The sequence below is a fragment of the Microtus oregoni genome, unplaced genomic scaffold, assembly GCF_018167655.1.
Source record: "Microtus oregoni isolate MIOR12 unplaced genomic scaffold, Mior012 000057F_ref0000458, whole genome shotgun sequence".
In the NCBI taxonomy this organism is placed as follows: Eukaryota; Metazoa; Chordata; class Mammalia; order Rodentia; family Cricetidae; genus Microtus; species Microtus oregoni.
The window spans coordinates 7,254,224-7,542,581 of NW_024543833.1; positions in this window are offsets into that span (position 1 = coordinate 7,254,224).

The following is a 288,358-nucleotide window of genomic DNA, read 5'->3' on the forward strand; positions in this document are numbered from 1 at the left end:
TGCTAAAAGACTTAGACAAAGACTAGAAAGGGTGCATAGCTGGAAAGAGAAAATTCCTCATCGAAAACCAATGTTGTAAAATGACCACATAGTTTGGGTGTTTTGTGGAGATCTGGAAGGGAAACAAAGACACAGTTCTGTCTCTCCAGGAACCTGCCCTCTGAAATAGAAAATATTGATACAGGCTCCAAAGGAAAAGGCACAAAGACAACTGCACAAACATTAAAAAAAAATAATTAAACAAGAGACCAAAATATTGACAGAAACAGTCCCGCAGCCTTGGACAATTTGTTTTTGCCTCAAACTTATTTTTCTCACTTGGCTTTTGCATGAAAAGAGGCATGTGGCTGAGAGTGCTCAGAGGGTGGCAGATCAAAGAGGGGGAGGGGCGTAGCAACCATGGGAGGGATGGGGATGGGCAGCTTGAAAGCAATAGTACTGGGGTCACCAGTGCCCTGATAACTTGAGTTCTGTTCTTGCCTCCACCCCACACTCTGTACAGTTTGGCTGTCAGTGCCTTCCAGTGTGAGAGCCAAAGTTACATTTGAAGTTTCAATTATTATGCCTTAGAGATCCATGAAAAGAATGTGTCTGACCTGCGAACCCCTTGTCCAAGGACAGAGAGTTCCTGAAATGTTGGCTATTGTTTATGGGAGATAACAAGCCGAAGTCTTCACTTTCCTAAACAAAGTTGTTTGACCCCGTGTGGGCAGGAAATATGTCAGGATGTACGCTTGTCGCTGATTGGATGTAGACTGGAGGTATGTGAGGATGTATCCTTGCCCCTGATTGGACCTGATGGGACCTCGGTTTAGGTCAGTTTTCTGGGGAACCAGAGATGGACCTGGCCAGAGTCCATCCACCTTGTCAGTATTTAATTAAATCTTGCTTCGAATTTGGCTTTAAACTATGGTAGTGGTCTTCATTTTGGTGGAATGAACAGCAGTGGGATGTGGGAAGGAGCCCGTCCACTCTGGTTATGTCTCTGAAGCAGAATGACGGCAGGGGCAAAAAGCTAAGAGCTGTATTAAAGAACCATGTCAAAAGGCTGAGGCAGTAGGATTGGTCGAAGTAGGCAGCAGGATCACACTGCAGATAAACAAACAACAAAACGATGTCTGTGTTCCTGGGACCTCGGAGGATCCTTTGTTCTGTCCAGAAGAATAAAAGCCAGATTTTAATGCTATTTTATATCATGAATTCAGTAATTCTAACCTGTCTGGGAGGTAAATAATCTAGGTTGTGTGTGTGTGTGTGTGTGTGTGTGTGTGTGTGTGTGTGTGTGTTAAAAGGGAATAGTGTGCCAGAAACTGCTGAATCTTTGCTCAGCAAAAATTCTAGTCACTGAAGAGGAGGAAGGAGACTGGAGAAAAAGATGGGTGGTGGTGAACACACACACACCCCAAGTTCTCTTCCTTCTTTCTTTCAGATTCTAAAAGAAAACAACCCAGAAAGCAGTGCAGAGGTGTGAGAGGAAGTGCTGAGGACAGTTGGAGCTCAGGGAAGTCTTCAAAAGGACATTTGGAGTAAAGTGACTAGGGGAGGGACTCCTGGTTTCTTTGGGGGAAAGAAAGCTATAATGCTTCAGACAAATTGAAAGCGGAGCAACGGAGCCCTGGGACCATTGGTAGCAGTGACTCTAGCGACCAATGGCTTTTGTGTACAGGTGTCATTTGTCACATCTCTGCTGTGTGGTTCAGGGTTGCTAGCTCGGCGTCACTAGGCAGCAGGAACTTTGGAGACAGCAATAACTAATATTGATGCAGGAATATGGGAGTGTCACTGAGAACCGCAGAGTCCTTCTCTGTTCCGTTGTGCCTAGCTTGACAGGTGAGGGTTCCAGAAACCCAACAGCCACCCCAAGCTAAAGACTTTTAGGTGTTTGTCTCCTGAATTTGGAGAACAAAACTCACAGAAGATAAGTTTTCAAGAGAAGTATTTTGTGATAGGAACCTAGTAGAGAAATTAGGTCTTGTGCCTGCACACTGGAGAGCTGACGGTAGGGGAAACCCACTGAACTTCACTGCCTTGGAGTTAGTAAGGCTTCAGTGGATGGAGAAATGGACAGGAGGAAGAGGTAGGCAGTCCACTTTGTGGTCAGCCATGTCCTCTGTGTGGTTTTCAGGAAGGGTATTCTTTGAGACAAGGGATCCAGTCCTTCTTCCTGGCATCTCTAGCTGCTGGGTATGGCAAACCCAGAGACACTCTGGCATCTACAGGCTCTCCACGGACAAGGTTATGGATAATCTCAAGGGCATTTCTAGCTTTTAGCTGAGGAAGAAACTGGTTGCTTTTCTTTGGGGTCTTTTTACTCTAAGCCAGTTTCTACCCCTTATTCTTTTCCCTATCCAGTGTCTCGTGGTCCTCTCCTGTTTCAGCGCGTACAGGAGATTGTTTTAATTAAATTTCTGGTTCACAACTATTGGTAAACTATAACATTTTTTTAAAGATGCATTAGTATTCCAAAATTACTTCACCCAGACTTATTGAAAAGCATGCTTTCAAGGGCGATGCTAGTCAGTCTGGGGAACAAGTCAGTTGAACCACAAGGTTTGGCAAAACAATTATTCTTCATCTTGAAAAGCCCTGGGAAAGTACTTTGGTGTGTTAGTCGTTGAAACAGACTTTACACACAGAGAGCCTGCACAACAAAGGAAGGATCATTCCAGCAATTTAAATCAAAAGCAAAGGGGCCTGGGTCCTGCTCCTAATGTCTCATCCACCACAACAGCAAGGCTTTGATCTTTTTGCAGCCTGCTCCAGAAAAACCTGCACACACACACACACACACACACACACACACACACGGGCCCACAGGTGCACATACACACACACACACACACACACACACACAGGCCCACAGGTGCACACACACACATGTGCGTGCACACACACACACATACACACACACTGCCAAGGAAGCACCTGGCTTTGATTTTAGAATGCTCCATTAAAAACAAAAAAGAACCCATGATCCAAATGTCCAGGGTGGGAAATGTCAAGCTGTCTGTGTGCTCCGTGCTGATAGAGCAGCCTCATAGGCTTTCATTCACCAATGTTGGGCACTTTCTCTAAACCATGGATTCTCTGAGTATTGAGCTGGATTTTCCTGGAAGTAGGTTCTCCAACACAGCCATATACTCTTCCAATATGGTTCATATTCATAGCTGTTGGAGAAGCCCGTGAAATAATTACTTCAAACAACTACACACACAATTAATGATTTTATCAATCCTAAGGATGATGTTCTAGCTCGAAGTATTATTTCTTTTTATTTGAAAAAAAAAACATTAATAACAGATAAAAATGTCTGGCAAGTCAAAAAACAGACTCTAGAAGAAAAGGAAATCTTAATATTTTAGTATTTTTAACAGTACCCCTGCCTCTTATTTATTTGTTTGTTTTTATTTTAGCTCCTGTGTTTTCATTTTGCACTAGGCGTCCCACATGCTGTAGCTGTCTCTGCTAGCACAGCCCTGATGAGAACTGGATGGGGAGTTAGGAAAGATCTGGGTTAAAGAACTCATCTCTCAGATTCTAAATGTGTGAGGAAATCCAGACTTTTCCCTGGGAAGCTTTCTACGTCTCCCCAAGCCAATTCCTACTTCGTTTATAGATCTTTAGGCCTGTCTTGACTTTTCCCCCCACGTTTTATGAACTGTTCTATACGTGAATGTTTCTTTTTGGAGTGTTCCCACATGGCTGGAACATAACTACTTCTATAAAACTATAACATAACTCGTCCTCATAAAATACAACTCTGTTTTGGTCAGGGAGGCCCCAGAGGAACCTAAAACAATATAGGCTCTTGCCACGCTTCTTTATTATCTCCAACAACTAGCTGATAGACCCTATTACTGAAGACATCACACAACTTGGTTGTATATTATAGAGAAATCTAACCTGGAACTGAGCTGGAAGCTTCCTTTCTGTTGGCTAGCTTCCACAGTGTTGCCTGAAGGTGCTATACAGGATGCTATCTAAAAAAATAAAAATAAAAAGCAGTATTTGTCATCATAAATGACTGTGATCTCATCTCTACATTCTAGAGCACCAACCTGCCAGGTAAAATGTGTTCAAGGGTGTGATAGTGGCCCAACTGATGTGGAGGAAAACAACAGATGTTGGATTGGATTTAAAGCTTGATCCACGTGAGGGAATTTATACCTGATATGACCGAGTGCATCATAGGCCTTAAGGTCAAATTACTGCTGTTGTTTAGCTAGATTATCTTTGTGCCAACTGTTGTAGTAATAAGAGTGGCGGGGCTGCGTCCCCAGCACCCCGGCTGCCCGCTCGGCTAGCTTATGCCCCAAAATAATTACACGGAAACTGTATTCTTTTAAGCACTGCTTGGCCCTTTAGCTCTAGCCCTTACAGGCTAATTCTCATATCCCGATCAACCCATCTCTAATAATCTGTGAGCACCGGTCTTACCGGGAAAGGTTCAGCATGTCTAACCTGGTGGCTTGCTTCATCACATGCATCTGCCAGGGAGAGCGGAGCATGGCATCTCTCTGAGGCGTCTGCTCCCGAGAGGAGAGCTGTGGAGTCTAAGCTCACTTCCTCTTCCTCCCAGCGTTCTGTTCTGTTTACTCCTCCCACCTATCTTCTAACCAATGAGGGCCAAGCAGTTTCTTTTTATTTAACCAATGACCTTCCTCCATCAAAATGTCTTTAATATTTTTGCCTATACCCATAGACAAAGGCTCCTCCTAGCCTTAATCAGAGAAATTTCTTTTTTGCAACAAAGGGCATTGGATGCAGAGATGCATGGTTGAACAAGATGCTGAGACTAAATGACAGTTGAGTGCTCAGATTTTAACAGGACATTTAAACTACCCCCTCTAAAGCTCAGGGATCGTCACAGAAGAAGCGGCTGAAACACTGTAAGCACCAAACAAGGAGGAGTAGAGCATATGAATGCCATGTCTTCTGCTCGCTGGACAAGCAATTCAGTGACAACCTCACAGTGGCTGCGGTTGTTTGCAATGAACCTACATAATGCTGGGCCTATCAATAATTTATACTGGGAAGGGAACATGGCACCTTACCTCTCCCTGAACTATTGGCCAGTGATGGAGCCTGTGAGAGGAGACAGGGATCATCAGCTTCTTTCACTGCAACCAGACAGCAATGCAACGACAGCAATGCAACATCATTCCTTTTTTTTTTTAGGAAGAGAAACACACTTAGTCTAGGGTCCTCTCCATTCCTCCCACTCTCCACATATATTCCCCACATAGATTCACAAACCACCAGTACACAGTACAGAATCTTTCTTGATCAAGTGAGTACTTTGAACATTTACAAAAATCTGTGCATAACATCATTTAATGAGAAAATGTCAAGATTCCAGTACAAGAATTGGGAAACTATATGAATTTGTAGCGAACTTTTGAGTGAGTAATTTTTCAAAAGGTGTGCATCAAATTGCTCACTGAAACTGAGCTGATCTGGGGCAAAAGTTGAGTAATTAATCCATAATCTTAATGAATATCAAACTCAGGTTTTTCTTTTTTACAGTGTCAGTTGTCTAAATTATCAAAATCTTGAAACTGCTACGTTTCTGACTTTGAAAACACATCCCAGCTTACTCTTCTTTTCCACCATTCAGAGAGACGGGAACAGAGGTGGGAAACAGCCTTGTATAAAACAAAGACAATTTCCGCTTTTAGATATTCACCCATCAGTCCTTCTAATTTCATGTCAACATGAACACATTTTTTTTTTTTCTGAGCAAAGAATTTGGCCGAGATCAACCAAATGCTAATTTACCACTCTTGTCAGATTTAACAAATTATGTGTAACTCGGTGCATATGCTCATCAAGTTTTTAGACATGAAGAGCATATTTGCCCTAGTCAATATTCATGGCTTTCAGAAAAGTCTTTCTTCTCCTTTTAAACGCGAGGACTCCTGCTTTTTTATCCTAAGGGGGCATTCTTCACCAGACCAAAAAAATAGCAAGGGCTTCTCTCATTCTGATGTTTCCTTAATCATCCTGGCCTTGAGCGGCAGTTTTGATTGGTTATCCCGACATGACAACCTTTAACAACCAGGGAAACGGCGCAGGGGCTGGGAGAATTCGAGATCTCCGTTAACTGACACCTGAGTAATGTTGATCTTGTTTATATGACAACCTCATTATGGCACATAATGGCTCGGCAATCTCCTAGCAAATACTGGGTTAAAACAGCCTGGAAGATGCTTGTTCTTGTTATTAATTAGCACGTGTCCACTTCGCCAGATCCAGCGCCCAAACTTCATTTGTTATGTTCAGCCAAATGCATGAATAGCTTCGGAGTAATTATTTTCCAACATCATCTAATACCTCTCTGCACATCAATTAAAAATCCTCTTAACAAGGAACTGCATTTTGCTGGAGATCAAATGCCTGGTCCAAAGCTATATCAATCATGTAGAGCTAATTAGTGTCCCTGCTTTATATCATTTGTTTTACTTTATTATTTCATTGTACACTTCCTAATGAAACCAATTGAACAATTTTAAAATCTTTGTTCAATTAATTGAAGGCTTAAAGGCCAGCTACCTAGTCAGGCTTTATTCCGTTTGAATAGACATACCAAGGAGGGTGGGAAGAGGGGGGAATCCTCTGGATACGTTATTATACCTATTTACCGTCTGAAGTGGCCGCTCTATAGATACAGGTTTTAAAAGGTTTATTCCTGTGTTTAATACTGCTTGCAAATAATTCTCTGCTTGATATCTCTCTTTTTTTTTTTACCATTATAGAAGGAGAAAGCAGAAACAATAACATGAGACACGCAGCAGGAGAGTTCATCCCCAAGACTGGGCGCTCTGTAAATTATCATGCGTTTCCGTCAGTGTTTTATAAACGGGGCTGTCCAGCTTGCTGCCTTCCTAAAAAAAAAAAAAAAAAAAAAAAAAAAAAAAAAAAATCTCTAAGAAAATTAAAATGCTGAGCTGTGAAAGCTCTTGAGTTTCAGTCTTTTGGGTCTGGAGAGAGCTGTGGACTCCAAGGCAAATATGAATAGATTAAATGCGTACTAACGACCCAAAGTGGAAAACTGTAATGAAGGGAAGAACCAGTCCCAACACTTTGGAGTTTCTGCTTGCTCATCAGAACTAGGCTTCTGGTCCAACGGAGTAAGACACCCAGGGGCAGAAGGGGAGCCTGATTAACCCCAGAGATGACTTCCTGCCTGTGACCTCTGTCCCACCCAACCTCTTATTTGCTTTTCACTTTGATTTATGAAAGCTTCCAGTGCTCCAGAACCTTGCAAGAGGTTGTCCCCCAGTCACAGAGCTATCGCAATTAATTCAAAATCAGGGGGAGTTAATGTTGGTAAAAATAGAACTAATTTTCTCCCGTGCTGGCACCTTCAATGGCCCCCTTCCTCACAAACATGAATCCACTTTAACTAAACAAAACTGACAAATCGGCAGATGTCAAGGCTTCCAAGGAATGGGCTGTGGTTCTCTCTGGGCTGTGCCAGAAGGGGAAAAAATCAAGACCAAATTTTCTGAGTAGTTAGCTTATATTAAAAACTGCTACCAAGTTGTACAAGCATATAAACTTATGGCATGCATTGACACATCTATTACTTTGAAAATAAACTGATGGGAAGGATTCTATCCAAGAATAAAAAGGGTGAGAATTTTTTCTAAAGCTCTAACAAGGTTTGGAATGCCTCGGGAATCACCAGGGGGTAGAGATGAAAACACTTGGGAATTCCCTAATTTACTTGTTTTCCACCCAGACGTCTGTTCTTTATAATGATTAAGTTACTAACCTTTATTTGTCAGTAATAATTGAATTTTACACCAAAGTGAATTACCGCATCAAATGAACTGCTCTGCTGCAATTTTAAATAGCCTTCCTCGCGAATTATCCCCCGTGATTTATATTAAACCTATAGGGAAGGCAGAGAAAGACTGGATGGGGACGGGCAATTTTAGTTTTAATGTACATAGATAAAAGTGTATGATAGCTTATCAGGGCTTTCCCAGTGAATTTAATGAAGACAGCATCCTGGTTCCAAAAACCACTTAAAACTCTGGATGGTGGGGTTGGAGAAATGGCTCAGTGGTTCAAAGTGTGTCGTACTCTTGCAGAAGACTGGAGTTTACATCCCAGAACCCACAGCAAGTGGTTCACAACATCTGGAACTCCAGTTCCTGGAGAACCAACATTCTTTACTGACTTTTGCAGACATTTGTACACACACACACACACACACACACACACACACACACATAATTAAAAAGAAAAACAAACCTTCAAAGAGCTCTGGATGCAGAGGCCAGATGCTCAGTGGTTATGAGCACTGGCTGATCTTCCAGACTGGATTCCTGTGGTGGTTTGAATGAGAATGGCCTACATAGGCTCCTACGTTTGAATATTTGGTCCCCAGTTAGCAGAACTGTTTAGGAAGGATTGGGTGTGGTCTTGTGGGAATAGGTGTAGCCTTGTTGGAGGTGGTGTGTCACTGGGGGTAGGCTTTGAGGTTTCAAAAGCCCACCCCAAACCCAGTCTCTCATTCTCTGCCGCCATCATTTGTGCTCAGGCTAATTGAATCATTCAGAAACTCTGGTTTAAATGCCTCTGTAACATAACACTCCTTTACATGTTGTACTGGATCTCCTTTAAACATTTTTGTGAATGTCTCTTCTCCAGCTGGTGTGTAGCTGGATATCCTGGCCCTATTTCTTCTGCAAAACCTGCTACAGTACTTCGCTCCTTGCCTGCCTACTTCCGGCAGAGTTTTCCAACCTTATCTCCTGTCTCAGCAATCTGATCACTTTAGCATGGGATTCCCCAAATTTCTGTCAGGACAGTAATCATTCTGGAATTACAGGTTCCCATACCACACTTCCAAGTCTGAGTTAACGAATTTGAGGGGGGTTCTGTGAGGTGTAAGCCTAACTAACTCCCTTGGGTGTTTCTACCCTAAAGAAAGTTTAGAAAACACACTGTGGGTAAAAGGGGAGAGCTTGGCACTGTGGGACATTATCTGTAACCCAGACATTCAGGAGGCTGAGGCAGGAAGAGTTCCAAGTCTGTGCTACATAATGGAAACGTGTACCAATATAAATAAATAGCTACAACAAAATTTCCCAAACAGCACATTAATCAAGAGGTCCCCTGCATATCTACTACACCAAACACCATACATTTCTCATTTGTATTCGTGTGTGTGTGTGTGTGTGTGTGTGATTGTGGTGTATGCGGAGATGCGTGTGTGCTTGCGCCAATGTGCTTATGCAGACACCCAAGGGAAAAGTTTTCTTCACCCTGTCTCTCACTTGCCTCTTCATTCCTTAAGACACATCTTCTTACATGACCTGGAACTTGTCTTGTGGCCAGCAAGCCTGAGTGATTCTCCTGTCTCCACTTCCACTGTGTTGGTGTTATAGGAAAAGACACAGCCTGACACAGGCCGGCACAGCCAGACACAGCCAGACACAGTCAGGCACAACCAGACACAGTCAGGCACAACCAGACACAATCAGGCACAGGCAGGCACAACCAGGCACAGCCAGGCAAAGCCAAGCACAACCAAACACAATCAGGCACAGCCAGGCACAGCCTATCTTGTGAGTCTTTGGGGTTTAAACTCAGGTCCTTATGTTTACACAGAAAGTGTTTTATTCATGCAGTCCCCTCTCCAGCAGACTCTTCACTATTCCCACTGTAGGATATTAATCTGAAATCACTGTGTTCATGTTCTTTCCCAAACGGACCTTGCATGTGAAGAACACTTTATATTGAAACTATCTACATTATCAGTTCTTCCTGGAAATGCAACAAAGTCTTGCAGGTTCTTGACTGGAAAACATAATTGAGTACAATTTAAACAAAACTGTTGGCCAATACTCAGAGAAGTCATAGAAAGTACACCAGGGCAGAAAAGATGAGGGGGCAAGGAGAGGAGGAGGAAAGGGAAACAGTTTGTAACTTCTGAAGGTTAGAAACATCACCATATGATCCTCAGAGAGACAATGACTCCTTAAAAATAGTTTTATTACAATATTCATAGAACTCCAACTGCAAGAAAGAGATTAATTTTAAAGGGTTAGTTAAGGGGGTATATAGTGATGACTCAGTTGTTAAAGAACAAATCCTGCTATTGCAGAGGAAGTTAGTTTGGTTACAAGCATCCATATCGGGAGGCTCACAACTGCTTCAAAAGGCACCCACATACATCTCTCTCACACACACATGCATTTTGAAAAGTACATTTTAAAGGGGTAGGCTAAAACTGTTAGAGATTATCTCCCTTGGAGAAGTAGGACCAAGCTCCTCCCCTTGCATAAGCGTTGGGTAAGGTAAATCAGCATGGGGAACAGGTTCCCAAAAGCCAGCTAAGCACTGGGACAAATCTTGATCTCACTTCTAGGAGCCTTACAAACATACCAAGATACACAACTGTCATACTTATGCAGAGGGCCTAGGTCAGTCCCACACGATCTCCCTAAGTCTTGGTCTAGAATCCATGTGCTCCCACAAACTCAACCAGCTGTCTCTGTGAGTTCTTCCTTCATGAACTTGACCCCTCTTTTTTCCTCCGTCTCTTCACTGGTCTCCTGGAGCTTGACCCAGTGCTTGGCTGTGGATCTTTGTATCTGTTTCCATCATTTACTGGATAAAGGCTCTCTGATGACTGGTAGGGTAGTCACCAATCTGATTACGAGAGACAGTCAAGTCAAGCACCCTCTCCATTATTACTAGGAATCTGAACTGTGGTAATTCTTGTGGATTCCTGTGAGTTTCTCTGGCACCAGGTTTCTCCCTAACCTCGAAATGCACCCCCATCAAGACATCTCTCTCCTTATTCTCCACCTCAGTCCCACCTCTGAACCACCTTACATGACTAGCCCACCCAATCTGCTCCCTCAAGTTCCCACCCCCCCCTTCCTTCTCTACCCCACCCCTAGTTTACCCAGGAGAACTCTTCTATTTCCCCATACCAGGGAAATCCATGCATTCCTTTTTGGGCCCACATTGTTATCTGGTCTCTCTAGAGCAATAGATTATAGTTTGGTTGTCCTGCAGTTTACTCCTAATATACCCTTATAGTGAATACATACCATGTCCGTCTTTCTGGGTCTGGGTTACCTCACTCAATGATTTTACCTAGTTCCATCCATTTGTCTGCAAATATCATGAGGTCATTGTTTTTTACAGCTGAGTAGTACTCCATTGTGTAAATGTACCACACTTTCCTTATCCAGTTTTCAGTTGAGGGGCATCTAGGTTGTTTCTAGTTTCTGGTTATTACAAATAATGCTACTATGAACATATTTGAGCAAGTGTCCTAGTGGTACGATCGAGCATTCTTTGGGTATATGTTCAAGGTGGGTAGAGTTGGGTATTAAGGCAGATTGATTGCATTTTTCTGAGAAACTCCCATATCGATTTTCAAAGTACCTGTACCAGTTTGCATTCCCACCAGCAATGGAGGAGTGTTCCCCTTACTCCACATACTCTCCAACATAAGCTACCATCGGTGTTTTTGATCTTAGCCATTCTGACACGTGTAAGATGGTATCTGAGTTGTTTTGATTTGCATTTCCCTGATGGCTAAAAAACCATTTTTTAAATCACTGTGTCTGTCTACCTACCATGTCTATTTAGGAACATAGGCATTCATTCATATTTCTTTGTGAGTGTTAACATTTTCTATTATCATTATGTATTTGTGTAGCTATGGGCATTTTGTCCTCTCTATATAAATATGATAAATTATGATAATCAATTTTTTAATATTAAATTTCATTGCAAGAAAATCTGATGTACTTACGATGTATTATCATTATATTATGCTTTGTGATTTTAATTACTAAAATTCCATGTGAGTTCCCATTTATATTCATAAAAGAGATTCTTGTACCATTTATATTTTGGGTATAATCTTTATGTGATTCTGTGTACTTCTCCTTGAATCTCCTAAATTTTTTGATGCATAACATTTGTAATGAGTCATTGCACCTATATTAAGAGCCTATTTATCTCAATTTAAGAGTTAGCCTTTCTCTTAACCATATGTCTTTGTCACTTGTAGTGCATTTTGATCTGATTTTTGCCCTCTTGGGAAAAATCAAAAAGCAAAAAAGATTTAAAAAAAGATAATCCTGCTCCCTTTAGATTTCATTGCCTTGTATATTTTTATTTATTTTGTTATTAACATGTGAGTATGTTTGTGAGTAGAGAATAATGCTAAAGGCTGTGTTATTGTTGGTTTTAACATGTTTCTCATCTTGATTGTCAATGTATGCCCACAAATAAAGTCTTTGGTAAGTATTCAAGTATCCTATAAACCATATGGTTAAATAGTCTAGGGAAGTTTGGTGTAATGGTACACCACTCACCGCTGCCCAGGAGACAGAGGGATCATGAGTTTTGATCCCAGTTAGGGCATCGTAGAGTGATACTGCCTCAAACTTTAAAAAAAAAAAATAGTAAGACACCAGGACATAGCTCAGTAGCAGAAAGCTTTCCAGTCGTTTGAGACTCTGGGTCAACCTCAACCAGTACCCCATCCCCTCTAAAAATAGCCTAGAAAAATGTGCTGTGCTAGCGTAACCAGTGATCTCTTGATTTGTGTTTGCTCTGTTCTGGTTAAGTGGGTAGGGAGATGGTGGTTGCTACATGACCAAATAATTTTTCTTTTTATTTGAAGTCCTATAGTCTTACTTGCATGCATCTCTATGCTGTCTGATTTAGGTTTCTAGTGTTGTGATAAAGACCATGATCAAAAGAAACATGATCAAAAGAAAGAGTTTATTTCATCTTATGATTCCAAGTAAAGTCCATCACTGAGGGAAGTCAGGATAGGAATTTGTGCATGGCAGGAACCTGGAAGCAGGAACTGCTGAACAGGCTACAAAGGAACTCTTCTTACTTCCTCACACCTCATAACTTCTTCAGCCAGCTTTCTTATTGCACCCAGGACCATCAAACCAGAGGTGGCACTGCCAACAGTAGTCTGGGCCTTTCCATACCAGTCATCAATTTGAAAAATGCACCACAGGCTTGCCCAGAGGCCAATCTAGTGGGGACAGTTTCTTATTGAGTTTTCCTTAATAAGTAGACATACATCACATAGATATAAGTATAGTCAGCAGTGTTGTCTGTTCTGTGTTGATTTCCCCAGGAATATATGTTTCCCTTCAATACACAGTTTTAAGACTTACAATGCACAGTGAAAATTCTCAGCTACAACTCATCCCTGCTATAGGTCTGCAGGAGTTTCTTTATTCACCAGTGGTATTCACAGCATACAGAGGGGAATACCACATCACTTCTTCCACTCTCCAGTCTTATACTATGAAGGACTTCATGTTGGATATACTACAACCTTCTTAACACCAACATGGGGACTGAGCCTCAGAGAAAGCTGTTATTAATGTCACTATCATTTGGGTTTTATTTAGAAGGAAGCTATTATCTGTAATCAGAGGTTTCTTTCCCACCCTCCAGTTTGCAAATAACCACTCAGAGGCTTAATATTACTTACAAATGCTTGGTGGATGGCTCAGGCTTATTATTAGTTAGCTCTTAGATTAACCATTATTTTTTATCTATGCTTTGGCAAGTGGTTCATGGTTTTTTAGGTCATTTTTGACATGTCTTGCTTTCTCAACAGTTGGCTAGTTGTCTCCCAGACTCCTCTCTTCTTCTCCTGTATCTCTGCTTGGATTTCCCACCTGACTCTATCCTGCCTTGCCATAGGCCAAAGTAACTTTATTTATCAACCCCTGAAAGCAACACATATTCACAGTGTACAGAAAGACCAAACCACAGATATTTCCCAAGGAGAAAGAGAGAGCTCCCTTAGAGTAAATAGACAAAAGTTTATAGAAATGTATGCTAATATTTACTATCCACTCCAAAGTCCATATGGAAACCACAAAGCTTCATATTAAAGCCAGTTTTATTTCAAAAATAGAAAAGCAATAACTTTTTAGTATTTTGGGTAAAGAACTTCATAAAAAAACTTGTCAATATATTAATTTATGTATTTAATTTATGTGCTTAAGCACAAGTAGCTATATCTATCTCGATCAATAGCTATCATTATATGTATCTATATGAATATCTGTGAGTGTGTGTGTGCGCGCGTGTGTGTGTGTGTGTGTGTATCCATGTATTGAGTTCATGGAGATGCCCAACAACTAGAAGAGGGCATTGGATCCTGTGGAACTGGAATTATAGGTAGTTGTGAGAGCCTGATGGGGGTATTAAGAACTAAACCCAGGTCCTCTGTAAGAGTAGAAAGTCCTTTTGACTATTATAGTCCTATAAAACACGTTTTAAGAATTATTCAAGGACAGCCAGGGCTACACAGTGAGAACTAATCTCAAACAAAACAAAACAAAACCCTACACAACAAGCAAGCAAGCAAACAAACCCCAGAATGGTGGCTTTTTTTAATACTGTTCATGATGTTGGCTCAGTAAGCATTCTCATGTTTTGTCGTTTCCATGAGAAGCCTCTGCTGCTCTCTCCCTAACTTTTTTAATTAAATACTTAGCTTATTCGATTTTATTTCTCTATGCATTTATTCAAAGATACACTTTCCTGCTAAACAATGTCTTATTTTTCAACTTCTTTTGAGGCCTATTTTGTAAATGTTCATTGTATACTCATAGGAAATATGCTTTCTTCATTTCTTGGACACTATCAAACTTTAGTTTATTTCCATAAATCTCTCCTTTTCTGCTTTACTTCCATTTCTCAATATGCTTGAAAGAGCTTCCAACTATGCTTAATTTATTAATTTCTCTTCATTTTGTAACTCAAAAGCCAAGCAAAAGTTCATTGATTCACTTTAACTTTTTTAATCCTCAAGTATTTGCCTAAGCAGAAATAGCCGGTATATTAATGATGAGAACCAAAGCTAGTTTAAAACACCCTTCTAATACTGAGTATGGCCTTGCTAATGACCTCCAAAAATAATCAATATCGCATTATTTGGCCTTCGGTCACGTTGTGCAGACTAGAGCAAAAGTGAGATATTGTTTGTGTCTCTTAAAGGGTCAGAACGGATAGGATGCAGGCTCTGTTCTCAAGGGGTTTATGAGGAGGTAACTAAGGAAGCCATTTACTCCAGTGCTGCACAGCAGCACAGCTCTAGGGATGGCACTAGGTACCGCGAAGTCATAGGGGTGGTACTACATACAGGAGGGAAGAGGAAGGCAATACCACGTGGGAGAAACACCCAGGATTTGAAACAAGATGGCTTTTTGGTTTTGTATCCCCTGAGAGACAATGTAAGTAACTTACCAGTAGTGTGTGTGTGTGTGTGTGTTTATGTGTGTGTGTGAAGAGGTAAAAGAAGGAGTTTTGGATGAAAAGAGGAAGAGATACAATTGAGGGAAGCTCACAATTGTGCTATATTAAAATAGAACTTCCGGTGCCTAGTTCAGTTCATTTCTCTGAGTTCCTCGTTGGAAACTTCCATGAAAAATTATAAAAGGAAGTACTACTCTGGGGCTTGACCACTGTTATCATTTCAAGCTATGGAGGGTCACGTGACCGTCCGTTCTTTTTCTTCTGTAGTTCATCAATTTATTGCTAAGAACTAAGGGCAGGTGTCACTGGGCTATCAGGAAGCCTGGCTCAGAGCACAGCTGTAGCGAAAGAACAAAGAGATAAGAGAGATGGAGCACTCAGCTGGCGAAATGACTGATTGCTGGAATCAAGGCTGGGTACGTGATAAAGGGTCCCAAGTCCAAGAGCCCAGTGAGGTTGACAGACCAGTCTAATGGGGGTAGGAGACTGAGTGGGTGTGATGGAAAGCAATAGGAGGCTTTCCAGGTGAGATTATGCGGAGCCTAATCAGAAGAGAAAACTTTACTGAGAAAAGAAATGTTATAAAGTTCTTGGAAGTAATGCCAAGACAACACGGAGTTACATGGGGTATTTAAATGCGACTGAAGATACAGGCTCTTGGGGTGGAAGAAATTATCAATAAGAAAGCAGTGAAGTCCATGGCATTGGTAAGGACTGAACGGAAGGCAGAAATAGAGAGGGGAGTATTGAACAGATGCCAGGGGCAATAAGGGGCGACAGAAGACCATTTGGAGACATGTTGTGTGCCCAAAGAGGTTTTCTGAAGCTAGAAAGAATAATACTGAGAGAAACAAATGGGCCAAGGAGAGCAGTGTGGGCCTCTTTTCTTCTCCCAGGCACTTGGGGTGCAGATGAGAAAATCCTTACCTTGCAGCCCCGGGAGGCTCTGTGACCTTGGGAATTGCAATGTTTCCTTTAGACAGAGCCCAGGAGTCATTTCTTGAAGGTCACTCAGGTGGAAAAGAGGGAAGAGAAGAAAGTCCAAGTTGAGACTGGGAAGAATGAGCTTGAGGACTGGAGAGACCTCAGTGAGGGGGAATCCTGCCAGGCGGAGGAGACACAGCTGGAGAGATCAGTTGATGGCGACTTCAACAACTCTGAAGTTCACATTGAGTTCTTTGGTCAACAACAGGTAGAGTTCTCGGGGCTTCCAAGTGACTGGTGCCACAGGTGAACAATGGGACAAAAGTTACTGTTTCTACATTTAACCAGGGACTGGCTCAGCAGCAAGGCATACTGGATGCTCTTATAGAGAATTGAATTGGATCACAACACCCACATCAGGGGACTGACAACTACCTGTAACTCAGCTCCAAGGAATTAGATTCCCTCTTCTGGTCTCCTCTGGCACTCTCATGCATGTGTCATACAAATATATATTCACACAAATAAAAATAAATAAATAAAACCTTATTTAAAAAAAAATCAGTCTGACCTGCTGAGTGAGATAAACACAGCAGAAAAGAAATTCGAGTCAAGGACTTCATGTCAGGCCTGGAGCCTTTGTAAACACTGCTTGGCTTCATCCACCAGACTCGAAACATCACAACTTTGAGCTGCTACCTTTATTGTCATTGGATCACCACGTGACTTAAGTAGGCGTGTGTTCAGCTCCTGCAACTCCGAGGGTTGCTTCCCATCACAAGTGGTGACGTGCAAAGTGGGCTGTTGTTGAGGGAGATGGCATGTCTGACCCAGACAGCTCAATGTCTGAGTTACGATGAACAGCCTGATGGGGTCACCCAGTCACTGCCCAGAAAGCAACCTTCCAACAGCCCAGCCAACGCACCACATGGCCGTGGCATCTGCCTTCAAAGCACGATCCTGGCACAGGTCAGTGTCCAGGTGAAACCTTTCGTCTTCTTCCTGTCACATTATTTGTCATTTCCATATGGGCCACTGACAGCTGTCAGTCAAGCAAGACATGCTCTGCTCTGGCAAATCTCAAGGCATATAAAAAAGAGATGAACGGAAGCCTGTCTTAATTAGGGGCTAATTAAACATTCCAGCGAGAAGCCTCCAATCAGCGTGACAGAATACGCCAGAGCAAAACAAGGTTTTGCAGCAATATTCCAAGAGACTGATAAGGATTCGACTCTCTGGGAATTAAAAAAAAGAAAAACAATAGCAACAACCAAACACACACACACACACACACACACACCCAACAACAAAAGTCTTTTAAGTCCTCAGATGTGTCCAGTTGAGGATGAAGTGAAACTATACTAAAAGAGAACGGGAAAAATGAAGGCGAGCATCCTCAAGGAGTTGACTTTCTCTTTCCCAGAAAGAGAAATCCAGTAACATTCAGCCTCCGGGAGCGGTGGGCCCAAGGGTGAAGAAGCAGCAAGGCAGAGCACGTGCATGGACTCCAAGGGCAACACTGTTCTCCCTGTCCATCCTAATGACTATACACCTTAGTCATTGTGAGCCTCACCTCTTCCTTACTCAGCCTGGATACCTGCTCATCTCTCATCTCCATGCAGGGTCTCCCCCAAGAGTAACTGTCCAGACTTCAGGCAATTCAGTTCCCACTGAGACCTTTGAGATAACGCCTCTTCTGTTTTCTTGCAAGATAACTCTATACAGGCCCAGATGATGCTTCTCTAAAATATCTTTTAAATGTTATTAAATCCAAATATTCCTACCTAGAAAGTTTGCAGTTCATAGTGTTGAATATAGAAAAAGCATTTGCACAAAGCCTACATCAGATTAGTTCCCTGTTTAACTGATATAATTAAATATCAAATTGATCCATTGTTGAATAGTACTTAGTGGTGGGAGCTGTGCCACCAAATACATCAAAGCCTCTGCTGTTTCTCAGCTGCAAAGGATCAAATTAAGCTATAGCTCTAAAGGCCTCATTTGACCTGAATTTTTTTTCTAATGCTTCCACCAGATATACCATTAGTTGTAGTAATAAGAGCGGCGGGGCTGTGTCCCCAGCACCCCGGCTGCCTGGCTAGCTTATGCCCGAAATAACAACACACAAACTGTATTCATTTAATCACTGCTTGGCCCATTTCTATCTAGCCTCTTCTAGGCTAATTCTCACATATTAATTTAGCCCATTTCTAATCATCTGTGTAGCACCCCTAGGTGCGCTTACCGGGAAGATTCTAGCCTATGTCCATCCTGGGTCGGAGCTTCATCGCGTGCCGTGCGTCTGCCTGGGAGCTGGGAGCATGGCATCTCTCTGAGGCGTCTGCTCTCGAGAGGAGAGCTGTGGAGTCTGAGCTCACTTCCTCTTCCTCCCAGCGTTCTGTTCTGTTTACTCCTCCCACCTATCTTCTAACCAATGAGGGCCAAGCAGTTTCTTTTTATTTAACCAATGACCTTCCTCCATCAATTAGTTATCAGTTGGTGGGAATCAGCCAGCTAAGACAATCAAAGGTCACCTAAAGCTCAAGGCACAGCCTCGGTGAGGTGGATCAGTGACAGCATAGCTCTTATCAAAGCATTCCAGGGGTCTATTTTTATTTAATAGTATGTGCGTGCACACACACACAGTAGAACAAAACCAGGAGTGTTGGAGTTTTTCACACACACACACATGCATACACGCACGAACGCATACATGTGCTTGCACACACGTGTAGAGCATAACCAGTAGTGAGTGTTGGAGTTACAAACACACAGTAGAACATAACCAGGAATATTGGAATTATTCACACATGCATGCACATGCACACAGACATAGAACATAACCAGTAGTGAGTGCTGGAGTTACACACACACACACACACACACACACACACACACAGAGTAGAACATACCAGGAGTACTGGAGTTATTTAGACATATTACCACAAGGACTAGGAAGATGACTTAGGGAGTAAAGTGCTTGCCATCCAAGTAGGACCTGATTTTGCATTCTTAGCATCTGTCTCAGTGGCTAGCCTCTATAACCCCAGTGCTGAGGGTGAAGTGGTGGTGGACAGGACACAGGCAAATCCCAAGGTCATCTAGCTGAATTAATGAGTACAGGCAAACACATACATCACACACATGCATATACCTTTCTCTCTCTCATAAATATACATACACACATACACACACACACGTGAAAGGGACAGAGACACAGAAAGAGACAGAGATGAGACAGTGACACACAGAGAGACAGAGACAACAGTGTTAAGAATATTACCACAGGGAAACTTAGACACTTTATTATGATACTGAAATTAACTTGAGGTAGATTCAGAAGTCCCCTCATCACACATGGTCTGTCTGGAGGCTACAATACAGGAGATGCACTGGACTTTATTTGGGTATCCCATGATTCACTGAGACAGTTTCTGCAGCAGAATCAGCAAGGCTGTTACAGTCTCCACCAGTATCACGAAGAGCTGTGTGGTTCTACGCCTTCCTCTAAACACCCAGCTTTTCAATTTCACCTTCTTTGTTTCCTCTGAGATAAGAACCCAATGTTCAGTTCTTTAATGTTCTGCTCCCAAACAAAAGCAGCCACAATGTTTTTCTTAGGGGACTTCAAAAGTATTTTGATGTCACTGTTGTGAATTGCTATGTTTTCCTCTGTTCATGTGATTGTGGTCACGTGGAGAGAGCTGAGCAAACTCGCTGAGTTGCTTTTTTGTTTTGTTTTAAAAGAGGTTCAGCATCAGTGTGTCCACCTAAACCAAAACTTTTTCATCCAGAACAGAGGTCAGGGCTTCACAGCTTCTGTCTTCCTGACTTAGTCCACTACTCAATCCAGCACCTTGCTTCCCAAATGAGGCGTTCCTATCAGAACCACTCACTCCCTCAGCCACTGCCTCAGACCCGTTTCCCCAGTCTGCTCTTTAGACAGCTGTAAGTTCCATTTCTCAATTTCTCAGGCTCCAACTAGAGAGCACAAGATGAGTCCCGCCTATATTTCCTGCCTGGCCAATCAGCGTTTATTTATAACATGATTGACAGAATACAGACAATTCTCCAGCACAAGAGGCCCGTCTTGATGCTGCCAGGGGTGGACTACCTGCAGCGAGCTCGTGGTTCCAGCTCCAAGTAGGCATCCAGTTCCTACTATGGATCCGTCTGGATTCTCATCGTCTCCCTTTTTCCTACGACCCCAGGGAAAGCAATGGCTTACCTGCTTTTAGGTCTTTCAGCGTTCTCCAGTGGGTCCTTTTTCTTTGACCCCCTCTGTTTGAAACATCGGGTTCATACTCGCTACTAGGGCATCAAAGATAAGAATCTTTTTTCCTCTGAAATTTGAACACATTTTAACATTGGTCATCTAGCTTTCAGACCATGCTAACGACAGAGTGAAATACAGGAACCAGTAGAGAAGTAGTTATTTGAGCCACAGGACCAAGAAGACCATGACAAGGAAGCTTCTAGCAATTCCTTTGCTAGTGAGTAAGAGATGTAGTCTGGAAAATCCACATACATGTCACACTAGAAGTCACACTAGCAAAGGAAAACAAGTGTCCCCCAAACTCCATTTAGTGGTATTTTGTCAAAAGTGTGCCCACATAGACAGCCCAAAGGAGAGCTGAGCTCATTCTCCTGGTGACAAGCTGGAGAGGTGGTTGCCAGGGACTGGGACAAGAGAGGATCTGGACGTGGTTAGCGGTATTACAGGCTCGTTTTGTGAGGTGAGAAGAGCTCTGAAGATGGATGGTGGTGACAGTTGCCCAACAAAGCAAATGTACACAGCACGACTGGTCTGACCATTACTAAAGGGTTAAAAATATCTGCCCGAGGTGGCAGAAAACATCAAGAAATGGTGTTTCCCACAGTGGCACTTAGGAACTCATAGTTGTGTAACCGTGTGCACAAAACCTCTCCAAGGTCCAGCCAGACAAAGTCCCAGCTAGAGTAGGTTGTGCAATGTCACCCCTAGCTGAGGAGCTATTGACATTTAACAGATGCTCGGAGAGCGAGGGTTCCTTTTCTTAACAATGTGGCCCCTGTAGATCAGCTGTTCACCAGGGCAGGCCTCACTCCCAAGGTTAGCTAGGTAATGAAAATTGGGCTCCAAGGTGAAAATTTTAAGAGTTAAACAGAGAAACAAAAAGGAGGAGAAACCTCGAAGATGGGTGGGGAAGGGTGTAAGACAGAGAGGACATTATGGGATCCTCGGAAAAGCAGCATTCTGTAGTATGTATCTTTATGTGGTCAGCCATTGTACTTGGCTTAAAGTCCATGTTGTAGCATGGTAGAATTTTTAAGACTTACTAAGATTCTATCCTATATCCATACACTGTATTGCTTATCCATTTGTCTGTCAATGGCCTTTTGAGTTTCTTCTATCTCTAGACTGCTTCAGTGAGCATGCGTGTGTCAATCTCTCTTTGACATCTACATGTCAATTCTTTTGGACACGTAGCTAGGAATAGAATTTCTGGATCCTATGGTAATTGTTCTTTTAACTAGTAGGAGATCCCATACATTTACCCATGGCAACTATGCCATCTCCCCTTCCCATCAACAAGGTACAGAAAAGATAAAGTTTCTCTTTATCGATACTTCTGTTTTTTAATTATATTTTTTATTTTTAATTTTCAGTGACTAAACTAATGAATGTGAAATGACTTGTTTTGATTTTCATTCCTGAAATATTAGCGATTTTGTACAATTTTCCATATGTTTATCTACATGTTTTCCTTGGAGACATGTCTATCTAAGTCCTTTGACTATTTTTAATCGGGCTAGCTTTTGTTACTGTCAAGAATTATAGGAATTTTTTATGTTATTGATATTAACCTCATTTTCAGATATAAATCTTACACATATCTTCTCACATCCCATAAACTGGTGTGTTAACAGTGTTCTTTAAAAGAATGGAAGTTTCAAATATTTCAGTGTATTTCAAGTCAACTACTTTTTTTCTCTCTGTCTGCACTCCTGATGCCAAATCTAACCCTAGGCTAATGCCGTGTAGAATTTGCTTATGTCTTCTTTAAAGAGTTTTATAGAATGGTCATCTGTCTGTTTCATGCTAATTCTATATGTTATATACGGTGCAGGTTCAATTTCATTGTGCTACACGTGAACACCCAGTGTTCCCACTATCACTTTGTAAAAGACAGTACTTTCCTTGGTGAGAATGCTCTTGGCTTCTTGTGTGAAATCATTTGTTCATGCGTGGTTTACATCTGGGTTCTTAACTTATATGTTTTATCTTTGTGGTTTATATGTCAGTCTTTACGTCAGAACTGCAGCATTTGATGATGGAGTTTTTGTAGTAAGTTTTGAACCCATGAAATATGAAGCCTCCAACTTTATTCTTTTTTTAATTATCCTAGCTATTTGTGAAACCCTGGGATTTCATTTAAATATTAGGATAGATTTATTTCTAAGTTAGCAAAATGTGATAGTGGCAAACTGCCTTAATTTTGAACACTATTAAAGCCAACTAAAAACCTGCCTTAAATGAACCACAGAAAGAATGAAACCCTTAAGATCTCTAAGACTCGTGGCAGCCACAGGATATCCCCAGAGGAGTTCCAGTGAGGATTCGGTGATGGTGGTGTACCAGAAACCAGAGGACTTGGACCAGACCAGTGACTCATTGCCATGAACATTTGCCAGTAAAACTGATGGGACAAAGAGGTGTACCAGATGACACACTGAAGCCTCCATTGCCACCAGGATGAATGAAGAGGTGTTGGAGAAGAAGAAAAGAAGAAGAAGCTAAGAGAATTTCTGTTGTGGGAGTTTTTGCTTTGATCTGTTTTCTTTTTCTTTTCTTTCTTTCTTTTGCATATTTTGATTTGTTTCCTTTTGTTGGAGAGTGAGTGCAGCAGGGATAAGGAGAGGTTATATATATATATATATATATATATATATATATATATATATATATATATATATGAAATCCAAAATATTTTAAGATAATAAAAAATAATAAACCACAGAAAGCTTCCAAACTCCCAAGATCACTCAATTCTGCTTTAGGACTTTCCTCTACACTTATTGATGAACATTCGCATATTGGTGAACAGGCACACATTAGTCAATAAACTCAAGACTCTGACTCACATCCAGGCTTGAGGTGGCTTAAAAGATTCTGCTGGCCACCGCTTTTGCAGATAGTGACAGGGGTCCAGGCTGTGTCCATATTATACCTGTGCCATGGCGAACCTGAGATCGTTTGTCTAACAGAAGAAGAGCAGTATAGTAAATGTACGCCAGTAATTAGCAACCTGTAGGGGTTATGTTCACCAGACTAGTGAAACACACACAAATTTACCTGCATTGTATTCCCTAGTACTAGGCCCTTAACTACACGGGAGGCTGAGGATCATGTAGAAATATTTCATTCGACGAACACCATGGCTGCCCCCAAACAATACCCCTTACGTTGTTGGTTGCCTTCCTGTGTAATTCGATGTCTGTCATGGCTCCCAGTTCTACAGTATTTTGAGAACAGAAACAATATGTTGTGCATTGTGATGTCTCCAATCATATCCAGCAAAATGTCTACCCTGTAATTGACACAGTCAACATTCGATCTAAATACCTGAGTTCCCATAAAGTGCACTGTTTTAGAGACTGGAAATACTTTGATTTCACCTTGATTCGGTAAGCGAACTCACTGAATACTGTGTCCAATTTACAGTGCTGAATATTACAAAGTACGAGCACACCATACTAAGAAAAGCATATGATCTCATAACTAAATTTGCAAGCAATGGTGCTATTGAATAGACAAAAAGAATTCCTTATGTGGATTGTGGAAAATCATGGCCTATGGAGATTCTAAGACAATGAGGGCAGGGTGAAGAGAGAAGGTAAATCTTACAGGGCCAGACTATTAGCAGGGACTTGAACTCCCTGGAGGAGCCAAGTTTTCAAACAGCATTCCCCAGTCTCCTGTACCGTGCCTGGTGTGATAGGCAACATGTCAGGAGTAATAAAGAAAAATGGCAAGGCAACTACAAACAGAAGAAACACATCCCTGGCATATTCCCACCCTGCCAGCACTTTTCTGTCATACGCTAATGGGATCACATGAATAATTTTGTTTGCTCTAATAGGAACCCAAAAATACATAATCTCATCAGGTTGTTTTGATATCATGGCCTGAAAGAAATGAATGTGGGCATGATGAAAAGAAGAGATAAGCAATATAAATACAGCAAAATGGAATATTTGCGGACATGATTATTTTAGATATTCATATGGCATCTGTGATAAGAATGTTGTCTCTGCTCGCCTCTCTTTCTTGATGAACTATGGGTAGTTATCCGAGAATGGCAGGCGTCTCGGTCTTCCTATGTTTTTATACTGGGAAAAGAATGTGTCTCTTTGACTTACATATGTTTATTTATTTATTTATTTATTCTGCTCAATCGTGTACAGTCTGCTCCCATGGCATAATCCAAATGACTCGGACAATTTGTTATTGTCAGCTTTGGAAATGAGAACATGAAGGCACCCCGCAGCCCTGAAAACATATTAAGTCAAATTCTGAAAGCAGTTATTCAAAATGGTTTCAGTAAAGCCTCCCCTTCTCTTCCACCTCCAGGATTGCTTGGAAATTTTTACTTGGGCTTTGCCTGAGCTGTTAGACAAGTTACTCAACTTCCTATTTGCTTGTGGGCTGGGTTGAAATCCAAAACTAGATCAGCCAAAATTCACATCCTACAGAGAATGCATATAATAAGCATTTAATAAACACTGGTTGAAATTAAGTCAGTTGAATTGAACTGAACTGAACTGAAAAATTAAAGACTTGTGTGGTTCAGCAAATTAGAACATTCTGTTAAAAAGGGACAATCCAATCGCTTGCCCTGCAGCAGCATGGTCTGCCCACACACCAAGTGTAGGTGTACGAACAATCACGTGCTTAGCCATCGTGCACACCCGCACTGGAAGCAGGTTATTTTTGTTGCATAATGTCATTGTGAATTTCCTGTCTTTGTAATTCAAGAAATATGGGCCTTTACTGACCAAAAGGAAGAAATGAATTATTCAACAATGCTGTTGGAAAATTGGCTCACTGTCTGGAAAAAAAAAATAGCCCTCAGATTTTCACCTCAGACCACACAACAAAATAAATTCAAGCTGATATTAAAGAGTGAGATGTAAAAAGTAAAATCCCCCAAACCTGAAGGAACATCTCTGGTCAGGACTGGATGAAGAGCAATGTGAGGAATGAGAGAGTACCTCAGCTGGTGCTTCGTTCATCTCCATTGCCTTTGTACAAACAAGAGAAACGGTGTTCAGGCATGATTTTAAAAGGAGCAGAAAATATGAAGTGACTATTTTGTTAATTGCAGTTAATGAAAGAAAATTGGTACCTCTAGCATGATTTCTTAATGTCGGTAACAGCATCATACAAAACTGGGGGGAAACTTTAAAAGCTAGTAAAAAACATGGACTTGGAGAAATATTTGAAAAAGTCTTACAAAACATTGTAGAAAGACAGCTACAGCTTAGCAAGGAAACCATGGAGGGCGAATTAGACAAAAAAAAAATAGGAATCTGGGAGGAATATAATAAAAATAACTTAAAATTAAATAATTCATGGTTTTGAAAGGATATTTATCATAACCTTATTCATAATATTTTTAAAAAACTGGGCTCAATCTCAATGCATAAGAAAATAACGCCAAGGAGACTACTGGCGTTATGTAATGGTGTAAGTAGGAAAAGTGGGGCTTTAGAAATATGCAGTAACTTGTACATGTGTACATGTTTTTAAAATGATTTCTTTTTATTGTATGTTAGGTATGAATGTACGCCACATGTGTTTGGCTGTCCGAGGAGGCTAGAATAGGGAGTCAGATCCCCTAGCACTGGAATTTTACATGGCTGTATGCAACCTGACTTGAGTGTTAACAACTGAACATGGGTCCTCTGGCAGAGTAGCAGGAACTCATAGTCACAGAGCCAACTGAGCCACCTCTCAGTGGCTTTTTATGTGCATGTGCACACGAAGTATTGAAAAAAAAAGGCACGGCTATATCAACAATGCTTACCTTTTACCAATGAGATTGTTGTTGTTTACAGTTGAAGAAGGACGCTTGAAAGAAATCCCACACTAGCTCAAAATTGAGAATAACAGATGGTTATTTATTTAGGGGTAGTCTCACAAATTACAATCCTCTGCTCGAATGGAGATCAGAAACCAAATCCCACAGCTGGAAAAGAGGCTGGACGCACACACGCTTTACATGGGCATAAACAGTATAAGAGGCCATGCCCCAGTGGGAGGGTAACTTAAAGGCTACTAGCTGTAGGATTTTCTACAGCATATAGCTTTTTTATGTACTTCTTAATTGTTTTTCAGTAAGAATCACTTATAATTGTATGAGGAGAGAAGCATAGTATTTATGGACATGATTATGTTAGATATTCATATGGCATCTGTGATAAGAATTTGATGTCTGTGCTTGACCCTCTCTATTCTTGGTGAGAATGGCAAGTGCCTCTGTCATTTATTTAAGGCCTGACTCATCTTTCTTAAGAACGTATTCCATAGTTATTTACCAGGTTTAACATGAAAAAGCACCACGGAGACCCTGAACGAAAGGCACTGAAAGTGTCTCTGTGCCTCACGACATACATTTCTGTTTACTCTACAGCAAGGAAAACAGTGGCTTGTCAGTACTTTGACCCACTAATAGTAACATCTATGCCCACACCCTGTCTTATATCTCCTGCTAGTCTACTTATTTTTCACCAAAGTTCTACGTAATATGAGAGATTAAGGTTTACATAATAAAGACACTTTTTGAAATAGATCCTTCCCCTGCCCCCACCAGCATCTCTTAGAAAAGCTTAGATTAGACAAGTCAAACTAAACTGGTGAAAGGTAGCCCTTCAGAGATAAGTTCATTTGTTTCTTTTCTCGGGGAGATAGACCCACGTCATTTCCCTCACTGTTTGGATAAGTTCCTCATCTCCCACTGAACCCTTTCTACCTCAGATGTAAAATTCCTAGACCATTCCCTAACACACACAGGTCATCTTGATGCCTTCAGACACGAAGGCATCTGTCAGTCATATTTCACCTCTTGTCAGATTGTTCTTTCAGTACTTCTTGGCTCCTGGCCGTGCTTTTGTTGTTTTTTTCTGCGGCTGTTCTTTGGTAGAAAAGTATGTGTAAGAGTAGATAAAGAGGAAGGCTGGAACCAAGTGAAGTGAAAGGCACCCACCATTCACGTGATGTTTCACATCCCCTTTCAAAGCCCTCAACTTTCTAATCCTGCCAGACCCTTCCATCCTAGGGTAGTCTTAACTGTCCACCTGTTAAGATTGAGAATTCCTCAGAGCTGGATTGCTGGTCTGTCTGCGAGGGTTTTTATTGTGAACTTTAACTGACCTGAAGAAAGTGTGTGGAACGACAAAATTCTCTCTGTGTGTTTCCTGACTAAGGATGCTATGTGACCCGCAGCCCCACGCCTTCCCCGCTGGGGGATGAACTATCCCCTCAAACCATGAGACAAAGTAAGTTGATTTTTTCACGTATTTTGCCACAGCGGTAAGACACGTGATTAACAAAAATTTGCTATTCTGAGCAAATTGTCTTCCTTTACAGTACTTCAAGTTCAGCTTTAATGAAATGAGCAGCTTAAAAAGTAATGGATACCTTCCAGGTAGTCTATTTGAAAAACCAAAATATTTTTGGAAAAGGACAAAAATCATTAACCCTTTGGCATGGACCACATCTAAGTCAATTCTCTGTTGATGCACAGAAGAGCGTAGTTCTCTTTGAGATTTCATTAGTGAGCCGCAAAACTTGGTGACATGAAAGCTCAGAGCTCTAAAGCAACGAAGAGTTCAAAATCTAAGGACGTACCTCATGGTCATTATTAGACAGCCAAAGGCAAGCATCCTCTGTCTTTCCCAGCTATGCCATTGCCATCACACAGAAAGTAAGATCTGTTCAGGATAACTGTTGCAGAGGAGACATTAAGTGCCTTACAGTGGTCCTTACTGCCTCTTGACCATAAATGTACAGAGGCACAGGGATTGAATCTGGGGACCTATGGAGTCACCAGATACTGACCTCTGGATTATCATCATAACAGGAAGGGAATTACAATAGGGTCATTAACAGAGAGTCCCACATTGACTGACCTGGCCCTGTAGAAGCCTAAACAATACAATGTGAATTACAGATCATGACCTAATTACAGGAAACATGAGCAACACCAAGGGGTTTTTGTAGACACAATTCTTCCTACTAAGTTCTTGATAAATGCCCTTTTTGACTCTAGAGAAAGAGATCGAGCTCCTGTGTCTGTAGGGAAGACCATTCACTCATCAAACTATTGTTATGTATCTCTAACAAATCCACTGAAGAAAAGCTTAGCCTGGGATAAGTAATGGAATATAGTAATTGTGTTTCCCAGTTTACTTCCATGTGTGTCATGGCGGCTACTACAAAGGTGACACTAAGTTATCCATCTGTGTTCCCAAAGCAAACATGGAGTCATGTTTTCCTCAGTGATCTGCTCTGAGCCTGGAAAAAAAAGTGCATGTCCAGAGACAGAAAAGTCAACTTTGAACTGATCTCTGACTCCTTTTGAGACTGGACCTCACTGCTCTGACATTCTAGAACATTCACCTTCGCAGAATGCCCTGGGTATTCTACAGGACAGTCTGCCAGGATCATAGGAAGCACTTGGGACCCAGCATGTGTGATTTTCCTCTAGGTTATCCATTTCTTTATTTAATCCAAGAGTCCACAGGTGATGGGTCAAAGTATTGAAAGTGGGGTTTGAGTTTTGAGACCCATGTAATATTTGGAGATTATTACCTATGCCATACTGCCATTGTTTGGTTGGTGGTGGCCATTTATGAGGACTGTTGTTTGAACATTCATTCTCCCAGGTTCTTATGAACTAATGATTTGGTATTAGTGATTTGGGGGACTTTGAAATTAAATAACAGCATGGATACAGGATACCACTAGAGAAAATAACTTAGCTACAATAGCCTTCTAGTCCTTCTACTCAAAGGCAATTATACAAGTCAACTGACCTACCAAATAAATATCTCAGACAGAGGAACATAGACAACAGTTCATTCTCAAACTACAAGCATTCCACCAATATGTAAGGGAGTCACTTTTATGTGAATGTGTGTGAGTGTGTGTGTGTGTATGTGCATGTGTGTATATATGCATGTGTGTACACACACACTCGTGTGCGCGTGCACACATGTGACTGGTCTGGAATGCACTTCATAGACCACTCAAAAATCAAACTTGCCTCGCCTTCTTAACTTCCCAAGTCGTATGAATATTTTTAAGGTGGGAATAATACACTCACATGTTGACTCAGGCCTTGCTAAGCTACTCCCATGCAATAGTAGATAGTAAAGAAGTTTCTAAACCTTAAGATTAAACAGTTCTGGTGAAAAAAAAAAGACTTGTCTTCATATATTAATAGCATCTGTAGATGTCCCACACATGGAAAGAGTGGTTTACCAGTGGCTGGAAATTTCCAGCTTTTCCCAAAGCAAAAGACAAAACAAAACAAACCAATCCACCAAACAAACAAAAACCTCTATAGATTCTTGAAGTCACAGAGATCATGAACTGTTTCCCCTGAGCAATGGGAATGCATTCTTCCAAGGTAAAGCTGCTTTGACAGTCTGCTCAATCTTCATAATTAAAAGATTACAAGTCTTTCTTAAAGAGACCACACACACTGCCAGGCTAGTCTAATGGAGGCACGAGACTAAGATCCCGCTGCCTATGGATCCTCAAAGACCTTCAAATGAACAGTTTTGACTGTAATCCCTTATAATTCTGCATTTTTTCATTAAGAACAAGACTAGAGAATGTTTTATATAACAATGTTTCTATCCTTTTGCTCCTCTCATAACAATTATCCTCTTGCAAGCATATTGATATTACAGAAATCACACATATGAATTTTGGTGGGCCTAATGAGTTCACTGACCTCTGAACTACATAGCTTATCTGGCGCCTTCATAAACTTCAGTCGTATGACCTCCACCCTGATCTTTCTCTCTGCTTCCTTAAACCTCCTTCTTTACAGCTACTAGAAAGAAAGAATAAGGTTCCATATGATGGGAATTCTAATAAATTTGTTCTGAGATTTTTGTGATCGTTGAATCACACCCTGTAAGATACAGTTACTACCATTTGGTACTGTTACTTAATCCTCTTTAGCCTCAGTCTTTTTGGCTATAGAGGTAAATAATAAAGGTCCCTAACCTACCTGGGTAGGAGGCATGTCATATGGATCAAATGAAATCATATAAGCAAAAGGCTTAACATAGTGCTCAACACATACTAAACACTTAAACACTGTAATAATTATAATCACGTGAGGGATTGGTTGAATTAAAATCAAATTAATAAACATACATTTCCTACTATGTGGGCTCACCAGTACTAGCATAGCAATGTATGTTCGTTAACACATAATCTGTACTCCATTGAATGTTTATTGGTTGTTTCTGTAGATGGCAAGAACTCCGGGTTAATGGATTGGTCTGCTCTCACTGGGTTGAGGCTAGGATAAATTAGGCAGAAAGGATACATTCATTCTATTTGGGATTTGTCCAAAGCATGTGGTTAAACAAATCTATTAATAAATTGTGACTTCAGTAAGTGAAGGTACACACAGGCATCACGCATGCCGAAATGATATTTTGTTAATAGACTGTCCTGGCAGGTTGGAGTGTTCTTTTCAGCTTTTTAGCAGCTACAAGCTGCTTCCTAGTCAAGAATCTTAAAATAACTATGTCATTACATAAACATTCTACAATCTACCGTCTGCCAATCCATATTCTGTTTCTTTGGGAAGAAAATGAACTAAGATGAGTTTCAATGCTAGTGTTCTTTAAGACCATGGACATCCCAAATGAATTTACTGAAAGCCTCCAGCTCTAGATATGTCTGACTTTTACAATATTAGTTTATTGCAAAGGTACAAATTTTACAAGCCCACCTGCCAGAATCAACATAAACAACATGCAATAATAATATTGCCATGGAGATAAGGGCATAAACCATTGTAGGTATGTCAGCATGGCCTACTGAGCCTTGGGGACCCTGGGATGGTCCCCATAGCAGAAGGAATAGCAAATATGGCCTGCTCAACAATTCAAACAGCGCCTCGGAGGTAAAGTGCATTAGAACTAAATTGGAAATAGTGAGATCCCTGGCCGTCAGTGGTAGAACTCAGGTAGCAACGAGTGAGTCAGGCAAGTCCAACAGATCCCAGAGGGACAAATCAGACTCTCCAGTGAAAACTGGAAGGCATAGCAAATACAGGAGGAGGCAGGGGGCAAAAAGGAGGAAGTGATCTCAGGATGTGGTTAAAGGTTCTTATGGAAGACAGTTGGCAGTGACAAGCATTACGTAAAGAGGCAAAATGCCAGCAGTGGCTTCTGATGGCTGAGTAGGACTGAATCACAAAGAACAAGTAAAGCAAAGGTGGAGAAACCGGAACAACAGACAGACAAAGGCTGACCCATTCGAGTAGTCCCCTCAACAGTAGTAAGAACACTATGGTGGAAATCAACTCAGCAAACATGAGAAGCAGATAGTCCTCAGAGATGGCCCCCAGCGAACCAAGCCTCATGGCACTGATCTGGGGTTCGCTATTTAGTCTCTTCCAACCACTAGAACTTGGCAGGGATGACACAATGGCTTTTGTTTGGTTTGTTTTAAATTTTGCAACTTTTAGTTCCATCACCTGTAATCCTTTCTCCTAAAAACCAGCTACCAAGTTGTGAAAAAACAATATTTTCTAGAGAATGCAACAACATATCAACAGTTCAAACAGTGTTTACCGAAAAACCGGTGCCAAATCCTAGTTATGTAGAGGATATCCAGCCAAGTGAAGGGCTATGTGGATCGTCACATAGAACAGAACAACCACACAGCTGATCCTGTCAACTCAGAATTACAGGAGAAAAGATAGCAATTGTTTAAGCCACTTATCTGATGGGATATTTATTATCTGGCAACAACAACAGCAAAGGGGATCTATTACGATTACAGGAACATATAAGACAAAAGTTTGGCATTGATTACACAGAGGATGGTTGGAAATATGAATTTTAATATCTTAAGGAAAAATTAAATTGTGTTTAACAATCTCTTAAAGATAGAAAGGCTTTGTACAGTATATTGAGGCTTCCATCAAAGAAGCTGAAACACAATAGTTTATAACTAGCAAATAAAATTAATTGATCTGAAGAATCTCCTCTTTATTATATAGCCCAGATTCGGTAGAGAGTTTAAAGAAATTTTCTGATTTCTCAGTTCTATAGGTCACCAGAACTAATCCTGACCTTGCAAATCTAATACCATTCTGTAGTGATATTTTGTCTGTAACAGATAAAGCTTATCTGAAGATAGAGTGCAAGCTAAGCCACTAGTTAGCAGTCAGGCAGTGGTGGCACACACCTTTAATCACTCTGGGACAGAGGCAGACAGATCTCTGTGAGTTCAAGGCCACCCTGGACCACACAAGATTGAATCTGTCTGAAAGAGAAACAGAGCTCACACAAAGGAGATCCCAGCACTTGGGATCACATGCCTTTAGTCCCAGCACTAGAGAGGTGGAGACAGGTGATATGGCTGGGCAGAGAGAGAAATGTAAGGCGAGAGGAGACAGGAGCTCAGATGCAGACTGAGGTTTCATAGAAAGAGATGCAATCTGAGGATTTGTAGAGACAGAATCGCTCATTTGTTCTGAGCATTGGTAGAGGCAAGAACTCTAGTGGCTGATTGCTCTGCTCCTTTGATCTTTCAGCATTAACTCCTATATCTGACTCCAGGATTTTATTATTAAAAACAGTTAGAACTCATGCTACATCATTCTTCTCAAAATATTGCCATTTCTTCATATGTTACAATAACTAAATGTGATTTCTATAATTTAGGGTCTCAGTCCCAAGCATGTTCTCTAGCCATCATGGCTATGGGTTATATAAAATTACTTCTGGGTTTGTTTCAGAGAAACATCCTTGGGGAACAACATGGTTGTAGCCATTAGAAGTTGGAAAGAGGGCTAGAGATAAGTAATGAAAGGTCACTATACCCTAGAACTCATTTAGGAAGTGAGACTGTGTACAGTGAGCTAGAGAACATCAGCAGTCAGGGGGTGGTTAGAAACGATTCCCTTTGTACATAAATAGTCATTTAGGCGGCTGTATGTAGATAGTCATTTAGGCATATGTATCTAGATAGTCATTTAGGTAGAAGCCTCTCTTTCTTCTGAAAGAATTGGGACTTTATAGTAAGAAATCACAGAAAAGCAATTTCAGCTTTCAGATTCCCAAACAGTAACGAAAATCACTGCTTCGAATTTTCAAGAGCCAAGGTTTTGTAAGAATTTTTTCTTTTTTGCTCATCAGGTAGCAGAGCACTAATAGAGTTGAAAGAATTTATGAGTTCATATTAAGGAATTACTAAAAGTCCCCAGGTCTGTGTCCCTATCACCCACATGATGTGGGAGTCCCCAAGTCTGTAACCCCATCACCCACGTGATGTGAGACCAAGAACTCTCAAATTCTATTTACCAATCTACATTTTCTTTGATGTGAAATTGAAATAATAGGTAGCAACATCTATAGGGCAATATAAGAGTCCGTCTCCAAACACCGGATGGAGAAAGACTAGATGGAAAGCAGAAGAAAGAAGGAAGTCATATTGCCCGACCAGACAACCTGGAGAGTGTGAAGGGGCCTAGAGGAACTCTGTAGCCCAAGGAGCTACTTGGAAACACAGGAACCAGTAACAAACAATGACTCAGCCTCTGGCTGAGCGTCTCCAGTAGCCAGACCCAGTGTCATAATCACTAAAGTCTACTATCCCAATTTTCCCCATTCTTTGAGGATTTCTTATTAAAAACTCTCTGGATTTTGACAGCAGAAACATAACCAGGTCTCTTTACAGTCATCCTGACCACTAGTAAGCCACAAAAATGGGAAGAAGCCTTGACAGACACAGTAAGTGCCAATGATGTAAAAAATAATGTCTCTAGATCTCACCTTGAAGGAGAAGAGTGGGCGATGGAGGCTGAGCAAAGTGACCTGAGATTCCATCTCAGTTGCCAGAGTGGAGAAGCCCACTGTACATTATCACTTAAATGAATCAAAAGGCATCGCTGTACTGGATGTAATCTTTTGAACCCTACCCAAAGAACCAAACCTACCAGAACAGTTAAATTCCTTCTATCTACAAGTGACCCGAACTCTTACCTCCCCACAGTTCTCCAAAAGCGCCCTTCTGGGTATTCAATGACTGTTAGTGGGAAAGAAACTGGGCCCTGGGGAAGGTGTGATATCGTCCACACCTCAAACCCAGAACAGCACACAGGTTTTATGCAGACAGTGCGTCTTTGTGCTCTTCACTCATGGGTATTTCAAAAGTTCCATCCTTCATGGCTAGGCTGGAAGACTGCTGAGTCCTTAACAATCATCTTTCATGCTTATCTGTCTTAACAGATGAATCAGGGGAACAATAATACGCATCCTCCATTTACCACAGTTTCTTAGTTCAACTAAAGCAGAAGACTGTAACAAGGGCTGATAGCTTCAGGACCTACTTTTATGAAATAACTCACTGGTTCTGTCAGCAGCAGAAGGGTCCTGCATAAACACAGATAAACACAGATTTTCTTGCTGTTGTCTATGCACAGTTACCTATAAAACAACCAAGGAAAACCATGCCCTCTGCTCTGCCCCTTGGACTGCTATGGAGGAGTCTTAAGAATGTTGATTTTATAGACTGATATCTAAGGCATAGGAAAGCCTTAAGGAACATGGGACTAAGAAAATGACAGCCTCTATGATTGGAATATAGAAAATTATTGAAAAAAGTCATCTTTCTGATAGCTAAGTAGGCCAGAGAGGCTAGATGCAAGGCAGGAGACGAGCAAGGATAATTGATGGGCAGGTAAAAACTGGATGGAGAGCACAATGCAGGTCAGGCAAGCGGAGCACAGGACACATTAAAAAGAAAAGAGCCAGGAGACTATGGTGCAAACTTGGCTGGCATGGCACCCGTGCCATGTTCTAAAACATGAAATAACTCCATAAGGAAGAGATAATTCACTATTCTAGAGACAGAGGGAAGATTGTGTTGGAAAGAAGACTGAATGGAGATGAGAGCCAAAGCGGGAACCTGAAGGAAAGGCAAGAAGCCTAACACACTACTCAGAGAAGTCATCTACGACCACTCAGTCTCCTTTCTGGTGACAGCTGCTGACATTTGGAGACACATTCTAAGACCCAAGAGGCCCTTTACTCATGAACTCAATGAAGTCCCAACCTTGTCCTGTGCTCTATTCAAAAGAAGCAAGTATGTTGCCACTTAACACCCGTCCTCAGCTACACTTCAGACTCGGTCGAGGTTTTTTGAACTGTTGCATTTTTTTCTCATTTTATTTTCAGCTGGAAAGAGCAGCCAATCACCGTTCTCTCTCTAGAATATTCTTCTGTGGAACTCAAAGTTAATTAACATTTACTGAACCTTTCTTGGACACATGGCCCAGTGCCAAGTTCCTAAAAGAAAATGAGACTGGATACATAGGCTGGTACAGAAAAAGAGAGAGGATAAAAACGCAAATAAGTTTATCAGGTCAAAGCCAAATTTAACACCGTTCTTTCACACGATACAAGAGTCCACTCTAGCTATAAACAAACCAACTAGTGGTAGGAAGCCTTCACGTTGATAAATACGTGGTATTTAAGGGCTTCTTCTTATCACCTCCCTTCAAATAATTAAAGGATCTGAATAGATGGTTGTGAGTCTTTTCATGCTAATGTCTATGAGGCTTTACCAGATGCTCAGAGGCAGTCATCCTTGGAGATATTCATCTGCAACTGGACTCTGAACTGCTGCATCCATTATCCCTTATCGCATACAGGCTTTGCATCCCCTTTGTTTGTGACAGCTGTTCTCAACCAGGGCTGCCCGCGAACATTATGGGTATTCAAAAAGTTATGTGTACTTGAGATTCCAGGCTATATCTAGTAGATGCAACAAATACCTCTGTTAACTTTCCAGTTGGGTATAAGATACAGCCCAAGGAGACTGGATCTCGAGGTCTGCTCTTATGGTTTGAATATGAAGTGTCCTCTCTAGGCTCCCATGTTTGAACCCTTGAGCCTCAGCTGTTTTCAGTTGCTTAAGAAAGTTGTTGAGCCCTCAGGTGGTGAAGACTCGCTGGTGAAAACTGGCCCTTGAGGCATGGCCTTGAGGGTTTATAGCCTGGTTCTATCTTCTGCATAGTTTGTGTTTCCTGTGTGCAGATGCAATATGACCAGTCATGCTTCTCATGTTTGTTTGTTATAGCAACAGGAAAAGAAACTAAGACAGCTACCTATCAATCAAATCGCCTCAATCTTTCCAAATCTGCTCTGCAGCTCCATCTACTACTCTCTACAAAATGGTAAGCCACTGAGGTGATGCCATGAAATCCCCATTTCTCATGCTTACTTATGATACCACAAACAATATACCAGTCCTTCTCCATGCTCTTTGTACATAGTCTGTTCCTTCAAAATCCAGTTGAGTCCCAGCAGAAAGCAAATCTATTCCTAAATTTGTATGTTCCAATGTTGGGAATATCTCAGTGTTTTGTTGACTATGTTCTGTGAGGTAGGTTCTTTGTTTAGGTCACTGTTCAAAGAAATATGATGATGACAGATTCGTATAAATTCATCACTGCCTGAGTTTGGATTTTCTAGGTACACTGACTGAAATTCAGAGACAGCCAGGACATAATTAGCTGCAAAATGTAAGTGTCTGTTTCATAGACTTAAGCTAAATTATCTATGTCGCTCTCAAACCCATCCCAGATCAGGCGTTTCTGAGGTCCTTCAATGTGAGCATTTCCCTGGAGCACTGGGAACTCATGCCTAGGTCAGACCGTCACTCACTGGCCTGAGAAGACTCAGGACCACCAGGACTGTAATAGAAGGATTAGGAAAAGCCCCAAGAGGAAGGAATCAATTTTTCTGAAATGTTCAGCAAATATCAAGATTGCAGAAGGTTTTTCTCTACCTTCCACATTAATTTCTTTTCAATTTAAAGAAAGAAGGACAGATCCAGGAGTACAACAGCCATGACTGGGCCATTTCCAGGAGAGTCTCCCTCTCGGTGTTTAGATCCAGAAAATGTGCTCTCTGCGAGGAGACTCTTCTGGAAAGAAAATATCTGGCTTTCATCTGATGATACCCTCCTCAAAGTAGGGTGCAAATAGGTAAGTCCACTTTCTAACATGTGTTTTGAGACTCTGGAAAAATCAAGTCTGAACATGGAGGCCTCCCAGGGGCAGCAGAACCAGAGGAACTAAGCAGCCAAGACTATTGCCTCATTGTATTCAAGTTACTTGCCCTAGACTGTCGCCAGACGCACAGAGGAATACAGCAAGACCGCTGTAGTCAGGCCAAACTTGTACTGGATTAAAGAACTATAAATTTAGATCTATATATCTCTGTGTTAATGTCTCATCTATCATACCTAGCACAGTTCAATAAGCATCAGATAAACTCAGCCTAATTGAATCATGATGTATAATAGTTACGCAATAAAAACTATTAGTAAAAAGTTTGTATGTGTGTGGTGCATGCTTGTGTATAGGCATATTAACATATGTTTAGGTACATGCATCAGAAGGCACATGGAATATGGTTGACAAGTAGAGGTCTAAAGCTAAAGGGAGAGATATCTTCCTTAATTGCTCCCCATCGTCTATCTTGAGACAGGGTGAGTCTCTCATTGAACCTGGAGGTCATCATTTCAGTTAGACTGGCTAGCTAACTTGCTCCACGTGATTACTCACAGGCTGCCACACCCACCTAAATTTTACATGGGCTCCTGTTCTTATATTTGTGAGATGAGTGGTTTATCCACTGAACGATAGCTTCACTTTTTTATTTTTCAGACAAAGTCCTACTCTGTAGCCCAGGCTAGCCTATAATTCACTGGATAGCCCAGACTAGTTCAAATACATTAATACATTAATCTCACAGCTTTCTCTCTCTCTCTCTCTCTCTCTCTCTCTCTCTCTCTCTCATTTTTATTTTTTTCAGACAATGTTTCTCTGTAGCCCTAGCTGTCCTGGAACTGGCTCTGTAGACCAGGCTGTCCTCAAATTCACAGAGATCCACCTGCTCTGTCTCCTGGGTTCTGGGATTAAAGGCATATACCACCATTCAGCAACTATATCTCTTTTTAAATATAAAATGTATTTATTTATTTGGTATTTATATGCATGTTGTTGGGGATTGTGCACCACAGGGCATGTGTGGAGGTCAGAGGACAAAGGACAACTTGTGGTGTCTGTTGTCTTTTCATTGTGTGGGTCTTGGGGATTGAACTCAGGTAGTCAGTCTTGGCAGCGAGGGTCCTTTCCTAATGAGCCATCTCAGAGCTCGATATCAAGCTCTTAAGTGCTAAAAATAGAGACACTCCTGGGCCTGTGCCAATAGGACCCAGCTAACCCATATATTTTAACTGTGGTGTGTCACTCAGTTTTACCAATTCTCTGACAAAGACTTATTTTCAGTTGTCTTCTGAAGACCCAGTTTCTTGTATTGAATAATATTATCTATCAGTAAATATATTATTTATCATCAATTTATTAACACACCAAAGAGTCTATCACCAGCTAAAGAAAATACTTTCCCATCATAGTTCACTTACAGAAAGCAGAAACTACCAAGTGGTCTCATTTAAAAAATTAGCAATTCATGAACTTTCATCAACCTTCTAAAAAACATACTGTGCTTCTATAATAAATATAATAGAGAGATCTGTAAATAAATAATAAATTTCCAAGAAGTCCATTTTTAATAAATGTTGAGAATCCCCAAAGTGAGAAAAATCTGTGTTGGGAATCCCCATCTGAACTGACAGCCTCATTTCCATTCCCACAAATGTGCTTCACGTAAATTCCAACATGAGCAATGAGCAAGAGAGACTGCCAGCCCCATCTCTGGGCTCCCATTGTTTCTTGGGCGAATTCAGGGAGTTGAAAGCCTTACACTTCCTTTTGCATGCAGTTGGCTGCTATAGATTTATTTCCCACTACTCTTGGAAAGAAGGGAAACCCAAATGAGAAATTCATCAGATGCCAGTCGGAATGAAAAGAGACCCATCAAGCTGTCTGCAAAGGCAGACGTGCCACGATCTACCGCTGTGGTTTACTACAAACCATAGGAAGCCTCTGTGACGATATGAAACAATGAAGTTTGAAAAATACATATCAGTTGCCTACCCATCCATATCCCATAAATACATAATTAACTTTCTGAACATGGGTATTTTTGGCATTTTAAGATGCATATTAATTACTTGATATTCTGCCCATTCCAGGCTGTTTATGTAAATACTGAGTTGAGAAACTTCTTAAAATGCACAGAATATACTTGGTTATCTACAATAGTAATTGCCTAAATACATAATTAAGGTATTTTTAAAAACAGGTATTATAGGCTCGGTAATCTTTAATGACCTTTTGCATCATTCTAACCTAAGGTGTCAAGACTTAATTAGAATTTGAAATTTACGGATCATTGACCAAAGCATCATAATTGGCTTGAGGATATACACCATTGCTGATCATCAGTGAACTACCTGCTTAAAACAACAGCTCAAAATGCTTCATTGTAAGTGTTCTGACTTATCCACTTAGGATAGTTCTCATAGAAAATTGAACTGTGTTAGTCAGGGTTCTTTGTAGGAACAGAACTTATAAAATAAAATGTGTGTGTGTGTGTGTGTGTGTGTGTGTGTGTGTGTGTGTGTGTAGATAGATAGGTAGATAGATAGATAGATAGATAGATAGATAGATAGATAGATAGATAGGAGAGATTTATTAAAATGACTTGCAGGTTGTGGACCAGTGAGTCCTACAATGACTACTATAATAGGTGATAGTTTGAAGGCAATTTCCCACCTCTTCCCACAAGCTCATAGGGAGTGGCACTATTAGGAGGTATGGCTTTGTTGGGGTAGGTGTGGTCTTGTTGGAGGAAGTGTGTCAGTATGGAGGAGGGCTTTGAGGTCTCCTATGCTCAAGTTATGCCCGGTGTGGACACTGTTCCCTTCCTGTTTGCCTGCAAGATGTAGTAGAACTACTCTCCAGCACATGACTGCCTGCATGCCCTCTATGTCCCACCATGATGATAATGGACTGAACTTCTGAAACTGGAAGCCGCAACCTAAATTAAAAGTCTTCCTTTATAAGAATTGTCATGGTGGTGGTGTTTCTTCACAGGAAGAGAAACCCTAACTAAAACAACTGTCGACCCATGTACAGTCTAAGAATCCAGTTGTTATTCAGTCTACAAAGCTGAGTGTCTCAGCTGGTCTTCAGTATAAGCCAGAAGTCCAACAAAGTAGGCTCTAATGCCAACGAAGGAATGACTTCACAGAGAGAATGAAAGCAAGCAGGCAAAGAGAATAAGCACCCTTCTTCCATGTCCTTTATACAGGCTGCTAACAGGTGTGACCCAGATTCTAGGTGCATCTTCCTACCTTAAGATATCTGGATTAAAGGTGTATCTAATGATTTAATTAAGAAAACAAAATCCCTCACAGCTGGACCTAGCCACTTATGTTTTAGTTAATTCCAGATGTACTCAAGTTGAAAACCAAGAATAGCCATCACATCATTTTGAATCTTTAATGGAGGTACTTCAACTTATCTTCAGTTGATGTGGGATCCCTCCCTTTTACATAAATCAATGTCATCTAGTTAGAGTAGGAGAAATTTGATAAATTTTCATTTTACAAACTATCCTTCACATCCTTGCCTCATGATGACACTGATTCAGACCAGAAGAATCAGGGAGGATTAAAAATATTGGATCAAATGCTGCAAAAAAGAAAAGGCAAGCTTCAAGGCACAAGGGAGCATCTGAAGAAAACTTGCATACACAAAGATATAAAGGCAATCTAATAAAATGCAAACATGATCTCTAAGTGATTGATATACATGGGTTCATTAAATGATGATGCTTTATATGATTGTAAGCATAGCTATAAGTTTATATTTGCCTCTCTGCCCATCAATCTATGCATTGAATGAGACAGAGTATTCTTGCCTACCTTTTCATATATTTCTTGTATTGTCAGTAGTTTCAATATATCTATGTGTGTATATCTTGGAAAATATTTCCCTAGACACTTGTATAGTTAGTAGAGCATGGTCCACTGCCCTTACTTATTGACTCTTTGGTTCTTTTTTCACATTTTTGAGGTTTGTTCTGTGTGAGGGGTGTGTGTGTGTGTGTGTGTGTGTGTGTAAGTGTGCGTGTGAGAGAGAAACCTGGGATGATGTTCTTCAGGGTTTATAGCACCTTCTTTTTTAAAGACAGACTCTCGTTGGCTTGCAGCTTTCCAGTAGCAAGGGTGGCTGGCCAATGAGCCCCAGGGACTTGCTTCTTGTCTTCTAGATATGGATATTTCAAGCATGCCCACCACCCCTGGCTTTTTACTGTGTGTTCTACTGGTTGAACTCAGTTCCTGATGCTTTCAAGATAAGCACTTGACTGACTGGGTCACCCACCAGCCAGAGCCACTTGCATGATGTTGTTAGAAATAAATTCGGGGTCACAAAGAAAGAGACCATCACTCCAGGTGATGAGTCTGGACCAGGCCAAGTTTACTCTTCTTCAAGAGGGTGTGCTCAGAAGAGCACATACCTCGAGAGAGGAAGAACACCTGGCTTTTATTCTAATGCAGGTGCTGACTGTGTTTTTCTCCACTGACAGGGGTCTTAGTTCAACTGGCTCCTCTGGAAAAATTGGCACACATGAAATCAAGGAGGAAGGGAAAGTGTCTCTGTTCTAGGCCATCAAATGGAATTCATTTGATGAATTCAGATGAACAAAGGTTTTACCCTGAGGAAATTAAAACATTTGCATAAAACCTTACAATGAGAGGGAGATGAAAATATTTGAATTCCTTGTCCTAAACACAAGTTTATAGTATTTGAGAGAAAAAAACTCCTATTTGCTTTTCTTACATTATTGGCCCAGAATTGGTATGTATTATCTGGTACTTCCATAGTGATATTGTGTTTTGTACTTCTAAATTTCCGTTTCATCTTTATATAGATTTTTTTTGAGTATCTACTATAGATAGAATATGAGGTCCCAGGGGGAAAATAGCTAAATAATATAAATATATACACAGAAAGTTTACTAGCAAATAGAAACTTTAATCAAACTATTATATGGATATACAGCAACAGCATGCCATAAAAATGAAAATTATTTACCAGGTCACAGAAGAGTATGAGTGAGTGAGGGGACTCCTGTACTGAGAGGCAAAAAAGTGACTAATGGAGCATTTAACTAGAAGAAGAAAGTAGTGAAGGTAGGTGAGAGCATGGCCAGCTGTGTAAACAGAAGGGCACTGTGGCTAAGGCATAGAGAATAAGAGAGAGAGGGAGAGAGGAAGGAGAGAAAGCAGAAGTGAGAGACCCAGGCACCTAGTATCATTTCAGAGTGCTGCTCATCAGGTCCTAAGCTCTACCACCACCACCTAAACACAGTGCTGGTGACCTTGTCCTAAACAAAGGAAATTTGACTGGGCCAAGGAAAGGCTTGTTGTGGAATAAAGAAGCATCAAGGTGTGTACCTGTTTGCCAGGAACATCTCATAATCTTCATAACACACCCAAAGGTCAGCTGCCTTGGGCAAGGGGATCTAGTTCCTGATCAATCCTAATAGCCTGTCTCAGATCAAAGGCCCCTACCATGATGACTATAAAATCTGCTTGCTTTTTTTCCCCCACTGTTTTGCTCTTTTTTTCTGCTCCCCTCCACTAAGAGGAAGTCTTGGCAGCTTGATCCCGGCTAGATCCTTTCTACCCATGGAGCCATCAAGCATGGTGTGCTTGCTTATACTCATTCCCATCTCAGTAATATTAGACAGTATGAGAGACGGTGCTATGATGTGAAATGATCCGCATTTGGAAAGATTTCTCAGCTATTGGATGCTACGGGAGTCACTTCCTGGTTGCCAGGTGATACAGGGGACTGGGTTGAGGTTCTTAGACTTTAATCAGTGCACTTCAGGATAGACTGGAGGGAGCCTCAAAGGGAATTTTATTAGAGCTAAAGACCAAACAAAACAAAAGATAGCAAAAAACAGGGTAGACAAACTGCAAGGAGGAAGAAAATGAAGAGAAGTGGAGAAGCAAAGCATGTTTTTTGAGTTAAGTTGCCATGGAGGGCAACTAGTCACATGGCAGAGAAGGGAGCTGAGAGAAAGATTAAGGAAGCCCAAAGTACCGGAGAAAGCATGCTTAGAACAAAGACTAAAGAAAGAAAGAAACAAAAAACAGAAAAACCATGGGATTTTTGTTGTTGTTGTTTTGTTCTTGTTGTTGTTGTTGTTTTGTTTTTTTTGTTTTTTTTGACTAAAAGAAAAAGAATCAGATTTGACCTAGAGCACCACATAGCTATGACCTTGTAAGTTACTGTTCCAGGGAACAGGACTTCTAGAGAGAGAGAGTATGGGATCTAATGAGAGGGGTCATTATTCTGTCTATCACTTCAGCATGACTTAGGGTGACTCTGCCTTCCATAGGGTGATTCTGCCTCCCTGAAGGGTGGCCTCTTAGCCAGGCCATTAGGATCCCAGCTGGAATGCTGGGTCTCCACCCAAGCAAGAGATTTTACCCTCTTGACTAGAAGAAAATAACTTTTCTTTAATGGGATTTTATTGCTATCGTGTCAATACAGTCAATAGATTACAGAGAGGAAGCTGAGAAGGTAGTTAGGAAGTTATTTGTGGAAATCAAGGGAAGAGACAGGAAGGGCTTGAAGTAGGGTTGAAGCCATGGAGATGCAGAGAAGCGAACAGGTTTAGAGCTCTGTGATTGACAGGATCACAGTGGAGCATGACAGAGGCACCAAGTCGTCTCTGGAGCTGGCAGCTACCGCGTAGGGAGTGCTGAAGGGAAGAAGGGCGCATGTAGAGTGAGCCCTCGTTAGTTTAGCCATGCGGCATAGTCAAACGGTACATTATCTCATCGTAGATATCAAACTATGGGTATAAAACAAACAAAATTATTTTTGTTACAATGGGATTTTGTATTTTCAAATGAGAGTTCTAATTCGAACAGCATATTTGTTACTTTTATTTTACTGTAAACAACTTAGGGGGAAGAAATATTTATCTTAGCTTGTGGTTTTCAAAGGTTCGGTGCATTCGTTGATTGGTCCTATATGTTTGGACAGAACATCATAGCTCTAGACGGACATGGAAGGACAGGTGTCCACTTCATGGTGGACTGAAAGCAAGACAGAGAGAGGCCCAAGAGATCATTCATCCAATGATCCATTTTTTTCCTACCTGGCACTTACTTCATAAATTTTCTAGAGTCTCTCAAATTAACTTTATTATCTGAACACTTGACAGTATTCAAAGCATGAGCTTATTAAGAACTTTTCATATTCAAACTATGACATTCTTCCCCTGGCTGCCACAGGTTCATGAAATGCCGTGATTCAAAATGGATTTAGTTAATCTCAGAGTCCTCAACGTGTTTAATAGTCCCAACATTAAGTAATAGTATATATTCAAAGGATTTTCGAGAGTCAAGGAAAACCCTTAACTATGAGACCCTTCAAAAACACACTTAATATAAAATAGTACTAATGAACTATTTCTACTCTAAAAGGGAAGAATGGAGGCAGAGAAAGAAGGGGTGGAAGCAGCAAGACAACACTCAGCAAATGTTAGCTTCTTGGAGGAAGGGAAAAAGTTTTCTCTAAGAGTGTGTCCTCTGGTAGTCAACCACTCCCCTTAGACAGCCACACACATATGCAAGACTATTTGAGCACCATTTGAGCATCACAAATTCATCTCGAAGGTTTTTTAAAAAAAAAAAACACAAAGTTGGGTCGGGGAAGGAAAATGGATCCTGGAAGAGTTAGGGAGAGGGCAAATTTCTCTATGTTAAGCAAAAGGCTCTGGATAGGCATCCATTGGTTTTTATTTTGTTGTATCTCAAGATCCCAAACACATTGAACTTTATCCTTGAGTTAGGGTATAATACATAGGAATCTGGTGATAAGTTATCAATTATTTATTAATTATGCATGTAATATTGAGCTTCTAACTTTATCAGGCTATCATAATTTTATCACATATAGTTCAGCACCATCACCTAACTCATTTCTTAAATAGTAAGTCCCTGAACAACTTTTATCAGGTTCTAAAACAACAAAAACCAGCACACACACACACACACACACACACACACACACACACATCTTGAAGAAGAGAAAGGGAAGGAGAGCAGTGGAGGACTTATAAAAAGAAAGGAACCTGAGGAGAAAAGATATTCACACATGATATGTAATTTCTTTTAGATCTGTCCTATTGAGGTAGCTAAAGTCACTACAGAATCTCTCAAGATGAATATGGACAGGAAAAGTCCACTTATATGCTCAAGGCCTGATACGTTGAAGAAAGTTAGTTGTATATAAGCAAAATAATAAGAATAATAATGGTCAAAGTAAGTAGTCTAGTCCTCTTAACAGGACATGTGGGTTCAGCTGAGGTCCACAGCTGACAAGAATTTTCTAATCTGTGGTAGACCAACACACATGGAATGTTTATTTCAGGTGCAGATCCTGACATCCATTGAACCAGAGACTGTAGATTCACTGATGTTTTCACAGCTGGGTGAAACACATCTGGAAATCACGAAACCCACACTACCTGAGCTCTGATTCTGGCTCTGCCTCTTGATTTCTAAAGACTTCAGCGAGGCCACCTGGTTCCCCTTGTCTAGGACATTCTATTAAAGATGGGATCAATCTACTGGTTTCTGAAGTGCTTTCTTGCTCTAGGATTCTGCATGCCTCAGAATCTGCTGCTTTTACTCTCTAAGTGGTCAAGCAGTTAAACACAAACAGACCTTGAACGCACAAGTGTCTTCTGACTGCTGGATGGTCTGAGCTTATACCTCACGTTCAGACCTCACATTTATCCTCATCACTAGGATAACTATCTATCGCATGGCTGACTGGCCTGTTTTGCAGTCTTTCACTATTTTTCCACACCTCAAAACATGATGATTCCATAGGTAAAGGATCATGAACAGCTGCAAGCTGTCCATATAATTCAGGTTGTTCACCAAGAGTTAGTGGAGGGCATGTATGAAACACAGTTAGGAATTGAATCTATGATTACACTGATGATATCAAAAAGTGGTTGAATTTAAAAGCTAAGAACATAGCTCTAGAACTCAGATCAAACTGTGTATTTCCCAAAAACAGAATCAAAGAGGAAATAAAGTTTCAATTTAAAAATGTTCAAGTATGACACAATATAATAGTGTGTTGAAATTCTGTAATGAAGATCTGATCACACGATTCAATTTACACTTTATGTGTGTTATTTAAGATACAGCTTAGATGGTGTCACCTACCTTTAACTGCATCATTCAGGAGACAGAGTCGAGCAGATCTCTGAGATTTTAATTTTAGTCTGGTCTACACAATGAGTTCCAGGCTAGCCAGTGCTATATTGTAAGTTCCTGTCTTAAAAAATAAACAAACTACCAAATAAATGAATGAATGAATATAAGTAAATAAAATGAGATGTACCTTATTTATTGGCAAGCAGATTTTAGTGACAGAAAGAATGTCCCATTCCTTTGAGCACATATTCCATTTAAGCCCAAATCTTCAAGCACAATCCTCCTGTGGTGGTTTGGATAAGAATGGCCCCAATAGGCTCATATATTTGAAAGCTTAGTCACCAAGGAATGAATCTCTTTGAAAGGATTAGAAGGATTATAAAGTATGGCCTTGTTGGAGGAAGTATGTCACTAGGGGTGGGCTTTAGTGATTCATAAGCCCATGCCAGGCCTAGTCAGTCTTTCTCTTTCTGCTGCCTGCAGATCCGTATATAAAACTCTCAGTTCCTTCTCCAGCACCATGCCTGCCATGGCTGCTGCCAAACTCCCTGCCATGATGATAATTGATCAGTCTTCTGAAAAGTGTAAGCAAGCCCCCAATTAAATGTTTTTTATAGGGGTTACAGTGATCATGGTGTCTCTTCACAACACTAGAACAGTGATTAAGACACCTTCTTTAGGATTTCAAAGTCTGCACTATGTGAGAAGAAGCTACAGATAAGTGGTGAGTTTCCCTGTATTGAGGAAGTAGGTAGAGAACTAGACTGATCAGGGAGGGGACATTTGGTGGGGACAAGGCTTTGCTGCCAGCTCAGCCTCTGCCATGTCATGAGTCATGTAACTGGCAGGCTCTGAGACACAGATGATCTTAAGACCCTACACGGTTGCCAGCTCTCCTGAGTGATGGGACCCAACCACTGCCTTCCCCTTGGAAAAGGAATGCTTGGAGTGGAATTTTTTTCCTTTGTGGGTGGAGAGTGCATAAACAAATTTCCATCCATGATAAATTGACAAGATGTCTCCATAATTTAGGAAAAAGGAGAGGGTTTGCATTATCCATGGCTTGGTTTTTTCTTCATGCAAGAAAATGGAGACTGAAAGGGAGTCATTGCCTGCCAAGACTCCCGGGACAGGCTGCTGGCAGCTGGCTCTCCGAGGAAGGCAGCAGATGGCCTCGAGGAAGCATGGAGAGTCAGCCAAGGTTTCCCTGGAGAATATTGGAGGGATGTACCAGTTACTTTGGGTCCACAAAGCTTTTAGGTCCTAATCAAGTACAACCTGATTATAGATGCTTCAAACCCACAGTATGAATGGGTTTTACTTCACAGAAGACAAACTTCTCACACTTACAGGAAGAATCTACTCTGTCGCCAAATAGGTAATGTCACTTATTACACCCAGCTTGAGTGAGTTATTGAAACAATTCCAATAAACTTCAAACGTGGTTTTAGAGGACTCACAGTTTATCTGCCTGTCCTCCTCATCTCAAGTTGGTTAATCTGGTCATGCATAATATCTGGTCGCTTTACCAAAAGTGACATGAGGTTAAGTTGAGTGATCTTTTTCTGCTAGCATCATTTCTGCGGGGAGTTCACGAATATTGGAAATAGTTTTTGTTTCTACCATGCATAGTAAGTAGCCTGACCTTACATTACCCCATGCCTGGTATCAGTTCACAGACATTCACTGGATACTTATCCCAATTGGGTAGTGGCAATGCAAGGCCATAGCAAAAGTAAGCACACATAGCTTGCAATAAAACATGCCCACGATCATAGCTTTTAAAGAAGACAACAATATACCTATTTGGCCACTATTAATTCTATTTAGTATCAAGACCATGCTGTTGAGCGGGGAAGAAGATGCCTACTCAAAAATGGTAAATCTGGCAGGAAGAAAAAAATGTAGTTTGGATAAATGGCTCCTAACACCTTGGAATGGACAGGACACCATTTTTCAAAGGTTCCTCGTGCGGCAAATGCCCTTCATTATAGGAATTTGTGGTTCAGTAGACTTGGTGACCTCTTCAAAGAAAGACACATCCAATCTGCTATGAGATTTGGATGCCCATTTGAGTAGTCAGATGCCATAGAGTCGTTTGTCCCTCCCTCAAGCCAGGAACTGTTACTCATCTTGGCTGAGGATTTTGGGTGCAGTGCAGGGAGGAGATGTTCCAATGTGGGTTGTCAGATCACTCATTCTGGAATGTTCCAGACGTACTGTTCTTTACTGAATAACTATGAATACACTTGCATTTTAAGTTTCTATCTTCCTTAATTCCCTTGTACATTTGCAAACATTTTCTACTGGAGACAAGGAAATTGCAAAAGGATGGGTAGTACCCATGTGCCAACTTCTGTGCCTAGGTCAAATTTCTCTTTGTTTTCAGTACTGATTGCTGATTGTCCAAAGTCTCTTGATCAGCCAAAGCCCCCATCAAGGTACACTTTTAGAAATCACTCAGAAATCTTTTGTTAACAAGTGTGATCTCCTCCTAGAATACTTACTGATCATTTTACTGTATTTAGCATCTTCCATGTTTCAATTTCCACATAAAATGGCTCTTAGGATACACACATACACACACACACACACACACACACACATCATGCATATCTGACACATATTTATTTCCTCTCCTGCATCTAAACCCTATCATAGTGCATGACAGCAAACAGGTCACATTACATAAACACTGTTGAACAGGGTTTTATTGCACAAAAATTACCAAATATGCCCAGTTTTATGAGTAACTATTAATTCGTGCCTGCAGGGCTTATGTTCTTCAAAGCGTATATATATGTGTGTGTGTGTGTGTGTGTGTGTGTGTGTGTGTGTGTGTGTGCATGTTGCATATAAATGGAAGTAAAATTATGTTAAATTTAGGCAAATGCTTAAATTATAATTATCATCAATGGTCAGTTAATTTGGTCTACTTTTCGTAGCATGAAAATTTGACAAAAATGAGCCAAGGGACCTAGAAAGACAGCAAAGGTCGTGCTGTGAAAACTTGAGGACTTGAGTGAAGCATGATTAATAAAAACTCAGAAAGAGAGAGAGAAATTGGGGTTCAACCTGAAGATCCAAATTGCAAAGCAGCCAGCAGGCAGGACAGAAACTTCTGTGTATACTTGAGTTTGGTATATATATGTATGTATGTACATACCAAAATTATCAACAAATAAATAGACAAAGCACTGATGCAATGGTACAGAATTACTATGGTTTGAATGCCTACGTCTCTCTGAACTTCACACAAAAACCAACACAACAGCATTGCGGCAGTACGTTACAAGGTAATTAGGCAATTAGGCCATGAAGGCTGTGCTCTCGTGAGTAGGATGAATGACATGAATGCCTTAAGAAGAGACTAGAGGGAATAAGTCTGTCCTCTTTGCATTTCAGTCTGGCATCCTGTGAGGAAACACGTGAGTGAAATTCCAGGAAACTTATATGATTGCCATGCTTAGAGACATTGTCTAAACAGCTTCCCACCTCCCTCTTCACGCTCATCCTCTTCATAGTCCATTGACTTTTCTTCCCTACCCACCCTAAGGATGCTCTCACCTTACGCTTGATGCCAGCTATGCTTCCTATTTGGAATGGCAAATATTTCTGTCATTTGGTCTCTGCTAAAGGCAAACCTGCTTAGATGTGAATCAGCGTTATATTTAGTAATCTCTATTACTAGCTCCCATTTGTCACTTTGCTCTTTGCCATAGGCTGTTGGAAGATGGTGAACTTTCCTGTGGTTTTGAATTAATTCAATGTTTGGTACATCCTAAGCCCCCCTGTCCTGGCTAATTTTAGGCCAACTTTACACAAGCTAGAGTTATCTAAAAGAAGGGAACCTCAATTGAGAAAATGCCTCCATGAGATCTAGTTATAAGGCATTTTCTTAATTAGTGATCAATATGGGGAGGGCCTAGCCCATTGTGAGTAGTGTATTCCTGGGCTGGTGGTTCTGGATTCTATAAGAAAGAGGGCTGAGCAAGCCATGAGAAGCAAGCCAGTAAGCAGCATAACTCCATGGCCTTTGCACAGCTCTCGCCTCCAGGAGTCCTGCCCTGCTTGAGTTCCTGCCCTCACTGCTTTTGATGATGTACCATTATATATGGAACTGTGAGTGAAATAAACCCTTCCCTCCTCCCTAAGTTGTTTTGGTAATGGTGTTTCATCACAGTAGTAGTGACCCTAATTGCAACATCCTCCATCATTTTTCTAAAACAAATGAATAATTCACTTTTGAAATCTATCGCAACATTCTGATAGTAATTATTTTATTTAAAATTTTGCTATTATTAATTGTACACTTGGCATACTTAGAATAATTAACTCATATTTTAAGGATTCAGATTGATATTTTTCTTTCCAAGATAGGAAATGAAGAAGGAATTTCAAATAATTAAAGAGTAAAGGAACTCAGGACCCCATTTTTCGTGGGGCTACACTTCTATAGATTACAAAGGGAACTACCTGACTTGATAAAATCATAGTTTGGACTGAATTTAATGACCAGAGAAACTTAGCAGATGTCAGGGAAATACACACACACGTGTGTGTGTGTGTGTGTGTGTGTGTGTGTGTGTGTGTGTGAATGCAGATGTGTACTTGCTATGCATGTGTGTGGAGGTTGAAGAACTACTTCAGATATTGGTCTTCATCATCCACATTGTTTGAGGCATCTGCTTGTTCACGGCTCTGTGCTCTGGCCTATAAGCTTCTGATGAGTCTCCTCGATGTGACCTTAGTTTCCAGTTCTAAATGAGCCAACCTTGGCAGCCCTGCTGTACCAGTGGCACCACCACACAGTGTTCTCTACCACTGAGGCCAGAAATGAAGTGGGATATTGTGTCCCTCTGCCAAGAATCTCCTGTAAGTTATTCAGTGCTGGAGAAGATGAAAATCCTTCAGCATCCTGAAGATAAATAACCCCAAGTTTGTTGATCCAAAACATGAGAGGCTCTTGAGATTTTCTTTAGGGCACTAAGGAAGGAACAGTCATTACTGTAAAACATCAAAAATTCTAGATTATTATGAGAACCCCTGAAGTCAAAGTATAGCATATTCTTCCCTTGGGTGTATATCTTTAGCCTTCATTAGTGCCTCAGAACAAAGGAATAGTTAGTAAAGATTTGTGGAGTGAACATAGGCTTTTTTCTCAAAGATTTGTCATAGTTTATCAGTTGAGGTGAGATACACTGTGAAACCTGTCCAGGTATAAGGCTAGGTTCAATGATGAGAAAGAAAGACCATGAATATGGATAGACTATGACCAGGAACATGGACATATATACATGCTTCCTGTATATGATATAGTTTCTTGTTCCGAATGGCTTACTCTGGAAAGATACTCAAGTCATACAGCTGTGTCTGCTCTGGGTACTGCAACCTGAAATACCACAGAGGCCAGGCAGGATTTATATGTCACTGTACAGGCTGGATTGGCAGGAACGATGACAAATTAAAGACCCAGATTCCACCCAAAGTAGAGTGTAATCAAAGCCTGCCTTTTCATTTCCCAGCTACCTACTCAGACCTAAATAATCACACAAAATGGTATTAATTACAGTACTGCTTGCCTGATGACTCATGTGTATTCCTAGCTAGCTCTTACATCTTAAATTAACCAATTTCTATTAATCTATGCATCACCACGAGACTGTGGCTTACTGGTAAAATTCTAGTGGCCTCCTTCAGCAGCTATTTGGCATCTTCCTGACTCTGCCTACTGACTCTATATCTCTCTGTTCCGATTTCTGACTTGGCTGTGTTCTGCTAAGCCATTGGCCAAAACGGCTTTATCATCAGCCAGTAAAATCAACAGATATACAGAAGGACATCCCACATCAGCAGAGAATGACTGCTCATCTCCTATCTGTTACAGGAAAGCGCAGAGATATAGGTCCAGATCTGCCAGATGTTCAGTTTGTTGCTGTTTCTCAAAGAAGTCAAAGAATTAGAATGAACAAATGACAATCCTTTCATTATAAAAAAAGTAACAACTAACAACTAGTTGAATTCAAGGTAAAGTGACAGTGTCCGAGCAAGTAAAGCGTGACTGTGGACAAGACATAGACACTCTGGCTTAGATATACAAATTTGTGTGTAAATTCCGTTGTTTTAATTTAGCAAGCGGTTATGTTGAAAAATCACCAGTCAGATTCAATCAAGCATGTACACAATAACCAAGTTCTAAGTGATTGAAAATAAAGTGTTTGATGAGACTCGGGCTTTAAAAATATCTTTTCTGAAATGTCATGGGAATACAGACAAATGGAACAACACACCAGAGATTTCAAAACCAAAAAGACAGCTCAACTCCTAAATGAACAAAGACGGAACTGAAAAGGGAGTCACATAGCTTCAAATCACACACGCACACTTCCCCAAACATGTGTGCAAGCCTATGGCTTTCTGTGATGCAGAAATCATTTGTTCTTACTTCGCTTTCTGTAACTTTGATGAAAGAGAACCTAACATATTAGCACCCCACAGAATATTTTTTAAAACTGTGTAATTAATGTGATTTAATATATAAGGATTCTGATTTGCTAACTATTTAACCACTTAATTGCTGTTATTATTTTTAATCATTGTAGTGATAATATCTAACATCTGTTAAAATACTTATTGAGTCTTACCAACTGTTTCTATTTTTCTTATTCTAGCAACTGAAAGACTAACTTTGGTAAAGTCACAGTGTGACTGATATAATTAAAGAATCCAAGTTTACCTTTTATTAAATGACAACTTAACATGGACTTCTGGGAGCTTATGGAGTAGTAAGCCTCAGTTCCCATGTGTCATTTCAAGTTGTGTCAGGCCTTAATACAGTCATTTTAGCCATATTCATAAAAAAGAACTTGTAATCTTTATATCAACTTTGTAGGTGCACATTCCATACTAGGTCAACCTGTAGGGGACCTGAGGGATTCATTATATTTGTCCTTGCTATAATAACTCCTAGTATATTGATTCTTATTTTTAGGTGTAAAGTTGAGCACGCACGGATTTACCACCTCTTATCTTGCTGATTCTGCCGTTGACATGTTGCACTTAGAACTTTATTGCCACATGAAGAGCTGCCATGACAATACGCCAGTAGATTTTTGATATCGTGTTTGCTAGAAGAACATCATGGTTCAAAATGTGAGAACTTAAACGCCCGGATGGCAGAACTCGTCTGTGATCCCACTGCACCACATCCCTATCAGGCACCTCCAGGGTCCAGGAACCAGAGCTCACAGAAGCCGAAAGGAGAGTCCCTGGCCATAGCGTTCACTCCTTCTCCTCTGAGGAAATTTTGACCAATCAAGAGGCAACATCTGGAGGTTGCCCGGTGGCTGCCTTCTTACCAGTTCAATTTTGTGTGTTGTTTAGTTAAGAACACCCCCCCCCCCCAACAAGCAGGATTGGAATGTACTTCCGGGCTGTTTTCACTGCAGCTGAAGCTCCACGGGTAAGAGCTGTAAACAGGGTAGATTAAAAGTGGAAAATCTGAAAGCCCAGCTGAAGCTTTTCCAGAATGACCCTTCTGTAGGCCGTAAACTCAGCTGGATTTACTGTGAGACGACGTGGGTTTCTTTTTTGTCCAAAATTGTCCAAGGACAAATGATGGGGATTCTTTCCTGTGCGACTGGACAAGAGGACAGCAATTTAAGGGCCGTATATAGGGAAGAAAATTTTGTTTATAGTCTTAGAAAACATACTTGACTAGCATGAAAACACTACTATGCAGATGGCAAGCACATGCCTTGATTGCATTTTTCCTTTTCATGCAGCATAAAAATAGATTTGGCATAGTAGGAGAGATCATTAGAAGCAAGGAGATTAATAAACACCATAGCCAGGAGTAGAATACCTTGATGATCGCCTGCATTATCCGTAACAACTCTTAGGCCATTCTCTATTTCTTGGTCACTGCCCTGCAAGTCAGTTATTTGAAGCTGTATCTCATTACAAGGTTGGGATTGAGACAGCTATGATGTGTGTTTAAGCTTGTGTGAATGGGAAAACCAGAGACGCCAATGCCTTCTTTCTTGCTTTTTGAAGATTGGGAAGATAGTTGGCAGTTACTTGAGTGTTTGACTCTGGAAATCAAAAGAGGTCAGGACTAAAGATGAGTGTCTGAACGTGCCACATATAAATATGGAATTTAAAGCATAGGGAACTAGGAAGGCTTGCATAAAAGGAGAGTATTGAAAAGAGAGACAGTACCAGCATCGTTAACTAAGACTTTGTGATAGTTTGAGTCACATAAAAGGAAAGAAAGTAGCTTGAGATACAGCACCCAGAGTTAATAGGAGAGTCAGCAAATCTAGCACCTCCAACAGACACAACAACAACAACAGCAAAGTTCAAGATGAGGTCACCATGCCCAAAGTGACTGAGGCATTAAAATGAAGATAAAGCAGGAGCAATAGATTACAAAATACTAAGATGATTGGCGATATTGGAAAAAGTACAATTTGTGGAAAGTGGGGAACTAATCAAAGTGAAAGAGAAGAGAGCTAGCTGATGGAATGACCACAGGGATGATTTAGTAGGAAAGGCAAAGCAAACCCATTCTTTCTCAATTTGCTCTTGCTAAGTGTTGTTGCCATAGCATCAAGAAACATAAGACACACGGCATCCTCTGAGCACATATCAAAATGAGGCTGCCACCAGCATGCAGTAGTAAGAAAGAAGATAGGTATATTAAAGCTTATACACTATAACTTAAGTACTTTAAGAACACCAATATCGTAAAGGATAGACAGCGAACTCAGAAAAAGAATTCATTCACAAAGAAACAGAAATAATAGAGCAATCATCTTAAAAGAACTTGAGTAAGGTATTTACCACCTTCAATGAGGTAATAGAAGGAGTAATAGCTACAGGCAAAGAGCTAATTATGAAAAAGATATATTAACATGAGTAAAAAGAAAAGAACAGGTGGAACTTTTTTATAAATAAACCAACTTGGAGATGAAAATATAGTCATTGAATTTTAAAACCCAATAGATGGAATGAATCCCAGACTAAGCTACACAGAGAACTGGAAAGTAAGAATGAGGGGTTGACATAAAATTTAGCCCAGAGATGTTATCTAAGTTTTTAAACTATGAATGAGAATTCAAGATATATAAATGGCTCACTGAGAATTTGAATCCTATGTCTAATGAATGAGTCAGTAGTAGGGGTTATTTGATGAGACATTTCCGAATTTTTGAACTTTATACAGTTGCGCATGGTGGCAAGGTTCTGTATTCCCAGGTAACTGGGAAGCTAAGGCAAGAGAAAGGCATCCTCAAGGCCTATTTAGGTTATAGAATGAATTAGATGCAAACCTATTTAACTTGACCAGACCCTTAGATTTTTTCTTTTCTTTTTTTAATTTAAGAGCTGGCATTCAGCTCCATGGTAGAACACTTGTCTGGCATTTGTGAGACTCTGGTTAATTTCCCAGTGCCACAGAAAGGATTTCTAGCCTTCAGATATATGTCCTAAAACAAAAAACATCAACCGAAACCTACATCAATACAAATTATTAAACCTATCAAGCAAGAAATAGAGGTTAATTACAAAGGAACTGCAACACACAATGGCAAAGTTATTCAATAACAAATGCGATAAGACAGTGAAATCATTAGTTCAATATATAAAGAAAAAAATCTTTATCTATGTAGAATGTTTTGTTTTTATTGAGACAGGCTCTCATTGGCTTTCCTGGAACTCTCTTCATAAATCAGGTGTAGCTTTAAATTCAGATATCTACCTGCCTTTGCCTTTGGGTGCTGCCATTAAAGGCGTGTACCACCATAACCACCTTTCTACTTAGAATTCTAAAGCAAGCAAACAAACAAACAACAAAAAGCCTGATGCCACTTTTGAACAGGCAAAGGTTATCCCATAGTTTTATGAAAGAACTACTGTGAGAATGTTCTATAGTGGAAAAAAATATGTAAAAAGCATAAACTAAGAAACAATAAAGATCAGAGTAAAGTAGGTAAATAAAAATAAATATTATTGAATACAACAGTAACATGCAGTAACTTGTTATAAATAATTTAATTCCAAATTAATCTGTAGAATTAGTGCAATCATACACTACAACCTGGGAATTTTTAATAGAACTCAGCAAAATATTATCAAACTATAAAAAAACACAAATACTTGTAAAATGTTAAGCAAATCTGAATTTAAAAAAAAAAGAAAAGGGGAGAAAGGGATTGCTTTAAGGAGAGCTACATTTGTTTGTGTCCTACATGGGACCTCTCTGGGATCCCTGAAGGATCACGGTGTTCTTCCAAAGACATTCTTTGATGCCACAGACAGGCCCACAGGCAGAATGAACAAACTCTCTTTGACTCAGGAGAAATGAAATTCACATGTTTACTCAGTGAGATCAGCCAGTGGCTAATTGTGATTAAAATATCAAAGTACCAAGTTGTGCCTCCATAGGAAAACATCATCCGGCCTATAGAATCCAGGACAGTGAGTGGCTGGAAAGGAAAGAGCCCTTGGCAGGTGTGTTTGTCCTTTTCCCAGGGTGCCACTGGTGCCTCTCCTCCTGGCTCCAGGGGAGAAACGGTTTGAGGGAGATAAAAATATCCATGCCAGAGGCCCTGATTCACTTGGTCTGGGACTGCATCCCAGCACTAGGATATTTTTTCACGGATTTCTTCATGACTCCACAGGGTATCGGGGACAGAGAAGCCAGAGTCATAATGTCCTTCATAGAAGATCAGGGCTTGTCGTTAAAACCATTAAAAAGGCCAATTCCAACATATTACGTTTAAGAAGCTCACGAAGAGGTCAGAGGGCACACATGGTCTCCTTTTATAAGGGGGAGTTTTTAATAATGTGAAAATCTTTAACAATTCAAGAACCACTTATTCCCATGAAAGATTAAGTAAAGGCTAGGATCTACATTTTATACACATTAAAACATACATTTTTCTGCTTCCTTTCTGTGGTGGTTTGAATGAGAAATGTCTCTCATAGGCTTCTGTTGAACATTTGTTACCCAGTTGGTGGCCCTGTTTGGGGCAGGTTATGGAACCTTTATACCACCTGTGATTTCAGTGACTCAGAACATGTATGGAGGACATAATAACCCTGACACCTTGATGGGAACATAGATCCTGTGACACCTTCTTACTCCCAAGAGATGTGTTCCTTAGTTCAGAGCAAAATAAATCGAGAACAATTATTCACAATGGATATTCACAAAGGACTGGTAAGCCATGTGTCCCATCTCTGCCCGTTCTGACAACGGCTATGTCCCAGGGAGCTTATATTCCAGTGGGGTTGGGTGAGCCACCCGTGGAAATGTGTTTTACGTGGCGGAAAACATCTCCTGAATTCTGCGGGAAAGAGTTTGTGATTCAACTGCTCCTTATTGTGAAATGACCATTTGCAAACTAGACCCGTGAGAGCTTTCTCCCATACTCCGCCCAACCTCAGTTCTGTGTCAGAGGGAAATTTCATTTTACAGATAGAGAACCATGGCTGTGGAGAAGCTCAGTGGTGGAGGGTTAGCTGGGTGAGCATGGGAACCTGAGTTCAGATCCCAGCACCACATAAAGAAAAACACGTGTGCGTGCTCACATTTGTAATCCTGCAGTGGGAACCTGTTACCTGCTGGCCAGCCAGTGTAGGCAAGTCTGTGAGCTCCAAATTCAGTGACTACAATAGAGAGTGATTGAGGAAGACATTGTGTCCACCCACCCTCCCCAGAGAGAGAGAGAGGGAGGGAGGGGGGGGAGGGAAAAAGGGAGGTAGAGAGACAGCGGATGCAGTGTAGATGGATAGATGGATGACAGATAGATAGATAGATAGATAGATAGATAGATAGACAGATAGGGATGAAGAAGTAAAGTATATCCTTTAATGTATATGGAGGCCAGATGGGGAGGTGGCGGCGGCGGGCGGGCGGTAAAAGTCGGGATTTTATCAGTCATTGTAAATGATGTTCACAACCATTTTATCAAATAAAGTAAAACGGAAGGGAACTCAGTGGCACCAGGCAGCAGTGGGAATTCGGTGGGGAGTGAGGAGAATTGACTTGGGGGAAGAAATAGGGTGGGGGCGTTCCAACCCTGCACAGAGAAAGTGAAATAACCACCAGGCATGCGCCAGATTCCTTAGGCCGGCTCAGCCTAGGCCTGTGTGGAGCAGCAGAGGGCTGTTCTTTAACACGCAGGAACAAACAAATGACCCCTGGAGGCCGGAGGCGGCTGAACTCTTATTTGCACAAACGTCGCAGTCAGCGGCTGCGGTGTGGTCCCGCGGAAATGAATGGGAGTTTTCTCCCTGCTGTCCCAGGCATTCTCCCGGATGATTAATTGACAGCTCCCCAGCCAAGCCTGAGTTCCTTCTGGAGGCAGGGCCCCTGGGTGCGCACCTGCCGCTGCAGAACTGAAGTAAGAAAATGTATTGTCTTCCTCTTTCTCTTCCGAGTCCTGCAGCTGCTGGCCTGCTCGAAGGCATTCTTCCTCGCTTAGGATATAAGTATATGGATAAGTATAAGGATATGACTGGCCCGGGTAAAGGAAAACTGCACAATTTTTGTCGGATTCAGTGAGGCCACACTGGAGAGATGGGTTTGGAAAATCCCAGCACTCACAAGGTTGGGGGCAGCTCTCTCCACCCCATCTTTCTGGTGTCCCTGTTCACTCCATGGCTTTCTGCCCACATTCCTGAATGCTATACCGCGCTGGGACAGCTGCAGTGGTAGTTCTGAAATCCTGGGGACGCTGGTGGGGCCTCTCGCATTCAAGAGCAGAGATATTTAGCCTGAGGAAAGCCAACCGAACTGTCGGTGCAGGATTCATGAGATGTCCACCCGTCACAAAGAGTTCCAGGAAGGCAAGGTCAATAGACACAAGTCTACTGTGTGGAAGATTTCTGTGGCTTTCCAAAAATTAAAGTTGATTTGCTAGCCAAAGCAATGTTTGAACTGAAGTTTCTTGGGGCTTGTTAGCAGGATTTGCGGTGCCCTCAAATTTTGACGGAAGGATTTGATGTGAAAAATTCTAGAAGCTAGAGACAATTAGGAATGGCAATAAAAACACATGTGCCTGGGTTTTGTCATTTCAGTTGCTTCTATTTAGCTGGAAGAATGGTGTTTTTCATTAATTAATTGTGTCTTGATTTATTATCTGTTATGTTCAAGATACATTGTATGGCAGATAGAGACCGAAAAATAAAAATAGCAAGCAAAGCATAGAGTGTAGGTAATAAGAACCATGAAAATAATAGATTAGATCGAGAGAGCCCAGGAATCCTGGAATGTGGTGGGACGGGTCTGAAGATGTCATTGAGAAGGTGACATTTGCAAGACAAGGAGAATGAGGCTGAGTCCACCAAGTCTTGGGAGTATGGGGCCATCCAGGCAGAAGCAAGTGATCCCTAGCATAAAGAAGGAACATAAAATAATTTGGTGGTAGAAATTTAGTGTTTAATGAATCTGAGAAAATGTAGAAATTGTGATAACAGGATAATAGTACCCAGAATCCCAGCAATTGGGGCTTTATTGAGTGGTGTGCTGGTGAGAACTCTGGGATGAAGGCTGCCATCAGCTTGTCTTATAGTGGTAGTGAGCCTAGCCTTTAATGGCTTCCCACATATCCGTAGGAGAGCTGCTGCCTATTTGCCTCAGCCTTTGATTGGCTGGGAAACATGAGGACAAGCACCTCGCTCATTCTCGTTGTTTTCCCGTCTCTTCATCCCCCTTCACCAGCTGCTTTTCTTCCATGACTGGGAAAGTGAGTAGATCGTTACAGCATTCCAGATTCCAGACTTTTCCTTAACTAATCAAAGAGCTTCTATACAATTAGGGAAGTTTGCTCATGATCTTACTGGGGTGTGTGTGTGTGAGTGTGTGTGTGTGTGTATGTGTGTGTGTGCATGCCTGTGCACATTTGTGTGTCTGGGTGCATCTCTGGACACACATGTGAAGGTCAGATGACAACCTTGGGTGTCTGTCCTCAGTCACCTCCTGAGATAGGGTCTTTCCATGGCCTAGAACATTAATTACCACGTAGGCTATGATAGCTGCATTACCACCCCCAGCCTCCAAGAGGCCTCATGTCTCTCCATCTCCCATTTTGCAGCCCTGGGATTGCAGGAGAGCCACCACATCCATTCTCTTCCATGGGCTCTGAGGATATGAACTCAGGTCCTTAAACTTGCAAAGCAAACTGTCTACTGCCTGAGACACTTCTTCAACCCTCTTACTGCTTATTAACCATGCAAAATCTGAGGTTCCATGGTTTGCCCTACCATTTAAGATCCTGAGCGCGTAAGTGACCCACAGCCCTTCCTTTCCGACTTCTACTCTTCCTTTCATTTCCTCCTACAAGTGTCCTAATTCTGTAGTAAACAGTCCTATAAGTCAGTCAGGGGTTCTGACCCTGTGTGCCATGACTCCTCTGAGGGTCAAACGACCCTTTCACAGGGGTCGCCTAAGATCATTGGAAAAGACAGATGTTTATATTATGACTCATAACAATATCAAAATTACAGTTATGAAGTAGCAACAAAATGAATTTTATGGTTGGGAGTCACCAAAACATGAGGAACGTTATTAATGGGTCAGCCTTAGGAAGGTTGAGAGTCACTGCTGTAAACACATTTGGCCTTGTGACTTTGTCAAGAACGTTGATGTACAACATGCAAGTTAGGACATCGTCTCTTGGTCAACAGGTGGGCACTAGATTGAAATTTAGCCAATTGGACTTCTTGGGAATTTTTCATGGTTCTGAGGATCCAAACCAAGTCCTCCTGTGTGCTAGCTAGATGCCTACTCTGTCATTATCAGGAGCATCCGAGCTCAGCAGTCAGAACCCAGAGAGCAGTAACTGAACTATAGAAAATGGTGGAAGCTGGGTCTCTATGGTGACTCTTAAGAGACCAACTTAAATATTTTTCCTGATGTCAAGAATTTCTGCTGTGATATCAGTAGATATAACAATCCCCAACTGTCCTTTTTGTTAGATTAACTAACACTTATAATCAAAAAATTCTTTGTTCATGTTAACCTGAGTCAGTGTTGATTACTTGCAATTAGAAAACAAAATAATCCAGGGGCTGGGAAGATAACTAGTGTCTGAAGATAACTCCTCTTCCAGGGGAGCCATGTCCAATTCCCGACACCCACGTGATAGCTCACAGCTGTCTGTAACTCCAAGTTCAGGTAATCAAATGGTCTTTTTCCTCTGCAGGTACCAGATATGTGCATGATACATACATACATATGTGTATATATATATATACATATATATATGTGTGTATATATATATATATATATGCGTAGTCAAAACACCTAAGAAGTCACACACAAAATAAAATAATAAATTTTTTAATTATTTAAAATTTAATTTAAAAGAGCAGCCAGCCGCAGGTGGAAAGCCATGACTCTTGAGTAACTATATAATATACCATACCAAGGTACACTGGTTTAAATAGGAGTGGCCCCCATAGGCTCATGTATTTGAATATTTGGTCATTAGGAAGTGCTACTTGAAAGCATTAAGTTGTATGGCATTGTCGGAGTAGGTATGGTCTTTTTGGAAGAAGTGTATCATTGGAGATGGGCTTTGGTTTTCAAAATTCTAAGTCAGGTCTAGTGACTTTCTCTCTTCCTGTTGCCTGCAGATCCAAATATAGAACTCTCAGTTTCTCCAGCACCATGTTGGCCTGCCTGCTGCCGTGCTTGCCGCCATGATGACAATGAATTAAACCTCTGAAACTCTAACCCCCATTAAATGCTTTCCTTCGTAAGAGTGGCCGTGGTCATGGTGTCTTCACAGCAATAGAACACTGACTAAGACAAAAGGCTCTAATTTACTCTGTACTTCAAATACACTGTGCAACCAAATACAACTGTACTCTGCATGATGCTGTGGTCTTTGCTGCTTAAACTAAGATATAATCTCTACACGCGTGCTTTTTCAGTCATAACCACCAAGGTTGGATAAGAGCAATTGAAATTTTTCTACTTCTCCAATGATCGGCCTCTTAACTTTAGTCAGCCTTTCTTGTGTTCAAGAGTGGACAAACAGAAGTTTGTCCCAAATTTTTAGACCTAAATCTTATTGTTATTATTATTTACTTTGAATTTCACAGGAAACTCCTACAAAGGTACTTCTCTGTGAAATGGTTCTTTTGGTCATCAAGAAGGTATCTGTAAGAGTGAGTCACCCTTCTGTCACCATGACAAAAACACCTGAGGCAATCAACACGAAAGGTTTATTTTGGCTCTCTGTTTTGGATTTTCAGCCTGTGGACATGGTCACTTGGCCCCATCGCCTTTGGCTCTGTAGATGTCATACATTTTGACAGAAGCATCTGCTAATAAAGGAAGTGAATCACTTCATGATGAACAGGAAGTAGATAAGAAAGAAAGGGAGGGATCAGGGTTCCTAAAAGTCCACTTCAAGTGGTACATCTTCAGGAATCTAACTTAATGCTCTGAGGCTACATTTCCTAAAGGTTCCACTATTTTCCAGTAATATCACAGACTGAGGACCAAGTTTTCAACTCAGGGCTGTTGGAGGGTATTGAAGATCCAGGAAAGGATACTCTGCATCACTTAAACATGCAAAATTGCCCTTCGGTGAGAAATGCACCACAATGCTATCTTTATTTCTTTTTACCATTTTTATTAACATTATTTAACTTAATGTGCTTGTGTTTGTATATGTGTGTGTATGTGTGTGCCACGGTGCATGCATGAAAGCCAGAAGATAGCTTGCAGGAATCAGTTCCTGCTTTCTACTATTACTGGACTGGAACTCGGGTCAATAGACTTGGCGGCAGAGACCGTTACCTGATGAGCCCTCTGGCCAGCCTCACAATATTCTCTTAGTATTGGCATTAGCAGGGAATTATTTCATCATCATAGTAACATATCATAGTCTATGATGAAATTCCAATGAGGAACGTAAACAAATGTCCCACATAGAGCTCGCTTTTGATTCACCTTCTTTCCAAATGGATTTTGGGGTTGATGTCTGGAGTCCAAGCAGTCATTTTTTTCCATAAAATGGAAACCATCCCTTAGGAGAGTGGGGCAGCACAAGATAAGGAGATTGGATGCAGAGTGACTTCAGGAAATGGCTCTGCCTAGCCTTGGGTTCCAAATTTATATTAATACATATATTATATATAATATAACATATAATCTGCAGGTATGAACAATAAATGATATCTTGCTAAACCTTTGTTTCTTAGGTCTTGTATTATTTACTATCACTCACCAGCCTTTATCTGATCTTTGTTTGCCCGCAGTGTTTTGCAAATGTACAGTATCTTTTAAAAACATGGTTTAAAACTTTGCTTCTCATCTTATGGAATAATCTGCAGAGACCTGTCTGATTAAAGGGTTGTTTTTACCAGTCCTTCGGGGAACTGTCCTCAGCTAAGACAAACCAGTCCCAGAGGAACAATATTTTCATCCGGCCAATGTAAAAATGATGATGGCGAAGAACTGAGGATGGGCTTGCAGAATTTGTTTCCCTCAAGGAAAAACATACATCAAGGCCTTCTCTTATTTAACAATGTCTCCTGAGGGTTTTTGACCAGCCCTTTCTCAGAGGTATCTCATCTTGGCAAAATTTCCAAGAAGGTAAGATTCCAGCACCCACACTTTTCCCTTCCCATCTTTCTGGAAACTCATTTGTGTCCTATGTCAACAGAGGAAAGAGAAGGACAGTATTCACTCGGTGTTTGCAGCGCAGCAGCCTTCAGCTCCTGGCATTCCTTAACTAGTGTCTTTGACCAGTTACCGTCATTTAGAGTTTTCTCAACACTCTTGCCCAGGAATGCACGACTTCCTGGTTGCTATGGAGTATGCCAGCTCTCCGTAGTCTCTCAGGATCCAGAGCACTGAGCAAAAATTTAGTTAGAATCACTAATATCTGAGATAGGGTATTTGTTTATATTATATGAATCTTAGAATTCAATTTTCATATAATGCTGTCGTGAAAAAAATATATCCAAACAAACACACTAGCCCAGAGGATGAGTGTCTCATTTCCACCCAACTAACCCAAAATCTGAGATGATGGGAAGAGGCACTATTTTCTGACCAAGAAAGTGAGGCTTTTCTCTGAGACGCAATAGCCTTAGTCCTAAAAACTATTTTGAAGACGAACACACATGTAGCAAAGAAGATAAGTATCCTGTGTTTTCAGGTAAACATGCCATTACTCCCCACACACACACCTACACACATGCACACACACATACACACACACACACTCGCTGATGTCTCAGCAGCTAAACTGCTGCTTAACTTAGCTCTTACAGAGGACCGGAATTGGTTCTTGGCACCCAAATCAGGTGGCTCACAATCACTTGTAACTCCAGTTTCTGAGCAGTGGATGATTTCTTCTGGCCTCTGTAAACGCCCATGTACCCGTGTGCACACAGGGACACGCACACACACACACACACACACACACACACACACACACACACACCAATGAGAATAGAAATCTTTTAAATTAAAAGAAAAAGAGATGAGCTACATAACAGTCCCTTAGTACCTGCCCTCTTTATCACACCTGTGAATAAGAATGTTGCCAGGCATTGTCTTCTTGTATCTACCTCGATGGGGTCCCCTATTCCGACAGATGGAGCAAGAGAGTGCATGGCCATCTTGTCACTGTTCTGTGGAACTGAATTTTGATGGAGGTAAAATGTCCGAGCTCATCGGATTCTCTGACTCTGCCCCCACCACCTGCAACTTATGTACATCATTTCTGCAACTGAGTCATTTCATATTCCCAACAGCCAGTATGATTTCTGGCAGGCTGTAGATCGACAGTAAATGACTGCTTAGGTATTACTAGGAAACAGCTCTTAGATCCGTGTTATCTGCTAGGCCCCGTTCCAAGAGCTTTGCAAATATTAATTACTTAATCCATATGGCATCTCTAGGAAGTCGTTGCTATTATTACTCCATTTGACAGAGGAGGAAAACTGGGATATGAAGATTCAAAAGCAATTGGGTCCTAAGTGGCCGAGTTAAAATGAAGAATTATAAAGAATGCAATCTTGCTCACCTCTCAACCCTTCGTTTCTCTGCTCTCATCCACACCTTTTTCCTGTTTGTCTTACATGACTTGAGTGCTTCCCTGAAGTTCCTTCAAATTCTACAGAATATGGTTCTAACCCCTTGTTTTTAGACTCACGGTACAACATAGAGACTCCCTTGTTAATGATACTCCCTAGTCTTAAACATCTGATAAGTTTTCACAGGGAGTATTAAAGCATGGTTTTCTCTTCTTTCTCCCAAAGTGACATGATTTCCATGAAAAAATTTACTGTAATGATAAACAAGAAAACTACACTTGGTCCCAACTCTTCCAGTATCATTTAGATAGTCAGCTGGGCTGTGGGTTTTGTAACAATTCCGAAAACATAATACAATGGCTGCATGTCACTAAAGACAAATTAGTGCAGATATTTGGGGACCCGTGACAGCACAGGGGATTCTTAATGCGATGTGAGAGGCCAGAAAAAATAAGCCCAGTGCTTCCAGTCACTTAAGAAGGTTCCAAGAAGCCTTGGAACAGATGTGAGGGTGTCAAAGTTGTTCTGCATGCTGACTCTCTCCCTCTGCAATGCCCACAGAGGCAGACTCAAGTCTGCCATCTTACCTGGACAGCAGAGTTGTAAGTGGGTGTCCCAAGAAGCTACATGGCAAATAGTAAAACACTGGAGCCCAGAGAAGACAGAAGTTTGAAAGCTTACTTACAAAGGTGGTATTTTTTTAGGGGTGGGGATAAGGAGTCAAAAAGGAGTCAAAAAAAGGAGTCGTTTTTCTTCTTTGAAAAATCTTACACATTTATATATCTTGATTATATCAATCCCAACTACCTAAGTCCCCAGCCACACTTGTCTCTCTTCTTTCTCTAAATAACCCATGAAGTCCAATTCATGCTCCCCTTGTGCACATAGGGGATATGGTCACCCAAACTCCCAGTAGGCATACCTACAAAGAATATAAAGACCCACCCTCCAACACACACTTTTCCCTATTCTTACATCTTTAAGAGTCATGTAAATAAGATGAAACTGGAGGCTGGAGAGATGGATCAATGGCTAAGAACACATGCTGCTTTTACAGCCCACCAGGAGTCAGTTCCCAGCACCTACACGACAGCTTCACAATATCCATAACTCCGGTTTCTGGGGATCTGGTACCTTCATCTACCCCCCATGGGTACCAGGCACATGCACAACGCACATACAAATATGTAAGTAAGATACTCATGCACATAAAAATGATCTAAGGTTATCAATTTATTTCTCAAAATTAAATAAATGAAATTAAATTAGTCTTCAATGCCTTTAAAGATTGGACCTTGATCCTATGTTCATATTCTAAACAATAGTTTTGCTATGGGCTCCAGATATTGGCTTGCCTTTTCTTCTGCAGCAGAATCTTCTGACTGGTCCTCTTTCTGGTCTACCTGCTCACCACTCCTCCTCTTCTGTGACACTTTCCCCAGCCCGCACCACCCACACTTAACCTGGGTTTTCTCCCATGCCCACTATTTGTTGCTTTTTCCAAACTACGATATTTACTATGTCGCACATGCTTTGCTTCCCCTGACAAACCCCAGCTTCATAGGAAATCCTTGCCAACATAATGTAAAATGAAAAAAAAAACCAACACCAGGAGAAAAACACTACATGTCACTAGCTTGTGTGTCTTTTGGAGGCATTTTCTCAGTTGAGAATCCCTCTTCCCAAATGAGTCTAGCCTGTGTCCGGTTGACTAAAAACAAGTCAGAATACAAGTCCAAACCGTGTGTGTGTGTGTGTGTGTGTGTGTGTGTGTGTGTGTGTAACTATGTGCTGTTAAAACTATTCATAGTGTTTATTACAGATTTAAATAGGTAGGTTCTACATATTAATCAATTGGATTGATTGATTACTGGATTGACTGACTCACTGAAGTTATTGCTCTCCCTTATTCAAAAGTGAGCAAAGTTGGGGCTCACTCAGTATGAATGGTACTTGGGGATTGAGGCAGATTGCTGCTAATCAGTTCAATCCTGGGGTGTAAATTGTCTTTAGGTAAAATCACAGCATAGCATATACCTTTTTGCTGCCAATATTAAGTTTCCTTCTCCACCTCCAACACACAAAATGAAACAAATATAGACACAAATAATAGGGAAGTAAGTTATAGATGGTCCTTTAGAAGTCAATTTTATCTGCGCATCTAACCATAAAAGCAACATCTGCTCTGCTAAATACAGGTGTTTTATATCCTTGTCATTAATTGGAGGGGACATTATGTCATCATACATCAACAGTTAAGGTTGGTTAAAGTGCCACTTATCTCAGGTGCTGTCATTAATCAGGTTCTTTCGAGCTGGGTGACTCCAGAGGTTTGGCTCGAAGCTGCTCTAAGTGAATGGGTTTTCCCTGTAGGTTTGAGGTGTCTTTTTATTATCATTTTGAATGAAAACCTTGAGACCCAGACATAAGTGGCTATTAAAGACCTGTTCTGATGTATCAAAGAAGAGAAACATCCTTCCTTGCCTTCTTGCTCTTGGCTCTCAAGCTTCTGCCAAAGAGCTCCACTGGAGAGGAAGGAACTTCAGCATGGGCTGTCATCACAGTACGCTTTAACCCATTCAAAGGTCTCAGAGCACCAGTTGCAGACAGCCGGTGCTTGAAGCCAGAGAACAGAAGCAGTCAGAGGAAGGTAGCCCTTTCTCTTTCTGCCTGGCACCTGGGATCTGTGGATGCCTCCCTGGCCATCCCAAACTCAGAGCACACACACATTCTTTGCTCCCCTGATAACGTGTGTCACATTCTTTTCCTGCAGGAACTTTGGGAGTGGCTTATGTTTTCAGGAACAAGAGCAGCAGTATTTTAAAATGCAGCCTCTATGCCTTCATTGTTTCCACCCTAAAATAATAAGTAAAATGTTCATGTGACCAGTTGAGAATTTACATAGTGGTCTCTCGGCTGGAAAGAGGAATTCTCCTCAGAGCATCCACAGTGTTAGCTATATCTAACACTTGATCTAGCTATGTGAGACCCTGAATAGAGAAGTCAGCCACCCTGGGCTTCCAAGTCATGAAAACACAAGCTCACAAATGGCTGCTGTATTAAGCTACAAAGTCTGTGGCCATTTGTAAGATAGAGCTTGGCAAGAGATGAGGAAGAAACATGGCCTGGACAGCCAAAATCGGCTAAAGACCATGGCGAAAAATCTGGTCTTTGTTCTGGGAGCAACAGGGCCTCTGGTGGGATTATACTGGGATTGGCAAGATCATATTTTGTTTGTTCTTTCATTGCTTCTGTTTGCTCTTTTCCTCTCCTTCTGAGGGAAAAATTTGTAAGGGCGAGGGACAGCAAGAAAGATGGACAATTTCGATCTCAGTCTTTATAGGTACTGAAAGGAAGAAGGACAAAAAGAAAGAAGAGAAAATGGGGAAAGTAAATCTTTATTGTACAATAATGTATTTGTTATGCACAGTAATGGGTTTCAAAGCAACATTTTTATACAAGCATTTGATGTACTTTGACCACGTTTCCTATCATGCCCAACATCCTTTTTCTTCCTCCCCTCCCATTAGTCCCCTTTATTTTCCCAAGGAGCCCAGTTACAATTCTAATGCTTAAAATACATGTTCAGATTTAATTCTCTCAGCAAACCAATTAAGATGTCTAGTATTTAGCATCATTCCAAAGTCATCAATGTGGGAGCCTGGAGCTATGATTTGAGTCCAAGAGTGGTTAACTTTGAATGTACTCTACCACTGAGTTACATACCCAGCCCTTGAGTCCAAGATCTGGCTTCAGATTCACTGCAGTCAAGAAATCATTTCGTCTGCCCCAGTTCAGCACCGCCTTCACATCACATGGCTTACCTTGTCCTTGGCTTACATGAGTTCTATGGATTATAAAATGCACAAGTTCAAGCGATGTGTTTGCAGTAGGGATCAGGCAGATCAGCCCAGTGGAAGATAGGCAGTTGAACTGCTCTGAGAGCCTAGGGACCAACCCAACTGGCATCCTTTGTTATTTCCTCCCTTTTTGCCTAAGAGCTAGAGAAAGGAAGTGATAAGAATGTCTCTCTGAAGACCTGGGGAGGGCAGGGGAGTTTTAAAACTGTTCTCAGGAACACCCAAGTTCTGAATTAATTATGTCCAAAGTCCAACATCATTTTTTTCAGGTGGGTGCTGAGATACGAAGGATGCCAAGATAGAACTGAATCCACAGATCCAGTCCAGGGCACTGTGGACAATTTGAGGAAGATATCCTTTCATTTATTCACCTCTCCAGAATCAGTATCAGAGAAAATTGCAAGTGTAACCCAAGCAATGCCCTGAAGACAATAGTGGCTGCTCCATACACGCTGCGTGTTTCGTTGTGTTTCAAGCAATGTGCATCTGCCACGTCCCCTAGGGGGTTATTACATTGTATATTCTTTACTTTTCTTTTAAAAAGAAGGATGTAGCACTTGCTTTGTACTCATTTACATGCCTGTGATAAATTACTGTAACCAGATTAGGGAGATAACATAACCAGCCTATTAATTACAATGATTATTATTTAATGGAAAATGGGCACAATGGGCAGTAAGAAGAAAACTTAGCAATGCATTATGCAGACTGGTATTTTATCTTAAAGAGTAAGATAAGTGTCCAGCCAGCGCCACAATCTAGAAAATTTGTTCATTAACTCAGCAAGATTTATATATATAATTGACCATAATACTTTATCACTACTTGCTTGATCTGGAAGGACATGACGAACAAGAGAAAACTATAACTTTAATTACATTGAGCAAATTGCTCAATGAACATATGACAAGCCTGGTCTTAGCCAGGAACGTGGTTGGAGACAGTTGGACAAGGGCTCAGAATGGTATTTGCTTTTAAAGATGTATTTACTTTCATTTTACATGGAAGGGTTTGCCTGTATGTATATAGGTCCCCCACATGTGTACCTGATGTCTGCAGAAGCCAGAAGAAGGGGCTGGATCCTCAGAAACTGGAGTTACATGTGGTTGTGAATCCTCACGAGGGTTCTGGGTACTGAATCCCAGTTCTTTTTAATAGCATCCAAATGCTCTTGACTGTAGACCCATCCTCACCACCCTAAAATATTTTTCAATTAAACAGTGATGTTTATATCTACTAGTCAGTTTATGTTCAAATACAATCAACTTAAAAAGAATCAAAAGCATAACTGGGGATAAATATTGATACTTTCCCAAAGAGATACCAAGTTCTATGGTCAAATCCTGATCCTAGCACCCCACCAGACAGTTGATTTTGTCTCACTTCCCTTAGCAACAAAGCTGAGAGTGATTGCTGTTCCTGTTGCCCTGGGTTTGTATGTATTCAAACAGAGTTCACGCCTTGCAGCAAAATCTGGACTAGGTTTTGTTTGTTCATTCATTTGTTTGTTTGTACGGTTGGTTCTCTTTCTACAATTTAAAAATAGTTTTAAATAAAAATGATAATATTCTTTTGGGACCTATGAAAAGTTTGTGAAATTCAAATTTCAGTGTTTATCAATAAAGTTTTATTGAAACATATCTATGTGCTCCCAGTAATATATTGTCTGTGGCTGCTTTAGTGCCCCAAGAACAAAATTGAATATTAAGGCCAGAGACCATATGGCCACAAAGGCTCAAATGCTTATACAATCTGCCCTTTACAGAAAAAAAATAGTTGCTGATCCCTGAACATAAAACGTAGCATAAGGATCCTCAGTTTGCTATGTATTAGAATCTCCTACAGAGCCTTAATAAACCATTTGTCCATTGGTCACACACCAGGATGATTAAATAAGAATCCCTGGAGGTCAATTCCAGGTCTCAATAATTGACAACTCCCCAGAGAATTCCAGTACACACAAATCTGAGATCAGCACTCACACATGCAAGGCACAAGGCACACAAACTTAGCACCAAGTAAGCCTCAGCAGAGCCGCACAAAATGCTCTAACAGGATGGTGCAAGAGTTGAGTTTCCAGAGTCCCCTGATCCTCTAAGGAGCTCCCGGGTTCTAGTAGGCTATCTACTAATATCCTTGAAATAAGAAATGTGTAACTTATTCAGTAAGCAAGCATAAAACATTCACCAGAATGTATATGCAATCAAACAACTAAAATAGTTCATTGGATGGATCCACACACTCTATGTTGGGGAAGGGATGATGCTGATTTCCAGAGGCCTATGAAATAGTTAATAAGAAAAGGTTAGCTCGTAATAAACACAGTGCAGTGCAGTTCAACCCCAAATATCCTCCTCCTGTATTATAACCCAGTAAATATCCCCAAATCTCATCAACCAGAGGATGGACATCTGTAGGAGAATACTAGAATAGAGAGGTGAGCTGTGGGGGCTTTACATCCATCACAATTATAAGACATGATAGAGGGTTATTAGGCACTGTGCTATATATTTATTACAAGACATGATAGAGTGTTATTAGTCACTGTGTTATTTATTGATTAGAAGACACGATAGAGTGTTATTAGTCACTGTGTATATTGAGCCAGTTGCCTGCCTCTCAAAACCTCTATATCCTCAGCTGTAAATGGGAAGAAAACCTCCTATTTCACAGAGCTGATTTTTTTTTAAACCTGTAAGTCACCCCCCTTCTTATCTTAAACAGTTGTAAGGACGTTTTCATAGCTTAGGTCATAATTTCCAATGCCCCCCACATACACACAAATTTGACTTTCATTTTCTAAAGCCTTCACTTCAGCACCAGCCCTTAATGGCTAAATATTAACACTTTAAAGGAAGGAATTTTATTTTACACTGCCATTCCCAAATTACACCACACTTCTGCCCAAGAAGGCTGCAGTGTGAGAATTCGGTGCACACTGAAAGTATACCACTTCACTGAGACCTTAAGTTCTCTGCGGACTTTCTGAGTAAATGGATAACAGTTTCCCTTTTCCATTCCCCGCTACCTTAGCCCTTGATTCTGTATACATTTCACATCTCTTCAGCTTTAGAACTCGCTGCAGCTCTTAAGAATGGGTGCTTTTTTGTGGCATGCTACCACAAGGTCTTGTTTCTTTTGTGGGATGACATTTTATGCTACGTGGCCTTCTGTATCTCGTCCAAACACCCCTGCCTATATCTTCACTGCTTTTGTGTCTCTTTAGGGTTTCCACACTAATTTTGTTCATCATGTAAATTCTCCCATGGCCCAGTTAGGGGTAGATTCATTCCACAAAACTTCATACCTCCCATTCTTTCTTTTGTCCAGTTTAAGACTTTGCTAATTTTAGGTCCTTATTGCTAATTATTCGTCATTAGGTCAAGAGGCATACATGCACTCCAGCCTCTGATTCACCTCCCATGTTGTGAGTGAGTCTTCTATTCCCACAAGATACTCCTGAGCTCTGATCTGTAATTCTGTAGTTTTCAAAGGTACAAACAAGCTTTCATTCCAGAATCATTATCATCTAAAATATGTTCCCCTATTCAACAGACTAAATAAAATCTATGAGTAATAAAGAACAGACTTCAGAGACACAGATTCCTGTCCACATAAACAAAATGGACGTGGTTGGAGAATGTCTAATATAGTCGTCCGTTACTGTTATCTGTGGCTGTATAACAAAAGACCCCAAATTTAATTTTCCAGTCTCTATCCTGAAAAATACTGTGTTACAGGAGAATGCTCAAGCAGTCCTAAGCAGTGTCCCTGGGCATGCTATGGAGAAAATCAGGAACTGGTTGTGAGATTAAATGAGGTAATATATAAAAAGCTTTTATAGTAAAATCTGCTGCTTGGTAAGTACTTGGAAAACTTCTGCCAATATTAACCAAACATAGGCTCTTTAGTCCAAAAAACTTCTGGCCAGTCCAAGAATGAAAGAAAAAGAGGAACTCTATTAATGATGAAGGGTATATGTACAACAGGCGTGATTATCCTTTGAATGGCGAGGGTTATCAGTTCTTCCATCTGACCAAATTGGAATGCCAATGGGATGAGTGATTTTCCAGGAAAATATAACTCACCCATACACATTCTAGAAGGATTTAAACTAGAACAAGCCAGAACTATTAAAGAAAGAAAATAAATGCAAAAACAAGATCCCCAGAACCATGTCAATAGGCATTTTAACCTCTTCCAAGAGACAGAAAATCCCAGGGTCATTTAAACGTCCCAATTTTAAAAAGATGCAGACACACAACTCATTTAGCAAAATGAAGGTCATCCAATAAAACCGTTGAAGCACAAAACAATATTGTAGCCATATTATGACTAGTTATCAGTTATAAAAGTGCTAAGTAAAATATAACTAAGTTAATTTTAGATTATAGTCAAGTTCTGTACCATATCAAGAAGTGTAATGATGCCCTTAGAGATGGTCAGTTGTGGTCATCAATTTGACTGGATTAGGATATGCTTAGAAGCTTAGTAGAATACATCTTTGAATGTGTCTGTAAGAGTGTTTCTCAAGAGATTGGATCATACTGGCTCTAATCTGATCGATTGATTAATTCTTTGGTGGAATAATATGACGGCATTATTGGGGGTGGTGAAGTGTAGGAGGGAGAATTTAGAGGGACTGGGTCACTGAAAGTATGTCCTGTATTCCCCTGGCATCTTCTTCTGTTTCTTTCCCATTGTTTCCTGGCCATCACGATGGGAAGTGTTGTTGTTTGAATTCTAATTGGTCTTAATAATAAAAACATGGAGTCAAATAGCAGGGTAAATGTTGAAATCTTAGAGAAGTAAAGGAGCTGGTCACTAGAGAGCCTGTTACCTCTACTGAATCCTGTCTCTACAAATCCTCAGGCTGAGTGCCTGTCTTATCCTGTCTTATATTCATCTTTTGGCCCATCTACATCCTTCCTGTCTCCACCTCTCTAGACTTGTAATTAAAGGCATGTGTCTCCCATGTATTGGGATTAGAGATGTGAGCCACTACCACCTATTTTTGTTTCTCTTTAAGACTGACCAATCTCATGTAACCCAGGATGACCTTGAATTTACAGAGATTCACCTGACTCTGCCTCCCAAGTGCTGGGATTAAAGGTGTGTGCCCCCATCAACTGGCCTCTATAGCTAACTAGTGGCTTAGTTTCACACGCTACTCTTCAGGCAAGCTTTATTTGTTAGATCACAAGCAGAATATCACCACAGTGTTTTGATGCACAATATCTCCCCTGCCATGATAGACTGAAATCTCTGAAATTAGGAAGACAGATAATCCTTCCCCCACTTTAAGGTGATTATGTCATGTATTTGGTCAAAGTACAATAAACTCATTTTCTAACCTATAAAACAGGTTAAGAGAAATTACCGAATTAGAAAGCTAAATGAATCCATGTAACAATCTTTATACAAAGTAGATAAAAAAGACAAAATTCATAACCCCAAAAAGAAACATAGAATTTTGCTTAGGAGATGTTTCTTAATGTCATTGCTGTACAGCCTATCTCTTCATGTGATGCCTAGACTCCTGAGGCATGCCATCTCAAACACGTTCGGCCACTGTTCTGAGGAGCGTTTCATTGTCCAGGTTTCAGGATTATAAAGAAGGCATCTCAACACAAGTGTCTCATAGACTTGTAATTTTGTTGTCGTTATGTTTCTTGCTGACCAAACCTTTCCTAGTGCATGAAATGCAGCCCTTGCTATCCCTATCTGCCTCTTATCCTCTGAAATAGTTTCCTCTTTGAACTGAGGTTTCCTTCCAGATAGACAAAGTTGACTGTTTGCTTGAGGTTCTGATTCTTTATTTCAATGGTAAAAATCCTTGTGCGCCCTTCCCATGTGTTGTATCTCAGTCTCCTCAATGTTTATCTTCATACCAAGGTGTTCACTGACTTCCACCACTCTATCTACCGTGGCCTGCAGCTCACCTGGACTTTCAGCAAGTAGTGCTGTATTGTCAGTGAAACGCAAGTTATTGATTTGCACATTGTCTATCTACACGCCTATCTCCTCATCCTCCAGGGCTGTTGCTATTAATCATTAATTCCAGGAATATATTAAAGAGTAGTGATGAGAGGATGCATCCCTGCAATACTCCTACGATTGTCTTAAACTGATCACTTAGTTCTCCACAGACTTTGAATGTGCAAAGGTGGCTTTTAAGGCTTTTTCTAGCATTCTTATGATTTTCTCTGGGTATGTCTAGAACCTCATTGTTTCCCAAAGTCCTTACCTCCAAATGCTATTGAATTCCTTCCTGAAGTCGATGTAACAGACATATTCTTCACATTTTTCTGCCAGTTGCCTCAAAGTGAAGAACTGATCAATTGTGCTCCTATTAGCTCTGAATCCACACTGGACCTCTGCTAGGATTTCCTCTGTTCTGTTCTTGATCCTCTGCAGGATAATGGAGGAGAAGATCTTGCTGCTATGGCACAACAAACTACTGCCCCTGTAATCTGAGCAGTTCAGCTTATCCTTCTCCTTGTGTATGGGAATTATGACTGAGTGTTTCCATATTAATTTAACTCTTGCATATTACTTTAACCCATCTCCATTAATCTGTGTATCACCATGAGGTCATGGCCTACCAGCAAAGATCCATCCAGCATTTGTCTCTGGCTGGGGCTTCATGGCTTCTCTGAGACTCTGCCTTCTTTCTCCCAGCATTCAGTTTAGTTTTCCCTGCTTAGTTCTGTTCTAACCTATAAGGCCAAGCCAGTTTTCGTTATTCATTAATGATAATCACAGCATACAGAGGGGAATCCCACTTCACTTCCATTCTGTGGGAATCACTTTGTGTTCCCATATCTCTCTGAAGAGTCAGAGAAGTGTCTCAGTCCATGAGCCTATTGTAGCTGCCTTCAGCTCCTCCACCATAATGTCATTCACTCCTGGGGCCTTCCATCTACAGAAGGAAGTAAACTACAGGATAAGGCAACAAGGCTTGAGATATTTTGGCCATGTTATGAGAAGGAATAACAACAGATACCTGAAGATAGTACTGCTTGGGGGAGAGTGTAATAAGGCAAAGAGGAAAATTCAAAAAAACATTGGATAGACAGCATAAAGGAAGACTGTGGAACCTTGGATAGGACAATAACACAAGTGTCTAGGACTTCCCAGGATAGGAACAACTGGAGAACTGCCATAAATGGACTGTGTGTGCACTTAAGCATTGCCGGGGCATAGATGATGATGATGACGATGATGAGAATTTTGCTCAACATCTGTTATAGACACAGCTGTTCCTGAATGACTCTAGCATGTCCATGGGCAATTGTTGATTATCACTATTTTTAGCTAAGTTTATTTTGCAATTCTAGTTAATGGAACTCAAACTAAAAACAAGATATCCTAAGGACTGAAAACAATGGCTGGGAATTATTGATATTATAGTTGCTTACATATAATGGACATTCAATGAGGAGATTTCATTGAAAAATTATTACATCTGAATCCTACCTAGTCCTCAGCTGCTTTATCATGGAAATTCGCCCCAAACTGGTCACCCCTTCATAATTATTTTTAAAATACAAAACTCTGAGAATTGGGACTGGAGTGATGGCTCAAATGTTAAGAGTAATTTCTGTTCTTGCAGAGGATGCAAATCTCGTTCCCAGCACACAATTGGTGACTCACAACCATCTGTGACTCTAAGTCCAGGGAATTCAGTGCCTTCGTTTGACCTCCAAGGATGTGTGTGTGTGTGTGTGTGTGTGTGTGTGTGTGTGCGCGCGGGCGCTTGGGACCACATATATATTTATATATATTATCATATACACAAAACACCCATATATATAAAATAAAAATAAATATGAAATATTTTTAAATGTGAGAGTTAAAAGTGTTTTTTTACTTTACCAATGGAATGAAATATTTTTCTAGAAAAATACAAATTGCACAATGAAAAAAGATTTAAAAACTTAAATAAATCAAAACTATTAAGGAAATAACAAATACTGTTAAAATATGGTCCTCCCAAAGGATATTACTGGTGTCTATGGGCATTCTAAGCAGGGCTGAGCCAACTGGTTGGTTTTTAGGTTGTACTACTATTGTTTTTGAAAGGCATGTAATTATGAAGATAAGCAATAAACTGACAAACAAAACATTATTTTTTTAGTTGTTGTAACAAGCTTACAAATACATAATAACAATATAATAGTATTTTCAGTAGTAACTAAATTCCCTAAAGAACGAGGAATAAACTGAACAAAAGCATACAGCATCATTTTACTGAGGGTCGTGTGAGAAAAGTCAGAAAAAGGAAAGTTGTGTTCATACAGAAAGAATGTCTAACATTGCTTAGATTTTCTGTCACTTAATCTAAAATGCAGCATAATTCTTTTGAGCACCCAAATGGAATTTCTCTCTGAGGATTAATAAAATACTGTTAGGGAATAAAATGTTTGAAATCAAAGAGTGATGAGTTGAAGTTTTCCTTAGCAGATAACCAGATATGTTATGAACCACAATTGTTAAGTAATTTTGAAATTGGTGCCAACACAGATGCATCAGAAAAATGAAGTGGAAAATGCAAAGTAGTTGATGTATATTTAAAAATTTTAAATTTAAAAATGATAAAGATGGCATATTGAATCTGTGGAGGAAAGATATGTTATTCAATTAATATGAGAAGAAAATATCAGCCTTTTTGTAATCCTATAGTTGGAAAAGGCTTCCTAAACATGATGCCACAAAAATAAAGCCAGGAAGTAATTTGAAAATACATTTGACCTCCAAAAAACATACCACTTAAAAACTACCTCTCTGGGGAACCAAAGAAAGATGCTTAGGGGGGAAAAAACAATATTTTCTGGCCCATCATTGTATCCTTAGATTCTGCCATATAATAGATATTAAAATTAGTAGATTCATAAGGAAATATTATAAAGAAGAAAGAAAAAGCCAAAAACCTCAATATTTAAAATGAGCAAAATATAATCAGAAATAAGACACTGGGGTTGCAGAGATGGCTTGGAGATTAAGAGTGTTTGCTGCACTTGCAGGGGACCTGAGTTCAGTTCCTGGTACATACATGGCGGCTTGGAACTGGTAACTCCAGTTCCAAGGGATCTGACGCCCTCTACAGGCATATGCAAGCATACACACAGACACGCTCACTCACAAGTAACAACAAATAAGAAACATGAAAAACTAATGTGAGAGTGAAGATGTTTCTGGGAGAGACTGACATCAGTTGTTAGTAGATTGAGCTCCCTCGCGCGTGAGAGAGACTGACATCGGCTGTTAGTAGATTGAGCTCCCTCACCTGTGAGAGGGGACCTCATCCAGTTATCAAGAGCAAAAAAAGGAAACAAATATTTACTTCCTCTTCTTTTTAATTTTTAGATTTATTTATTTCATTATTTTATATGCATGAGGGTTTTGCCTGTGTATATATGTGCTATGTCGGTGCCTGGTACTGGAGGAAGTCAGAAGAAGGCATGAGATTCCTCAGGGCTGGAGTTGCAGATGGTTATGAACCACCTTGTGGGTGCTGGGCACTGACCTGGGTCCTCTCCGAGACCAAGTGTGCTCAACTCTAAGGCGTTCCTGGTTTCCCAGCCTGCAGATGCAAACTGTGAGATAGCTCATCCTTCACAATCACGTGAGGCCATCCCTAAAAGGAGAACATGTCCTATTAAATTTAATTAGCAAAATTCCTATTTCTTTGGAAAACCCAGCCTAAAGCAGCCATATCTTGTGTTCTGCCCCCTTTCCAGGGACATGCCTGGCTCATGTCTAATGGAAACTCATTTTCAGACCAGTATCCGAACATCTCATATCGATTTCCTCAATTTATCTGCCTTCTTACAACATCGAAACAATTGTGTTGTCTTCCAAAATAGAGACCCTGCAAGGGAATCGTTATCATTAATGAAATTCAAATAACAATAATACTGATAAGATCGCGTATCTACTATTTCCAAAGGGGGGAAAAAACCCACAATGCTTTTAAATAGAAAATAATCTAATAATAGAGAATAACTAACACGAGACGTTAACACTAGCCAGCAATCCACCTCCTTAAATACCATCAGCCCTGAGAAAGGCCAACAAAAGTTGGATCGACTCCTAGCTCGGTAGGCTCAAGATCTAATTGGGCAATGTGAGATATTATTATCGAACCTCTCAGGACTCCTTGGCACTAGCAGGAAGATTATTGCAATCTCCAATTTAATCCTCCCTGATTTCATCCCAGATATTTATAACGCAGCTGTGTGGAAGGTGTTCCTGGTAGGAAGTTGGCATGCAATCTCTCAGACTGGGAGCAAATATCAAAAAATTCAAAGGCGGGGGGAGGGGCAGGGGGAGCCAAAACACCCAAATGGATGGATTTGTTCAAGTTTTAGAGCTGTAGAAAACAGATGTAGGGAACATGACTTGATACCAGGGAGTGGATAGATCGATATGGACTCAGTGATCACAGGTAGGTCTGTCTGAAGATGCTGCTATTCAAACGACTCTAGCACAACAGATCTGGGTTGTCAGATCAAATTTTAAAGGCTTTTGACGTTTGAATATAAACAATCCTTGTCTCTCCTTTGCTTCCTTCTATCATTCCATCCTAGCCCCCTCCCTTGCTCCTTCCCTTCCTGCATTTCCAGGAGGTGAAATGGGTAGAATAGAATTGTGTAGCACACGGTTCTCTTAAAATGAGTCACTGATATGTGTTTAAGACACAATATAAAAGATATTGAAGGTTCTTATGGAACCTCTCAGGCTATCTGAGCTCGAGTGGAGACAGATGCCTGGAGCCTGGAGATTTGACAATTTGTTAGGCTTGGAAGATATAGATCGACTTTATCCTAAATCAGAAACGAGACTCCACCAAGAAGTAACGGTTAGTGAATCAGTTTAAAATGAAAGGCAGTCTTTGATACATGCAAAAATCACACGTTAGCTTCTGGGCAATTGAAGCTACTAGCAGTGATAGTGTCCCTGACTCAGGCCACCCAGCAGACAGCACCCACCGCCACTCAGAAGAGCTGTGCACCCCCATCACAGTGCCCAAGGCATTTAAGCAGACAGCATTTCCATTGTTGTGACATTCATCTTTGAGGGGAGCAGCTAGTTTCTCTAGAACATGTACATATCTTGTCCATATCTCTAAACAAGCTGAATTAGTTAGGGAGAGGAGTGGGCCTAAGGGTCGTGACTGGAGGGCCTTGGAACATCCTTGTCAGCATGTAAGCCAATGTATAGTATATGTGTATATGTGTAGAAGTGATTGAACATTTATAATTTGCCATGGACATTTCTAATCAGATCATATACACTTTCTTATTTTATTCTAACAATTACTCTGAAACACACCTGTTGGAGGAGGCCACTAGTTAGTTCCCGGCTGCATAACCCTGAAATAATCACACAGAAACTATATTATTTAAATCACTACTTGGCCCATTAGTTCTAGCTTCTTACTGGCTAACTCTTACGCATTAATTTAACCATCTCACTAATCTGTATATCGCCGCATGGCTGTGGCTTACTGGCTAAAGTTCTGGTGTCTGTCTCTGGCAGGGCTACATGGCTTCTCTTTGACTCTGCCTCCTTTTATAGCATCATTCTGTTTAGTTTTCCCTGCCTAGCTCTGTTCCCTATAGCTCTGCTATAGGCCCAAAGCAGTTCCTTTACTAACCAATGATATTCACAGCATACAGAGGAGAATCCCACATCACACACCTGATAAGCTTAAGTCAGTAGCTCCTGGCTTCACAACCACAGCATCAGGACCTTTAATCTGATGCCTGCTGGGAAGTATTATGATGCCAGAAGAGACAAGGAACAAGAGATCACTTTGACTAGAGCACAGAAACTGAGTTCATGAAGAACAGAGCTAGTAGAGGAGCCATGATTTTAGATAAGAAAGAATGAAACTTTAAGGGTGTGATAATGAACTGGATGAGGCACGGCTGTGTTCAGGTGAACTAGGCTGGGTGATGTGCTGGATAAAGATAGGAAGAAGAAGGAGGAGTTGATGGTGGTCGGGGATCTGCTCTGAATACTGAAGGGAACTTAGTGCAGAGAAGACAAATGAAGGACGAAGGTCTTGATGTCCACTTTGGATGGTGTACTTGTTACTGTCATGCCAACTTGACACAAGTTAGAGTCATTTGAGAAAAGGGGACTTTAACTGAGAAAATGCCCCCACTAGAGTGGCCTGTGGGTAAGTCTGTAGGGCATTTTCTTCATTAATGATTAACGTGGGATGGGCCAGTTTACTGTGGGTAGTACCACCCATGGGCAGGTGATCCTTGGTGCTATAAGGAAGCAAACTGAGCAAACCATGAGGAACAGGCCAGTTAAGTAGTTCCCCTCCATTACTTCAGCATCTGCTCCTGTCTCTAGGTTCCTGCCTTGAGTCCTCTGCATGATGGTACCTGATATACCTTTTCCTGCCCAAGTTGCTTTTGGGCAAGGTGTTTAAACACAGCTTTAGAAACAGATGGAGTAGCTAATAAGTATCTACTCAGTATAATCATGCTAATATTCAGTTGAGTAAAAAAAAAAATGAGTCTGAAATCTCAGGGTTCAGATCGGGGATGGGAAGCACCAGTTTCCCTCTATCTGGTATGAGAATCATCCCCAGAGAGGAAGAAATGACCTCACAGAAAGATTGCCACCACCGAAACACCACAGTGTGGACTTTGTCTTGTTGGGATGACAGATCTTACTACCCGCTGAATGTCTCCCACCAGTGGATGGCTCTATTATGCCCAATGTCATAACAAGCCCCTGTCATCTAGGCATGTTCTCTCTTCTGCCACATCTAGTTGAGAGTCACCATCCTAAAGCTTAGCAACTGAAGATACTCAATAGCGAACTTGGTTCTTACAAGTTTTGTGCCTCCTTCTGCTCTTTTCTTCCACACAGAGTTTAAGTTGCTCGTCCCCTTTTAGCTGGTTGATGGAAGCCGGGCCATTCTCCGCTGCCCTACAGAGCTCTAAATCCGACCCCCCTGCCGACACTAGCCTTGACTGTTCTCACCACTCTGCCCCAGGTTCAGAAAGTACAGTGACTTCTCTACCAAGCAGAAATGAAGAGTGCCACTTCCCCGGGCCCTCTGTGTTCTGTCTCACACACCCTCATTTACATTCCTTCTCAGCTTCTTTCCACACTGCCAGTTTTGTTTGCATGTCTGGCGCTAGGGGTGGCTCCCAGGGCTTTTTGCAGCCCTCTTCTCTCTATCACCCAGAAGGAAGGTGGACCGTTCTGACTCTAATTTGCCACTGAATGCCAACTGGCAGGTGGCTGGGTGTCAGGAGGGTGATGATACCACGGGGGCCCTCCCAGCAGGCAGGGGAATCAGGGCACCAGATTGGCACCCACAGATGTAGCTTCAAAGTGTCAACAACAGTCAGAATCTGAATGCTGAGCCCTCCTGTCATTCCTCGCTGTCTTGGAATCTTCTCGGAGTGGCTTGAAGGCTAACGCAGAGGAAATGTCGCAGAAGCCACACTCAGATCAGGAATTAGAGAACTGAAATAGTATCTGCTCCTCTTCTAGATTTATTAACATACAGATTCATGCGCAAAGCCATCTTAATCTCCTCAAAGACTGGGAGAGCGTGAACGTGAGACATATGCCAGCCATGATGCTCTTCTGATTATCTCCCAGCTCCTGCTCTCCTGCTGCTAAGATTTGGGGTACCATTTGGGGTGCCATGTCTTAATGTTTGCAAAGCTTACTATAGCCGCCCCCACACACCCCACCAAAGAGGAGACTTCCTCTTGTCACAGGTGTCTATGAAATTTTCCCAGTAGAATTCTTGGACATTGGAAACCATTAGTTTCTAAGTTTCTTTCCAGCTGTGGCTCTCTCTCAGAAACCCTTTCCAGTAGAAAGGACTTCAGCCTCTTTTTCCCTTAGGTCCTTTCCTTTTCTTAATCCTCATCCTTGAAAATCTGTTAAAAATGTCTATGTTTTTTTATATACTCTGACACTTCTTTGAGTAGATCATATCTTCTGGAGTGTATCTTTACCCTTACACTAAAATATCCATAGTAAAATTGCCACTTCACTACATAAAAAAATGGATTTTATCTTAAAATAAATAAAACTCTGAGGTACTGGCTAGATTTTTGTCAAACATCCGAGGTCAATTAACAGTGAGGGGGTGCAATGTTATAGTGGCCAGAGGTAGTCACAGAGAGGATTTGAATGAGGATTCAGTAAAGGTACGCTGAAGTCCACAAAGTTTTATATGGGCAGTATAACAAGGGAATGCTGCCCTCAAAGAACACATGTCCAGATCAGGAAAGGAACTAAGAGAGTAAGCGATACCAGAATGGTGGCACATGATTAAATGACAGTAAAGACACGTGGAAGCAAATCCTTCCGTTTCCACAAGTTGGCTTGTTTGAACCTTGAACTGTGAAATGGAGTTGGTTCGTGAACTGACTGTTAGGGATTGGACTTGGTATCAACATCTCTAGAAAGACTCAGTGGTGAAAACAAGAAGTCAGATTGTTGTATAGGCTGACACACTCAGTCCTCCAAGCAGGGCATAACCTTGCTCCAATCCACCTTCTGGAAGCTACAGTAACCTTTGTAGGAGCTGAGAGTTGGAGCCTTCCTGTCAGCTGTACCATTAGCAACTGGAGGAGTCCTCAGGGGTTAGCTAAACAGGACCTCTCCATCTCTACCCATCCGTGCTATCTATCACTAACGAGGAATTATAGTTTCTAGAGATGTGCAAATATAAATCCTGGGTCACGCATAAGAAGGTCGATACTGGGGAAGATTCAAAAGTGAGTTGTTAAAGAGGAGTTTCCATTCCCTTAGCAAAGATGACAGAATCAAAGAAGCAACGCCATCAAGAGAAATCCCTGCCAGATTAATCTCACTTCCTTTGGTGATGTTTCTAAAGCTCTAGGGAGATTTTGATAGACTGAGTCTATCTAGATTTCAGAGATACAATTCAAAGAATAAAAAAACAAAAGGTGAAGTGGGTACCTTTTGGCGGTCCTGCCAAAGTATGCCACTAAACAAACACATGCAACAGTTAATGCAAGAGGTTTAGTGGAGGAGGGGGAGAGTGAACGACCATGTCAAGAGAGGGGACATGAGAGAGGCAGACAGATAGACAAGAAGAAGAGAGGCAAGAAAGGAGTGAGAGACAAAGAGGAAAGAAATGGTAAATAGAGTGAGCTGTGCCTGGCGGGCACTTTTAAAGGGCACACAAGGCGCATAGCTGATGATGGAAAGGCACTGGCAACAGGTGATGATGTAACTGTTTTGGCGGCAGAGGCAGGCTGCTGCCTCAGCAGAAACTAGCAACAATGATGAGTGTTACGGTAAACTATACATTTGCTATATGAAACCGCCTCTGGCATGTGTGTGCGTGCGCACAAGCATGCATGTGCATGTGTGCGTGTGTTTATGTGCATGTGCTCTGTGTGTCCGTCTGTGTCTCTCTGCTCCCTTTGTCTCTGTCTTTCTGTCTGTCGTCTGTCTCTCTTCCTCCCCACACCTTCCATTCTTTTTAATCAGCTTAACCAGCCCTATAAGATGATCACTGTTGACAGGACAAGGTTATCCAAGGGAAGCCGATATGTCATCAGACTTATGACCAGTCTTCAAGGATTTAAAAAAAAAGGAAAGAAGGAAGATAGATGAGAAGGGGGGAGGCAGGAAAGGAAGAAAGGAGGAAAGAAGGAAGAAAAAGAAAGGGAGTAAGAGAAAGGAAAGAAAGGGAAGGGAAGAGGAGGATGAGGAAAAGAAAGTAAAATTAAGACAAATGGCGGTAGGCCCTGGAACAAGATGTTTATATTGTGACTATGCCAGCACTGGTCCCAATCAAAGTTAAAGGTGCAGAAAGTAAGACTTTCATTTAAGCAATTGGCTATATTAAGAGTAGACAAAAATCTGTGAGGTGGGAGAAAATCAGTAAAAAAAATCTGCGGATAGTATAAATACAAAAATTACAATGAATGATTCTGGTATTGACGAAATTGGGAATTAGAAGAGTAAAATGTTTGTATTGTATCTGAATAATGGCCATGCTCTAGAAATGAATCCAAACACCCACAATACCTCTTGGGAGGGTACTGAGTATAGCTGAGCTGTTTACCCTGGGAGCATGCTTACAAGTCAGCAGCAAGGTGATGGTTAGTGCAGCAACACCGTGGCTTCAGTGGACTCCCAGAGAGACATCCGTGGAAGAGGTTAGTCCTGGTGAGATATGCACCAGACGATATAAGGGATATCGCTTTTGGGTTTGAGAGAGGCTTTACATAGCAAGGCACAAGCTGAAGGGTATGTGGAGAACAGGGGAAGTGGTAAGTATTTCAGATTAGCTTGACGAGCAAACAACTGAGAGCCTGTAGACGACAGCAGTCATGTCACCGCTGGGAAAGAAAGACAGCCTTCAAACCTCTGACGACCTGCCATGGTTAGGTACTGTTCTCAGTATGTCTCTTCCAGAGGAAAGAAGGTAAGACTTTAAATAATAGCGTCTCTGCTCTTTCCATCAATGAAAAATTAATGGAGCAATCTATCACCAACCTTTGAACATCATGGTACTGACTATGCTGTGCTGAGCCATTGAGCAGACTGCCTTCATGGAAGGGTCTGGTAGAGAGCCCAAGTGTTGCAGGGAACCACTTGTTTGTCCTGGTCGCCCAGAACCGAAATAATCACACAGAAACTGTATTAATTAAATCACTGCCTGGCCCATTAGTTCTACATTCTTATTGGCTAACTCATATCTTAATTTAATCCATTTCTAGCAATCTGTCTATCACCATGAGGTTGTGGCCTACCAAAAAGTTCCAGCACTTCTATCTCTGGCAGCACATCCATGGCATCTCCTGACTCCACCCTTCTTTCTCCCAGCATTCAGTCCAGTTCTCCCCGACTACCTAAGTTCTGCCCTATCAACAGGCCAAGGCAGTTTCTTTATTCATTAATGGGAATCACAGCACACAGAGGGGACTCCCACATCACCCAACACTAAATAAAATGTCACCATCCAGATGTGTAAGAAACAGTGTGGGGAGAAGTGGAAGGTGCTGTCAAGGTTTTCTAGGGTTTAGACTCTGAAGTACTTGTTTTTATTTTACTGTTATTTTGTTTTATTTATGAGCTTGAGGAACAGAAAATCAAATCATTAAAATGTAGGGAGCAAACAAGAGAAAAGAGAGCATTGTTGTGGACAAATTAAGATACTACAGCAGTATTTAGTCAGGGAAGAGATTTTAAGTAATGTACTAAAACGAAACAGGCCGTGCAAGCGAGGAAAAATTGTTGTATTAAATATTTACTTTGAATGTAAAATCTAAATGACTTCAGGATATATTGGACAAAACTAAGACCTGCATTAATTTACCCTCTTTGATGTTTTATTATTCAGACAAAAACTGATTTAAAGTATTTTATACTGTTTGTAAAGAAAGCATTGGCTGAGTCCATAAAATACATTCGGAGGCAAGAGATTTGAAAGGAATGTTTAATCTACTTTATAGAATAAATATTTTTTAAAGGGCTAGTAGGTAAATGTCATTAAAGTGGGCTTAAAAGATCTCTATAATTTGAAATAAATTTCTGAAGTTCAGGCTTATAGGATCGAAATTAGGATTTAGTCAATGATCACTTTCCTATGCAAAGATACTTCACAGAATATTTAAAACAAGCACGGACCTCTGCAGGTTACAAAGATGACTGAGAAAAAAGCTGGTGTAAAAATAAGAGGAACATGGGGTGTGTCCTCACCTAAGAGCCCCTGAGACAGGAGTGCAATGGGTGATCTACTGCCAGATGTTGGGCCTTGGAAGGTAGGGCACTCAGAAGCAGTCCAGCATAGTCAAGAGGAAGCTCCAGATGGAGCTGCAGCAGAAGCAGAAAGGGTTGAGAATATGACCCTCAGCAGTAGAGATGTAAACACTGTAAACAAAGGTCTGGAAAAGGTGAGTGAAGAAAAAGTGAGATTTCCCCAGGGTCCCTTCCACTTTGATCCATCTAAGCGTGGTCCTGGGTAGGAACTGAGGAAGCAAACACTCTATTCCCACCGGCATTTTCATTCCTGTACTGCTGTGGCTTGGGCATCTGAGCCAGGACATTTTAGTGGGCTTTCTCCTTAGCAAAGACATGCAAATATTCACTAGCTCCGAAATCCTTTATGAATAGACTGTTTCCACCCTAACGTTCTAATTGCTGGTGGTAGTATTTCTTCAGTATTGAGTTTCTGGCCATCCCAATGTCCCACCAAGTTCAACTGCCATTTCTAGCATTCTAAACCCAACGCAAAGCACATTTGTCTGAGGTCTTCCCAAGATACTTTGGTTGTTTTTCCTTTGAAGGAATTTGTGAGTACAGAGACAGCTCTGGAGTTTCAGGATCTAAATGGAGTCAAGGAAATGTGAGTCTGAAGATATTCAACCCCAAACTATCATGAACAAAATGTTTTGGTTAAGATTCTGAACCCTTCCTTTCCAAACATCAAAGCCTTTTATTAGGGAACTCTCGGTTGCTACTTCTATGTCGTTTTCCCCCTTGTTGTCAAGTCAGATCAGTTGATCAATTCTCATTTCTCTTCTTGACTGTTTCTTGCCCACTGTGGGCAAAAATAACCACCCAGGCGTAAGAGCACAGTGGGACCAAACCTACAGAGTTGACTTTGTTATCACTTGGCAGTAACCCAAACTAGGCAATGACAATCAGGAGCTCCAAGTATGGTACAGCATTCAGCTCTCTGCTGACCTTGTCATCCTTGTGAAGATTCCACCGTTTGCCTGGGTTTCCCTTGAGAGCCACCTAGAGAGTTTCCCACATGGAAGGATGGATTACTTATCACAACGAGAGCTAGCACAAGATGGTAAGGCTCAAGTACAGACCCCCCCTATCAGCTCTCATTAGCTGGATAGTCTACACCAGAGACTTGTAATATTAAAGGGCTCTGAAATTATCTATCTCAGAGAACTGAATCACAATTAAATGCTGCATGGAATATCAGAATACTCTTCTTCATTTTTTTAAATAAAGAAACATAAATGATGGAAGCAAGGCAGGCTTGTTACAGAATTAACTTGCTTCGATCCCATCCCTAGGTTTGTCATTTAGCAGAAGCTCTGTCAGATTTGTCTGAACTCGTGGTTCACTGTCCACCTTTTCTCTGCCAAGAACTCCTCAGAAAATAGGGAGGGGCATGTGCTCACAGCTGCCTGGAGCTGTGGAGAATTTGATGCAGCCTCTGAACAAGAGAAACTGCGGGGAAGATAGACTAATCACTCACGAATCTTAAGCATAAGAAGGTGAGCTGTCAGCTGCTGCGCCTGCCAACATGCCTGCTGCCTGCTGCAGTGCTGCCCCACTAGGCTGCATTCTTTCCCCTCCAGAACCATAATACCAAAATAAAACACTCCTTCTTTAGTTTGCTTTCGTCATGGGGTTTCATCACTACAATAGAAAAGTAGCTAAGAAATGGAATTTACCAGGACAGTTTCATAAATCAACGCCTCTAAAGCAACTAGAAGCGACTGCTTGCCACTTGGTAGGCGACAGCGTTGAAGGATAGATATAGTTCCTAGAGCTGAAGACGGCTGACGTGTGATGGATCCATGGCGTTGCTAAGTAAAACTGTCTAAGATGAACAGTCCAGGACAACTGAAGGTAAAGGCAGTACTTCATGGTGTAAGTACGTGGCAGAAAAGTGTAGTATTAGGGGCGGCGGGGCCGCGTCCCCAGCACCCCAGCACCCCAGCCGCCCGCTCGGCTACCTTATGCCCGAAATAACAAGCACACAAACTGTATTCATTTAAACACGGCTTGGCCCATTCTCTTCTAGGCTAATTCTCACATATTAATTTAGCCCATCTCTAATCATCTGTGTATGGCACCCCAAGGTGCGCTTACCAGGAAGATTCTAGCCTATGTCCATCCTGGGTCGGAGCTTCTGCCAGGGAGCAGGGCATGGCGTCTCTGCTGAGGCGTCTGCCATATCTTTCTGGAGTCTTTGATGGAGTTAAGAATAGTTAGTTATAGTTATAGTTTTCCTTAGTTATGATAAAGATTATTGTAACTTTTACTTGATAACTGTTTTGTTATATGTAATTTTGCTATGTTAAAGCCTTTTTTTTTTTGTTTAAACCGAAAAAGGGGAAATGATGGAGGAAGGTCATTGGCTAATAAAGGCACTGCCCTGGCCCATTTTATTGGTTAGAGGATAGGTGGGAGGAGTAAACAGAACAAAATGCTGGGAGGAAGAGGAAGTAAGCTCAGAGTCTCGACAGCTCTGCTCTCCGGAGCGGACGCCTCAGCAGAGACGCCATGCCCTGCTCCCTGGCAGACACACGTGATGAAGCTCGGACCCCGGATGGACTAGGCTAGAATCTCCCCGGTAAGTGCACCTTGGGGTGCTACACACAGATGATTAGGAATGGGCTAAATTAATATGTGAGAATTAGCCTAGAAGAGAATGGGCCAAGCAGTGATTAAATGAATATAGTTTGTGTGTTGTTATTTCGGGGCATAAGCTAGCCGGGCAGGAGGCTGGGGTGTTGGGGATGCAGCCCCGCCGCCGCCCCTATTACTACAGAAAAGGAAGCTGAGCATCCTGAAGCAGTCAGAAAGCAAATCCAGAGGAAGGGAAAAGGACAAGAGGCGAGAATACACTTGAAAGATCACACCTGTCTTGACTCACAGCTCAAGCTGGGTTACGGAAGGACTGCTGTGGGAGAGATAAAAACGCCCACAGAATTCCTCAGGAACCCATGGAATGGGTGTCTGACTGCCCGAAAGAGCCATTGCCCTTGACAGGTGCCAGTAGTTACATCTCAAAGCCCATGCTACCCTCCAGATTCCTTTGGTATGTACCTATTCACATGTTCCTATCATGAACAGCAAAGCCCCACACTAGTCCTGGCCTTTTATACCTCTTCCACTATGCTAGCTCCCAGGATGTTCCACTTCACAGGCCTCCCTGCCCAGATACCTATTCTCCTTATAACCCACAAGATTTTCCATGCCCTACTTCTTCAACCTGGCCATGGCCAGTCTATTTCTTTTTTTCTTTAGACTTGTTCAGAGATGCCTTTGGCTGTTCTCTCTTTACTACCTACAACAAAAACCTGACCCCTAACTATGGAGTGGCCATTTTGGTGATTTCTTTATGTGTTTTCACTTTCATCTGGTGCCAAAACACAGAAGAGGGCCATGAACCTCTATTCCAAAGGAGCTAGTCCCTCCTAAAGAACCAAGATGCTGATTTGACCCTCCAAAAGAATGGATCATTTGTGTCTCCTGGATTCTGCCATTCATTATATTCAGCTTCAAATTCTATAGTCCTCTCCTCCTCCACTCAACTCTCCTTTTCTACTCAGTGGGTGCTGCTCTTTCTTAGCTCCTGGAGCCTACTCCAAAATTGCACCAGTACAGCATGTAGCCTCCATATGAATCTTCTGAGCACCCACTGCATGGAAAGGGATACCTTTCTATTCTGCCCAATGGGACTTACTCCTCATCTTCTGGCCCTCCCATGTCTCCATTCCTACATTATTAGAATTCTCCTGTTGCAGAGTTCCTATTTGCGACCTCCTTTCCTAAGACTCTCCCATCTCCTTGCTCTGCTCTTGGCTCTGTCCTTGTCTGATCTGTCTCTCATCCCACTCATGGGGAGTTCTCTGTCTCTTCCTCTTGTCTGCTAGAGCTTGAAGTAACCACGGGTTACTCCTCCTCACTGGTAAACTCCTCACACCTGCCTCCTCTAATCTCTTCCTTCCTCGGATGCGGAGGTCAGTCTCACCGTTTTAGGGCAAACAACTTGCTACAAACTAGATAATATCTCTCAATGACCAAAAAGATGGCATACTCCATTTTCAAAATCTCATAGTTTATGACAGCTTCTGCATCCACACAAACAAATGATCTGGAAAACCCTATCTCTAAACTTTCTCCAGTCTCCACCCTCCAAAAAACATCCTATTTCCAAACCCTCTTTGTTCTTTGCTCTCGCCCCTCCTCTGGTCACTAGATCAAGTTTTATAAAAAATTAAATGTCTTTTGGACGTGGGTAATATTAAAAATAGTCCCATGCTGTTCTATTCTATTGAAAATGCTGGCTGTGCAGATTAAAGACGCCTGCTTACTCCTGTCTGTGTAAATGTTTTCTCCCAGGCCACTGTGGTGGTTTGAATAAGAACAGCCACTGTGGGCTCAGCTAACTGAATGCTTAGTCACCAGGAAGTAGAACTCTTTGAAAGGATTAGTGGGATTAGAAGGTGTGGCCTTGTTGGAGGAAGTGCATAACTCCAAGGGCTTTGAGGTTTTAAAAGCCAATGCCAGGTCCAGCAATTCTCTCTCTGCTGCCTGCAGATCAGGATAGAGGATTCTCAGCTACAACTCCAGTTCCTCTTCTGCCTGCCTGTCCTTATGTTCCCCATCATAATGATAATGGACTAAACCTCTGAAACTGTAAGCAGGACCCCAAATAAATGTGTTCTTTTATAGGAGATGCATTGTCTTTGCATCTCTTCACAGCCATAGAACAGTGACTAAGACAGTCAGTTAGGACACCTGACTCAGACTAGGAGAAAGAGGGCAAAGCCAAACAGCTCAGAAAAATACCATGTACTTAAAACCAGCTAGGCGGTAAACCATCCCCAGTAGAGATGACTGCCGCTTAGCCCATACTCACTTTCCTGGTTTTGTTTACTATTTTTGAAAACAGCTAAACACAGATGTCTAATTCTCTAAATACTCCCCCTCTTATATCTCTAAAACTTCTGCTAAAATGTAAACTTTGGTTTACCTCATGATTTGTGAGACCATTATGTAAGCTTTTTTTTAATCTTAAGATTTATAAATTCATTAGGTGTGGCTAAAAGGTCTATAAAATATGTAACAAAAAGTTAGTTTAAAACGTGTAACGAAAGGTTGGATAGTAAAAAAAAAACTATGCATAGGTAATCTTAATTTGATACAACACACTATATGTATTACTTGGATTTAATTTTTTGAAAACTTTAATATATTAACAACAAATGTTTGATCAAGGTTTATAAACGCCTAAGGTTATAAAGATCTACTCAAATTGACAATTGATTAGAAATGTATGTGTAGCCATTTAAGTTTTGACTAACTATTCAACACAGGGCTTCTAAGATATTTTATAAGGAACAATATAAGTTTGATGATTAAGTTTTATGAAATCCTCAGGTCTATTCAGGCTATCAAAAACTGACTTGAAGATGTATATCTAGTTGTTGTAACTTTGGTAACTTTGTTCAGCTTTAGGTGTTTGGATAAATTAAGTCATACAAAAAAACCTGTTGTTTGGTAAAGGTTCACTATTTAAAAAATCATGAGGTTTCCAGTCTCTCTGTAGTTTGCATTCACGGTTTAATGTTTTATTTTAATGCTAAAGTATCTTCAATCTAAAATTTTGGGGGTTCAAACTTAACAGGGACAAAGACATAAAATCCTAATTTTATGAAAGCTAACTTGAAAACTCTTAAAGATAATTGGGACATGTTTGTGAATGGTCAGTCACTCCATAAATGATCAAATTATGTAATGTACTCAAGACTATGTATGTAGTCATGCTAAACACAAATGTAATTCATTTATAGGGGAAAGTGCTGACCATTTGTAAATGTTGTCAAAGTTAAGGCTGAAGCAAATAATTAGAAACCAGGAACATTTGTTTAATGTAAAATAATAGTCAAATTCAGGTACAAGATGATGACCTTCAAACTCCAGAGAGATCTGATGAATATGGAATTTAATATGTTTAAAGAAAACAGCTTCCCTAATAGACAGAAATACCAGCTTTTTGGTAGCAGCACTGTGGCTGTCTCCAAAAAGATGGGGACCAGCAGACTCTACCTGGAGCATACTTTGAGTATCGTGACACTGACCACTGGGCAAAAACTGGCCCCACACCTTTCCCACCTCAAGCACCCTGCCCAAACTGAGAACACTGTCGGGTTGACTGCTCCACTTTGCCTCACCAAGCTAGGCCAGTTCCCCAAGTTTCTCTTCCACAGGAATGTCTCTCAGATCTTCGGGTTGCTGTGTCTGGTGGGCAAAGACTGACGCTGCCCTGTGTGGCAGCCAAAGATTGATGACTTCTTCCCCTACAAAGCCATTGAAGTCACCATGGAGAAGCCCAGGCTGGCTGTCCAGAGAGTGGGTTCTTACAGGCAAAATTACGTGACAGTCACCAAACCAGATGCTTTCTATGGCATTTCCACAAGACTCCTGGCATTACCAGGTCTGACCCCTTCCACCTTTGAGCTCCATTCCAGACTCCTTGGGCCCTTAAGACAACCCTCACCAGCTGTGATGTAGAGACTCCATCACACATTTTTATCATTGATAGAAAGCAGGAATGTCAAGTCTAAAGGGAACCTGCAAGTGATAGCCTCTGCTCATTTCAAGGTGGACAATAGAAGGACCAGTATTGGAGAGATAAAAGCTGACACACAGCTTTTGCCAAGAACGTGTGAAATGTGTTTCTGCCTGCCAGAAAAGAGCCGCTTCTCTTGGCATATACCTGTGGTTACATATCAAAGCCCATGCTAACCTCCAGACTCCTTTGGTCTCTACTATGCGCATACACCTGGTATGAATCCCTAAGCCCCTCCCACTAGCCCGGGCCTGTCTTGCCTCCTCCACTATGTTAGTGCTCAGGCTATTCCAGCTCATGAGCCTCCCTCCCCTCAGCTATTTGTCCATCTTATAATCCACATGTGTTTTTTTTTTTTACACCCAGTTCATGTAGCCCTTGTCACTGCCTGTCTGCTTTCTTTCTTTCTTTCTTTTTTTTTTTTCTATTCTGGACTCTTCCAGATGCCTCCAGTTCTTATCTCTCTCTTACCTGCCACAAATAGTTTCCCCTAGCTATGGGGTAGCTGTTTTGGCGGTTTCTTTACTGCACTGTTGCTTACACTCAGTGGTCCATTTTCCCCAGGTAAACCCCACCATCTGATGTTTATAGCCTCCTGATAGTACCACCCCAGTCAGGGACTAAACCTTTAACACGTGAACTTTTGAGATATAGATGATACAAACCATAATAGTACACAAAGCCAGGTTCAGAAAGGAAATTTGTATTGACCTTAAAAATGTGTATTCTAAACAACTACATACAATAGGTAGAATAGTTTTCTGTGTTGAGTTGTTCCCCATAAACTCCTTCATAGGCCAGGCATGCTGGTCCATACCTATAACCCCAGCTTTGGGAGGGTAAATGAATAGGACTAGAAGGCATTAAAAGTATCCTGAGACACATAACAAGGTCAAAAATTACCAATCCTACCAAATCCCATGTAGAATTCCTAATGTCTGGTACTTTAGCCGGTGCCTTTATTTGGAATTGGACCATTGCAGATACAAATAATTAAGATACCATATTAGAATGTGGTGAGCCCTACTGTAAGATGACACGGAGACCACATGCAAAATGATGCGAGGTGGAGATGAAGACATAGATGAGAGAGATGTGCCTACAATCCTGGGAACCATGAAGACTGCCCCAAAGCCATCAGGATCATCTACGATTTGAGAGAGTCTTGGTACGGCTCAAAGGAATAAAGCTTGTAGATACCCTGACCTGAGAATTCTGGCCTCCAGACTCAGAGAACACAGATCTCTAATGTATGAGCCTCTAGCTGTCTGGTACTGAGCTACAGAAGCAACACGAGCAGACAGGTTCAAGTATGGACGCAGGTGTCGACTGTAGTTGATGCAGTTAAGGAAGAACTGCTATTGACCACCTTTGACAAGGCTTAGTGGAGAAAGAAGCTGCATATGGCACAGTATCTGGGCTCAAGGACAGATACTCTATGGAAGAGAGAAATGCACACACATGCATGTGTGCACGCGTGCACGTGCAAACACACACACACAGAAGCACATACACACAGAGAGAGACAGAGAGAGATCAATGCAAACTCAATGTTTACTAAGCAAGCAGTAAGTCAGAGAAGAGTCCCTCTTAAGTCTCTCTCAGTGAAACCCTGGGTGGAATATTTTCTTGCAAAATTCTCTCAAGCTAAGAACCCCATCCTCGAGGATCCTGCATGCCTTCTTTCATGCTGTTTTTTTCCTCAGCACGTGCTTCAGGATGCACCACAGTCACTGACATACAAGTGTGAGCCTCCTCCCTTTGGTCCCTTCATCTTTCTTTGCAGAAAATGCTAAGCAGTGGCAATACCAGCAACATCACAATGTCCAGGAGCCCAAGCAGGGCCATTCTTTTCTCAGATGGGTTAGAATTTGGTGACTATTTTTTTTAAATCCCATTGTTCAGGGACATGCTGCTCAGATGTACACAGTGAGAAGATATTAGATGAGAAAAAAAAACAAATGCAGATGTTGTGTTTGTAACTTTCTAATATATTATTTGGTCCTTTATAATATGCAATATATATAACATATATGTTTTAATTATATATATTTCTCCTGGAAGGTACCAATGCCGCAACAAACAAATAATAAATATTCTTGCACTAAAGTGATGAGTCTCACTTCAGTAAGCAACGCATTATGCGCCATACTGGTATAATAAAGCACACATCTCCTTGAATCATCCCCACTAATACAATGTATTCAGTGCTCATATGATTACACTTTTACAGCCTGTTAGCAAAAACACATACAATTGCAAAGTGCTGCTAATGCAATGTGACAGAAGAGTGTTATTACAAGAAGAAGTTGTCAACGCCAAGCAATTGATTTTCCTTCGTCTCCTCCGTGCTTCTGCCCATCCTCCCCGGCTCTCCTGGAGATGTTTATTATGTACTGTGGGGACAGCCATTTCTCCGAATCAATTGTAGTGTCACAAAGGGGAAGGAATGCACAGACAAGAGGAGCAGTTCACACTACTCTAGACATTTTAATGGGAAAAAGAATTTCCTTTGGGGATGTGTTCCTTCCAAAATCTTCGTGAAAGCTTTAGGCATGAGCGTGCTCATCCCCAGTAAAAAGATCTGGGTTTTGTTCTGCAATGCCATGATCATCTTCCTTTTTCCTTTTTTCTCTTTTTGTTTTTTAGCTTTAGTGTGTGTGTGTGTGTGTGTTCTGTACATGTGTATATGTGATAAATGTGTATTGTGTGTACACATGTGTGAGTGACATGTATAAATATATATGAGTGTGATATGCATGTGTGTGTGTGTGTGATATATATGTGTGAGGTGTGTGTGTGGAGGGAGCCTCCAGGAGGTCAGAGAGTGGTATCAGTTATTCTCTATGACTTTCTACCCTATTCCTTTGAGTCAGAATCTCTTGCTGTACCTGGAGTTCATGGTTCTTGGTGAAGCTGGCAGCCAGCAAACTCTAGTGTAGCAATGTCTGTACCTCTGTCCAGTACTGGGCTTACAAGGATACCTGGACCATGCCTCTCTTAATATGTGTATCCTGGGATTCCAGGTCTGTTCCTCGGGCTTGCATAGCGAGTGCTCTTAATAACAAAGTCATCTCGTAAGTCCCTCCTTCTGCTTAAAATGTGTAATCTGAGGTCTCTTTAAAGTCTCAGGACTTCAGCATATCTGCCAACTCCCCTCTATGCCTGCTGAAGAGCAATAAAGGGAAGAAATAAAGCAACAAAAGAAGAAAATTAGGGAAATCAAAGAGATGAGTTATTTGGTGGCTGTATAGTCATTATTTTCTTACAAATTTGCACCTTTATGTCAAGGTGACAGACGATGCCAGAAATAAGGAAAGGAAGGCTTTTGAGAACCAAAATTAATTCTGAGGCCAGCACCAACAATTTGACCTAGGATCATAGAACAGTCCAATGGGATGGGACAAGGAGATCATCAAAGTCCAGAGTAATCACTTTATTGTTGGGAAAATGGAGGCCCTAAGAGTTAGGGAATATGCCAAAGTTCTTAACACTAAGTAGTGTTAGAGTCCAATCCAGAAGCCTTGGTTTTGTCCTACAATATTATGTTGTGCCTTCAAGTGAATACATGCGTTAGCGAATACTATGAAGTTTAGCATTCATTTTTCTGTTTCTCTGATTTGATAGAAGAGAAGAGCTTCACTGTTGTGTGAAAAGAGAAAGCCACAAATCCTTTCGTGATCTCCTGAAAGTCACTACCAGAAGCAACCTTAAAATCCCTCCAGATAGAGATTCTATCTTGAGATGCTGCACCTTCAAAGAGCACTAAAAGAACCGTCTCTCCTCTGTGCTATTTAAATGCAAGATGCTTATGTTTTCTTCCCCACCCTGCTTGCTAAATGCATGTACCCTTTGTTGGTAGATAAAATAAATGCTGACTCTCTCTCTTCGACTCAGCAGGATCTTATTATAAAATGTTCGTGAATACCCAAAAGCTTATGTGAACCAGGGTTACGTTAAGGTCCCCAAACACTACTGCCCATTAGTGTTGTCATGAAAATGAAGTGTCAGCCAGGTGGCTGTCGGACAAAACAGAGCAGTTGTGCTCTGCAGATCTAATACTGAACTGAACAGCTCAAGAACATCCATCTTCAGGATGGCTTAAGAGTCCCCCGTGTGTGGATGGAAGGAGTAGGTGTGGGTTGTAGTCACTTGACTTTGCTTTTGGCTTATGACACCAGCTAGCAAACATACATGGGAAGAAAATGTTTAATTTGGGTCAAAAATTATCTGCATTGAATAAGAACTTGTAGGTGTATAATCTCTATTGGAGGAGAGCCTCTCTCTTTCTCTCTCCTTCCTTTCCTTAACTCTTGAGTTACACACATTAAGCAATAAAAACAAATAATGAAGATTTCGGGGTTTCCTGGTTTGTCCAATAAAAAGAGAAGTGTGATGCCCCCAGAAGTACCTACAAGATCCAGACACAACACAGACAGGTTCTTGGAAAGAGACCTTAAAGTTTGTCCAGCGTGAACTATCTTTGTTGACATCACTCAGGGAAATCTGGACTTAGTATGTGAAATTCATCCCCCAGCAAAGCATTTCTTAAGAAAATTTGGTACAAAAAAATATGGCTGGCTTATACAAGTTCTTACAGTATTTTGTTTTTGTGCATGTTTAACTTACCACGCTTCAGCTCGCATAACTGAAGAGTTCGGAATCAGTTTGATTTGGTAATAAAGCATCATGCACATGTGGGCGAACCTGGACCGCCAACACAGCAGTGTTCAAAGGAAAAGATTGGGTCTTCATGGCATGTGATTTTGCTCTCTCTCCTTCTCCCCATCTTTCACCCCTCTTCCCCAGTCCATCAGATCTAGTCTTCCTTCTATCATTCTCCATTTTGGCCTCCTACTCACCTTTGTTCTCTTTTCTCCACGTTCCAATCCCCAAATAGACTTCTCTGTGTATCTTTCTCTGATTCATATTCTCTCTGTGTCTCTCTTCCCCCTCCCCCGTGCCTGCCTCCCTCCCTCTCTGCTTTTTCCCCTCCCTCTGCCAGTCACTTTCACGCACATTTGACTATGTCCTCTGACTTCTTCTCTTGTCTGTGTGACTCTCTGACTTCCATCTCCATCTTTGCAAAACACAAGCTCCAGATAGAGCTGCATTATGTCTTGCCCTTCCCTATAAGAGAGGCTGTTCTGATACAAGCAAAAGACCGCCCTGACCACTGCTGACAGCCTCCCTAGTGACACGGGATCAGCAGACTTCACCAAATATGTCAGAGTGAGAAGAAATGGACCCTCTCCCATTGCTGTGAGCCCCAAAGCAGATGAATAAAGGAAATCATGCTGGTTGCATTCAACAGCCTTTGAAACACACCCACAAACCTTCTCTGCCCCCCTCCATCAGCCTATCTTCACACTTTCGCTTCATGCCAGCTGGCTCGTACACTCCAGAAGCTTCGCTCTCATGAGTCCCTGGAATTAAGACTCTGAAATACTGGGCAGATCTACCTCGGTCATCAGCTAGTCTTTCTGCTCATTCCCTCCCTGGAAAACATATCCATCAGAGGAAGAAAACACTTCAGCAATAGGATGAGTGAAAAGGAAAGAGGAATTGGAGCAGAGATATTCAGATTTTTTTTTTTATCTGTTTTAAAAGCAAGCGAGATCAAGGACAATGCTACTCTTCAATCTGATGGCGACTGAGGAAACACATGCTCCATGAATACAGAGCTGCCTCTCATTTTTTATTCGCGTGACACCCTTTGACAGGAAGATCAAAGGGTGTAAGATTAAGCGGTGGATATTTGTAATCCACCCTGAGAGTTTATAGCAGTCTGATTTCCACCCAACTGTAAGCCAGGACATTAGCAAAACTAGAATACTGGGGTTAAGGAAATGTCTCAGCGAGTAAAGGCACTGCAAAAGGTACCCTTGTGGCTAGAGAGAAAATGACCCCCAAAGGGAGTGTCACTCATAGGAGGTGTGGCCTTGTTGGAGGAAGTGTATCACTGTGGGGGCCAGGCTTTGAGATCTCTTTTGCTTAAACTTCCTTCAGTGTGATAGTTAGTCAACTTCCTGTTGCCTGAAAGATATTGGTTTTTCAGCACCAGCACCAGGCCCAGTCTGTCTGCATGCCACCACGACCCCCATCATGATCATAACAAACCAAAGCCCCTGAAACTATAAGCAAGACACCCCAATTAAATGCTTTCTTTATGAGAGTTGCGGTTGTCATGGTGTCTCTTCACAGCAATAAAAACCCTAACTAAGACAAGCACGAACCACAAAACCCTGAAATTCAAGTTCAGGCCCCAGGACCCATGTAAAAGTCTGGATGCAGTGACATAATCTCTGAGCTCAACATTCCTAGAGCAAAGTGGTCAACAGGAGACTAAGCCAGAAGCTTGCTAGCCAGTGAGCCTAAAGTACACAGGACAAAAGTAAAACGAGAGACCCCCCACCTCAACAAGATGGAGGACATGAGCTGATTCCCTGAAGTTGTCCTCTGACCTCTCCAGAGGCACTCAACTCACCATAATATGATTAATACTGATTTTTACAAAGAAAGCCTGGAGCACAGTTAGTGTTTTATCCTGCTATTCCCTGTCTGAAAGAGGCATGGGGTTGACTACTTGACTACTAAAGGGAGAAGCTTGTTATTGCCACCTTCCTCATTTGCCTTGGGACTTGAGCTTGTTCTCTCTCCCATACCCTCTTTCTCCCTTTCCCCCCTCCCCTTCTCTCTGGGTGTCTCTCTGTGTCTCTCTCATCTCTGTCTCTATCTCTTTCTTGACACACACACAAATGCAAACGTAAACACACACACAAACGCATACACATAGGGATATAACCTAAGACTGCCCCATCTCATCCCTATTGCTAGCTGTAAACAGCCTCAGGCCACCGTCCATATAATACCCCCGTGACACTAGCGTTTCTTTTGGATTTGCACAAGCTCTCCTTCGTGACGATGGTTATCCTTGCGGTAATCTCTTCAGCATTGTATTTGCCCACTCCTTTAGAGATGTCCTAGTTCATGCTGACAGAAATTAATCCACAACGTTAATATGTGTTGAGCTAAAAAGACTTTTGTTCAACACAGTCATAGAATACTGAAAATTGAAGAAGACCATAGTGAGAGCAATTTCAAGTGTCATAATTGGCAGAAGGGAGAACTTGAGGGTGAGATGGCTTAGCCCAAGCCTGGAGAGGCTACGCCCTTCCTGGAGCGTACCTCCTTCTTGCCAGAGTTCATCAGGCTACAGTACTCGCACGTGAGAGTGCTGTCTGCCAGACTCTCTGAGCACGTATCTTTATGACACAAGATATCCCCTACACAACAGAACTTTATCTAAAGCAGCCAAACATAGCTCAGGGGGCTAATGTTTTCTGTGATCCAAGCGTTATATAGAAGCCAGTAATGCCTGCAGAGCAACCCATGGGTGTAGATGCTATAAACAGCGTGTCTGGACTCCAGGGGGACTTTTATTTCATATTTATTTACAGCCTTAACCTTTCAGTTTAAAGGCCTCTTTGAGACTATGGGGAAAAAATGGGGCAAAGGTTAAAAAGAAAACACAGAATCAAGCAAAGGTAAGTTAACAAGGAAAGAAGCTTTAGGGAAAAAGAAGAAATTTTAGATGAATGCTTATCTAATCTTAGTATTTAGCTAAGAAATTAATCACTAGAATGTTTAACAAATGCTCATTGAGTGCCCAGTTCTTGCCAAGCTCGGGGCAGAACTCCAAAGGTGACGAGGCAGAGCAGCAGGTCCTAGGATCACAGCTGTGCCCTGGAGGATGGGCAGACACTCAGGTCACAGAAATACGTCTTGTGAATGCTCCAGTCTGTGTGCATGAGATAACCATGGGCAGATGAAGATGGAACAAGGATGGTAGACAAAAAAGATGGGGGTGGTGGAAAGGAGACCAGAAAGGTTAAGAAAGACTCTAGAATCTCTGGAAACTAAAGATGTTCATCGGGCTAACAGGAGGAGCTCAGAGCATTTTGGTTAAAGAAAGACAAGGGGGCAAAACCAAAGACACAGAGAACTGAAGTCGCCTAAGGTGTGTTAGATATTTCGGCTCGGTCCCAAGGGCCACGGGCAGTTTCAAGGACTTTTGAGTAAACTATTGATGTGATTGCCAGATTGTGAATTGTGTCACAATTAATGTAAAAGGAGAGGCTACATTGGGAAACTTTATTTTTATTTTTTTAATTTGTGTGTGTTCTTGGACACACACTCACTCTCTCACACACACATACACACCACGTATGCACCATATATGAGGTATAATTCATGCATGTGGGTCTGTAATCAGAGGCTGCCCAAAATAATCACTCAGAAACTATATGAATTACAACACTGCTTGGCCTTTTAACTTATGCATATTTCTTGCTAGCTCTTACATCTTAAATTAATTCATTGCTGTTATTTTATATTTTACCATGAGGTTCATGGCCTACCGGCAAGGTTCTAACTAGTAGCACACATCTTTCTCCCGCCTTGCCCTATTCTGCTAAACCACTGGCAGAGACAGGTTTATTCATTAGCCACTAAAAGCAACACCTAGGCAGAAGGACTTCCCACACTACGGGTCCGACTCTGTAGAACTTATTCTCTCCATCCCTTTTATTTGGGTTCCAAGTCATCCAGGACAGCAGGTGCTTCTTCCCACTGAGCTAGCTTGCTGGCTGAAGAGGCTACATGTTAAAGAAAGGCCTGTTAATATACATGAGGTACTTCCGGTTATTAAGTTTGTGTCAAGAAATATCCAAAAGACATATTAAAACACACACACATGAATGTACACGTGCGTACATCTAAAGTCCCATTTGCTTAGCTGCCTCATGAAATCATACGCTGATGTGGATGGAAGGCCAGGGAAGGGACAAGACTTAGGAGCTTAAGCGCTTGCCTTGACTTGAGGAAGATTGAGCGAATCAGGTGAAAAGTATTTGCTACTCTTTAGGGCAAAAATCACCAGCCAGAAATCATTCTCTATCAAAGTGCTAGTCAGGAAGACCCTCCAGAAATGGAACTGCAGACAAGATGATTTGTTCCAACCCAGGTCCTACTGATCCTGGAGTTGGGTGGAGTGCAGTGTGTACCAATGACTTATAGAGTGGACAGTCGTAGAATCTAGGAGGACTCAGTTTAAAGCCCTCTAGTTGTTTTTTGGCAAAGCTACAGGGAAGCATTTTCATTCAATTTCCCCACTACACACACACACACACACACACACACGCTACTACTCTCTTGTAAACTAAGTCTGTTAACTTCATCTGAAATGGCTTGTTCTTTCTGATCGAGAAATGTAGGTATCCAGGATCAGGACACATCCGTGCCTCCTAACCCTGGGCTACGACAGGAGCCACAGGAGCGATGTGACAAACATTTGATAGAGCCATTGTTAATTGACTCTGTTTTCATTGTTTGTTTGATTTTATAACTCAACTAGTCTCCAAGGAGTAAACTTTCTAGTCCACCATATGTACTATACAGTTAATTATAACACACTGCCTCCCTTACCCATGGACCCTGAACATAAGGATGTTTCTAGCCTACATATGGTGAACAATACTGTTCATGCGTTCTACCCTCAACGCATTTCCTAGAGCCCTCACACAGTGGACATTAATGACTTCTTTGGGCCCCTTCTGGTTTCACCAGATGAACAAAAATGAAAATAAGCAGCTGTCATATTTTAACTTAAAAAAAAAAAACGGAGAAGAAATTCATCAAGCCTCCTCCAATTTGGAGACATTTTTGGCTTCGAGAGGGAATCGGCTGTACCATGGATGGCAAAAGCCCCCTGATGAATGCACCATTTCCTGACATTTAATTTGCACAATTTGTCTCTTATTATTTGGCAGCTCTCAGAAGGTTTTGGAGTCAGGGGAAAAGGAGTGAGAACGGCTTGAAGAAGTAGGACTGAAACATGAGTGCGTGCGGGGCGATGAGGTAGGTATCAGGTAGCTCACTTCTCAGACCCTGTCTCCTAGCCAACCAACACCTGTTGACAAGCTGCTCCACCCAGATCATGGCTGTGGGAGAGAACCAGATGGAAGGGCAACCGGCAGACAGCACACAGTAATAGAACAAAAGCCAATTGTGTTAGCTTCCCAACATTTGAGACCCCAGAGAACTCGACCGAATCTAAATTTAGACACCCTGTATCTTAGGATCTATTGCCTTGCCACACACCTAGATAGGGCAAGTTGCATTTTTTTTTTATCATACATACACACACAAAATATTAAAATGTTTTTATCTCTGCTTCTGCAATTCAAAATGACTGAAGCTGTGAGCTTCAAATTTGGCAAGCCCGTAGTCCTCATTAAAGAAGGCAATGAGAGCCAATTTTGAAGAAAGATGGTTTCCTATTTTTGAGTGGAGAGGGTTTAAACAATAAGTGTTGAGACTAAGATGAGGAGCACTTCCTCTCCTCTCTCAGCTCCTGTTTGGATGATGATCATCAGGCAGAAGCGAAAAGCAGTCTTGTCTCTTTTTGACTTCCAAACGGAAACACCTTTCCCGATCCCTCTTTGTTTATTCCTTTTCCACATTTCTTAATCAAGTTCAATTTGTTATCGCGAGTGTGAGATGAAAAACTAAAGCACTTCTAAAATCAGGTAGTGCATCGGGTGGCTTTATGCTGACCAGCCGCCTGGACAGGTCCAGCCCCTCCCACGGTTCAGACGGCTGTGGAGCAATGTGCAGGCTATGCCAGTGACTAACAGGAGACTGTTACAGCTCAGTAACTTTGGAATTTCCTGATTTGACTGCAAGGATTTCAGTCTTAACACTGTGTTAATATTGGTTTTAAATATACACATGTTTGTTTACCGGGGCACACACACATACACACAAGACTCATATCTATAAAACGCACTAGCATCTTGGTGAAGCGCGGCAGCTGTTTAACAGCCCAGTCCAACAGTCTGAAAAAACAAACGGGAGGGGGGACGGGGAGAGGGAGACTGAGTTAAGAATCCTATATCCAGTCAAAGCTGCAATGGCAACGGAGGTCCTATATTAGGAACGCCGTCTTGAGAGCTCTCCAAGCTTCCTCCAGACAGAATTCCTTTGCCAAATTCCCAGCATGGTTCCTGAAACTTGGAATTGATAATGAAAGTCCCTGACTCTATTCCTCGCTCTAATAATTGTATTATAAGAAATGATACTTTGAGGGCGAGCTCTAAGGAGAATGAAGGTAATTGAAGGTCTGCTAAACACGTCCACTCTCAGGACCTCTGCGACGCACTGGAAGCTGGAGCTACCCAGAGGTTCTGCTCTCGCAGCTGCAAAAGTGCAGGGCCATGCACAAAGAGCACAACAGCTGGCCAGTGGGTAAGCTCGCAGGACCCCACGTATGCCTTTGTTAGCATTCCATCCCGGAGCGGAGCATCTCCTGCGGAGCATCTCCTTCAGTTGTGCTCCGGGTGTCAAACGACAGAAGCTAACGTCTTCTTGGGAAAGATAATAGAAGGGTGAGGCAATCTAAAATCGCGTCCAGGTTTCGTCAGGACACAGCAGAGAAGACAAGCGCAGATAAAAGCCGCCCTTCGTGACACTTCTTACCGACTGGGGTCCAGGAGAACTTTCTTGAACGTTTGTTTGTTCACTTTTTTCAGAGGAAGTCCTCTTGCTCTTCCGTCACCTAAAACCACTCAATTCTCCAGACACAAAAGCAGGACATTTTTATCGGAAAACGAGTGAGCAGATTTGTACTGCCATTTCTCCTGTTCATTTCCCTTCATCTCTCCATTCACGTGTTTCTCTTCCTTTATCTTTTTTTCCTCCTTTCTAATTTTACTTCTTAACATGTGAGTGAAACCCAAGCATCTTCCTCCTGAAGTGTTCCCCACCATGGCTACATAAGGAATTCCAGTTTCTCCAGTCTTGCCCAAAAGCCCTCCATGGTGACAGTCACTTCTTCGTCCTCACGTCCATCTGTCCACTTCTTCGTTAGTATCTATTAAACACAAAGTGCAACGGTGGGGACGAGAAAGACATGAATAAGATATCTGTTTGCACCAAAAACTTAGAGCCTGGCATGAAGCACACATTGTGAACATCAGTTTTTGTAAGGGACGTAGGGTTGATTGTTGCACAAGTTAATTAATAGATGGGGACGGGAGACCTGGCTGAAAAGATCACTTGCTATTCTTGCAAAGGAGAAAGGGAGGGGATGGGAGAATCCGGGGTTTCAAACTGGTGCCGCCTGCAATGGCTGGAGCAAGCCTGGAGAACAGAAGTAGGTAAGTTCGAGCCCACTGCAGCAGAATATGAAACTTCCTGAGAGCTGTCCCAGAGGACCCCTTTAAAATAAAACAACAAACAAGCAAACAAGCAAACCAAGACAATTGTGAAGTTACTATGGATGGCCAAGGGCATTATGATGGAAAGGTAACACAGATTTGTTTAATTGATTATTTTCCTTGTCTGCTCTGCCTGGTGCTTCAGGAGGTTCAGAAGAGCATCAGATACATTCCCTACAAAAGTCGGACTCTCAAGACGCTCACCATATGAGAACTTAGAAACCTAAGAAACAGAAAGAATCATCTGTGAACCCAGAGAATTAAAACGTAGATTGGCTAATGGCTTAGCCACTTGGCTTGGAGAGACAGTTGCCAGCTGCTGCACAAGTCAAACTCAATTCAACTTTGGGAATGGTAGGATGGTACCTCTTACACACTCTACTTTGGCAATTATCCAAAAATACAAATGGGCTACCTACCCTTCCTGGGTCAGTGATATCTTCAGACCCTTTGCTAGAATCTTTCAGTGTCTTGCCAAACCAATCCTCTTACCTCACTTTGAGGAATAGAGATCCACGTGGTATTGTCGTGTGCCTCACCAGAAACTATGTGTCTATTATTAACCGATGATTTGGGTTTTAAAAAAAAATCAGCTATTGACACAACGAATAAGATGTTTAAAGAGAGTCTGCCCCCCTCTTGCATCTCTTATGTGAGAGTTATATAATCAACAACCAACAAAACACTCCATCTAAACCATATGCTCCACTGTGCTTTTGAGCCCTTTTCGGGCCCTCAGATATCCCCAGGGTTCATTTCAAACTCCTTAGACCATGCTGAAAGCAGCAAGCATGACCTGGCCCTGTCACCTCTAGCAGATCCGCCACCCTCACTTCCTGCACTATGCCCTGCTGTCACACACAGGCTGGCTCTTCACGCATAAGGTCTCGGTGCTAAATTCCAATTATATAAGACATTGTTAGGACAATGAGGATCTAAGGAAAGGGAGAAACACATGTTGATTCCCCTTTCCACCATCTTCCTGTCTTGACAAAGGGCTCTCCATAATCCAGACCCAGGCCTGTCTTCTTTTATCAGACCTAACACCCTGGCCCGCATCATGAGGAATCGTGGTGCAAGCATTTCTTTTATCGTTCTTCGTTTTTGATTCCTTGGTTTCTTTTGCCAGGGTGCTTTGGCCAGTTATTTCTGCTTTTGTTATATTCCTCCATGTTTTGATCTAACATCCAATTATCTTTCTGCCACTCTATTTCCATCTCTAAGAAGTCTGGGTTTCCCTAGGAATATCTTCTTTAGACTTTACTTCTTTCCCTTCTGCAATTCCACTTGCCAGATGTCAACGTTGCATCCTGTTTGCAACTTCTGGAAATTTAGTGACTACCCAGTAACTTCTGGCTCTCCCCCTCCTGATTTGGCAAAGTATATACTTAAGAGTTTGGCGTCTAGGTTTATTCTTGTACCAGCTACTAGCCTGCAAAACTGGACTTTACAGTGTCATGGCCTCCCCCGGTCACCCCACTCAGTGTGCATTCATCTCTCCATGACAGCCCGCTGCACACATACAAATTAGACCTATGTTAAACAGATGTCTTCATGGTTGCTGGGACATGCATGTGATCAAGGACAAGGGCTGATGAAGCCCCAGCGTATAGTTCCAACCTGTCGTAAATGCCTACCTGAGGATGGCTGCCCCTCGGCCAGAGAGCTCTCAGAGCCGGAAGCCTGACAAGCGCCACAGCTGCTTGGGGAATTGATCCAACCAGAGCTTGTTTAGAGGCAAAGAGACGTCAAGTGAAGATCTTGTTCCCTATCAGGTTACAGATTGCTTTCCCATAAGCCACTAGATATCTAAACACTCATCAGAAACTTAAGGGAAATCCTCACCCAGCTGCTTTCCTGCCTAAACGACTTGCCTATCATTAGCCTGATGGCTTCGGGCTTGGAGTGAGGGCTTTGTCCAGATGTGGTGGGCAACAGGCCCCAGAACATTCTTCTGTTTAAGTGGTGGCCTGAAACCTGCCATCAAAAGGCACAAGGCAAGTGTGCTTTCAAGCTCTGTAGAGGATATTAGCATATTGCTCAATGCCCTCTTGGGCGGATTTCTGTGCGTGCATGCATTCGATTAGCATGCTAAGGATATGCTTTCTCATGAACAGCAGTATGAGCTGACACCTTTCGTGGGAATGGGCAGATTCTGTTAAATCAGGGTGCGCCATAGGTAACTCAGTATATTAGCCCTGCTCACAATCGCAGGCCCCAAGAAATGAGAAGGAACCCAAAGGAATCCAGCTGTGGTCCACCAAGCATTTTAATCAAAACAGCAAGCTTCTGTCTTCAACCAGGTGGAGACGGTTGCATTCAGTGGCAGGACATGTACAATTGCCCTGTAGGTGTGAGAAAATGGAGAGAGAGCTAGACAAAAGTAACTGCTCCATCCAAGGGGAAGGACAGTGGGAAGAGATGCCACCTCGTCTCCAGGACCTGGGAGTCTGCTGCACACTGCCATTTCAGAGAGCATTTTGATAATTGTTTTCTGGTGCACCCGAAATGTCTAATAAACCAAGGTCCTGCTGGCATCTAGAAGTGAAAATGTTTTGACCAACAAATTCGTTCACATTTCAGCTTAAGGGTGATAAAGGGAAGGCAATGTGTATTTTTCCCTTTATGTCATTTTCTTGCAAAAGAGGGAGAAAACAAACACAGATGCTTTAAAAATTTCAAGGTGCAGACTAAATTACACGATGCCCAGGAGTAAGCAGTAGCATTTCTTTGTTTGAGCATGGAATAAAAGACACATAATTAGGAAATTGGGAGTCTATTAATTTTCCAAATTTACTCATGCAAGAACCACTGAGCTATGGTGATATTTGCTTACCTCGTCATTATGCAAAAATATATTAGCTAATTATTTTGACTAATGCAATTAAGATATGCATATTTAGCATAAACCATACAATAGAAGTGTTACAGTCAGCAATTGCCGGGTTGCGCTCATGGGTAGCAGAGAGGCAAAAGTCCCTGCTCAGTCTCCAATGGCAAGCCACAAGACTGCTACAACTCTGCCTGCACTGTTATTATTAGTTCGGTTGCAGTAATTAATTTACTTTACAGCATGACTAGGTGGCACACAGCTAGCAGCAGTATTCATTTTTGTTATGAGACACCTGAAGATGTCGGCTTTTGAGCAGCAGTGTCTGCACCTTTAATTGCCTTAATCAGTAGAAATGCGGTATCTCTTTCAGGGATCCAATTAAGAATGCTATTGTTCCTTTTCTTTTCTCTCTAATGAATGCAGGCACTAGCAAAAGTTAAGGTGATGGCAGTAGCCAAGAGGGAAGCTTGACCAGTAAGGTCCCTGAGCCTTGAACTCTTGTACAAGAGGACAAGGTTGTCACTGAGCCTCTGTGGGCTCCATCATTTCAAAGACCATAGCCATTGCATCCTGTCTGTAGCCATTGTCAAGCCCAGGTCCACCCAACTCCCTCTGAATCAGAGTTCATATTTTAAACGCATCCACATTGTTGTATGATTTTTTTCCAGGGAAAAATATTTTAATAACCCCAGATAGGACACCAATGATTGAAAAAAGAAGTCATTCTCTAGTAGTATAATGGCTACGTGAACTACTGGTTTTAAGTAAGTTGCTTACAGAAGCATGGGTGTGTGTGTGTGTGTGTGTGTGTGTGTGTGTGTGTGTAGGTGGGAGCGACATCACTGAAGTCTCTCTCCCAGAGACTGTCACTTCTTACAGACACTCAGAAAAAGCCCAGGCCTCATGAGCTCCTCTTCGTTTATCCTCCAACATGGTGAACCATTGATAGGGTCAACCTTTGCATCTCTTCTGTAGGTGATTACGGCTGCTAAGAGCTTAGGAAAGCAACAGCTGTGTGATGGAGGAAGGTCATTGGCTAATAAAGGCACTGCCCTGGCCCATTTTATTGGTTAGAGGATAGGTGGGAGGAGTAAGCAGAACAGGACGCTGGGAGGAAGAGGAAGTGAGGTCAGAGACTCAACAGCTCTCCGCTCGGGAGGAGACGCCTGAGAGAGACGCCATGCCCCGCTCCCGGGCAGACACACGCCATGAAGCTCCGACCCAGGATGGACTAGGCTAGAATCTTCCCTGTAAGACCGGTTCTCACAGATTATTAGAGATGGGTTGATCGGGATGTGAGAATTAGCCTGTAAGTGCTAGAGCTAAAGGGCCAAGCAGTGCTTAAAAGAATACAGTGTCTGTGTAATGATTTTGGGGCATAAGCTAGCCGAGCAGGCGGCCGGGGTGCTGGGGACGCAGCCCCGCCGCTCTTATTACTTCAGCTGTGCCACACCTGGAGAGTGTTCCACAAAACTCTGGGGACGAGCAAGTCCATGGAGGTTTAAGAAAGAGTGTTACAATAGCCAAAGTCAGCTGCCCGCTGAAGTCAGAAGATTTTTACTATTGGTGTAAATAGATTGTGAGTCCAGAAAAGGACAAACACAGCATGTCTGTTACCTACTATGTCTGCCTTTGTCTATGGACCCATGTTGACTTAGGACAGTTTCATATAAAGTTTGCCATCTAGGGACAGTTTAAGATTGTCCCCTATGCTGAGAATACCAAGAGGGTGAAATAAAGCTTCCAGGACAAGAAAAGGGTTAGAAGGAAGAGTACAAAGGGACCACTGCCCTGCCCCACAGCACTGCCTCAGAGCTGAGACAAGAAAGGTCCATCTTATCTGATCTTTTCTAAGGACACCTATGTTAGGATCTGGCCTAAGGATGTCAGCCAACTACTCCTAGCTGCGCTTCCCTCCATTCTGCTTAAGTGGCACATTTCCCCACTACCTCCACCTGTCAGTCTGCCTTCTCTGGCTTCTCTTTGGCTCTATATCTCTTTGTCCTTGCACAAAAAGAATTATCTAGGTCATGGCGCAGTCCTTGTGTTACCCAGATTTTAACTTTGCAGAACGTTCTTATGTTCTCAGAAGTCATTCTGGCTGACTCAAACCTCTGACCACACATATCTCATGGCAAGTGATCCCTCTAGAAAACACCAGAGAGACCTTTGGGTCCCACTCTTGGCCACAAGCTGGCTCTGCAGTTCCAAGCATATACCTTCCCCTTGAACTTCTAGTCTTTATCCAACTCCTAAATTTTTGTGTCTATAGAGTCACGATAATCTAATCATCATTTTGATCAACTTCAGAATGGCCTAGGCCACAGATTAGAGATAAATTGGGAAGTCATTATCAACAGTGAGAGAGTTACCTCTAACTGTTCAGCTAGCAGAAACAGCAATACCGATGAACAAAAACAAGTATTCTAATTTGCAGCACAGAGACAATCATGTGTGTTCTTTCCTGGTCTCAACTGAGTCTACCAAAAATGCATGTTGAATTTCTTCGAATTCCTGATACCTCAACTATGACCTTATCTGATGGTAGAGTCCTTGGAGAGGTGAGGAATTGAGTTAAAAGTAAGTCATTAGGGCGGGCCCTAATCCAGCATGACTTCAGTCCTTGGGAGAAATAGAATTAAAATATGAGAAAGGCAGGGTTGGAGGACCTATGAAGATACAGGGAGAAGAAAAGGCCATCTACAAGTTACAAAGACAAGCCTGGAGGCAAGAGAATGACTCACTCAGCAAATTGCTTACCATGCAAGCAAGAGAACCTAAATTAGGGTTCCCTAAACCATGAAAAAACAAACAAAAAAAAAAAACAGGTATGGTGATATGCACCTGTACTGCCAACTGATTAGATCTAGGTGAAAGGCCATGTTTCAAAACATAAGGTGAAGAGAGATTAAAGAAAACAATTGAACCAACCTTTAATTTCCACATACATGTGGCCACACACAAGAACACATCAAAATACAAATGTTTCAGGATATTTGATTACACTGTGAATCCTGAGATTGCATTATTTACTTGGGGGAAAAATGTTTCTAGTTGTGATGTGGCTCAGCCCTAGCACACACCTTTAACCTTTCTGCTTGATTGTTTAAACGGGATTAAATAAAGTCAACCATAGGTTAAGACGTGGAGCAAACAACTAGTTGACAGGAAAAGACCATAATGAGTAAGAGGGAGTCAGGAGGCCAGATGGAGAGGTACACAGGGAGTGGAAGGAGACATTCAGTTTGAGGGGTTTTGTTTGAGATGGCATAGGAGAAATGGATGTCGGCAGAGGAGGAAGGTCAACCAGGTACTGTCTCTTTCTCTCTAAGCTAGCAGGCTTTCACTTCAGCATCTGGCTCTGGAATCTTTATTGGTAAAATTGGATGATTGAGATTTTGTTAAAAACAACACACAACACAAAACATGCACATAAGAGGCCTGGAAGACATTCTTCCCTGAGAAGGAAGCTGCCTGCTGGTGCCTTGATCATGGACTTCTGGCTGCCGAAACTGTGAGACAATGAAGATATATTGTTTAGGTGTTTCAGTGTATTGCTTTGCTGGAGCAACCTTAGGAATTAGCAAAACTGTTTAGAGAACAGATATCTCTATTCATTTATCTATATCTTCGTGGTATCAGCTCTAATAGCAAGTATGGTGGGATAGGTATTCACTAACACTGAGAAATGACTGGATGATTCAATGATTGACTTAGGGAACTATTATCAAGTCTTTAAGAGATGGGTCCTTTCCATCCAAATCATAATTGCTGTTTCTGTGGCCTGTTTCTGCATTCGGAAGTGAAGACAAAACCTGATTTCCTGGACAAATTTCCTGGAGAAAGACTGGAAACCTTGGTTTCACCTCTTCAGTCAGTCATGAGGGGGTCTTGTTAGTCCCTCAAAAGTCTCCTCAGTATCTCCAGAAGCATGAGGAAAAGCAGAGTGGCAGACATATTGACTCTCACATATTAGTCATGTATTTGATAGAGTGTATAGAAAACATATGTGATAACATATACTTCAAATTTATAAATTTAGACAGCTGTCATGACATTTGAAATAGAATTAAAAATACTCCTATATCCATTCCCGAATGCCATGCCAAATGGCTAAACTTTTCAACCTTTCCACAGACACTGTTTTACATTGGTTTGACCGTTTGGAGTTTGGAAAAGGAACTCACCAGGTGATTTCTGGGCAGCAGGTCAATGTTAAATAACACTGTGTCAAGTAAAATGTGAGTCTACATTAAGCCATGCCCAACTCTATCCAGCTTGTCTTCACTTCACAGCCTTCTCCAGGCAAAATATCCAGCAAATCACCAGAACCAGGAGAAGGACTCAGAGAAAATGTGCTGGACACAAAGGGGAAAGTGATGCAGAGCTCAGGCGCTGTCATTTCAAGCCTCGCCCTCTTAAACTGAGGTTGGCAATGTGGTGCATGCACGCCGCCTAATGAGAAGCATTGACTGCTTGGCTCCTGTCAATCTGTGCCTTGGAGGATGCAAACCTGCAATAAAACCTAAACACACAAATGATACAGCAAAAATCCCCCTGATTTCCATCTTAATTGTTTTAATTTTTTATTCTGAACTTTCATATATGTACTCAACAAAATATGATCATATTCACCCACCATTTCCTCCTCCAACTCTCTTCTCCCACACCCAATACATAAAACCAAATGAAGTGGGTCAGGAGGTTGCTCCAGGCCTATAGACAGCTATTTGGCAACTTAGTACTACTCCATGCTCAAAGATACTTCAGGTTAAAGGAGAAGTCATATTGGTTTCTCAATATTCATTTCTCCTATGGAAACAAATTTCAGATTCCAACGTATGTAAAACCATCTTTCAAATTAAAGTTATACATTCTATATATTCTTTAAAATATTGTATAAAATTCTCATGGTTAGAGAAACGTACATTGACACAAACAACACCGTGCATTATAAGGTTTTATTTACTTTCCATCTTTATTAGCAGCTGCAATATATGCCTTTCTGATTTTATTTACTTTGGATCAAAATATTCAAATAAATTTGTTTTCTCTGAGAGTTTAATAGCAGAGTGTAGAGCGGGAGCCCACTTGGATGATGGTAGAGGACAGAGAAATTGTCCAGAAACAGAGATTTACCTCTAATCACTACGCTTTAGCTGTGCTGTGGCAAAGTTAAGTTGTCCTTTGGAATGGAGCTAATTCTTAAAATGAGAGCATATCAAAAACGTTAGCTATCTGTTGTCAGGCCTTTCTGTGCCACATGCTGAGTTAATTAACACAAAGACACTTGATACTGGAACCCTCCAGAAGGGAAAACACAAAGTGGTGGTCTAGGTGTGAGAGCAGACAGAACCCTTGGCGTGTTAGAAAATGCAGGGGTCTGTTGGGTTTCTATTCCTCTCTGCCCTTGTGATATGGGGTCAATAGGTCTGTCAATCCCATTTCTGTTTCATTGTCTTTTATAATTCCCAGGAAGACAACTATGAATAATGAAGCCTTATCACCTCCCAAAAATTAAACATCCAAATCACCAACTTACCCTCTATAAGACAAGGAACAGTCAAAGACAAGGAACAGTCAGAAAAAATGACTTGCCTCTCTCCTTGGAATCCACCACAAAAGCAAAACCTACATACTCTATTCGAAATGTTATTCTTTCAATGTGTTTAGAAAGAGATGAATTTTTATAGCTAGGAGAAAGCATGCTCTAAGTTTCTAATTCTATACTGTGGTATATACACAGATAACACACATGTCTCTTCTTGGGGGGGTGTAGTTCATAGACAAAAATCATTCTGTCTTCCACCTGCTCCTAGAATGGAGTAGGCAATGTCTGTCTGGGAGATTCAGACATGGAAGTCATGATACAGAGAGGGACAATGTGATCTTTGAGGGAGAGAAGTGAGAAACCTTGGCATAGTATTTCCTAGAATGAAAGCCAAGAAATTTCATGTGAACTGGCATTGAGGACCAAGAAAAAAAAAGGAGCAGAAACAGACCCCGTGAAAAGTGAATAAAAAGACTTTAAAAGGTGATATGTGACTGAGATTTCAAGCATGTATGTTGATAGATAAGTGCAAGAAGCCGAGTGTGGGCAGGAAGTGATCTCACATGGTAGATGATCTCAGCTTTGGAGCAAGACACATAACTCTTGCTGAAATTGCCCTCCGTGGAAATCCATCGGACTCTCAGAGTTATAGTTTTCTTAACTCTTTATTTAGGAATGATGACAACACCTGCATGATGGGGTCATGTGAGGATAACAGAAAAAGTGTGTAGCAGAATATCAGAAACTCTCTTGGCCGTGGTCTTCAAAAACATTGGCTCAGCAATCAGCAAGTTGCTTCCCTTCTTAATCATTTTGTGTCTTAGTTAACTTTAAATTTATTTGACAAAAGGCCATGACCAAGGCAACTTATAGAAGAAAGGATTTATTGGAGTTTACAGATTCAGAGGATGAGCCCATAACCATCACGGTAGGGATCATGACAGCAAGCAGGCAGGCATGGTGCTGGAGCAGCAGCTGATCCACAGACACAAGGGAGAGAGAGAGAGAGAGAGAGAGAGAGAGAGAGAGAGAGAGAGAGAATTACTTAGGAATAGCATGGGTTTTTGAAATTTCAAAGTTTCTTCACACATAGTTTCTCCGACTATTTCACATCTCCTAACCCTTTCCAAACATTTCCACTGACTAGGAACCAAATATTCAAACATATATATGATCCTACGGGGACTGTTCTCATTCAAACCACCACACCACCACGTAACCTTGGCTAACTTGTTTAAGGTCTCCATGCCTCTCGTCCATGTAGGAAATAAAATGACAGTAAGGGACTGAGTCCTAAAGTGCTAGCTACATAAACATGATCACCTAAGTTTGATCCCTAGCACCCACACGAAGCTGGCTCTGGCTACACAAGCTTGTCATCTCAGAAATGAAGAGGTGGAGACAGGTGGATGGATTCCTGGGACTCTGGTGGCCTGATTGCCTAGGCTCATTTTCAAGCCCATGAGTAGCAGTGAAGAACCTTATCTTAAAACAGGAACAGCACCTGAGGCTGACCTCTGATCTACACATGCACATACATAGACAGGAACGTGTATGCATGCCAACATGCATATATACAATGACAATAATATATCAGTACTTACTTCATTGGTTGTTTATAGAGGTTAACTAAGGTAATAGATGCAAATTACTCAAACACTGTGCGGCATACAGCAGTCATTCTATGAGCTATTATGGCCTAAAGTCTTAACATAATGCCTGGGACAAAGTAGGCTGCAGTCACAACCATGATGTCGATAGCGCTAATGCTGATGTGTGAAATCTCGTGCTAACGGGACTGGGCCACCGGGAAGAGAAGGTCACTCTAAGAAGATAAGAGACTGGGAGAGAAATGTCAGAACACTATTGACAACCAAGGCTCATGCCGCACCCAGAGGGGGAACACAAGAGATCTGCCCACATCAGGAGACAGACCAGACTGAATCTCCGGATCCATGGCTAGAATGCTTGGCCTTGGTTCTGTATAACTAGAGACTGGGAAGCACAACCATGCCAATCACTAAGCAGCAATGAAGCACCCTGAACCCTCTGGTACCTGTTCTGCCTAATATCCCAATGCTCGTCTCCCCTGACCAACTCCTGCTGCTCACCCTACAGCACCCCCATCACTGCTGCCACCATCGTCTTGGCTAATTTTGCATTAGCCATGTGGACTGTCGGATGGTTTCTGCTGTATTTTGTTGCCCTTTCAAATATTTCTTAAATAGAAGATTATACCATCTGGTGGACAATCTGCCTGTGTGCTATCTCACCTATCCCAGTGTGGATTCTACTCCTATTAGGGAAGGGATGCGGCAGAGAGGAGAAGCTGCCTGCAGAATGCTGCCTCTGGCCACCTGCAGCCCAGTGTCACTGATCTGCTCCCTTTCTCCCAGTGGCCTGGTTCTGCCTGCACAGCAGTCCGTTTCTGTGCTGAGTAGGACTTTCTCCCACTCCCTCCATAGCCGGGCTATTACTCATGGGTCTGCAGGGAGCAGGTGTCTCCATAGGTAGGCCTTTCTGACCTGTGCTGACTTTTTACATACCTAAGCATCAAATGATGATGCAGCCACCCTTCCAGTGTGGAAGAAACGGAGAGATAGAGGCTGAGGCTCAGGTAAGTCCCATACTTAAAATTTGTAATTTATCAAGGAAGAAGAATCTGTCCAAAGTGCTCAGGCTGTCTATGGTTCCTGGAGAAGGAAAGCACACATAGGTATGTCAACAAGAAGAAAGATAGATAGATGATAAATAGATAATGCATAGATAGATGATAGGTAGGTAGGTAGATAGATAGATAGATAGATAGATAGATAGATAGATAGATAGAAGGCAGACAGAAGACAGACAGACAGACAGATAGATAATAGACAAAAGATGATTGATTGTTTGGAAAATGTCCATTTGCCTAATGGACCTTAACATGGAGACTCAAGGTGTTTACTTTTTGTTGTATACAACAATTGCTTGGGAGAAACAAAGAGGAATTTTAAGATCCCTCTGTGGTAGCATTAAGATTGTTCCTAAAATTCCTCCCTGAGGGGGATGTGATCAGGTCTACACCCTCGTCCTAAGACTTAGCAACAAAACAAAATAGGATTCCACCACCACACTTCATCCCACTGAATTAACTGTGTTTACCTATATAGCATGGCAAGTAACTACTGGCAGTAGCAGAGGCACTAGAAGTTTTCACCCAGCATGCATAATGCCTTCTCCATAGCTACACAAATAGAAGACCATTCAGCGAGTCTTCCTCGGCCTCCATAATGTAGCCCCTCCCCAAGATGTCTAAGCCACTAGCAGTTAGGGCATCATCACCTACAAATGGGTGGGATGAGTGGTCAGATACTCAGATGAGAGTCCAAGGGCTCTCCCTGGCCCTCCTTGTAGGAGGGGATATCAGTTGTCCAGACCTGATAGTGGTGAACTCTGAAAGGTTAAAGAATGACTCGTGAAGACGGCAGCAAAGGGGCCTGGAGAAAAAAGCCTTACAATAGATGTAAGAACATTCTCAGGTCTTGTTTGTCTGGAACAAAGCATCTGTTATGGCCTCTTTTTCAATTAGAAGTGAGCAGAGGGTTCCATGGGCAAACCCTCAGTTGAAACACGTTTAGTAAAAACCACGAGACAGATGTTGGGGTTCAACCTGAAGACCAGAAAAGCAAAGCAGCCAGCCACTGGCTCGTACCTCAACTTTAGTCCAAAAATGGTGATCCTGCCCCCAGGAAACCTCAGAATGAGATTGTGACTGAGAACTGTCTCCTCCCATTTTATAATCATCTTTAGTTCTGGTATTAAGGACACGCAACCCTAGTGCCTGGTTTCTATGGCAAACTAGTGTGGCTACTGGGATTAAAGGTGTGTATAATTGTTGTGTGGCCTGTAAGGCTGGCCAGTGTGGCTGTTTTCCTTTTCTGATCTTCATCAAGCTTTATTTATTAAAACACAATTGAAAAGACACTACACTCAGTGATTTTTCAAGTTGACAGTCATTGATAGGTCAAGAAGAGGAACTCTAGAACTATACTGCCTAAAGTAAGGCTCATGTACTCCCTAGGTGAATGGACATAGAACCAGGGGTGTTGGATTCAAGAATAGAACTTCATATTTACCAACTATCCTCCTAAGCACTGGACAAGTCAACCTGTGAATAGTTACCCTCATTTTCCTAAGGGTCTCATGTGTCGTGTCCAATGCCCACCCTGAGCTGTGCTAATTCTGCACCCTGTTACTGCACATACTCCTAGAGGTGGGCTCTTTCTGCAGCTGCGCATGGAGATCGACTGCTGCTGGACCACTCCACAGTCTCTCCCCTGCTTTCTGTTACATAAAACAAGGCAGGAAGTGAGTAATTTGCCAGACCTGCAGGTTTAAAGCACTCCACATTAGTCCAGCCTAAGATGGCATCTAGTTCATTGTCTGTATAATGTCCTTTAAGATTCCATAAAAATAATCATGAAGACACCAAATAAAAGGGAACCCCTCCACACACAAAATCCAAACCTAAGTTCAACAGGTGCCCTGTGATCAAAATTCTAATACTAGTAATTATATTCTTGCACTACTTACAAGTTTAGTAGAACTAGAGTTTTGGGGGTTTTTTTGTTTTTTTTCTTTTGTTTTGTTTTAATAAACCTCAAGGACTAGGATGTTGCTTAGTTGGTAGACGGCTTGCGTAACAGGCACGAGACCATGGGTTCACTATCAAGCTTCACAAAGCCAGGTGTGCTGGTACAAGCCTGTAACTGCAGCAATCTTGAGAAAGAAGTAGGAGGATTGGAAACTCAAGATCAAGCTGGCTACATAGTGAATTTGGAGCTCGTCTGGGCTGTAAGAGACTGTGTCTAAAAATATATATGTATAGAAAAGAGAATAAATCTCTGTACTAGTGTTTGAAGTTTTGCCTTGGGGTTTCTTTGGGAGTCAGAATATAGAAAATTATTAGTGTTTTCTCATACTTTGTGGCATGACTATGAACAGCCTCATTCATCTAGAGGTGGATGATAAAATTCTTATTACCACCCCTACGCCCTCTCATTTCTACCTGTTTATACCATAATCATGGTGGCCATTTATCAAATTACACAGTGGATACTTTGTGAGATACTAACTAGAGCTAACACTTAATGAGTAATTATGTTATAGTTAGCACTGCGCCAATCAATTAATGTATGTTAACATGTTTTATACTCATTACAACCCAATGTGACAAGAAATTCATTGTAACTTGTATTATAAAATTGAAGAGACAGAAGTAGAGTAAATACTACATGGCCTAGACAGAACCATTTCTGTTCATCTTCCTACCTCCATGAAGAAACAAAAGTAAATATAGTCAGATACATACATTAGCTAGATGACAGAAGATAGATGATAATAGATAGATAGATAGATAGATAGATAGATAGATAGATAGATAGATAGATAGATGATGGATATATAGATAGATGAATAGATAGATAATAGATGAATAGATAGATTAGATGGATGGATAGAAGATAGATAGATAGATAGATAGATAGATAGATAGATAGATAGATACATAGACAGATGGAAGGACAGACAGACAGATAGATCCTAGAAGGCATACTCTTATCAAAGGACAAGTCAGGTATTATAAAAGTTTTTGCTTCATTACATGCTTAAAAATCAAGATTTTTCTCTACATTATGACTTCTTGGTACAAGATAATTAAGCTTTCAAAATAACAGAAGATTTCTCTCAGGCTAAGTAAGGCCTTGTAGATAAAAGTTAACACAGTAACGGAGCTTTGGCAGATGAACTTTACACTTTATTAGGATTTAGTCAATGGTAGACAGAAAATTGAATCAAGGGAATACATACAAGTTTTCACTTGGGAAATGATGAGTATAAATTAACTTGGTACTATTTTAGGTCAAACAAAAAGAAAATTTATACTTATCAACAACAGCAAAAAACTAAATCTTGAAAGAAATAGTTACTATCCCAAAAGCTTAGGAGAAAGAAAAATGGGAAAATGAATTATCGTAAAATCTAGAAGAAAACTTTGGAAAAATCTTCAATATCAGCAACAAGATTGAAGATGTAAAGGTCTTTATGAAACAGAAACAAAAATACATTGACCTAAAAATAGAACTGGATGCCTTAAGGAAGAAAGGTTGTTGTAGGAGGAAGGGTCTACTTTGTTCTGGCCGCCCAGCTAGCTTACACCCAAAATAATCACACAGAAACTGTATTCATTTAAGCACTCACTACTGCCTGGCCCATTAGCAATAACTTCATATTAGCTAATTCTTACATCTTAATTTAACCCATTTCCATTAATCTGTGTATTGCCACCTGACTGTGGCTTACCACCAAGATTCTAACCAGTGTCCATCTCAGGCAGGAGCTTCATGGCCTCTCTCTCTCTGCTTTCTTTCTCCAAGCATTCAATTCTGTCTTCTCTACCTTCCTAAGTTCTGCCCTATCAACTAGACCAAGGCAGTTTCTTTATTCAACCAATGAAAGCAACACATAGACAGGACCTCCTACACCAAAAGGTGAGCTAAAATAGAAAACAAAATCTAATTCAGAGACTATAACAAACAAGAGGATCTGCTACTGTTAGAAACAAAATATGGGAAGAAAGCCTAAAAATTCTTTCATAATGTAAAGGAAAGGAACAAAACCCAAATTGAAGAAATATGATACATAGACAAAACACATATACTGAGAACGTATAGGCAGTCCCAAGTAAGAGAAAACTGCTTGAGCCCAAGAAATAATCAAGAACTTACTTGATAAAAAGTTTCAGGAGTAAGTTTACCTGCCAAAAACTTGATAGAGGTGAACAAACAAAGGGAGATGATCCAAGAGCAATACCGCTTCAATAAAGAAAAAAAGATGAGAGAAATGGAGAATGAGAGACAGAGAAAAACTAGGAGACCTAGAGGAAATAACCAGACCAAGAAAGAATAAAGAAAAAGGTGTAAAATTAAAAACAGTTAATGAAGCACCTTCATAAAAGGAGAGACTATTCACAGTAGTGGAAAGTGTAGATCCCTGCAGGTAATACCTTTGCACACTCTGACAGGGAGTCAATATCCTCCAAGATCTACCAATGAGAAGCAAGATTTAGGGAATAAACACCAGGGTTTTTTCTTGTCACTTAGGATGACTCTAAGAATTGTGCTTTTGCCCCTTCCCACAGTCACTCCAGCTGATTTGGCGTGATTGAGCTGCAGGTGTGTGCAGTCAGGTTGAGCTTACACCATCTTCTCTATCTTGAACCCTCTTGGCTATCTTCTTCTATATTGTTTCCCTACCACCATGGCTTCAAACACATTATTTGCTTTTGAACTCTTGCCTCTGAATCTAATTCATTGGGAATTCAAATTGGAAAACCAAAACAGTACCAGGTTGTACTACTGATGGTCAAAAAACACTTGGTTCAGATTTAGAGAGAATGATTTGGGGCCCATGAATTTAACGTTCAGCCAAGCCACGATTCATAGGTGTCAATAACAGAAAGCCATACCCAACAAAGCAAGAGTTTTGAAAATTCCCTTTAAAATACCCATCTAGCTTTTAGAGAGATGAATCAAAGAAATTCAACGCAGAAGGTTTTGTGAGCATGTGAAGCCTCCTAATCTCATATGAGCAGAATTAACAGTTCTCATGCTCCATGTAATAATAATGGCTGACATGTACTAGATGCCCACAAGAGTCAGGAACTGTGATGAGGGTCTTGCATGCAGTATCTCACCTAATTTTCACAGTACCTTGAGGATCAAGTTATATTGTAACCATCTGAAAGGAAACGGAGCCATTGAGAAGTCAGGTCCCCATAATGACACAGTTCCAAAGTCCTAGCTGATCTAAATTCCATGGCCTGGTTCCAGAATACTTTCTTAATCACTTTGCTTTCCCATTAGCATTCTATAATGGAACCCCTAGACTTTAAGTAAACCCCACTTTACTCTCTCACCGTGCTAATATTGAGAATGACAACTTTGTTCAGGACCAAATGCTATTGCAAGGTATTTCCTTCCTCAGTTCTCATTTACCTGATTTTATTCATAGCAGTTGTATTGACCAAAGAAATGATGCTATGTTCTTTTAAAAAGCTATCTCAAAATGCCAGCTAGACCCATAAGCGATTCAGTAGAAGGTATCGAATAGCATTCCCTGTGGTCATAGAAAGTGCTTCAGTGTGCACAGTGGCCACATGTTGCTGCTGGAGTTCTTGAAATTAACCAGGATGAACCGCAGGCATTCATTTTTAATTTTAAGAAGATTGAGTTGGGAGAAATTGATACCTGAAAAGCCACATGTGGCTACTGATTACCCATTACAGGGTACCCCACAGCTCTAGACCCCCGAGAACCTGTACATCCTGTTTCACTGCTCTTGGTGGCTTTTCTTACAAGATGCTGTCAGAGTCTTCAACCCCCATGAAGATCCCTTAACATAACGCCCTCCATGCCACATCCCTCATCCTCCAAGTTCGCCAAAGGGGGGTCACAATTAATTTGTATTGTGATGAGCAAAGCTCAACCCTCTACCCTAGGCCCTCTAACTTCTTAGGAGAAGTCAAAAACTCTCTTTGCTAACCATATCCTGAAACACATATTCAGAATAGAAATTACAATGAACTTTAAAAAGAAAAGGGAGTATCTTATATCTTACTACTTACTTTCCTCTATTTAAATGGCTCAATCAGAATTTTTTATTATACTCAATAACTTTTATAAAGAGAGAAATTGTAGAACCAGGTTGTTACATAATGTAATTACAGTCATTCCTAACTCACACTCTTAGTTTTTTTTTTAAAAAAAGATTTTTTATTTTATGTGCATGAATGCTTTGCCTGTGTCTATGTGTATCACATGCATGCAGAACTGGATTGTGAGCTGCCATGTGGAGTATGGGGGACAGAACCCAAGTCCCCTACAGGAGCAGCAAGTATTCTTGAATGCTGTGCTATCTCTCCAGATCCTTGTGTGTGTGTGTGTGTGTGTGTGTGTGTGTGTGCATGCGCACGCGCATTCCCCTAAGAAGTACCAGAATTCTCTTTGAGTCCCTTTTAAGTAAATTAATTTTAAAGTTTTATTGCATACATTTGAAAGGTACAGAATAAGTTTGAGACACTTCCTCTTTCCTGTCAGACATACTTAAGCAGCGGTAATGCTTTGGGAAGGGGAATATTGCACTGCTTAAATAGTTTAATAACTTCTGAGTGGGCAAAGAGTGTGCAATAGTGCTGCCATGACTCCCTGGGCCCTGCACTGAAGACTCCTTCTTGTTTGTTCACTAACCTGGAGTATGTGCTGTGTGTCACAAAATAAAAATAGAATATCGTGTTATGCTCAGATTTTGTAATAATTGTTGTCATTACTTTGTCAGTGAAAACCAAACACAGTGGATTTGATTTGATCTTCTGAAGTGTCCTATTGCCTATTCAGCTTGCTCCGGTCACTGAGCACGTGGCTCAGCTGTTCTCAGTGAGGTAACTCAGGTCACGTCTCCAAACCCCCACACTGTTATTGACAAGCAACAACACCCACCATGGACACAGAGAGCCAAGAAGCCGGTTGGAAGGTACTAAGGATTTATTTAATCATGCCACTTGCTCTCAGCCAACTTGTTTCTATTTCCTCACCTTTTCACAAATTCCTGGATGGGAAGAGATGACTGTGGCTAAAAAGTGCTTGCTGCCAAGTATCAGGATCTGAGTTCAAACCCTAGACAGCACAGACACTTAGTGGTGTGGGAAGTCCTTTTGTGTATGTGTTGTTTTATTGGTTAATAAAGAAGCTGTTTGGGGGTCCATAAACAGGGCAGAATAGAGATAGGCAGGAAGACTGAACTAAATGTTGGGAGGAAGAAGTAGAGTCAGTGAGAAGCCATGTAGCTGCTGTTGGGGACAGACACGCTGGAACCTTGCCAGTAAGTCACAGCTACGTGGCGATACACAGATGAATAGAAATGGGTTAATTTAAAATATAACAGTAAGCCAGAAGTATGCTTAAGCTATTGGCCAAACAGTACTGTAAATGATACAGTTTCTGTGTGTTTATTGAGGGACCTGGTGGGATAGAGGCCTCTGCCAACAACTTAGTGCAAGTCTGTAATTTTAGAACAAGTATGGGGAGATGGAAGGGGGAGACAATGGAATCCCCAGAAGCCTCCAGCCTGTTAGTTTGTTGAAAGCAATGGAAAAACAAAGAGACCCTGACTCAAACAAGGTGAGAGGACCGATACCCAAGTGTGTCCTCTGAACTCCCATGTATGTCTGCAATCGCATGCACAAAAGTACGTGAGCATACACATTGTACACAGACAATTGTTTAAAGAACTGTTTTTCCTCTTGAGACCGTTCCCAATCTCTATGCCTTTATGCCTTTTAAATTGATGAATAACTATGACAATTGTTGTTACATTTTTAAACATGTACCGAAAGGCAGAGCCAAAAACACTAGGGCTGCAGTTAGATTATAATATTTTAAAGAACTCATGCTCCAACTGGGACTTCACTGGGTGGCAGGAGTCTGTGTAAACCAGGAACGAAGGGGAAAATGCTCCTGGTAGGAAACTTGAGCGGGAGCATCCAAAGTTGTGCAGTCAGGACCCCAAGGGAGAGACGCTCTTCCATGGTCCACGGTTTTAAGTAAACCCTCTAACACGTTTACATCTTCTGATTATTTGATTCTTGTCCATGCTTGCTTAGCATAGAATAATTTCTCTAACCATCTTTCCTCTCCCACAATACCCTGAGGGAAAAAAGAAGGAAGGAAGGAAAAAAAGAAAGAAAGAAAGAAAGAAAGAAAGAAAGAAAGAGAGTGTGTGCTTTATTTTACAGCTAATTTGCTGTGAGCACACAGCCCAGCTGCTCACGATGAAGAAAAAGAGGAAATGGGAACAGAGGGAACTGTCTAATGAAGGAGGGTGAGAGAGCGAGCGAGGAGGTGGGGGAAAGGCTAGGTGCTGTATGTATGATTAAAAACAAGCATGAAACAGTCAAAAGCAGATCTGGTCTTCTGAGGCGAGGAACAACGAGCAGATAAAAATAAACGAAGAACAATAATCTATTCAGTACGCTGTTATAAGGGGGCAAAGAAATCACCGCCTTTGCCACTGTCCAGAGTCAGTTATACTTCAGACTTAGCCTTTGACTGGGGGGTGCTATCATTGGTCCATAGACAAGAGAGCCTTCTAAAAACAGATGTTAAAAATACACGTAATCCTGTAAGAAGGAAGTAGACCTAATTAGACAGGAAACAAACAAACAAAAAGGAATGAATTAATGCAGAGACCAACGGGAAAGTGGTATATTCAGCTTTCATTTCAAATGAGTTGCATGCCCCATTTGTACAAATTATTTCCTTTTAAAAAACAGGAAAGATCACACACTTTATTAAGTGCTATTTTTTAATCAACCCTGCCCCCTTAAGAAGACCCCCACTGAAGCTCTTTCCCCTGAAGAGATCACATCAGAATGGGCTACACTTCCTACTTTTGTGCTTTTCCAACTTCAATATTCATATGGAAATGAAGAAGCTTCTTTCCTTTGATAGTGCCTCTTGCTATGAGGAGAAGAGGAAGGACGGTTAATGGGCAAGAAGGGAAAATAAATGGCTTTTAATATTGGGCTTTAAATAAATATACTGAAGGAGTCTGTATGAAAACGGTGTCACAATAACAAATGTGAGCTTGGCTCTCTCATCTGTCAGGGAGAGCAGGTTGCAAAGCTTCTGGGAAACCCTAGAAGAACGGGTCCTTCCTCCTGTTGGGCTCCTGGAGTGAGCAGAGGCAGCATTTCCTCCCTCCCAGCTGGGGGCTTCTCAGGCTGGGCTCAGAATCCTTCTCAGGATTCCTTCAGCACCAAGGAAGCCTCTGTCCCACCTCACATCCTGTGGCAGTTCTTCAGCATGCTGGTCTTCAGAGGAAACAAATGGTTTCAGTTGCTATTGGAAAGCAACAACTGCGAACTCTTAACTTCCTCAATTTGAGTCCCACTTGGGAACTTGTAATCTTGGAATGAGGCTTGACCCTCCAAGGTTGACTTCAGGAGTTTTCTTCAGTATCTCCTTACTTTGCCTACATTGTCTACTTTGTCTACACTGAGGCAAAGTCTCTCAGTCAGCCCCAATTGTCATGAAAACAGCTCATCTGGCAGGCCAGCCTCCTCCAAGGATGCTGTCTCTGTCTTCTGAGCACTGAAATTGCAGGCTGGCTGAGGATCTCACTAGGCATTTATGGGTTCTAGGAATCTGGACTCTATCTTTACTTCAGTGGCAGGTGCTTTTACCACCAAGATCTTGGAGACATTTATTTTTAATTGTCACCAGTAAGTTGCTACAGGCATGAGATGAGAAGAGGCCAGCAATATTGCTGCCAAGTGTAAGCCAATCACAGGCCAGCCCTCACTCCAGCAAAGGACTGTGGAGGCAGGAATTCTGAGACAGAAATGTAAATATATATAGACAGAGAGGGGGGAGAGGGAGAGAGCGAGCAAGCTGTATTTTCATTTGCTTATATTTTTCAAATGAAATGACGATAGAGAAAACACTACCTCTTACACACGAGAATGGGGTAGCAGAAAAAGAATGAAAAATCTTTACTTGATTAACTTTATTTTGAAGGTTAATTAAATTGATATATCACATAATCATCAAGAAAATTAACTCACAAAAAGAAAACTCTGAAATTCCTAAGAACACAAATGTAAAAAGCTAAGCATGGTGGTGAATGACCGGGCTACAAGCATTGGGGAGGTAGGGGCAGGGAGATCAGAAGTTTGAAGTCCATCCCTGACTACATTGCGAATTTAAGGCTAGCCAGGGATACACGAGACCCTGTCTCAAAAAAACAAACAACAACAACAGAGAAAAGCAAAAACCTTTCAAATTAAATCAACTAAAAGTAAAAACAAATAAGAAATGGATGGCATTTTTCATTTCTTGACATTTTTAGGGATATTACAGAATTCCTTATGAAGATGAGAGAACAAAGCATTCTTAGAGAAATGCTTTCCAGGAGTCTGAGAAATACTCTCCAGGAAGCTAGCTCCTCCCTGCTCTACAGGTATTGCGTCCACCTATCCTGGTGCTGCAAAGACTCCTCTTCCTGTAGGTCAATGCTCAGTACTTTTGGGATTGGCTCATTCGGGGGAATGCCGGGAACTAAAATTCTACTGTCACCTATGGAGCAACTTCTAAGCACCAGACTGTCTCTATAGATCTTTATAATCTTCATAATGAAGACATTAATATCCCTGTTCCACAGCTGGGGAAAGACTGAAGTGACCAAAATCGGTTCCACGGCCACATAACTAACTGCCTTGAGACTCTGGCACAAGTCTTTCTAGCTTCAAAGCCTAGTCAGACCTTAGCATGGTTTAAAAAAAAAAAAAAACAACACTCACTTGACAACGTAACTTAGACAGTTTTCTCTGTCCCCAAGGAAACAAAAATGACTTGATAGATCCTTATATTAGTAATCCTCAAACTTAAGTAGGTATCAGAGACACCTGGGCAATTTGCGAGAGAGAGAGAGAGAGAGAGAGAGAGAGAGAGAGAGAGAGAGAGAAGCCTGGAGAGAGCTCAGTGAGTAGTATGCTTGACGTGCAGGCAGAAAGATCTGAGTTCGAAACCAATCCCCAGTACCCATGAGGAAAAGAGTGGAGCAGCAGACAGCACAGACATCTAATTCCAGCACTAGGGTAGAGAAGAGACAAATGATTCCTGGGGCTTGCTGACTAGCCCGTCTATGCTAAATTTAGCAAAAGACCCATCCCCATAAACCAATGTGACTCATAGAGGAAGATACCCAAAGTTTATCTCTGGCCTCCATATGTATACACAAACATATACCACACACACAGACACAGACACACCACACCACACATGCACATACTCACCCATACACACAGAGAGATTTTTCAGGCAACCAAGAGTTTATGATTCTGTGGCTAGGACCAGAGCCTGGGAATGTGCTGTTAGCCAAAGATTCTCATGCAGATGGTTAAAGAACAAAGCTTGAAGAAACATTTCCCAAATCCATCACGGTCTTAAACTTCAAATGTGTTATGATCCTAGACGCTGGTTCCTGGCACCAAGCCCCATAAATGAATAAGCAGTTACTCATCCACTTTAGAAAGTCTCTACTCCCGTCCTTGCTTTGGACAAAATACTATATTTACCGCCATCACCAGAGTGAAAAGGACCAAGGAAGCAGTCGTCTGGAGGGAATGAGGGCTGTGAGAGTTTCAACATGCCCTTCTTCAGAGTGTCCATTGTGCACTGGATTGAAATGATAGATGCTCGGAGCCATCACCCACCATACAATCAGAAGTGTGTCCCTTCGTTTAAAGTCAACTCTGTCATCACACAGACAAGCTGGACCCAGTAGGTACTACAGAGATGAACAGGACAGGAAGCTATCCATTGGAAGCTTCATCTAGAAGTTTCTCAGGGCTCAGCACCTAAGAAAGCTGTGAGGTCTGTCACACGGAGGAAAGGGAACTGTCAGCATTGACCAACCAAGGCAGCACTGTCCCGAAGGAGACAAGAGACCTGCCCATAGCCACACTGTTATCCTCCTGGGTGTAGGTTATAGGAGGAGCTCAGCAACACAGAGCATCGACTGTAGAGTACCTGAATCCTTGGGACAGCAGCTGCCTCCCCCAGGAGCTCCAGATCACAGAATGTGATGTTTCCCACAACCCGATTCATTTTTGCTTAGGAAATATCAACCACAAAAATGAGTTTAACCTTTTGAGCTTCAGTTTGGCACCTCACTCGTTCCCACCCTCAAATGTTGTCTCCCACCCCATCTGGCTGTGGCAAGACTCATTCGAGGACCAGACATCTCTAAAATTAGGCATCGGCTGAGATTTATGCTGATTCTCTTGATTCAGTCCAGACTTGTCAACTTCCCTGGAAGCAAGCAGAGTGTTCCATAAATTACTGCAGCCTTTAAACAACCAAACTATTTTTAAAGGGTGGTCTATATCGAATGCAATTAAATCTGAATTGTTGCCTCAATAACTCTGCCTTCTTTCTTTTCTTGTTCTGTTACATCCCTAAGTGTATTTAGCTGGAGCTACCTTAAGGGCCCTGCTCATCATTTTTCTTAGCCTCCCGAGAAACGCGAAGAGCAGCGACACTTTTCATTCCCAGAGGTGTGGAAAGCAAGTGTCAGCACGCCTCCCCAAACTGCGCTGCCCAGGAAGGGTGCCACCTAGATCCTGACTCCGGAAAATACTCTTGTCCCAAATAGTGGAAGCAGCAAGGGAATTTAGCTGCTCTCCAAGAGAGTTATAGAACCCAGAGGCTAAAACAAATCTCAGCCTCTCCAGTTTGAATGGTACTGGCTCCCGTGCGTGTGGGTTCTCGGATACCCTGCTGCACTGCAGCCCCTAGGCTCCATGCTATCCTAAATGAGGCCAGCTTCCCTAGCTGTCTCTATAATAAGGCACCATGTAGATAGTGCCCGAGAGCTTACCATGTTCTTGATTAGGGCTGTGTCCAAGGATCTGCTTTGTGAAGAATCTGATACCTCCATTCTTGTTGTTTGATTGATAATAGCTTTTGACCTTCATCCTTTCCTCTACTAGTGGTGCCCATCTTCAGGACACATGAGTAGGAAGTCCAGGGGCTTTCTCCTTGGGCACCAGTGGAAGGACTATGATAACCCGCTGGACCTCCTTTCACCAAGCCCATTTTACTAACCATAAGAAACTTTCAGACTGGCTCTTTCCTTCCTTGTTGACTTCATGAATCACTTCAGACCTGCTGCAGTCAGCTTTGCTGTCCCCAAAGACCTCGATAATGTGCTCACATTCTGTATGCCCTCTTCGTGTTCTTAGGTGCCGCATCCTAACAGCCACATTGCATTCTAGATGGGGCTTGAAAGTATGTAAAACAGTGTGTGTTCCTTCCCACCTCAGCCCATAACCCTTAGCTCAAAAAGGTCAGTGAAAGAGTCATGATCTTTGGGTTCTTCAGCAGGTGTTGGAAACCTGTACAGGTCCCCTATCTGGAGAGCATTGCTGAAGCCATGCAGCATTGCTGCTGCTGACAGTCATTGGCTGGAGACCTGACCACAGTGACGTCACCAACTGCCACATCTCAGCACTCAAATTCTCTCCGCCCTGGAAACTATCTATAGCACATTGTGCTCTCTTCCTGCCTCCAGTCCCGTCTGACTAGCTTACGATGAAGTAACGGTATGCCCTCTCCCAAGATGCTTTATTGCCATCTATCAGAAAAAAGCAGTAATAGCTATTTTAAATCTAGCAATGAAAATATGAGCAGCTTCTGTGGAAGCCACACAATCCACAATCCTGCTCCGAAGTGGGAGAGTCCCTTGTTCCCACCAAGGCTATCTCTAGTCCCTTATTGATTTTCATCAGGGACATGAGCCCACACCAAACCAGACAATGTTAAATGTCAGCTCACCTGCTATGAGATCTCAGTACTCCTCATTTGGAGAAGAGCCTGGTGTTGACTTCCTATAACCACTAACTGATAATTCATAATCTGATCCTTTAGTTCTTCTGCATAGACGCTAATACTATCTTGAGTGGGATGTTCTACGTTGTATTGGGCCGACCCTTACTGTAAGACATTTGACATCCTAGTAACCAGGTACCAAATGTCAGGGGTAATCTCTGATTACTGTGGAAACCAAAAACACCCCTTTGCACAGTTCCAAAAGTACCATAAGGTGACACCATACCTTCTCCTCAACACTCACAACTGAAGACCACTTGATGGTATTTTTTGTTTGTTTTATCTTCCTTCGTCTCTAGAGTTGGAAGGTGAACATCTGTCCCACAAACCTACATCCCCCAGTACATAGCACAGTATCTTCCCAGTACCCAGTACCTTCCCAGTACCCAGTACAGTACCCAATTACTTGTCACATCACCCCAAACAAAGGCCAGACAAATTAGGAAGCTGGTGTCTGTATTTAGCTCATAGGGTAATTCTGAGGGCCTGGAAATGAAAAGCCCCCCCCCCCATACTCAAATATTCAAGGTTTGTTCCAAATACAATGTTCAGAGGGGAATGATTATATCCTAGTGCTCTGAACTCGCAGATCCAGGTTGGTTGAGTGCTCATTGTCCTCATTTCTTATTCGTTGGCTGCTGTAATCCAAAAGTCTAGTCTCCGGAGAAACAACCCTGTCCATATCTTCTGCACAAACCTCAGCATAGGTTCTGCAGAGACCACCCAGGGTCAAGCCTTCCCTGCTACCTGCTTTGCAAGGTATAAGAATATGTAATAGTTCATCATATATTTCAAGTAGACTGAGCTACAATGCCCAATTATTTAGCCTAACATTATTCTAGATGTTTCAGTGTTGGTACTTTTAGATGTGATGGGTATTTAAATCAGTGGGCATTAAATAAAAGCCAATTTTTCTATATAGTATGGTGGGCCACATCCAATCAGTTGAAGACCTGAAGAGAACTCAGGATGTAATTCCCCTGAGCAAGAGAGAACCTTGCAACAGATCACCTGTAGGCCTTAGCTGAAACATCAGCTCTTGCTGAATCTCCAGCCGATGGCCTCTGGGGTTTCTCACCCCTTGGCAATCATATGTGCTGAGTTTTAGTTCAAATACTCACATCCAAACCTGGGTCCATTGAGAATGCCCAGCCCTGAAGGGAGGTAGCTACATAACATGCTGTTTACAGGATTTCAGTGTAAATGCAGGACCCTCATCCAGTCTCACCATTTCCTGGCGAATGGATTGATTCTTCGACACTTTGCAATGCCAGAAGCTAACAATAAATGGGGGGAAACATACAGTAAACCCACATGGCAGTCCTGACTTAGTTTTATTTCAAATTACATTGACATCCTGTGATTTGGAGCTGTTTGAATTAACTCCCCAAGAGCCCCCGTTGGGGATGGGCTTGGGAGCCTCCTGACTCTAAGCTCCAACTCTCTTTTCACCCTGTCCAGCCACCATGTCTCTGTCACAGTGTGTCAGGAGCTCATTGCTAGAAGTCTCTGCTGGGCATTGCAATGGATCCTGTCTTCCTGCCCACAACCCACAGGTTGTAGTTCTGCCCACTGGTGCCTCCCCGAAAAACTATGGTTCCTCTTTCACAAGCCAAACCTGTGGACATTTTAAGACTGCCACAGTAGAACCCAGACTTTTCTCTTCCCCATATTGAAACCCCAGTTCCCTCAGCTATAAAGTGAAGACTCTAAGCCCTTTTCTCAGAACATGGCCTACGTGGGAAATGAGCAATCTAGAAGACCATGGATATCCCCACCTTGCACGTTTCCGTTGACTAGCACATGCATGGTGTTAGCCTGTTGTACAGTTTGTGTTCCTAGGAACCTGCTCATTTGCGCCTGTTCTTAGAAAATCATTGCAGCCAGTGACAGCCAGAGCACAATCCACCTGCCACTCCAAGGAGTCTGGTTTTCTCTCAGCATCCCAAACAATGAGGCTGTTTTGATATGGGCTGTCTTGGTCTACAATTACCACCCAGTGGCTGATTTCAGACGCATGCTCAACACCGGCACGTCTGTTTAAAAATAAGCAAACTCTCCACGTGTGAACATCTGAGTAGTGTATTTGAAAGTTCCACGTGGCAAAGAGAGGTGGCCAGAGGCCTGTGATGCTGGTTTGAATGAACACACATACGGATAGCAGCGTTCTCTGAATCCCCCCCAGAGTCCCTGTGCTGGGGAGTCTTCAACAGAGGCTTTGAACTGTGATCCAATAAGTAGCCGGCAATCTGTGATGAGGGTCTATCCCGTGCTACCCATAATAATTGGTCAGAGTATAGGCAGGGTAGTTTGAAAGTGACTGCCCTACAAAGTGCCATTTAGCCGTGGTGCTGAGGCATCCATTGACGACACCAAGACCTTGCCTACTTAGTATGGACGCATGGAGCAGATGCTTGGGGGTGTAGACCTGCTGTGCAGAGGGTAAGAACACTGAGAAACAGGTCCTACTAACTGCTCAAGGATAGGCACGATTCCCTTTATCCCTTTGCCACCTCTCTCCAGCTTGACTCTGGTTTCCATCCCTCGCCCATTCAGAAGCGAGAGAAGCAGGTGTTGATGCAAGCAAGCTAGCAGCGCTTGCTGTTCTAGGATGGGTCAGGAACAGGCTGCAGGTAAGAGACTTCCCGGCTAAACAGAAATGAAAACAGCACACAGTGGACTCTGAGCAAGAGAGGGGGCCATGGCCAAAGAGAAGTGGCCTAGAAGAACAAACACTGGCCAACGGACTCTGAGTAGGGACTCCAGGCTGTAGCTGGCAGAGGAGCTGACCTTTCCTCCCTGCTGCCTGGTGAGGTAGGACACGCACTTGGCAGAATGGGTCAGGAGGCAGACCTGTCTTCCCAGCCCCAAAGTCATGGCTGCCTCTGCTCTTGGCCTATGGGGTACCTAGAATAAGAGAAGCTGGGCCTTCGCTTTCTCGAGCACAGCCCTCCATTTTGAATCTGAGGAAAGATCCACCCAGAAAAGCTCCAGAACATGCCCCAATCAGTGTGTCCTGTAGCCAATGCTTTCTGTTTGGACTAGGAACGAGCACAGGCTTTCCATTCTATGTCCAGTCTCTTCCCACCAAGCCAAGCCATTGTTCTCAGCACTCCCATTCCCTCGACCTGCAGGCTCTCTTTTCCATGTCTAGGAAGGTCTTGGGCAGTCTCAACTCTGAAGTCCACAGCCCTTTCTGCCCAGGCTTATTACATGGACCTGACACAGACCCGCAGGGAAGGGAAGCCAGCTTTGTGCATAAGTAGCTATAAATAAAAACCCCAAACTAGTGAAAGTTTCTAGATCTCCTTTTTATTTAAATGTTCCTCATTTATATGCAACCAATTCACAAAAGCCCACACACCAATCTGTAATGCACCTGGTATTGTGAGAGATTGCCAGTTTGGTAGTGTCAGCCCCTTCCCCCTGCCACACACATGCACACAATAAAAACTGCACAGGAGTTCATGTCCTTAGGGTATAACTGTCCCCTTCATTAAAAACTGAGTCCCCCCCCCCCCAATAAGCAAAACAATAGACTATTTCTACCAAAGGAAGAGGTGGCTCTTTAGTCCCAGTCTTCTGGCAATATCTTTCCAGGTGTTTTAGAGAGCAGCTGTGTCCAGAAGTTCTGCCTTGTGTCACACTTTACTACATCAAATCCACATGTGTCCTTCTACTAGGGCTTCTGTCACTAAGTGCCACACACTGAGAAATATAATATCAGCCCCTTCTTCTCAGCCTAAATTCAAGGTTCTGAGGGGTAAGTCTGTCCTGAGGCTGCCTTTCCTGGCTTGTAGACAGTCTGTTTCTTTTAATGAGAGCACCAGATACACTGAATTCGGGCGGGCCCTGCTGCTCTCCCTGAGAGTCATTTAACTCATTGAAAACTACCTCTGAAGCTAGTCATATCTGGAGACGCTGGGAGGAAAAGATTCTCACAGGCATTTTGAGGGAAGACAACTCAGTTCACAATACTGAGGCCTATGCTCCACCTTACATGTATATCTTCATGGAAAATACATTCACCCATTCCAACACTCCCTAAATACCTTAATTTGCACACCATTGGCACCAAGGTTCTACCTAAAGCAGTTTTTAGGGTCAGAATTTGAAAAAAATGATTAACATTGAATTGGTATTCTCACCCAAGACTGGCATCAGGTACTAGAAAGAGACTCTCTACCAGTAGACAAACAGGAGTCTCTTCCTTCAGAGTTCACCATGTAAAACCTTAAGGACAACAGATTAAGCAGGAATCCGTAGAGAATCCATCTCCTGATGCCGACTTTACAGAAGGCGCTGATCTCCTGTGTTCTGGAGAAGAGAGAAGAGAGCTGATTCAGCGCTCCCAGGGTAGAAATAGCTAAGTGGACAGCTTAAGCAAAACACTGCAGTTCGCCCGTTCTTCTGTGATCAATCACACAACAGTAGATTCGTTCTCCAAAGGAAGAAGCCACTGTAACACCCAGGTTCTGCGGGAAAATTGGGCTAGCTGAAACCGAGGAGTGGCGAGGAACTGATTGAAAACGGACAGATGCATGGTGCACTTCCCCATGAACCAGCACTCCACAGGAAGACACAGCGGCATTTGTCTCATGTCAAGGACCACACTCTCATCAGCAGGATGAGAACAAGGCACACGCCATGGGGAACGGCTACAACTTTCCATGACTATTCCAGCTTCCAGAAGTTGATTTTGTATCTGGCTAGGTTAAGGTGTAGTTGAACATCAAGTTCACTTTCGGTTCTGAAAAACTGAGGGAAGGTGTCTTTACTGTAAAGAACCATATTCGTGTTGGCTACCCATAGCTCTACAGATTTCCAAAGTCTATGAACCCTAGAATTTGAGCGTGGAATTGAACTCTGCAGCTTTACTCCCCACAGACAAGTTAACTTACTATTCTGGAAGGGTAAGTGGAGAGACACAAGCAGCCTCTGTGTTCTGCAACTGTATCTGAACATCTAATGCTCTAAGTATTTATGGTTAGTTCTATTCAAGATTGAAAGGGGAAAGCTAGGGACTTAATAACAGGAGGGAAGCAGGGCTTTGGGCTTAAGGAAACACACACACATACACACACACATACACACACATACACACACACATACACACACATACACATACACACACATACACACACATACACATACACACACATACACACACATACACACACACACACACACACATACACACACACTACTTACTTTCATCACTTTAAGAGAAGAAGAGGTGGATTAAGAGTAGCAAATAGTAAACCTGCCCCAGTTTGTCCATCGTTATGCATTTGTTAGATGGAAATGTCAAGTCGGCAAACAGCCCCCACTAAAGGCAGGCACAGTGGGCAGGATGTACCCACCAACATCGTGATCAGTTTCTGCCCCTCCCAAGCTCAGATTTTTATAAAGCGGAAGCCTGTGACCTACTGTGCCTTCAGGGCTTTGAGGACCGCCTGTGGCCAGGAAGGAGTCTCCTCCTGCCCTAAGCTAATCACCAGAGGACCTGAACGGACAGCTGTGGGGCCTTTGCTCCCCGTTTGTGTGCGGGGAGCAAGGCACTGGGTCTAACTTTAGAACTACACTCCAAACTTTGATCTTCCAGCACTGCTTGGCTTTAGGCAAAATGAAACTTGAGAGCTGTGACATGTTTTTTAAATCTTAATCCCCCTGGCAGTTTTAGAATAAGAACAGGAATTATTTTCAAATGAGAATCTTTGACTGCATCACACAGGCTTCCAAAATTAAGCAGAAACACATGGTGGATCTTATTATTAAATTTCCCTCGGAAAACAATGGTTTAGATTAGAGGGTGGGGGTAGTTTGATAAAACTTTGAAATACGAAACCTAAAATTTAAAATAAAAAGGTGTGTGTGTGTGTGTGTGTGTGTGTGTGTGTGTGTAAGGAGCATTTCAGAGTTCAGCCCAGCAATACCATTATTAATCTGTTTCTGACAATGTTTAAATAATTGAATGCTTGAGGTCTGAAACATAAACGATTATTTTTTTAAAGCTGAGAATCAGGTACAAGGGTTTTTCTGAAATCCAGACCACCTGATTAAAATATTTCCCCCAAAAGCACCTTTTTTTTAAGAAAATAGAGGACACATAAGTTTTAACTGTGTCCTGACCTGCACCTGAATCTATCCAGCCTCCAGCGGGAAACCCTTAGCAACGTGAACAGGGCCGCAGTCAGGGCCATTGGCATCTTTTCTCATCAAAATGAATCTGTCCGTCGGTTCTCCTCTCCTCCCCAAGCTGTCCCCAGAAAGGGATTTGAGAGCGAGAATGTTCCTGGAAAGGCTGGTGTTGCAGACCTCCCGGGCACTATTTAATTCTCTCTTCCCTTAAGGAATGAATCAATTACTACCTTCTTGATGAAGCCTTTCTGATCACCTCATTTACGTTTCCCCCACGTCCTCCTCAGCCTGTATCCCACGTATTGCTCACTTGAAACTTATTTCCTGCTGGCTATGGTTCGTGGTCTTAAGAGTGTATCTCTTCTCTTTTCAGCTACCGGATGAGATCCTCAATGGCGAGAAGCAGCTCTTTTCCCTTCGCTTTCCAACCCCCATTGGGCCCAGCTCAGGGCTCTGCACCAATGGCTGGGTTACCATGCGAGGGACAATGGCAGAGCTAAGTGATGCTAAGATGTTATCTTGTAGCATCACCCAGAGGAAGCCCTGGGGAATAAGCATGAAAAGGAAATGATGCACCCTGGTGGAGGTTGGACAGCCAGCTGGGCTCACGGGTGAGTGAGAAGCATCACTCCAAGGACGCAACTTGATGCGGGAATGAAAGGAGCCAGGAGAACAGTTGGTCCCACCGTGGCTCTGTAAATGCCTCATTTTCTCATTGTGGTAGACTCTCCTCCTCCTGATTCACCTTAGTGCCACGGCCTGTTTTAAAGCTTCTCTGATTAAAGGGATGACGTCGGCCCAGGGTACTGATGGTTTTGATACTATCCGTTCTCCACATGTGCGTGCCCGCCAGCCTCTCTTGCCATCTTCGAAGCGTTTTGGAGACAGTATTAATACCAGTTGTGGGAAAACAAGAGCAGCACTGGCAAAACGTTGTTTGTGCCACTGAATTCCAGTTGGGGATCGTTGCCTTTTCGGTTTTAAGAAACTTCCCTTTGTCTTAGTAAAAAGCTCAAGTCACATTTGGGGTAGAGTTTCCACCTCCCAGGTCACAGAGAAAGATCCCAGACACAAGGAGAAAGCCGCTCAGGTGAGGCGGAAGAAAGAGGTGGTGCTGTCACTAAAGTCCTTAGGATTCAAATTGTGGTCCTAAGCCAAACATCATCCCTGGTAGAGGGGGCGGGGCTTAGACGTTAGGATCCCAGCCTACTCTCTTCACCCACCTAATCTGATATTTATTTTTAGCAACACCCCAGAGGTTGAGGACCATGTTAACATTGATGGGAGCATCCTATTCAAGCTTGATCCTCACAACAAACAAACACAGACAAACAAAAACCAATCAAACAACAAACACAAAACATAAAGACCTAAACCAAACAAACAAACAAAAAAAAACCCTTCTCCTGGCAATCTATCCCTCCTTTTCTGAGAGCATCACAGGATAGATATTAACCCTTGCAGTTTGTTTTATAAAGTACAAATTTTGCACAAATCAGCTCCGTGCACAGAGCTGCACCCACAGGAGGGATCTGCACCTGCCTGTGGAAACTATGTGTGAGGGGGAAGAAAAGAGTTGGCTCATGCTTCGAATTCTCTAGGACAATACACAGATAAAGGTTCCCTGGTTTTGCGTTCATGAGGCAGTGGGAGCTATTTACGTGGTTCATGTTGGTTGGGTTTAGATGGATGATGAGAGAGAATTCCCATAATGGAAGATTCGGGCAGACTCTAAATAGGTAGCAAGTAGCTTCCATAACTAGACAGCCATCTTTAGGAGAGTTCAAAGCTAGAGAGGTGAAGCCAGGGAGCCACTGAAGATGAGAGCTAAGCAGGCAAATCAGAATGAGCCCAGAGATGAAATGAACAGGACCAGGACACAGAACCCAAGGGGTCTTGGCTTTTACTCTGAGTTTGAACATAAAGGCCAGTCTGTGCAGACAAGATGGACCCCACAGGGGATGTGGAGGAGGCCCCAGATACTCACATAGTGACTCTCACTATGTAATGTCTGCCTGCATAGGGCCTATGACCCTACCCTCCAGATGTTCCTACCCTCCTGAGCATTCCGAGAGACCCTGGCAATTTTCTCGATTCACGAGGAATCAGATTATTTCTTGTCCTGGATATATAGCTCCTCCTCCATCCCCCAAAGATGGCTGCTTCATTTTTGTGATCCTCCAGCATACCAAACAGCTGGAGTCACTCTTGTCAATCCCTTTACTGCTGGGGAGCAGCCCCTTAGCTGAGCTTTGGATACCCAGGGTTTAGCAAAGGCCCCGTTGGTTTCCATGGTACCACAGGGTACCTCCATCACTGGCTTTGCCTCTCCTTATTTTTACCCTGTCAGATCCACAAATATGTCAATGTGTGTCTGCCCTCTACTCATCTGAGTAAAGTTTTTTCCGAGTGAGAATGGAATAGAGAGGAGAGAGAAATATACAGACATGGAGAGGACAGTCGGAGGGGTCCCAGGAGTTCCCACGCCTAGTATAGCCAAAGTTCACCAGAGCAACACCTTCCTCCAGCTGATCGGTTTATTAATATGTGAAATGACTTTAAAGCGAACTTAAGGGGGAGAGTAAAGGGGAAGCAGCCTGAGGGAATGGCAGCAGTTCTACCCACTTTTCCTCCTTTGTTCATGGATTCAGCACCTAAAACCGTATCTGGCATAGAACAAGCAATAACTGTTTGCAAGTGAATGACCAAATGAATGCAGGCTTTTGGAACGCCTCCTTCGAGCATGCACAGTTCTTCAGGCTACACTTCAAATGTGGCAGGAAATACCGACCGAGGATCCGGGAAACGAGCTCATGATCCCTACATCCAGGTGTGGTGATGATACCAGTCAGGGGCAGAGAGATGCTATGGGAATACAACGGAAAGTCTTGGTGAGGACCCTCATGCTGCAGCTCTGGAGAGATGTGGGGGCAAAGAGAGGTGCTATTCACAGACAAGGCACTGAATCACGGGGCTGGCAGTGCCTCCACTCACCCCTTAAACCATCTCCCTGGGACTATGACTAAGACTATCGTTGATTCACAACACAAGTCTGCAGGAGTCTGGATTGAAGCTGGGGCTGGGTTTTCTATACCCTGGGATAGTTCAAGTCCACTGTCCACAGCTGACAGTAGTTAGTCCACAGGTAGACAAAACAAATGGATGGAAATAGAAAACACTATCCTGAGTGAGGTAAGCCAGACCCAAAAAGAGGAACATGGGATATACTCACTCATATTTGGTTTCTAGCCATAAATAAAGGACATTGAGCCTATAATTCGTGATCCTAGAGAAGCTAAATAAGAAGGTGAACCCAAAGAAAAACATATAGGCATCCTCCTGAACAATAACCTTCATCAGGCGATGAAAGGAGACAGAGACAGAGACCCACATTGGAGCACCAGACTGAAATCTCAAGGTCCAAATCAGGAGCAGAAGGAGAGAGAGCACGAGCAAGGAACTCAGGACCGCAAGGGGTGCACCCACACACTGAGACAATGGGGATGTTCTATTGGGAACTCACCAAGGCCAACTGGCCTGGATATGAAAAAGCATGGGATAAAACTGGACTCGCTGAACATAGCGGACAATGAGGACTACTGAGAACTCAAGAGCAATGACAATGGGTTTCTGATCCTACTGCACGTACTGGCTTTGTGGGAGCCTAGGCAGTTTGGATGCTCACCTTACTAGACCTAGATGGAGGTGGGTGGTCCTTGGACTTCCCACAGGGCAGGGAACCCTGATTGCTCTTTGGGCTGAAGAGGGAAGGGGACTTGATTGGGGGAGGGGGAGGGAAATGGGAGGCGGTGGTGGGGAGGAGGCAGAAATCTTTAATAAATAAATTAATTCATTAAAAAAACAATATGGAGGTAGCGTGTGCACAGAAGGAAAGAAAGGGAATGGCAGAATGAATGGGGGCAACGGCAGCCCAGATCTTTGGGGATTCACAGTTTAAACACGGGGAGGACCAGGGAGATTGAAAGGGGGAAATGGCCCTTTCAGAGAATGCCAAACTGTTGGAGCATGGGCACAAAGTGGAGAAAAGCAGCCTTCAGAGCAGAAGCAGGACTTAGGCAGATTCCTCTCAAAATCCACTGCTTCCAAGACAGCTCAAGTGTCATCTAAGGTTCCTTACCCAAAGAATAAGGCTGAGTTTGGTGAGGATTTCATCGGGTAATGGGATAAAAGTCCAGGCAATGTTTGCTCAGTTCTAAGGCTTTGCTTGCAACCTGGCTTTGAGCTAGAGGGAATTATGTTGTGGTACATATTTGTGTTTGAAAGCATGCCAGCACACATTCTACAGGCTGAGGTCTCTCACGCTTAGGGGTGGAAAAGGTTTCTATTCTTACATAGTCTTTTATCCTGAATCCAAGGCACTTAAGAAGAAGTCAGTGCTGGCAAAGGCTCTCTCTCTCTCTCTCTCTCTCTCTCTCTCTCTCTCTCTCTCTCTCTGTGTGTGTGTGTGTGTGTGTGTGTGGGTAGTGGGAGGTTTGATATGAGTGTGTTTCTCTGTGTGTACTGTGTATTTGTATATGTATATGGGTAATGTGGGAGAGTCTCTCTGTATAGTGTGGTGTGTTTTAGTGTATCTATGAGGAAAAATCTCTGCTATGCTGGGAAATAGAATGCTTATTTCATGAATGAATAATGGAAATTGAATAATATGTCCACAACATTGAATATATCCTGGGTCATAGTTTAATTCACCTTGTTCCTCAGACTCTCATTGTTCTTCCTATCCAATTCCACTCTGTCACACACGCCAAATCTCCCTTCCCTCTTCATAAATGTGTCTCAACACCACATGACAAATCAGCCCAAAACACATGAAGTCCAAGTTAACTGAAGTCATTCACATTCTGGAGAAGATAGAGACTTGGATGTAAACCTCAAGAAAACAAAAACCATTTAACCAGCTTTCCAAAGTAAGTGTAACTGGTGTGACCAGGTGAACCCCAGGAATCTGCAAAACCAAGTGCTTGTGTAGTGTGTGGACATTTCCAGTCACATGACCCGGACACAGGATGTAGGAAAAGGAACAAGACGACAAACCAGAAAAGACAAGTCCATTTAGCTGTCCATGCCTCATGTGACTTCAGGTACATAGCCAGATCAATGACAGATGGGGCTGTGCTTGAGGAAACTGCTTCCTACCCTAGACATTCAAAAACAGGGGTAAAAGGCAACCAGTCCACTTTGATTCATACAGCTAATCTCCTAACCAAGATTGCAAATGTCGGATCCACGAGAAGAAAGGCAGACGAACAGAAAATAGTTGAAGTAGAGCACGCTCCAGAGCTCATCACCTGGGCAACAGCTGAGAACAGCTCGCTGACTTTTATTTGCTAGAAGGCCTTTAGCCTTGGCCCTGCCTTTTCTCCTCACCAAGTCTCTCTGCAAGTGACCTCATTCTGCCCTGCACTTCTATATTGCACATTGTGGCTTTAACTCTAAACCTCCACCTTGGCCAGCAAATCCCCCACCCAGGTCCACCTGACTCTGTCCCCAGCACCAGGATTATAGATGCAGGTTGCCACACCTGGCTGGCTTTCTGATTTTTAAATTTCATTTAATGTGTATAGGTATTTTGGTCACATACGTTTCTGTATACCAAGTGAGTACCTGGTGTCCCGCCCAAGGAGACCAGAAGAAGCCATCAGATCCCCTTGAACTGGAGTCACAGATGGTTATGGGCCACCACATGGGTGCTGTGAATCAAACTTGAGTTCTCTAAAAGAGCAATTATTTTTCCTAGCCCACGGGACAACCCTCCAGCCCCCACACCTGGCTTTTTCACATGGGTGCTGGAGAGCCAAACGTGGGTCTTCATGCTGGCACAACACCACTTTACCCACTAAACCATCCTCTAAAGACATAACAGCCTACAGCAGACTCTTAAAGAACATAAATTGGGTATGGAGAGATACCTTAATCATTAAACTACTTGCTGTATAAACAGGAAGACCCATGTTCAGTCCCCAGCCTCCAAGTAGGAAATTGGATCCAGTGGCAAGTGCTTGCTGTCTTACTGTTGGGAGGTGAAGAACAGATGGTTGATGTCTGACCCCAGGAAATGAGAAGGTTAGTCTACAGCAATAGAAATGGCAACAAACCACCAAATAATTCCTTTCTGCTGGCAATGCCTGAGGAAGATGAAGGAAGAGGAGAGTTGGAGCACACCTTTTCTAAAAAGACAAGGGCCTTCTTTGAGTTGGACATCAAAACCCCCAGTAATTCATCAGGGTCCCAAACACATGAGATCTTTCGGGATGAAATTCCATCTCCCTAAATCTTAATATTGTGGAGAACTATTTTAAAATCCTTGAACCGAGGGCAAACACCTCTAAGTTACCTTGCTAATTTAACTCATGCTTTGAACCCCGAAGAAACCTGATGCATGAAGCTTTGATGATGTGAGATACTCCAATATTAAACTATTGACAAATTCTCCTCTCTTGACATATTAAAGCTCATGTCAGACCATGTCCTCACATAGGCAGCTAGGGATAGTTAGAGAGGAAGCTGCCACAATGAAAAGTCCAGAAAAGCAGGCCACAGGGTTTTTATTCAAAGAAAAAGCTAAGCAAAGGATCATGTCAACAGACTCCTAGCTTCTCCATCCTGCAGTCTGGACTGAGCTGGTTCTGAATTCATTCTTCAGGTAAGAAATTCATACCAAAAAAACTGTCCTGTGGTATATTTCTGTACTGTTGGTTAGAACCAGGGCTTCCACCCCCTCATGTAGAATAAACACATATTCCGATACACTGTAAAATATATTGAAAAGGCTGTCCCAACAAATACTAGTAGGACATTGATCAGAACCAGGAATTTGGTGATATTCCTAGACTGAAAAAAAAATGGCAACTTTTGACTGGCATGATTCACATCTCTAAGCTAGTAAGGTGAGGTGCGGGACTTACCTAGGAACAATGGTCCTTGCACGGCTAATAGTCTGCTTGACATAATCAGGACCATAGTATTAAATTGGCACCCTCCCAAGGATATGATAGAGACATATCAGATTTGATGAGAATATAGGAAACATAGAATCCCACCTTGGACAACCAAAAATCTGGTGATGCTAGTTATGTAGACACCCCCTTTCTAAGAAACAAATAAAGCAGCAGCTAGTTCCACTGCTTCATTATGCCAATGAGAAAAATTTCAGCTCAGAAAAGTGAAGCTCCTGCAGGCAAGTTCCCTGATCCAGTTACGGAAAGCTCTGTGTTCCCTGGCAGGGGCATGTGTTTCTTCTACTCCCGAGATACACCGTGGGTCAAATTCATTTCTCTCCTTGAGAAAAATGTTTCCACATCTCAAAAGCAGAGATGCCAATAACACTCATATTATTGCTCAAATTATAAAACACTGAATGTGGCAATCCTGGTATTCAGTGGGTACCCAGTCACACTCGGTTGCTGCTGAGCTTGCCCAGGATCATATATGAGACAGGATTAAAAAGCACAAGGGTCCAGACTCTCATGTCATTCCATTGGAAAACAGAACATTTTCCCCCTCATATGCCGGGATCTATGTCATAATTCAGAGCACTGACCAGAACATTTGTAAGTTGAGTAAAATATAAATAACTTCAATAAATCTGTTGTTTTCCCAGTGAAGCTCAGAAGCCATCCCATAGTGCCATGCTGCGTCCATAAAACTGTAGGCAGTTTCCTTTGAGACCAACATTTTCTGGCTAATTAAAATGAATGTTGTATCGATGAAAGATTCTTTTAAAATGGCACCGATAGTGTTTAGACATTGTCATAACATCAACCGGTGGATCACTAATTTGCAAATTTTACTAAAAATCTTGCCAATTAAAACCCCTTCTAGACATTCTCGAACACACTGTCTGTGACAGCTGATAGACCACATGGTAAAGACATGATCACATTAAAAACACACAAGATTGTTATCCCTGGAAGGGCTGAGGGAGAGAGACGGGGCATGTCCCCGAATTGGGTGCCACTGAGGCAATCCAGCCAAACTCTCAGAGGAGAAAAATAAAATCTTTGGGCTTTATTGTTTTTTTTTTCTAACAGCTTTCCAAAACAAACAGTGGGCTTCTAAGAGAAAATCTGGAGGAACTGAGGGTCCTGCAAAATTGCCCCGTGGATCTCTTAGGGAGAGCAGCCAAGAGAAGCGAGTCTCCAGACCAAAGGAGAGTCAGCTCAGCTGGGGGCAGTGGACTGGACCCTAGAGTCCCTGAGACAAGATCACTCTTCTAGAGGTTGCAGATGTGACAAGACTAGTGCTCATAATGTCCTAGAAACCATCCCAATCGACAGCCACAGTGAAGTCCTGCAAAATCAAATCGACAAGCCCAGTTCTGCAGGAAATCTTCCAAATTTAGAAGCTAAACCACAATAAGGCTTATTGTTATTCCATCTTTAAATGGAAGATTTCATACTCAGGACCCCAATAAACCAACATTTATTGAGCGTCCACCAAATACAATGTAACTTAATCATTGCAACAACCCTATAGGTTAATACTGTTATGTCCAAAAGTCAAAAGAGGAAAACGAGGCTCAGCGCTGCTGTGGATGTCACTTCTTTACAAACAACTTCCACAGAGCAGATTCCACGGGAATCTGCATCTAGTCACATCTAGTTCTAGGACACTGATGAAAACGGTGCATAGTGTGCCTGGTCTTGTCCCTAAGACTTTTGGTGTAGCCACACACAAATCTGTGAAAGGGTATGGTCTTCTCTGAAATCAACATGTAAAATTTCTTCACTGGTGGTATTCAGTAGCTGTCAAACCATAGACCTGGAACCAGATCTGAGGCTGTGGTGCACATTCTGTATAGGTCTGCTTTGGTTACAGACTCAACATCTGTGATCATTTATGAAGAAACATTGAATTAAAATGGATTTATTAAAATAATGAGGTAAGTAAATAAGACCCACTGTTTCTACAATCACAGTCAAATAATATAACATGCTACAACTTAGTGGCATAAAACAGCATGAATTCAATGGGACAAGGATTTGACAGAGCCCAATGGGGCGATTCATCTTCATCTGTGTCTTGCTGCTTAACCAGAAGACTTGACACCCATGGCTAGGCTCCATAAAAAGCCCATAACCTTCATGTCTAGGGATGGATGGTGTTTGTCAATGGAGATCAGTTCCACATCTCTATGGGATCTCGCTGGGTATACTCGTGGCAGGTACTGAGTTCTACGGGCCAGCTTCCTAACACAGAGAAATCCAAGGATGGCACATGACCTCTATGACCCAATCTCGGAAGCCATGCAGGTCAATAAAATGATACCATGTTTGAAGGGTAGCAAAACAGAACCTTCCTCAAGCGTGGAGACACTGAAAAACCCTGAGGAAGAAAGAGTAAGACTCTAACTGCTGAGCTGTTTCGATGAAATAAACGATGCCACCAGTTTAGAGATATTTGCCAAGCTTGGAGGCGGCTTACTCATTATGAGGAATTTTTTGAAATTATTTTTTAAAACAAATCCCTTGCTGGGCATGTTTGAGTACACCTTTGATCCCATCACTCAGGAGTTAGAGGCTGTCATAAATCTCTGTAAGTTAGAGGCCAACCTGGTCTATACAGAGTTCAGGCTAGCCAGAACTACTTAGAGAGAATTTTCTCAACAACGATAATTAACCAGTGTGTAAAGTATGTGATCTGAAATTCATTGATTAAATAAGTCTACATTAAGTTTTAAAAGATGAGATTATATCACTCTATAAGTATTGTGCTATATTTTAAATTTTAATTAATGCTTATTAGAATATTTTTGTATGTTCATAAATATCCAAGACAGCAAAAAAAAAAAAAAATCAGTGAATGTCAAACCATTGCTTTTGGTGCTCCTGGATAGGCAAGATTTACTCTAAATCATGTTGTCATTGTTTCGTCTACTTTAACCCAAAGCAGAAGAAAAAGCTGTGAACTGATGCTTTCCACTGAACCCAAAATAGGTAGCATGTACCATTAACTTTGAAACTATTTGGGAATTTTTAGCTGAAAAGATGTCTCATCTCTGTGCCAGTTAGAGCACCTGAGTTTGAATCCCTAGTATCTGAGTAAAAACTAGACGTGGCCACACATCCCTGTAACCCTAGAGACAGGTTGATCTGTGGAATTCACTGGCCAGACAGCCTCGCCAAAACTGGTAGCTTCAGGTAGAGACCCTGTCTCAAAACAAAAAAGGAGAGTGTAGAATTGTGCATGCCTTCGCGTATATTACTCGCACAAGAATGGAGAGGTAGAGGGAGGGGAGGGAGGTAGAGAGGGAAAGAGGGAGGGGAAGGGGAGAGGAACAGAGGGAATGCTTGAGAATTTTTCAAGGATTTGTCTGTTACCAGTTTCTAATTTAAATGCAGCAGGGCCCCGAAGCACACTTTGAATGATTGCCAACACTTGTTAAATGCTTTGACACTTCTTTTATGCCTCCAAATGTGATAAGCTTTCTGTATGTCCTGGAGATGAGTTTGCAATATTCTGATGTCTTGAAATATTCTGTGTCAAACAGATCGTGCATACTGTTTTACCATGCCACTCACACTTGTATTCCTCGCCAACGTGAAGAATACCTGCTCTGTTACTGAGATACCAGCATCAAAATCTCTGGCAATGATGGAGAGTTTATATACTTGAGATCCTTTGTTTCACACATCTTGAAATTCTGCCATGAAGGGAAGATGTTTAGGGCTATGATGCTCTCCTCATGAACTGGTCCTGACCCCCTTACAAAGCAATCTTCTTTCTACCTATTAATACTCTTTGAGATAATCCAGCTACTCCAACAATTTTGGCTAGTGATAGCATGTCTATCTGCGCTCACCCTCTTTATTCATTTTATTTATTTATCATATGTACAGTGTTCTGCTTGCATGTACATCTGCAGGCCAGAAGAGGGCACCAGATCTCATCATAGATGGTTGTAAGTCACTATGTGGTTGCTGGGAATTGAACTCAGGACCTCTGGAAGGGCAGCCAGTGCTCTTAACCTCTGAGCCATCTCTCCAGTCACATCCATTAACTTTAAACCTATTTGTGTTTTCGTTTCCTCTGCCATTGGTGGGTTAGGGCTTTCTTATCTCTACATTTTCTTGCTTTCCCCTGTTTGTCTTTCTGGTTAGGAACTCTCCATCATGAATCGGTTGGTCCTGGTACCTCCACATAAGGGCTGACCACCCAGGAGGTAGAACCAATAGAGGACACTCCGACTGGTCTTTTTCACCTGGAGACACTGTGTGAGAGTACAGTCACAGCCTAATAAACCAAGGAAGTCTCTCACTACAAGCAGCACACTTGGTCCGCAAACACTGCTTTTGATTTCTATTCCATCCTCTGCCTTGCGCTGACTACCTTGTGGTCTGAGAGCAACTGATGACTTTTGCCTGGGGCCACTCTCCGGGATTGTATGGAGGTTTTCCTGCTCTATGAGGAGCCCTGACTGCTCTCTGGAGGTGGACTTTTAGACCTTTTCTCTCTGCTTCTTTCCCTTAAGAGTCTGGTAACGTGACCACCAATGAAGTGCATCAGTGCACCACTGCCACCTGGAGGCAGAGGCAGGCAGATCTCTGTGAGTTTCAGGCCAGCCTGGTCTACAAGAGCTAGTTCTAGGACAGACTCCAAAGTTACAGAGAAACCCTTTCTCATAAAACAAAACAAAAAACAAAAGAAAAAGAGCATAGGTGCAGTGGCCAGTGGCCAGTTTCTTAATTCACAGGAGTCTTTGGCTGTTCAACTGTGGTTGAATCACCTTTCCCTTTTTGGATTGGAATGTTCTCCTCAGACAGCGGAGCGGCTACTTCCACTAGCTTGACCCTTTCCTCTATATCCCGTCATGGGCAATCTTGAGCAAAAGATGTCCTCCTTTTCATTGGAAGCCCTTCCATTGTATCCTGAATTCTTAACAGGGGATGTGATGGAGCCGCCATATAAGCCTTCCTGCTTCCTGCCCCACTGAGTCTGTCTATCCTTGGGAAGATATTCAGTGCTCTGCCCCAGTGGAGGCTGGAACCAGGCATGACAATGTCACCTGTCCCTAAATCTCCCCCTCAGTGTGACCTGCAATTGCCTCCTGCCAATCCTTTGCCCTTCCCTGTCAACGTGGGCTCCAATGATGCTGCTCGTCCCTACTCCACTTACAGATTTGGCCCTAATTAGAAGGGCGGCTAATAAGTCTGGCCCCGATCCCCCTTATTTTGAGCAGGTACTCAGACAATAGGCCATGTAGCTTCAAATCTATTGTGACTGGTACTCATGTTTAAGGCCATTCTTGACCCCTCAGTTTTCCTCCAATGGCGCTCAGCCTGTGATGATGCAGCAGAGACCCAAGCACATAGAAACTTACAATTTGGACTTAATGTCACCCCCAATATGCTTACTGGCCATGGACAATACACTGATCCTTCTCACAATCCATGATTGCCTATCTAGCCTTCAAGGCCCTCAAACTTTCTATGCCCCAGAAGTATAGGCTATTTCTGCAATTTTGTCCAGCAGGCTACAGAACTACTTTTTAAATTTTTTGACCCATGTCACCAATGTTATTGAAAAGTATTTCCCATCTGGCCCTATCAAGGATATCCTTATTAAACACCTAACTTGGGAGGGGCTCACAACATTACCCATAATGCCATCACCCCTGTTAGAAATGAGGATATTCATGAGTGGGTCTTAGCTGCCCATGATATTGACACACAGAATGGGCCCATTTCTGCCCTTATGGCTTCCATCAATCCTTGGTTATTGGAAAACTTGACAAGAACGATAATTCTGTCCCACCAGACTATTTGCTGGGAATGTAGACAGTCTGGCCACTTATATAGGAATTGTCCCAGGGCTCATCCAAAGGCCAAATACCCTAAATGATAAAAGGACTATCATTGGGTATGAGACTGTAGAAGCTCCCAACAATAGCCTTTAAACTTCAAATGGGGCAAACCTCTGCCTGTCAAGTAAGAGGGAACGCTGACTCAGCAAACCCAAAAGCTTTTTGGACCCTCCCCATTTTTCCACACTCTCCCATGATGACTATTTTTCTAGATGGTAAACCCGTTAAAGGATTGGTAGACACTGGGGTAGATGCCACCATCATCTCACCCAATGATACCAAAGCCTTCCCACATTGAACATTCAAGGATGGCCCCACCATTATTGGTATGGGTGACGACTCCACCCCTAAGATCACTGTTCACCTCGTTCATTGGAAGGACTTAGATGGTAACCAAGGGAGATTCTGCCCTATTGAGTCGGATGACCCCTGCACCCTTTGGGGATGGGACCTTTTAGAAGAAATAGGTGCTGTCCTTACTATTGACAATAAGGCCTTTTATGAAGATATAATGTCACATGATATTACAGACCAATCAGGGCAACAATCCTGCTGTTCTCACTATACAGGGCCTAGCCCCCAATTCTAAGGGCCACTGACCATCATTTTATAGGTCCCACAACCTATAGCCTTAAATTGGCTCATAAACAAAACAGTACGGATGGATCAGTAGTCTATCGTGAATCCCAAATTATCAGCTTTAAAAGATTTGATTAAGGAGCAATTCCCCCTGGGTCATATTGAACTCTGTCTAAATAACACCAAAAACAAATTTTACTTTTGCCCCCTTCTTCCTTTTACTGACCAAAGCTAGTACAACATATTTAAATTTCACAATGAGCCTCTGCATGTAAGGTGCCTAGTGGAATCCTAAAAAGCCACTCATGCAGTCCTGGTACATATTCCTGCATTCTTATGGGTGTATCCAGGGACAAACAAGCAGCCTCCCTTCCTCTAACACATGACTGGTACCATCTGAGACCAGAAGAGAGCATCAGATACCCTGGGGCTGGAGCTACAATTGGTGTGAGCCATCACACGAGTGCTGGGATTCAGGCACTACTTTCACCTTCAGCCATCTCTCCAGCCTCTTGGAATCACATTCCTATGTAACTCACAATCATTGCCACGAACAAAGGCTCTACAAACCTAAGCATATCTTTCAAGCTGGTGAGTAATCCTATTTAAAAACAGAAATAGAAAAGATCTGATTTAATAACTTTTCTCAGAACTTGACATTTTTTCTTTATTCTGTTTTTGCTATGAGGGGTCTGAATCCAAAGTTAAGCCTATTTCATAAGTTGGTTAGGACTTAGGTTTTTCTCTCTGGATTTGTCATAATGAGTCAAAGGATTAGAAGGTTAGTAGGTAAATCCAGAGCACACGTGTTCCAGAAATACCTGTTCCATCAAGTTCATTGTGAGAGAAATACTCCTTCAAAAGTCCAGGCCTCCAAGTCTTCATCAAAAAATTGATGTCACTGGGCTAAACACTTTCAGCTCCAACACTCCATGAATACATACTTCTCTTACCATTCAATCATCTCGAATTATGCCCAGTTGTTTTAGCCTAAATTTGAAAGGCCTTCTGGGGCTTGTAATTTGCAATCAGTCACTTTGGGATGAGTGTCAAGAGAACAGTATCAAGTACAAGATCTAAGCTGACTGCAAAGTGGATCCGGGGAGCCTGCAGCAGTGAGAAACTGACTGCAGAGCAGGGGGTGGGGCCCAGCTGCGACAGGGACTGGGGGTGTAGCATGCCATCATACATGTAAACTTAACTTCTTCTTTCTCAGAGACTTCTTAGCCAAGGGTCCTGGCTCCTTTCTAGATCGCACAGTCAGAGACTTTTAGTCTCTTTTCTGTGTAGTCTCAAGTGTTCAGTCAATCGGCTCACACTTGTCCTTAAGCTGTACATGAACAACATGTTCCTTGTACCTCTAAACTTCTTCATTACCCATAAAGAGTATTTCCTGCCCACACACATGCTTTAACAAGCACGATCTAGTATATCTTATTCAATAAATATCGATCGTTCTTGTTCTCTGAATGAGAGACATTTATTGACAATTTGTGAACATATACACAATCACAGCTGTGTTCTTTTGAAACAAGAAACCAAAGGTGGCACAGAAGCCTGGAGTGAAGATTCTGAGTCCACTTAAGATGGGCATTGCTGGGGAAGTGCTGCCTGAGCATCAACCTAAATGGTGTTAGTAGCAGTATAAGGATGTGGAAAGAAAAACCAACATAACTGGTTGGCAATGATCAAGAGAAGGATAACATGGAAGGAAATGTGTCACATTATGAAGGTCTTAAGGTTTTTAAGACAAAGGGTAATATCAAATTTGGATTTTTTTTTGTTTTTGATTTTTTTTGAGACAAAGTTTCTCTGTAGCTTTGGAGTCTGCCCTTGAACTAGCTCTTATAGACCAGACTGGCCTTATACTCACAGAGATCTGCCTGCCTCTGCCTCCCAAGTGCTGGGTTTAAAGGTGAGAGCCACCACTGCCTGGCTCCAAGTTTAGACTCTTAGATCATTGTGACTGGAGTCTGAAAGCAACAGGATCCCAGTTAGGAAAACAGTGTATTAGACAAGAGATCACAGTAGTGTCGTCATAGAAACAGAGATGCAAAAAGATGGACAGTCTCCAGAGACATTTAAAAGTCCTGGCTGACAAGCTTCCATGAGATAGGGTTGGGGAGATGACTTGGTGGGTAAACAGGAGTACCCAGGTTCAGATCCCCAGTACCCAGGTATGACAGTGCATGTCTACAACCCCGACATTGGGGGTGGAAATGGGAATACCAGTGGCTCACTGGTTAGATAGACTAGCTGAATTGGCAAGCTCGAGACTTGGTGAAAGACCCTATCTGAAAAAATAAAACATTTAACATAGACCCAAATTCATACACGTAGATTCACCTCCACCCCCATTACATACACTCACGTGCATAAATCAGATGCATAATTTTCTTAAAGAGATGGAGCAGAGGGCTCAGGTTCATTATGAAGTAACACTTTTAGATGCCTAATTTAGACAAAGGCATGCGTAGCAGAGATTTTTCAGTAAGCCAGGGAATCCTGGAAGGAGTAAAGCCTTTGTATATGCTTTATAATTCAAAAATTAAATTATGGGCCTAGAGAGATGGTTCAGTTGGTAAAGGTACCAGCCACCAAGTCTGAAAACCTAAATTTGGGATCCTACGATCCCAACATGGTAGCAGAGGGCCCACTCCAGCAAGTAGACATCTAACCTCCATATGCACACCATAACATGTATTGACTCACATACAAGCATGCACACATGCACACATACACAAACACAGGCACACACACATGGGCGCACACACACTGATGCACACACTACATTATAATGCAGTAAAAACAAAAGAATTGGGTTTTGAGTGCAGGCTAACTCACACTGAGGGCCGAGATACCTCTGCAACCTGCTGCTATTGAAGGTAACTTGACAGCATGTATGTGAACATTGAAGAGTCTACGATCATACATGGTAATGGAAGACCCAGAGAAGAGAGATACCATCGAAGAAAAGATGATCAATGGGAAGAGAGAAAGCGCCGAGTCCTAAGGGACCACAGTGTCCAATGGGCAAGAGAGGGAGGTGGTTCCTTATGCCTTACACAGAGTTGTCATGGAAACCAATTAGAAGTGGATGATGTTTACAGTGGCAAACCTGGGCTGGTGGGAAAAATCAATAGGAGTGTGATTTTACTCCATATTACTAAAACAGAGCACCCAGTGTAAACAGCTAAAAGGGAGGAATGGCTTATTTTGGCTCATGGTTTCAGAGATTTCCCTTCATAGTGGATCCATTGATTGAGCCTGTGGTGAGGCAGAATAACACAGGCGAATAGCATGAGGACAATAAGACCATTCATCTCCTAGCAGACAGGAAACAGATAGCAGAAGGAGCCCTGGACCAGGTACAAGCTTAAATAACATGCTAGCGACCCACGCCATCCACCAGTTAGGCTCCACCTTCTAAAACTTCCAGCCTCTCCAAACTAGTTCCACCAGCTGAGTAAGTATTATATATTCAGTATGAGTCTACAGCATCATTTCCTAGTCAGCCCTTAGCAGAAAGCAAATCACAGAAAGAGAGACTAGAGATAACATTGGTGAAAATGATGAAATAGCAAGAGCGGGATGGGGGGAGGATGTGAGAGACATGGGTGGCTTCAGAGAGAAGAAATAATCCATCCCACCCCCAAGGATTCCAGAGAGAAGAATGGGTACAGGTGCTTATAGTTCTGAAAGTTTGTTAGGAATAACGCACAGAGTTCTTTAAAGTGACTTCTATTTTTCCTTTTAAAACAGAAATGCATTTTCTTTTTTAAACCAGAGAATAAAAACAGTAGAGGAAGTAAATTCTTTTGTGAGAGACTTCTCCCTAATAAATGACCTATTATCTTGTGCGCTAATGATCACAACAAGAAAGCAAATATGTTCAAGTTTATATGTTTACTAGATACTAATAAGTTTTCAATGACTTTCATTTCATTTCCAAGTCTGGCTTGGATCTGGGTGGTGATTGTATTTTATTTATTAAAATGATTTATTTAATCTACATGAACTAAAATCATATTTTTTCTAGCATCCCTTGGGTCAAATGTTACCTATAATTCCTTCCTGAGGACTGGACTTCAGACTGCAGCTTCCTGGATCTTTAACAATGGTTTACAGTAACTGAAGCTCTTACAAGATTGCCTTTACCCATCTCTTCTATTTTAGTGATAGCTCAGATTCTAACTCATCCAAAGAAATGAATAGGCTCCAAGATTGCTGTTTTGAGGGCTGGAGAGATGGCGTGGCATTCAAGAGAGCATACCGCTCTCATAGAGAGCCCAACATCAGCGCCCAGCACCCATAATGATTAGCTTACAAAGTGTTCACAGCTCCAGAGTCTGAGGATCCTATGATGGTGACCTCCAAAGGCACCTGAACTCAAGGACATACACCTCCCACCATGCACACACACTTTGTTTTCTTTGAAAAATTTTAAAATCATTGTTTCGAAACTTTTGCAACTCTAAGAGTGACAAAAACATTATAGGAAATACAATGAGTAAACTTCTGGTTTCCATAAAATTGCTCAGTTCCAAACTTCAAAACCCCCACGAGTCCCTGGAGTTTGCATCTCTCTGTTCTTCTGTAGCCAGCTTTATCCGGTTCCTATCTCTGGCATACTAAACACCCTTTAACACAGGGCTCCTTTTGGCTCTGGTCTCCGAAATCATGACTATTTTTAAGTTATTCTTTGATTCTGAAGACTTACCAAGGCATTAATGAAGAGCAACTTGACTGATGTCAAAAGAGCTTCCACTGAAGAGTTGCCAAGAATCGGCTTGATTGCAGGGGCCCGCCTATGAAAATCACAGTGAAGGGGGACTCGGTAATTAAACCTCTAGGTGCCAGAGCTTATGCAGGCTTCCAAAGCAGATACGAAGGAGCCAATATGGGTGATTATTTTTGGCTATTATAAGCTAAGCCAAAATGGGCAATAATAACTCAGGTGTCAGGATGTTTAATTAAAAAGCTAATGTTGGGAGACTATTTCAAACTTGAGTGATGGCCTTCTATTACCTGAAAAACGAAAGCACTTTTGTCTACACCTCCAGGAAGCTTTCTTCCTCCTCCCGTTCCTTCTCCCCCCCTCTTTTTACTCCTTTTACTCCTTCTCCTCCTTTTCTTCCTCTTCCTCCTCTTTTTCTTTCACATTCTCATCTTTCTCTCCTCCTCCCCCTCTTCCTCACTTAGGACTGATTCCAGCATTATTCTTCATATAAATCCCTTTGATTCAAACTGTTATATTTCAGTAGTGGAACTGACCTCTTCATGAGAATTGATGATTTCTTCACCTCCAAATCTACTAATTAAAGCAGTTCCCAATTGTCAGCACCGTCTTTCCTCTCACTGTCCTTCTTCAGTAATAGTTAATAGTAAGGCAGGAACTATGCAGAGCAACAGACTAGACAGAGGCTGACACGGGAGTAGAGTGAGGGAAAGGAAATTCTCAGGAACAAGGGAAAACAGAAGGGATCTTGTGTTGGGAGCACTAGAACCTAGAAGATGAAAGGCCAGACTCCAAGTCAGCAAGAATAGGCTAGAACTTTCTTTGGGCAGAATAAACCTGGCAAGGGCATAATGATAAGAGACGATGGCTCCATCTGGAAGCCGGAAGTGGGCAAAGTTAGACAAACAATGAGTGGAGCCCATTGTATTCACCTCTTCTTGTTACTGTGGCCCATACCTGACAATGGAGAATTGAGTAATTTGAGAAAGGAGCCATTTATCTTGGCTCATGGTTTCAGGGAAATTAGTTCATCCTCCTATGGAAGCTGTGGAACTTGAAGTGACTCTGCACATCACACAGGAGTTTGCAGCATGGCTTTTGCTGGCCAGAAATGCAAAGAAACATTAAGGCCCACTTGAAGGACCCACTTCTCCTAGATGAGCCAGAATCTCAAAGACTTCTTCCACCACCCTGCCCTGCAAACAGTACCTCCACAATCTGGGGACAGTTTAAACACATGAGCCTGTGGGTACCATTTCACATTCAAGCCAGAACCCTGGCACAGACAACTTAGTGGCGGAAGCAACTTGTTGGTCTCTTGACTTCAGAGCATTTGTCCTGCCATGGCAGAGCCAAGCAGTCCCCATTATAATAAGCTGGAAAACAGAACAATACCAGAAATGGGCAGGAATAACGTACTCCGGGACCTGCTCCCAGAGACCTGCTTCCTCCAGTGGGTTCCCCTGGTGAAAGTTTCCATCATGTCTCAAAGTAGTCCCACCAGCTATCATGAAACCAAGCATGCAAAACACGAGCCTGTGGGGGTCATTTCATATTTGAGTCATAACAGCCATGAATAGTACGCATGTGTGGGGATGCATGCTCACAGCTGCCACTCTCACCAGACAAGGAAGAATGCACAGAAGGAACCATGCATTATTGAAAACAATGCTTTTACTTGTTTCCACAAAAAGCTGAGTTTGACATTAAGATATAAATGCACAAATGGCATGATGGGAAAAAGGCAAACTAGATTTCCCTTTTGCCCAGGAAATTCCATGTGTCAGTTTAATTCTCGTTTTGAAAGGAATTTTCCCAGTGCACCAAGATGGGCCACGGGCCACGCAACTTTAAATCTTCATTTTACTATTGACTCACTGAGCGCGTCCCTCCCACAGTTGTACAACATGACTGCAGAATTGTTTAAAAGAGCTCTGTATGTGTGCATGCCTGCGTGCATGCGTGTGTCTGTTTTTCTGTCTGCCGTCTGTACCTCTGCACAAATGTGCATATGAGTCAAGTCTAGAGGGGGTTGTTGGGTAATCCTCTCTCTTACTATGTATTACTGATTTGAAATTGCCTTGATTTGAACAATATATAAACTAGATTAGCGGCCAAGTGTCAGTGATTTCTCTCTTTCTCTCCCTCTCCAGTTCTGGGGTTACTAGCATGTGCTTTGTACATGTGTGCTGGGATCCCAGCTTGGATCCCCATGCTTGCACGGAAGGCACTCTGACCCCCTGAGCATCTCCTCAGCCCAGAACAGCTGTTTTTGAGAGATCACATTATATAACACTCAGCTCGCAAGGAAGTCATGACACCCAACACAGTGGCATTTGTTCTCTTTCCGTCTTGATTACAGATTATGTACAGAGAAACAAATTGCATAGTTAATGGCCTTTCATAAGGAGATTTGTCATGTTCCATGGCTCAGTGGGGCAACTAAAGATAATGATAATGTACTCTGAATTTCCGAAAGCCATAAAACAAGAAGGGATTCTGATTGCTTTATCGGTGAAGAAATGAAAAATGTTTGAAAACAAAGATAAACTTACACTGATTTGAAATTTTGAATATAATACATATATGTGTGCTTTTAAAAAAATAATCATGCAGTACCTCATAAATATTTATATTTTTGTTTCAACTTTAAAATCTTAATTTAAACAACGGACAATGAAAGTAATTTTTAACGGGAAATTAGTCATTTGGCATATCTGGCTCAGCACTGAAAGGCTAAAGAGAAGCAAAGGCTATAGATGAGGGAGCCCATCTTCCCGTTTTAAATGCTTTTCTGCTTGAGCTGAGTCAACACAGCTCATCCTCTATGTATTCCCCCTTGGGTTTGTGTTGGTGCTCCCTTTGGATCTCGGACCACTGGACTTCAGCTGAGGTGCTCCCTCAGCTTTCCTGGGCTTGCAGCTTGCATGTGGCAGACTGTGGGACTTCTCAGCCTCTGGCATCATGTGAGCCAATACTTTAGGATGTATATGCAGACACATGTGTTTCTCTAGATAATCCTGAGTAGAAAATATGAGGTGTTTCTTAAAAATAAAAACTCTAAAAAGTGTTCAGGTTGCCAAGGGGCCTAACCTCTTCAAGGTACTGTGAAAAAACTGGCTCAGCCTAACACGCCAGAAGGAGTTTTTGAATGGTTATTTGGGGAGTAAAAAGAATTACTGGAAATTTTGAACTACAGAAAACGTGAAAAATGGGACAGCTTCTGAATTTGTTACTGACATGGCCAGTGTGGGCTGCAGAGCCGGCAATAAATAAATATTTAAACTAACCATTCTGATTAATAGCTAGATAAGTGGCTCATAAATTAATTTATGTAAGGAGTAAGTGGTGACAGCCTGGTATTTGTTTAGCATCACTAAGAAGGTATAGTTCTGACTTGGTGGAGTTTGTACTCCAAAGGAGAAAGGATGTTAAGCATCAGAAATCATACTCCTAAGCACTGGGCATGATGACACTCAGCTTTAATCCCAACATTCTGGAGGTAAATAAACGTGGATCTCTGTCTGGCCAACATGGCATGCCCAAGGCCAGCCAGGGCAACATAGTACATAGTGTGACCCTGCCTCAAAACAAAAATCATGGTTATACAAAGAAAAGGCATAAACCATGGAAGTTATAGAGGCAAAATGAAGTCAGGGATTTTAGAAGCAAGCTCACCTTAGTAAGTCAGTGCCATAGAGTGCAGACTAGCTATGGAGATGGGTAGAAAGAAGAATGAATTAAAATAAAAGACAAGAAAGGGGAAAAGCAAGGAAGAGCTGCTGTCGAAAAGGAGGAAAAGAAGCCTTGAGCCTGCATTCAAGGGCTGAGCAAGCTGGACACTTAAGTGGGAGGCCAGAGCTGAGTCCATCACTGTGAACAAAAGAACACAGATGCAAAAAACATGACATATTCAAGAGGGAGGGCTCCATACTGGGTCAGACATACTGACAAGAGGAACCCAGGAAAGGAGGGGGACAAATGGCTGCATTAGAGATGACAACATTTTATCTTTAAGGATAATGACAAAAGTGTAGTCTCTAGGGAACAGGACTACAAGCCCCCACTGACTCAGCCTTAAAATTCTACAGGGAAACCCACTTGAGCCTTCCTGTGGGTTCAGGCCTGCAGATGACCAGCCCAGAGTGGTCTGAGGGCATGGAAGCTGGAGAAAGAAGCAGAAGACAGACCTCTCTCTCAGGTGTCACCCTGCTCCTCTCTGCCTGTTTAAGGTCTCCAGTATGGTTCTACTCTTACCCTACAAAAAAATGTCACTACTAAAAATTCTCTGAGGCTTTCAGGGAATCATTTTTTTTTTAACAATACAGAGGAGGATGAAGATGGGGAGGGGGAGGGGAGGGGGAGAAGGAAGAGAGAGAGATGTTGATAATGCTGATGGATGTGTTAAACAAAAGTTGAACAGAAAAGGAAGTTTGGGCTGACTTTCATCACTGATGTTAACTTCAGAATGTCATGGAAAGACAGGAAATTTTAAGAATCCAGAGACTTCATTAGGGAATACAGTATAATTTGGTTTAATTAGGCCCCAATAATTAATGGGAGACTCTAACAGAGAAATAACAGGACAAAATGCTGGTGTTCAAAACCCCATGAAAGTAATACATCTCCTGCTAGTAATGATTATGTGCCTTTTATTATTAAAGATGCAATTAAAAGAATTTGCGTTTTTTCCCTTTTGTATAAGGAAACAATAAACATTATATTTGATATTCTGGTTTGTTTTAATATAAAGTGACACTAGAAATGTAACTAGCTGTGGTTTAAAAAAAATAAATTGCCTTAAATGACTGTAATGACAACTTTAAGAGTCTTTTTGTGGTTATTTAATTTCTATTAAATGACACATATAAACAATAAAATTATACATACTTTATGGCATACCATGTGATGTTTTGGCATGTATATATATCGTATAATATTTAAGTCAGGGTAAACATCCCCTTTCTCAAACATTTATCAGTTTTTATGGCAAGAGCATTAGGAATATTCTTTGAGTTTTTTTTTGAAGTGTAGAGTATATTATCATTATCTACAGTCTCCCTACTGTGCCCATCTCCCTACTGTGCCCAGTACAGTCTAAACAGAGTGTGGACTACTTATCTAAGTTCAGATACAGTACTAGTATTCTGGAGCCATGTTGCTAAAGACACAGTAGCTACTATGTTTGAAGCACTATGGCGGGACAGGTGCATCCTAATGTCTTTAAAGCAATGCTGGGCCTCATGCATAAGAAGTATAAACAAAAACACTGGGAATGGACTGGTCTACTAATAATTTAAAAGAGGAAAATGGAGCAAAGGAGGCCCAGGTGGAGAGAACCTCTGTTTGAAGGAATCCTTATGTTCACGTCTCTGCACCAAGTCCCGATAGTTATAATCATGGGCACCCAGTAGCCAATTGAAGCTAATGATGATTTTCTTAGTGTAGATTATAAAAGAAAATATAGCTTCTTATGAAGGGAATATTATCCATCATAGGGAAAAAATAAAAAGTTGGTGGTTCACAATTTTTATGCCAACCTACCTTTGCCTGATAGTATTTGCAGTTTGAAGGGGAAGGAACAGCAGTGAATCATGGGAAATCACCCATGTAATTCACTTTAAGATCTAGGAATGAACTTAGTCAATATTCCCTTCTGTCTCCCAACCCTCTTTTTGCAATTGGCTTAAGACATGTTACTGTTAAATGCTGCACATGAAATCTCAGTTTGGCATCTGTCTGTCAGTAGACACAATGTAGCTGAATTTTCCACTTCAACTGCAATACCCATGCAAAACTGTAGGCATTGTCAGAGTTAACAAAGCTGACCCATAACCTGATGTATGGTGCTTGCGTTTTCCATGGAGCTGTTCTCAGGATTTTTAGGGCTACTTTGCCGAGCTATGCCTCCTGGTGAAACACGAGAAGCTTGACTCTGCTCACAAGATCCCCACTCCGAAGAAGAGCTGCTATCTAAGTGGGAGATGCAGATGGGGGACACAGCTGGGATGAAGGGCCCACAGAAAGGACAGTGTTGTTGAAGACTACATCTCTGCTAATGCCAGGATGGGGTAAAAGCCAGTAATTTTGCCTTATATAAAGGGTTTGATATGTATGAACAGTTACGTTTATTCTTACAAATTACGTTCTTAATCATTGATTGGAGAACATTTTATAGCCACATGTTTCTCACCTTTGTGAAAATATATGTCAGCATTTTCTCTTGCCAGTCATTTGAGAAAGTCACCGAATGTCTGAGTGCTTCTATCCTGGGTGTCTGCTCAAAACTTCTCTGGAATAAATAGGAATGATCTCCTAATCACCGTCAGCTCACTTTACAGATATGGAAATGTGGCTGAATCAACAGTACATAGGGAGCCCTAAGCCATTAAAACAGCACGCAGTGTCTTCTGACCATAAGCCTGGATTTCTGATCCACAAGCAGGAAGAATAAAATACGTTTAGAAATAATCACAGTCGTATGGAGTTTTAATGGGAAATTTTGATTATATTCATTCAACTTAGCAAATCTAATTATATGAACATCCCCAAGTTCATTAGAATGAAAACCTACATGAATCAACTGAAGGTGGAACATCTAGAGGAAATAATGAATTTTTTAAGAAAGAGAGAATTTAAATAAAACACAAATAAAATGTTAGCTTTCCAAAAAGGCAAATAAGATATCCTTACACTACAGAGCATTGTCTAACACTTAGAATAGAGGGTGAAAACTTCTTCTTGGTGGGGCCAGGTCATAAGTCGTTTGACTTTGAAAAAAATCTGCCGCTGTTACTCAGCTCTGAGACTCTAACTTTGCCACTCGACCTGACAGAGCCGGGCCCAACTTCTTGATATATGCAGCAGGAGTTCCGTGGAACTTCATTTAAGAAGTTTAAGCTACATTTGACCCAAGGACCACAGGTTGGTAAGCCTTCTAGATAACAATTATATGTATAAAGATACATTACTTGCCTCTTACTAGAGTATCTGTTCCATAGTTATTTGTTATTTAATTTTTGAGTAGATAATTGGTACCCTTCATTCAAAATACAGGAAAGGCCGTTCAGTGAAAATGAGTGTCCCCTCTTATAGATATTGTCCACTTTCATTCATGCCCACTTCTCCCTTGTCCTCAAATACACTTTTATTAGTTTACCCTTCTTCTCTTCCCCCACCCTTGGGATGTTATAAAGCTATGTAACCCATGGAGCTTTGAAAATAAGACTATGCTGTTTGTGTGTGTGTGTGTGTCGAACCCACAACCCTGAGATTAAGAGTCTCATGCTCTACCTACTGAACTAGCCAGGCGGAGCTGAGTGGGAACGCAGCCCACCGCAGCTCCTAGCCATGTGGGCGGCCGGGTGCCGGGGACACAGCCCCACTGCCCTTATTACTACACCTGGGCTCCAACTCAGGAGACCACCACAAAAGGCCACCTACAAAAGCCGGTATTCCTAAACCCCTCACATACATGTTAAGATTTAAAAGCAGTCTCACATAGAATCATGCTGGAGTATTTGAAAAGAGGGAAGAGAGTCAGGCAGACACACATGGAGAGAGACAGAGAGATAGAGAGACAGAAAGATAGAGACAAAGAGACATAGACACAGAGAGAGACAGAGAGACAGAAAGAAGCTTGTTGTGAGGTGGGAAGGACCCCTTTATTGTAAAAGCTGCCATCTACAGTCTGTCCATGTGTTTGTGTTTCACACCCCTCCGAGATATGTTCTTTCCCTCTCCTACCAAACAATGAAATGTTAAATACAAGTTGACCATGTCATGGAGTGGTGAGGTTGACATCATATTGTCACTGGCAGATGTCATCACGTAATGCTTAACATCACCTGGAGATTGACACCATTTCTTCTTCTCGTGTTCTGTTTCTCTATCCTTAAGCTCTGTCCATTTTCTAAATAGCATTATTTCCTCTCTAGAGAGTTGTGTTCCCAGCATGTCAGCATAGCCACATAGAATCCCAACTTCTATGCTTCTCTTTCACTCCCAACACCAGGCATTCTTCAAAGGTTAACTCTGGCTGATCTCAATCCAAGACAACATCAGGATAACCTTGGCAAAATTCATTCTATCCTACTGTGTATGGTTGTGAACACCTGTAATCCAAATACCAGGACACTGGGACAGGAGGCTCAAGAATCCCAGGCCTGGATCAAAGTGGCAGAAATCCTCCCTCGTATATATGCAGCAGTAAAGGGATTAGGGGGATGATAAAGAAACCAGTATCAGTTATCCCCACTCATTTTTTCCACATGTTCATGTCCTCAAAAAGAAAAACATTTCTTTCTGGTCATGATGAATATTCGTTTGCATTGGGTTTCCAGCCCAGCGTTATCACAGTTGTTTATCCCGTGAGTTTGTTGAGGTTTTGCCACCTCAACTCTTCCAGCCCCTCTTGCTGATGACTGCATAAAGTTCAGGATCAATGGCTTTCAATGGTTTTTACATGAGCGAGTAGAAATACTGATTAAAGACTGGTAATGGACTGGCTCACACACCCGTGGATCTCAAAGCAATTTACCAAGCATCATTATATGATCTTCTAACATTGAGGGCAAGTGATAGGGTCCGTATTTGCTAGGCACCCAGAGAAACCTAGGGCCCATTTCTCTTACTGTGCTATGCCCCACCAAGTTGACGATAACTCTGGGAACTCTTCAGAAATCAGTAGGGAGGCTGGAGGAAGCTTGGCACTGCAGGGGTTTAGAGGTTAAGGCTGCCGTTCAGTGGTCCCACCAGGAATCACACAGTAGACTGGTTCCTTCCAGAGATTAGATCCTTCTGCTTGAGCTCCATGGGTACCTTTTAGATCCAACTAGTGCACAGCATTTAGAGCTCTTGACCCAGATCCTCCACTCAGATGTTCTACTGTTGGCCAAGTGGAGACTTTAGGGAAGCCTCAAACACCTCCCCCACTGATGCAGAAGAAGAGAAGCCTAATTTTCCCAATCATTATGGTAGAACCATTCCCTTGGATGGTCTCTCCCACCCCCAATAATAATTATTAGGTATTTTCTTTCTAAGTACAAAAGTGATTACTGACATACATTGCCTGATGGAAGCATTTATCTCATGCACAGGTATTTCATGAAGAATCAAGTGGTTAATGTTATTTATTTACATACTTCACTTACAGTCTTTTACTTATTTTTTCCTGTCCAGTTGCAAATAAACAAACTGAATACAGTACTCTGGAGAACAACTCATATCACTGTAATTACACATTTTTATCCTCTTATTTAGCAATGCATTACATAAGCGAGTAAATATACACCACTTACAGACTAATGATGGGATGGCACATTTGCCCATGGTTCTCAAAACAGTCTACCAAGTATCATTGCATGATCTTCCAAGTATCATTGTATGATCTTATAATGTTGAGGGCAAATTTGGATCAATCCCAAGTTTTTATAGTTATAAATAACGTAGTATCAACACCACGATATTGTATGAAATATCAGTTGCATGAAAGTTGTTTTCTGTCTCTGTTTATTTGCCTAGGATCCCTAGTAACTAATGGAATAATAGCCACAACACCTTAACGCAGTGGTTCTCAGCCTGTGGGGTTGCAACCCTTTCACAGAGGTCACCTAAGACTACCCGAAAACACAGACATTTACATTACGATTCATAACAGTAGCAAAATTACAGTTAGGAAGTAGCACCAAAAGTCATTTTGTAGCTGAGGGGTCACCACAACAGGAGGAACTGTATTCATGGGTCACAGCATTAGGAAAGTGGAGACACCCTGACTTAAAGACCTTTGATCCACATCCTCTAACATTGGTCCAAACTGCGCTCTGATCAGCAGCAGACCATTAGAATTTCCCAAAGAATTGTTTTGTGATTATATTCCCATCCAACTGTGTCCCTAAGGTTACTTTTCATGGGATTTCTCCTGGCCAGAAATGCTGCCAAGGAATATTTAGAGAATACCAGAGTTTCCATTTACAGTCTAAGCATGCAAAGTATTCATGGAAGTAATATCCACCCACCTACCCACCCACCCACCCACCTTCAAAATAAAAAGATCTGAGCCCTGGTCTTACCCCATGATTTCCTACACTGAAGAAAGAACCAGATACAAACTAGATTTTCTGAAACTCAATGAAAAATCTCTATAAACTAGGTTGGAATATTCCGGTTGCTAATCAACAGAACAGCTTTCTAATTTTTCAACCTGTGTCAATGGCTCAAAGTTTCTGTTTTTCTCAAAGTGCCAAGAAAAAGATTCATTATTCTTTGCACATATACTTCTACATTTTGCTGTGAAAGTCAATATTTATTGCACTCTTTTCCTGCATTTCTTAATGGAACATGTGTGTGATTATTGAATAAACATGAATGTATTGAGTTTTGCAATGCTTCTACTCCTGTAATTTGTTAGGTTTTTTTTTTCACTCTTCTAACTCAAAACAGATTTATTTTTCTAATAAGATTTTGCAAGTTCTCCGTCCACGGTATCCACTAGATTTATTTCATTTTCAAAATATAAGCGGCTGCACCTGGGCAGCAATTTTTTGATCACCTCAAATGGTTTGTAATGGTTTCTAGCGCAGAGCAATGGCATGCGCACCCACCAGATGTACCTCAGTTCATGCATTACATTCTGGTTCAATATTTTTTGGTCTGCTTATTCCATCTCAGTCTCCCTGACCGCATTCTTGGGCTTATTTCATCCTCATTTGCACATCTTGCAAGACAGCATCTCAGCTGAATAAAGAAAGAATCCTTTGAAAGATTTCACTTGGCGATTGAAGAACTAATAAATTTCTGATGAAAAAGCTTATTATTGCTTGTGTAATTATTATTGAGCACAGACAAAGCATTTCTATGATAGTCTCAGCTTTATGGAGCCTTAACACGGCATTAGCTGTTCCTCTAGAGCATCTTGGCAATATTCGTCAATCATTTTCTCTACACGAATTAACAGGACCAATAATTAGAAAATCAGAAGACACAAAGGAAAATGTTAATTTTGGATTTTACAAACCAAAATGGTTAGTCTAGCATACTTATGGCCTTTTGTTTAATAAGCTCAGAATAGATCATAAATTATCAATAGTATTTTCCTCAATACTCGATGCGACACAACCATAATGAAAGCACAAAATTTAGTGCGGAACATAAATTTCTTCTGATTGGAATTCTCATCTCTGTGACCATCTCCTAGCAGTGCCCATTTGAGCTGGTTTTTGCCTTTAGTTCAAAACATAAATTCTTTCTTTGTGAGACATTAATGGACAGTGGATTGTTCTAATCCTCTATTGATATGAATTTTGTAACTTTAAACAAGCTTATAAGTAGTACCAATTGACTTTTATATTTAAAAAAAAAAAAGCCCAAAGTCTGTAATGAGACCTAAATGGCCTAACAGATATTCCTGTATCTGACCAAAGTAAGAAAAATCCACAGAAGTTAAGACAGGCATTGGAATGCATACCTTCCAATATTTTCATTTTTATTAGATTTTAAAGATTTGTTTTATTTTACATGCATGCATGAGTCCCATACCAGAGGTGAGAAGAGAGCACTGGATCTTCTGGAACTAAAGTCACAGACCACCTAGTGGGTGCTGGGGACTGAACCTGGATCTTATGGAAGAGCAACCAGTGCTTTTAATACCCGATCATCTCTTCAGCCTTCCTTTAGCTTTTTCCTGACCAAAATAATGTTGCTTTGAAGCTTAGAATTTTTGTCTGGGGATTAAGCAATCCCTTTTATAAAGATGTCAATATTTATAGAGTATTTAATGCAGTTAATATTCCTCCAGCAGAGAGAGAAAGAGAGAGAGAGAGAGAGAGAGAGAGAGAGAGAGAGAGACTATGATTTGTTTGTTTTTTATAAAGGAAAACTTATTGCCAATTTTTTTCTTCATCTGAGCCGATTTCCTTTCTAATTTTTTAACTTCTCCTGAGGTCAGAATGACAGCTGTCCTGATAGCCATGTTCATGACATCACCATCCAAACAATGAATAAGCAGCTCAAATTTAATAACCCTACCTGAAAGAAGCACCCTAAATGTATCTCATAACTCAGTCTCTCTTCCCCTCTTTCCAGTTGCACAAACAACATGGCTATTTGCTCAATCTAAGACCCTGGGGGTTCTCTTTGTTTAACCTATTCCTCCTCTTGACACGGAATTCAAACTTAATTCCACAAGCATAAACCTCAAACGTAAGCCAAGAATATCACCTTCTGTTCAAACCCAGTGGTGCCCATGACTCATACCCATGCTGTTTTACCTTCTGGGACATGGACCTTGTAGACTTTTGTTCCTTAGGCTTACCACATTCCTTCTTCCCTCTAAAGACTTGTTGCTATTGTTGTTGTAATTGTTGTTGTTGCTGCTGTTTTTCCTATTTATGCAGTACCATCTCCCCTTGTAGTTTTGCATAACTAACATCTCAGAAGTCACATCTCAGAGAATCTGTCACATCGCTATGGAGGTCACTCTTGACCATCCTACTCTGTCTCTTTCACATCGCTCTGCCCAGAAACTGTCTCTTTCAAATTATCTCCTAACTCACTCGTCTACCTTTTAGTGGCCTAGCTGTCTTCCTAGACTATACACCCCATTGGAGATGCCAATTCATCTCTTAGATTCACCATTGTAACCATTATGCCATGATTTATACAGCATGTCTTCCATAAATTCCCATTGAGAGAATACATTTCTCAATCATTCAGAAAGTTAAGCTATTGGACTCAGGGCTCCCCACACGCCTCTAGAACCTGAAAATGATTGTAGCCTGTCTCCCAATATGCTATACAGGTTATATCAGACCCTGCACTATTTCTCAAGTACACCATGAAATTTTATGAGCACTACCTTCTATCAGACCGTGACTCCATTCTCAAACATCCTTTCTGAACCTTGCCCAACACCCTTATCCCCAGCTCTATTTGGTTAAATTCCACTTGGTACTAAGGCTTATCCCAAACATCCTCTTTTCCTATGGTTCCAGAACAGCCTGTGTCACATGGCAGTGTCCTTAGTCATTTTATAAGTAAGCATCTTCACTTTTTGCTTCTATGTATAGTAATAAGAGCGCGGTGGGGCTGCGTCCCCAGCACCCTGGCTGCCTGCTCGGCTAGCTTATGCCCCGAAATAATTACAGGGACACTGTATTCTTTTAAACACTGCTTGGCCCTTTAGCCCTAGCCCTTACTGGCTAATTCTGTTATCCCAATCAACCCATCTCTAATAATCTGTGAGCACCGGTCTTACCGGGAAAGGTTCAATATGTCTAACCTGGCGGCTTGCTTCATGGCGTGTGTCTGCCTGGGAGCTGGGAGTATGGCATCTCCCTGAGGCGTCTGCTCCCGAGAGCAGAGCTGTCGAGTCTGACCTCACTTCCTCTTCCTCCCGGCATTCTGTTCTGTTTACTCCACCTACCTATGTCCTAACCAATAAAATGGGCCAAGGCAGTTCCTTTATTAGCCAATGACCTTCCTCCATCATCTATGGATATGCTTATATTTTGAGAGAAGAAACAGGTAGGGCCATTTCTTTCTTTGTTTTATTTGGGGTTTTTGTTTTGTTTTTAATTGTGCATCTATATTTATCACAATAAATAACCCAGAAATGGGACCAGGCTAGATGTCTGTCAACAAAGGAATAGATACAGAAAATGTGGAAAATATACATAATTTTAGAGGGTTTTGTTGTTGTTGTTGTTTATCTCTTAATTTTTTATTTTTTGAGATTATACATTATTTCCCCTATGTTTTTCTCTCCTCAAACCCTCCCATATGCCCCTCCTTACTCTCTTTAAAATTCATGGGCTCTTTTTTCATTAGTTATTGTTACATACATGCATGTATATTTATATAAATATATTACTAAATGCAACCTGATCAGTCTGTATGTTACTTTAATGTGTGTTTTTGGAGCTATTCGTTATTCTACAACCAATTGGTGGGTGTGTTCTTCCTTGAGACAGACTATTTCTCCCACTCTCAGCACTCCTTAGTGGGGTGATGCTCTTTGTATAAAGTTGAGGCCTCCTGCACTTTCCATGTCCCTGTTTCCATGTCTATTGTTGTTCTTGTTTGGCTCATGTATAAACAGTCACGTTGACGAGACTCCATGGTTATCACTTCTGACCTTCCTAGGAGATGCATCTAACAGCAAAGCTCCTGGTTCTCTGGATCTTACAGGCATTCTCTCCTCTCTTCTGAAAGGATCCCTGGTGCTTGCGTGTGACAGGTGTGTTGTCGATGTATGACTTGAGACTGGGCTCCATAACTGCATTTTGAATGACAGTGGTTTTCTGTGATGGTCTCCATCTGTCGCCAAGAGAGGTTTCTTTGATGAGGACTACACTTCTCCATGAGTATAAAGGCATTTGTTTAGAATGAAGTTATGGATTATACTGGTTGAACAGTGGTGGTTGTCCTCCGAGACTTCACTAACCGTGGGCAGTGAGCTAGAGTTCTAGTACCAGACATGAATTCCCTCTTGTTGAGTGGGTCTTAAGTCCAATTAGAGAACTGTTGGTTTTCACTAGGGTACATGTGCCACTAGTGCATCCTTAGGGTTATTATGCCATGCTAGTCATGTGATTCATAGATAATTCATAGGTATCAGAGCTGGATAGGATCGTTGGTTACTTCCCTCCTTAGGAAATTTGTAGGGTGTCCTTGCGGAGGAGGCTTTCAGGTCAGTTCCAGTTCAGGAGCCTGTGAAGTTCATGGTATCTTCAGCAATAGGGATTTACCTAATGCCTCTGGGGTCAACCAAGGGCAATAGCAATGACCTTTAATTCATTAGAAGTCTCTTGGACAGCCCCCACCAAGAACACCAAAAGCTCAAAAGGGAGCCGCTGCTTGGTGAGGGAATTTTGTTAGACAGTCTTTGGTTCTTGGAAGGAGCCTTTTCAGCCCCATCCCTTCCTTAGTACATAGTCCGGTCTGCACTGAGGACTTGATCTGCACAAGGTTGAGCTGAGCCAGATTATGAAATGATTCCGAAACTAAGTGCTGTGTCCCCAGTCAGAGGCTTTATAGTCACAGAAGATTGTGAAACACATACTTCTGTGATTTGCTGTGTAAAAGGAGTAGCTTTCGGTGTTATGAGAACCCTTCTGCCAGTTCCCTCTGCCTATTGCAAGAACAGACACTCAGGAGTCACTGACCCCGTGTTTCCTGTATCTCTGTCTTAAATCACCAGCTGCTTGTTTAGCCTTTCTCCCCATGCTTGGCAGACACTCCAGTGCCTCTCACACACGCTTTCCCTTCAGAGTGTTGATATTGGGCTGTATCCTATATGATAACAAAATACCAGATTTCTCGGGTCATCAGTTTAATGCAGCTGTGGTTGGTTGGGGTTTGTGGAAGTGACTATTTGTCATGTGTTTATAGAGTGGCCTACTAAATTAGGGCTTTTTGTGGTTGTTGTTGTGTTGGGGGATGTGCCAGAGTCAGGAGCTACATACCTAGAGCCATAGCAACTCTCTCTCTCTGTCTTTCTCTCTCCCTCTTTCTCTTTCACACACACACACACACACACACACACACACACACCGCTTTAGTTGGCATGAGAATGGGAGTTGTATGGGGTACAGCATCTGTGGGATGCTCAGCAGAGAGTATAGTAAGATAGTAGAGAGCCCAGGAGGAAACAGATTTAAGGGTTTCTCCTTGAGTTAATGCACTCTGGGTTCATTACAATCAGGGAAAAATCTACAGTGTAGCAGTTTAGGGACATTGTCTTCCCAGACAAGGCTGACTGGAGAGAATATGTGTCTAGAGATTCTACAGGATGCGAGTCACAGGCAGGCATTCATGATGCTATGGAAAGCAGTACCAGGGCCTAGATGGAATAGCCATAAATATACAGTTTACCAAATGCAATGAGTTTGAGACAAACCAAAATCTCAACATCCTTTCCTTGGATTTGGTCCATCAGTCTGCAGCTAGATAAAGGATACCACTGTGGAGGAGGGTACTACTGTGGGTGGGATAAAGGATAGCACTGTGAATGGGACAATGGAAACCACTGTGGATGGGATAAGTGTACGATTCTGCTTCTCATTGTTCCTTCTGCTGGCTCCTGCCATGGCATGGAGTAAGGAATGCCTGAAACTCATATAAGAAAGGCTTGTTTTTTTTTTATTCTTTCTTCCACCTTAATAATTTTTCTATTCTTCGGTATCTCATAACATCTTTCATCTTTTTTTTCTCAAAAAAAAAAAAAGACAGAAAATCCACTACTCCACCAAAAAACCCACAAAAATACAAGTTCTAAGCAATGGGTTGAGTAGACCCCCCTGACACACACACACACCCACACACAGGTGACAGTCCCACGTGGCCAGCAGCAGCAAATATATATGACTGATATTACTGATTCAGAATTAGATGGCAACAATTTCTTCAAATCAAGGTGGTTCAGTTCAATTGTGAGGATGAGAAGAGATGGGAGTGCAAGTATCTGAAGTTGGAAACATAACCTCTACAGGGTGAAGTGACTGCTAAGAGGGTCACTAGGTGCTTGTGATAAAAGCAGAAAAATAGATCTGTGTGAACTGCACTCCGGAGGAAGTGAACAGCGTGGGAAGAAAAAAAGGAAGAGAAGAAACAGTGAGTCTGATTGTGTCTTTGCTAAGGGAACCTAAAAGCTCTCAATGGTCTCAAGTTGGGGGTCTAAGGGTCTGCTCCATCTTTCTGATTCCTCCCTAAAGTCCAGCATGTCAAGGAACACAGCTGATAGCTTAAATGTTGCCTGCAAGCTAAGCTAAGAATTGTGAAGGTAACACACATAGTCAGATATTAACTGGCCCTTCTTCGCTGTCAGTACGGTGCAGTACAGTTTGAAACATGTTTCCATGAGAAAATTATCAGTGACATTTGGGGAATCAGCCTCATTTCAGGCAAAACAAAACAATCACCCTGAAAAGACATCACACTGGAGGCTCTTGCAAAAAATTCATCCTTCCCAGAACTAGTTTATCTGCTACAGAGAGGAAAAAGGACACATCATCTTTTAAGGCATCTCAGCTTATAGTGGTGGATAAGGAGGGCTTTCTGTTGTTTGTTGTGGGTGTGAGCGCATGCAGGAACATGTGCCTGAATGTGTGGGAAAGTTTCATGTTTATTTAAAGAACTACCTGCTGGGGTGCAACCTACATAGAGAGATAAAAGTCAACGAGAAGTAAAAAAAAAATATAATAATCAAGTGTGTTTATGTAGGACCTTGGCACCCACCCTACTGAGCTTTGAAAATAATTTAAACACATGTTTTTCCAAAAACAGCTTGTAGGGGTGACATGCAGTCCATAAGACAACAAATATTATTGAGACAAATTATAGACGCTAATCTCTTGTAATTATTTTATATCAAATGATTCAGAGCCATTTTCCTTTTACTTAGAGCAAAACTGCTATGTGCTCATCCAAAGTTCCTAAGAAATGCTACAAGAAATGACAGGAAGACTCCCAATGGCCCTGCTTCTTCATCCGGGCATCTCCTGGCATTCCCGCTGAAGTAAAATGCCTGCCTCATTCCAGTAAGTCTGTTCAGCACCTTGATAATGAGTAAAGCAAATAAACAGACTCGGGCTGTATTGCCCAATAAGAGATGTTAGAAAGCAAGCTAGACTCCTCAAGACTCTGAATTAAACACGGTGAAACTGCCATAAAGTTTACTGCCAGGTTTAGTTTCCTTAAAATATCAAGGCTCTATCTGCGGAGGCAGGTGCGGCTAAGTGGGTCACATCAGTTTGGCTCCAGCAATTAACGTGAGAGGAGCGGTGCCGTGTGCCTGCACCCTTGGCGAGCAGTCGCGCCCAGAATGGGCTTCAGTTTGGGACCTCCAGTAACAGAACAGGGATTCGCAAGCTTGTCTAAGTCAAAAACTACCACGGAATCATTCAGGGATTATTTCACAGGGACACGATCGGCGCAGGGATAACAAAGCTGGAGAAAAATGGAAGAAAGTATGCAAGGCAGCTTTCCAAGTTTCGGCTGTTTCTGTACACCACATTTCTTGTGCTTTCTTAAGGATTCTGTGAGTTCACTGTCTGGATAGGTTCTTTCTTAAGTATTCTATGAGTTCACCGTCTGGATAGGTTCTTCTATATAAAACTCAATTCCCCTCTTTTGGTCTTCCATTCCTCCAGATCCAAATCGGCGTCACCTATCCAGACAACCTTCGGTGAGTTCCTGCTCCCTTCCTTTGTCCCTGTCACAAGCATGGCACTCTGCATTCATTAGCTCTGCACACTTCTTTCCATAAAACATCTTTATATGGTAATATAATTTTGTATTCCAACACCTGTTTCTCTTCTAGCAAGCATTAGAATTAAGAGGATCCTACAGGTTTTTTTTTTTTTTTTTTTTTTTGGTCCACCTTAATGTATGCTCTACGCATACATGGGGCCAAAGACTAGGAGTACAAGGCAAAAGAAACTTGGCCTCTGTTCCTCCAAAATGGGAAATGCAAACGCCACAAACAAGATGAGGATGTCTGAGCTCATATTTTCTTTTTCATACTGTTTTAGAAGTCCCGGCCAATTCAACAAAGAGAGAAAAAAAAGAACAAAAGGAAATAAGGTTGGGAAGAGGTTAAATTCCAGTTATCCATTGATACGTATTAATCTACATAGAAAAGTCAGTCAAATAAAGAATTAATAAGTAACTTTAGCAAGATGTACTCTACATGGCTCATACCTTTTGTATGATATAAAATAATTATAAGAAATTAGCATCTAGAATTTGTCTCAATAATACTTGGTCTCATAGGGACTGTATGTCAACCCTACAAACCATTTTTGGAAAAAAAAATGTGCTTTTAAATTATTTTCAAAGCTCAGTGGAGTGGGTGCAAAGGTCTTTCATATTGCAAATTACATATTAGAAATCATATTTGATTGTTGTATTTTTAGCATCAAAAGCTGTGAGTGACAGATCAATGGAAGACAAAATGGACTGTAGCACTTAACCCATATTAATAAAAACACGAGACTTTAAAAATAAAGTTAGGAAGGCAATTCACTAGTGAAAGAATAATTTTCCCAAGAAATGGTTTGGGAAATAGTGAATACCCATGTATAATGAGAAAGTCAACTTTGACAAGCATATTATATTATATACATATATTATCCCAGAAATGGATCCTTGGGCAAAATTTTTTTTTCCTTTTTTTTTTAATTTTTTTTATTGCGAAAAGAAGAAAAAAAACATAAACAAAAAACAAGTTTCCACCTCCTCCCAGCCTCCCATTTCCCTTCCCCTCCTCCCACCCTTCTCCCCCTCCTCCCACCCTTCTCCCCCTCCCCCCACTCCATCCCCCCCTCCCCTCTCCAGTCCACAGAGCAGTCCGGGTTCCCTGCCCTGTGGTAAGTCCTAGGTCCTCCCCCCTCCGTCCATATCTAGGAAGGTGAACATCCAAACTGGCTAGGCTCCCACAAAGCCAGCACATTAAGTAGGATCAAAACCCCCTGCCATTGTCCTTGGTGTCTCATCAGCCCTCATTGTTCGCCATGTTCAGAGAGTCCGGTTTTATCCCATGCTTTTTCGGTCACAGTCCAGCTGGCCTTGGTGAGCTCCCCGTAGATCAGCTCCACTGTCTCAGTGGGTGGATGCACGCCTCGTGGTCCCGAATTCTTTGCTCATGTTCTCCCTCCTTCTGCTCCTCCTTGGGACCTTGGGAGCTCAGTCCAGTGCTCCTGTGTGGGTCTCTGTCTCTATCTCTATCCATCACCAGATGAAGATTCTATGATGATATGCAAGATATTCGTCAGTATTGCTCTAGGATAGGGTCATTTCAGGTTCCCAATCCTCAGCTGCCCAAATCCTTGGGCAAAATTTTAACACCTAAACCTCAAATTGAAAACCTTCTAGATAGAAAAGTTGAAGAGTGCCTTTATTGTGCTATTTTCGAATTCGCAAGTGTTTCTTAAATGCACCACCCAAAAGGGAATGGGAACATTTTGAACAGCATCAGAATTTAAAGTATCGGCTCTTTAAAAGATACTGGTAAAGGCACAGAAAACAAAGCACAGGTCATTGAAAAACACAGATAATCTCCATAGCCTGTACCTAGAGATTATAAGAAACAGCAAAAGCTAATAGCCCAAAACCCCAACACACAATTACTTTTAGTGAGGAAAAGGTGTGAGCAGGCTCTTTCCCACAGAAGGAATATAGTAGTAAATAAACTATGTAATTTTTTTTAAGCTGGGTAAACCATAATTGAATATGACTAAATATTGGAAACTAAAAAGGCTGTGCCAATGTTAAGAAGACTAGGAAGCTAAATAGTAGTGCCACTTGACTTGGAGAGGACAGTGATAGTTTTGTTTTGTTTTTCAAAACTGTACACCTTCCATGTGACCTGATTCCTCTGCCGTTAGGTCATTAGTCAGATATACACAGAAGCTTGGGCCCATCTAAGACTTGAACACTAATGCTGATAGAACCTTATGTATAACAGACGAAACCTTGAAACCTTCCGAACATCCGTAATTAATGCTCACTCTATGCAATGGACCAGGTTCTGCAACAGGAAGGAAGGAAGAGACCATTGATAAGCTCTTCACATGAGTCTCCAAAGAGTTCCGGCTGGAGAGAAGACCACAAAGCACTCAAGGAAACCTTTGGAGGTGATGGAGATGCTTGTTAGCCCAATTACGATGGTGAGTTCACATTCGTTCAGAAAGCTTACTGTATCCTTTAAGTATGAGGAATTGCTTGTTTTTATCACTTGTGCATAAGTGGCAGGCGCCTTGTAGCATCACGGCCCGTAAGCAGTCCTAAGTCTTTCCCACTCATTTTCTGCAGCTCCAAGGGAAAGAATGAGGCCGTGAAGTTGAGCAAGTCCCTTAAATTTGTTAAGCCTGTTTATTCATCATTTGAAAAACAGAAAGAGTAGTAAAATTTACTCCATAGAGATGGTATGGATTACGATTAGACAAAAAAAATCAAATGTATTGTATTATCTAGGTTACAAGAGGAGGGCTGATGGCTAATACCAAAGCATTAGATACCAATCTGAATAGCTACAGCAATTAAGGGTCTGTCTTTTCCTCCCTCCCTTGTTTTTTTCAACAGTGAAGATGAAGCCCAGGTCCTCACATAAGCTGGCAAGTGCTGTACCCTGAAACTGCATCTTCAGCCCTAGTACTGGGGCATTTGACTCAAGAATGAAAGATATTTATTTGAAAACTTTGGTCAGAGTACCACGGATAGAGGTTGTAATGAAAGCCAAGGAAGTGTTGGTACACTGAGGACTTGACCACCTTCTTCTTCTTCTTCTTCTTCTTCTTCTTCTTCTTCTTCTTCTTCTTCTCCTTCTCCTTCTCCTTCTCCTTCTCCTTCTCCTCCTCCTCCTCCTCCTCCTCTTCCTCCTTCTCCTCCTTCTCTCTCTCCTCCCCCTCCTCCTTCTTCATCATCCTCAAACATTGACCTTCATTTCAGTGGGTATTAGTAGCACTTGTCCCCTTTCATCACTCCATAACTTCTAAATATCCTACTCTACACACTGAGATTGCCACTAAACCTCCATACCTTTCCTAGGCTCAGTGGCAAAAACAAAACAAAACAAAACCTTGATTACTTTGCCTATAATGATTTTGAATTGTAGTTTGAATTATAGACTATTTCCAATCCACCCCCACCCCCAAATCATCACTGCAGGGCTCTTTCTCCTCAAAGCACCATGTTTTATAAAAGGCTGTATGTCAGTAGGAGCAGAAAAATATTCAAAGGGGATTTGAAGGAGCTTGTTTCATATTTACCACAGACTTCTCTTTGATGAGTTCTGGTTATCGGTGTTTTCCAAAACTTCTGGTTCATGAGAATGAGCCCTGCCACTGTAGAGCTTCCTCTCTGAAATCTCTAATTGGCCATACAAGCTGTGAGAAATGTGTAACAGACACGGCCTCAGCGTCCCCCCGTTTTATAAGCCAACGAGAAGAACAGTTTCCTTGCTCAAGGCCATGCAGGAGAACACTAGAGGAGCAGAGGGGCTCAGAGCTCCGGGTTGCCAATGCCATGGATGGTTTCCTCGGGCTTGGGGTCTGACATCTGTGGCCAGTTAGCGCTTTGTTCGCTTGATGCTGGGAGAAAATGAAGAGCGGGCTGTTCTGGGCCTCGCCTTTTGTTTCTTTCGACTGGGGCTCTTAAAACTGCAGATGACAGAAGTTTACTCACTAGGCGGGTGGACATGGGCTTCTCTTTCTATTTTGGAATCAGCGGGTCCCCACCTCTAGCAATGAGCAGTCCCAAACCTGGTAGGCTGCTTCCTTCCCCATACTGCAAGAGGGCGACAGGAAGTGTTCAACCTGAATAGCAGAGGCTTCGTGATTTGCATGCACCTTTTGAGTCAAAATCAAACATTTGCCCTGGATTGGCCCGAGTTTAATTAAAATGATGAGAATGTGTGATAGGCATTTGGTCTAAGGCAAAAAGGATGTGCGGTATTGAAACTTGGAACAAACATTTTTTTAAATGAGCAATGCATGGCTGGCAGTGATAAGAAATGCCAAGACTATGTATTACATGGGATCACAGGTTGAAAATAGAAAATATCCCGAGAATTCTGGCGCAATGTGAAACTGTTGCGGGAAGGTTTGGATTGGATTACATGCTCTATGGATAATATCCTGTAGCTAACACTGTAGATGTTTCTAATCTCTTCTATGGTCTTTTTGTGGCTTGTCAAGTCTAGCTGATGAGCTGCTCATCAGTGCCAGCAGATTTCTCATTTAGCCACACGGGAACGGCGGAGACGGGGGTTGTTTCATTATTATTATTATTATTTATCTCTTAAGGTTAAGCTCTGAAAAACCGATCACCTAAGAACATGGAAGGAACAACGTTGAAATGGCTGCACATTGCAAGTGTGTAGCTTATCATTTTGAATTGAGGATTGTGAAAAACTGACATTTCCCCTGCAAAGTCTCAATGTGATTGTCATTGAGGAATGTCTCCTATTACATTCTATTTAAATAAGTATACATATACACTCAGATAAACAGATTTGCAGGTCCACACTGCTCACGGTTTTGAAATGAAGACAGTGACATTAGGCAAAACTCCGACTAATGGGTAACTTCTCATTTTACTGATGCCTTTAAGTTTCATCATTTACTAAGTAAATATTAAAAATCACTAAATAAGGAACATGGGATGATTTAGAGGCACTAGTTATCATAATTATTAAGGTAGACTGGCTTCGCAAAACAGACATCAACAGCAGAAATAATGAATATATTTTTCTTATTGATTATATTCTGTTTGTCCTCATTGGGATCAATCTGCCTGCTAATTTGTACTAATAATAACTATAAGGACATTTCAGAGCTCTAGGGTCTTAAAGATGGGAGATTACGTGGATTCTTCTCCATCTCAGTGAAACAAACCCCAAACCTGGAAGTGCAAGAGTCTGCGCTCAAGCCTTATTTTGAGCTCAAAGAGGAAACACAGAAACTAGGCTGGAAGTGGCAACTGAGCCTTGCCTTCTCCCCCGGGGAGAAGGCGACAGCTACCGTATAGAGAGTGAGGTAGACCAGAAGGGGTTGACGCTTTCTTCTACTATCTTTAATAATAATGTTTGTCTTCCAAATAACTCCAGCCCAAGTCACAGTGTACAGTTTTAAACAGGACCAGATACTGTTTCAGAATCCTCAGGGAGCTCGGTTACGGCTTACGAAAAAGCTTTTCATGTTAACCCTGCCCTTTTGCTTCTATTTACTCCAAATGCTTCAAAATACAGTCTTGAGTTTTGTCTGCTGCCAAGTTCGTAGTTTGCTCAGGTAGCTGCACCTTAGGTAACAATACTGAAGAGGAAACAATGGCTGGAGAGTTTTCCATACCGTAGCTACGAAATTGGCATAAGGATATACAATGGTACAAACCCACACATCAGCCCAACTGTACACAAAGGAAGGGCTCGCTGCTTCGAGTTCAACAGAGGCGAGAACATCTGTTCCAAACATCCTCCAGAGTAGAGTTAGGCTCATTTAAACAACTTGATATGCCAGACAAATACATTTTCAGAAAAGAATGCGTGGCTGAAGACCTCACAGCATCACAACTCGCATTTCTCGAGGCTAAGTTTTTACAAGAATAAATATAAAGGGAAGAATACACGAAAATCTGCTGTCCTTACAGCCGGGCTTCTTTTTGCTCTGAGACTCATTTTAAAGGTATTTTTATTAGTGTTTTGAGAATTTCATGCATTGTATTTTGATCATATTTACACCCTCCAAACTCTTCTGAGACTCATCCTTTTTCCGTACTCACCTAATTTTATGTCCTCATTTTTTTGTTTGTTTGTTTGCTTGCTTGCTTTTTTAAAACTCACTTGATCCAATTTGTACTGCCCATGTATTCTTGAACATGCAGACGCTGGAGGGTGTTCAACCCAGCAAGGGCCATAATCATAAAGAAAGCTAACTCTCCTTCTCCAGGCAGCTACTAATTACCAGTAGCTGCTCCGCTACAGGCATGGCATAGTCGTCTCTCCCTTCCATGCATGTATTGTCCTGGCTTGAACTAGTTTGGGTCTTGTTCAGAAAGCTCTTGGATTTCATTGTTCTGTGTTTTTTTCTGTGTTTTGGGGTGATCTACTCTACTAGTCACTGTTTTTATTGTCCAAATTCAATTGCCCTGGACAGTATTGTCCTTATAGTTGATGCTCAATACATAGATCTAAGTGACTGAAGAATGCTAAGTATTTTTTTATTTCCCTCCTATAGGAGAATCATCCTAGTGTTTATCCTGAGGTATGTCAGTGCTGATCTCAAAGGAACAAAAGAAGCAAGCACTATTGGTCAGTTGTCACAAACGCTGTGGAGTTGATATATGCAACTGTCCTATTCCAGCCAGAAAACAGTTCTGTTTTCATCACCCTTTGCCTCTGGCTTTTACAATCTTTCTGACCCCTCTCCCTCAATGATACCTAAGGCTTCTGAGGAGGGGATGTGGTATGGATCAGCAGTTTTTGAAGCACAGGCTCTCTGTCCACCGCCTTTTCTCATAGACAACACAGCATTTGTGACACCTGACCAATAGTGCTTACTTCTTTTGGATCAGCACTGACATACCTCAGGATAAACACTAGGATGATTTTCCTATAGGAGGGGAATGAAAAAATAATGAACATTCTTTAGTCATTTACATCTATTATTGAGCATCAACTATAAGAACAATGCTGTCCTGGCAGTTAAATTTAGACAATAAAAAGAGTGAATGTTAGATTAGTTCACCCCCAAACATGGAAAAAAACTACACAACAATGAAATCCAAGAGCATTCTGAACATCTCAAATGCAGTAGCAGGAGGCAATGCCTTCATCTATTTATAATTACCTTCATTCCCCCAGCTCTGAAATTATGGAATTATTTCTTAATGTTTCAATTTTTTCTAATTCACATTGTCATTTCTCTTTATAAAATGCTTAATAAGTACTATAATGCTATTTAAAATTTGTATGATTCCATCTGCTAGCTGGTTGAGTTGTCTTTCAAATGTCTCCGGATAACTATCTCAGTTCTTTAATTAGAGAACAAAAGCTGATATTTATGTTTCTATTTTGATGCAAGAACTTTTTTTTAAAAAAAAAATCTATGAACACCAGATCATTAAACAGCCAGAAATATTAATGACAAATAAAATTAGTGCTTAGAGACTGACATTTCTTTCTTAAAGTCTATTGTGTCCCATAAAACTTAATGTTGAAATGTTAGTCTTTTTAAAAAATTATGAAACAAAAACTTAACTTGATTTCAGATGCTTACCACAGATACAGGTGATAGTGAGTGAGAACCCATCTGGCGAGAAGATCACCACATTAAACAAGCATGGTCTTAATTGATCACATTTTTTGTGCACTATCCATGGGCAGGCATTCTGACTCAACACGAGCTTACAAACTCCTTTCTTCCATTAGGGATTCCCATGATTCCCAAAGGAAGCAAGCAGAAGAAAACAAACAAACAAACAAAAAAAAAAAAGACTTCCAACAAGAACTAACCTCAAATCATTCTGCCCTGAATTCTCTAGAAGGAATCTGAAGATGTTCAAAGTATCTTTGATTCCACAGTTGTTGGCAGGTGATTTCATGCACGATCCTGTTTTATGGCCTCACCTGTTTCCTGAAGTTCCCATGATTTTCTCACATGGAATATCACCTTATAGCACAGAGGAGCTTGGTTTAATGTACAGGATGAAGGCCTTGGGATTCAGGGGAAATTGTTCCATTCCTCAACTGGGGTTACTGCTAATAACCCGCAATAAACAGAGCCATTAAGCGCAAGAAAAACAGGTATTAAGGCGCAGATTTAGATGACAAGTGAGCGTTGTTACGGTGAGATGCGCTCGGGGTGTGTCTTTGTTGAACTTCTTGGAGGAGACCCTGAGACATTCCTTTTATTGGCCAATGTAAAGGAGCAAGTGCTGAGATTTTCATCACTTTTCCCCAGTACAAATTTCCTTTCTCCAAGCTCACTAGCCCTGCACTGTCTCTGAGGAAAGCACACTGAGAATCACAGGTAGATGGAACACACAGCAGTAACTGGAAGCTGAATGCAGATGTCTCAATGAAAAGGGAAATGAGAAAAAATATTTTAATTTAAAAGTATGCACATATAAGCACTTATGACTAAATATTCCTCCTGAAATAGGGAGCAGTTCATTTAGAGAACAAAAACCCTAAAATTTATAAGGGTCACTGTTGACCTACAGAACAAGTCTGATGCAATTCCTGGAACATACATTCACAGTCAGCCTTTGAGTTCAGAAGCCTCATGTTCTTTTTTTTTAAACCAAAAATATATATTTTTCATAAAGTATATTGATCACAGTCCCCTTTTCCAACTCTTCCAAAATCCCCCCACCTCCCTTCCCATCTGGGTCCACACCCCTTCATTGGAAAACAAGCAACAAAAGAATAATTATAAAATGAAATAAAATAAGACATAACAAAAACAAACTGGAATAGGAAAAAAAAAAGCCTAGACAAAGCATTATGAGACAAAGAACCTCCCCAAATACCACTGAGCTCATTTTGTGTTGGTCATCTACTGGGAGTGCAGCCTGCCTTTAGGAGTGCCTTGTATCGTGGTGAGACTCCATTAGAGCCGTTATTGATTGGATATCTAGAAGTCTCATGTTCTTATATAGAACTTGCTGCTGCCCCAAAGCCAGTATTTCTGAGTAGCAAAGGTGTCCTCTTTTTTTGCATTCTTTCTCTCCCTCCCTGCCTCGATCCATTCATATCTCTCTGCCTACCTCTTCCCTGGCTCTCATTGAGACTATTTCTGACGGCTTCAGGCTCCAAATGCTTAGAAGGACCCAATGTCTCTGGCATAGTCTCACTCCACTGCTTTAGAGCCTACCTTGTGAGTGAGCATGGATGTGGATCACGGTCAGGAGCAAGGCCTGCTTTTGGATTGCTTGGGAACCTTTGTAATTCTGTAGACTATATCAATGTGGTTTTCATAGACAGAGGACAGGAGCTCTCAGGACACAAGCGATCAGAGGAGGAACCTGGCTTTTGCGTTTGTGGTTTTGTAGAACGTCTACTGTATTCTTGACTCTGCGGTAATACTGATTAAGCTCTCCTCCTTACAGGCTGGGCAGGCTCCCGCGCCCTAGAGGTGTGTCAATCTCTAGCCCCCAGTACTGAGCACACTGACAGAAGAGCCTAGGGGCACAGCTAAACACACAGCAAACTTTCATGCGCCTTTCCGATGCTTGCCATGAAATTTCCCCTGACCTTTGCTGCCTAGTTATAAAATATTTCTGAAATAAGATCAACCATTAAGACTTTCATTGTATTTAAAGCCATCCTCTCCACACATCTGCTTCTTTTTGTTTGCTTTCCCTGTCAGTTTGAAATGCCCTTACCTCTGACATGTACATACAAGCATATCTTAGCTTAGCAATGCAGGTAACTACAATTTAATACCCCTAGGTCTGCAAGCAACAGTTTGGTTGCCTTGTGGACAAATCTTCTGTCCCCAAATATAGCCCTCTCAGCCACCATTTCTGACATCTGAAACTCTAGGGTGTTGCTTAACTACCTGTTTCAAATAATTCAGGATTACCTGTGCCTCAAAGGGAGTAATACTTTGGTGAAACAGGTATGAAATGTGTGGGGTTTTTTTCAGATGCTTTGAAGGAAGTTGATTTTATAAGAAGAATGAATATAACTGAGAAAGGAAATCAGGAGAAAAGGAGGGGGAAGGGGAGGGAGGATGGGAAAGGGAGGGGAAAGGAGAGGGGAGAAAGAAGGGAAAGGAGGAGGAGGGGAGGGAGGAGGGGAAGAAAAAGGAAGGGAAGGGATGGGGAAGAAAAGGGAGGAGGGGAAGAAGGAAGGAAAGGGAAGGGGAAGGGGAGGAAGGATGGGGAGGGAGAAAGGGAAGGAGGAAGGAAAGGGGGGAAGGGGAGAAGAAGGAAGGAAAGGGAGGGATGAGAAAATTTCAGGAGTCAGAAGAAACCATAGCTACAGAAGCCACGGGGCCAGAAAGAGCAGGAAAGAGAAGAGCACAGACTGAGTCACCACAGAATACAGCCAAGATGGATGACCTTTAAAAAGAGAAACTTTTGAACCTTCTGTCTCATTTATTTCTGAAGAGAAATTTTCCAAAGCAAAGAATTTTATTTCTAGTCTAGATGCACAAATTCCCCCAAATGGCTAAAACCAAGTCAAGTCCACAAGTATCCTGAGACCATTTTTAAAAGCACAATTTGTCACAGCCCCTCGGGCCTGCATCTCCTCTCTGAAGTCCTTTAAATGTTGCTTTTTGAGAACAGTTGTGACAAGGAACTCTATATGCCATGCCAGCTACTGAAGCAGGAGCATACAGAGAGGAGCAGGCAGGCATGCCCTTGCCCTCCAGCGTACTTTGAGACACTTGTAGAACATTCTGCCTTCCTTCCTTCCGGGATGTTCAGGGCAAAAGTATAACCATTTGGAGTGAAAATACCTGGTTCTCAAGCTGCTCTGAGACTGATCACCGTATGTATTCTCCTCATCTGCTCCCTCGGGAAGAGAAAGCACATAGGTTATGTGGGATTCAGCTTAGTTGGTCAAGCACTAAAGGCTCCCAAAATTCTAAGCTCCCGGGTAAGGTCCAGGAAAAACATTACCAGGTTTGGAAATGAAGACATTGCTCTCTGGCATCTTAGCAGCTGCTTGCTCTTCCCGTCAAGCACGAGGGGCCCCATTTTTCAAATTTTATCTTAGATACAATGTAAGAAATCATCAAGATGTTCACTAAAGTATTATGAGTTATCAGTCTGTCCACTACTAAAACACAAGCTTTGGTCTTCTCAAAAACGAGGCTAAGGTTAACCTCAGCCACTGGCCCTCTCCACCAGACCATCTGAGCCCCCTCCACAGAGGGGAGGCTGTCTGAATGAGCTGCCGGAGCAAGGCTCCTCCCTGCCAATGCAAAGCCAGGCCTAGCACCCTCTGGTTGCGCCACACACTGATTTGGAGGCAAATACATTTTCAACAACATCACTGCATTGAAAGCCTCTTGAAAAATAAAATCTGAAGTCTTCAAAGAAGGGCTGTTTTAGCAAAGTGAACCCTAGTGGGTTGTCTGTGACAGAAGCCAGCCCCTTCGATTTGACTTGAAAGCGTGGGCTTGCCTAGACAGAAACTGCTTTAAACTACATGTTGTTGCACGGGGCACTCTGAGATGCCGTGAAACTGTATTTAAAATACATTCCCTTTTATGCACCTCTTATTTACCACTAAAAACAATGGCATCTGGCGGCTTTTAACACTGTTCCGGCAGATGTAGTTATGAGTAAGTCTTCCAGGCACTCCCATGAATCCAAAGTGTTCTCTCAGATCCACGATTTCCTTGAAGCTTTATTCTTCCAGAATCAATGGGTACTAAGGGGCTGCTGTTGTCAGTGCTCAGTGCTAGATTTTTGTGATGGGTATGGAATTATTTAAGAAATAATGCCACCAGTTTAAGGAATTCAGTCTATTAGAAGAGAAAAAGGGCAAGGAGCCCCATCTTCTGAGGCTCCCTTCGTGAATAAGAACTCCCTGTAGACACATCTCTCTCTCTTTCTCATCCCTGTCAACTGGAACATGAAGGCTTCTCAGGGTCATGTGTTCCTATCTTGTCATTTATTGACAATTTCTGGGAAATTTTTAAAATAAGTGATATCTACCAACAGGTGGTGCTTGTCTGTCTCGAATTGTGAAAATGCTCTGGTACCCCTAATCCCCCCCTTTTTTTATTACAGTCACTTCTTCCTTTTAATTCCTAGACATATATACATTTTCTTCTGGGAAATTCCCATATAGGGGCTGGGGAGGCAGCTCCTGAGTAAAGTGCTTGCTGAAGAAGCAGAGGACCCGAGTTCAGAACCCCAGCACCTCGTAAAAGCCACGGAGGCATGGATCTATGAGCCAGTGCTTAGAACTAGAGACAGGAGGATGAAAGCGGTTTGCTGGCCAGCCAGGCTAGTCCCAGTTAAGGCCTCCAGGTTCAGTGAGAAACCTGCCTCACAAAACAAGGCTGGGAGTGATCAAGGAAGATTCCAGGCTGACCTCCGGTCCTGACAGACACAAGACACACACACACCCACAGGTATGTATGTGTATCTGCATATTTAACTGATACAGCCCACCTCCAGCATGTGTGCTTACACACACACACACACACACACACACACACACACACACGTGGGGGTAAGCACAAATATTCCATGTACTGCCACCCACCTGTCACTCAGTTCCACTGATTCCCATTACATAGTCAATCTTGTTCCACCTGATTCTTAACCTGCCCCCCCCCCCCCCAACCCTTAGGCTGGATTATTCCAAAGCTCGTCCCAAACATCCTACTATCTCTGTAACAATGTTGGTGTTGTCAAAGTGATGCTGAAATTTCTTCTGCATGTACATAAATCTCTGACACATTCAGGTACGTCAGGCCACTTCTCATGCTAGAACGTTTGCCAGTGTGCGTTCTAGCTACAGATACTCTTAGAGGTAGGGTCGACCCAGCAGTTTGAAACTCGTTCTCAAAGCAGTAGGGTTATAAGCGTCATCGCTGTTAAACGCTGAGGAACTTCTGCAAGCCCCGGATCTGTGTTTGCAAGCTCGCACGCTGTCACTCACTTCCACACTATTATTTTGAGCGTGTTAGTACTTGCCATTTATTTATTTAGAATATTTTCATATTATAATGAGTTTCTCACACTCTTGTTTTCTCTCCTGCTCCCCAACAGTTATCGATCTGTGAAAGTGTCCCTGTTCCAGAGAACAGTTCATCTGTCTCTTGGGGGGGGTTAGTTCACAGGTCTTCTTTGCGCATGGCATTGAAGGATGAGAGCCTCCCCTTCAGGTTCCTTATCAGGGAACCCACCCAAACACCTTGGAGATGGTTACAGGAAAGGGCTGTGGCTCCTAGGAGGGGGATAAACTTCTTGAAGTAGAATAAGTGAGCACAAATTTTACCAGGAGGTTAAGTAGTCGAGATGAATGGGAAAGCCCAGGTCCTTTATACTAAGTGAAGAATGGTGTTCCCGAGGCTTGCTGCTACTAAAGAAATAGAGCCATGCACCATGCGTTCAAGTGATTAAACCACAGCATGAAGAGGGAGGACACATTCCCTCGTGCCAATGACAAACCTCCCCTTGCGGCTCCCAGCAAAAGTTTTGAGACATTCAACATAAGGTCAGAATAACATCCCATGTCAGGCACACCATATTCTAAACCAAGCAAAATGTATTTTTTTCCTTAATTTCAAAGCCTTTTGATTAAAGTAGACCAGAAGGGCACTGACAGAGCAGGCTGTCTCTGTCCTTCTGCGGAAGGTTTCAATGGCCGCCGTACACTCTCTAAATCTATTTACTTCAAGGCTGGAATGAAACAAACATGACAGATGGTTTTTTAAAAAAATCAAAGGGGAAGTTCTTGGAACACAGCCTTCAAAATAAAATTTTGTTTCTTTCTTTCTTTTTTCTTTTTTTTCCTCTTTTTTGGAGCAGCTGAAATGATTTTTCAGAACATCTGATGAGCGATTTTAATACTTCGACTTTTCTCCTCCACAAATCGAGCCCATTCATTTGGAGACTTCTGTTCTTTTGTTTTATTTCTGTGTCTTTCTTTGACAAGACATAAAGTCTGAAAACGACAATATGCCAAATGAATGGGCCCATAGGATACTTGGCGGTGCGAGGACGGCTCGGGTGTACTTTTGATTTGGACAGGATAATAGACCACTTAATGGAAGAAATCAGGGAGAAACAAAAGAGGAAGGCTAATGAGTCTTCCAGTTTGCTGCGGCTCAGGCACACAGAGCCCTTACTCGTCTGCCAGGACAGTAACTAGGAGGCTGCTCCAGACTGCGCAAAGAGCTCAACCATTAGGGAAATGTCAGGAGAGGCACGAGGGTAGTGCTTGAGGCAGGAACAAGGGCGGGCTTGTGAAGAGCTGGTAGGTGTCCCATAACCTGTGTTCAGAGGGGCACTCGCTCAAGGTCAACAGCGTGGTCTAACTTACAGGCTGGAAGTTTGTTTGTTTGTTTATGTTGGTTTTTCTTTTCTTTTTTATTTTATTTATTTATTTATTAAAGATTTCTGTCTCTTCCCCATCACCGCCTCCCATTTCCCTCCCCCTCCCCCAATCAAGTCCCCCTCCCTCCTCAGCCCGAAGAGCAATCAGGGTTCCCTGCCCTGTGGAAAGTCCAAGGAACCCCCACCTCCATCCAGTTCTAGTAAGGTGAGCATCCAAACTGCCTAGGCTCCTACAAAGCCAGTACGTGCAGTAGGATCAGAAACCCATTGCCATTGTTCTTGAGTTCTCAGTAGTTCTCATTGTCAAGAAGTGGAAAATCTAGGTATGTTGGTTTTTCAAGACAAGGTTTCTCTGTGGCTTTGGAGCCTGTCCTGGAACTTGCACTTGTAGACCAGGCTGGCTGTGAACTCACAGAGGTCTGCCTGCCTCTACCTCCTGAGTTCTGGAATTAAAGGCATGCCTGGCTTGGAACTTTATTTTAAGAAGTGTGTGACACCAACTAATTCAGCCCAGGCTGTTAAAAGTAGGTAAAGGGCCCTTTCTGAGCAATGGAGAAGGAGGGAGGGAAGGAGGGAGAGAGGAAGAGAGAGAGAGAGAGAGAGAGGGAGAGAGAGAGAGAGAGAGAGAGAGAGAGAGAAAATGATGACTCTCAGGCCTCTAGACTAGGTTGACGTTGGTGCTTCAAAGCAATTGTAGATCCAGTAGGTAACATTCCTACTCTCAAAGGCACAGCTAGAGGCATAGATTACACATAGCTTGTTACTAGAAGATTTAGACTTCCATGGGAAGGAAGCTCGCAGCTTTGTTTAAAAACAAATTTTGATGTAAGGGAACCTTACCCGAGTCTCATATCGCCACCAGCCTTGCCTTGGAAACAGCAGAGGCTCGTCCTTGGCCTTGGCCTTTCTTGATTGTTTTGTTATCTGCAACATGAATCCCCAAGTCTTTTTCTTAGAATCTTAAGGGGTTCAAATGAAGTATGAAAAGGAAATCTGAGAAATGGTCTCTCAACAAACCTGGCTTGCCTATTAGGCCTCATGGAACTAGCCAAAAGGAAAGTGTATTCTGTAGAGCAGGTCACTGCTCTCTCTGGCTACAATCCTTACCAAGAAAACAAAGTAGTAGAGTCAATGATATAAGGCAGGACAGAGGACAAGCATCACGTGATCATACTTACTGAGCACCTAATGGAATCACATACAAAGGTGGGAAGTAGAATGTTCATTGCTGGCGTGAGGGGTTGAGGGTTACCACACAGGGGCAGATTTTCAGGCATGCAAGAAGCAACGTTCTACAGACTTCCCATATAGCACTAAACCCCAGACTTTGTCAAGGGGCTAGACCTCCTATCATTTGCTTGTTTCATCACAATAAAAGGAGAAAAACAACATCCAAAGCCTTACCAACCAGTCCCAGGAGGCCAAACACTGACAGCAATAGCCCAATATAGCACTGCCATAGCCGTCCTGATGTTAAGCACAGAGTAAGAAATAAGCAAGGCTGACACAGTGCGTACCAAATGTTGAACAAATAGTTATGAGTTACAAGAGAGAATAGCAACATGGGTCAATGAGGCAAGAAGGAGAGGGACACAGAGTCTCCAGCTCTGGCTGTGTGCTCTATGCCAGGCCCTGTCCAGTGTTTTCAGAAAGCAAGATTCCATGTGAGAGGAGAATCCAGAAATAGATCAACACATCCCAGCCCTCAGAGCAGTTTCTGGCCCAGAGTCAATGTTTCATAAACATTTAGTGAATGAATGTAACATGGAAATTTCACAGAACCACCTATTACAAATTTTATTTACTTAGCTGACAGCAAGTTAATGACATATTTACAAAGCTTATAACAAAGCCATTTGGTTTGGCAATGTCATTTCACACTAAAAAAAAAATTAGCTTATGCTTTGACCCAGATATTCCAATTTGAAATGTCTGCCTGAAGAAACCCTGTGCTGAACACACGATAACACACGCATGGGTGGTCAGGGGCCCATGGTTTATCATGGCAATAGCTGCGTACACTAGGAATGACTTCCAGGTAGAGTACTACGATGTACTGAAAATGAGAAAGACAGATCCATTAAATGACAGCAGATTATCTCAAAGACATGGTACTTGAGAAAAACTGCTATAGAAAAGCATGCCACATGCCACATACATTCAGAGGACACACACGCCCACACACACACACACACACACACACACACACACGAATGACCATAAACATACACACGTGAAAAAGGAAAGGTCTGTAATGCCAATACACATCTGACATTTATTCACAGAGATACAGATATATAGAGATACAGATATTTGTATGAGACTCGGGCAACTTTTAGGGATTCGTGAAACCCAAATGCACTCGACTAAATGAAAGAAGCAAGCCTAAGTCAACTTCATAATGCATTACTTTATGTGTTGGAAACTTTAGAAAAGGCAAAATGCTGGTGACAGAAAGAGGGTGGCATTTTCCAGAGGCTAAAAACACCCAGTGTGAAATGGCATGCAAAGGCCCAAAGGAAACTTCAGAGTGATGGAAATGGCTCGTCATATGACAGAGAGGGTGGCTTTACAGGTGCGTTTATCAGAAGTCACTTAATGTACACTTAAAACAGATAAATTTTATTGCATGCAAATTATATGTCAATATTTAACAGATTTCGGTAATTAATCTTAGGGAGATGTGGATGTAATATGGTCATTGTTGATTTTAAGAGAAAGCATTGTTGCTTTTTAAATATTTTTTGGATATTGTGTACTTTTTATATTATCTTAAATCTTCTTCCATCTATAAAATTACCATAAGTTCATTTTTTTCTAATAAAAAGTATGCATTATGTTGTGTTTTTAGTTTCTTTGACATTATTAAAAAGAACCTGTGTGAGGGAGAAGTATGGTCTCCCAAATTTTGCATGACAAAGAATGCTGCAACAATCTGGGATCCAGTTCACTCACTGACTTCTGCTGCCTCCCCATTCCCAGCCCTCAGTCTCCCATCTGGGGCTCTGGGTTCTGTCAGAGGAGGAAAGAGGGCTGAACACTGCATGAATTTCTCACTTCCCTTCCAGCCAGTGGCCAGTGCACAACCCACTTGAAACTCGCCAAGGCAAGTTGACACAGAAAGAAGCTGTCAAGGTAGAGAAGAATCAGTTCCATTCATTGTTAGGCCACAAGAAAAGCTGGGACACTGACATCTGAGTAGATTTAGAATCCAGTGTGAGCACCAGTTACCTAGAAATTCATTCTCTTGTCCCCCACCTTCTTAAGAATCATGGAGCACACAGAGAGAGAAAGCTGGGCAAACACCTGTGGAAGTGGGTCTCTTTTACATAAGTGATCTCAAATCTGGATGGAGGTAAGGGACCTCCTAAATGAATTGATAAATCCATGATTCCTTATCTGCAAACTAATTGTGAAGCCTTGCCATACCTTTCTGCTGTCCCTCCAATTCCAACCACTGATCATTGTTATAATTCTTTTCCATCAAGTTGTCTTTCCTTTAGAAAATAGGCCAACTGGCTTTACTACTTTGAACCCTAGGCCATTGTCTTACTGATGACTGACATGTTTGTGTTCATGCTGGCCTACAATGGTGTACTACCCTGGTTCCCATGAGACCAGAGCTTAGCTTTGCAGTTCCTACTCTAAGAACAGTCTGAGAAAACCAGAATAGATGCCTTCTCAGGGGGTTGTCTATCTCTCTATGCCACCTCTCTCTCCCTCCTTTTATCTCTCTTCCCCTCCCTCACTTGAGTCTTCCTTATTGGCCATCCTTTGGGCCAAGATCCACTCTTCCAGGAGTCTTTCCTCCATCATCTGGACTAAGCTTGGGTTATGACAGCTCCAGGGACTTTATAATACTTAGTCCAATATTAAGTCAGTCTACCGAGAATGATCAGAACCCATAACAGCCTAGTTCACAAGAAAGGCTAATAATTTGCTGAAATACTTAATTAATAATAATATAATTGCTTTAGTTTCCTTTCTATTGCTGTGATAAAAGATCACAATCAGCTTAGGGGAGGGATGGATTTATTTCGCATACCTTTCCAGGTCCTATTGAAGGAAGTTAAGGCAGGAGCTCATAGCCAAAACCATTCAAGGATGAGCACTGCTTTCTTTTTTACTTACTCAGGCTCCCTTGAACCTTCCTAGAGAATAGTACTGCCCACAGTGGGCTAGGCATATATGTGTCAATCAACAATCAATGTAATCAATGTCGCTTCTAGACATACCCACAGTCCAACCTGAAAAAGACAATTATTCAATTGAGATTCTTTTATCAGATGAGGGCGATAAATGGTGGTTATGGTTTTATTGTCCTAGTTAGAATTAACTGTCAACCATTAATGGGGAGATTGCTATGTGTCTGTTTCAGGAAATAAAAAAGTATGAATTTATTTAATCCTCAACAGCCCATGATGTTTATAACACTATTTTCATATATTATAACTGAGAAGACAAAACCAAGAGAATACTTGAAAAAATTACAGCAAATTCTACTAATCAATCCATCTGGGATGAGACCCTGTAAACTTGGCCTTTCTATCACTGGGCTTCAGCCAAATGAGATAACAGACCTCCAAAATCCCAGATATTTCACCTCCTTTAACAAACTGGGGCTTAAAGAAAATCCTTATTCCTTCTGAGCAAGCTGTTTCTCACTGTCATTGTGGACTGTGGTTCTTTATTTCTGGTGAAAATTATGACATTAATTCAGAAAATAGGAACTATGATGTATAGCATTACAAAATTGCATACGGTGGTAACTGAGCCCTTAGTTCTAGAGAATTGTATGAACAAAGAAATAAGACCCTGCCCAGGGCTACACCAAGAGGACAGTGACAAGTCAGGTCTTCATTGTAAGTAAATTCAATTCCCAAATGTAACACAAAAATGGGAGAGAAGAAGAGAGAGAAGGAGATAGGAAAGAGCCAGAGAAGAAAAAAAAAGGGTGGGGGAGACAGAGAGAGAAAGAGAGAAATCGACAGGGGAACTAAGGTTGAGAACCAAATCTAGAGTTTCTTAAGAGCTACCAAGTCTTAAATATACCTTAATACACAGGAACAAGGAAGAGAAGGAAAGCGATTCTATAAAGAAAATCCAACAGAACAAAAGTGTGTACGGGGCAAAGCAGGGTCACACTGATCTGTAGGCTCCGGTCTCCTGCTACTGTCTGCCACTTTGAAAACCGCAGCTCTCTAGGCAGACCCAATGACGTCACTTGTATGCTCATCATTAGGCTGTCTAACGGCCCAACAGATCCATTCTCTAAAACAAAAGTCAGAGGCTGTCCTCAGAACTCATCTTCTGATTAGTGTTCCCCCCAAGCTTTCCTTCACAGAATAAGGCCAAGTGCATTTAAGTTTCTGGAATCTTCTTCATATCCCTTTTGAAAATGTAGAGTAAATATTATGTTGGCTCCTCTCTGCAGTCAATTAATGCATCCTCTTTGCCAAAGTCATAAATATAACTTTTTTTCTGCTGCTGCTTCTCTTCTTGCGTACATATGCTACTGATAATTACTTGTTTTTGAGTTCTTAGCCACTTGGGCATGGAAAGACATCTGAGGTTTAAATGTTAGGACTATTGCGTTATTACATGTCTTACTTTATAAAAGAATAGGCCATCACCACCCCCTATTGTATGCACTAAACTTGTCCTCAACGAAGGGATCCATTTAATGTGCCGGAACCCTAAAACAACCAGGCGTTCTTGTAAGAAAAGTCAATACGAGCACCATGCAGCCCTCTCTGTGATCGATTCCTGCAGCTTCTGCATGGTGGCATTTTAGGAAACTCTCCGGTTTCATTTTCTCTGCTTAAATTAAGAAAAAAACCCAACAAAATAATGAATCAGTATTTAATTCAAGGTGCTTAGACCTGAGAAGGAATTGAAAGTCCTGAGCTGGTGTAGAGTATATAATGACAATACTCTTCCATGGGAATCCCGATGTCTTGGTTAAGTTTAGCCTGAACCATTTTGTTAGGCTTCATAGGAAAACAGAATAGAGAGCTTGTTTTTAAAGTATAAATACTGTTTGTTTGTTTGTTTGTTTGTTTGTTTGTTTAAGAGCACTTGAAAGGATGGGGAGATATCTCAGTGAGTAAAATGTTTGCCACACAAGCTTAAGAACTTCAGCTTGATTCCCAGCATCCAGGTAAAAAGGCAGACATGGTGACATTCACTTGTTAGAGGCAGGAGGAGCCCTGGAGCCCACCGGCCAGAAGTCAAGCCAAATCAGTGAGTTCCAGGATAAGCGAGAAAGCCTGTCTCCAACAAGCAAGATAAGACTCCTTGGGCGTGAGTGACAGCTGAGGTCTACCTCTGAACCTCACACTTGTGCTAATGCAAGTGCATAGGCAGGCATGAATCTACACAAACATTCACAAACATGAATCTACAAGCACGTGAACCTGCACATGCACACAAATAAAATAAAGTAATAGAATGAAGCTAAACTAAAAAGGAGCACTTGAGATTCAGGATGACAAAACCCATTGCCCTACAAGCTTTAGGGAATCTTTGAGAGCATCGCCGCCCATCCTCTTCAGGGATTAGCTAGCTCATGGAGCCCGCATGAGGCCTGCTTTGGCCGTTCCAGTTGTCATGTGCATATACTTGCTTTAGAAAATGTGCTTCCATTACAGCTAAAGGAAATTGCCCCGAATAAAAATGACAATAGTAATAATATTTAGTCTCTAGCCCATTCCAGGATGCTCACATGTTCAGGGAACCAGTGGGTCAGTTCTCTAAACCTAAATTGTGCCGGAGTATTATCAGATTCATTTGGTCAATCAGGCTTTAATTGGGAGACATTTTGCTATTTATTTGGCTTTGTCTTTGCAACAATAGTATTTTGTTTTATGCATAAGGAAAGGGCAAAGGAGGAAGCCACAGGAAATAAACTCAAATCTTCTCATTTAGATTTATTGAGAAGTCTAAATAGGTTTTTTTCCTAAAGTCTGTGTTATAAAATTTCCAAGGCATTATTTACTACTAATTATATTAATTTTAGCTGGAGTAAATTATGGCCAAGTAAAGGCTCGCTGGCAATAAATACATATTTGCCTTACACATAATTTTCCATCAGTCGCTCAGATCTGAGGTTACTCCAAGACAGCTGTCCCATTAGTGCTGTTAGCCCAGCACAAGCCTGTGGTCAAATCAGTCGCCATGCTGGTTTGCTTGGAAAAATGCTGCTGACGACCAGCCTAGCTCCTGTCGAAGTCACTGACGTTGATGAAGTGACAGTGACATCTCTGTCTTAACAGCAACATTGGTTTGGCTTGGGAGCATGCTTGGGTGAAGTGCCTAACCACACGAGCTTGCCTGCCTTACCCTCAAAAATTGCATCAGCTTTTGTGGATACAGCACTGTCCAACAGAAACAGATTATAAACCATAGAGAGCCTTTTAAATAATACGAGTTTTAAATGAATTTATTTATTTGTGCATGTGGGTGCACGAATGCTCATGCATAGGTGCCATTGGAGGACAGAAGACCATGTCAGATCACCTAGAGCTGGAGCTCCAGTGAGCTGATGTGGGTGCTGGCAAGCAAACGAGTCCTTTGGCAGAGCAGCAAGTATTCTTCACCATGGAGTTGTCCCTCCAGTCACCGTATGTATCATTCTGAATGCTCCAAAATGCATGCCGGGCAAGTAAAGAGAAATAGGTAAAACTAATTTGAAGGATATGTTTTTCTCTAATCCAACATATTCAAAATATTATTTTACTCTAAAACCAACATAGTGATTATTGAGCGCTATATATGCTTTTGTGCTGTCTGTGATGGTGACGCGTGGTCCTGAATGGAACCACACAGCTCAATGGAACTTGTCTTTAAAATACGTGTATGTCTCCAGTTTTGAACGTGATGTCCCGGGATTATTCAAAGGTACAAGACCAAGAGTGAAAGAAGAATAAGTTTGACCCAAGCGTATTATCATGGAGCTTCCTACCCTGGCCCTCGTTCCTCTTCGGCTTCATCTCTGCGCTCCCATTCTTTGCAGCTCCCCTTTCTCTTGAGCTCGACCCTCCCTCTGGGCCAGCAAATGTTCCTGAGTTCTTAGAGAGACAAAGGCTTGCTTGCTTCAGTCTCCGTCCTTGATTTTCTTGTCAGAATTATTTTTCCACGGTTTACTTTTTGTGAATTCTTCCTCTCCTTTGGGGCTCACTCTAGAAGCTTAACCAGTGCTGCCAAAGCTCTCTGTGCCACTGAATCCAGCACGTGGCCCTGCGACATTTGAGGGTTGGTATTTACAGCTTTTAAAATTGCCTTCCTTTGTAGACTCCCAAGTTGTACAATGACAAGAACCATACCTTGGTTTTTCTTGTTTTTCTGCATTTTTTTCTTTTTTCAAGGCTTGCCTTTCATTTCTTAGCACATTGCTTGGCTCATTGAAAGTGCTTGCTAAATTTTGTTTGATGAATAATGAATGAACTGATGGCATAGGAATACACAAACTCCGGAACCTAGCTTCACCATCTCCCCTGCCCTGAACCTCTGATGTGTGGTTGTAGGTTGACGCTGTGGGTTTCCACGGACCTCCTAACGTACCCTGTTCAGCTAAGCTGCTTGTTTGGGGCTGTGAAATAACCCTGTTTGAAGCCATAGCCTCTTACCCTACGCTGATACAAGGTAGCAAACTAGAACTTCCTAGAACGTGAGACTTCTTGGGAGCCTCAGAAGGACAGGGTTTGGAGTTGCTCAGCTCACTTTGTTTCTGGCGACATTGCAAATGTGATGGATGGAAAGCGATGCATCAAAGAGATGCCTCTTTGTAGCTGGAACCTCTACTGTCTGGTCTCCGGCCTATCTCCTCCTCTCCTTTGCATCCCTTGCATCACTAAGTTTGCCCCTTCCACAATTAGAAACAATCTTTGTCTGCTCGATGCTTCCTCCCTGAGAAGGATTTTCTCCACCAAGTTCGTGACCTTCATTTGATGTTGGCCAAAGAGCACATCTTCTAAGAAATTATTCTCTAGTTTCCCCCAATTGAGAGCTACCCCTTCCCTTTCCCAGCTGTGATATGTCTGCCACTTTGAGCATAATCCACTCTACGGCACTTAATTATGTTATGCAGCAGCCTCTTCTTGTTGTTTCCCATGGTGCATTGTGACTCCAGATATGCCACCATGTCTGTATTGGTACACAGCTTCATACCGCTTATCATAGTGCTGTACACACAGTAGTCACCAGATAGTATTTGCTAGAGAAAAAGGTCATCAGACTCTTTCTTATGTCCAAAGAGAGAGAACGATGTGTTATAAAACACTTCTGTGAGATTTTCCCAGAAATAAACAGAAACTAATGCTTAATTTAAACCTTATGTCAATACGGTTTCAAAAGGATCTGAAATATGGAAGTCCCATTATATACAATCAGTGGTGTCTTCCAAAAGACAGGTTTCTTCTTCTTGTTGTTCCAGCCTTAACTGCCTTCACATATTTATTGTGGGTGAAATGGTAATTAAGCTCTGTTTTCTAGAACCTCCATGGTCTTTGATCCAGTACAGAGCCCCTTTGATACTGTGAAGCCTACTCTTGGCTGTCAACTTGACTATATCTGATATTAACTCAAACCCAAGCTACTCAGTGCAAACATGACAGGTTTTTCCTGATCAGATCATTTAGGTGGGAATTCTGGGCCATGGCTTCTGAATGCAGCCTATTTAGAGGACAGGGAAGCAGGAAGTGCTTGTTCTGCCTGCTTGCCCTCACTTTCATTGGCATGTTAATTCCTTCACTGGCACTCCAGCCTACTTTCTGGATAGTCTGATGTATACTGAAGACCCCCTGAGACATACAGCCTCATGGACTAAATAACTATTGGATTCTTGGAGTTTCTGTTGGAAGACAGCCATTGTTGGACCATAGCCTGTAATAATCCCGTGTGTGTGTGTGTGTGTGTGTGTGTGTGTGTGTGTGTGTTATATTGTGAATATATTTATTCCATCAGTTCACACTCTTTCCAGAATTCTGAGTAATACTGTACTCAGTAAGACAGTCTCCTTATCTGTCAAATTAAAGAACTGGACCAGTTTCTAAAATCTCTTTAAGATGGGAGAATCTAAAGACGGCTTTATTTTTGACCATACTTCTTTTAGCTTATCTTAAAACAGCTGGGGCAAATATAAATTCATCTGATGCCCATGGGTTGGTGACAAGCCTCAATGGGTAAAAGTACTCGTTGGGAAAGCTGGATACCCTAAGTTTGATCTCCAGAACCTGAGGTAGCAGGAGAGTGCTCACTCCCAACAGCTGTGTGCCTTGAAACACACATTGCTCTCCCTACTACACACACACACACACACACACACACACACACACACACACGCACGGGCACACACGTCCACAGCCATACCAATTGTAATAATAAAATAAATGACTTCTGATAAATAGTTGCATTCACACTGAATGCACAGAGAGGGTTCAAGAATCCACATCCAAATTTGCAGCAGTTTGGTATTTACGGGTGTGTGGAGCCATCTCAGTCTTGAAATCGAGGAATGGAGGACTCTACTCTATTTCTGTGTGAGCTGAGTTTTCATGCTAAAATATATGGATGCATTGTCAACTATGAAGGTAGAAATTTTCTAGGTTGGCTGAAAATGGATAATCAGATATTATTCCTCTGAGAGATGGCTTCCCATGGTATTTGGAGAATTCTCAATGTGAATCTCTTCTTTGACATTTTAGTGAGGAATCAGACTGTAGAAAGAATGGTAATACAGACAAGACATTACCAAGATATGAGGCTCGAACTTTAAGTTTTAATTTATTGACAATTCTTTTGAAGGTGATAAGCAAAGAGTACTGTGTGGTTGTTGCTGGTCTGCCACTAAGTGCAATTTAACATTCACTGTATGCTTTCCACAAACAGGATGTAAAGTAAAGCTCTGGCTCTCCTGGAACTCAGAAAGAATTCAGTGAAAGGAAGAGGAGATAGGATCTACATTATGTAAATAAAACGATCTCTAATGAAAACATCTTCCTTTAGGCACAAACCTCATACAAACTATCAATTCTGTGATGCAGGAGTCAATTGTGCTCACTGGTCTAAGAGCCTTGTAACAAGCGTCTTTGGCTCTGGGGCTTCAGAGCTGCTTATACCCCTTCCTGTCTGTTACGGGACTGATCACAAGCCGGATGTGACAGTCCTCTGCCCCAGACACAAAAGCCCTGGACACAACTAAACAGATATCCAGACAGAAGACAAGCCCCTCTCATTCTGCCTATGTGGCTTACGTTTTTCTTCTCCCACGGAAGGGAACTAAATTCCATTTTTGTTTTTCCCTTTTGCTTAATGCAATCCCTGATAGTCAAAAATGGCTTTGTGTGTAGACCTTGTTGAGGCCTTGGGGAATTATCATTATTATCAGTCATGATGTTAATGGGCTCTCATTGTTGGCTGAAGTTGACTCATTCTAGATGCTTTGTTTACTCAGCTAACAAAAAGGCAGTTTGGAATTAAAAAAGGAAACGTGCCAACCAATTAATCCATAACTTGGTTGGAAGGCTATGGGGATTCTCTAACATTTCTTTTATTGAATTTTTGTTTAAGTGCAGTATCCTTTCTTTCCTCTGAAATTTCATTCTGGAGACTTTTTTTTTATTACATGCCATTTCTGCAGGAGGCACACTGAGCCACTGAGACCTCCAAGTAAATACCACGTGTTTTAAAATATTTATCAATAATGAAGCTACTAGCTCACACATTCCATGAAAATACCAGGCTGGGAAGCCGACTCATGGTACAGGTTTTAAAAAGATATCAAAATGTTCTTGCCATACACATTTGTGTTACAAAAGCCTTGCTTTGGGGCAGCAAATCAGAGTAACTTTTCCTCAAATAATAGCAATAACAAAGTCCTGCAGTCAGTAAGATGAAATACAAGAATTGCTACATTATATAAATATATAGACATCTTTGGGGGGCGGGTCAAGAGAGGGTTTCCTGAGTGCTGGGACTAAAAGCATGCACCACCACCGCCCAGCAACATTCTTGAAGGGTTTACTTTTATTACTTTTAACAATGTGTGGAGGCCAGAAACAACAGATGCCCCGTTGCAGGCAGTTGTGAGCCACCTGATGTGGGTTCCGGGCACTGAACTCTAGTCCTCCAGAAGAACAATATGTGCTCTTAACTCCTGAGCCTTCTCTTGAGGCTCCAGAAGTTCTTTAAATGCTATGATTCCAATAGACTCTATTGAAAACTTCCTATAAAAACAGAAGCAGCATTATCGATTTAGCGAATATATTTATTTTGTATTTTTTTTTTGAGACAAGGTCTCACTATATAACCCCAGCTGACCTAGTACTCACTATAAAGAGGCTGGCCATGATACAGAATCCACCTGCCTTTGTCTCCCAGGGGTTGAGATTAAAGGCATGCACCATAATGATATACTTTTAAAGATTTTGTGTGTGTGTATGGGGGGGGAGTGAAAGTAGCCAAGAATGCCAGAAAAAATGTTAAATTCCTTGGAGCTGGAGTTACAGGTGTCTGAGCTGTTCAACATCACTGTTGTAAATTGAACTCAGATTCTCTGCTTGGTCTTAGAAGGCATTTGACCTTGGTCCTGCCCTTTTTCCTCACCTCTGCTTTCTCTGGATGATTTTATTCAGCTCGACACTTTTATATTGTGCACCATGCTTTTTAAATCTCCATCTTGACCAGCAAACCCCCAGGCCCCACCTGCCTCTGTCCCAGACTACAAATGCATGCTACTACACCAGGCTTTTTATTTTGTGTATGGATATTTTGCCTAAATATATTTCTATGTGTCAATTGAGTGTCTGGTGCCTAGGGGAGTCAAAAGAGGGTACCAGATGCCCCAGAACTGAAGTTACAGAGAGTTATAAGCCTCCATGTTAGTGTCAGGAACCAAACCTGGGTCATCCGGAAGAGCAGCCAGAGCTCTTAACAGCTGAAACATCTCTCCTGCCCCACCAATTATCTTACACTTCTTAAATTCTGTAAAAAGTGTCAGAATGTCAGTTTTGTTTTGTTGACCAGCAGAAAATATGAACCCCTCCCCCCATTTAACTGCGTGTACACAGACAAACACACGCACATGCACACACTCATCACACGTGCTCTCATCAAATATCACCAAATCACTGAATTTCAAGATAATTTTACCTTGAAATCTTTACTAAGACTTATATCAAAAGCTTGGTTGTGGACAAAAATAGTGATACTATATTTCCTGGAGAATATATATCCTATCCATTTTTCTAAATGACCTAAACCTGTCTTCTTGGCTTGCATTGATTCGCACCTTAAAAGATGCTTTATTAAATTTTGCCTTGGCAACATGCCAAAGTTTGCTTTGCAGATACAGATAGACTCATCACAGCAACAATGGAACAGTGGGGCAGTAGATCAGAGTCAGGCTAGGCTCAGCTATGGATTGGGCGGGCTATTGAGATACTGCCTTCCATACTATGCCATATCCTCTCTGGAGTCTCAGAAACTCAATACTTCTAACCAATACCACTGCTACTCATTGGCTTGGCTTTGTGTCTATCAGAATTTGGTTTTAACCTGAAAAATGTCTGATCCCTTTAAAGAATTGCCTTCCTTCCTCTGACTGATGATTCTCCTTCCTCGGTTTGAATGTTAAGAGCCTCAGTTCTCATGAGCATACAAAATGCATGAAAGTATGTCATGATATCAACAGACATGTTAACATAGAAGGAGGAATTTATGTGGGGTCCCACTGCTAGACAAAGAATTATAAGCACTAATAACTGCTGGGCAAAGGATAATTAGTCACTCCCAGGGATGAGTCCCCTTGTAGGTTGTTTTGTGAAGAGTGATTAGCCCTGAAACCGTATACAGCAAAAACAAACTTAATAGGTTGTATGTATATTTGAATATGTAACAGTAATAATCAAAGAAAAGGAGACTAAAAATCTAACAGTGTAGGGAGACCATGAGGAGGTTTCGAGGGAGGACATTGGGAAAAGCTGTAAGGAGAAAAAGATAGGGAAGGAGAAGCAATGGAATTCTATTTCAATTAAATAAATAAATAATAAATGTTATAAATTTTGTATTATCTCTTTGCCATGGTAGTCTGTCTTATTTAAATTTTATTTTTATGAGCCATATTATTTATTTTCTTCTTCACCCAGTCAAATCAATCTTAGAGACAAAACGGATAACAAAACAACCTATGATGTTGATCCTATAGTTATCCAAATCAGATAGGCTATGGGTCCATTGTTCCAGTCACAATTAGGACAGAAAAGAAAATCAATCTTCAAGACTTAAAAGCCAGTATAGGATAATAATCTCCAAGAATTAAAAATAAAAGTATAAGATAATTCCTAAAGACTAACACCACCATTGCTTTTTTCTAATGTTGAAGCCCAAAGCTCTTGAGCCCTGCCATGTGGTCAGACATTCAGTTTGAAAAATGTGCCAACTCCACTAAGTAGACAGGCATGAGAAAAGACACCCTACATGCCCGTACTGCCTCACTTGGACTTCTTACACATCCCATACTGCTTGCTTGATGGTTTAAGACTAAAGGAAACAGCAAGCACCTAAAACTAAGTCCTTACTTCCTCTCTCTCATTCAGCCCCTACAGTCAATGTCCTCATGGTACCCCTTTCACCACTCATCATCCAAAACCATTCTGCAGTTGCACCTGCAGCTCTGCTTTGGGGTGTTCTTTTCTCCTTCAAGGTATTTGGGGCTGCCCAGAAAAGATGGAATCCCTACAAAAGCACTTAGCCAAAAATGGCTGGGGATTTGGAGGGTTGGCATCTTAGCTTTTTCTGTCTACGGATGGAACAGCTCTGATACATAGTCCAGTCACTCACTCAAGCTCCAATTGCCCACATTTAGCCCACTCACTGACCCTTTGTGTATTGAACTCCTTCATTCCCAGCAGTGCCTCCTCAGGATGCTGTTCACATAGGCTAGGGGATATGTCAGGGTAACTAAACAGATGCTAATAATTCTAAGGTGCTTATTGTATGCACAAACTGCCTCTGGTGTGTGTTCTTGGTGGACATATTTTGCATATGAATTAATCCAGATCCATCTGGGCTGAAAAGCTGGTTCAGCAGGTGAAGAGCTCATCACAAAAGCATGAACACATTAGATTCCCAGAATCCACTTAAAAGATGGGTCAGCATGGTGACCTGTCTATAATTTCAGCACTGGAAACGAAGAATCGGGGGATCCTATGAACAAGCTGCTTATTTAGACTTGGTTTCAGCAAGCTCCAGATCAATTGAGAGAGCCTGCCTCAAAGAATAAGGTGGAGAGTGATCAAGAAAAACTCCCAACATTAACCTCAAGTCTCCAAACATACACACGCACACGCACACACACACATACACACACACACACACACACACATACACAAGTGTACATACAAACGGGGGTGATATGAAGAGATGTTTCAGCAACTGAGAGTACTTGTTGTGCAGACATGAGGGCCAGACTTCATATTCTAGCATACATGCAAGAAGTTCGGCATCATATACACACCTGCAACCCCAGCTACAACGATGGGAGGCCACATGAGAATCACTGAGGTTTCTTGGCTTCCAGTCTAGATATAAAACATGAACCCCAGATTCAAAGAGGGGGGAGGGAGAGAGAGAGGGAGAGAGAGAGAGAGAGAGAGAGAGAGAGAGAGAGAGAGGACCACCCTCAAAGGAATAAATAGTGACAGCCTTCTGGTTTTCTTGTGCACAAAAGTACTCACATTTCTGTATGTACAAGTGTAAACTCAGACACACGCACAAATAAATAAATTTTTAAAGAAGATAAACCTAGCTAAGCATTGCAATGGTTTCACAGCATTATACTGCATAGATGTAGCCTGCTATTTTATACCAATTACTAATTGATTGCCATTTAAATTGGTTGTAATTAAAATAAAGATCCTTCTGAACTAGGCCCTCCATATGTGGGAAACGGTGGTGAAGCTTGGACTATCTGAGAGGCCCCTGACTGTAGGACCAGGATCTATCCCTGGTGCATGAGCTAGCTTGTTGAAGCCCATATCCTATGGTGGGATGCCATGCTGACTCTTAATGCAGGGTGGGCGCTTGGCCCTGCACCTACTTAATGTGCCAGATTTTGATCTTTCCCCATGGGAGTCCTTACCCATCAGGAGGAGTGCATGGTGGGTGGGCTAGCGGGGAGTTGAGGAGTGGGAAGATGGGTGGGGGTGAACTTTGGTGAGAATGTAAATTGAAATTAAAAATAAATAAATAATTAAATAAATAAAATAAGGGTTCTTGTTTTATCCACTTATTTGGTTATTCTCTTAGAAAAAACAAAATTTAAACTAATAGACTAAGGTGCCTTTGTCTTTGCACCATTCAGAATGGCAGAACAGATAATGGTCTAAAAGCAGAGTGAGAGGCTATTTCCTGATCCATTCATAACAATAGCACTGATATTTTGAATGATTATAATCCTTTTTAAAATGCGATCTCAGCCGGGTGGTGGTGGCGCACGCCTTTAATCCTAGCACTCTGGAGGCAGAGGCAGGCGGATCTCTGTGAGTTCGAGACCAGCCTGGTCTACAGAGCTAGTTCCAGGACAGGCTCCAAAGCCACAGAGAAACCCTGTCTCGAAAAACCAAAAAAAAAAAAAAAAAAAAAAAAAAAAAAAAAAAAAAAAAAAATGCGATCTCAGCTTTGTATTTCTATTCTGCCATAAATCTAGGAGACATTTAAAAAGCTAAAATTTCCTTTTATCCCTCTTCCTATCTTTCTTACTGGAGGATTTTCAAACTGACTTGATATACTTCAATGTGATATTTTTATAAGGGTGTGCCTTCTTGCTGGTACATGGACATTGTACAGAGTGATGGGTTTCAGGAAGACATTTTCATCTAAATATATGACGTACTTTGACCATGCAGGCCTCCCAATCCTTCATCTTTATCCTTCTCTGGTCCCTTTCCTTTCTCAGATAATCTTCCTTCTACCTCCATAGCCTATGTAGGTAAGTAACTTTAACGTGTAAATACAGGTTCTACATGTAAGAGAAAACATGTGATGCCCATCATATGAGTCTTGACTAATTATGATGAGTTCCAGTTGTGTTCATTTTTCAGCAAAGAATAGAATTTCATTCTTCTTTGTGTCAAAATCATATATATGCATAAATATATGTATGTATATTAACATAGTTTCTTTATCCATTCATCTTGTGATGTATAGCAAGGCTAATTCTGTAACTTGGTTATTGTGACTATGCATTTATTGGACTTATGCATTTATTGTATAATATTATATAAAAATATATAATATATAATATAATAATATTATTACAATAACATGGATATGTGGAAATCTCTGTTGAACAGTGATTTGGAGTCCTTTGGGAGTTTTTCCTTGAGTGGAATTGCTAGATCATTTGGTATCCATTTGCTTAGCATACTTTTTTTTTTTTTACTTTTTTCTTTTGCTTTATAAAATATATTTCTTATCACAGAATATTTTTGGGATTTTTTTTATATTTTTGCTTTTATGTGACCTAACCTGTCAATCTTTTCTTTGTATGATTTCTGATCTTAGAATCAGATATATCAAGGCCCTTTCACCTCAAAATTATAAGAATATTACTTTAGAATATTAGTTTAATTATTTTATACCCTCCTTTTTACACTAAAACCCTTTAATCAGATAGGTAAAAAAAAAGTGAACTAAACTTTTAAATCTTAAAAAAAATTCAAGTTTTTTACTAAGTTAAAATTTTAATATTTGAAATTTCAATAATTTTTTCAGTATCCACTGATAAAGCATAACTTTTCTAGTTATTTGAAAACTATCTTTATGAAATAAAAACTTTTATCCATAGTTTATTTTGATTTGCTTATCTATTTTTGAGACATGTTCTCACTAGTGGCCAGGTTAGGTTCAAATTTAAGATCTCCCTACCTGCCTCTGTCTCCTAGTAGTTGGAGCTACAGGTTTGTACTACCATGTCCAGCTTTTTCAATTATTTTATGAAATGCAGATTTTCACCAGTTTTTGTCTCAACTTTCAATCCATCTTGAAGTCACCTATAACACATACATCAGAAGGGAATGGGGTTGCCATCTAACACATACAGAGTTCTCATTTCTTATTTGTACATGCATTTCTTTCAATTATTATAAAATATGTTGGTATCACATCATCTTAGTTTGACGAGGCAAATGTGAACTCAAGTGAGAAGCCAGAGCTCACTCTGATCCAGCACACCTCAGCCCTTTCCCAACACTTCCCTTGTTTGCATCAGAGCTTTCCCGTAAATCCGCTCTTCTTCCTCTGGTGCTTCTTCCTCTTGCTCTTTCTCCTCATCATCTGCCTTCACCAAAACATTCCTGCCATTTCATATACATCTGAATTCTCTAGTCCGTTCTTTTTCTTCCACATCCCCACCTTCCATAGTCGCAGCACACTGCTCTTCTTAAAGACAAACAGTGACAAAGGCACTCAGGAAAGACATAGAACTAACTTCCTATACTCCAGGAATCAAAAGAATTGAAGGTGACACCTAGATCTGTTCTTTCAGTTTGCACAGGAGAACCGAGTAGCAAAATCACCAACTCCTGCTCGCGCTGACCCATTGGAGGTATAGGTCCACACAATCAGGTCTCCTCACTCTCAAGATAGCATCTCTGCCACGCAATCCCCTCTGCTCCTCAAATGAGATAGGAAGGTGGGTAGAGTTACCATTCCTGAATGCACGCTTTGATAAACCTCTCCCTATGCAAGAATATCATTGGATCCTGTTATGGAAGGCCTTGAAAACCTAATCAGAACTCTCAACATAGTCAAGCAATTCTTCACCTTTCCAGGACGAGTGTTAAACTCAAGAATTAATAATGAGCCTTAGATCAACACAATTGGCGTTTATGGGACACATTCTGCTTCAAGTATGTTATTTGTGTGACCTCATTGGCTTCTCCCTTCGTCCCTATATAGTAGCTCCCTTTTGTCTCACTTCACAGGGATCTAACAGCAGCACAGGGAGTTGAGGAGGCCTGCCTGTGGCCTCAGAAGATGAGAACAGCAGGGCTAGCTTTTGGTCCAAGACAGCAATGCTACTTATTTTGCCCCTTATTGCCTCCTTATATTTTGCCCCTTAATACCCCTTATATTGCCTCCAAGACTTGGCAAGGTGGTCAAGCTCCACATTTTGGCTTCCTACCTGGGTCCAAATTTCACTTTACTGCCCATCAACAGCAAAAGTGTGTACATTTCACCTATAAAAAGAGATAGTAACTATTTATCCCTCGCAGGAATAGTTCAAGGAATTAATGTGATTCTAAGCAGAGCACTTGACTTCTGTTAACCAAAGATATATATATATCTTGTAATACTGTTTATGACAAATATAACCTTGTAATACTGTTTGTGATCACTTCCGTAGTAACAAGAACCCACATCCACATTCTGTGGACTTTTCCAGTCCATTTCTGAGATGGGGATGATTCTCTCACTGTGGTGAGCACCACCACTGAAAATGATGAACCATAGATGCCACACCCCTGAATTTTGTAGTAAGGCTGTAAAATATCAGAGATGGAAAGCAACTGAGATGCATGGAAAGATTTGTTAGCTAGGATGGAAGATTTGATATCTTGAAGAAGCTCTCAAGCAAATCCCCAAAGCAAAACTGACACACTGTGGGTGCAGGGTGGGGAATGACTTTTTTTTCTTCAGAATCCCTGTGGAGGAGGGGGGGGAGAAAAGGAGAGAGAGAGAGAGAGAGAGAGAGAGAGAGAGAGAGAGAGAGAGAGAGCTAGATCTCCTGGAGGAAGCTGCTGGGTCCTTCCAGCACAAAGGAGAACTCAGAAAAAGTCTTTAGGCCAATCGCCACAATTTTCTGTCTGTCTGTTACTGATTGCCCCGGTAGTTTGAATTTGTATCATTAATGCTCTCCAAGATACATTGTCATCTTAGAATGCAGAGAGAAGACATCATATGTGTGCATTCTAACAATACAATCATGGAAGCAATTTATTTTGAACATGAGTTTGGAGTGGGGCCTTTATGCAGTCAGAGATTTAATAAATACATGGATATGAGACTGCATTTTCCACTTAGGTTCATCAAACACAGAGAGATTTCCCATTATGGAGAGAGAGGGTTTGGAATCAGCCTGGGGGTTTCTCTGCAGAGATTAAAAAGACAGATGGCAAGGTGCTGTGCTCAGGGGAAAAGGACCTTTATAATCAAGGAACAAGGATTTGTTCCTCAGTTTTCCATTTAGGTTCAGCCTCTGTATGCGGGATCATTTTATATTTTACCAAAAATTCATTATTTCCATTTTCTGTGATCATCAAGCCAACATTACCACTTCTGTGATTCTCAGAGAAGACACACTTTGGGAAATTAAAACATCTAGGTTTGCAGTTTCTAATTCCACTGCTAAGATGCACACTTGTGACTACATATACCAGAAAAAAAAATTAGGTTTGGAGGAAAACCAAAAACAAAAATTTAAAAACCTCAAGTATTTAAGAATTAAATAACAACAACAACAACAACAATAATAATAAAAGTTTGGTCCCATGATGGTGTCTATAGATATACTAAAAATAAATTGTATTTGTACAGAGTAGATATGATCAAGGTATGTTGTTTAATTGCATAAAACTATAAAAATGAAAATTAGTATTAACTTGAAAAGATGTCTTATTTGTATCCTTTCATTATATATTTCTTATGCTCAGCTCAGGGCTTTAGGAAGTGGGTCAGAAGGAACAAAGGCGCTAGAGAAAGTTCTCTCTGGCTCTAGAATAAATCAAGAGACTTCATTCCTGAATGGTGCCAGGAGGAATAAAGTCAACAAAGAGCTTCAAAGAATGGCCATCTCTCATGATCACACTTGGTCCACCAAAGCAAAGCAAAACAAAACAAGAACCTCAGGCATATGTTTAAGGCCAATCTCTCATAACAACACTGAACAGAAATTTAAATTACAGAATATCTTTCCAATATTATAAAGAGAAGCGAAAAGAATCTCCACACATGACCAACTCTTGAGCTCCTTTCCCAACAAGAAAATGCTGAAGGTACTTATTATGAGTTAAGTTCCCTCCTGAACAAACACATACACAATTATATATACACTCACACATCATACACACACACACACACACACACACACTCACAAACTTATTGAATCCTACCCTACTATCTCAAAAGTGTAAATGCATTTGAAAATGAGATCTTGACAGAAGCAGCCAAGTTAAAATAAGATCATTAGCAGAGCATGCCCCGATATGGCAAAGAAGGAGAATGTGAGTCAGAATGACAGCAAGACCTTAAGGGATCATGGGGAGAAGTTATAGAAGATGATGGCCTGGTAAAACGGATGCACAAACCAAGGAATGCCTGATCATACTTGCATCCAGGAAAGCATCGTGGATCACATCTCTCCCTAAAACCTTCAAACCAAGACAGACTTTGGATTTAAGTGACCCCCAGAACCGTGATACAAAATCTCCGGTGGTTCTGGGCTACTCTGAGTGTTTGGTCCAGCGGCACTAGTACCGAACTTTATTGGTATCTCTTCTATTACTCAAGAGAGGGTACTATGAAGATTCCTCCATAGGCTCATGATGGTGTGATAAAAAGTCCTCCACAGGCTCATGTGTTAAACACTGGTTCCTGGGTAGTGGCTACATTTTTGGAGGTTCTGGACATTTTAGGAGAGGACCTTCTAGATGAAGGAGTTTACCAGGGCTGTCTCCTCACAATCTGCTTTTGCCCTGGGATCTTCTCTCTCAGAGTCCTCTGCCATGTCGTGAACAGTGTCTGTCATAGCTCCTGCCACCTTGATGCTCTTGCCTCATAACAGACCCCAAATCAGCAGAGCCAAGGTCTATTGTCCAAAATCTCAAAAACCATGAGCTATTCCTCCTTCAATTTATTTTTGCCAACATAAAAGTTTTGGATTTTTTTGGCAACACAAAAGTAAGTAAATGGTACAGGAGAACTGAGTGGATTCTGTGAGTTGGTCTCTAGCTATTTTAGCACAAGGAATCCTCATCTTTTGGAAATAACCCAGGGATCAAAGATGGCCATTTCACCACTCTCGATTAAGCCCTATTCTTGGCACAACTATAAGGAAAGTTCTCTTATTTTTCTTCATAATGTGGAAGGAGAAAAAATGAATATAAAAAAAAACCCACAAAAGCACACCCTGAGTTCTTCTGTAGGTCATTATGTTCAGAGAATGTTCAGTGTCTAGTTGGTCACTGAATAAAACAATCAGGGTGCTGGTCACACTGTCATTCCCCAGAGCCTATAATCCCCCATTTCCTCTTTTACCATCTTTTACTATGCCCCAGTGGGTCGCAGACTATAGACGCTGTACATCTTTGGTTTGGATTACATAATATTCTAAAAAAAAAAAAAATCAGAAGTTCATATCCCTCTAAAGAACATCATTGTTTTCTTAAGAAAATGAGATCTGTGACATTTTTTCCTCTGGTTTACAGAAAAGCACTAGCCAGTTTGCATTAAAGATTCCTTCCTTCCTCCATTTCATTCTTTTTTGTTGGTTAGTTGGTTTGTCTGTCCATTTATTTGTTTTGAGACAGGCTCTCTCTACACAGCCCTGGCTGTCCTGGAACTCACTATGTGGATCAGGCTGGCCTCAAGATCACCAAGGTTTGCCAGTCTCTGCCTCCTTGGTCAAAGGTGTGCACCACCACTTCTGGCTGAAGCATTCTTCTTAATTGTACGTATAATCCTGGTTCTCACCCAGTGGAATGACCACTGTTCCTTGTCACATTTCAGCAATGTCATGTTGCTGTGTAGCTTGGAGCTGTCTGAAGAAGTCCTGCAAGTCCAGGCGGCCATCGTAACACTCCATAGCTTCACACTAAGATTGTTCACCAACATAGGAGAACTGATAACATAAACTAGTTTAAGTAATTGGGCACTATGAAAAACTGATAAAATTATATTGTCATGTTGAATATACAATGAATAATATATTTTATGTTTATGTTTAATAAAGAGTTGGGCTTGAATAATACCATATAGACTATGAATTCTAAGTCACTGAATTTGAGGGACCTGAGATTGAAATTATTTCATAAAATGCAAGGCTGAGTTTTCATTCCTTGATTAAATCCCCTTTAAGTTTATAGCCAAATCACCTCACTTCATATGCACGTTCCTTCCGAGCCTAAGAAATAAAATAAGGAAGCCAGGTATGGTGCTGCATGCCTTTAATACCAGCATTTGGGAGGAAGGGCTAAGTGAATCTCTAAGAGTTTATGTCCAGCCTGGTCTACAAAGTGAACTCCCAACCAGCCAGAACTATACAGTGAGACCCTGTCACAAAAGGGGAAAATAAGTAAATAAATAAATAAATAAATAAATGATTCCTTCCTAATAGGATTTTTAAAATGGCCCGATATTATCTATCTGTGCATCAATGTATTTATATAGCCACAAATCAAACCTATAATGTAAAATCTGGACAGAACTTATACATACAAAAAATCCAAATACTTGATATAGAATTATAATATCTTCAGTCCTCCTACCAAAGCAGGAATATTTCCTACATAATGCTCACAGATGGCTACACTGTCATGATTTGAATGACGTTAGTCGAGAAACCCTTCGTATTACAGGGGACCTGCTCCAAGCTATTGTGCTTCAGCAACCAGAAAGCTATTTCCAAAGCCACCTTTTGATTTCCCATGTTCTAGATCTGTTCTCCATGGATATACAAAACAGACCTAGGGTCTCTTCCATGTATTAACTCTTCATCTGTTTATAGAGTAACACCCGCGCACGCACGCGCACACACACACACACACACACACACACACACACAGAGAGAGAGAGAGAGAGAGAAAGTATCATTGGGTCTCTGATATGACAACCTATTTTTAAAAGCCATAAAAAGTTTGTGTTGCTCACAAGTGAAAATCAAACGAAGACTCAGAGGGGAAGCATACTGTGTTGAAGGTCACAGAGGTAATGACAGAAGAGGCAAGCTTCAGCAACGAGAGCCTCAGATGTCACAGGCCAGGCCTTTTAACTGTACTTTATTTCTGAACAATTTCCTTTTAGTCCTTTCCTATATTGAATATTTCCAAGACATTTGTCAATCATTCTCTAAATACCTGTACAAGGTTATAACAGCCTCAAAGTGAACCACAGACAGTAACCAGTCCTACATGTCAACAATTCCAGACAATCTGAGCATACACTGCTCAGGGAAGTTTGCTCCTTCCACCCAACCAAAAGACAACTACATACCTTCATCTTTCAGAAAGCCCTACCCTTCCTCCACCACCCCACTTTCAGCTGATGCTGATAACAGAGGACCACACTGATAGCAGATCCCTCGCCATCTCACCGGTAACTGTAAGGAGGGAGCCTCACCATCCCCTCCTGACTCGTCTCTAAAGCTTTCCTGCAACTGACCTTGGACTCTCTGTCTCCCACATTATCAGTTCTCCATGGTGCTTTGGTTCATTTCCTTTAGGGAACAAGCAATTACTAACATATCCCATTTGAAAAATGATGAGAAAGAGATAGAAAGACAAGAGACAGATGAAGGAAAAGAGAGAAAGATGGAAGAAAGATGGTAAAAAGAGATGGAGGAGGAAGGGAGTTCTTGACCCATCCCACATTCCCTACGATTTGAAAAGAGCAGGGTCATTTCCTCTTTTCCTAACTGTCCATGTCACTCTAGCAAGCCAAACTTTGGTCCACAGCAGAGTCAGGGCAAGCTCTTACTGCCCTGTGCAGTCTTCCATAATCTCCCCAGCTTCACTTCCCTTCATTCCTAATGATCTTCTCGTACATTCTAGAAGCTTGTCGGGATTTTTTTTCCTTTTGACACATTGCCATTTCAACCCATCATTCAGGACTCATCCCTAATATCATTGTCCTCCCCAACTCCCTAACCCAGGTTCATTGTCTCACAACTTCTCTGTCCCATTTCTGTGCTTGAAAGTTTCCACTCTGGAAGCACCCCATGTGTTTATCACCTTGTATCTCCCCCCAGTGGGATAAGAGCAAAAATCTCACTTGTCTCTTAATCAGGGATGCCACCGATGCCCAGTGCTACATCGATGACAGAATGCACACTCAATAAATGTTCACTGAATGAGTAGATGAGGTCAACAATCAAGTACACAGAACTTGTCCTGATCTTAGCCATTAGAGTCCACAAATTCGCTATTAAGCAACACTCATTAAATTATTGTGACCTGTAACTGAACATAAGGCAGCTTATAAAGAAAACCCAATGTTTACAATATTATCATATATTTTGTGTACATAAGAGTAAAAGGTTGGCATAGTTCCTTCCCCTTCCTAAGAAAAGAAGTTCCCAGAAATTGCGCAAGTATTCTTGAAAGTTTGTCCCTATAGAATTGTAACATCAAGCCCTTTGGAGTATATAACAAGTACCTGTGACAGATAGCCACAGCAAACCGAAAGGCTATGGGAGCTGCCAAAGCTGCAGAATTCCTAAGGAACTGGGAGCTTTCCTGTGTGAGGAAGGACAGAGTCAGGGCAGATTTTGAGCAAAACTGAGAAGAATGCATTAGATGCTGTCAATCACACACACTAAGCACAGGCCTGGAATGGCAGTGACGCCACTGAGGAGAGGGCGAGGTGTTTTCTGAAACCCTCTTCTTAACCACCTGTGGTTCAACCCATCCTCCACAGCAGCCAGGAAGTCCATTTGCTTGCAGGGGCCATTTACAGGTCCTCAGTTCTCCTCAAATTTAAACTATAGCCTATATCAGGCAGATGTTGAAGGACTTTCTCACTCAAGAATACTGTTTGAATAAACACTCTTGGGTGCACTAAGGGCAAACTAAAAGAGGAAGCATTTTGAAGAGCTAAAAACCATTGCATTTAATTTAAGATGCCATTATTTGGAAAGTAAACCAGTTTATGAGAGATGATTATTGAACGATTCCAATACCAGTGACTTGGGGATAAGTGAGTCCAAAGAGTGAAGCATCCTTAATGTAATTACACATCCATTGCCTGTGATGTACGGCCACGTGAAGCATTACTAATCCCCAAACAGATACCTGCCGGGAGGACTATGGGAACAGCTGTTTGGTCCACAAGAAATGAACCAAGTGAATTCAAAGTACTGGGGGCATTCAGCTGCCGAATTCCCAGAGTCTGGCCTGTCCACTAAGTCTAAGATTTATTAGGAATTAAAGAGGATCCCATCCGAAAGTACATTTGTTTCCAACATAAATCACCCTGCCAACTCATTTGTTATTGTAATAACCTTCCCCAGCATTTCTATTATTGGAGAGGACTTCTTCTCAAATGAAAAATGACGTAGCTGATTACTTGCAGGGGCCTTGGCGTCACACTCATTTTGGCTTCTTCTTCCAGGCAGTGAGAGGGCCAAGGAGAGGCCTTTGCATCTTGCATGCATATCGATTAAAGTTAATGGAGTTCATAGGTTTATTATGCGTTGGGGAGTTAAGGAACAAGCCAGTAATGATGGAAGCGGCGCCAACGCTCTCAGCAGATCCAAGAAAGCTTCGAGATTTCAAGCACTAAAAATAGTTAAAACCATCTCAGAAAACTGTTTACATCCAGTAAGGGTAATTATATGAGCCTATAACTCTTTCCATCATATTAAGGTACTTTAATAACCTATACTTTATTTATATCTAGCTGCTTAGTTTATTAGTGCTTATTATAGGATATGTTCTTAATTTTATGTTTTACAAAACAATTTGAATAATCAGAATTACTTTTGTGAATCTTCTTCCACTTGCAAGAAGATGGCTGAATTATAAAAAGCCATTTTCTAAACATGCTAACAGGTGCAAGAAAGATTGACAGAGCCAGACGAGAAAGTATTCTTAATGTAAGCTTTCCAAGATTTTAAATGGAATTTCTTTAATGAGTGCATATCATTTTTAATGGGCCCGATTTACTACTCAGAGGATGCTGAACATAAGATTTAGGAGTATATTTTATTTAACAGTAACCATAATCAGAATTATATGATACATAGATTTGTACCTAAATGAAAATCACCTAGCATGATCAGTTATCCAAAATGTAAAAAAGAAACACTGCCAGGAGATACAAACTAATAGAAAACAGCAGTTTGGCATTATTGAAGATAACTTCAAGCTATAACAATAGGGGGGAGGAGGCCTGCGCCTGTGAAGGGATAGAAGTTTATAATTGTTGTCATTCAGTGTGCCTAAGACAATGCTTCTATCTCAGCTGACCTCATTACTTCTACTACATCTTTTTAGGCATTGGCTATGTGGGGCCTGGTGCTGCGAATCCACAAAGAAAGAAGAGACAAGAAAAGGCTCTACTGTATTCAGAGGAGGCTACCTGTTCAAAGGACCAGCACCCATAAAACCTGAAGCAAGGTCCTACCCAGTCTCCCACTTAACTGGGATGTAATGGGGTAACTTCTTAAAATTACTACATGTGAACCACGTCAACTCTTTCCAATTTCACTCTACAAAATTTCTAGGTAAAGGAACGTTACCTGAATCAGGTTCCAAGAACTGAAGTCTGGGGTGAGGTCCCTAGGAAGTAAGTTGCCTTTAAGAAGTTCTGAACACAAATTGAATTACCAAGAATTCTATTCATTGAAAAACACATTATATTGCATCATGTCCTTTTCAAATAGAGTGAAACTTGCTTATATTAAATTTCTAGGAACCCAAGGAAAAAATTTGATATAGGATGGAATTTGATATACTCTCGAAATATTACATGTGCATGTAATAGACCTGGGTTTCCAATTTGATTGCTATACGCAGGGATTCAATACAGATGGGTTCAATATTAGGGGGGTTTCATTGAATTTGCATTTGTGTTTTTCAGGACGTATACAGTATGTGTTTGCTCGAAGTGAAAATCAGATCCCTTGCTAAGACTGAGAAAGGTAAATATCCACAGGAGCAGGAATTCTCAAAGGAACTGGACCAGACAAAGCAGTGTGAGCACTTTAGCTTCCTCTCACTCCTTTTAATGTTAATTGAGCTGGCTGGAGGTCAGACTGCTGAATTCCGGAAAGCCATCTTTCTCCCTTCCCCAGACCTGTAATCTTCTATAACTTCTCTATCCTTCCCCTTCATTTAACATTTTAATATCCACCTGAGAGGGAGAACTGAGAAGGGGATTACCAAAATCTTTCAACAGGAGAAGAAATTTTCTGTGACTAAGAAAGTATCACCTTGGAAAAATTATAAAAATAACCAAAGGGAAAGATTGCTACAAAACTAAGACAAATCATTATTCCAACATTTATACAAATTATTGTCCTTTCCTAGTATAGACATAAAACATCAATATTATACAAATTATTGTACAATCGCACAGAGTTTCACTGTCTAGCTTTTTTCTTTTCAATTCTGCGCCTGAGTACCAACATTCTGTTTATTTGAACTTGGGTTGGAAGGACCAATATTCTTTTTAAATCCTCCCTTCCGTGTGGAAAACTCTGACAGAGATATGCCTTGGCATAGAATTCTGCAAATTAAATTTATTTTCTACTGACACATATAACCAAAATTTATGTATATTAGGGAAATGAGATGGTTTGATACATATACTCATCGTGCAATGTTTGGGTTGCTTAAATGTGTTGTCTATCTCCTCAAATACTTTGTGTTTCTTTCTCAAAATTTTTCTAAATCTTTTCTTTTCGCTTTTTGGACCGCTCAATAATCATTGTTCTCTGTGTTCACTCCAGGAGACACGGTCACAACAGGGCCTCTTGCTCCTGCCTAATTCCAATCATCAACCTTCAGTGTTTATTCCTCATGGGACGAGCTGTGCATTTATTTACACTTACAAACCCTTAGGGACTTCAGTAAGCACGCTAGCTACTATTTTTAATATATATCTCTTTCTTATTACAATTGTGTGCGTGTAGGTGTAGACCTTGTGTGCATGCGTGGGTGGGCCTTACATGCGTGCATGTGTGTGTGTGTTGCCACTGAACATATATGGAAGCCAAAGGACAACTTGAAAGAGTCGGATCCCTCCTTTCACACGTGAGACCCAGGGAACAGAGCATTAAGTAATCTCACCAGCTGAAAACACAATACATTAAATGAGAGAAGCAAAAACACCAAATCGTGAACTTCATATCACACATTCCTATAATTCCATTTCTATACCTTAACCATACATTTCTGAATTTTACTAATTTTATTCTATAATCTATGTAAACAAATGTTATGAAATAAATAAAATGTAACAGACTGGCTTCCCAATAGGTTATGAACTCTGAACTACTTGCAAAAATAAAAAAAAATATATCATGTGGAGATTTCCACATAATACCCACCTTTTCACCTGGAATATTTTACAGAATTGCCACAAAGTCATTTTCATCATTAAAGCAAGTATAGAGTTTAAATCACTAGCCTCTTAGAGGTAGGAGTGTGAGCTGGAGACCCAGTAGTGTATATGGATGGCCACTGCCTTCCCAGGATTGTCACTCATCTGGGATGATCAACCAGCAAGCCATGCATGCCCAGGATAGCTGTGAGTATGGTCTAACATAGAATCATGAGCTTATAACATTGTAAGATTTTTGTCTTGACCATTCGTCTTGTGACACCTTCACTCAATTCTATGGTATTAACTTTGTAGATGACAATATGATAACATAATGCTAAAAGGTTGGCCATGTCTGTATGACAGCAAATTACAAATTTGTGAGGAACAAATCATTTGACTTAAGTAGATGATGACATCACAGAAATGACCCATGCCGGTTGGGTATCGTAACACACTTTAATTCCAGCACTTGGAATGGGCAGGAGGATCTCTATGAGTTTGAGGTCAACCTAGTTTACAAAGCAAGTTCCAGGATTTCCAGAGGATTTCTGAGGTAGAGCACACACTTCATCAGAGCACATCCTTTCCTGGAAATCTCAAGCCCCAGTGCTGGATCTAAGTCACTAGTTATCAAAAGATGGCCTGGGTACCTCATTGAATAGTCCCAGATTCTGCCTTGACCCCTGACCCTTGCCTTGACTGCTACCTTAAGAGCTTCCATGTTCTCTAACTGAACCAGACATTGTCAACTTTTTCCCCATGGTCCTTTCCTGCCCCTACTCTCCTCACTGTTAGAGCCAGGTAAATGTAACATACAGTATCCCAAGCTAAAATATGTCAGAGCCCATTAAGACCTGGATAAATGTCAAAAGAGGGTTATTAACAGGGCACACATGAAGCTCACGATACTTGGAAGAAGCATGAAAAGTAACAATGAATACTTCTGTTGCTTGTTTGTATTGCATGGTGGCGTTCTCAAGGTGCTTTTATAACTCAGTTGATGTAGGCAAAAGGGATGTGATTTTGCATCAGAAACACTAGGTTTTATAAGTATTAAATACATGAAGCAAAACAAAAGCTGATTCTGGGTCTCACAAGATGACTGTTCAGTTCAAGGTACAGAATGCCCCTCAAGAAACACTTGGAAGGCATTTGTCATTTCCCAGTTTTGAAAACATCTTTAAATCACTTTCATTTCCCTAGTGTTGACTGTCAATCATATGTTTCAGCCACAAGTGACTCATCAAAACACATACATATCCCCAGGTTTGTCTAGCAGAGCCCGAAGCTGTGCAAGACCTGCAGTTTAGCTAAGACCCGTAGTAACTGGAATATTCCTGGCATCAGTGAAATGGAACATGGGAGGAAACTGCCCAATGAGCAGAAACTCCCTGAGGAGAACTGCAGAGAAGGACAACTGAAGAGCAGGACACAGAAGATGTTTTACCATGGTATCCCTCTAAGCCAAGTAAGAGGGGAACATCATTGCTTTGTGGGAACACGGCGTCATCAGCTTTGTAGATCCATACCATAGCCTACTACTCACCAAGTGACTATGAGAAAACCAATTTATCTCTGCCCAGCCTTGGTTTGTTCATCTGTGAAGTGGGGACAGGCAATTATACAAGTTCAATGAAAATCAAGAACCCAGTAGTGGCAACCACCAAGTAGTACAAGAATGAATGTACATATGACATTTTTTAAAAGGATTCCTTGTGTTTATTGCACATCCGTGAAGTGCCATACATTGCTAATAGCCAACATGGACCAATAGATACAGAGTGCTAGGATTCACAGCTTCCGATATAATATCAGCGACTAAATATTTGCAGTGGTGAACATTTTCTGCATATTCATCGGATCATAGAATGGTAAACAGCCCAGTGTTTCACCTGGGTACATAGTTTGGAAATGAATTACATAAAAAAAAAATCCATTCTTATATTCACTAGACCAACGCAACTCCCAAAAGCCTTTGACAAAGGGTCAAACTATACACTGTGGGCTTTTCTTTCTGTCTTGTTTTAATATGTCCTCTTGTAAACACTCGCTGAGATCAGCGTCCTTAGGTTTGTTGGATACAGGGTAGGTGACTCCCCTGCTGAGCAGGGAGTCTCCTGTGCGAATATGTACTTTATCAAACCTCTTCCCACCCTGTCCCGCTTTTCCTCTTAACAGCAGGCAACCATCCACAGCCCCCTCTGCTGTTTGCGGCTGGCTTCTTAGTACAATGCCATTCTTTAGATTTTAAAGATCAGCATAATAGACAAAATCTCCCAGAGTTATTTATTATCTCATGAATATCTGAATTGCTGAGATACTAGTTGGTGCTAAGAAGTTGGTAAGAGCTCTTCACAACTTAGCTGTGTTTGTTCGAGGCTGCCTTGCGGAATTTTAATAATCGTGCTTTTCAAACAGCCCAGAGAAGCTACCACTCTGCACATGGCAAAAATGGCAAGCGCTTGAAGCCACCCATGAAGATGTTAAAGCCGAGCTCGTGGAGAGCCTTAGATATTTTCAGCATGGGCAGGAAAGAGCAAGTTTCCGTAAAAGAAAACACATTGACAACAAGGGAACAGGTTGCTTCCATTGTCAATGCCCTAACGACTTTCTTAAATTAGCTTTGTAAGAGAACCCTTTCTGCATGCCTGATGACGTTCGGACCACCCAAGTTAATCTGATCCAAATGTAATTTAAGAGATTCCATGTGTACGAAAGAAGATTTGCTTATGTGGAGATTGAGCTCACTCTTTCTCTCTTTCTTCTTCTTCTTCTTCTTCTTCTTCTTCTTCTTCTTCTTCTTCTTCCTTCTTTCTTCTTTCTTCTTCTTCCTCTCTCTTTTGGAATTTAGAACTTGGGAGGAATCCTTTCCCCTATGTATACATGTTTTTGAAAAGATTTCCTGCTGATTAATCACACTCTAAGGCAATATTTGTCAACCTGCAGGTTGCTATCCCTTTGGAGGTCAAATGACTCTTTCACATGGGGTCAAAGTCAGGAACCCTGCATGTCAGATATTTACTTCACGGTTCAAAGCAGTAGCAAAATTAGAGTTATAAAGTGACAACAAAAATAATTTTATGGTTGGGGTCACCACAACATGAGGAACTGTATTAAAGGGTTGTAGCATTAGGAAGGTTGAGAACCGCTGATCCAAGAGAATTTTTAAAGTGACTTGTGCAATCCCCATTGCTCATTGCTGGTAGGATCAAATGCAAATCAAAAGGTTGGGTCTGCCCCAAAACTGGGGTTAACAGGAATAAGGACGTAGGCAATCAGCTAAAGTAGCTTCCCATCTCAGGCAATGAAAACAAAAATGAATTCTTTATAAAGCCCTGAAATCAGAGAATGATCAAACTATTCCACTGCAACATTCTATTTTTTAGGACAAGGCGCCTGGAATTCAGATGTCCCATCTTTGCTTTCTTCGCAGTCTTCCGGTTCTCCGGAGAACATTTAAGCAAAGAGAGATAGCTGGCTGATTCCTTCTGTTTGTTTGCATTGTGAGATGTTTGTTTTGTTTTGTTGACGTAGGGTAGTTCCAAGCTGGTATCAAGCTCCTCATCGTATTGCAGCCTCCAGAGCGTTGGAATTACAGACATGAACCCCCACATCCATTCTTTAACTTAATTTTCCTCACTACCTATAATGCGTGGTTTTTATTTTCTATTTACCATACCCATAAAGTACATTTTCTAGAGATAAAATCAGTTTGGTTTTGGCAAAACTTGCCAGAATTTGAGGGTTTTTTGCTTTGTCTGTTTGTTTGTTTCCCTCCTCTATTTAAAGCATTTATGAAGAAGACTTGAAAAATGTAAGATTTAGAATTCAAATATCTCTGTATTTGGTTCTCTGTTCTTCCCCTGATTTCATTTGAACCATGGGAAAATTAGAAGCATGATCATTGTAAGAATTAAGCAGTACAACCTTTAGGAGATGCTTATCACATGGTAAAGCAGAAAACACTGCCTGGGGAGATGTTTGATGCCTAGAAAGCTTTGGGGTGCCTTAGGGGCTGACTGCCTTGGCCACAAGCCACTGGTCACAGGAAGGGAGATCTGTTCTCCATGTTTGAGAGCACAACAAAGTGAACCTCTCCATTGAGATAAATTAGACCACTTTAATAAGGATGTAATGAGAAGACACTATAATTCAAGGAAATGAATGGGAAAAGCCAAACCAAGTGCTCTGACGTCAGCGTTCCTAGGCTTCATATATAAGTGCCACCATGTAATGCTTGTCTTCTCCTGCCTGATCTATTTCTCTTTACATAGTGACATCCAGTTCCATCCACAGCGTCAGAAGTGATAGGATTTCATCCTTTCTGTGGTATAACAGTGTTTCATTATGAACATGTACAAAATTTTTATTCCAAACAAATTAGGAGTTTATGGAGTACCTAGTATATTACTTTGCATGCAGATTATAGCCAACAAATTATATTTAATTGTTATCACAGCACGAACAGCTCCACTGTCCAAAATTATTCTTCACTGTGACTTCACTTTTATTCCACCTGTGACTTTGACTTTTACATTCCTGTTGGAGTCTGTTCAGTCGTTACCCCAAAGTGTTTCAAGCCTGTTTTTCCTAGCATGTGCACACCTAACCTCATTTTTACCCCATCTCCTGCATAATTTCCAAGAGACTTTCTTCCCTCTCCTGTTCAGTTAGTAATTCATCTTTATTGCTGTTTCAAGTCTATCGCTCTGAAACTTTTTTGTCTTAAGATGTCTTGAAACACTCAAAAAAGTTTTTGGTGTGCCAATGAGCTTTTGTTTATGTGGATTACATCTTCTGGAACCTACTGTTCTAGAATTTTAAAACTGATATATTTAAAAAATATCTGTTAGTGCATTGTATGGTAATAATAATAAATAACAATCCTTTCCCATATTAATATTAGTAGTATTTTTATGAAACTTTATTGTTCCCTAAAAATAAGCAAAACAAAAATACTGAGGTGACACATTGTTTTAAAGATTTTTGATTCTTAAAAATTTTTATTTGTATGGGAGAGAGAGAGAGTTGGGGGGGAAAGAGAATTAAATGCATAGAACCTCTCTAGAACTGAAATTACATACAGTTGTGAGACACCGGACATGGTCCTGGTAGCCAAACTCAAATCTGAATGAACAGCAAAGGTTCCTAAGCACCCAACAGCCTCTCCAACCCCTGTTTGGCATTCTTGAATATCATTTTAATACTGGTTAGAATGTGGACAGTTGGATAATCATATCATTTCTGCCATTGCTTAGTTGTTGTTATATTGGAAGAAGAAAATTTAAAATATCCATACATATCCAACTTGGTACAGCTCTGTAGTTGAAAATGTAGAAGTATTTTCATTCCCTTTTCAGACAATTATGGATTTTCTTCTCTCATTAAACACAGCTTAGCAAGAGCCATTTCCTGCTTCTTAAATATCAAGTGCAATATGGGATGCAAAGCAGAATCAATAGAATGCTTGTTATTACATCAGCACCAATAGATCTATCTTCTACGTTGAACGAACTGGTTTCCTACACATGATTTCTTATCTTCGTGCGATAGTCATTTGGAAATTATCGGTTCCATATGTTACACGGATCTTCCGAAGGCTGACACATTAACCACAAGACATTTTTAATGGCATTTTTGTTAATATCCACCACCAACCTCATCACAAAAGTGCTCATGCATCGGGAAACTGCCAAGTTCCTGGCTGTAGAGAGATGCTTTCCAAATTTCTAAGTTTACTTGACAGCTCACATGTTTATCATAGGCAACAAATAATGTCAATTGCTACCCTTGGAGTGACAGGCTCACTTCGCCTGCATCTGAGAAAGTGTCTGCCAGATACACAAATCTGAGTAACTCTGGCTTCCTTTGCTAGCCATTTTTTAAGTAAAATTTATGTTCAACTAAAAAATTGGGAATATCAGTTCTCAGCTCGCAAAATCCCACAAAAACTTCTCCTCTACATAACTGTCACCCTTTATTCAGCAACAGAAGTACCTTGTCCATTCTCCCTCCTCAGACAAAATGTTAATATATATATACAAGAGCAGAGATTTAATAAAGCTGGTAACTTCGATTGCTTCAATAGTAATATTCTTAAGGACTGGAGAAATGGATCAGATATTAAGATTGATGGATGCCCTTCCAGAGGACCTGGATTCAATTCCAAGCATTGACATGATGGCTCACAACTGTCTCTAACTGCTGTTCTCTGGGCTCTGGTACCTTCTTCTGGTTTCTGCAGGTACCAGACATCCAGGGGGTTCACAGATATGAAGGCTGGCAAAACACTCATGAACATAAAATAAAATAAATTTATTTAATTAGAAAGCACATAATAGAGTGAAACTGGATCTTTTTTCTTCCAAAGGTATGACAGGGACAAACGACTAGCCCCCTCAGTGAACTTTTGTACCACCGCCCTGGTATGTCCTGAGGTCCAGCAGGTTGTCCCAGACTGGAGAATCACTGTTTTCTGCATCTCTTCACTCTTCCTAAAACTGTGTTTTCCCTTCCCCATGAGAACTTCAAGAGGTGAAATTCAATTAACTGGTTTCTCCCCCTTCAAATGTAAGCATGCTGATCTGCGCCTGAATCTCTCCAGATAGTGTTTTGCTTGCTTACTTTATATTTAAGTATTTATACGAAGCAGTTATGGGATATAAACTCTTGCTGATTGCTTGATTGATTTTTTAAAAAGCTTTAAAAATCAACTGCACATTAACAGGTTAGTAGACACCTGGCTTCCGTGTTCCAAGGGGCTGACTCCGAAGGGCAGAGCTGCACAGCCTGAAGACGGCCAGGGCTGCTCAGGCTCAGCCAGGTCAGAGGCACCACATCCTGCTAGTACGTATTTCAAGAGGTGAAGATGTTCATGCAAAAGGTCTCCTGGGAGAGAACATACAAGCTGCAACTTAAAAAAAAAAAAAATGGAAGAATCCTATTTTGTGGGGAAAAAGACAGAGTGTCCCCTTGTGTTCTTGAGAGGCTGCCTTTTGTGTAAGAAGAGAAAGGGCTCCTTCTAGCTCAAGTTTAAGAACACAGCCCATCAGAGTAGGGCAAGCATGGTAGCAGCAGTGGTCCCCAGCTGTGATGACATCTCAGCAGATCAGGAAGCAGAGAAAGGGAAATGATGGTGCTTACTGGGCTTTCTCTTTGTTCCCTTTGATTCTTCTTGGTACCCAGTCTGTGGGATAGTGCCCCTCACATTCCCTGAGTGTCACCTCAGCATGTCGGCAGAGGAGCATCTCCTAGGTGATTCTATTTTTTTTTTTTTAATTTATTTATTTATTAAGGATTTCTGCCTCGTCCCCACAACCGCTTCCCATTTCCCTCCCCCTCCCCCCGATCAAGTCCCCCTCCCTCATCTGCTTGAAGAGCAATCAGGGTTCCCTGACCTGTGGGAAGCCCAAGGACTGCCCACCTCTATCCAGGTCTCGTACGGTGAGCATTCAAACTGCCTAGGCTCCCACAAAGCCAGTACGTGCAGTAGGATCAAAAACCCACTGCAATTGTTCTTGAATTCTCAGTATTCCTCATTGTCCGCTATGTTCAGCTAGTCCAGATTTATCCCATGCTTTTTCAGACCTAGGCCAGCTGGCCTTGTTCCTAGAGAAGCTAAATAAGGCGAATCCAAAGACAAACACATAGGCATCTTCAGGAATATTAACCTTCATCAGGCGATGAAAGGAGACAGAGACAGAGACCCACACGGGAGCACCGGACAGAAATCTCAAGGTCCAAATCAGGAGCAGAAGGAGACGGAGCACGAGCAAGGAACTCAGGACCACAAGGGGTGCACCCACACACTAAGACAATGGGGATGTTCTATTGGGATCCTAGGTGATTCTAAACCAAGGCAAGTTTGTTGTAATATGGAGCGGCAGGCTACGTTCCTGGCACCCGGCCGCCCTCACGGCTAGCTTTATAACCGAAATAATTACACGGAAACTGTATTCTTTTAAATACTGCCTGGCCTGTTAGCTCTAGCCTCTTATTGGCTAGCTCTTTCATATTGATCTAACCCAATTCTAATATTTCAGGAAAGATCTTAACCTGCATCTGTCTGGAGTGGGAGAATCATGGCGACTCTCTGATTCAGCTTCTTTCTCCCAGGATTCTGTTCTGATTTCTCCGCCTACCTAAGGGTTGGCCTATCAAATGGGCCTAGGCAGTTTCTTTATTAATAAGAAATCACTCCCACATCACAAGTTGACAGTGACAATTAACCATCTCAAGTCTTGTCGTCCTGACTCCTGACTATATCACTTAAATCATTACATTTCACCTCTGGCCTCTAAAGTCTCCAGTTCATCACACAAAGTGAAACATGTCTAGCCTAACTTTGGAAGTCTTCCACAGTCTTTATGGTACAGTACTATGAAAAAGTCCAAAGTTCAAAATCTCTTCTGAGACTCCAGACAAGTTCTTGGCTGTCAGCCAGTATAAAAACAAACAGACAAAAAAATAAATAAATAAATAAAACCCAAGTTCCATATTTCTAGCAGACAATGGCTCAACATGCATTTTCCCATTTCACATTGGGAGATAAGAAGGAAATACCTAAACAAAGTAAGACTGAAACCCTCCAGAGCAAACACCAAACCCTGTATCTCCAGGTCCAGCATCTGGGTCTTGTGGCAATAATCTGGACTCCACCAGGCTTGTGTAGCTCTCCAGTTCCAGTTCTGTTACCTGCAACATGTTTAGCCTCTTTCTTGGGCCAGCCTCACTCAGTAATGAAGATCTCCTCTCTGGACATCCCATGGTTTTCACATCTCCAATATCCTAGGGTCTTCGTAGCAACTAAGCCTTCACCTTCACACTTTATACAATGATCTCTCAGGGTCTTCTTGCAGGTAATTTCTGACATTGTATAGCTAAAATGGGTTTGGAGACCTTGGTGCAAGCATCCGTGACAGCTGCAGGGGACTCTGCCTTCCTTTGTGGCTAAGCCTGAGACACCTGTTCTTGGGTGCCTGTTTTCTAGCAGTTCCTACCCCTTGCACATGCTGGAGACTTTGATGAACATGGTACACTCTTAGTGTTTATTTCTTTTCGTGCGGTGCTGGGTTTTGTGGGAATTGCATAAAACTAATCTGTCTTCCTACTATAGCTGCTGTGTCCTGCATTCACTTTGTTCACAACTTTAAACAGTCGCTGCCTCCTTTCTTTACCAAACTACACGTTTTTCTTATCTTTTTGTTCTCCTTCTCTCTCTTACTCTCTATAGATCTATGAATAATGATCAGTAACCATAACATAACCTAGATATATCTGGAAATTTCATCCTCAAAACAGCTTAGTCCAATCTCACTCAAAACTTCAGACTCTGACAGAATGCCTTTTGAGGTATATGTATATATATATATGTGTGTGTGTGTGTGTGTGTGTGTGTGTGTGTGTGTGTGTGTATGTGTGTTATATATGTATGTGTGTATATATACATACATATGTGTATATGCATATACATACATATATGTGTGCTTCATATGCATGGAATATATACATGTATACATACACACATATATGTATGTATAGATAGATAGATAGATAGATAGATAGATAGATAGATAGATAGATAGATAGGTTCCAGATTGGAATACTAATATTCTATAGTCTAATTCCTGATCAAGGCTTTGTTCCCCTCTGAAACTGCATGAGCTTCATTTTCACTGGCTGTTTTTCTGCCAGATTTCTGGTTTTCCAGAATACCATTGGAACAGCCCAGGAAACTCTGCCTAAAGTATCCCAGGGCTTCTTTAGCACTGAACTTCAGAGTTCAGCATCTTCCTCCCACAAAGCATTTCTAAGGGCCTACAACTCACATGGCCAGACTTAGTCACAGCAATGATCCCACTTTTTGGTACCAATTTCTTGTGTTGGTGACTCTGTACATCACTGTGACCAAAAACATGACAAGGAACAACTTCAGGGAACAAGGATTTATTCAGGCTTACCATTTGAGTGGGCAGATCCATCACAGTGGGGTAAGCAACATTGTAGGAGCAATTGGCAACAGCTGTGATGGGAACTTTCTCACATCTGGAGAAATGAGAAAGGAGAGAGAGAGAGAGAAAGAGAGAGAGAGAGAGAGAGAGAGAGAGAGAGAGAAAAGGAGAGAGAGAGAGAAACATTTACATTTCTGAGAGACTAATTTTAAAACAATATTTTAAAAACTAGATTAAAATAATCCTCTGTACATACATGAAATGATGGTCATATTAGAAACAATAACAAAATACTCACCAGAGGCAAGAGGTTACAAAGATAGAGAAAGAAGGGATAAGAGGCAAGGGTGTGGGGAAGAGCAGACAAACATCAGTTGCCGAAGGCTCCCAAATTGGCCATGGTTTGGCGGCTTGTTTTCACATCTGGGTACTGAAATAGATGTGGCCAGAGTACAAGCCAGTTGGAAACATTTAGTGGGTTTCATTACTGTGGAGTACTCTTTACCTCTTAGTGTTTCCTTATGCTTGTTGAGAACAGGGAGTAAAACTGAATGTCCTCAGAAATGCTGACGGAAGCCACAAAGGCATACACACAGGTGAATAGAGACATATGCACGTATTTTCTAGATGGCTATGGACTTCAGACAAAGAAGCCTTGACAAGTGACTTCTAAAGTCTTAACTGTCGGATTCTATTTGTCCATCTGTTTGTGGCATTCAAGAATATTGATAAAACATCATTTTTATAATAATCTGCCGTCTGTGCAGCACAGACATGTGAGGAGACCTGAGGTGAAAAGATCATGAATTCAAGACCAGACTGTGCAACATAGTGAGACTTGTAAAATGGAAAGCCAGAAAGATGGGACAAAGTAAAGGAGGGAAGGAAGAGAAAAGGGAGTGAGAGAGTGAGGGTGGGAAGAAGGGAAGGACGGAGGGAGTGAGGGAAGGAGGACTTCAAAAGGAAATATTTGCGGAATTAGATTCCTTTAGATAGAGATGATTGCTTCTGTAACATGAAGCCAGGGTATAGCTGCTTATTATGCAGGCAGATGGAGCAGCTGTCTGCAGAGGGAGACAGGCTTTCAAAGGGATTCATGCTGTGGCAGAACCATAGAGGCTGGGACTGACACAGCAAGGAAAGTCAGGACTTAAAAAAAAGCACAGATGTCCTGTTCAGGGCACTGGATGAATCACTTCATACCACCTATAAAACAGAATAATGTATGTTTTCCTATCCCTCACATAAACATCACGGTTATAAAGGAAGTGACAATGGGTTTTCCCACAATAAATGTTAGGATTTGTTGCAATCCACTTGAATGCTTACTCCTGGAAGCTATTTGCTAAGGGGACTGAAATCTTAGTTGGACAAAAGGAAATTAAGCCAGCGCTGTGATTAAAGTAGCATGCTGTCTCCTTAAATGTTCTTTGACAAATTCATTTGGATCACCTTGGTTATAACTTACAACAAGGACCAAGAAAGGGCTCTAAAGCCCTGTAAGGCAAAATGACAGCAAAATTGTGTCTTAATTGTGAGGACATGCAAGAGGAGGGGGTAGTAAGGTAGGTGCTTTGGGAAATGCTGCTACTTGGTCTGATCTTACTTAATATCGTCGTTAGTAATCCGGGATCGGGGTAAAGAGCCTGCCAATTAACTCTGTAAATGAGACTAAGCTAGGATATGTAATATGCTCCTGGGCTGAGAAGTAGCATGAAGGCCTCTTGAGCTCCCACTGGCGGCTGGGTTTGCACTGCAGCAGTCCAAAGCACGTGAACATGCCAGAAGAAACTGGTGAGTGAGAGGCAGTAAGACTGTTATGCATGTTTTGGGTTCTTCCATTCCTTCCTTTATTCTCTTGGTTTCTATGGTAACAATGAGATTGAGGCCTGCCCTCACACCAGTAACATTACACGTGAATACCTTGAACTCTGGATCACCAACTCTGCCTGGGTACTCTAAGCTTAGGAGCAGAACAAGCCAGATAAGGAAGGAAGCAATGTCCTAGAAATAACTCCTGTCCGATTGATACAAAGAAGTAGATAAATAGCCCTTCTTCTGTTGCCCCATAATTTGGGTAATTAATTGATCTGAGCACTCCCTCACCAGTCTGAACTCCAACTGGACACTCCAATTTGAGGTCACAACCTTCAAATATTTCCTTCCCTTCCTTGACACTTCCTAGCCCATCCGTGAATATAGAATATGTTCACCTCCATAATCAAGGTATTATCTCAAGCATTTATCTCAGAGTCTACTTTCAGCTCAAGGCAGTTGTTGGCTATTTCATTTGCTAAGCATTGAGCTATGTAAAATTAAGTACTTGCCCACAATATGCTGGCTTGACTGGCTAATTAAATAACAAATGTCAAATAGAGTTACTATCTGAAATATCCACCCTCATGCCTCATGCCGGCTACAGAAGATAAGGGAATCTTAGATTCTAACTCTTCAGCACACTTGCACAGGCACAGGACTTTGTGTTCACCACACACTCCATTAGCCTTTCCCCAGAATTCTCCATTTTAATGGTCCTCTCTTTGATCACAGTCTTAGTGAGGACTCTGTATTCCAGTCCTTTGCCTTTGAATTGGGATGACGAGCTTCCAAACCCCATTCCTGGTCTTCCATTTCCATCTGTTCCAAGCAAAATCCTTCTTCCTTGTATGAGTTATCGCTCAGGTCATCCCATGGCCCTTTGGAAACCAGTGTCATGGTTTCTGCTGCTTCATATGTCTATTAGACTCCCTCACTAGGATTTACGCCTGCTATTTAACAGTCCTTTCTGTTCATTCATTAGTATCTAGCTTTCTATACCTAACAACTTATAATTTTTTGCCTATTGCATTCCCCTTATTTGAGACTTTCATTAATGTCATGTCTTCCCAAAAGGCTTCCCAAAGTCCTCTTCTTCAACATCTTTTATCTTCTCTAGGAATTTTCCCTAAAAGTCTTCTCCCATAGATCTTTCCAGGTGAACCATTACTAAACCTCCCAGAACATACATCTCCTAATGCCATAGCATGCCAAGCATATGTGTATACACTCATATTAATTCCATGAGTTTCTTCTGAGGATGTAATTAGCGATGTCTGTTAATGTACTGTCAAGGAGAAGTTACTACACTATCAGAAATATTATCTATTTACTTGTCCCCTTCTCTTCTGTGTTCTTAGGGAGTGTTGTTTTCCACTTTCACTTCACCTTTGGGTGATTTAAATTGAATATTTTCTTAAGCCTTTGAGACACAGCAAAGACAATTCAAATTTGCCAAGTTTTCCCCAAACTGATGATTTTTGTTTTAAGAATGACTAGTGCCATGTCTTTTTAGACACTGAATTTTAGGTTAATTGTTTTACACAGCCATAGAAACTAGAGCACAGTGTGTTTGGGTTGGCCAATAGGACACATATTCACAGGGGATCCAAAATCTAATTAGAAATTTCATGTTTGAATCACCTGAGAGAAACCAGACCCAATGGTTTGGGATAATAGTTGAACACATGGAATTGGGCGAGATGGCTCAGAACCAATCATCCAAACATTCTTGAGGCCTAGAGAATGGTTATACTTACAGGGCTACCTAAAGAAGACAAATACCTCTGGGGTGAAGTTTGGAGTTCTTAAATAATCTCTCATTGCTTCTCTGATGTTCCTTGAAATCATAGCACAATCAAATATTTGATAACCGTATAATATATTGATTTCTGATCCATCCAATAGAATTTGTAAAATCAATGAGGGTGGACACAGAGTCTGCCTTGTTTATCATTAGAGCCCCAGGGCTAAACATGGTAATGGAGAAAGAAGACTAATAAATAAGAAAATTAGTATATTAGTTCCAATGTCAAGTAGTGTGAAATGCTTTTCCTTTGTATTTGATACTAAGTAGATCTCTGATGTTCTAGACAAGAATAAGTTTTATACAACAGTAAGAAATCCATGCCATGTTGATATGCTAGGTTTAACAGCATTTAATTCACAAAACATAGATATTCATATGTTTTCTCCAAGTCATGTAACTTGATGTGAGTACCTCAGCTTCCCCCAAATAAGGCCTAAGTCTCTTAAAAAATATCTGGGCAGCATCAGGAATAGATATTGTAATAAATATTAGAGATCTTTTTCTCACATGGAAGAAATTTCCTCAGCCCTGTTCCATTTCAGCTTGCAGAGTTAATGATTTTACCAGCAATGCCATATAACAGAAATGTTTCCTCGTAACCATTGTTTACCAAGCAAAGCTTAGGAACTTTGGTGCAGAGGGGAATTATTTTAAGTGGTTCACTTTGACAGAGCATTAGAAGATATATCCTGCCTTAAATGCTGAGCCTCTGTCCTGATGAAGAGCTATAACTATCCTGGTAGGAATTGTAGCTACCCAAGCTGCTCTCTTGAGAACATGCAAATTATCCAAAGATTCAAGCCACTTGGTAAACTTCTCTGAATCTTCCCAGTTGTCTGCTCAGATGCCAGAGGAAGTCGTCATACAGGACTCATCTGGATAGGTCTATTGAAAAGTATTTGCCTCCCTGTGCAGGGTCTGATCCTTAGCATTGAAGTGAATGAGTAAATGATGAATCAATAGATTCTAGTGGTTTAAAATGGCAATCTCACCTCTCACTCTCATATTGACCCATTAGGTCTTACTAGTGTCTCCTTCATTACTGGTCCTTAAACCTAACTTCTGTTAGGTCCAGTAGAGCGTCCTGGAGTTCTTTTGCTTGTTTCCCTCTTTCCCTGAACTGCTGTGAATAAGTCTATCTCTGTATACAAAGAGCTGTTCAGGTAAAGTGGGCACAGCCACTTGGGTATGATGACAAAGTCCAGAAGTAGTTTCTTCTCTAACATGGGCCAATGTGTCTCTTCCTCAGAGACTATATAGCTATCAAAGTTTTAACTGGTACTTTTAAAGACCACAATGAAAAGTGAGGATGGTAATTATTGACCACAAGAATAGGTAATCTGTGAAATTGGAAAGTTTCTTTGACAAAAAAAGCAGAATTGGTGTTGCTAAAGTCAAAGAAATGTACTATTTTCTGGTACTTTCCCAAACTGGTAATTGTTGTGTTTATAGTATAAAATAAAGCCTAATGTTAATAGATTCCCATTTTTTTTAGGAAGCTACTGTCTATAACCTGAGAGCAAATGTTTATGTTTATGTATAGATGATACAGATATGTCACCAGGAACTTCCACAATTCTCAAGGGCTAAGGTTAGAGATTGGAAGATATCTCTCTCTGGAGTGTGAACAGAGACAAAAAGACATTAGAATCTGGCACTTCTTGAAAATTAGACATTCTCGGCTTTGTGTTTGAATCATAGATTTGTCTCTGGCAAATTTGATTAGGTCATAATCATATCCACACCTAAAACAAAATCAGTATTGATGATGATTTTCTACCTTCACTTTCTAATAAAACTCACAAGCGAAGCCTGGGATTCCCACAGCATGGCTTGAACTTAAGGTAAGGTGGACTCTGCCTTGTTACATAGACTTTGCAACATGTCTGCACTCTGAATGCTAGTAACTGGATTCTTGAGTGACTCTCTAACCACCAGACAGTATTAAGATAATTGAGGCAGACCGTACTGACAGCCTTCAGGAAAGCGTTGCTGGAAAAGTCTTTGGGCATATTGAGTTTTTCTAGTTCAGTTTAATGTCTAACTTTCTGCTGTAATACTCATTTATCATTTACTTATCATCAGGAAAGGGTACCCCAAAAGCTAGAGCCAAAACCATCCCCACACATGACAGTATACCTGAAGAGAAGGACAGGTCTCCAACATGGTGACCTCATTTCTCTGGCCTCAAAATGGTACCTATTAAGACTTTCTTGCCATTATGTAACCTAACCACATGTCCCTGGCATCTAGAACACTCATTTGAAGGGCTAATTGGCTTGTTTCCTTGTATTGCTTGTGCTCAAAAGAAAATCATCTTCTCCATGTCTCAATGTCCCAGTGTCCCAACCACAGAACAAGGCATTCTACCCTCACCATTTGTCATGGCACAAGCAACCAAATGTCACCTCAGTAAATATTAATGGAAATGAATTGACTAAAGAAACCAAAATCCCATGGGACATACGAAATTACACTGGACTCTGCAAACAATAGGGTGATAATGGTAATAACCTACGTTTGAGGGGAGTTTTTCAGAGAACTGAAAACATTTTACAATTAACTGCCATGTCAGTGCTAAATTTATTGGTGGGTAATTGGATACAGCCTTAGCCAAACTCAGGCTGGACAGCGCTGCTCCCACCAGGGACCCGCTATTGTTTCTAACGCCAAGTAAGCTTCTTCCCACATTCTCCCTCAACAGGAAAATACATCAGCTTCAGTTATGAACTCCGGTGAGCCAGACCAAGAATATCTCAAAAACAATGCTACTAAGAATTTATCTTTCCAAAACATGGAGACGTCACATATATCTCAATGTTTTATAACAACGATTCCAACAGGAGTACTGTATCCTGCAGCGGCGTCCAAGCATGGGTGTCAGTGTCAATGACACTGAATTCATCCTGATACTTGGTCCTGAGGAAAGCTGTCAGAAATGTAAAGTTTAAAGGTCCCTAAGTGTGTAAATCATCCATTTCTATTATGGTGTGGTATGAGAAGGACAAAATAGCGACATCATAATACTGCAAAAGATAAAGATTCCATCACGCCTGGTGCAGGAGAGCATTTACAAATAGAATTAGCTGATCAGAGCAACAATGGGGAAAGTCAAGAAATTACACATGCAACATTTCTCAATCCAGGTTTCTAGCTGGATAAATTTGTCCGTGTGCATTTGAAAACTGAAGGAGCCAACCTGAAGGCTTCCAACTTCTAATGATGACTGCATTCATGCTCTGAATGCATCCCTGCCTTCGGGAAGAATACTGCTGAACACTCGGAATTTAAACACCACAGAAAGAGAAAAACAGGAATTCATAGTCAGACACTGACTTGAACCTTGGAGAAGACGTGATTATTGAAGAAGTAACTCCAAGACAGTGATGGCGATGCTGATAATGAGAATAGCAATCGTTGTTTTAAATGAATCAACAGGTAAGTGTTTCGCATGTGTCTCCTTGTTTAAACCTTGCAGCACTTTGGAAGAATACTATTATTGTAAGAATATTATTATTGAAAGGAGTCGTACTTTCTATTTCATGAGACACACACACAACTCATTAATTTAAATGATAAAGGACATCATTATGAGAAAGCTCAGAGAATGTAAAGACTTCTGAAAAGAATTATAAAAAACTAGAATTCTGAAAAACTCTCTAGAATTCTCATATAAGATAGAACAATATCATTTCAGTATATCAGTAATTGAGGCATCAATGCAACAAACAAATTGGCATCATGATATACTGGTATCATAATATACTCAGAGAGAAAATAATAACACAAGGGAGTAATACAATATAAACTGTTCTAGAGGCAAAAATAGCCTAACAGCATTGCAGGGCAATTTTAATGTGGAAAAGAAACTGCAGTAGTTATCCTAGAATTTAAAAATTGAAATCATAGGGAAGTAATATACATATATACAATAAAGGAAAAAAATTTAAAATAAGGAAAAAAGTATAGTTAAGAGAACCTCCTTCCAGAAGTGGGAAAAACAGAAATATAATTATGTTGATAAACACCTCATTTCAAGAAAATTAGCTGCAAAATAATAAACACATACAGGTGCTTTTGTAAATGGATAACCACTATGATAAAATTTTAAATACTGTGTGTTTTTACACAGAAAAAAATCTATTGTCATACAATAAAATGAAAATCTGACTGACTTCATACTTTGGAATTCTAAACGCTATCCACACATACACACACAGTAATAGCAACAATGACTATAATTTAGGAGGACCAAGTAGTGTACCAAAAATATTATACCCAGCTAAGTCATCCTTTTGAATGACAAAACAGAGATGAAGTTTGGAGCTAAGAGTGATATATCATCTAGCTACCTTTCTCTTAAAGCAATAATTTAATTTAGGAACCCAGCATTACAGAAGATCTCTAGACTGTCACATGGCTATTCATTTAGAGAAGCACACCTGAACTCATGACCTTCCAGAACTGTCCAAAGCTGTGAGAGCAGTGTTTCCTTCACGGTAGAGAAGGGTTTCCTAAGGGCTGGGGGTAGATCTCAATGGTCAGTGCCTGCTTTAGCATGTGGGACATCCTGGATTCCATCCCTAACACTACTCACAAAATAAAAATTATAGTGAATTGTCATTTTTAATTATTCTGATCGAAAAGACATCATTCTAGAAAAAAATTCAGAAGTCTAAATATACATATCATAGCAGGGGAAAATAGCCACCTATTTCTGTTTTTAAAGACTCTGAAGAAACGTTAGTGGACCTGTTTCGAGGAGGCAGAGAAGGCAGGATATTTCCTCACTTCATGCAGCACAGTTTGTTTAAGGGGCTTACATTAATTAATAAAAACTGAACTGTTTAAAGGAGGAAATAGCATATCCAGATTCCTCTCACTTCTCCTACAGGGACTGGCACCCCAGCTTCGCTCTGCAAGCCTACAGCTCTCCAAGCATCTGTTTTAGAGAAGTAGGGCACTGCTTCCAATGGAGAATTCTCTGCACACGGCCTGGTTTGCTGAGCGGGTCGCCTAGGATGTCTCTATGGCCCCCGTTCAAAAATGCCAAGACTCCTCTGGGTCCCAAAGCTCAGCCAAACCAGCCAGCCAATCCCAGTATGTACCATGAAATTTACAGAACTCTAAAATATATCAGAGAAACAGAAAAGTTCCCATAATGGGGACTCCGAGGGATGACTTGTTTTTATTTTTTTTTAACCTTCTTTCATTTCTGAGACTTCTGAGAGTGAAAGCATTTAAACGCAGGACACTGTCATGTCCTCTGGGGACTCCAGCTTCCATGGCTCCACTTGAGAAAGGAGACCATTTTCAGCAAGTTGAAGCACAAGGATCTGAGGAGTCCACCAGAGCTGAGCTGTCCCCACTCTATGGCTCATATAAAATTACACTCACTGAAGCACTTTACACACTCCTAGGATTATATAAAAGTTATTTATGATCATTCTCTGGAGGAAAAAGGGTTGGTGTCTTAGTATTGTTATGAGCACACAAAGGGGAATTGGTTTCCAAAGAGTGTTTTCTGAATTTCCTGCCATCGGAATTGCTGCTGCATTTTTTTCTTTCCTTTGAGTGACAAGCTGCTCTCTGGCCTTTCATCTCTCACAGGGATCTTGCAAGGCCTGAGGCTGATTGGGCAGACACATGCATCTACTCAGAAATCACCTGCTCTGTCCACAGCACCTCACCTATCTGGAGAGTGTTCCGATGGGCTTTGACTTTTAAACAAGAACACGTTTTCAAATGCTCCATGTAAAAGGCATGCCACAGTCCATAAGACTTGCCTCCCTGAAGGCAGTGAGCATCCACACTACCACAAGCATTAAATACTGATGCATAGCTGTGTCTTTGTAGAATGCATCCTTTATGCCATCTGACCACAACAAGACGACTTGAGAAAAGCTGAAGAGGACATGTGTTGTCAGAGCACAAAGCGACAAGGCACATAGCGACTTCTGCAGATTCTTCCCTGTTGGTCCCTGTGCTCTGAGATAATGTTAGCTTATCATTCTTCAGTCTACAAAGACTCTTCTCTAGACTGACCAAAAGCACGCCCTCCTATTCCTCTCACTACCTCTCTGCATACTCCATTTCGGTCTCTTGCTCATTCTTCTTCCTCTGTTCAACTTTGACCTATCAGAGTCTTAATTTCAGGAGAGTTGGCCTCCTTCTAATGGCTTACTACTGTGTTGGTGCTTGGAATGTGTGGTGCTCCGGAAGTATTTTCAGTTGAGTAAATGAGTGAGCAGACAAAATTCTGGCAAACCCTCTATTCCCTAAGGGAACATTTGCAAAGACTTCCAAGTAATCCATCATTTTCTATCACCCACCATTGCTAAGACATCTCACTGAATAAGACTCATAGATCCACCAGCAACTCCAGACCCAAGGATCCTCAGTGGCATTCATGGGGCTGTCCATTGTCACCTGCCTTAGACTCAAATCTAATCCAAGCATCTACCTACCTTCAGCTCAACCTTATTCTCCCAAACCTGGGGAACCAAAAGTATTTGACCTGGACAAGCAGCATTTCCTCCAGCCTTAAACAAAAAAGCCTGCACATCCAAATACTTTGACTTTCTGGGAAATCTTTTCTAAAATTCTCCTCTACTGGGAAACAAAAACCATGTTGCAGTACAGAACAGCATAAAACTGTAAGTTTCTAAAGACTTACCTGGAAGAAAATAAGTCCATTGTCTGAGCCTTGGTTTCTTCCTTATTGAGGTTGACGCCATGATATTAGAAAGATTAAAGAAAATATCTTACAAAAAGGATCCAGGAAGATACCTGTGACAAGAAGAGCATTGAAAAAGGTCTGTGGCATTTGAACTTCCATTCCTTTCTCAGAATCCATTGCCATCCTCACCAGGCAACAGGAGACAGACAGCTGCACCAAAGAAAGTGTGGTACAGTGGGGCATAGAGGATAGAGATAAAGGAGGTGGACTACAGCCTTGGCTGAGGATGCAAAGTGACAGCCCAGTCAAGCAGTTTACAGTGGCTGGATAGGACCAATTAGTTCTCCATCCCTCAGAGCAAGGAAGGAATGAATCTCAGCAGCCCCTAAATCAGACATTCTCAACCTGCGGGACGCAGACCTTTTGGGGGTTGAGTGACCGTTTCACAGGGGTCACATATCAGATATTTACATTATGATTATGATTTATAACAGTAGCAAAATTACAGTCATGAAGTAGCACTGAATTGATTTAATGATTGGGGGTCAGCACAGCATGAGGAACTGTATTAAGGATCACAACATTAGGAAGGGTGAGACCCACTGCCCTAAACAGAGAGTTTTCAGCGACCAGTAACTATCAAGGAAGACTTTGCAATACATTCTGATTGCCTCCTGAAGTTCTGCCCTCTGCCCACTTACCCACCTCACCCAAGCTCAGAAACAGGAAATCTTCCCCATCTCACTCATGTACCAATCCACATATGCACTGCATGGACCCAAAATTACACCAGTAAGGTTCTGGTGCAACATGCAGAGAACTGTTGCCAATTTTGTATCCAAAACTCTAAATCAATGTTATTTTTACATCAACTAACATATTTCTACCACTTTACAGAGGGCAAATCTCTCCTGTATTTCAGATTGCCCAAGAGAACCAAAAAGAGGGGAACTCACTAACCTTATCGTAATACACAGGACTATGAAATTTACAAAACAATGGCCCAAATAGTACACCTGAGTGCTTGCAATCACTCAGATAAAGGCAGACCTTAAAATTAAGAAATGAGGTTGTCACCAAGTGAGGAATGTCATAGAAGCACAGGCTTCCTGGCAAGGAATGACTTCACAGAAAACCAGTGACCCACAAGTTCTTTCAAGGGAGAAGACCTTGCAGAGAATGCTTTCATCCCCTCTCTATTTCTTTTACTATCTGACATTTCTTTATGTCTTCAGTGTGTGAAAATACCACCAGAAGACCACACTACAATGAATTTGACAACCAGACATGCTTAATTTTAATGAAATCCCTTCTGTAGGGTGAAGGAAAAATATGTTCGTCTAATAGCCTAAAGTCTTCCAGGTGAACCACAACCAGAATCCTAGAACACAAACCCAAGAAACTTCCAGCATTCTGGTTTGTGCCCTACCTTCTTGGCATCCCTGCAAAGAGTTTCTTTTAAGTCATCATGACTCTTCTTAAAATCCACCTATAGCATTTCCCATCAGTGGAAGGCAGCAATGAACAGGATGAACCTGAAACAATGTCCAGTTCCATTAATGTTCCAAGACCAGTGCACAAGCAGTGATATTAGCAAATGAAATGCCCTTGACCTTAGCTGAAGCATTAAAAAGAAACATCATGGTCTACAGAGCTAGTTCTAGGACAGCCAGGGCTACACAGAGAAATCCTGTCTCAGAAAAGCAAACAAAACAAAACAAAATGGCCCCCATAGACACATATATTTGAATGCTTAATCACCAGGCAGTGGGTATTAGAAGGGATTAGGAGGATTAGCGGATGTAGCCTTGGAGAGAGTTTGTCACTGGAGGTGTACTTCGAGGTTTTAAAAGCCCATGACAAGGCCAGTGTCTCTTTGTTTCTAGCTGAAGATCAGGATGTAACTCTCAACTACTTCCCCCAGCACCATGCCTGCTTTGCCTACCACCATCTTCTCCACCATGATGATAATGTACTAAGCTTCTGAAACTATAAGCAAACCCCCAATTGAAGGCTTTCTTTTATAAGATTGCCATGGCCATGGCACCTACTCACAGCAGTAGAACAATGACTAAGACACCTAGAAACTTTTTTTTTTAATTTACAAGTTTGCTTCCTCTTTCTTATCCAGCTCCAGGCATTCCAGGCTTTAGAGATTCTGAATATACACAGTATCCATCCATGAGTCTTAACTGAGTATGATAGCTTCTCCAAAGCTCTTCCCTGGGGTCCAGAGGGGAGAGATGGCAAGAAGAAGGTATATAAAGAGGTAATTTAAGTTCACTATAAGATAAATGTCGTTATCTTCTTCACCCTAGAAGAGAAAGGGGAGCAAAAATTCATGTTTGCACATGTGCATGCAAGCACACATTTACATGTATATGCACAAGTTCCCAAATGTTATAATCCTTCTCTTACCCCTGCCCTGAATCCATTTTCTCCTATAAATCCATGATATAAATGGGTGTGCTTGTGTTTGGACATTATGGTCTGTCTCTGAGGATATCCACCCTCAAGCCACGTTGCCATAAAGCAATTTAGAGATGCCAGAAGCACAAGTCACTAGGCTGCCTTGGTACCATGCTGAACCTAAGTGTGCCTATCAGAGTACCCTGAGTTCTAGCTGTCCAAAAGACGTAAAGGGTGGGTGGCAATATGAGCTACTTCCTGTCACAAGGCTCTCATCACTGACGTTCTATCTTGTCTCAGTGAGGACTTCTAAGCCCTTCCTCACTATCCCCAAACTTCCCTTAATTGCATCAGGCCTCAGAAAAATTGAAATGTTAAATCTGAGGCTCATTATTTCCACAATGATACTCAGAATTTTCTAGGGCATGACAAACTTGGCGAAGCTTTTGAACAGCTCCATGTCCCCCAGGAAGAAAGACCATTTTCAGGCTGTGCCAGGACGGAGCATGGGGTGCATGTGATCATTTGTCTGAAGGAAATCATTCTGTTGATTGGAACAGCATTTTACAAATGTCTCTTTGGTTTTCATAGGTTGCAGCTTTTAAGCATCTCCTAACATCCGTTTTACATTTATCCTTGTTGAGGTTGCCTTCTTTTTTTTAAGTGGAACTAATAATCAAGGCTTTTAGAGCACATTCATTGTTTTGGGTACAACTGATCCCCATCCAACTCCACACAACTACCTTCCCACTATTAGGTGGGAATACAAGTTTCTGTTCCTTTCATTAGTCCCCTTTGTCATAAAACCATTGGTGTGTTTTTGATTTCCAGAGAAAAAAAGAGTGTGTTTATGGTTTTGCCTTTATTTTTAGACTGTGTTCTTCAACTCTCCCTTTAACAGTGTATATTGTTACAGCAAATCTCAAGTTCTAATTTATTTATTGTTAAGATGCTAATTATGCATTTGCCTTGTTTTTATTGAAACTAAACAAGCACAAAGTTAACTCAGAACATCTCCGAAGAGTCCGCTGAGCTCCACATGTACGATTGGGTCCTAAGAAGGAGCAGAAGAGAGCTCACTAGATCTTTCCATCCATAGAGCCACCGTGGGGCAGCTGCCAGTCATGTCTGCCGCAGAGCAATGTCTCACTATTCTGGTGGCTACATTTACATACAGTGAAACTGCCAACTCAAGGGGCTTCTAGGGAGGATACAGATCCCTCTAACATAGGTCACTTTCATGTACACAACAGCAAATCCTGACTGCAATGGAAGTTTAAGAATTTGCAAAGAATGTGATAAGAGACATCCCTGAAGATACCCTGACACCCCTATTACTAACTGCTTATCACCCAGACCTCACCAATAATCTAGATGTCAGGGCTGAGTGGAACTCAGAGGACCACTCAGCTGCAATTCCCATCTTAACAAATGATGAGACTGAAGCTCAGGAGCAGAGAGTGCCGGCCACAAACTGCAAGCTCATGGTAGAGCCAGCACTGAAGCCAGGGCCTCCTAAATTTCAGAACAATCTTCTCTCCACAAGTGAATCCTAGGGGTTGACAAGTGGCTTAGCAAGTTAGCCATGTCAGGGAGGTCTGCACCTCAAAGTATAATGTAAAAGAAAGACTGAGGAAGATTCCCAGCATCAACATCCTAGCCTCCACATCCATGATCGATCTCTCTCTCTCTCTCTCTCTCTCTCTCTCTCTCTCTCTCTTTCTCTCTCTCTCTCTCTCACGCACACACACACATACACACACACAGAGACACACACACACACAGCATTCATCTGCACATGTCCATAAATGCAAAAAGGACAAAAAGAAAGAGTAAGCCCCTAAACCTCGTCTGCATGTGACATAGAGGACACCCACCCCGTGTTGCACCTCTAGCTGTGGAGTAATAAAAGATGCCCCTGCTTACTAATCCAATACCAATGCCCAGGTTACGTACACGCCTTCATTCTCAAAACAACACGTTAAGGTCAGCATTATTTCAGACAGGAAGGTAGGAAGCCTGCCTAAGTTCAGATAGTTGGGAAGCAACAGATCCAGAATTCTGTCTGGGGTTGTCCATCTGTACAGCCCATGATCAGAACCATGCCCTTAGTCTGTCTCATATGTTCCAACATCATCTCTTTGATTCCTGGAATCGTTAACAAGAAATTCAGGCAGCAAGCAGATAGATAGATAGATAGATAGATAGATAGATAGATAGATAGACAGACAGACAGATAAATAGATCTGGGGCCTCTAGCAAGTACCAGAAAGTTAAAAATTAAAAAAAAAAAGACTTACTAATGACTTTCAGTGATCTTACATTCTTACATCCTTCACAGTAACAGACACAAGACAGGTTCAAACACTTCACTGTGAGCTCTGTGCTGTAAAGAGGGTTCTTCTGTGCTGTCTAAAAAGGCAGTTTCAGAAAATATAACTTTAGCCTCAGGTACTCAGTTTCTGTTTGGATACGGGCATGAAGATGAGCCTGTGACGCCCGAAGTACAGGCAGCCACTTGGCAAAGATGAGGTGACAGCCACTAAGATAAAGGCCCATACATTAAAGACAGACAGACCTAACTACGGCAAGATTCATGCTTCCCGTGTGCTTGGACTCATTGCTGAGCCCTTGTGATGAAAGGTGCGTACATCCACACTGCCTCGTTCTCAAAGTAATATTTACTGGCTAGCTACCATGGTTTGCATTTTCGGTTCTTAAAAGACAGAAGCATTCGTAAGCGAGAGAGATGTTTGCTGGAGTCGTGCAAGGCTTTCACACCGAGTGCTATGCTCTGTAGCATTGAATATTCATCTTGAAGTAGTTGTTATATATTTATCTGTTATCATTTTCAGTCTGGATTTTTGGCTAAGGAAAATAAATCTGATTCTTTGGAGACTAAATTTAAAGAGAGACACATATTTGCAGGCGTATAAAAACTAATTGTTGGGATGGCAAAATGACTCAGAGGGTAAACGCGGCTTCTGCCAAGCCTGATGATGACCTGCGTCCTGTTTCACGGAGGGAGGAGAGAACCGACTCCTGCAAGTTGTCCTCTGCCTTCCACACGCATGTGCCATGGCACAAGCATGTTCACGTGCATTCATACACACATACACACAAGGAAAATAAATAAATGTCCAAGAAACATGTCTAATAGCCACCATAAGGTTGTCCACTACTCAAGTCAGTGAGTATTCAGACAAATTTGAGTTTGGGTTCAGCCTGAGCTGTATATAACATCCACACTTCATTAGACAGATCACGCAGGAGGACAGGAAGGTAGGGCAACTCACAAGACCCCCTATACAGGGCCCATCCTGGCCATGCGTTCATCAAATCTGGGTTGTTTGTTTTCTATATTATTCTAATGCCTATCAATTTTCAGCACATATCTGGCAAGCACGCATTACATTTACTGTCTGATTTCGGCTTCTTTTGACCCACAGTGTGGGACGGAGCCACATAGGAGACTTTTCCGAGACTCTGTGCTCCTGCCCCTGAGCCACTCAGTGTTCAGTTGTGTGCATGTTACCTACTCAGCATTGTGCAAAGAATTTAGGACTAGTGTCTGGAAGATCCCTTTTTCAGTGTTATTACAAATTCTATCACGAAGCCATTACAGACATTACAGCCATACCCTGTTCAGATTCACGAACTTTATTCTTAGCCCAAAGAAAGAGCCAGAACTGTGGAGGTAAGAGACCATTGTATAAGCAAAACATGGTGCTCAAATACCAAGAGTCAATATGAAACTCATTGAGAAAAGAGCAACTTGCGGGTTGCCTGGGCCTTTTGTAGTTGTTTGGTCCTTGGGGAACAAGTCTAGATAACTAGAGAGGACATGTTGTAGGGTTGAGCCCGCTAGACCGAGACTCACCGAAATCGTAAGCATTGTGATGGCTCAGAGTTTGTTCCTATCCATTGTTTTGTAACCTTGGCACCCAGAATTTTACCCTGCACAAAGCAAGCACCCAATAAAGCAAGTGATAACTAAATGAACACAGTTTACTGTTAGCATTGTTATTGATCACCATAGTTCATCATCATCAGTGTTATACACAGGTGGACCTAACAGTGTCTTCCACTAGGAATAATATAGATAAAAAAAAACTGTGAGGAATATTGGCCTCCAGTAAAAGACGTTATTCTGGTTAGTTTTTAAGGTACGAACTAAGAAAGCAACTCAAAATGTCAAGCTGCATTTAAATGACATCTTATTTTCAACTTATGTCTTAAAAACCCTGGGATGTGCCTGTAATGAGGACCCTCCACCTTGTAGGTGCCCCCTTTCAAATGCACCCTTAAAGCGAGAATGCGGCAGGGAAGCAGCGGCACCCCCGTGTCTGAGACATCTTGAAGCTTTCCCAGAGACAAAAGCACCTGATCTCTCAATCAGGCATTGTATTTATCAGAGTGGGTGATCGGAGGCGCACTGACAGCAGCTTCGTCACTTCTAACATTTGTTCTCTTCACACTTCGGCTCTCCCCCCTCCCCGCCCCCCATCGCAGGTTTGTCCCGCTGGCATCCGTCATATCTCGGCGATCTTCTATCACCGCTCTGTACAACGGTGGCTTTTTTAGGCGACTTTTTCTAAGCTGAGTGAGGGTTGTTTCTCTTTTTCCTAGGATGCCAATCCAATCTGGTATTTCAAAATGCCAGCGCCATTGGCCCTGCTGGGAACCGATTAAACAATTCTATGCCTAACAGCTCTTTTCAAGTTGCTGAGTTTTTGATTTTCATTTCTTAAGGCTAAATTTTCACACACACAAAAATTGCCCACTCTTTGCATGCAAATGAAGCAGTTTAGAAATGGAAATTCAAGCACAGTGAGCCCTGCATTAATTTACAAATCCATGGCATATTTAAAATATTTTTTTTCAAATTGCTTCACACGTTTTGGGTGTGTGACACATCGCCATTTAACTTAGTCAAAGTTATTTTGCTGATAAACTTTAGATAGCTCTGAAGGGGACATCTTTGGAGAACCTTAGGAGAAACTGTTTTCCCGTTCCATTGTTGTTGCTTCTGTCCCTCGCCCTTTCATTAAAAGAAAACGAAAAAGAGATCCACTTTAGCAAGCTAGAGCTGCCCTCTAAATACAAGACCTTTTCACGGAGATGACAAGCAGGGAGCGATGGAAGGGGACAGTGAGGATCCACAGTTCACCCACTTTGCTCCTCTTCCTCCCTTCCTATCTCAAGAGCACCCAGGGTATTTCCGTGCCTCTGAAAGCCAGAAACAGGCATCACATCTTCAATAAAGTGTATCACAGCTCTGATGAGTTTATTTCAGCTGCACTTGAAAACTAGAGCATGTCCTACCAAGGAGAAGACAAATCAAGAAGTCCTCACCAATAATAGCATAGTGCTGGGTATGACTGAACAAGCTTGTGATCCCAGACCTCTAGAACCTGAGGCAGACAAATGAGGAGTTCAAAACTGGCCTGAACTACATGATGAGTTCAGAGACCCTGTCTCAAAAAACAAAACAAAACAACACAAACAATACAACAAAATCTACATAAATAAAATATACTGCAGAGTCAGACAGAGAGTCCATGAAACAGAATCAAATATGAGCCAGGCAATACACTCAGAGTAACTGTGTGTAGAGAAAGGAAATATGCTTCAGTAGTAAATAGGTCAATGGTTTGATAGTAAGTAGGAGCGAGGGAGGGAGAGAGGGAGGGAGGGAGGGAGGGAGGGAGAAGAGAGGGGAAGGGAAGGGAGGGAGAAGAGAGGTGAAGGGAAGGGAAGGGAGGGAGAAGAGAGGTGAAGGGAAGGGAAGGGAGGGAGAAGAGAGGGGAAGGGAAGGGAAGGGAAGGGAAGGGAAGGAAAGAGAGGGGAAGGGAAGGGAAAGGAAGGGAAGGGAAGGGAAGGGAAGGGAAGGGAAGGGAAGGGAAGGGAAGGGAAGGGAAGGGAAGGGAAGGGAAGAAGAGAGGACGTAGGAAGAGAGAGGTGGGCAGCAGACTCCTCATACCACTCACTAAATTCAGCACCAGACAGATCAGTGACATGGAAGAGCATTAGAAAAAAAAAATTCTCAAGTCTCACGACAGGAATCTAGTAAAAGTCACTAGAAGATATATTAAGAAACACAACAAACAAACAGGAAAAAAAAGTACAACTATATCAACTTTTATGAAGACCCATAAGTAAAGCCAGGAATTAAGACTCATGCTGAGAGAAGTCAGTCCACAGAGTCCCTAGTTATCAAAGGCAAAGAAATTCTGCAAATCAATAAGAAAAAGACAACACAAACAATCTGTAGGCAGAAGAGACAGAGTCAGTTCATAGGTAGAACCAGAGGAGTACTGACTAAACCAAGGAGGAAAAGCGTAACCATTGGAAATGCACCAGGAAGCCACAGTGAGACACTGTGCGCTTCTGTAAGGTCATCAATCCTTTTTTAAGTGTGACAATGTCAAGTGTTTTGAAGACACAGGAAAATGATATAAAGTGATGAGAATTCCTCACACTGTCAGTTTAGAGCAAAATGGTACACATACTTTGGAAGGTTCTTGAGCATTACCTGGATACACTGCAAATGTCTAAGGCCATCAGCCACTCCTAAATAAGCAAATATATATATAACATTTTTATATATACAAACATGTATAATTGTAGCCACTCCCAAATAAGCATATATATATATTACATTTTTATATATACAAACATGTATATTTCCAAGACAAATACACACATACACACAAACATATATACATAAATACATGCACACATATGGATATACCCAACAACATTGTTCTGTAAAACAAATCAAGTCAACATCCATAAACAGGAGAACACATGACTGCATCATGAGTCATACAATGGAATACAGTATATCTATATATAATTATAACTGAATCTAAAGTGTGTGATGTTGAGCAACTAACAAGAAAAATAGATATGTTGTATACTTTATTAACCTGGAATTCTAAAACAGGAACCATCAAGCAATGGATTATTGTGCTAGCTATTTTTTTTTTCAAGTTGGCACAAGCTAGAGTCATCGGAGAGAGGGAGCATCAGTTAAGAAAATACATATATTTTCTGTAAGACTGAGCTATAGGCAAGCCTATAGGGCAATATAGCCTAATTAGTGATAGATGGGGGAGGGCCCAACCCATTGTGGATGGCACTATCCCTTAGTTGGTGGTCTTGGGTTCTATAATAAAGCAGACTGAGCAAGTCATAAGGAACAGGTCAGTAAGGAGCATTCCTGCATGCCTCTGTATCAGCTCCTGTCTCCAGGGTCCTGCCCTGATTGAGTTCCTGCCTGGTTTCCCTCAATAGACTGTGATATGTAAGCCAAAAGAACCCTTTCTTCCCCAAGTTGCTGTGGTCATGCTGTTTCACCATAGCAATAAAGCCACTACTTAGGACCATTATCTAGGAACATCGGTACATAAGAAAATCCAAATATCTACACATGAAAGAAAACAAAGGAACAAAAGGGCTGAATATTTGGTGATGTCATGTATTAGGATCCAAAAGTATCAGTACTATTCCTCTTCACCATAGAGGTTTGTTTTTTTAATATGTTCCATTTTGTTTGTTTTAGAAGAAATAACTCAGAATCCTTCTGCCTTAACCACACAAGTGTTGAAATTACCAACATATTCCACCAGAGCCTCATTGTTCTTGAAGTTGTACATAGACCTTAAAAGCATTTCATATATATAAATAAATATTTTATGGCAATTTTTGACATGTTAGCATCAAATGAAGAGCACATATCATACATAATCTTCCCTTTCTACTCTATCCTAGTCCAGCCAGCCCTAGTAAGTTCTTTCTAAATCGCCTCTCCAGGCTCAGCATGTAACTCAGTTAGTAGGGTGCTTACCTCGTATACACAAAATCCGAGGTTTCACCCGTCAGCACTTCATTCAACAGGTGGAGCACCTCAGACTTATGATCCCAGATTTGGGAAAATGAAGACAAAGAAGGTCAGAAATGTCAGGTCCTACTCAGCAGCATAGCCGGTTCAAGGCCAGCCTAACAAACCTGAAACCTTGTCTCCATGCAAACCAACGAACCAACCAAATAAGCAAGTAAATAAAACTGTTCTCCAAAGGCCATGCTGCCTTCCTCTCCCACATGGTTTAGGAGATACAAGGAAACAGCAAACTGGCCCGTAAGAATCTGGATACAAATAGAGTTCCGTTATACCAGTGTTCGGGTGTTCGTTTACACAGTACGGCTCATGCTGCTATCCTCTGTCCTGGTATTCTTCCTGCCATATCAGAGACTGAGAAAACACAACAGGTTTTCATGGTTTATTAACTCATCTCACTGGTCCCATTAATAACTGCCACCGTGGGTGGCATTTCACAAACACCGCCTCCCGCAAAGAATCCCATCCCAAGTTCTACCAGAGTAAATAGGGGGCAAGCATTAGCGGGAAACTTTCTCAAGGAGGCAATTTCACTTCGTATGTGTGTGTTTAGTCTCTATCTAAGAAAATGAAGGATATACGCTTTTCATCAACTCTTCCATGAGTTTTACGTCGTGTTTTTAAACAGCTCTGAAATCAGGATGCATTCGTAATCCACTGTACGCTCAGCCTGCTGGAGTTTGTTTTCCTTTCTCCGCAAAAACACAAAGTTATCTTAAAGTTGATTTCTTAGACTCTCAATAAAATTAAGTCTCCACGGCGATTCCTGTGGATCAAAGCACAGAGCTAGGAACACTCCCCGGAGACTGGAATGGGCCATCTGTGCAATCCATACCTGATAGTAGCGTCTGTGAGAAAGAAAGCAGAGGCCAACAGGGAGGGAAAATGATTTCCTTTGGTTTCAAGCATAGCTCCAAATACGGAGCCAAAAGAAACATCCTGGAAATGGAAGTCACAGTGTCTTCCCATGGCAGGCAGATTTTAGAACAAGCGTATAGTACCACAAGACCAAAGGAATTAGTAGGCTCATTTTCCTCCTGTGGTAGCCAGCAGCCCAGCTCTCTATTTCTCTATATGGTGGACAGTTGCAAAGCATGAATAGAAAAGGCTCCAAAGCTCTATGATTTCCTGCATCACATTTGTCCGTCATACTGGGTTCCTCCCACAAACACCAGGAGCAGTCCTGAGGTGCTCAATCGTGGGACGTGAAACCCAGTGAGGCACATTTGACTCAGTTACACCTCCAAAAGTGGTCAGAAGACAAGTGGCCATTTACAGTATAAATGAAAATTCTTTTTATCAAAGTCTCCGACAATGGCAAGACATGGGCAGTACCGACTAATTGAATGAATAAGCAGTAATTGGTAAGTTGCAATCACCCCACAGAACACGACATAAAGGAACTTGCGGGTGGTGTGTTTGCATGCTCACTTGTTAAGATAGGGTCTTATATATAGTCCAAGCTGGCCTACGATTCACTAGTTAGCCCAGGATGCCTCCGTGAATACATATCTTTGATCCTCCTGGCTCAGACTCCCTAGTACTGGACTTATGTGGGGGGAGTGGGAAATATTTGACAAATGCTGTCATAAGTAAGGGTTTGGGGCTCACTGCCTGTGGTTGTAACCTATCACGGCACCGAAGTGGTAGGATGAAGCAGCCGAGCATGTGTGCCTGCAGTCAGGACACAGAAACACATGAAGGCTGCTCAGCTGCCCTTCTGTTTATTCAGGCCAGGAGCCCAGCCTAGGGGATGACACCGCCATGTTTAGGCATGGTCTTACCACCTCCCTTAACTTGATCTAGAGAATTCTTCACAACATGCCCAGAAGACTGCTTCCAGGAAGATTCTGTCCAAGTGTGTTTCGAAGCAGGCTCTCGCTGTGTCCCCCTGCCTGGCCCAGAGCTCACTATGCAAACCAGACTGACTTCGTGGAGATCCCCTGTCCTCTGTCTCCTAAGTGCTGGAATTAAAGGCCCTTGGCACCATGCCTGGCTCCATGGCCATTCTGAACCCCATCAAGTTGATGAGATTAACCACCACATGCACCACCATAACCCATGGAGGGTTTGCTGGATTAATTCACTAATTTCGTTTTACCAGAGAACCTTTCTTTACAAACCTTAATTTGTAATTCAGTAACTGTCACTAACATATACCAGCAGATTAAAGATTTTTCCAAATGATTTGAATCTGCATTCTTATATAAGGTTTCTATAAGTTGTTTCTACAGCTCCTTTGTGCATCTCAGAACCACATGACAGGTGGCAATTTTGATATTACATGCTGTCCCTTGAGGTGTTGGGTACCAAGGGGGTGGGTGTGTATGCGTGTGTGTGTGAGAGTATGTGTGATATCATGAGATTCACTCAGCACAAATTACCTAAATGTGGGGGTGAGCATTTAGAGTTTTCCACTTGTTCTTGTCAATGCCTCTATAGTCTGTGTCTCATTAGAATAGGCCCATGCTTATTTAGCTGGTTCATCTTGAGGGAAGCCAATTTCAATTTCAAGTACGCATGACAATTAGTAAGCACAGGATACTGGGAGCCCAAACAGATTGGATCAGGGCTGAAAGGAAGAACAGAGATGTATCAGTATTTGCATTGGGCTTTGTTTTAAAATTGAAGCACCATTCATGGGGTGCCAGACCAATCAAAACCGGTGTGTCAGGGTTCTACCACTTCCCTCACAGGAAAGATTACTTCACCAATGAAAAAATAGTGTGCGTTAAACTCCAGACGAGCAGGCTGAACGGTTCTTTGCTGCCTGGCTGTTATGGCCTTCTCAATGTTCCTACAGTGAGGTATTTTTATTCCACATGGGGAGATACTTTTACTCCACATCATGAACAGAGTGCTGGAAGCAGCCCGTGTGGCACTTTGCTCCTGGTTAGGGGACAGTTTCCTGCCAGAGACTTGCATTCTTACTTGGCATTTGGATTTTTACATGGCGCAATGATTAATGCTTCGATGCTTCATGTGATAATCGTCTTGGCAGAAGACGATGTCTTTGTTCTTTCCTACTCACCTCTTGTGTGGTGCTTCTCACTCCCGTTCCCTTAGTTATGACTTGTTGGCATGCATCTAAATTTAGCAAGTGTTTTGCTGACATTCAAGGAGTCATCAAAGGTACGGCTGCTTCCTCTCTACAGGGAATGCCAGCTTCAGGGGGCTAGCTCTACTCTACAAAGACCTGATCCAGAACATTTCTTAATCTGAAGAAGAGAAATATGTTTCTTAATATTTAAGTTACCTGGCTGAGGCCTTTAGCCTCACCTCCCCTAACCTTGATGATTTGGGCTTGATGAGCTCATGTGTTATTCTTGGCTGACTGTCATCAGTTAGGGAGGATGTTTTCCCGATCTCCTTCATGCCTGGTTATATTTGGTTGTTTTTTTTTCCTCCTTCCAAGGGGGCTTTTCTTCATTGTGTGGCCATATGACCTTGTTTTTATGTTTTCAGTATCCCGAGCTAGGAAACTTGTGGTCATCATCTTCTGTTCCTTCCTGAGTCACTGCTTGGATCACACATGGTTGGTTCACATCCTGCGTGTTCTTAGTCAAAGGGACCCTCCAAAATGATTCCCCCTGTGGCCTCTCCATCATCGGCGGCCTGTTACAGAAGTCGTTACAGGCTCCATCCTTCTGGAAGGTCATCCAAATTGAGTTACATAATAATAATAATAATAATAGACACTTGTTTTATCTTTAAGCTTATCAGATGCTTCTGCCACACTGTTTACCATAAACTCATTTGTCCTGATAATTCTCTGGGGGTGACAGCACGATTCTGACCTTTTCACCCAGGAGGAAGTTGAGACACTGGGAGATGAATGTGAAACTTAACGCCACCCGAAAGAACCCCAGGGAACTTTGAGACAGTTCAAGAAGGACTCCCGTTGTAAAAAAGATGACTCCAGTTTCCACGCTTCCTGTCTTCAGATTTCTCTTTGTAGCAGTCATCGTGGACGGTGAAGGCAGAGCCAAATAAGGTCAGGTCTACAGCCATCTATGCCCTGCTTCTTGTCACAGGCTGTGGAGACGATCCGAGTCCTTGCTTTTTAATGTCCTGTTTTAAAGTGATCTCACCAGCAGACAAGGGTGTGGGAGAGCTCCTCCTGTACACCTACCTTCCTCTTCCCAAAAGCAGAACGTTCAAAGACATCTCCCACAGAGCCCCGGCTCTACTTCCTGTAGCATGTCCACTCATCCTTAAAAGCTAAAACCATTTACTCTCTGTTGTCCTAGGCTTCCAAAATTGGCAGTGCCGGGAAAACAAAAACCATTCTTTAATGTCCATCTTAAAAGCCAAACCAAACAATAGGGACAAGGGTTTTAAGACAGACTCCTAAGATCGTCCTAAACTCCTCGAAGGATAAAAACAAAGCCCAAGGAAGTTGGTATAGCTAAACAAGGGATCGAATCTGATGTGGTCTTTTCTACTCTTAACACTGCCCCTCCCACTAATGCTCAAACACTCCTTTGGCAGAATCAGGGAAAGGTTAGGAAATCAACACACATAGTGTTGTACGATGCTCAAACACACATTTTGGAAAGACATTGCAGGGTTGATGCTAAAAGATTTGAGCAAGATTTAAATCCTACTTCCCCCACTCTCCCATCTCCAGGCTGTGAGTCGCAGTCAGCCATTTTTAATCTCTTGGAACCTCAGTTTCCTCATCTGTAAAAGGAGAGAATAGCAATTCCTCTCTTAGAGAACTGGGAGAAATAAATCACTTGATACTTAACAATACCTGGTCTGTTATAACTACTACATAAGCATTTGGTGGGCTTGAATATTAATTTAAACAAATGAAAGAAATTAATATGTCAATCCATTTGAATTTGTAATCTTCTAGGTAAGCTTTTGTTCGCAGGCCTTATTGGATGTCTTCTTTTTTTTATTTGTTTGGTTTATCAAGGCAGGATTTCTCTGTAGCTTTGGAGCCTGCCCTGGAACTAGCTCTTGTAAATGAGGCTGACCTCGAACTCAGAGATTCACCTGCTTCTGCCTCCTGAGTGCTGGGATTAGAGGTGTGTGCCATCACCGCCTGGCTGGATGTCTTCTTTAAAACTACTTCCATCTCCTCTCTCTCTTTCTCTCTCTCTCACTCTCATAAAGATGGAGCCAACACCTACTTGATAGTCTATCAGTAGCACCTACAGGCTTTCCCAGTATTCCCTGTAGTTAAAGCATAAACACAAAATCTAATTGAACTCCAATGGAAGTCAAGGAAATTTTTTTCTTCTAAAGTCTAATTTTTTCAAAAATTATCCCCTAGAATAATGTTTCACAAAAACAATGACGCTGGGCAAGGAAATGCCACATCCCCAATCTTTCTGTTTCCTGACATCATTTTGTTGCGGTCATCTTGGATCCTGACCATGAAACAAAATCAAAGCCATTCCTGTAATCCCTGTGTCAGGACTTCTCATCAAGGATTGCGTTGAGACTGATATATACTGTTCCTCTTTAAACCACTTTCAGCATGATTGTCAGTTGTTCAGACTACCTAGCTCTGAAAAAAAAAAATCACCAATCCATTTGTATGAGGATGTAGAAGGTTACCAAGATTAAGTAGATTTCCTCGCCTAGGTAGAGCAGGAATTTAGGCTAAATCTATCCGAACCCCAGAACTTTGAGCTCTTGTTGTATGTCAGTGCTCAGGCACATGGCAAACTAACCTAGGACTCAGAGCACCAGACAGCTACAGCATGCAGGGTCGACAAGGGAGAATAAAAGAGAACATGTCTTTTATCTGTGTTGTTCATTAACTGTTGCAAATCACTTTCATTTCTAGAAAAACATAATGAACAGCTGAGATGGCAAAACTGAGATGGCTACAGTCACACACCTCACTAGTAGCAAAGCCAGATGAGCAGTGAGCTCCTACCCCATCATTCTTTCCTCATATTCTCTCCTCATCTCTGGTTATCTGGTCATCTGGAATAGAGAGATGTTAAGTAAACAGTTGGACATTCAACTTGGGAATTTAGAAGAGAATCAGGGATGGAGATAAATACTCGAATCATCAATATAATAAAAGTACTGTATAGCCTAGAATCTTCTGAGTTCTAGAACGGAGAAGAGTTATTAGGACTGAATCCTGAGCTACTCTTTATTTAGACATTATTCTGTGTCAAGCACAGTGCTAATTGCTTCTGGTCTTTAGAAGAAGAAATACAGTGGCAAATAGTATTGCTTATCCCATTTTGTAGATGGAGAAGCCCAACTGCAGATAAGTTTTATTGTTGCTGTTGTTTGTTTTCTCCTTGTTAAATATCTCAGTACTGAAGTGCAAAGCTAAAATATAAACTCAGACAGTCTGGCTCCAAACAACCAGTCAGCAGCGCACCTAACACCAAGCACCCTGCCTCTGTGGCTTTGTATCTTTGGCTTGACTTGGAGATGTGTACTTGGTGAACACTATGGATTCTAGAAACCTCAGCTCTAAGGTTATGATCCATCTGCCTTGTGACCCAGCACTGCAACCAGCAGGTTCTTTGTTACCAAAAAGGGCACACTAACGTGTGTGAATACTATCAGCAAGTCAGGGCCTCAGAGGAGAGCAGCTCAGCTGTGAAGTGTCTGCTTGGAATTTTGTGAAACAAAGCTTGGAAGAGGTGAATTTGAATTTGAGTGTGCCTGTGAGCTTTGTGTTGTCTTTATCTTTGGTTTCACGAGGCAGGAGCATCTCTAGGTCTGAATCCAGCCTTGAAATTAAGAAGTGATGAAGAAAGAAACTACCACAGTGACCCCATTGCAGGCTTATATCATCTCTCTATATACTGTCATACACATTAGCTAGCTGCCTCTTTGCCATGTTGTCTTACTTCATTAATTCTCCATGATACAATGTAAAAGAGTTGTCAAATACAAGTTTGAGCTTCTCTCCCATACACAAAGTCATCCCAAGATAAATACCTAAGCCCCTTCGTATAAAACTCAGTGCCCTTGGTCATCTGGTTCCTTTTCATAGTTGTCCACATGATTTTACTCAGTCCCTAGCTCTTGTCTCTTCCCCAGATGTTATGTTGGTTAGAGGCTCACTCCAGTTCTTTCATGATCCCCCAAAACATCACAATAAACCACTCATCAACAGCTGCTCCCTCGCACAGAAGTCTAGGTCCAACATCCCTTCCACCTCAAAGACATCAGAACAAGCGGAGAATCATCTCTTCCTAGAAGCTAGTGTCCGAGGACCTTGTGGATACAGCAGGGAAAGAGGACCTAAGACATGTGGAGAAACATCTAATTACTTTGGGCAACTACCTTTCAAACAGGCAATATAATTATGGTTTTGTTGCATTAAACACATTTTGGGGTGTATACGGCGTAATAACCAGGCTAGCTTAGTATGAAACAGCAAATTTTAATAAAGGGATAGCTTACAACATCAGGGATCCAGCGATGAGCAGGAAATACAAAAAAAGGACCGGCGGGGCTCGCGCCCACCAGATTTATACATAAACATTAGCCCGAGGAGAATATGCCCCCCCTTCATTGGGCTGGGCTTTTACTACATCTCCCCCTTTTGTCTAAATAAGACAGAATTAAACCAAATACAACTATGTACAATAGTAACAAATAATAAATATAACAAACAATATTGAGCAAGAAACATATAACAAAAGTTTTGCTAAACATTTTATCTCAAGGAATCTAAGTAATGTAGAGAGTAACTACAATTATCTAATCTTTAACTCTGTCAAAGATCTGAGAAGGCAATTAATATTACTTAACAAACGAGAGATATCCAAAATGTGCAACAAATGACAGAGACAACTGACTACCTGGACAATCACCCAAAGTTTCATTTGCAATGTTGAGTCAACCAACTTTGGCTAAGGCCTAACATAACTGACATACCATTATTAAAGGCAAGGAATTTTTTTAGAACTATCCTACCCTGTCTTGGCAAGATAAGACAATCCTGTTTTATCCACTTATGGATATTTTGTATCTTTTTCAGTAGTTGAGGTATGGGCTTTTCTTAACCCAAAGGCCAGTTCTGCCAAGAAGACAAGCTCCCAGTGGAGTGTCTTTGGTGCTCAATGTTCTCTCGGGAGTAGAGTGGCATTGTCAGGAGTGATTGTGTCGCGTTGGCACAGAATTTTAGGTTAGATTAAAGGCCATTTTTTACAGCTCTTCAAAGATGCTGAAGATTATACTATCTATACTAAATATAATCTCTATGTATCTAAAAGACCTGATTAACCTAAAAATAAATATGACAAACATATAATCCTCAATATCTATCTAACTTGAAGACTAAGAGAATAAACAACTGTGCAATATATGAAGACAATGATCTTCAACTGTAAACAATGTCATTACATATCAAATGTAAACAATGTTATTATATAAATAATATTAGAGGTAGAAATATACATTGTAATATAGTAAATGTATCAATACAATATAGACAAAGTTATAAGCATGCTATTATACAAAAATAGAGGTAGGAACATTCACATTCAATATTCAATAGATCAATATACAAGAAATAGGGTAGAGCATGAGACTCTTAATCTCAGGGTCATGAGTTCGTGCCCCACGTTGGGCGCCAAATGTATATGGTGTAATAATCAGGCTAGCTTAGTATGAAACAGCAAATTTTAATGAAGGGATAGCTTACAAAACCAGGGATGCAGCAATGAGCAGGAAATACAAAAAAAGGACTGGCGAGGCTCGCGCCCACCAGATTTAAATGTAAACATTAGCCTGAGGCAAACATGCCCCCCTCATTGGGCTGGGCTTATCCTACATTGGGGTATATTTATGGGGAGAAAGAATTTCTACTCTGATTGATATTAAGGAAAGCCAAGAGCTTGGTGCTCTAATTTTTATACAACATGTATGTGGAAGAACTTGGCATGGGCAGCATCTGGGTCTCCACGAGGACTATGCATTGGTGCTAACGGGTATCTTCACACCATACTGTGACTTGTGGCCCTGCATCTTTGTGCCATGAGTAGATGGGCTGACACAGTAAGCAGCAGGAAGATTGGGACACTGATTTGTATAGATAGCTAATGAACTGAAACAATTATATTATATATAAAAATACCTAGAGGGATATGAATATATCCAGCAAAATTCTGACATAAAGGCACTCTCAATTCAAGTTTCTCTTCCAAAATATGACAATGGCTAGCCCAACTGCCCAATGCACAGGGAAGGGGTAACAGACTATTTCTCAGATGGGAAGAGATGGTGATCCCAAACAATTGTGTTCAAATATTTTGTTGTGGCAAATTAAAAAACAAAAAATACGAGCATGTAAGCATATTGCCAGGATTTTACCTATAGCTTTGTAAAGGGGTATGCGAATGTCCCAGAAGTTTAAATCCCCAACTTATGAAATCATTTTTCTTTGAGTACAAGGAACATCGGATGTTTTTTTCTCACCATTGTTGGGGAATATTCAGATATTTCACAAGTCCTTTCTTCAGACATGCCATTGCTGGACTCAGGTATATCTGCTCACTATTTGAAAGTCATTACATAGAAATTACTTAGAATGTGATAGTTGGTGATATACACAAGCCAGGTTTTTTATGAGGCTCTCTCTCTCTCTCTCTCTCTCTCTCTCTCTCTCTCTCACACACACACACACACACACCAAAAAAATAAAAGCCCCCCCTACATACACACCACTGTCTAGGTAAAGGAAGACGTCAAAGGATAATACATCAAGGGGCAGCCACCCTGATAGTTCCACTGCCATTTCTATCTAATGGCTGTAAAGTAGTTTTGGAACAAGGGTCTCTTTTGCATGACTGCTGATGGCACAAGTTTCAGCATCTGCTTTGAGACCCCCTAAACCTGTCTGGGGTTTCTAGACTTTGTGCTATAGAATTTTATTCAATGTCCAAGATTTGCCATGAAGGGAAGAGGCATGCTATCTACACCAACCAACATCCATATTCTTTTTTTGTTCCATCTGCTTTTTTGATGTTTTTTCTTAGTTAGCATCCAACATCAACTTGTTTTGAGGACAAAAAAACTATTATCACTTCAGGAGGCACTGATCCCTCCTCTCTGGTGTCAGCATAATCTTTATGCCCTAAGACATTTGATGGTTACATTTTTACAGAACAAATTCCCACTTTTCTTCAAAAAGCCATTTTTTACTGCAATGAAAAGACTGACTTTTCCATTATAAGACTAATCTGTGTCTCCTATTGGCTTTTTTGGTTTTTGCTAATGTCTCCTATTGGCTTTTTTGGTTTTTGGTAATGTCTTCAATGGCTTTGATTTAGTAAGTGAAGGATAAAGTTCCTATGAGAATTACTGGGGAAAAAAGTCCTTCATTATTAACTTCACAATTCCTGTGGGTGCTTTGGAACTTCAGTTTTAATTGACTGTTTTCTAAAGACAATTTATTAAATGAGACTACCAAAATTTTGACCAATATAGCACTAGTGACTGATCTTCAAAGTAATGTGTGTGGCTAGAGAGCTGGCTCAGCAGTTAAGAGAATGTACAAAGGACCAGAGTTTGGTTCCCGTAGCCACATTGGGTGGCTCACAACTTCCTGTAACTTCAGCTTCAGGGACTGTTACACCTCCAAGAGCACCTGAACTCACATGTCCATGCCCCTACATGACACACAAGCATACAAACGATCCAAAATAGTAAGAACAAATCTTTAAGATGGTATAGATGACATTCTTTTTCCTTACTCACTTGTGAGTACATACTGAGCTATTTCCTGGGGACGCATATTTGAAAGGACAAGCAGTGGTCACAATAGCTAAAGCTTAGTAGTCTGAAGATATAAAGCTTTGAGTTAAGCCAGACTTCTGAGACTAGCACACCAGCGCTCGTGTCTTTAAGCTTGGCAAAGCTTCTAGAAAACAGACATGGGTAAAAATTACCTTCACCTTGTTGTGTTTGGTTGGAACACTGAAGGAACCACCCTGCCCTCCCATCTAAGAAGTGTTATACTGTCACCCCAGGCAACTCTAAGAACTGTGATGGCTCCCTGTCCGCTCACCTCTATAAAACTCTAGGCTCCTTATTTTTGTCTTCTCTGAGACATTCTTCATTAATGAACACTCTCCCTGTTGCAACATGCAGATTAAAAAATACCTCTTTAATTTTCCAGGTCATTATGCCTTTGCCTCTGGCTTGTTCTCATGAAACAGTGACCCCCTTGACTTGTGGTGAAGAATTATGACTCCAAGATGCAGGAGTAGGGAGTGGTGGTCACGGAAGGATCCGGACAGTTTCTTCTGCAGAGAGGACTGCTCTGAGGTCAAAAAGATAAAGTTGTGAGTGGTGAGAGTTGGGCTCTAGAACCCACAGAAAGAGAAAGCAGGCTGGGAAAAATAATTTCCCTAAGTACGACAGTGCTCAACAATGAAGTTCATTTTATTAAAATCAAGATGTACACTGAGAAAATTCAAACTATAACCAGGGTGAAATAATCCATGAAGAGCCGTGCTTAGCACATCCTCAGACTTTTGTTTGTTTCAGTTTTATCAAGTCAAGGTTTTTCTGTGTAGTACTAACTGTCCTGGAACTTGCCCTGTAGACCAGGTTGGCCTCGAACCTAGAAATCTCTCTTCCTCTGCCTCCCAATTGCTGGCATTAAAGGCGGCATCACCACACCCAGCCCACATTCACAGACTTTCTAAGGCAGCACTGTGACAGCGTACATAAGACCTGTGCAAGCTCAAGCCAGAGTCAATCCCAGCACAGAGAAGGGGTGTGGGCACTAGGTTGCACCTCCTAGCTAAGGAGTTATTGACCATTCATAGATGCTGGGAGAGAGACAATCAGTATTATTTAAAAGTGGTACCATGGGTAGGCCAACCACACTCCAGTAGAAACCAATCATTCAAGAATATGTGGACAGCACAAACTGGATTCACTGAGGGGGTTTTTTGTTTACAGAAGCCACAAAGCTAACTGGATAGACAAGAGGATGAATCTGGAGGAGCTGGAGAAAGGGGAGAGAATATGGCCAAAACATGCTGTATAAAACACTCAGAGAACTAAGTTTTAAAAAGGGGGCGGGGTAAATGAAATAAAGCAACTTTGTGACTCTCAGAGGTTTGCAGACCATAGATAGCTAGTGATCAATTTGGCTTCAGGTAAAAATAAAGACATGGAGAAAAAGAGCTTGACTTGGAAGCTGGAAAGGTCTTAATTCCCAGAACTGTCCCACCATGGCAGTCATGAAACTGAAACAATTAAACCCCTTCTTATCCTGGAACTGAGGAAAGATCCAAGCCCACAAAGGATCTTTTTACTTGAATTCACAGAGAGGAAATAACCCTAAACTAAGAATGTGTCTCATCCCCACCTTTTACACACACTGTGATGGTTTGAATAGGTTTGACCCTCATGAATTCATGTATTTGAAGACTTGGCCCATAGAGAATGGCACTATTAGGAGGTACGACCTTGTTGAAGTAGGTGTGGCCTTGTTGGAGGAAGTGCATCACTGTGGGGGTGGGCTTGGTAGTGTCAGAAGCTCAAGTCTTTGAGTGTGTCTCAGTCTCTCCCTGCTGCCTGTAGATCAATATGAGGAACTCTCAGCTTCTTCACCAGCACCATGTCTGCCTGAACACCGCCATGCTTCTGACCATGACAATGACGGACTAAACCTCTGAACTGTAAGCTAGCCCCAAATAAATGATTTCCATTATAAGAGTTGCCATGGTCATGGTGTCTCTTCACAGCAATAGAAACCCTAAAACACACACACGCACTAAGAGCTACAAGCTCTCACACACTTACATAGGCTCATATTCAGTTATACATATATACTCTTTCACACAGGCTCCATCACACAGCTACTACACACCGTTGCACACTCAAATGCACACTCACTAAAGCACTTATGTAGACCTTCAGACATTCACATCAGGCTCTCACATGCTCGTTCACCCACACTCTTACTCCCTCGGGCACATACACACTCCTATACCTCATGCCTGCTCACACCACACTCTACCTCACTGACTTGCACACTCCACACACACACACACACACACACACACACACACACACACACATATATATATAGCATTTCCACATTCACACACATTCATCCACACACGTTTGTCTCTGGTCCCACTCCAAGTCCCCTAGTTCACGATGACTCTAATCCTTTTAGGAGAAGAGAAATCAAAGTTTTCTTGGGGAGGGTTGCAGATCCTTTCCTGGGGACACAAAAGAAGAGAGGTCAAGGTGGCCCAGCGCTAACTCAAACCCCTGGATCCTTCTGATACCACCTGGTGTCTAGTCCATGCTGGAAACTGCTACCAGCACTGGAAACTCCAAATTCATGATAGTACAGATGCCCCTGGTTTTAAGGTAAGCTATTTTATAAATACAAGGGAATGAGCGCTTGGGTCATATATTAAATACCATGGCAAGTATATTCTCTATCCTTCCTAAAAACCATCCAGGTTACCACACACATGCGTTGGGGGTCTTCTATATATAGACAACTATAAATAAATAGTTATTTAAATAGCATCAACTTAATGCCTAGTTAAAGTGTTCAAAAGCAGCTTTGCATCATTTGAAATAAGTGACTACCCTGAATATAATGTCAGTGACTCACACATTCAAAAGAAATCACTGTCCTATCCTTCGGAAAGATTTTATTTCAGTTCCAGAATTCACAAGGAGTTAAGATATTATCTACTATTTAAGACTAGACAAAACATGCCCACATTTTTATGAATCCTTAAAATTCTAATAGGGGAGGGAACATACTTAGAATTTGGTTTTTTAGCAACCCTGAGAATTTTATATCTCAATGTCTGAATTTAATTTCCTTCCCCGAGATCAAAGTGTACATCATTGTGATGGGTGTGGAAAGGATTGAGTGTGGTTAGATTATAATGTCCTGTGTGTGTATCAGTGATTTATGGTAGATGCGGAAATGAGTTGTGATTTTATGGAGGGGAATTATTCTCCCTTCTGTTTAATATTTAGGCCATGTCTCCTCTGGCATCAGAGCCTGGTATCTTTGTCCTTCCACTTCACACTTTCCATAAGCCTTCTGGTTTCACAGCGGACACGTTGTAAATCTTCTTCTTCTAAGTGTCCCACATATGTTTCATTAAAAGTGTTTGTTTCTTTGATCAGCTTGACGTTTCTAATGTGAAAAAATAATAACTCTGTGGCTTGGCACTTGAAAATGTATGGGCCACCAAGCGAAGAGCCGTGTGCTGAGTGTGCACGTACCAACTGGGTTGGAGTGAGCCGCACAGGCTCTCCCGGGGTGGGGCACCGTTGGCTCCTTCAAGGCTGTGGTGAACAGGAGGGCAGGTGGAATAGATACACTCCTGTGTTATCTATGTGCCAGGCCTAATGCAGCAAAGTTCCCCTGACCAGATGGCTCACAGACATTCACTGTCTCATGGTTCAAGAGTCTGGAAGACGGCGAGGTCAAGATTTGGCAGCACTGTTTTCTTCTAGACCCTTCCCTTGAATGGTACATGGCCACTGTCACTTTATTAAGTCTTCATATAATGTTCTCTCTGGATGTGACTGATCTCCCCGTTCTTACAAGGCCTCAGCAACATTGGACTAGGCCTCTGCCTAAGGGCTTCATTTCAACTCCTTTATCTCTTCAGAGATTCTGTCTCCAAACACAGTTACATTCTGATGTACTGGAGACTAGGATTTCCATACAAGCATTTTGAAAAGCCACAATTTCAATCAAGCATACCTGATATTTGCAAAGCTTTGGTAAAATACACGAGGACGTAAAGAACAGATGGACAGACTGACAGAGTCACCACACATCCCCCAGCAAGGTTACATGGCCATTTCAAGAGCACTGGACTCCATTTACTTAGGGGCGTCACACAGAGGGCTGGGCACCAACACTTCATGCAAATTAAACCATCAGAGCAAGGGCAAGGCAGACTCTGAGTCATGGGTGAAGGTCTATTTTAGGTCTCTGGTCCTCTACAGGCAGCCCATTTCCCAGCAGGGGGAATGATGCCCTCTGTGCTAAGGATGCTAATTTACCTCTCCTTCCTCATCCTCCACCTCCTCCTCATCCTCCCATGCTATCCTTACTCTTGGTACATTTCTACAGGAGGCACCATTTACTCTTAGCCCTTGTCTCCAGGGGTCCAAATGACTACATTCCCATGACATCCCCAACACATAATTTTTACTGAACAAAGGAGAGTGACATTTAAACACACTGTCCCTCCCCCAGTATGACTGTCTTCAAGGAGTAAGGGCACTCCCCCACACATTAGGATTCCTGGGTTCTCATCTGGGTTCTATAATGTTCTCACCAGTTAACACACGGACTCTTGGCTCTCTGTTAGCATTTTATCTCTTCCCCATCTGCAAAATTTGGTGTGCATGTCAGAGGCTACTTCACATAGAAAATGGACCTGTTTGAATCAAACCATTAGATCTTTCAAGTATGAAGAGTATTTTTTTTTTCTCAGATGTGAGTGGACACAGTTAGAAAGTGAGGAAACGCTGGTAGAGCAACATACACCCTTCCTTCTCCTTTCCGGTGACCAGCTTTGCTCACACAGTCCTGTCTATGAAAGACACACTTCATATCTTTGGTTCTACAGATACAGCCGTCATGACCATTATTATTATTAAATCAGTCTTTCTAGCTATTAGCTTACATAATCGCAAAGAAAGGGAAAACACCCTGTGGCTACTAGATGCCTTAAGCAGTCTCTATCTACAGGCAGTGGGCTACTCTGATTGACAGTCCCACAGAGCCCCATGGAGTAGGAGCAGGATGGGCTCCCAAAGGGAGGGATGCTGGACAGACTGAAATGGCATCGGCCAAGGCAGTGGGGAATGGATTTTCGGGAATGAAGAATAAAGCTAAATAGTGTATTGTTATTTTCTGTGAGATCTCTGTAAACAGAAAAGAAATTTATTTATATGGTAGAGAGTTCTGGTCTAGACAGCTCCACTAACCAGTTATGAAAGGTTAGATTTTCCCATTCAGTCTTCTATTTGTCTGAGACATGAGGACATCATGCTCTATTATCTCTACAGGACTTCTAGGACTCGAATTATGCCCGGATGACTAAAAGGTAGAAAACCTGACTCTAAACTCCACTAGCAGCATGAACGCCAGAGGGTCCTTTAACCTCTTTACACTTCATTTGTAAATCAGGAGCGATAGTCTTATGTTGTTAAGTCAAATTATATTTGCAAAATCAAGTGAGAACAGTCAGAACAGCTAGCGTTTATATGTATCACAGAGAAGTATAGTCCTCACCCCTAATCAAAGAAATGTCTCTTTGCAACAGACGGAGCCCATCACAGAAAACCACAACCAATCAAAATGCATAGTTGTGGAACCAGTCCCAATGAGTACATGCCCGAAAAAGCTCCTGAATCTGATGATCAGGGATCACTGCAGAAGAGGTGGTGGAAAGATTGTTCGAGCCAGAAGATAGGGGAAATGGCAGTTAGATCATGTCTCCTAGGAATATCAGAAGCTACACCCATGAAACCTCACCAACATGGCTGTGTAAGGACCAGCTGAACTGTGAGGACAGCAACACTAAGGTGGATGGGGTTGAGGAGCCTGTAACACCTCAATCGCACACAGAAAACTACAGGCAACTAGGGAATGCTGAGGGTGGGAAAAACAGTCTTTCCCAGAGAAGAGAGCACCAACTGGTTATCCAATGCCAAATAGCCCCCCAGATATGCATAAAAGTAATGTTATACAGGTTGAGCAGGTTGTATTTATATATTTAGAAATATGTGTGTGTGCCCATATGTATATATATAGGGGAGGGAGAAATTATGTAATTATATTATAATATTATAACAAGAAATAAAAGAAATAATAATGAAGAAGAAGAAGAAGAAGAAGAAGAAGAAGAAGAAAAAGAAGAAGAAGAAGAAGAAGAAGAAGAAGAAGAAGAAGAAGAAGAAGAAGAAGAAGAAGAAAGTAACTTGTTTAATCTGTTGTCATGTGGAGACACAAACAAAAGGCATCACTCGGGAGGAGCAGGCCCTGACTCAATGCTACAATCTTCTGGCATGTTGACTTGGGATGTTGACTTTGGATTTTCCAGACTCTAGAACTGTGGACAGTAAATTCTGGCTGTTTACAACTCACCCAGACTAAGGTATGTTATTAGAGTAGCCTGAATAAGCTAAAACTGTGGTATGGAAGGGCAGCCTCAGCTCCTCCGGTCTAACCTAGACACCCAGACTGATCAAAACACCGGGAGTGGAGTCTCAAGATAGAGGTACCAATATCTCTTTATGCATTCTAGATTTTGTTACATTAGAAATGTCTCTATGAAAGCAGCAGCCCTTTCAACCCCCTTGCTATGGGCTCTAGAATCTCACATGCCGTAATTCATTTCCCTTGCCAACCAACTGTGGTTTATCACATCGCTGCTGATGCCCTCTCCTGAATCTCCATGTTCCCACCCAGCACCGGCCCAGTGTTCTTCATTCAGTAGTGTGCCACACTGCTGCCGTGTCCCATGTGGGGGAGGATCTACAGTTTAGTGCCAGTTTATCTGGAGAAAATGACCTTTTTCAAGACTTTATAAGTAATCCTGGAGCTGGGAATATGGCTCAGTGGTTAAAGAGTTCACTTCACAAATGTGAGGACCAAAGTTCAGATCTTTAGAACCAGCCCACATAAATGCTAGGTGAGCATGGAGACCAGCCTGTGACCCTAGCCTTGAAAGACACAGACAGAGCAAACTGGAAAACAACTAGCCAAAGTGGCCAGCTCTGTGTTTGACTGGGAGGCTCTGCCCCAATAAATAAGAAGAAAGAGCATAAAGAATTTTCTTGACCATCAACCTCAGGTTTTCACATTCACACACACTCCCCATACACATTGATGTTCACACACATGTAAACATACATGCGGACACAGATACACATACACCCCACATATACGTGAAGAAAAATGAGTTTATATTACAAAAAATATTCATACTAAACACATGAGAGAAAAGGAATAAAAATTATATATGGTTATGATTTTATTATAAGGACTATAAATTGAAAACAAAATATACTTCAAGTTTAGTCATAGCTTTCTCTGGTAATAAGTTGTGTCTTTTTTTCTATTTGTAATTCTAAAATATTTCATGAGTAGTATTTCAGTATTTAATTACCCGTTTATTTATTTTTGGTTCTGTGAGATAGGCTCTTACCTTGTAGCCCTGGCTGGTCTGGAACTCACTTTGTAGACCAGACTGACCTTGAACTCACAGAAATCTATCTTTCTGCATCTTAAGTGCTAGGATTAAAGATGTGGGCCATTTGGCAGGGTATCACTGTGTAAGCCAGGCTGGTCACAAGCGTGTGCTTCTCTTGCTTTGGTATCCTAAGCATAGACACAGCTTGCTTTTAATAAAGAATAATTTTAAAAAAATCTTAGCAACATAGCCCAATGGATATTTACATCTATAAATATTCAGGTAATCACTCCCCAGAGAGCCACTATTTCTACCTCAAAACTGCCTTGAATTCCTCCTAGGCGGAACTGCTTCCACACGACCCACACCCCTGACCTTTTTTAACCTCAGGTTGGTTTCTACAGAATACATAATACTCATTTAAGGACATGTAAGATAGACTTCATATTTAAATTTTAAAAAGAGGTTTAAGCTACAGAATGTACACTTCTTCCCTCATATGCATGCTTTTTCTTAAAAGTTTATTAATAATTACCATTATGTTGTGACTGCCAAACAGAGCACATGAGAGGGGAATAATCCTAAGAGTTGAAAGCGACCCTCTGATCTCTGCAGGTTGGGTTCAGAAGAGCAAGCTCCATCCTGTTTGGCACAAGGCGAATATTCAGATGATCGTGAAGGATGTTTCAGTTCCTCCAGAGAGATCCTGCATGAGCAGACTCCCCTTGGAGACTTCTGATAATTATCGATTCTCAACGAGTGGAATTCACTTAGTCTAATAGCGCCTTTCTAAATATAGTTATGTGAGCTTCTTACCTTCCCAACCAGGTCCAAATCGAAAGAAGTAAAAGAAGATTTTTTTTTAAACAATCCTGAATTGTCTGAGAGAGTCAAAAACATGTCCTTTTGAATAGGTGGTACTGTCATATTCTGCACTGAACTGAATCTCTGTAATTTCCTTTGCGATCTAAACAGCGTCGTTGAGAGAAAGAGAAGTCTTCTGTTAGGATGCAGTTCGATGTTGGGTAGGATTTGATGCTTTCTCTTCGTCACCTCCATAGAGATAGCCAGTGCTGTCAAATGGTCTGCATCTTACACCTTCTTAAACCTGAAAATCAAGACCAAAGCTTCCCCTCTGAAGTCTCTTCCTACGTTTCACAATTTATTCTTCTAACTGTTCCATATGGAAGTGATTTTGCCAACTTCAAACAGTGTAGGCTCTCTGTCATCACCCTCTAGACTGTCCATATGTGATGAGGTGTGGACAAGAATTATGGTGTAGCTTGGTGCCATGGCACACACCTGGGAAGCCAAAGGAGGAAGCACTTGAGTTTGAGGCCAGCCTGGGCTACAGGAAAGCTTAAGGTCAGCCTAAACTACACAGCGAAAGCCCTTTCTAAACAAACAAACAAAGCCACAAATGCATTACAACAAAAAACAAGAGCTGGGGATGCAGCAAGTATACTTGCTTAGCATGCCTGGGTTTCATCCCCAGCATTGCCACGAGGACTGCCAACCCCAAAAGCTGTTATGTGAATCTGACCTGATCTTATCTGGAAAAGAAGGTGGCTTCCTGGAACATGTGCAGTCCCTTTTTCCCACCCGTCACCAGTTTTCTTCTATTGTGTGACCTCCACTCCCCTTCCAGATCAGATCTCCTCTCTGTACCAAATAACATTTGCTTTTCTTGATAGTGTTATTTCTGGAGTCTCAACATCCTTCCCTCAATGCTGCTAGCCCCACCCCCATGCCCAAGGAGCTTTCCCTCCCATTCCTTTGTCTAAGATGGGCTTCCTTTTCCTAAACAAGTTTTGGCTGGTTTTTCTAGTCTTCTGTTTTCCAAATCTGGCTCCCTGACCCAATTGGACACATCCACCGCCACCACCCACACACCCTGGTGACTTCCATGTCTGCAGGCTGAACCCAGTGACATGGTTCTTTCTAAAGGCAAATATCTCCCTTGCCCATAAACTGAGTTCTTCCCGACTTGACCATCACTCTACAAACCAGTTGCTTCTTCAAGCCGTGCTGTTTTCTGAATACACAGAGAGAAATGGTGATTTTTTTTTTATCCATTTCCTCTTTGATTGTCAGCCTTGTCCCCAGATCAGGGTCTACCTACATAGAAAAACTCAGGCAGTATTAGTAACTTTTTATAATCCTTTCAAATATTCCACAGTCTTCTAACCTAAAGAAAAAAAAATCTAGGTCTAGGTTGTTTACGCTTGTCTGTTTAACTTTTTTTTTTTTTTTTTTTTTTTTTTTTTTTTTTTTTTTTTGGTTTTTCGAGACAGGGTTTCTCTGTGGTTTTGGAGCCTGTCCTGGAATTAGCTCTTGTAGACCAGGCTGGTCTCGAACTCACAGAGATCCGCCTGCCCCTGCCTCCCTAGTGCTGGGATTAAAGGCGTGCGCCACCACCGCCTGGCGTCTGTTTAACTTTTATTTGTGTTTATGAGTGTGTGTCTCTGTGTGTATTTACATGTGTGTGGGTGGTGGTGGGGTTTCCAATAAGGCCAAAAGAGAGAGTCAGATCCCCTGGAGCTAGAGTTACAGGTGTCTGGGAGCCACTCGACGTGGGTCCTCTGAAAGAGTGTAAGTGGTCATAACAGCTGATTTAGCTGGGTTTTGAGGCAATATTTCAAGGCTCTCATGTAGCTCACTGATAGGGCACTTGCCAATTAAAAACAAAAAAGTTATAGATTTAGCCTTTCAGTGGGGTCATGAGATCTTTGAATGTCATAGTTTCAGAGGAGCGTCACAGTTCCATGACAGCCTGGGCTACACAATGAGAATGGGTTTGCATTAAAAACTAGGTGGCCGGGGGGGACTGGGGAGACAGCTCAGGAAGCAAAGTGAGGACCCATGTTCGTATCCCCTGAGCCCAGATAGAGTCAGGCTGGGTGTGGTAGCTCCCCTGTAATCCCACCACTCGGCACGTGACACGGGGAATTCCTGGAACTGGAATGAACAGGCTAGCCAGACTAGAGGATGGAGGGTCTGATGGAGGTCTGCCTCTATGTAAAAGGCCGAGAGTGATAGAGGGCAACATCGCACAGGCATGTGCACATACATGTAGCCACACATGTTTAAGTGTGCATACACACTATACATACATGCTAACAAGGCGGCACATGTACTTCACAGTAGGTGGGGAAACGAGAAGATCCACACTGCTAAGTACCCAGCACAGCCTTTGGGAGTGGAGAAGGAGCATTTGAAAACTCTGTGAGCATTCCCTTGCCATTTTTTTTTTAAAGATACATCATTGCTATGCACAGATATGTACAGACACACACAAAGATCATAGAAAGGCAGGTGCACACACATGCTCTCATACACACACACACACACACACACACACACACACCCTGATCTGTGGAATAATATCAATTATGCCCTCTCTCTTCTAAGCTACAAGCCTTGTTTCTTAAGCAGCCACGAGTGACAAAGTCTCCAGCGACGCTGCAGCGATCCTCTGGGGAATCCTAAACGACTACAGCCTCCCTCTCCACTCCTGCTGATAAGATGCCACCGTGTGTTTTGGTCACTTCTTGACTTGACAAATGTAACTGTTGTCCAGATGGCCTGTCTTCCCTCTGTGCTTCTCAAGACTAGTAAATATTAGAAGCTGCTGCCAAAATCCTTTCCCTCCGGTCATTCTGAACCTAGTTCAAGCACCTACTACCGCTTTGTGCGCACATTTCAGAGTCCACATCCAGCGCTACCATCAGCAGTAAAGTAAAACGGGCCTTGCAGCGCGCTCAGGAGACTTCTTTGTTCTAAATTTTGTTCTTTTGTCAGACATTTCCACTCTTTACATTTTCTTCCTTTTTGTTCTTCCTTCCTGCCATTCATTTTTTCTTTTTCTCATTAGGAATATTCCTACGACTCTGTCTAAAAAGGCTACTGATACCTCAGCTGTGATGCACCTGTTCATTAGGTACTGGGAAGAGCTTGCCAGAATGAAATGGTTGCTCTCCAGGGCAGATTATTAGCTGAGGAAAAGGGGTAGGAAGAATGTACAGAAAAGCGTGAAAGTGCACACAGGCATAGATTAGATGCATCTTTTTTTTTCTGCAAGGATAAATAATTTTTCTGTAAATATATAATATGCTATTTTAAATGTTTGTTTTTGAGGACAGGAACCTTTTTCCAATATCTGTATTTTCTAGCCATGTGCTTTATTTTCCTCCCCTATGGTGACCAAGAATTATCTGAACCAGGAGACAGAGAAATCATTTCTTTCTGTACAGCAACATATCACTACCCAAGAAATACTATGTCTAGAAAATGGAAGTAGCTCTTTTTCATGGTGCCTCCTAGCTGGGTGCCTGTGTCGAGATGAAGCTGAGTGGCTCCTTCCCAGGCATTGGCTTCAAGAAGTCGCTGAAGTGGGTGATGAAGACAAGCTTCCTATGGAAAGTCAGAGTCGAAGAACTAGCTGCTGATGCCCTGGATGAAGAATGGAAGGGTTATGTGGTCCAAATCGGAGGTGACTCGAGATGTCTTGACCCATGGCAAAGAGTGTGCCTGTGGTTGAGTGAGATGTCTTTCTGCTATAGAGCAAGGAGAAGAGGAGAGAGGAAGCATAAGTCTGTTCAGGGATGCATTGTGGGCACGTGTATAAAACGTGGGCAGGGGAGGTTATTCCTGGACTGATACATATTACAGTGCCCCGGGGATTAGGGCCCAAAGTAACTAGTAGAACCTTAAAACTTGTCAAGTTTTTAAAGAAGATGCTGTCTCAAATAAAGAAGGTAAAAAAGCCCAGGACCAAAACACCCTGATTTGGCGCCTTATTATTCCACCTGTCTGGCAACACAAATGCATGGGTTGCTATGAGGAAAAAATGCACAAAAAAGGAAGAGAAGGAGGCAGCAGAATATGCTAAAATTTTGGTCAAGAGAGGGAAGGAAGTAGAAAAAAACAGATTGTCAAGAGACATGGGTTGTCCTTGCCAAAAGCCTCTAAGTCTGAGTACGGTCAAAAATGCCTTTGAGAGTAACAAATAAATAGCCAGACCAGACATAGAAGAGGAGGAAGAAGAAGAAGAGGAGGAGGAGGAGGAGGAGGAGGAGGAGGAGGAGGAGGAGGAGGAGGAGGAGGAAGAGGAAAAGTAAAAGGAAGAAGAAGAGGAGGAGGTATCTAGCATGAGTACTGGATATAGAAGAACAGGGGTTAGCTAAAAAATTACAGGGAAAAATACCAAAAAGTGGGGGTAGCTAGATAATCAAAGGGACTTGGGGAAATTGTCACATGAGACATTTATCCCTGAGCAACAAGGTACAGCTCCAGCTCTCCAAAACTGGAAGCCTAGTTAAAGAGCAGAAGGATGGGCCAAGCAACTTACAGCTGCTCCCCCTCAGTGGGGATGCCCTGCACCTGGAGTGGTGTGGCAGATGCCTGCTGAGAGGGCAGGGTACACCTAGGAAGGGAGGGCATGGAGACTGGGAACCAGAAGGTCCTGAAAGGGAGCAGGTGCCTGGAGGGAGCGCTGACAGGTTAGCAGTTGAGATTAGCACCGAGAGTCTCATCATAGCGTGTTGTCACATCTTCTCAGTTTTCACTAAAACACAAATTCATTTATGTTCATTTAAAACATTTCTACCAAGCAAACAGCTAAGGTAATCACACCCTTAATAAGCCAGGTAAAGCATCGTGCCTCCACAGTTACCCCTCCGCACTCCCAAACTGAAAGTTGATGTGCCATCAGCAAAAGAGCTGTTCCAGGGGAGGATGCAGAAGAAGTGAGAGGAGCTTATTATCTCCTGGTTCAAGTCTCCATTCTGCTTCTTCTGTATTCCAAGTCACCATGGAGAATATAAAGGCAGTGCATCCTAATCCTCAGGTGACTCCCCTCTCTCTCCCCGTATCTGCTCTCAGCTCCCACATCCTTCCATGTACCAAGCCCCTAGAATAACCCTTGTTACAGGACAAGCCAGCTTGGATACAATACAAGAAAGGCTTGAGTATAATAGGACAGAACTCCCTTTGGATTTCCTTTTAGGACAGTTCAAAATAATAATAAAGAGACATCTCTTATGTGCTATATGTCACCTTCCTACCTCCTCTCCACACATGGTCCCAACTAAATCTCACTGTAAAGGGAGGGTCTTACAAGTTGTGATTTCTTGATCAAAAGAATAGAGCCCCAACTGGGAGAATGAGGAAAACTTTGTCAGCCTAAAGACCGTGTACACAGAGTGAGCCGTATCTTAGACACCCCTCCAAGCACATAGAAAAAGAAGCCATCTTTTATTGGTGTGCATATGTGGATGTATGATATGCTTATGTGTATACATGTTTACATGCATGTGCCCAAACATTTGTGTACAGATGCATGTATACATCTGTGCGTGTGCATGTGGATATCAAAGTTGATATAAGGAGGTATTCTCCTCAACCACTCTTTGCTTTAGTTACTGAGGTAGGGTCTCTCGGTAAAACCACAGTTTGACAATTCTGACTAGTCCAGCTTGCCAGCATACCCACCCTATGTCTCTTTTTCCCCCAGAGTTCTGGGATTCCAGGTGGCTGCCATGCCTGACCAGCTTTTACACGGGCTCCAAGAATCCAAATTCTGGTCTTCATATATTGCAAACTTTATTGCTGAGCTCATCCCCAGCCCTGGAAGCCTTTTTCTCCCCCTTCCCATAACTACAGCCACTCTAAATCTTTTCAACATTGGAGAAATTCCACCGAGAACTTCGGGCTCAAATCCCCACCAGGAAGGTTGTTTTGGATAGGTCCCCCTTGCCACACAAAATGACTCCCTCTGAGCTCCTCCCTTTGAGGGATCAAGAAGCAGTGGCGATGTGTTTCCATGGAATGAATGGCTCTTCATCTCCAAGCGGGGGAAATGTTGCTCTACAAGTTTCATTATACAATCAGACAGACAATGCTGCTGTGCTCCCAGAACTGTGGAGTTACTTTTGAGGAAAAAAAAAAATATCTCTTCCAAAACTCATCCCAAACAGAGCATCCAATGGGAGGGTTCCTGCTTCGGCTCAAGACATAGAGATTGAAGAGGCAACTGATAAGGGACCCCTTGTCCCTGCAGTGTCCCCGGTTGTCTGCTTGGAGGAGCAGTAAGGGAGTGACATCCATCAAACCCAAATTGTTCCGCAACATCCATGACAGCGTGATCTTCACACAGCATCTGCTCCTTCTTGTCAGAGTACAAGATGATGAACTACCAAGGACAATGACACCTAATTGCTGCTTTTTAATATCATGGGCTGGCTTTGAGAAATTCTTAATTAAAAGTGAGAAGAGATAATCCTAATACTCAACCGAGAACCTGTGCAAGTTGTAAAATAAAGACAGATGTGCTGGCCTTCAACCATCCTCCGATTGCTCTCTCTCCCCCACAGCCTCTATCTCCTTTATCCACCCCACCAAGTGACTCCAGAATTAGTCTGTAGGAGTGGTTCTCAACCTGTGCGTCATCACACCTTGGGAGGTTGAACAACCTTTCACGGGGAGTCACATATGAAATATATATGTTACAATTTATATCAGTAGCAAAATTACAGTTATGAAGTAACAACAAAAATAATTCTATGGTTGGGGTCACCACAACAAGAGGAACTGTAGGTATTAAAGGGTTGTAGCATTAGGAAGGTTGAGAACCACTGGTCTATACCTAAGTAATAATAGCTAAAACATATTGGGCACAAACAATGCTTCAAACAACCAACAGTATCAGTAAACATCAAGGAAGGTGAAGCTGCAATGGCTGGCTTTAAATTGTGCCTCTTTACCCACTTGGTGACGTATGAAACCTTGGGCAATTTACCGTGCCCCAATAGTCTAATATAAACTAAAATCAATAAAGAGAGTTGTGAAGGCTGGAAGTACTGACATTTTAAGTATGCATCCTGAGTACTCTCTAGGTGCTTACTAAATTTTAAAAAAAGTATTATTAACCAAAAAGCACTAAGCTAGCACCTATTGTATGCCTTATGGGGAAATGGATGCTGTGGAAGATACAGCTGCAAGGAGATGCTAACACAGCGCCTGCTTGTGAAGACCTGGGGATCTAAAATGGACACTTCCTTCAAAGATGACAAGGCCCCTTAATCACCGATTCGCAATGGTTAATCTTGTCAACCTGACTGAATTGAGAGCTGTCTAAGAAATTAATAAAGCACACTTCGGAGTGTGTCTATGAGGGCATGTCCAGAGGTGATTGGCATATAAGATGGCAAACGAAGAAAGATCTGCTCTGGATGTGACTAGTACCGTCCAATGGGTGGAGGAACCAGGTGAAACAAAGCAGAAGAGGAGGAAAGTTGGTCTTACTGGGCTTCCTAGCCACCAGGAGGCAACAACCTCATAAGCCTCCCACAGGCTGGAACAAAGGAACCAACCTACTGCAGACTTCGGAAACTGTAAGTGGAAATGTCTTTTCTCTTTTGAAACTGGCCTTTTCCTGTATACAGTGTCACAGCAATGAAAGATTAATTAGCATGCCACCAATATTAAGCTCATGATGCTCGTGCAAATTCTGTCCCTCTGCTTCTGTGCTGGGCATTTATTCACTGCTATTTCCTTTCCAGGATGACCTTGGGATCATATAAACCCAAAGCTAAGAAAGAAGGCCTTTCAATCAAGTCAAATGTGATCCAGTGTTTACAAGAACAAGGAAGAGTAGAACACAGTCATTTACTCATTCTTTTCGAAGTTTCTTCTGTCATCTCATCTCCAGAGACCTCCCCTTGCCACCTCACCCCTCTTCAGTAAAAATTCATTTGATTGAACACTGAACTTTGGGGAGAATTAACTTTGGCATGTCCAAATGCCAAATGGAAGCTAGCTTGTCTACATAGAAATCTACAACAGCTCAAGGTCTGAAGCTTGTTATGTACTCCAGGCCTGGCTAAGCTCTGTAGAGAACCGAGGTGGAGCATATCACATGATGTTCAGCACGCATCCTTCAATGGGCTCAGGAAGATGCAAGGCCAGCTTGGCCACGGATGGTTACTTTAGAGAACTTCAGAAGTTCACAAAGAAGGGACAAAATAAGAGTAGTTATAATCAATACAGTGTCTGTAGGCAAAATGGAGTTTAAAATTCTTCCAAGTAAGTGAGGAAACAAGTGCATCTTAAGAATCTGGGACAGAGTGTGATATGATACCAGTCTTAGCATCCTTACCGAACAGCAAGGCCAGTCTACACTTTGTGACGCACGCTGAGAATCAGCAAACAGAGATGGGTAGAGATGACTGGCATCAGTTTATGTGGGGCCTTTAAAAGCTCACCTGGGAAATTTAGATTTGATTAAGTGTTAAATGAACAAGATATTCTATTCTACTAACTCTTTCAGAGGCTGGATAAATGTATTCCCCCAGCAGGGCTTCTGGGAAGAGCTATTTCTCAGATAACTCCCACCGCGTCCTTCCTGCTTTCCCCACCCTCATCCTGCCATGTGCGCCGCCTTACCTGGACTGTAATAAAAGTGGCTGGCTTCTCGCCTGCAGTCTCTGCTGGCTCCAGCCCATCCCTCAGTGACTGTCAGATTCATCTCCCTAACGCCTGACTCTCGTCAGAAGACTTCAGCAGCTCCATACTGCCAGCTAAGTCACATTTAACTCTTCATTCACAAATGCAAGGCCCACCAAGCCCCCAGGATGTAGAAAACAGGGCATGCTCCCATGCCCATCACCTTGACCATGTGTAGTCCTCTCACTGGAATACAGACTGAGACTGCGGGGACAGGTGCAGTGACGAAAACACAGGGGCTAAAATTAGGCCTCAAGAAAATATTGATAAGACTTTACAGGCACGTGTGTGTCCAGAAAGACAGTTTCGAGTTATGAGAACCAAGCAACCAGGACCCACACCCTGGGCCCAGCCTGGGATAGTTATGAGTCCTTTGAGCAATGAGCAACTCAACCATTCTAGGCTTTACTTTCCTGGCCCAAAAATGCAAACCACAAACAGTGTTAGGGGTGGCAGCAGCATTGAGTGTGATGGCCTGCATGATCATACAGCATAGTTCTGGACAAACGGCAATAAAGAAATACACGCTGCCTTTGCCCCAGAGCAGAGCTCAGTCAAAAGAGATGAGAAAATGGCCAATCCATCTCTTCTTCCAAACATCTCCTTCCCTCCTCAGTGTTCTCCTCCCAGAGCAAATCTTCTCAGTTACTCCAGAATTATCTTCTTCTTAACTCCTTATTTCTTTTTGTTTTTATCTTTTAAAATACATTTATCTTTTGTGTGTATATACACTTGAATATATATATTCATGTGTCTTAGGGCTTCTATTGCTGCAATGAAACACTATGATCAAAAGCAATTGGGGAAGGACAGGGTTTATTTGACTTATACTTCAACGTTGCTGTTCATCACTGAAGGATGAACTCAAACAGGGCAGGATCCTGGAGTCAGGAGCTGATGCAGAGGCCATGGAGGGGAGCTACTTACTAGCTTGGTTCCCCTGGCTTGCTCAGCCTGCTTTCTTAGAGGACCCGGGACCACCAGCCCAGGGATGATACCACCTACCATTGGCTAGGCCATCCCTCATTGATTACTAATTTAAAAAAAAAAGTCTTAAAGCTGGATCTTATGGAGGCATTTCCTTAACTGGGGCACCTTCCTCTATGATAACTCTAACCTGTGTCAAGTTTTCACACAAAACCAGAAGTACATACAACTGACCCCTTGTCAACTTGATACACAAACATATCACTATTAGTCACAACCAATAAGCATTCTTATTCATCCCCAAGATCTCACACTAAAATCATGAATAATTTTAAAAGTCCCACAGTCTTTACAAATTCAAGCACATTAAAATTTCAGTCTCTTTAAAATACCCAATCTCTTTTAAACCTTCAAGACTTTCATCTGCGGGCTCCTTTAAAAGTATTTTCTTACTTCAAGAGGGGAAAATCAGGGCACAGTCACAATGAAATCAAAGCAAATTCCAATGGTTCAATATCTGAGATCCACTCACCATCCTCTGGACTCCTCCAAAGGGCTCGGACCATTTCTTTGGCTCCGCCCTCAGCAGCACCCACAACTTGTTTTCCAGGCTTCAGCTGGTTCCACTCCACACCTGCTGCTGATCTTGGTGGTCATGCTGTGATACTGGTATCTCCAAAATGCTAGCTAGTATCTTCTGCTGCAACTGGGCTGCACTGTCACCAGTAGCCTCTCATAGGCCTCTCCAGGATGCCAAGGCTCAACTTCTACGCATGACCCCTTCAGTCTTGGACCTTCAATTACCACTTCACCATAACCAATGGCCTTTCCTGGCCTCTCAAAGTACCAAGCATTAATGGCTCTCCATGGCCCCTTCATACTTTCCCAACCAGTACCACCTGGGTGACTCTTACCCATACCCAGATGCCAGCAAGAAGTACAACCTTGGCCACTTCTGGAACAGAGCTTCTCTGTGATCTTAGGAAACATTTTCCAGAAGATTTCACCTCAACAATGCTGGTCTCTTATGCACTGCTAACTTCTTAGCTCCAGCTGAGCAGCATCAAGTATCCCAGCAAAGTTTTGCTTTAGTAGTTCCTATATTTTCTTAATCATGGCTGATTCTTCTTCATCCCCAGCCAAACAGAACCACAAATTTTTAATTCAAAATAATAAATGGTTCTGATATAAGAGTCGTTAAACTTCCCGCTGAAACTTAGTAAGCCAGGCTTCCATCCTCTGCACTTTTCTCAATCTTCTTATCTTCCAAGTTCCCACAGACCATCTCACTGGGGTCTTAACACTCAACAGCTTTTCTGTCTCCAAATTCCAAAGTGCTTCCCCCAAAACATGATCAGATCTGTCATCGCAATACCCCACTATGCTGGTACCAATTTGTTTTAGTCAGGGTTTCTATTGCTGTGACAAAACACCATGACCAAAAAGCGAGTTGGGGCCGAAAGGTTTTATTTGACTTACACATCCACATTGCTGTTCACCACTGAAGGAAGTCAGGAACTCAAAAGAGGGCAGAAACCTGGAGTCAGGACTTGATGCAGAGGCCATGGAGGGGTGCCGATTACTAGCTTGCTCCTCATGATTTGTTCAGCCTGCTTTCAAACAGAACCAGGACCACCAGTCCAGGGATAGTGCCACCCATCATGGCTGGGCCCTCCCCAACTGATCACTAATTGAGAAAATGCCTTACAGCCGGATCTCATGGAGGTATTTCCTCATCTGAGTCTCACTTCCTCTCTGATGAATCTAGCTTATGTCAAGTTGACACACAAAACCAGCCAGTACATCATGGTACTTCTTGAGACTGATATTTAAAAAGTTAATAAGGATAAAGGCCAGAGTTTGATGAAAAGAAATGAAATTGAGGGACGGGATATAATTGTGGAAGTTAGCAGAAAATTAAGTTCATTGAAACAGAAAAGATCATAAATATAGACATATCAGTTTTTAATTAAAGAGACAAAATGCAGAAACTACAGAAAAAGAAGCTAAAATCTTGGGCAGAGGCCTGTGAACTGAACACTAGAGATCAGGATAGCTGCAGGGAATAGCTGGCTAGGCCTCCTGTTAGTGTCTCTGGTTCCTATGTGTGTAGCTAATTCCTCACCAAGTGGTCTTCCTGGCTCCTGGTCCTTCTCTTCTCACTTTTCACTCCAGTTTCTCCTATGATATCCACATAAATGATGCCCACCCATCTCCCTTATCTGTCTCACCCACATCTACAATGCCACCTGTATTCCCCGACCTAGAAGTACTACTAGTCCAAGGAAGACATCTCCCACTGTTGTCTCTTGAAATCAAGTATTGAAAGAGAACAGAGGTGGTTGATAGTACCAATCCAATCATCTTCTAAGGACAAATATGGGGTGGAAGTATTTTAGGTACCTGATCTGTCTTCAAATGAAGTGATTGCCCAAAGTGTCTGCAATTCCGAATACAGCCTTTGGTTGGTGGGTGATGCAGCGAATTGAACACTTCTCTTCTTTCTCTGTAGCGTACACTCTTGGAAATCCTCAAAGAAAATCCTCAGGAGTGACCCACTGGCCACATCCATATAAGGCAGTCCCTCCAATGAACCCACATCTGACATCTTATATCATCTCATATTTTAGAATACCTACATTTTGTTGAGAATATATGTGTATATGTATATATGTGTGTGTGTATATATATATATGCGCTTCAGTAATTTATGATGAGCTCAAGGATATAAACTGAACATCTTTACATACAAGTATACCTGTAGAAGCAACATAAAGATCAAGCTGTAAAATAATTCTAGTTTTCTCCCTGAATGTTTTCCTGATTTCCAAGAGCTACCCGTATTTCCTTCAGTTTCTTTCTTTTTTTTTTAAACTACTAATGTTTTTCTCTTGGCTTAGTAGCTGCACATGAATCTAGTGATATTGTAATTATTGTCTGTGGTCCCACAGCCCCCCAATCAGCACCCCAATGACCGCTCAGTCTGCAGTCTAGAGGGTCTTGTGTCCATGACTCAGGCTTGACGGTGTGTAGGTTTCAACAAAGTCCCTATCATTCTATTTGCCAGCAAAAACTCTGGAGTCAGATGTAGGAGTGAAAACCTGCTAGGTCAGAGAAGCCAAAAAGCAACCAACTGACCTTGCTTTTTGGCAAGAGACACAGCCTGTCCCAAAACAAAAAGGAAGCGCCAAACTCTAGTCCACCCATTCCTTCCTTATTACCTTCTCTATCCAAATTTCTGGCTTCTCTCTGGCTAATTCCGGTCGGCTGGTCACCAGCTCTGCCCCCTTATTCAAAGGTTAACTTTATTAACAGTCACAGTGCGATCAAATATCCTGCAACAAAGTACTCACAGTCATCTCATCAAACCATCCAATTTTTTCCTTAGATGTTTCTAGTCTTTGCTTATCCCACAAAATAATTTCAGGTTCATTTGCATTGTTGTATATATCAGGAGTTTGTTCTTTCGTGTGTGTGTGTGTGCAGGCGCGCGCGCACATGCACCTCTTGCATATAAGCCGAAGGAAGCGGCTCATACACACATGTGCATCTGTTTGTGGAGACCAGAGGTCCACCTCCAGAGCTGTTTCTAAAGGCAAATATCTACATTTTTTTTTCTGAGACAAGGTCTCTAAATGAGACCGTGGCTCATTGATTAGGCTAGGATGGATGGCCAGTGAGCCATCTTGTCTCTGCCTCCCAAGCACTGGCCTTGCAAGAGCATATCACCACACCTAGCTCTTTCTATGGGTTCTAGGGATCATACTTGGTCCTTATGCTTGCAAAGCAAGTGCTTTATGGACCCTTGGGCCCTTCTCCTCAGGTCTAAGAGCTTGCTTGCTCAACTGCTACATAATATTTTACCATATCAGTAGTATAATTCATTCATTCATTCATTTCCTACTAGGTGGTTAATTTTGTTGCTTCTCGCCCTGATAAAACAAAGTACCAAGAACAGTCTTACATGTTCATTAGTGTTCACTCGCACACACACACACACATACACACAATTAAAATTGCTGGGTTACAGGATAGGCATATGCTTGAGATAATTTGATGCTTTCGAATGTGCAATGTCTGAGTGTTCTAGTCATCCATATTTCTATCTTAGTGGCCTTAGGACAACCACCCCATTACAGGAAAAGACATAATGGCCTCCTCCACCCAAGGACATCAGAATCTATTTCTCTTCACCCATCAATAGTGCTAAAAGGAAGACTTTACTTCATTAAAGGCTTTGTTTCATCCCTCAAAGGGAAGGAATATAATTGTTTTTATTCATTCATTTTACCTGGGTAGGTTACTAGCAGGTGTGTGTCTTCGTAGACAAACAAAGAAGAGAAATATGGGCTGATGGAGTTAAAACCTGAATTACAACCTTTCTTAATTTGATACCTGTGATGGACCACTCACTTACCTTTCTTAGCAAACAATACCATTTGGTGGACAGAAAGCAATTGTCTCAGGCTGCTGCTGCGTTACAGATGTGGAAGCAAATATCCACCAACAGGCAAGTCTCGGACCACCCTGCGCAACACTCGCACGCCGATTTTGGCGTTAGTGAAATTTTTGTTGTCGTTAGGAGTTTCCTTCCCCCACCCCCCGGCTATTCAGAAGTTTGAGATGAAATTTTTCTGATGTTTTTCACAAAAGATGGCGTGTGCTTCCCCATCATAGAAGAAACTCCCTCCACAGGAAAGCTGTCGAACATGTTGCCTTCACAACATGACACAAAATCTAAAAATCACAGAGAGACTAATTACTGGAGGAAAATTACACCAAAAGACCTATTTCCTCATGATGAAAATGACAGCCCTGTGCCCCTTACCTGGCCTGATCGGGCAAATAGCCTGAGCCACATTGTTCCAAGGCGTTGCCCTACAAGCCGCCACGGATGAGAGATGTTGCAGTCCCGCGAGCTGCTCAGTGAGGAGGCAAGGTGAGCTGTCAGTTAAGTGAGGGCTAATTATAAGTCTCATTTCCAGTATTTATGAATATGATAGACAAGACCTAGGGCTCACCTCCATCTATACATGAGGCCACTTGGGCGAGACCTTCTCTTTTGATGCCAACATTTGAATTATCATCTTGAAGCTTTGACATTTAGTGCTGACAGGCAGGACTGCCCCCACCAAACTAGAAAGTGAGGGCCACTGTTCTTTGCCATTCTGTTTTTCTGCTCCGCAATCAGCCCTCTGGTGCGAAAGAGGCCTCTTCTTCTGCCTATGAAAATCTTGCGTAAAGGAATGGGTGGAATCTTTGCCTCCTTAATCTGATTTTCAATCACTTTGAACTGCTTCTTCTGTCCCTGAAGAGCAAATGTATTATTCCATTTATATGAAATGTCCAGGGTAGAAAGCTCAACAGAGATGGAAGAGGATTAGTGTTTGCTGACTGCTAAGAAGGCTGAAGGGAAGCAGAGGGTGACAGCTGAAGGAATGGGTTTCTCTTCGGATGATGGAAATGTTCTAAAACAGACCCTGGAGAGGACTCCACGGGCTGAAATTTTTACTCGAATGGCCACCAAGTTTTCCAGCTTAAGGGTAAATTTGATGATACATGAGTTAGATAGCAATAAACTTATTTTTGAAAGTTATGTCTATTTGTGTTCTTGTTCCTAATATAGAATCTTTCAAGTACCCAAGAAAAGGAGAGGAAGTACAGCAATGGGGATGATGGAAGAGGACATAGAACACTCTCCCCCTCCCCGCCCAACTCACACAATGCCAGCTTTGTTATTTAGAGTAAGAGACGTGTAGGTAGGTCTTCTTGTGTGTATTGTATGCGCCTCCACATGTCCATGTGTGCCCATTTGCTCACCAGTTCTGGTGCATGTGGATGCCAGATGACATTGGACACCTTCCTAGTCACTCTCTGCCTTATCCTTTGAGATAGGGTCCCTCGCTGAACCTGAAAACAATATGTTTTCAGAGGACACTACATTCAAGTGTTCAATTTGCTCTTTTGTCAAGCTGTCTCCTGAGGCTTTCTTGAGACTGTGTAGAAGCAACTTCCAGGAAGTCACATGATCATGAAGGGGAACAGACAGTCCTCTACTGTGCACTAGACTGCTGAACAGGGATATCAGTATAGAGAATGACGAGTTCATCAGCATGTAGCCCCACTGTGAGGTGAAGAGAATCTGCACTGATCTGCCTGATGTGAACATGGAGTTGGGCTTCAAAGAAACCGTATGAGGAAGGGTGTCTTTGTCAGGGTTACCATTGCTGTGATAAAATACCATGACCAAAGCAACTTGGGACAGTATGGTGGTTTGAAAGAAAATAGCCCCCAAAAGGAGTGTCACTATTAGGAGATGTGACTTTGTTGGAGTAGGTGTGCCTTGTTAGAGGAAGTGTGTCACTATGGGGTGTTAGAGGAGGGCCACTTGTTGGTTCCTGGCCACCCGGCTAGCTTATACCTGAAATAATCACACAGGAACTGTATTAGCTAAATCACTGCTTGACCCATTAGCTCTAGCTTCTTACTGGCTAACTCTTATATTAATTTAACCCATTTTTATTTGTCTGTATATTGCCATATGGCTGTGGCTTACCAGGTAAAGTTCCCAATGTCTGTCTCCAGTGGCAGCTCCATAGCTTCTTTCTGACTCTGTCTTCTCTCTCTCAGCATTTAGCTTAGTTTTCCCTGCCTAGCTCTGTTCCCCTATAGCTCTACTATAGACCCAAAGCAGTTCCTTTATTTATCAATGGTAATCACAGCACACAGAGGGAAATCCCACATCAATGAGGTGGGCTTTGAGGTCTCCTATGCTCAAGCTATTCCCAAGACACAGACTGTTTCCTGTTGCCTTCTGATTAAGATTTACCGAGCACCATGTCTGCTTGCACATCACCATGTTCCTCACCATGATGATAATGAACTAAACCTCTGAAACTGTAACCCACCACCTCAATCAAATGTTTTCCCTTATAAGAGTTGCTATGGTCATGGTGTCTCTTCACAGCACTAGAAACCCTGACTGAAACAGAAGGAAAACATTTATTTGGCTTACACTTCCACATCACTGTTCATCACTGAAAAAAGTCAAGACAAAAACTCAAACAGGGCAGGAACCTGGAGACAGGAGCTGATGCTGAGGCCATGGAGGGGTGCTGCTCATTGACTTGCTCATCAGGTTTTGTTCAACCTGCTTTCTTATAGAACCCAGGACAATAAGCCCAGGGATGGCACCACCCACAATGGGCTAGGCCTTTCCCCGTTAGTTACTAATTAAGAAAATGCTCTACAGTTGGATCTTATGGAGGCATTTTTTTCTCAGATGAGGTCCTCTCTTTTCAGATAACTCTAGCTTGTGTCAAGTTGACCTAAACCTATCCAACAAAAAGGGCTTCTTGAGTAAGGTTAGAAAGAGAGAAAGAAGGATGAATGTTCACAGTTCTAAAGAGGAGAGAGAGAACCAATGAGTATTTACCTCCCAGTGGTAGAGTAAATTTGAGAAGAAAGGGCTTTGTTAGGAGAGGGGAAGATTCCAGATTTGATTATGACCATCTCTCTCCAGCACTGCCACCCCTTCTGGGGAAAAGGGTTTTACATTACTAAAGCTATTAAGAAATTACAATGTGGTTTTATTAGGGAGAAAGCTAGTCTATCTATCTATCTATCTATTTATCTATCTATCTATCTATCTGTGGGGGGGAGGTGTGATGTTTGTATACCTATTCTCAATGTGTTCACAAATGAGGAAAATTAATGTCTTGCTCTATCTCTCTCCCATCTCATTCCCTTGAGAAAAGGTCTCTTACCGAGCCTAGAGTTAAGCTAGTGACCAGCCAGTCCCAACACTCTTCCTGTTTTCACTGGAGAAACACAAATGTGCCCAGCCTCAGCTCACGTTTTACCTCACTCCTACGGTCACAAAATTAGTTCTTCATTCTTATGCAGCAAGCACTGTTACCACGGGCATACCTTCCCCTGCCCCAGTACTTGTTATAGACATGATAATGCCGGTATGGCTATGCTTTTTAAATATTATCCTTATATTTTACAAAAGCATACAGAAATGTTCATAAGCAAGATCATAAAATCTATAGAAACTGCTCCAGAAAACTCCAAATAATCTCCACTATGAGAAGCAGTGCAGGGGTGGTGCTCAGATTAAAGCCCCTTGGGCATGAGTGGCACATTGGTGAATCCAGATGATGGGCAGGTGTGAGCCTTTTATCACCTGTCCGCATCTATGCACCTTTTATATCCCCATGATAAAAAAGAGTTTTACAAAACATAATGTTTTCAGTTTCATAGAATATCCAAAACTGGATTTATCCTCCCACCTTGGAGGAAGCAGAAAACCAGAAAAAGAAAAGAAACATACGAAACGGTTGCTTTCTGACACTGAGTAACAGGAGGTGCAGAAAGGAAAACAAACTAAGAATGTCCCACAGTTGCCCTGGCTTCCTGCCTGGGGAGTTTCCACTCTGTTGTACAGAAGGGGGAAACTTAAATGATGCCCAGCATCCTTCTAAAAGTTGGAAACAAAGGCTGGAGATCACACAAACACATCCCACAGAGGTTACATGGCAGTGCCCTCCAGAGGATGTTGCTGTAAAAAAAAAAATACTTATCCTAAGAATCTATAAAGGATTCCTCTAGGCTGTGCATGCAGGACTTTGCCAACTGTAAAGTTGGTGGACAAATGCAACAAAACACTGGGAAGCAAGAGATTGGGAAGTTCCTGAAGTTCACAAAGAGATACGACTCATTTCTCATTCCATTAAATGACATAAAAAGACTACGTGATGCCGAGGCTGTAAAGCAGGGTCCTCAGAAGGGTGCTGCCTTAAAAGTAGGGCTCAAATAAACCTTAGATTACAGACAGATATTATGGATGGTCCTTGAAAGGATCAGATGGAGTCTGAGTACCTTACCTACATACCAGGACTGAGTCCATCATATTTAAAGAAACAGAATAAATTCAGAAACCATCAGATTAAACTCATAATGTTCATAATACAATAAAAATTTCTCAGTGAGGACTCGAGAGATGGATGTTAAGATCAACTGCTACTCTTGCAAAGGACCCACCCAAACTTGTTGCCCAATAACCCCATCAGATGGTTTGCAAACACCTGTAATTCCAGCTCCAGGGAATGTGATGCCCTCTTCTGGCCTCTGTGGGTACCCAAACACATGCATACATACACACACACACACACACACACACACACACACAAATAAAAGTAAATGTTTTTCAAATTTTCCTCAGGGATTCGAAGAAGTAAGAAAATATGACCCAATTTCTAAAAAATAAACAGCAAGAAAATACAGAGGCAATATGAAGAGAGAAATAAAAGATGAAAACCCAACCAGAGAAATAATAAGAAATAAAAAAAATCAGGATCTTAAAATTTATAAGACTTTGGCACTAGATCAGGTGAGTACTAAAGAAATGACTAATAACTAAAGACATGGAGGAAAAAAAGGGGGGGGGGAAGAAGATGTGGAGGAGAAACTATCCCAAATAAAATACGTAAGGGAAAAAAAGAATACTGACAAAAAACATGAGCAGAGATGGACCTGTGGGGAAGCCTCAAGGGATCCAAAACACCTGGAGTTTCAAGAAAGGCAGATGAAACAAAATTATTTAAGGAAATAATGGCCAAAACTTATTAAAACTATAAATTCATGTTCCACGAAGTTAAGAGGGGAAAAAAAGCAGTATCAATGTGATGAAAACTCCAGCAAGGCTTGACCCCCACTCACCTCCTCAAATACAGGAAAAGAGCCATCACAGGAAAAACATCTTAAAAGCAGCCAAATTAAAAATAAAGAGTTCATAACCAGGGGCAAAAATTAGAGTCACAGCATATTCCCACACAAATCAACAAACACTAAAAGGAAATCTAACAACTTAAAGTCGTGGAAAAACAAAGTCAATATTCCCCGAAACATATTTTTAAAGTGAGGATAAAATAAGGACTTTTCAGAATGCTGAAAGAAGGACTGGGAAGACGCTCAGTTAGTAACATACTTGTTACTTGTTAGTAGCACAAGTATCAGGAACTCAGTCTGATGCCCAGAATTCACATAACAAACTGGAGCTCGGTTGTAGGCAGATCCCTGAAGTTCAATGGGTATCCAGCCTCAGACCGATGAGAGACCCTGTCTTAAAATAAAAATAAAATGGATCCTAGGGAGCAACAGCAAAACCCAAAGTTGATTTCCAGCTTCCTCATGCATGTGCGTGCACATGAACAGATACACACACACACACACACACACACAAATACAGACACAGGCAGGCAGACATAAACACAGATACATACACAAATACAGACCTAGACATACTGTCTCTCTCTCACACACACACAAACACACATATGCATACACATATACACAGACAAATACATAGACACGTGTGCAGACATATACACATACAAATACAGACACAGACATGTAGACATAAACACAGACACATACAAATACAGCAAAAACAGACCCAGACATCCAAATATACTTGCATACACACACACATAGACATATACACACAGACACATACACACATGCGGATGCACACCCAGACACACATGAAGACACATAAACATATGCATAGACACACACATAGATACACACAATATAAACTAAGAGGATTCATTCATCATAAGCTTCTAAGTTATATAAATGTTAACGAAAGTCCTTTAGGCAGAAGAAAAAATGGTACCAGGGAGGTACCAAGAGAAATTCTGGCACCTTGTTTCTGTCTCTACATCAGTTACTCCCTCTCTCTGGAAGCTTCCTTATCCCCTGCAAAAATTCCTGTTCATGATCTCTGCATGACTTAAATGGCAGCCTTTCTTCATAGACCACCTCACTTTGGAGAAGGACTCCACCCAACTTGTCCTTGTGAGAGTAACCCAACTGTTGTTTAATGAAATAAGGTTGGAAGGATGGGACTTGAGAGAGACACTTGCAAGGACCCTATCCTGCTTTTGGTCAACAAACTGGAGTTATTCTGGGAAGAAGTGCTTCAGCTGAAAAGAATTACCTCCACCCATTTGCCTGTTGGCATGTCTGTGTTACATTTTCTTGATTGATAATGGGTGAGGGAGGGCCCAGCCTGCTATAAATGATGCCACCATTGTCAATGACGCCACTATTGGACAATGATCTTAGGTAATATAAGAAAAGCAGACTGAGCAAGCCATGGAGTAAGACAGCAAAGAGCATCCCTCTGTGGCCTCTGAATCAGTTCCTGCCTCCAGATTCCTTCCTCGGGTCCTTGCCTTGGCTTTCCATTATGGTGGACTATGACATGTAATTCAAAGAAACCCTTCCATCCACAAGTTGCCTTCAATCACGTTGCCCGAAACAGCAATAGAAACCTAACTACACAGAGAAAATCTCTACTCACAATCATTCTTTGTCCATTTATTATAACTGAGAAAATTGGTCTCTCATCTACACATGAGAAAACTAACATTTCCAGCAGTCTTCCTTGATGTAAGTCACTTACACTGTGCACTATACTGTTTAATGTACGATATCCAAGACTTTCCTAGAAACAGATGAGATTAATAGAAAAAGCAAGTTTTCATCACAATCAACTGGAGAAAGTACATGCATTTTTTTCATGTGTTATAGATTTGAATGCTGTCTTTAGCCTCTCTGATGTGTATGTGTTGAGTTTATATCAGAGGAAAAAGTTTAAATTGCACTCCTATTCCTTTAATTTAAAGTATGATAGCCAACACGAAGTTTTCAAAATCTTAAAGTTCAAATCATATCTGTATGCTATTTACAGTCCTCCCTCAGTATCTGTGGGGATTGGTTCCAGGACCCCATGAATGTACCAAAACACATGGGTGATCAAATCCTTTAAATAAAATGGCACAGTGTTTGCATAGAACCTGCCCACATCTGCCCAGATATTTGTCATCTCAAGATTACTTACAACATCTAACACAATGGAGATGTAACACGAACAGTCATAATATT